This window comes from Epinephelus lanceolatus, chromosome 3, assembly GCF_041903045.1.
Source record: "Epinephelus lanceolatus isolate andai-2023 chromosome 3, ASM4190304v1, whole genome shotgun sequence".
Lineage (NCBI taxonomy): Eukaryota > Metazoa > Chordata > Actinopteri > Perciformes > Serranidae > Epinephelus > Epinephelus lanceolatus.
The window spans coordinates 47879614-48125538 of NC_135736.1; the positions used below are offsets into that span (position 1 = coordinate 47879614).

Sequence of the window (245925 nt, forward strand, 5' to 3'; positions counted from 1 at the left end):
AGTTCAAAAATTTCACACAAGAGGGGGCGTGGCCGTTGTTACAGCAGTGAGTGACGTTGTGTTGAAGTCATCTATGCAATGCAACAGGGTGCACCAGGAGTGAGTCCAAAAACCTGGACATGAGTTAACATTTTACGACTAACAGTTCCCTTGTCTCAAAGTCGAGGGGTTTTTAAACATAACATGTAGTATGGGGTCCCTGCATCTCACAATCAGTGGTGGAAAGATTCTGAGTATTTCCATTCTGTGTTAAAAAATATTGTACAAGTAAATATTGCACTTTTTACTGCATTAATTTAACACTTTTTTGTTACCTTTACAGATATAAAACAATACTTTAACTCACATCCAAGGTTTTTACATCTCCTTTTATTTCTTTTTATGAAGATATAGACAGTAAACCAGGAGTAATTTAGATTGCAAAATTATATGTATTCATACATCTGTGTCACAATCAAGCATTTTTAAATGTACACTGGTAAGACAATTACAGTAGATCTGCAGCCTCAACACCCTTTATGTTTCTTGTTTCTGTGCATCTTTACTTTGTGATGTTTTGACACTCTTGCACACAACGTTTACAGTATTAAGTTTGGATGTAATCAGACTACTGTAACTTCTTGAGCCCTGATTTTCCCCTTAAACATCTTTAAAATTAGAAAAACACTATTTAAATAAACCTTTGTATTGCAGCAGTGAGTAACAGTGGGATTAACTGAAGATCAATATGATATAACACCAAAAATCAATAACTGAGTTTATAAGAATCAGAGGAAAAGAAAAGTCTTAATACACTGAGTATTACCAACAAATATTTTCTTTTATTTAAGACCTCTTCATCTGTAAAATCCACCTAAATTCAACTGAAATGCCTATCCAAGGCTTATCCAAAGTAAACTGAAAGCTGCTCTTGTTCCATTTTTAGTACATGTACATGCATGGTCTCATTTAGAAGGAAACACTGAAGTTTTTTCCCCAACAGCGAGAAGTGCCATAAGTGCTTCTATCATTGACAAACTGAAAGTAAAGTAAACACACTGCGTCAGTAAAACACAAACTGACATTTTTTTTCGTTCAACAACAAACACACATAGTTGGGTTTAGGAAAAAAGAACAGGGTTCTGCTTTGGAATGTTATGGGACGGAACACCACTCTCTCAGGTGAAGATCCGTGTTTGTTGGATATATCCCGCCCACCCCACTGGGACATTTGTCACTGTACCTTTCGCCCTTGTCCCGGCACTTTTCCCCCTGATGCCACCATTGTACCTGCTGTGGTGATTGTATCTTGAAATGGTCAACATTAATCGAACCACAAGGAGCGTGGCTTTTGAACAATAGGTTTTATGAGCAAATCAGTTAAACAAAGCAAATACAGCAGTTATTTACATATTATAATCATTAAATAAAACCTTATGAGGACCCCTGGACGGGTCGTCGGATTGCTATTCACACTGATCGCTTCCATGCAAAATCAAATAATTGCTCTATTCAGTGTAATTGACAGGAGTGATGATCAGAGGTGCAGAGTTTTTACCACCATCATTAGGACAAGGACCAACGTACAGGTGAAGTTTCTCAGTGAAGTAGCAGTCAGTAAAGGAGTAGATGAGAGCTGCAGCATCTACGTCATAAAAGGAGACCAGACCCTCCTCATAATCCACAAACACCCCCACCTTCTGAGGACGAGACTTCAGAGAGAGACGGACTGAAGGTTCATCCAGAGCTTTGTACTCATCGCCATTTCTCAAAGAAATTGTCCAGTAACCTTCCTGAGGGCTCAGTGTGATGTTCTCTTTCCTGTTGATCGACTCTTTGGCCACTCCTAAAGTCCATTTAGTTTTTCCTTTTACTTGAACCTCACAGTAAAATCTGCCTGAAGAGAAACTCTGCTTTCCCAAGACACAAATACAGCTGGAAACTCTCTCAGGGTTGTTTGGGAGATTCCTTTTCACATCACGGTGATGCACTTGTTTCCCGTCATCAGACAGGATGAGACATGGATGTGCTGTGTCAGGATCAAGAGTCACATCCACTGCAGACTGCTGGACCCAATTCAGCTCAGCTTTAAACAGATGAGCAATCCCTTCACGGACTTCCTCCATCAGATTAGCTGCAGCTCGCTCTACAATTCTCTCATAAAATGATGGACGGACTCTGACCTCTGTCCAGTCCTTGGTGGGTGGGGCGGCTGACAGGGATGAGAAACTTTGGAGGAGGTGAAGGTGGTCTTCAGAGAGTGAGAGCTGCTTCACCTCAGCGCTTCTCTTCTTCAGCTCAGAGATTTCCTGTTCCAGCTCTTTGATTATGTCATCAGCCTGTTTCTGTTTTGTTTTCTGCTTCTCTTCAATTTCCTTAAAGAGCTTGTTCATGCTTTCCTCAACAAACTTCTTCAGCTCAGTGAAAAACTGAACACCATATGCTATTTCTCCGTCTGCATTTTTCTTGCTAAGTTTGACTGACCGTTTGATCTCCTGAATCTTCAGTCGTCTCTTCTGGATCATCTGTTGAATTTCAGCCTCTGTCTTCCCCAGCTCAGCCTTCTTTCCTTCATATCCTTCTTTCAGAGGAACAACATCATGTGTCTTGTGGTCTAAAACAGTGCAGAGCATGCAGACACATGTCTGGTCGGTCTTACAGAACAGCTCCAGAGGTTTATCGTGCTTCGTACACATCCTGTCTTCCAGGTTCTCCACAGGGTCGATCAGCTGATGTCTTTTCAGGCCTGACATTGTCAGATGAGGCTCCAGGTGAGTCTCACAGTAGGATACCAGACACACCAGGCAGGACTTCAGGGCCTTCAGTTTGGTTCCAGTGCAGACGTCACAGGGAACTTCTCCTGGTTTGGCAGCTTGTTGCTGTGAGCTGCTGCTGCTGGCTTTCTGTTGAGCTGACTGTCTGAACTGAGCGACCATCTCAGAGATGAACGTGTTGATGTGCAGCTCAGGTTTGGTGGCAAAGATCTCTTTACACATGGGACACTGTAGGGAGACGTTGACATTCCAGTTTATAGTGATGCAGTTTTTGCAGAAGTTGTGTCCACATGATGTGGTGACTGGATCAATGAACACATCCAGACAGATGGGGCACAGAAACTGATCCTCAGACAGTAGACAACTGGCTGCAGCCATATCCAAACACTGGGAACACAAATGGAAAAGTCAAATACAACACTTGTTTTTTGGTTGTTGGAATGTTGAAGGGAAATTATCTTTTTTGTTATAACACTGGAACACTAGAGACCTACGGTGGCTCAGCTATGAGCATATTATTTTGCGTAAGAAGAAGTAGAGCCACCAGTAGAAAAGCCACCTGCTTAAACAACCTGCTCTCATTTCATAACTTGTTAAATACTTTCACCTGAGAGAGCGTTGTTCGCATCCTGCAAGATTCTCAAGGCAAACCCTGCTCTTTTTCCTTAACCCAACCATGTGTGTTTGTTGTTTAGTTTAAAAAAAAACGTCAATTTGCGGTGTTGTACCGACGTAGTGCTTTTATTTTTAAAGAGACTTATGTAAATGTTAAATTTCCCGTGAAAACAGAAGTGTATTTTGAAAACAGACAATGCATGTAATAGGCAGAACCTGACACAGCGTCCCAGAACGTCAACAACCAACACACCCAGGGTACCTTGGACGTCGTATGTGGACATGGACAGTCCATGACCAAATGTGGACATGTGACGAGGTCAGAGTGAGAATGTGTTGAAAAATAATCTTTTAAAAAAAAAATGCTATGAAGAGTGTCCCAGTGTCCCAGCTTTCTCAGATGGAGTACTTATAAAGAAAACAAAAACTGAGCCAGGAAATCTACTGAAAGTAGTGGGACTGAATCCCTGTTATTAAATTTACTAGAAAGGTTCAAATCTTGAGACTCAAGTCCCAAGTCAAGAAAGGAAAGTCCCCTTTGAAATCCTAAAAGTTAAAGTTTGGGTCTCAAGTGCTTGACACTTTGTAATGTGTTTTTAATTACAGTTAATGCCACTGCAAAATGTAAACAAGCACTAACAGCAAAAAGTTAGCACCATATCTGCCTGAATACATTTGAATGTCATCTAAATGTTAATGTTAATGCATTCACAACAGCAGGTGGCACCTGTCAATAAGAAGCTCCAACTACATATGAGTCACTCAGGTGACAACTCCAGAGGTAGGTGTGACAAAGTGATGCAGTGTCTGTGCTGGCTTTTGAAAACAAAAACCGAAACAAGACGACACACCCACAGCCTGATTTCTTATAAATGATTGCTCTGACTGAACTGACACTGCTGCATCTCACTGACTCATGGTGTTAAATGGTATTTTTTGAGTGACAAAGGTTAAACAATATTAACTGAATCATCTCCTCCATAACAGCTCCCGTCAGTTGACTTTATTTTTAATTCTGGTTGTTGAAAAGGGGGAAGGAAGTGCACGTGCAAAGTTTCTCTCAGCTGCTTGACAGAGGACACACACCAGTATTAAAAAGTATAGAAAGTCCACAACACTGACGTGCTCCCAGTTCATTTTTTAGACGAATTAAAGCAAATTATTTGGTGAAAATGAAAAGACCCATCAAAATATATATTGGGAGCTCCAAAGTGTGGCACACAAACGATAAATATCATCAGCTGTACTCACCAGTGTTCGTCAGAGACGCTGCTATGTTGTGGAGAAACACCTGACGGACTCGTGAATGAATTGTTCTTTGGTTAGAAACAGAGACTCATCTGGACTCCAGCTCCTCTGATGCTCTGACAAACTTTCTGTTTCATCTGAGGACTTGTTGTTGAACCTTGCCCCTCCTTTCTGTTACGTTAAGTAAATATTCCCTCACAGGTAGATTTTCCCGACAGGCTGAATAATCCCGCCTCTTTTTGAGGGTCAGTCACAGCTTCAGCTCCAGCAGTGGACTTCACTCACATAGCAGCAGACAGGATTTAATGGGTGTAACTTTCTGTACATGTCTGCAGGGGAGGAGCTGCCTGAGAGACAGTATTTTAGGGAAACTCCAGCTTTTTCCTTTTTGTTTTTATTCCTGTTTGCAGTGATGTTGCAGTAGTTTGTTGCCTCCCTCAGGTTTGGACGTCATTCTAGTGACATGTTTTGGCCCAAGTTTAGTTTCATTTCCTGGTGTGACAGTTGGTCATGATTGGAAAGTTGAAACATCACACAGCTTATTGTTGATCAAATGTAGCCAAAATAAAGCAGCACTTATTTTGTTGGCAATTAGAGCTCTGATCTGGACCAAAACAATCAGGCTCAACCCTACATGAACTCGCAGTTTCTGTCCAAACCCGAACTGAGCCCGACCTTCTGCAGCAGTTCTGGGACCAAGCCCGATTAGAAACCCATATTCCTACTGTAGAAGAACATCTTACTATATAATGAGGGAAACTGTGTGTGTGTGTGTGTGTGTGTGTGTTCCATGTTTTTCTCCTCACTGACTTGGTCAATCCATGTGAAATTTGGCACAGTGGTAGAGGGTCATGGGAGAATGCCAATGAAGCAATATTACATCAATTGGCCAAAGGGGGGCGCTATAGCAACCGATTGAAATTGCAAACTTTGAATGGACATATCTCATGCCCCGTATGTCGTAGAGACATGAAACTTTGCACAGAGATTCTTCTGTTCCTTCTGCTATTCAATAGCATGTCGATCCATAGTGATGCAGCGCACAGATGATGATTACTGCTCTTCTCTGCACATTAGCCTACATCTCTCCCACTGCTGGGGAGGCAGACGGAAACACTACTGAAAAAAAGTTGCCTTGCAGCCCCTCTCTGTCATTTCAATTCAGTTTAATTCAATAAGCTGTATTGGCTTGACAATTCTTGTGTTGGATTTAAGACAGTGAAAATTCAAAAACAATTAACAACTATGTGTTATTACAAATGCTTAGACATAAAGTTTAAAGGAACGTATGAAGTGAAGGAGTAAATAAAAAGGCAGAGTGTGATCTGTGATGAGATGAACGTGTTGTTGTATTGGTTGTGACATCACTGACATGTCTCGCTGCATCTATGGCGCTGACGCTGTTTTCTCCAAGCAGATGTTGCATGTCAGTGTGGTCAGAGAGTGAATCAAAATCTTGGAGTTTACACTGAACTTTTGTAAAGAACTTTGTTGTGATGTCTTCATATGTGCTACACTGGAGCAGGAAATGTTGCTCTGTCTCCACCTGTCTCTGAGGACAGAGCTGACGCAGCCTGTCTTCTGCCTTTGTCTGCCAGTCTCTATGTCCAGGCTGTGATCACTGAGTCTGTACATAGTCAGTATTTTCCCCACTCTCTGATTTGTCACAGTGGTCAGATAGTTTGCCATCATGTACTGTCTATTTAGGGCCAAATAGCATTGAAGTGTGTTTTGGGTTTTTGTGGTAGATGTACAAAAGTTGATGTAGTTTTCTTTTTCTTTAGATATAATTTAGTTGAGCTGGATTGTGTGAGGGTTGTCCTGAGGCCTTGTGCTGTCAGAGGAGGTGAGCCTCAGGACCAGCTGACTGAGAGGACTCCTCTCTATGCTCTCCTCTTGGCAATGGAGAGCCTTGTAATGGTAGGAGTTGGTGTCTCTGTCTCTCCTTGTTTTATGTCCGTCTTTCACGTCACTCTCTACTCCGTTGTTACGACACTTTCCCTTTCAACATTAGGGGGACACACATGAAAGAGTGGAGTAAGGGGTCCTCTGCCAGAGAGTGTCAAACACTGTCCCCCTCGACTTTCATGTTTGTACTGGGGGAGATAAATGCACATGCTCTAAATATTGAGGGGGACATGTCCCCTGCATCACCCACCCTACCACCACACCCTGAAATCTACACCTGCGCAACTCTTTAATGTTGCAGCTGGTAAGGGTGGAGCTGATTTAAGGGTGTTTTACATATTGTCTTTCTTAGGGTGTTTTCACACGTGGTCCTTTTCAGCCCTCTAAGCGGACTCAGAGCAGTGACTCAGCATTTTTTGTTCAATGTGAACACTCCAAGAAGCTAACCTAACTCAGACCACCTCCCGGTCGCTTAAAGTCTGCAGTGTGGTTCACTTAACCTGTGCCTTGTGAACACAAAATGCTCCGGGTCCACTTTGCCTTCTGTTATTGTATTGTAGCCCTCCAGGCTTGCAGTAAACAGATCACATGCTATTTCAGTGGGAGGCATAATAAACACAATGGAACCATGGCCACAGGTAGCAACAACACGACCAGTGCACGAGGAGCACTTTGGTCTGATGATGAAATAACAATTTCTCCAGATATGGAACGAGGGAAATATCAAAGAGCAACTGTTCACAACGCACAGAAACGCTACGGCTTTCCTCCAATTTTAAGTTCATAACCGCACTGCAGCGTCACATCGAAGTAAAAACTGCTTTGTCAGATAAATGTAGTGGAGTAAAAAGTGCAATATACATCAACTGTACTTAAGTACAGTAACTGAGTAAATGTATGTCATTGCATTCCAACAACTGTGTTACCATCTCTCACAGTCGGTGGTGGAAAGTTACTAAGTATTTCCATTTTGTGTTAAAAAATATTGCCCATGTAAATATTGCACTTTTTACCACGTTAACTAAATACCTTTAGTTACCTTATGGGTTTAAAGTAATACGTCAACTCACATCCAAGGTTTTTACATCTCCTTTAATTTCATTTTAATGAAGATATAAACAGTAAACCCGGAGTAATTTAGATTGCAAAATGATATGTAATCATACATCTGTGTCACAATCAAGCATTTTTAAATGTACACTGGTCAGACAATTTAAAGTACTGTATGCATAGATTTGAAACCTCAACACCCTTTATGGCTTCTTGTTTCTGTGCATCTTTACTTTGTGATGTTTTGACACTCTTGCACACAGCGTTTGCTGTATTAAGTTCGGATGTGATCAGACTACTGTAACTTCTTGAGCCCTGATTTTCCCCTTAAACATCTTTAAAATTAGAAAAACACATTGTAAAATAATGTAAGACACAATATTCAGTTTGCATATCTTGACACATTATTGAGTAAAATGCAAATCCTGGACCCATAATCCAGTGATCTACACCTCCACATACAGTGAGAGTATATTAAGTGTTCATCATTTGTACATTTCAACTCACTTCCAGACACACTAGTGGGTCCCACAGGGTTTGCAGGGTTAAACACACAGCATGGAGAAACCTTTGTATTGCAGCAGTGAGTAACAGTGTGATTAACTGAAGATCAGTATGATATAATACCAAAAATCAATAACTGAGTTAATAAGAATCAGAAGAAAATAAAAAATTACATTGAGCATTACCGGCACATATTTTCTCTTATTTAAGACCTCTACTCCTGTAAAATCCACCTAAATTCAACTGAAATGCCTATCCAAGGCTTATCCAAAGTAAACTGAAAGCTGCTCTTGTTCCATTTTTAGTACATGTACATGCATGGTCTCATTTAGAAGATTTTTTCCTCAACAGTGAAAATTGCCATAAGTGCTTCTATCATTGACAAACTGAAAGTAAAGTCCTTCAAAAACAAAATCACGTGGTTGGGTTTAGGAAAAAAGAACAGGGTTCGGCTTTAGAATCTTACGGGCCGGGGAACACCACTCCCTCGGGTGAAGATCTGTGTTTGTTGGATACAGTCTATGTTGCCTGTAAGCAGTTCTGGAGGTGAGGAGTGTCATTAACTACAAGTCCCATGAGTCATTGGGCCAACTTCTGGCTGTTGATTGGCTCTGAGACCCAGGGAAGAAAGGCAGGGCCTTTAGTTGAACACAGGTCTTCGCTGGCTGTTGAGGCCACAGTGATGGCATGGGATTTCGTCGTGTCAATCAAAAGGTCAGAGTTCAGCCACTGTTTTGATAGTGAGCTATTGGCAATATTTACATGCAAACTGGAGTTATTATGGACAGTGTGGAGAAATATGAAAGTTTGAAACACTGCAACAGCAGTTTGAGGATATCTCTGGACGTAACAATGTGTTTGGACTATATATCTCGCTGGGTATGGATTGTCTAGACATGTGGGAGTGCATGAGGACTGTTTATTGTTGGATTATTATCTGTTGATTATAATAACGCTTCAAAGGTGAGCTATAACTGTTTGTTTGTTGTTTGTCTGACAGAGGTGATTATTATACCTGCTGTGGTGCTTGTATCTTGAAATGGTCAACATCAATCAAACCACAAGGAGCGTAGCTTTCAAACGACAGGTCATATGAGTAAATCACTTAAACCAAACAAATACAATAGTTATTTACATATTAAAATCATCAAATAAAACCTAATGAGGACACCCGCACAGGTCGTCGGATTGTTATTCACACTGATCGCTTCCATGCAAAATCAAATAATTGCTCTATTCAGTGTAATTGACAGGAGTGATGATCAGAGGTGCAGAGTTTTTACCACCATCATTAGGACAAGGACCAATGTACAGGTGAAGTTTCTCAGTGAAGGAGCAGTCAGTAAAGGAGTAGATGAGAGCTGCAGCATCTACGTCATAAAAGGAGACCAGACCCTCCTCATAATCCACAAACACCCCCACCTTCTGAGGACGAGACTTCAGAGAGAGACGGACTGAAGGTTCATCCAGAGCTTTGTACTCATCGCCATTTCTCAAAGAAATTGTCCAGTAACTTTCCTGAGGGCTCAGTGTGATGTTCTCTTTCCTGTTGATCGACTCTCTGGCCACTCCTAAAGTCCATTTAGTTTTTCCTTTTACTTGAACCTCACAGTAAAATCTGCCTGAAGAGAAACTCTGCTTTCCCAAGACACAAATACAGCTGGAAAATCTCTCTGGGTTGTTTGGGAGGTTCCTCTTCACATCACCATGATGCACTTGTTTCCCGTCATCAGACAGGATGAGAGCAGGATGTGCTGTGTCAGGATCAAGAGTCACATCCACTGCAGACTGCTGGACCCTCTTCAGCTCAGCTTTAAACAGTTTAGCGGTCCCAAGACAGACTATCTCCACCAGCTTAGCTGCAGCTCGCTCTACAATTCCCTCATAAAATGATGGACGGACTCTGACCTCTGTCCAGTCCTTGGTGGGTGGGGCGGCTGACAGGGATGAGAAACTTTGGAGGAGGTGAAGGTGGTCTTCAGAGCGTGAGAGCTGCTCCACCTCAGCGCTTCTCTTCATCAGCTCAGAGATTTCCTGTTCCAGCTCTTTGATTATGTCATCAGCCTGTTTCTGTTTTGTTTTCTGCTTCTCTTCAATTTCCTTAATGACCTCATTCATGCTTTCCTCAACAAACTTCTTCAGCTCAGTGAAAACCCGAACACCATATGCTATTTCTCCGTCTGCATTTTTCTTGCTAAGTTTGACTGACCGTTTGATCTTCTGAATCGTCTCTTGTCTCTTCTGGATCATCTGCTGAATTTCAGCCTCTGTCTTCCCCAGCTCAGCCTTCTTTCCTTCATATCCTTCTTTCAGAGGAACAACATCATGTGTCTTGTGGTCTAAAACAGTGCAGAGCATGCAGACACATGTCTGGTCGGTCTTACAGAACAGCTCCAGAGGTTTATCGTGCTTCATACACATCCTGTCTTCCAGGTTCTCCACAGGGTCGATCAGCTGATGTCTTTTCAGGCCTGAAGCATTCAGATGAGGCTCCAGGTGAGTCTCACAGTAGGAGACCAGACACACCAGGCAGGACTTCAGGGCCTTCAGTTTGGTTCCAGTGCAGACGTCACAGGGAACTTCTCCTGGTGTGGATACTTGTTGCTGTGAGCTGCTGCTGCTGGCTTTCTGTTGAGCTTCCTCTCTGAACTGAGCGACTTTCTCAGAGATGAACGTGTTGATGTGCAGCTCAGGTTTGGTGGCAAAGATCTCTTTACACATGGGACACTGTAGGGAGACGTTGAGATTCCAGTGTATAGTGATGCAGTTGTTGCAGAAGTTGTGTCCACATGATGTGGTGACTGGATCAGTGAACACATCCAGACAGATGGAGCACAGAAACTGATCCTCAGACAGTAGACAACTGGCTGCAGCCATATCCAAACACTAGGAACACAAATGGAAAAGTCAAATACAACACTTGTTTTTTGTTGAATGAAATGTTGAAGGGAAACAATCTTTTTGTTATGCCATTGGAACACTAGGGACTTATGGTGGCTTAGCTGTGAACATTAGCTTTCTTTGCATAAGAAGAAGTAGAGCCACCAGCAGAGAACAACCAGCCACTTCTAAGTCAACGGTTTTCATCCCAACTCATTTTATACCGCCCCTTTTTCAGTGGACCTAAAGATCCCAAAAAAAAAGTTCTTACCAGTGTAATGTCTATGTAATGTATAATGTCATGTGACATAGCTCATGTGATGCGTGTCACTACTGTAGCATCTTGCACATGTAAGCACACCAGGTTTTTATTAAGATAAGTTTTGGTTTTATGATGTATAAATGGTGCAGACTTTGGCATCAAATATAACACCAATAAGAGCAACATTATGATAGTTGGACGTTAATTAGCATTTTCATGAATTCTATATTTTGCTATTAAGAGTTGTTATTGTTCACTTGTAGTCATGTAATTAAATTAGTTGAATTAATTTGACAAAGAAAGTTAAAAGAGGACACAATACTTACAATAAAGGTTGACTTGGGACTAAAGTTTGGGTCTCAAGTGTTTGACAATTTGCAATGTGTTTTTAATTACAGTTAATGCCACTGCAAAATGTAGCACAAGCACGTATGTATACCATATCAGCCTGAATACATTTGAATGTCATCTAAATGTTATAATGCATTCACAACAGCAGGTGGCACCTGTCAATAAGAAGCTCTGACCACAGTAAGTTTCACTCAGGAGACTCCAGAGGTAGATGTGACAAAGAGATGCAGTGACTGTGCTTTACACACACTTACAGCCTGATCTGTTATAAAGAGTTGCTCTGACTGAACTGACACTGCTGCATCTCACTGACTCATGGTGTTAAATTCTTTTTTTTGAGTGACAAAGGTTAAACAATATTAACTGAATCATCTCCTCCATAACAAGCTCCCATCAGCTGACTTTATTTTTAATTCTGGTTGTTGAAAAGGGGGAAGGAAGTGCACATGCAAAGTTTCTCTCAGCTGCTTGACAGAGGACACACACCAGTATTAAAAAGTATAGAAAGTCCACAACACTGACGTGCTCCCAGTTCATTTTTTAGACGAATTAAAGCAAATTATTTGGTGAAAATGAAAAGACCCATCAAAATATATATTGGGAGCTCCAAAGTGTGGCACACAAACGATAAATATCATCAGCTGTACTCACCAGTGTTCGTCAGAGACGCTGCTATGTTGTGGAGAAACACCTGACGGACTCGTGAATGAATTGTTCTTTGGTTAGAAACAGAGACTCATCTGGACTCCAGCTCCTCTGATGCTCTGACAAACTTTCTGTTTCATCTGAGGACTTGCTGTTGAACCTTGCCCCTCCTTTCTGTTACGTTTAGGAAGTAAGTATTCCCTCACAGGCAGATTTTCCTGTCAGGCTGAATAATCCCGCCTCTTTTTGAGGGTCAGTCACAGCTTCAGCTCCAGTGGACTTCACTCAAATATCAGCAGACAGAATTTAATGGGTGTAGCTTTCTGTACATGTCTGCAGGGGAGGAGCTGCCTGAGAGACAGTATTTTAGGGAAACTCCAGCTTTTCATTTTCATTATTACTCCTGTTTGCAGTGATGTTGCAATGGGTCGTTGCCTCCCGCAAGTTTGGACGTGATTTTAGTGACATGTTTTTAGCCCAAGATTAGTTTCATTTCCTGGGGACCAAACACTAAAGACGTGTAATCCTGTAGCTGAAATGTCATCCCAATAAAAGAGAAATGCATCGTGCTCAGCACTGGCAGAGATTATTTAACGGTGTAGCTCTGTCACCCTATAGCCTCTGTTCAATAGCCTGAAACAAACATTGTACATCCCCTCATCGAGTGTCTTTCATTTGGTCACAAATGGAAAGTTGAAACATCACATAGCTCATTATGAGTCAAATGAGAATCTACTGGGCAGCAGCATACGAGCAATCTGTTTGGTGTCACCAGAATGAAGCAACAATGTTATTTTGGTGACAATACAATAATTACATCATTAATTAGGTTCCGAGATACTAAACCAAAAATGGTTTTATCTTGGTACTTGAGTGAGTTTCTAAATTCACTTTATACTTAATTTAACTAATCCTACATGTGACAAAGAAGATTTCAAACTAAGTCATGAAAACTCGGTGATAACATAGATTTTTTTTATTATAGATTTAAACAGTTACATGTCAAATTATTATGAACACAAACCTATCTTTGTCGCTTTTATCCCTGTGAGTATAGATCATAAAAAACAACAACCATACCCAAAGAAACAACCTTTACAATTTTAAAAAAATATTTAAAAAAAAATGCCCACAAGAAAATCTACATCACAACATCTCCCCCTGATATTCACCCTAATTATCTGCACATTATTAAGGCTCCTCTGTAATCTTACTCATAATCCACAGCTTCAAATCAATATATTTAAAATTCATATTCAAAATTCATTCAAACAAAAATGTTTGAGTTAAGAAAAAGAACTGAACATATTTGGTTGAGGTTGAAAAAGTGCTAATCAGGTTTAGTTAGGGATGGGTTAAGAGGTCATGGCTAAGTGTGAGGTTTAATGCTTTTTGCTTTCCTGCTAGCAAAAAACACCTTGCAAAATCCATTAACATTTTCATGGTTGATTGGGGCTCTGCACACACGAAGAGGTTGGTAAGCACTAACCTAGAGCATACAGAGCATACAGAGCAGCAAAAGCCTTTCAGCTCTGTCCCACTCACCCACAGTGTGTTTGAGTTAATGGAACAAAATATAAACAGCTTAATTCCAAAATAGACACAAGACATAAACACATTTTTACTGATCTTAGAGCAGTGGTACGTCATGATCATGTTTCCATCAAAGGTTTCTGCAATATATTAGCTTCGACAATTTTATGATCTTATGTTTAAAACAAGGTAAAGCTCGCCTCATGCACCGCAGGGTCAACTTCCTGTTTGAATCTTACCCCACCCACCAATGTGATGTCCCACCTATGAGGGCATGCAGTTTTGAAAATATGGTTTCACATCTATAGCTCAGCAAAAAAGCTATTTTTTTCCTCATCAGGTGAGATAATAAACCCTGTATATAGTTAGACCGTCCCATTTGACCTTATGTGGTGATGTCCCTGATGATGAGCACCTTCGCTGCCTTTGGTGTTGGTCCATTCAGTCTGATGAATATTTTGCAGTTTGAAATCCATGTTGCTTGAATCTTGTTTGTTAATTTAAGGATGCGTGCTCTGCTTGCAATGTCAGCATTCTTCTTGGTCAGGTGTTCCTTGATGTAAACAGTGGTCCTGTTTAGTTTCTTTCCTGTTCTGAGGAGCGCATGTTTTTCTTTCTGTTGGTGAACTGGATTATTATTGATGGTGGAGGCCATATTGTTTTTGCTGGGCAGGGTGTGACAAATGTTGATGTCTCTGCTGTCAACAGAAGTGCCTTTGCTGTTCAAGAAGCAAAGCACCTGTTGCTCCAGAGACTCACGGTCATCCTCTGAAGTGTTGGCCTCACGGCGGAGGTGTCTGTAGAGGCCGGGGCTGCCCTAGCAAAACTCCACTGTTTAGTCTTCAGGCTGCCAATGATCAGATTGTTCATCTGGGAGTATCGCTTGAGGTCGGACACTGGATTCTCCAGAAAAGAAGATCTTTTTATCCCTTTCCACGTTTTGTGTCATAAGTGTCTGAATTTCTCCCGTCAGATCTGTGATTCTCTTTTGTTGAGCTGCTACTGTTGTGATCTCAGCAGACAAGAAGTGGAGACATTTCTTGATCTCCTCCACCTCGTCAGGGTGGTTTGCATTTTTCTTTGGAGGCATTTTTTTTCTGCCAGTCGGCAGTCCAGCAGTGAAACAGGCCGGTACTTGTTAATGACAGAGTTTGTTTAGAAATCTTTTTTTTTTTAAATTGGTCAAATTGAATATGAAGCTATCCAATTCATGAGTTGAGTCACACTGAGGACTAATTCTGATCAGTCTCCTCAGTGTGATTGACAGGAGAGATGATCAGAGGTGCAGAGTTTTTGCCACCATCATTAAGACCTGGGTTGAAGAATGGGTAGAGTTTCTCAGTGAAGGAGCAGCCAGTAAAGGAGTAGATAAGAGCTGCAGCATCTACGTCATAAAAGGAGACCAGACCCTCCTCATAATCCACAAACACCCCCACTGTCTTGAGTTTAACCTTCAAGACAAGAGAGACTAGAGGGTCATTGAGAGCTCTGTACTTCACTCTCTTCCTCAGCCATACAGTCCAGTAACCATCCTCAGGGCTCAGTGGGACGTCTTCTTTCTTGTTGATCGACTCTCTGGCCACTCCTAAATCCCATTCAATCTTTCCTTTAACTTGAACCTCAAAGTAAAATCTGCCTGAAGAGAAACTCTGTTTTGCTAAAACACAGGGATTGAGAGAAAATCTCTCTGGGTTGTCTGGGAGATTGCTCTGAACATCACCAGGATTCACTTGTTTCCCATCATCAGACAGGATGAGACATGGATGTGCTGGATGTCCTCTTGATCCTCACCTCCAGGTGAGTCTCACAGTAGGAGGCCAGACACACCAGGCAGGACTTCAGGGCCTTCAGTTTAGTCCCAGTGCAGACGTCACAGGGAACTTCTCCTGGTTTGGCAGCTTGTTGCTGTGAGCTGCTGCTGCTGGCTTTCTGTTGAGCTGACTGTCTGAACTGAGCGACTATTGCAGAGAACAAAGTGTTGACCTGTAGCTCAGGCCTTGCGTTAAAAACCTTATTACACATCGGACACAGGCACTGGTCGTCAGTATCCCAGTGTTCAGTGATGCAGTTTTTGCAGAAGTTGTGTCCACATGGTGTGCTGACAGGATCAGGGAACACATCCAGACAGATGGAGCACAGAAACTGATCTTCAGACAGAACACAGGTGGCTGCAGCCATATCTACACAATCTGAGAACAAAAGTGAAAGTATGAGTTACGCAAACGTAACTCTTGTGTTTTGTTTGATAAAAAGTTTGAGAAAAATAATCGTTTTTCTCATATAAGTGGAACACTAGCCTCACACAAGCTCGCAGTTGAGGTCCCTGATGTTACATGTGGGGAACAATGGTAGCTCAACAGTAGGGACCCACATAGAGAGCCATAAGTACACACTGAGAGCAAAAGTGAAAGTGTTGACAAAAAATGTCTTATTAAATGCACAGTGTGATTTTTTTTTTTTTTTTTCAAAAAAGGTAATTTAGTTATTTAATTATCCATAAAGTCAAATTAAACATAACTATTTGACAAGCCTTGGTATGAAAAGAGAGCAACATCCTGTCTGAGTATAGGTGAAGATTTGTGTTAATGCAGGTTAATGAAATGTAAATATCTAAATATCACTTGTACTCAACACTCATGTTTGCACCTTTGCTGTGTTGTTGAAATAGACTCGATGAACTCAGTTTGATTTTTTGGATCTCACCTGCCACTCTGCTGTCGCTGGGACAAACTCTCGGTGTCCTTTTGATGTGTGTAACAGGTATAACTGCATGCCAGTCAAGTCACCTGATGGTGCCATAAAGTGGTATTACCCTCTTGTTTCATTCAGAGCTCTGTAGTTTAGGTTAAGAACTATGTTTATGAAAAACAGTGACTTAAATCAACACGTCTTTGGACTTCATTGAAAAATAAAAATTAAGCTTCAGGAGGGAATCACATGTTACTCACTCTATCTCATCCTCCCGTTCTCTTCTTGTGCTTCATCTTATCAGCTGATTAGGAGTATTTGCTCTTTTAGTTAAATCAACCAGATTTAGCCGTGATATTTATCAGCATATCATATCTTTGTTGTTAATATTTAATTCTGTACTCATCTCTGGCTGCGTTCTAAAAGAACAAACAAACAAAAAAAAACAATATTCCCACTGTGATTTTTACATGGCAGGTGAAAATGCATATTCCACTGAGATATTTCGGCTGTGCATACTGCGACTAACATGCCCTAACGTGTCGTTTATCATGTCAAAATATGGAAAAGTGGAACAGCTGTCATTTGTTTGGTGGACTTGTTGGACCGTGCGAACACAGCCTTCCTCTTTCATTCCTCCGACCACCCTCTTGAAAAAGTCAATGTTGCGATATTTGCACGTATCCAAAACCCTGTTGACATCCAAGTCTTTCATAATGTTTAAAAGCAGGTGTGTTTCACCTGCTGAGCAGAAGTGTGGGCTTTTCTTTTGGGCATACATCTCTGCCCCACAGCCTTGCGAACGAAGTTGTTGAAAACTGGTGCTTGGGCAGTGACTTGCTATGTCAGAAACCAACGATAAAAGGTGTCCTTTAACATCAGCATGATACGTGGCCACTTGCTGTTATAGTATAGGCTAATGGCACCTGGTGGCGTCAGGGGGAAATGCAGCGGGACAAGGATAAAGTTAAGGCAGCATAAGTCTGAGTGGGGTGGCAAGATGGGTCCAACAAACACCTACTTTCACTTGAGAGGGTGGTGCTCATTTCCCGTAAGATTCTAAAGCCAAACCCTGTTCTTTTTTCCTAAACCCAACCACATGCATTTCCCAGATAGCACACATACATCTGGCTGACGTCAGCCTGATGTATCAAGTTTAGAATTAAAATAAAAACACCACAGTTGTAGCGTGTTAGCTAACATGAGCTAAACTAGCTAAGGAAAGATAATGTTAGCTGGTGGGGACCTGTGCTAAGCTATATACACCCAGTCGTGCCTCGCCACTCACCAGGAACCTCTTTTAACGGTCACAGAAGAAACAACATAGCTATCTTCTGCCAGTTTATTCCAGTTAGCTTACCTGAAACCAACTGCAATGAGATGCTGTGTCCTGCATGCTCAGTTCCAAAAAAAAAAAAAAAAAAAATGTCCATGGCGACTTCCATATGTGGGCAGGTATGGGCCGACCCAAAGCCGACATAACAGAGACGTTTGATGAGCTGGGACAAAAGGTTAATACATTTAAAGATATTCGCCCATGCGGCCAACGCTTGTCAGACATTATAAATTCAGGGCCGATGTGTCGTCCTTAGGCTGACGTTGGCCAGATGTAGGTGTGCTATCTGGGTTGTTGTTAAAGAAAAAAAAAAAGGTCAGTTCACAGTGTTGCACTGACGTAGTGTTTTTGTTTTTTTTTTTGAAGGAGACTATAAGTAAATGTTAAATGTCCTGTGAAAAAGAAGACAATCTTGAAAACAGACAATGCATGTAACAGGCAGAACTTGACACAGCGTCCTGGAACGTCAACAACCAACGCATCCAGGGTACCTTGCACGTCGTATGTGGACGTGGAAAGTCCATGACCAAACCTCATTATGTGACGAAGTCGCATTGAGAATGTGTTGGCCTTGCAAACTGTTAGCTAGTTGGTTTGTGTACAACACAGAGGGCTGACCATAAACAGACAAGAGGTATTGTGCGACAAACTACGGTAAAAACCTCAGTTGGGACGCATATTCCGAATGTGCTGTATACATTTCCAAAGAATACTCAGTTATACAGACATATCCAACGTGTCTAGTGTGGCAGAGACGTGTAAAGTAAAGGTAAAGTCCCACTGATTGTCACACACCTGAGTGTGTGAAATTTGTTCTCCGCATTTGACCCATCCCCTGAGGGAGCGGTGAGCAGCAGCGGTGCCATGCTCGGGAATCATGTGGTGATTTAACCCCCCAATTCCAACCCCTGATGCCGAGTGCCAAGCAGGCTTAGGTTTCTCAATTGCTAAAATAAAGCAAAGAGATGAATTCTGAATCAGGAAGTAAAATAATAATAATAATAAATTTAATTTGAAGGCGCCCTTCTTGGCGCTCAAGGACACTGTACAGATACACAAAATGACATTAAAAAGACATTAAAAAGAAACAACCATTTAAAAAAACAAAAAAAAATCAATAGAAAGTGACAGAGCAGTTGGCATCAGATGGAATAGGCAGTTTTAAACAGATGTGTTTTGAGTTGTGATTTGAAATGGGGGAGTGAATCGATGTTTCTGAGTTGGGGTGGTAATGAATTCCAGAGATGGGGATATGGGGTGCCGTTTGTAAAGTGTCTCACGCTGAAAATAACATCAACATTTTGCCACATTTAGCTTCAAACAATGTTTAAAAAAGTGTTGTGAATTTTTTAACGTCACCTTTTACCACATTTACAGCAATATTTGTTAACTTAGAAATATATTAAATAGTTAAATCTAAATATTAAATGTGGCACCTAAATGTTAAATCTAAATATTAAATCTAAATCTAAATATTAAATCTAAATCTAAATGTTAAATCTAAATGCTAAATCTAAATCTAAATGTTAAATCTAAATATTAAATCTAAATCTAAATCTAAATGTTAAATCTAAATATTAAATCTATATGTTAAATCTAAATGCTAAATCTAGATATTAAATCTAAATCTAAATGTTAAATCTAAATATTAAATCTAAATCTAAATCTAAATGTTAAATCTAAATGCTAAATTTAAATCTAAATGTTCTGGGTGAAACTAAATATTTAGCTAATATGCAAATTCACACTGCCAGTCACCGGAAGTACCAAAATAAAAGCTTGAGATGGTCAGACTGTGTTTATAGAATCAAATAACGAATTAAAACCAACTTTTCGGGGGAAATGAACACTTAAACATACATTAGCGTGATAATAACTACCTAAAATAACAAGAAACATGTTTGGAGAAATTTTATTTGACGTGTACTTTGAGTTGTTAGTGTCCCTTCGGAGGGAATCACCCTGTTGTTTACAAATACTTCAATGTCATTTAAACACAGTTTTCTTTGGTTTATGGCCTTAAACACATTGTCTCACGGCATGCTGGGAAACTCCACCCATTTAGCCCCAACACACCACAATATGTTCAGTGCACAATGATAGTGATGTTTATTGGCTTTAAACTAATTAGGCGAAATCGGCTTTACACATTTTAGTCAGATAAACTCAAAAACTGAAAAAAAATTATATGAAGCTCATAAGGGATGAGTTTGTGTGTGAAGAGAACATAGAGTTTAATGTCATTTTGACAATCTGGGCATTTGTGTTGTCTTACTTTAAAATTTTGTGTCATGGATGGATTGGGGTTCACAGTGTAGGTGAGAAGCTGGCCAAGCTGCAGCCGACTGTTTGAGACAAAGAAACAACAAAACCAGTTATTTCTTAGTGAGTCATTGCTGTGTTACCAGCAGCTTTTTAGCAATCTGTTGCTGTTTTTAAAACTTTGTTTGAGGCACCAAATGTGGATGTTTTGTAGCAACCTGTTGCCATTTTTCCAGTGACTTTTTAGGCACCAAAGCAGTTGTTTTTTTTCTTTTTAACTGAGACATAGCTGCTTCTCCTGCTTGGACAGCGCCTATTTCCGACCATAACCAAGTGGTTTTTGTGTTTAAACCTAACCACGTTTACCACACTGTTGTGTAAAAGTGAAGTGTCAATATTTCCACCACTAACCACATCTGTGGTTAGCAGAAGCATACAATGCCAACATTTTTACTGGCGTCCACTGCAGCTGTCTCACTCTCAGTGTAACCGAACCCAGTTAGGCCTCGCTGTAACTGCTGGTAATCAACCAATGAAATCTGCGTTGTGTGGACAATCATGAGGAGGCTCGTCGTCCTTTTTACACCACCATTTATTCACTAAACAGGAACAGGATATGTACTGGTCAGTCATGTAGTTGGTTCGTTACAGGCAGGTCACACACAGCACACTACAAAAGAACAGCATGCTATTTTAGCACAGAGACCAACTAGCTGTTCCACGAAGTGCATTAAGTCGCTATCTGGACGCTCTGTCGTTCACATAGTGCAGCAACCCACTCATAGCTCATTACAGTTACATTTCCACTGTGCATATACGTTCATATGGTGGACATACAGACATTAATACACGATAATTGTACACAGTGCTATGCTCAAAAATTCACCTTGTCCACGTCTACCAAAGGTATAAGCACATAACTTCTTAAGTGCATGACTATCACATTATAGCAGTAATAGCAAGTGGAATTACATGCAATACAAACTCTGTTACATCAGCATGGCCACACATTCCTGACTTTTACTAGTGCTGCACACACAACATCACATTTCAACCTCTCCTCAGGCTCAGAGACGCAAAGGACAGTTACTTTCCCTTCCTCTGCAGCTCTCTGTGCCCACTGACAGTTACAGAAATGGAAGCCATCTTTGGGCCTTGGCCTAAAAAGATTTTATACAGTCATGAAAACTGAGTAAGTTGGATTGATTTTTACAGACATCTCTTTTATTATACATAAAAACTTACAGGTGAAAATACAAAAATCAACACAGTTAGTCTTTTTGTTTTCCTTTATTGTTTCTCTTCTTATAAGTATAAAGTACACATCTTGTAACGTTATGTAGAAAATAAGACACAGAAAATAAATGTCAGATATTAACAGGAAATCTGTTGCCTGATGTCAGACAGAATTACCAACTTGTTAAACTTCTAAAGCCTACTTTACACTACATGGCTCAAGTGACCCAATTCCGTTTTTTTCCTCTCAAGTGGCACAGATCAGATCTGTAACATGAACGTGTTAACAGGAAAAAAACGCATGATATTGGATATTGTGAGATCAGATTCAGGCCTCCATATGTGGAAATACATCTAAACAGACTGATCGGATATTTCCTGGCAATCCACGTCGTATGTCATGAATAATGCGACGACAGCGCACTTTGATGACGTGTTCATGAGCGAGGGAAAGGAAGGAAAGACGAATAAATCGCATGTTAATCAAAAACTATGAACCAAAAAAGCACAATCTATCCCGAGTGAGACAAACTGCTTGATCCCCGTCTCCAGTGTACCAGCAGAGAACCTGCAGAACCGAATCAGCGAAAAAACACACCGGGCTACACAGCCTCTCTACCTGAGCAGCTGAAGCTGCGGCTCGCACCCTCGACACACAGACGGTGCTTCTGCATGCCAGCCACACGTGTGCACAACTGTGAGAAATAAATATGTGAGGTGTACGCTGCTTTTCTATCTTTTTTTCTGTCAGCGACATACTGTACACTCCTAACACAGGACGGGTTGTTTTTATTGACTGAGTTGATTATTAAGCCATAGTGATGCGCGGATCGGCTCTGATAGCACCCAAATCAGCATGTACGCATCAATCATCCAGCCGCACCCGTCTGCAGCTGCACGGACATTTCCACCGCTCTTTGTAGCCTAAGTTACCTTTTAAATTATGTGGAGCAGTGCCAGCTTTCCAGGTGATTTATTCTTTAACGATTAACTTCAAATATTTGAAGTTAGTCCTTAAAATTGCTTTCAGTAATGTAAACATTTCCATGCGCGCAGTAATGTCACTGTAGCAAATACCGTGGGACATTTACACAGTGGTCAAGAGTGCTGGACCGGAAGTGTCGCACAAAAAAACGGAAGCTGGCTGCGTTCTGTTTTGCCTCCGTGTCTCCGTGAAAAATAAGGTGAATAGAACATGTAAACAACAGCCAGGAAAAATCGGATATAGGCAACAAATCGGAATTGGGCATCAAGACATGGTCGTGTAAAGGCAGCCTAAGAGTCGGCAGATTCAAAGGTTTCAGACTCTTTTCATCTTACAGACTAACTTCTCAAATCAATACATTTGATACAAATTAGCAGACAGGGTTTATAAATTGAATTTCCCGTAATGTGGGGTCAAGTAAAAGTTTGCATGTACTGTACATATTGATATTCATGTGTAGACAGTTTGTTTCCATGTGATTTGTAACAGTGGTCTTACTGGTGGGTCTTTTATGGCTGGAGAGGTCAGTGTATCAATATTTGGAAGTTATTGTGGAGCTTCAGTGAGCAGTCAGTGAGATACTTCAGATAACAAGATTAAGGGTCTTAAGGCATGCCATCTGCTCTTTGGGGTTATACTTCATGCTAATCTGAGCTAAATGCTAACATCAGCATGCTATAATGCTTACATGTTGATGTTAGCATCTTACTTTAGCATGTTAGCACGCTTACATTTGCTAACTAGCAGTAAATACAAAGTCCAGCTGAGGCTGATGGGAATGTCAGTATTGGACACATCAGGATACATTTAGCTCATGAGTAAACTAAAATATAATGTTGTACATGATGTTGAATCAAGTCATATCGACAATGACTTTTTGACTTTATTCAATGGTAGAGTTCTAAATTTCAACCTGAGTCTGACGGGTCCTAAAAAAGCCCAAGAGGTTGGACCGGATTTGGTGATTGGCTGGGTCGGGTAGGGCTCGGGCAGTCTCTTTCAAAATAAATACACTGTCTGTACAACAATGTAGTTACAGGATGTGAACACCACTTTCTCGGGTGAAAGTCAGTGTTTGTTGGATCTATCCACCAACCCTTTTGTCCACCCCAGTCAGACCTTTGTTGGAGTGGGACTGGGCTCGAAAAACAAGTTTTCTTCACAAATCCAAGGTAACACTGTGTTAACAGCCTAGTCTCACTCCGCAGTCACTAACTAGTGCTTGGTCAGTGACTTCTGGCATCAGGAAAAAGCCGTCCTTTCACATCGGCATGATATGCCGTTGGTTGCCGTTATTGTTTAAAGGTGTCCGGCGGCATCAGAGGGAAAAAGGGCATGACACCAACAAAAGTTAAAGCGGCGCGAGTCTGAGTAGGGCTGGTGGGAGTGGTGGTGGGTTAGTCCAACAACCACCGACTTTCACCTAGGAGGCTGGTGTTCACTTTTCGTATGAATGTAAAGCCAAACTATATTCTTTTTTCTTAAACCCAACCAGGTGTGTTGGCAACATGTAACCATGTGCATTTGTTGTTGAAGGAAAAAAACAGCAATTTGTGGTGTTGAACTGACCTAGCGCATTTATTTTGAAAGAAACTGTATGCAAACTGTACAGTCCCTGACAAAAGTCTTGTCGCTTATCCTAGTTGTAGGAACAACAAATAATAACCTGACTTGTAGTTGATCAATTGGGATCAGAAATAGCTTATATGAAAGGCAAAGGCCTTTAGATTATGCTTATTATACCAAAATAAAGTTGTGTATCATTCATTGAGTTTTATCATTTAATTAGGACAGAAAGGTCAGATCTTGCTTGGACAAAAGTCTTGTCGTGTCTTTAAACGATTCAACCAATCACAGATTAGAGCTCCACCTGTGACAAATACTGTAATTAACACTTTCCCAGGTGTGTATAAAAAGAACCCCAGCACACCAGACCTTCATGTGAAGTGCAACCTGACCGCTGACAACATGCCAAAGATTCAACCACAGACCAAAGTGCTGATCATCAAGAGCCTGAAGACCAAGTCTGCTGCTGAGGTGGCAGACATCTTCAGTGTATCCAAACGTCAAGTGGAGAGGATAAAAAAAAGATTTGAAGAAACTGGTGACGTTCATGACAAGCCCAGGTCAGGCAGACCCCGTAACACAACTGTTAGAGAGGACCATTTGTTGCTTCGGCAGTCCAGGGCCAGCCCTTTTTCAACTGCAGCAGAGCTACATCAGAACTGGTCACCAGAAACCCCTGTATCTACCAGAACAGTTTGTCGAATTCTCTCACGCAATGGTCTCCATGGCCGAATTACTGCTCACAAACCAGCATTAAACAGAAGACAACAAAAGAATCGTGCTGCATTTGCCAAGGCCCACAGCGTGCAGAAAGGATGGACAGTGGAAAAGTGGCAGAAGGTTGATTTTTCTGATGAATCATCCATTGAACTGCATCCCAATCGCCGCAAATACTGCAGAAGACCTGTTGGAACCCGCATGGACCCAAGATTCACCCAGAAAACAGTCAAGTTTGGTGGAGGAAAAATCATGGTTTGGCGTTACATCCAGTATGGGGGTGTGCGAGAGACCTGCAGAGTGGATGGCAACATCAACAGCCTGAAGTATCAAGAGGTTCTCGCTGCCCATTACATTCCAAACCACAAGAGAGGGCAAATTCTTCAGCAGGATGGTGCTCCTTCTCATACTTCAGCCTCCACATCAAAGTTCCTGAAAGTGAAGAAGGTCAAGGTGCTCCAGGATTGGCCAGCCCAATCACCAGACATGAACATTATTGAGCATGTCTGGGGTAAGATGAAGGAGGAGGCTTGGAAGATGAAACCAAAGAATCTTGATGAACTCTGGGAGTCCTGCAAGACTGCTTTCTTTGCCATTCCAGATGACCTCATCAATAAGTTATTTGAGTCATTGCCGAGACGTATGGATGCAGTCCTCCAAGCTCATGGGAGTCATACACAATATTAATTCTTTTTCCCAAGACACCATGACTTTATGTTCTGATGTTATTGGAGCATGTTTGTGTATTCAAAATAAAGTATCATTTCTACAGTACATTATTTTTGTATGCGACAAGACTTTTGTCCAAGTAAGATCTGACCTTTCTGTCCTAATTAAATGATAAAATTCAGTGAATGATGCACAACTTTATTTTGGTATAATAAGCATAATCTAGAGGCCTTTGCCTTTCATATAAGCCATTTCTGATTCCAATTGATCAACTACAAGTCAAGTTATTATTTGTTGTTCCTACAACTTGGATAAGCGACAAGACTTTTGTCAGGGACTGTACATTTCCTGTGAAAACAGAAGTGCATTTTGAAAACAGACAATGCAAGTAACAGGCTGAGGTTTACATAAATTATCATAACAAATCGTGCCATGGAGTTACAGTTGTTCATTTAAAAGTGCCACTGACCCCAAGTTTGTCAGCAGTTTTAAAAATGAATGTCTTCCATTTGTCTTGTGCTGTTGGACTGTCTAAGAATCTTCCTCTTTTTGGAAAGGGGAAGTTTATGAACACAGAAGGCTCATTTCCAAGCAAAGTCATGAGACATTTGAGCAAATTTTGTCAAGCTGAGTATGAAATAAACTCATAACTTGAGCTTGAGTGCAAGTTTTGTGACAGTAGTCCACACCCATGTTTGTTATCTTGCATAATACTGAATCTTTTTGTCGATACTAAAGATTTAAGTCTACTTAGTGTGATTTACACAAGGGATGATCAGAGGTGCAGAGTTTTTACCACCCTCATTTAGACCTGGGTTGAAGTATGGGAAGAGTTTCTCAGTGAAGGAGCAGCCAGTAAAGGAGTAGATAAGAGCTGCAGCATCTACGTCATAAAAGGAGACCACACCCTCCTCATAATCCACAAACACCCCCACCTTCTGAGGACGAGACTTCAGAGAGAGACAAACATCAAGATCATCGAGAGCTTTGTACTCAATTCCATTCCTCAACCATATGGTCCAGTAACCATCCTCAGGGCTCAGTGTGATCAGTCCCTTCCTGTTGATCGACTCTCTGGCCACTCCTAAATCCCATCCAGTCTTTTCTTTAACTTGAACCTCAAAGTAAAATCTGCCTGAAGAGAAACTCTGCTTTCCTAAGACACAAAGACCAGTAGAAAATCTCTCTGGGTTGTCTGGGAGATTTTTCTTCACATTATCATGATTCACTTGTTTCCCGTCATCAGACAGTGTAACTTCAGGATGTGCTGTATCAGGATCAAGAGTCACATCCACTGCAGACTGCTGGACTCTCTTCAGCTCAGCTTCAACCAGCTTCTTCATCTGTTCACTGAGTGTCTCCTCCAGCTGAGACACAGCTCTCACCACAGTCCCCTCATATGAAGGAGCATGGATATTGATCTCTGTCCAGTCCTTGGTGCGTGGAGCAACGTTCAAGGACTGGATGCTTTGGAGAAGATGGAGGTGGTCTTCAGAGTATGAGAGCTGCTCCACCTCAGTGCTTCTCTTCATCAGCTCAAAGATTTCCTGTTCCAGCTCTTTGGTAAAAGCTTTGGCCTGATTTTCTGTTGTTCTGTGCTTCACTTGAATTGTGTCCATGAGTTTGTTCAGTTTTCGCTCAGCGCACTCTATCAGAGCAGTGAAGATCTGAACACCTTCTGCTATCTCTCTATTTGCATTTTCCTCACTGAGGCTGACTGACCGTTTGATCTCATGAATCTTCAGTCGTCTCTTCTGGATCATCTGCTGAATTTCAGCCTCTGTCTTCCCCAGCTCAGCCTTCTTTTCTTCACAAGCTTCTTTCAGAGGAACAACATCATGTGTCTTGTGGTCTAAAACAGTGCAGAGCATGCAGACACATGTCTGGTCGGTCTTACAGAACAGTTCCAGAGGTTTATCGTGCTTCGTACACATCCTGTCTTCCAGGTTCTCCACAGGGTTGATCAGCTGATGTCTTTTCAGGCCTGACATTGTCAGATGAGGCTCCAGGTGAGTCTCACAGTAGGAGGCCAGACACACCAGGCAGGACTTCAGGGCCTTCAGTTTGGTTCCAGTGCAGACGTCACAGGGAACTTCTCCTGGTGTGGACACTTGTTGCTGTGAGCTGCTGCTGCTGGCTTTCTGTTGAGCTGACTGTCTGAACTGAGCGACCATCTCAGAGATGAAAGTGTTGACTCGCAGCTCAGGTCTTGTTCTAAAAACCTTTTTACACATCGGACACAGATATTGGTTTTCAGTATCCCAGTGTTCAGTGATGCAGTTTTTGCAGAAGTTGTGTCCACATGATGTGGTGACTGGATCAGTGAACACATCCAGACAGATGGAGCACAGAAACTGATCTTCAGACAGCGAACTGCTGGCAGTGGCCATATCTACACACTGAGAACAAAAGAGAAAGTTATTCAGATGTTATTAAGAACACAAATAGTGAGGGTCCATAGCACAAAAATAGAATATAAATATAGATAATAAAAGTTAAAAAAAAAATAACATAAAAAAAACAAATTGCAGAATTCTTGCTTTTTGTGGTAATGTTTTACAATGCACAAAACTGGTGTACTGTTTTTGAAAAAGTGGGTTTTAAAATGATCATAGGACAACAGCTTTTTTATCAACAATTTTAATCAGCACCCATTTGAACACAATAATTACGGAGCAATTAGGCTGTATTAGCAATGCAATCTATGTAGAAAATGTATGTAGATAAAATGTATTGCACAATTACCCATAATCCCTTTGATAACCTTATTGTTACGAATTTATGTGTTGGTATGTGTTGACAGATGACATGAACAATACTGACTATCTCGTTACTATTCCATGTTCTGCTGGGAAATCTTTGGTCCTGGCATTCATGTGGATGCCACTTGAAACACTTCACTCATTCAAACACCGTTGCGGACCAAGTCCCCACCCTCACGGCAATAACACTCCTCAATGGCAGTGCCCCCCCTCCAGCAGAACATGCACCCTGCCTCACAACAAACAATGCTCAGAAATTGCCTGAGGAACATGACAAAGAGTGAAGGCATCAACCTGGCCTCCAAAATCCCCAGATCCCACTCTGATTGAGCATCTGTGGGATGTGCCAGTACCCCACCTCACAACCGACAGGTCTCAAAGGACCCACCTCCAACGCTCCAGTGCCAGACTCCAAAGCACACCCCCAGAGGTCCTGTGTCCACGTTTTGACATGTCAGAGCCAAGTCTGATCCAAACAGACCCCAGACTTTGGATGGGTGGAGCACATCAAGTAGCATCCATATGAATACCAGGAACCAAAAGTTTCCCAGCAGACCATTGCGTTGTAACAATATGATCAATGTTAATCACCTCGACCGCCAGTGGTTTTAATGTTTTGGCTGACTGGTGTATACATGACTGTGGTCTGCACAGTGAACACAAGAAGTTTGTGGGGCTCAAGTCCCACAAGTGTTTTCTATCTGGGCAAGCTACACTGTGGTATTAGCTAATGAGCTAATGAGCTAATGAGTGGCCCTTTTGTTTTTTGTTTTTTTAAACTTTGTTAATTACAACACATCACATTGCATGGATAAATGTGTGATCAGTTTTTGAACCAATGAGCGGCCCTTTTGGACTCTGCACCTGCAGGACTCTGCAGATTTTCCGCAGATTACAGGCATATAGATGCTGCTTGTAAAACTCAGAATGTTGTCACTGTCCCCTCCACCTCCTTGTGCATGTGTGTTGTATTCAGTCAGTGTTAAAATCAAAGTTAGTGAGAAGAACATTACAGTGTCAACTTTGGCAGCTATTTTAGACTAGTCTTAGTCTTGAGACGAAAATGCTTATTAATTTTAGTCACAATTTAGTCATTTTTATCCTTTGTAGTTTTACTCAACGAAAACTCATGATATTTTTATCATTACTTTTAGTCATTATGTTTGCTGGAGTCAACCAGCCTGTCGCTCATGTGGCATTTGAAGGTAATTGCAAACACAGCTGTTCTCAGCTTTCAGTGTCTTATAATCCACCACTAACATTTTCTTTACATCTTGTTTGGTCAGTGAAAATGAAACATAGATTTCGTCTTTGTTTTTATTATCAGATCTATTTTTAGCTTTTTATCATCTCGTTTACGTCATGGAAAAAAGTTCTCTCTGCTTCATATTGAACCTTCCATTGTAATGGCCAAGTGTCCCACATTTTGTTGATTGACTTTTCTAATAAATTTATTCTTGAAGTACTCAAGTAGGCCTACACAACTCCCCAGTAACATCAGTGTTGGGGTGTGTGAGCTTTTATTTAGTTTTACATCTGTGTGAGTGTTGTCTGCTTGGTGTGTTTGGTTTTTGTCTGCACATGCCTTTCCCTCCCTCTCTCTTATTCTCCTGCTGTCAGCACACCGACTCTCCATTTGCAATCAGCACCCCAGATCTACATCCATAATCAGCACACCGGTCCTCTATAAAATGTGGTGTTCCCCAGGGATCAATTCTTGGGCCATTTCTTATTTATATCAATGATTTGTCCAATGTATCAGATCAGCTATCCAAAATTTTATTTGCTGACGATACTAGTTTGTTTTATTCCCATAGAAATCCTAGAGTTAGACAAAATCTCCAAATGGTTCAAAATCAATAAATTGTCAGTAAACATTAAGAAAACAAATTTTATTCTGTTTAGTTACAATCACAAGAAGCTCACCGAGAATATAATAGTGTTGATTGATAATATTTCAATAGCTAATGTTGAATCAACTCGTTTTCTTGGTGTACTAATTGATAAAAACCTATCCTGGAAGCCTCACATTTCATTTATTTCATCTAAAATTGCAAAAAATATTGGAATAATTGGAAAAATTTGTTATCTTTTAAACACAAAAGTTTCCCTCAACCTTTATTATTCTATGATATATCCCTTTATCAGTTACTGCAACATTGCCTGGGCCAGTACTCACCAGACAAAACTGCAACCAATTTTTAGGTTACAAAAAGGAGCCATGAGAATTATTGCCCTTTCAGCTCCAAGAAGTCATTCATTACCTTTGTTTCGTAAATTTGGTATCCTCAATGTTTATCAGATTAATAAGCTCCAAATGACTCAATTTGTATATGGTTCTTTAAATAAAACACTTCCTACTTTCTTTCACAATTTCTTTTCCCCAAACAATCAATTTCACAATTATTTAACCCGAAAAGCATCCCAGCTCCGACCTCCTCAATCGCGAACTATTTCATCCCAATTTAAGATCTCTCACAGAGGTTCCATGTTATGGAATTCTCTTCCTCCCCACTTTGTTAAACTTTCTTATGAATCATTTAAAAAATCTGTGAAACATTTCTTGCTATATGAATAACAACGACCTGATCTCTGTATCTGTGTGTGTGTGAGGGTGTGGGTGTGGGTGTGACATCATGCCTTTATGCACATGACAATGTTTAATTTAATGTTTATCTAGGGAAGTCCTCTTGTCAAGCCCCTTGAGGGTTTTTTGGACCTCCTTGCATGTTCCCCATTGTTCTTTTTGTTTTCTTCCTAAAAAGAAGTTCTTATATCACCGACTGTAAATTGTTTTAATGGTAATTGTATTACTGAGTGTCAGTTTTTTTATGGTAATTGTAATGTTGACTTTTTTTTAAAAAAAAATACGTGCTAAATAAACAAAATAAATAAATAAATAAGCCACTCCTCTCCACAGCAGATACTCAGTGCCAGCGAATTTTGTTAGTTTGTCTGCCTGCCTTGAAGATTCATACCTGTTCTCCTCTCACCAGAAATGCCAGTCAGCCAGCCACCACTCCACGTTCATCAAGCCTGCCTTCACTCACAGAAAATCCAACCTGCCAAGACCAGCTTCCATCCACCTTCAGACAAGACACCACCCCCTTCTGCTGGAACCCCTGCTCGTCATCCCTAAGACTCACTTTTCATTAAAAGACTTTTGTTTATTCTACGCACCTGACAAAGTTTCTCCAACTCAAAGATACGACAGACATAATTGTTTTTGGGCCACAGAAAGAAAGAGAGTGTCAGCTCTCACCTTGAATCCCATTCTGTTATAACTTAGAGTCAAGCAAGAAACCTTGGTGTTATCTTGGACTCAGATTCAAATTTCCACAGCCACATTAAATCAGTAACTTCACCTGCCTATGACTATTGAAAAGATATTGCTAGAATCAAAGGAATAATGTCAAAGTAAGACCCTGAAAGGCTCAGCCACGTCTTTATTTCCAGTGGAATAGATTACTGCAATAGTCTGTAAGTAGGCCTTTTAAAACAAGCTGTTCATCAACTTCAGCTTATTCAGAGTGCTGCTGCTTGGGTCCTAATGAAAACTAGGAAATATGACCTCATTACTCCAGTCCTAAAATCTGTACACCAGTTACCTGTCACTCAGAGAATTGATTTCAAAATCTTGCTGCTGGAGTATGAATCACTCTGTGGCTCAGCACCCAGATATATCTCTGACATGCTTGTGACATATGAACCATCTGAGGCCGGCCAACTGACCGCCCCAAGAGTTAGAACAACACGTAGTTAATCAGTGTTTTGTTATCATGCAGCACAAACCTGGAATAACCTCCCAGATGACTTTAGACAGACCTGACTCAGAACACTTAAGTCGAAGTTAAAACTGTTTCTTTTGTACACTGCCTGCTCCACCCTGAAATGACTGCAGCTCATTTATAAACTTGATTTTGAATCATTTTAAATAATGTTTTTATCTCTGCTAGTTTTAATGGTGTTTTTTTTAAATCATTTAATCTTTTATATATTCCCTCTTTTATTGTAAATCTGTACCCTTTGATGTTTCATATCTTATCGCTCTGTAAAGCTGCCCTGATGTATAAAATGTGACATACAAATAAAGCTGCCTCGCTTTGCTTTGTTCCCCCAAAATGATTTTATTGCACCTGGAATCACCTGATTTGCGTTACTTAAACACATTAAAAGATGTTACTTGTTTTGTTGCCCTGTAACAACACTTCTGCACCCCTTAATTATTTTATGTCAGTAATCACAGTTACATCATTGTACCTGGAACTATTTTGAGATTATGTTATTTTTTTAGATTTTTTAAGTGCATTACCCTATTTGTTAGAAAGTTTATTGTAAGTTTACTGTATTTTTTTGCAAAACTTTTTGATTGCTGAGGTGTGAAATTTTAAAAAAAGTGGAACTTTCTGAGTAAAGAAAAGAAAGAAATGCTGAGGTAATTATTATCAGCTGTACTCACCGGTGTTGAGCGGACACTCTGCTGAGAAAGTCTTGATAAACTTTATTTTTCGTCTTTAGACAGAAACATGTCTTGCTTGCAGCTCTGCAGTCCCTCTGACAAATACTGAGTTTCATTTCAGGAGTGTGACGTTTAAGTTCTCCCTGATTTCTCTCCTGGTGTTGCTCCGCCTGCTCTGTGGGTGAGGGTTCCTGTCCGGTGTCTGCTGTGTACATAATTATAACAGCATATAATACATAGTTTGGGCACAGGACGAATATTCAGGGAGTAATGCAACCTGTGGCTTTTGTACCTTTCTTTTTGAATGTTTTTTTTCTTGTGTTTTTCTACAGCAGTAAATTCTTAAAACAAGAGACAGGTTGTCTTTATTCTCAATGCTACAATCTCATCATCGGCCAAAGTTCAACTCAGCTTTAATAGAGTCTGCTCAGTTTTATTTCATTTTTTTAAAAAAAAAAAATGACACTTTATGTTTGAGCAAAACCACATCTTGGATTCTTTGGCCATGACTCACGAACCTTGTGACAAAAGCAAAAGGAAAAGGAAAAAGGAAGTGAAACATTTCTCAGCAGAACAAGTTCTCATGATCATTAAAGACATAATATAATAGGCCTATGATAATATAAAGGGCAGCTGGATCAACAGAGTTAAACATGCTGTTACTCCCAGTGTGGTTTACAGGCCATTTCATACAAGGACAAACTAACAACTGAATGTGTTACTAATTTGACAAAACAATCACAACTGAAATAATAATAATACTTAATAATACATGGATATGCTCAGCCTCAACAGGACATGTTTGAGGCATGTAACTCTCTCAGCAACTTCCAGAGACAAATATTCAAAGTTTTTTTTTTGCATATTTGTAAACACACTGTAACACCTGATTTTTTAACATCGCCATCTTTGGTATCCCACCACCAAATTGCGAGGTCACAACTCTGCAGGCAGGTGCTGTAGTGTTTGCTTCACTGGTGGCTTGCAGACTTATTCTTTCTAACTGGAAGTCAAATAAAGCCTCATCATTCTTACAGTGCTTAAAGGAGTTGCTCTCTCTTCTGGTTGGGAGAGAGTCACTGCCTCAAAGGAGGGAGGTCAAATAATTCAGGGTCTTGCTCACGAGTGAGGGTAGAATGGAGCATGAGATGGATCGGCGGTTTGGTGAGGCTTCTGATGTTATGGGGGCACTTTCGTGGTGAAGAGGGAGCTGAGCCAGAAGGCGAAGCTTTCGATTTACTGGTCCATCTACATCCCAACCCTCACCTATGGTCATGAGCTCCGGGTAGTGACTGAAAGAATGAGATCACAGATATAAGTGGCCGAAATGAGTTGGGGGAGGAGCTTGGACATCTGGAGGGAGCTCGGAGTAGAGCCGCTGCTCCTTTGCGTCGAAAGGGGTCAGTTGAGGTGGTTCAACATCTGATCAGGATCCTCCTGGGCGCCTCCTGCTGGAAGTGTTCCAGTCACGTCCCACTGGTAGGAGGCCCCGGGGCAGACCCAGAACACACTGGAGGGATTACATATCTCATCTGGCCTGGGAACACCTTGTTGTCCTCCAGGAGGAGTTGGAAAGTGTTTCACTGACAGCCATATTATAAGTTCTCACTTTCCGGCAGCAGCAGCAGCTGAGATTAGCTGTCTTTAACACATTTCTTGTGTTATCAAACAGTGGTCCATATCAGCAGTAACAGAGCAACATGATGTTTCTCTAGGAGCCTGTTTAGACCTGGTAATAACATGCGTTTTGAGTGATCCGATCACAAGTGTACAGGGCTAAATAGAAGTCTAAACAACTTGTAAGACTCATTGTCAGACGTGCAGGAACTTTTGAGGCTCAGTGGCAACCCATCCAAAATTCAAAACACCCAGGTCCCACACAACATCACTAATAACTTCCCTGTACCCTTCTCCAGCCAAGAACCTCAGTGTCATACTTTCATTCCAACTCCACCTAATAAACATTACCCAGACTACATTCTTCAGCCTCCGTAACATCTCCAGACTCTGCCCATCACTGTCCCAGTCCAGCGTCTTGTATTACTATTGTACTATTGACTATTGTACTATTAACTCTCAAACTCTCAAACCCGTAAGTTAAAACAAATATCGCGAAAATTTGAAAGGAATTGGCGATTAACCAAACTGGAAGAATAATATGGACAGACAGTCTCAAAACTTATAAGAGGGGCCTCTGCAATGCCAGAGCAAACTATTACTCAGCATTAATAGAAGAAAACAAGAACAACCCCAGGTTTCTTTTCAGCACTGTAGCCAGGCTGACTCAGAGTCAAAGCTCTATTGAGCCTTGTATTCCTTTAGCCCTTAGCAGTAATGATTTTATGAGCTTTTTTAATGACAAAATTCTAACTATTAGAGGCAAAATTCATGACCTCCTGTCCTCAGATAGTACCTATCTAACCTCAAACACAGCTGTAAGACCTAATATATATTTAGATTGCTTCTCCCCAATTTCTCTTCAAGAATTGACAGCAGTGATTTCTTCATCTAAATCATCAACGTGTCTCTTAGACCCCATCCCAACTAGGCTACTTAAGGAGGTCTTACCTTCAGTTAACACTCATATATTAGATATGATCAATATATCCTTATTAACAGGCTATGTACCACAGTCTTTTAAGGTAGCTGTAATTAAACCTCTACTAAAAAAGCCCACCCTGGATCCAGAGGTGTTAGCCAACTATAGACCAATATCTAATCTTCCCTTTATGTCAAAGATCCTTGAGAAAGTAGTCGCAGACCAGCTGTGTGATTTTCTCCATGATAATAATTTATTTGAGGAATTTCAGTCAGGATTTAGAGTGCATCATAGCACTGAGACAGCACTAGTTAAAATTACAAATGATCTTCTGATTTCTTCAGACAAAGGACTCGTCTCTGTACTTGTTTTATTAGATCTTAGTGCGGCGTTTGACACAATTGACCATCAAATTCTACTGCAGAGACTGGATCACTTAATTGGCCTAAAAGGTTCTGCACTAAGCTGGTTTAAATCTTATTTATCTGATCGTTTTCAGTTTGTTCACGTTCATAATGAATCATCCTTACGTACCAAAGTTTGTTTTGGAGTTCCGCAAGGTTCTGTGTTCGGACCAATCCTATTTACTCTATATATGCTTCTTTTAGGTAACATCATTAGAAATCACTCTATAAATTTCCATTGTTATGCGGATGATACACAGTTGTATTTATCGATGAAGCCAGAAGAAAGTAATCAATTAACTAAACTCCATAACTGCCTTAAAGACATAAAAACTTGGATGAGCACCAATTTCCTGATGTTAAATTCAGACAAAACTGAAGTTATTGTTCTTGGCCCCAAACAACTCAGAGACTCTTTATCTGATGACATAGTTTCTCTAGATGGCATTGCTCTGGCCTCTAGCACTACCGTAAGAAACCTCGGAGTAATATTTGATCAAGATTTGTCTTTTAATTCTCATTTAAAACAAACCTCACGGACTGCATTTTTTCATCTGCGTAATATTGCGAAAATTAGGCCTATCCTGACCCGAAAAGATGCAGAAAAATTGGTCCACGCTTTTGTTACCTCAAGGCTGGATTACTGTAACTCTCTATTATCAGGTAGCTCTAGTAAGTCCTTAAAAACTCTCCAGCTAATTCAGAATGCAGCAGCACGTGTACTAACAGGAACTAAGAAACGAGATCATATTTCTCCTGTTTTAGCTTCTCTGCACTGGCTCCCTGTAAAATCCAGAATTGAATTTAAAATCCTACTGTTAACTTATAAAGCTCTAAATGGTCAAGCTCCATCATATCTTAGAGAGCTCATAGTGCCATATTATCCCACCAGAACACTGCGCTCTGAGAACGCAGGGTTACTCGTGGTCCCTAAAGTCTCCAGAAGTAGATCAGGAGCCAGAGCCTTCAGCTATCAGGCTCCTCTCCTGTGGAATCATCTTCCTGTTATGGTCCGGGAGACAGACACCGTCTCCACATTTAAGACTAGACTTAAGACTTTCCTCTCTGATAAAGCTTATAGTTAGGGCTGGCTCAGGCTTGCCCTGTACCAGCCCCTAGTTAGGCTGACTTAGGCCTAGTCTGCCGGAGGACCCCCCTATAATACACCGGGCACCTTCTCTCCTTCTCTCTCTCTCTCTCTCTCTCTCTCTCTCCCTCTCTCTCTCTCTCTCTCTCTCTCTCTCTCGTATTCTATTACTGCATCTTGCTAACTCGGCCATTCTGGATGTCACTAACTCGGCTTCTTCTCCGGAGCCTTTGTGCTCCACTGTCTCTCAGGTTAACTCATATTGCAGCGGTGCCTGGACAGTGTGACGTGTGTGGTTGTGCTGCTGCCGTGGTCCTGCCAGATGCCTCCTGCTGCTGCTGCCATCATTAGTCATTAGTCATACTTCTACTGTTATTATACACATATGACTATTGTCACACATGTATACTGCCAGATATTAATACATACTTTCAACATATTGTACCACAGTAACCAGAACTATAACTATAATATTATTACTTTCAATAATGTTGTTGTAAGCCACTGTCATTACCTGCATCTCTCTCTCTCTCTCTCTCTCTCTCTGTCTCATTGTGTCATACGAATTATTGTTAATTTATTATGCTGATCTGTTCTGTACGACATCTATTGCACGTCTGTCCGTCCTGGAAGAGGGATCCCTCCTCAGTTGCTCTTCCTGAGCTTTCTACCGTTTTTTTCCCCGTTAAAGGTTTTTTTTGGGGATTTTTTCTTTATCCGCTGTGAGGGCCCTAAGGACAGAGGGATGTCGTATGCTGTAAAGCCCTGTGAGGCAAATTGTGATTTGTGATATTGGGCTTTATAAATAAAATTGACTGATTGAATTGATTGATATTGTAACTTAGTTCTCTCTGGCATTCCCACCAAACTCATCAGCAGGCTTCAAACCATTCAAAACTCTGCTGCCTGGATCATCACCCGCACCAAATCATCCGACCACATCACCCCCATTTTCATCCAGCTGCACTGGCTCCCTGTTCAGTACTGGATTGACTACAAAAACCTTCTGCTCACCTTCAAAGCCCTCTGCAACCAAAATCCCCCCTTATCTCTTTGACCTTCCTCCAGGAATACAACCCTCCCCCCAGTATTACTGACTTTATCTCAGCAACAATATGTGTCTGCTCATTTCATGTCTCTTGTTCTGTTTGTTATTTTATGCTCTGTAAGGTGACCTTGGCTGTTTTGAAAGGCGCCTTTTAATGAATGTTGTTGCATTGTACAATGCAATCTGTTGATGACACATCCTTGATGACAGTGGTTCGGATCAAAACTGGTGGGACACAGGCTGGTTCGCTTTAGTACCAAGGTTCCAAAAGTCCTGAAGGGAACCATTGAGGCATTCACATAATATTACATGACATTAAGATATTTTGATCTCGAGACAGCAGATTTCAAACAACGTCATGAAAGCTGACTGATAAGGTTGAGTATATTTTAATGTTAATAGTTACAGGTCAAATGAAAATGGATACAAACTCAGTATAGCAGGCTGTCAGTATGTTACAAAGTCAAAAACCAAATATAAAGAAGCCACTTTCACCACAATCACAGGAAATAAAAAAAATAAAGAAATCAAAATGTAATGTAAAAAGCTGAGATAGAAAGTTATAGCCAGCTTCTGGTGCTGATGTACGCAGATGATATAATTCTTATATTTACAACGACAGAAGGTTTATAGACAGACTGTATGTGCGAGAAATTAAAGTAAAAGGCTAATCATGATAAAACTACAATTTTTGATAACAGAAAAGCAAAAAAAAATGAAGAGAAAATTTAGAGACTCTTTACTGCTTCATTATGAATTCTAATGGTTCATTCAGGACTGCTATTGAGGAGCTGCATAAACAAGCTTCTAATGCAATGTTTGCCATTCTCTCTAAGTGTAGAAAATTTGATTTACCTGTAGATGTCACACTTGATGTTTTTGACAAACTGGATACACCAGTTATGTTGTTCTCATTCGAAGTGTGGCAGTTTGAAAGAATAGATATAATGGAAAAACTACATTCAAATTTCTAAAATATAGCCTAAAAGTTAAAATGACAGCCTGTCATAATATGGTCTATGGGGAGTAAGGAAGATACCTACTCTGTATTGTAGTTAAAAAGAGAATTATTTGCCACTGAGGGAGGCTGATAGAGGGTAAATAACTAGTATGTGCTCAGCCTGAATAATACGGGTGTATATCAGTGTTAATTTTGTTGATAAAAACTATGACGAACATTTTTAACCAACAAACATTTTTCCATGACAAAAACAAGACGATGACAAGCTAAAAACAGATCTTGATTTTTTTAAAAAAGTAAGACGAAATCCATGTTTCATTTTTGCTGAGGAGATGTGATGAAAATGTTTGTGGTGGACTATCGGACATTGAAAGCCAAGAATGGCCATGCTTGTAATTATCTTCAAATGCTGCGTGAAACTCCACCCGTTAAAGTCAAGTGTTGCGCTCCTTTAGAAAAAGACAGGGAGGGGGAGGCGAGAGGGGAAAAACAGCCACACCCACTAGGGTTCTCTGTCACAGTCTGCTTCCCTCCCTCAGCTGCTCCTGGTAAATTTTCACTCACCCGCACTCTGACTGCCAGTCACATCCACCTCATCAAGGCAACTCTGGCCACCTGCTCAGCACACCCGATACAATGTAGGGCAGCACGCAACAGTCCTCAATCCCATATTTTTGTATCTTATGAACAGAGATATTGATTATTATCATTTGTGATGACTGAAGAATAAAATAAATAGGATAGTGAATCAAATTGTGGGTCTGGAGTTTTAACTGTAAAAAAAATAAATGATCAGTCTACATATGAGAGAGAACCAATGGGGCAGAGTTTTTGCCACCCTCATTAAGACCTGGGTTGAAGTATGGGAAGAGTTTCTCAGTGAAGGAGCAGCCAGTAAAGGAGTAGATAAGAGCTGCAGCATCTACGTCATAAAAGGAGACCAGACCCTCCTCATAATCCACAAACACCCCCACCTTCTGAGGCTGAGACTTCAGAGAGAGACTGACTGGAATGTTATCAAGAGCTTTGTACTTATTTCTTTTCCTCAACCATACAGTCCAGTAACCATCCTCAGGGCTCAGAGGGATGTCTTGCTTCCTGTTGATCGACTCTCTGGCCACTCCAAAGTCCCAGTTAGTCTTTCCTTGAACTTGAACCTCAAAGTAAAATCTGCCTGAAGAGAAACTCTGCTCTCCTAAAACACAGGGATTGAGAGAAAATCTCTTTGGGTTGTTTGGGAGATTCTGCTTCACATCTCCAGGATATACTTTCTTTCTGTCACCAGACAAAATGAGAGCAGGATGTGCTGTATCAGGATCAAGAGTCACATTCACTGCATACTGCTGGACCCTCTTCAGCTCAGCTTCAACCAGCTTCTTCATCTGTTCACTGAGTGTCTCCTCCAGCTGAGACACAGCTCTCACCACAGTCCCCTCATATGATGGACAGATGCTGACCTCTGTCCAGTCCTTGGTGGGTGGAGCAGCTTTCACTGGTGGGAAGCTTCGGAGGAGGTGGAATTGATTTTCAGAACGTGAGAGCCGCTCCAGCTCAGTTCTTCTCTTCATCAGCTCAGAGATTTCCAGTTCCAGCTCTTTGATGAAGCCTTCTGCCATTTTTGTTGTTGTTTTCTGCTTTGCTTTGATCGTGTTAATGAGATCGACCTGGCCTCTCTCAACAGACTCCTTCAGAGCAGTGAAGACCTGAACACCTTCTGCTATTGCTCTGTCTGCACCTTTGACACTGAGGTTAATGGAGCGTTTGATCTGCTGAATCTTCAGTTGTCTCTTCTGGATCATCTGCTGAATTTCAGCCTCTTTCTTAGCCAGCTCAGCCTTCTTTCCTTCATATCCTTCCTTCAGAGGAACAACATCATGTGTCTTGTGGTCTGAAACAGTGCAGAGCATGCAGACACATGTCTTAGGGTCGATCAGCTGATGTCTTCTCAGGCCTGGCATTGTCAGATGAGGCTCCAGGTGAGTCTCACAGTAGGAGACCAGACACACCAGGCAGGACTTCAGGGCCTTCAGTTTGGTTCCACTGCAGACGTCACAGGAAACTTCCTGTTTATCACATTGTTGCTGTGAGCTGCTGCTGCTGGCTTTCTGTTGAGCTGACTGTTTGAACTGAGCGACCATCTCAGAGATGAAAGTGTTGACATGCAGCTCAGGTCTTGTGATAAAAACCTTGTTACACATTGGACACAGGCACCTGTTGCTGGTATTCCAGTGTTTATTGATGCAGTTTTTGCAGAAGTTGTGTCCACATGGTGTGCTGACAGGATCAGTGAACACATCCAGACAGATGGGGCACAGAAACTGATCTTCAGATGGCAGATAGTTTGCAGCAGCCATATCTACACACTGAGAAGAAAAGTGAATGATTATTGCTTATTTGTCATAATGTCTGTCATTACACAAAAACAGTATAGTGTTTTTAAAAATGTGGGGCATAAAATATTCATGAGACAGTAGCTTTATTATAAAATAATATAATTAACATACTAATTAGGGCAATAAAATGAATGAGTGCTTTAACCCTTTGACCACAGTAAAGCAATTAAAAAGTGCCATAAAACTGAACAACATGCCTCCCAGTTTTATGACTTTATGAATAACAGGTATGCAAGAAACAAACTGAAGTGGTTACTTGGATGTTCACAGCAGTAATGGGTGTGACGGCCATGGCCGTGTTTTGTGTTCCTGTCTGGCTGGCTGTTTGCTGTCTTTTACAGGTGCTGGGCTTGGGCTGGTTTCACTGCTGCTTTGCAAGGCCCTCTGCTGTCTGCTAGTATGCTGATCTCCTGTTCATTTACCTTCCTGGCTGCTGGGAAGCTCTACCTTTGCATGTTGGGAGGCTCCACTTCTCTCTGAGATTGCTGGCTGGCTACACCTGTGAGGAAGTCTATAAAAGCAGGCTTCCTCAGTTCATTCCCTCTCTTACCCGGACAGCCCAGATCCTGCCAGTTTCTGTTTGGTTTGGTTATTTTGTTTTGTACACACACACACACACACACACACACACACACACACACACACACACACACACGGCTTTCATTGCACCCAACATTTCCGTCTCATACTGATTATTGACTTAACATTTCATACCTTTTTATTGTTGTTGTAATTATTTGTTATAATTTTAAGTAAAATCATTGTTTAAAACTTAAGCTTTCTGTGTGGCCCTCCCTTCTTTGTTGTGGCCTAAACGAGTGGGTCATAACATGGGTTAAAACTGGCTCAATCCGGACAATACAATTTACAAATCTACACTACACTGTGGCCAATCCAAAGAACAGAAGCTGGTGGGTCACTACATCTAAAAATTAGACTAGTGATATTGATTTGTCACCCCGTACGTTACTGTACCACAAATACCCTCATGGTAAAAAAAAAAGCGAGGCTGTTACCCCTCTTAGTTTTCCTGTTTTGTTTCCCCACAATTACATTATTGTACCTGGGGCATTATATTATTTGTGTTGGTTACAAATATTAAATAATGTTTACCGCACAAACCAGGATTCTTGTTTTCTCTTTAACAACACTTCTGCACCTTTTATTTATCTAATGCCATCACTGAATTATTTTAACACTGTGATCAATTTACAGAAACCTCTTCATTCCCCATCTGTTATCGATTTTATTCCCAGACTTTTTTTTCTCCCCTTAATAACATTACTGCACCTGAGACTATTTTCAGTTTACTTTTCATTTCAGTGCATTACCTTATTTGTGGACTGTTAGTTTAACATAGTAAAACATGTTTATGTAAGAATCTTTTAGCAAAACTCTTTAATTGCTATCATAGTTGGTTTGTTGAAATAGTAACTATTATTCGCTGCACTCACCAGTGTTGAATGTTGACTCTGTCGTGCTACTGAGAAAGTCTTGATACACTTGCGCCTTTTGACAGCAACACCTGCAGCTCTGCGGTTACTCTGAGAGACATCCAGTTTCAGTTCTGCATTGTGACGTTGAAGCTCTAGTGTTGCTCCGCCTTCTGTTGTTTTGCTTTTGTGCTAATTATCATATAGTATAAAACTAAAGGTTTGGCACAAAATTGATTTAAGATTAGGGAGCAAAGCATCATATGTGTCTGGCTTTTGTGAGTTGTCATTTCTTTTATTCTTTTTTTTATTTTGTATTTTCACAGCAGCCCATCGCACATTTATTTTTAAAACAAGAGATAATTCAGTTCAATTCATACTTTATTAAAGACACATCTCAAGGAGAGGTCCATAGCACAGAGCAAGACAAACAACATACACAATTTAAAAAAGATAACAACAATACACAATAAAACAGTGATGTACAGAAAATAAAATATAAGAGTCACACACAAGTGTACAGGCAAGATCGCCAGTGACTCCACATCTTAGACATGAACCTGACTGAGCTGAGTGCAGGGTCAATTAGGCATGAAATAATACAATTTAATGAGTTCGATATTCTACATATGAATCTATACATCAGATTCCGTATCACTGCAGCACAGGTGGGGACCCCAACACTAGCAAACATATGACTTGCACTGCAGCTTCTTGGAGCCTTAAGCAGCAACCTCATACAATCATTGTAAGCCACAGTGAGTCTCTGCATGCTGCTTTTCTTGTATCGACACCACAAGTGGGCAGTATAAAGAGAAGTACAGAATGCTTTAAACAGACAAATCTTTATATCCACTGAGCACATGCTGAATTTGCGCAACAGCATGTTTGCTTGAGCATACATTTTTCGACATTGTCTATGAATATCCTTGTCATCAGAGAGATCATTTGTCATGTAGTGACCGAGATATTTCACCTCATCACACTCTGTGAGGGCTGAGTCTGACAGAATTTGTTGGCAACCATAAAAACTTACGTGACAGTCGTAGGCGAAGCTAAAACTTGAACATACACAAAACAAAATGTGGCTGTGTAAGTTAAGAAGTAGTAGTCAGGGGGGAGTGTTGCTGTCCCGTGGAACACTGGTCCGCTTCCACGGTCAGTTCGGTTCGTTTGGAGTGGGGTGAACACTCATTTGAACTCTGGTGCGGACCAAACGAGTGAACCCTGGTCCGCTTGAAAACTGGGGGTCTCTGTTCACTTGCAAGTGAACCCTGGTGTGGTTCACTTACAGTGGGAAATGCAAACAGACTATCCAGCGACCCAAAGAGAGGAAGTGACATAGAGTACAGTGCATTTTGGGTAGACAACAAACAAAGCCAACAGCGTGAACCGGGAGAAGCAGAGGTAGAAAAGAAAAAGTTGAAAAATGTCTCGTGGGCAGACGTGGAGTAGTGAGGAGGTGCAGGCGCTTATTGATATATTGATATTTGGTGTTGCTCTGTTGTTTTGTGGTGACCAAACCGGCTGAAGGGGATGGATTTCCGTTATCGGTCCTAGCCAATCGATGAGCCGGGTTTTCTTCTTCCTCGTGCTTTTTTTCTTCCTGGTAAGTGGTTGTTTCGGGCAATACCACCCCCAAATGAGCAGCTGTTGTAATTGTGTGATGTTGTCCAGGTGGTTTGGTCTGCTTAAAAAAGTGCAGTGTGAAAGTGAACCGAACCAAATGAAGGTGTGAAATTTTTCGGCTTTCCTGGCTCAATCGAACTGAGTCCCGCGGATGATCCTGGTGTGAATGCTCCCTAAGAAGCTCGTCATCTGGATCTTGGTTGTTTGGTCCTGGACAGTGGCTCTGATGCTCCCCAGTCCTCAGCCCCCCTCACTACACTTAGGGTACAGTCTCAGGATGCTGGACTTGGGATGAAACCCTCCATGCATTGTGAGAAACTTCCTTGCCTTGATATCAGTGGCCTCTATGTCCTCCTTTGGCCACTTTATTAGACCAGTGGGGTATCTGATGACTGGCAGTGCGTACGTGTTGACGGCTTGGACCTTGTCCTGACCATTCAGCTGACTTCTCAGGACCTGCCTTACTCTGTGTAGATATTTGGCATTGGCTGACTTCCTTGCGGCCTCCTTGTGGTTCCCATTTGCCTGCGGGACTCCAAGGTACTTGTAGCTGTCCTGAACACCTGCAATGCTGCCCTCTGGTAAATCAACCCCCTCGGTTCCAGAGCATGTGAGCGGAGCGGGGAGCGGCTATTTTTTTAAAAAGGTGGAGCAGAGCCTTATCTCTTGCTCCAATCTTGCTCCGATAGCTCATGCCCCACCCAGAATGCACCTTTGCACCTGCGCACACCCACTATTTTCTTTCAAAATTATGGAGTTTACTGTGTACTTCACAAAAGAAACTGAGAAGTCATACAAGTGTACCATTCCTGTAAAACTAACAGATGGTGATAATGTGGAACAAGAAAAAGAATGCGGCGACGTTGTTTCAGTAGGTAAAGAGTCGTTTTGGAATCTAAAAAGACACGTTTCTTGGGAACACGGCAGTCTACTACAGGAACACGCTGCGAAATCAAAAGGTGAGCTAGTTGCTAATGCTAGTTAAAAATACGCTTTGTATGTGTGTAGTAATGTTCGTTTAATTTAATTTGGACCTCTGTAAATTTGTATTTCATAGAGCGAGAGGCACAGCAGCGGGAACAAGAGAAAGAGAGACAAACGGGTGGGGAAATAAGCCGTTTCTTCACTCCATGCAAAGGCCCAACTGTGACAGCGGCGAGAAAAAGGGAGCTGGATGAAGCCCTTTTTAAAATGATTTACATGGACTATGAGCCACTAAGTAAAGGAGAACGAGAAGGGATGCGACACTTCGCGAGTGCGAAACTGACCAATTGGGAGTACGCCCCATGACTGCTTGCACAACGCGATGGAGCAGCCAACTGCGGATGATTCAGTCGGTCCTCCGGTTGTTCCAAAAAGATCCGTTATGGCAAAACAAAATCAAATCTATTGCCGCCAATATCACCCTAAACAAAGTGCATCAGCTGACACACCTTGTCAGCGTATTAGCACCGCTGGCAGACCTCACAGACAAAATGCAGAAGGAGCTGGGGAACCTAGGGATGATCCTTCCGGCTGTCAGTGAGATCAAATCCCTGCTTACCAACGCTGCACTTCTCCATGGGCATTTCTGCTTTTGCAGAAACACTGGCTAATAATGTGTCAACTCACTACTGAAGGTACTACACTGATACACTGACTTCGTTGAGGGTGATGTAGCTCAGTCCATAGAGACTTGGGTTGGGAACCGGAGGGTTGCCTGTTCAAGTCCCCGTCTGGACCGAAAATTTGGAGCGTGGACTGGTAGCTGGAGAGGTGCCAGTTCACCTCCTGGGCACTGCCTATATATATATATATATATATATATATATATATATATATATACCAAACGTCCTCTTTTGCCCAGACACCACTTTTCACGTCCTGTCCGGGGCAATTGATGATAATGTCCGGTTTTCCTTGTGTGTGTGTGTGTGTTAGAGATTTCTGTCCGAACCCGACAGTCATTCTGTTTTGTTATGTCCGAAACTGAACCGAGCCCAACATTATTTAATGACTAAAGCACTGAGTTTGTGTCACACGGTTGTTATGGTTACAGGCTGTTTAACAGGCCGGGTGTGCGCCGTGGGTGCTCAGCGGCGTGTTTGAGACGGGAGCGGGCGGCGGGAAGTCCGAGGCTTCCAGAGAGGGGAGAGGTAGAAACAAACAGCCAATGTGTGTGTGTGTTGTGTTCAGGTGTTGTCACGTAAATAACAGCGCCCAAGCAATAAACAGGACAGACAATAGGATTTTATTTATTTTACACTACATTTTCGCTGAAAGCTGACCGAATCCGACCCGAGCCCGAATACAATTTATACATTTTTGACCGAACCCGCCGACCCGTCGGGCTCAGATCGGGTAGCCACACTCTCGTGTGTGTATGTGTCCCCTATCTATAGGGGCCTATCTGAATTTCTGTCTTTGAGAGATATTATTTTGTAACATAACTGAATTTTCTATCTATACATATAAACTTTAAATATATTAAAATAATAAGGCATCTTTGAGTAAACTGCGAGTATCATTTTAGTAGGCTATGTCGTGGCTGGGCCGAGTGTCCTCTTTTTTGGAAATCAAAATATGGTCACCCTATAAATAACCCTCAAACTCCCAGGCCTCTGGTAGAGGACCTGAGCTTGAGGATGACACAGATACCCCCCTGAGAGGGTGATTATTTTTTTTATATTTATTTATTTATATACATACATATATATATATATCTATATCTATCTATCTATCTATCTATCTATCTATATATATATATATATATATATATATATACACATTTCATTTATATATAATTTATCTCATATTTTGTCCCTGTATTTTAATCTTATATCTATTTCATTCCGTTGCAGTTTTACACATATTTAATGAGCATTATCGAAGGGAGACTCAAATTCTCACCGCCTACGGCTGCTTCTCTGTAATTGTTGTGCATGTGACAGTAAATAACGTGAGACTTCAAACTTTGTGGAGACGATGCTTTTATTTTGAAGGAACCACACCTGAAGTGTTGGCTGTGTTACTTCCGCCGGTCTGTTAGCTTGACGTCAGAGTGCAGGCAGGGGGAGGCTGCTGCTGCTGCCGCCGGATTCTGGGAACAAAATATGGACAGTCAAGGCAGAAAAGTCGTGGTTTGTGACAATGGAACCGGGGTAAGTTTGAGACCAGACGGCGCCGTTAAATCTGTCGCTCTCGGTGCACCGGCGGTGCAGTTTGACAGGAAGAGTAGAAACAGGAAGTAACATGGAGCTAACAGGCTAACGCGTTAGCATGTCTGGGTGTGAGGAATGTGTCTGTCAGCTGGATTCAGCTCATTCATCTGCAGCAGGGCTACAGCTGGCAGATTTCAGCCCTGATACTATTCACACTTATCGGCTTCACACTGTCTTTCAGTCAATAAACTCCCTGATAAAGAGTCGCATTGAACCTGGGAGCTAACGGTTAGTTTAGCTGTTTGAGTTAGCTTTGGTTAGTAACTTTGGAAACGTTAACGTGTGCACTGGCAGTTAGCTGCTACACAGTCAAACTAAACACCACAGCAACAGTCCCTTCGAGTAAACACACAGCATTTAAGCATCTTTGGTTTACTGTGTAGTTTAATTATTGAAGTCATAAAGCAAATTCATGTAATTTGCGAAACTGCGGTTAGCGTTAGCCACGCTAGCTAGCTTCGTGTCCTTAGCGCTGTGTATTACATATCTAGAGTTTAAAGCAGGACCAGCAGACACCAGCTGAAAGGACGAGTTACCAGAGAGATTTGGCTTTTGTTTCTTCTTAATGGACTCACTATTGTTCTTTACTTTCCAGTTAATTATGATAAGTCAGTAGGCAGTTCAAACGGCCCTGTCTTCGTCACTAAAGTGCAGTATTTGTTCACACAGTACAGATGTAAGCATGTCTTTAAATGGTCTGTATGTCAGTCGCAGCTTTATAAAATGCTAAATTAATTCATCTAAATCAAACGGACCAATCGGCAGACAGGAGACATCGGTTGCGGAAGTTAAGGCAGTTCTTTCCATGTAAGGAAACTTGTCAGATCTGCTGCAGCTTCCACCAGTTTGCATCAACATTTACACAGTGCTTCAGTATGACACTTAAGGCTTACTTTCTCCTTTGCTGAGGGACTTACACAGTTGCACAGAATCCCTTTAAAGGTTTCCTTTGTTGAGGAAAAACTCATTTACTGTATTAAAAGAGATTTTACTACAGTACAAGTCTCCATGGAGATTGTTTGTTTGCCTGGACTTGTGACGCCTGTTGTTGTCTCAGAGTTGGCTCATAGTTAGATAGTGAAGAAAAGAAGACAAGAAAACCAAACTGGTCAGAGGAGGAAGAGATAATACGTCAGGAGGAATACAGTCACAGAAAGGACCTAATTCAAAGTAAAGTTGAGCTCCAAATACCAGGAAATAGGAAACAGAAAACGACTTCAGGAGGAAATGCATCAAACATTAATTCAGTCAAATCTCCTGGTCGCAGAACACTCTTCTTAGAGTGGGTTAGTTTTTCCCATTTATCACCATAAACCAGATATGTTGCAGTAAAGATAGAGTCACAGGTACCTTAAGTTTTATTTACCTTGCTTTGGTTGCTGAGGTCTTTTGTGCAACAGTCCAGGGATTCCTTAAGAATTAGACCAAGGCAATGAGAAGACTTAAACACTCCTTCAGTGGACAGGATGGGGATGAAAAGTGTAAAGCTGCCAGACAAAATAAAAAGTACAATATTTACCTCTGACATGTAGTGGAGTAGAAGTATAAAGATGCATAAAATGGAAATACTTGAGTAAGGTACAAGTTACTTGAATTTGTACACACATTCCATCACTGCATTTCCACTGCCTACACATTTTATAAATCATAAACTACCTGAAGTCTGTTTGCTCCTGGTTAAATACCTGAGGAGAGCTGCTCTGGGACTTTTTAGTGTTAATGATAAAACAAACAATAAATGCATCGATTGAAAACTGTTGTACTTCTAATGCCAATCGTGACACATCTGATCCATTTTCTGAAATAAAAACTTTGTGAAGTGGGCGAAGATTCATCATGTCATCTCATTTATTATTGCTGAGGTTAGAGACACACAGATTTGATGTGTTGGATATTTGCATCGGCCGCTGTGCTGAACTTACTAAGCAGATCAGACACTGACCAGACATGAGCACATAAAATGCAGTTTCCTGCTCAGCTCAGCTGATTTACTGTGGAAAGCTGACGCTGAGCCGTAATGGTGATACCACTTCACTTCCTGCATGTGCTGCACAACAAAAGTATTTTCGCATAAGGAACAGTCATGAATGAAAGTGTTTATTATGTGTTTTATTGAGGCTTGTTGACGGAGAGGGTCAGAAGACTAGATCTGATTTTTACATTTTAGTAACAATGAACTTTTAACAGTTGGACCAAGAAGAAACACTGCAGGGTGTGTGTTGTTTGGCAGGCCGGGTTTGGTTTGTGAGGGAAAAGACGGAGCCATGCACAGATGAATCAATCCATAAACAATGTATTTAGATTACTCACAAGCCTTAAATGGATGTTTGTGAACGAGCATTAGCATTTATAGATAAAAACTGATGTGTAGTTTCAGCCTCAGTTCTCTGTAGATATGATTCCTTCCTGATACAGTTTCCAGCACTTACTTTTTTACTGGTGGGACTTTCCAGTGTAAAATATTGCCAAACTACTGACATCTTGCTAACAGCTAATGTTACACTATTTACTGTAAATCAGTTCTTCTTCGCTGCTCTGAAACAGTAGCTGCCAGTGGCTGCACAGCACGACTGAGAGCTACAGTTTTAGAGCGGTAAAGAAGAATTTTTCTGGGAGAACTGTTGATTAATCCAGGTGTAAAAACTTTCAGGTTTATTAGGAGTAGTTGAGATACTGATACCAGCATCAGAAATACTGCTGATACTGACTAAAATACTTGAACGGGTTTCGGCTACTATGTGAATTTATGCGCCGATCTGATACCCGTTCCAGTATTTTAAACACTATCAGCAGTATTTCTGGTGCTGGTGTTGGTATCTGAGCTACTCTAATGATCATATAATCTCTTGAGATTAAAAATTTCTTTTCAGGAGTGTCCTGGCCAAGACAGGCAGCAATATAAGTTACAGACAGAGAACACAGAACAACATGTGCTATTGCTTTGCTTTCTTAAATATGGTAACATGTGATTTTGTTTCTTTTCTTCTTTTAGTTTGTCAAGTGCGGCTATGCAGGCTCCAACTTCCCTGAGCACATTTTCCCAGCACTGGTTGGCCGGCCAATCATCCGCTCCACAGCTAAAGTTGGCAACATTGAAATCAAGGTAACACTGAGATCCTTGTAACTACGAGTTCTTCTTCTGAGGACGGCTGGTGGAAAACAGAACAAAGTTAGGCCTTCGATAACGCAAGTTAGGTTTCCAGCCTTTTTTATTAAGGGACCCCTTCGCTATCATTGAGTGAACTGATGACCCTGCTGACTTAGTGGCATAGTTTTTAGATATTTCATATTACATGCACAACAATAACAGGACAGGACCCAAGTAGTAAACACAATAACTGCAGGAAGTTTGTGTAAAACAGAAGTTTGGATGAAATATGAGAACATCATTTCCAGTGAAAACCTCAGACATGAGTTTTCCTGATATTTTTAGGAACTTTTTATACGATTCTCTGTCTGTACTGTGTGTGTTATTTATTTATTTATTTATGTTATAACAATCAAAAATACCTAATAGTCCTAAAATTTATATCTTGAATAATAATCTAAACATTAAAAATATTGATTTTATTTAGTTTTCCGTTCTGAAATGCTGAGACACAAGCCTACAGATTATTTTTTAGGAAAAGTTTTTTACATCCCCTAAAATCAAGAGGGCTTCATGACCCCTGTGAAGCTGTAGCGACCCCTAGTGGGGTTGGGACCCCCAGGTTGGAAACCAGTGACATAAGTGATCCTGTAATGTAGAGGAGGAAGTTTTGTATGGCTAATGCTTCGAAGCTTCCATCAGCGCCATGGTAATCAACGTCCAGATCAATATTCGAGAGCTCAGTTTTATATTTATATATTATGCTTTAGTGCTAATTATTTTTAGTTATTCTCAGACATGGACATTTAAAATTAGTGATAGTTTGTGACACCGACTCACTCTCATCTCACCTCAGTCAGCAGCAATCCTTCAATACTAAAACTGCAACAGTTTGACCACAGGCTCACAGATTCACTAACATGATGTTGGAAAAGTCAAGTGTCTGGAATAGGTTCAAAAATTGCAAAGATGACCCCCAAAAAGTCGAGTGCCAGATGTGGCAAAGGACGCTGGCATATCACATGTCTACAAAGAGCCCAGCAAATCACTGTTAGTAACAGCTTAGCCGTCTTCAAAGTGTTTTTTTTTTTTTTTTTCTGGTTATTTTAGCTAATGCTAATGTAAGTTTAGATCTTAACCAAACTGCAGCAGCTATTTTTAATGATTTACATCACTTCAGTCAGACAGGAGGGACACAATTTGATAAATCAGCTGCTGAAATGAAAACCTTGCGGCTACGAGCCTCTGAAACAGAAACACTGGCCAACAATAGTGAATAAAAGCAGCAGGTTAAGAGCCACCAACCGCTGGTCCAAAGCACGTCTCTTAGTCTGCTGAACTGTTGACCTCTGACCTCCCGCAGGACCTGATGGTGGGGGACGAGGCCAGCGAGCTGCGCTCCATGTTGGAGGTGAACTACCCCATGGAGAACGGCATTGTCAGGAACTGGGACGACATGAAGCACCTGTGGGACTACACCTTCGGCCCCGAGAAACTCAACATCAACTCGCGCGACTGCAAGATCCTTCTGACCGAGCCGCCCATGAACCCCACCAAGAACAGAGAAAAGATTATAGAGGTGGGCTGTGGCAGAATCACCCAACAGTCATCCTAATATATTTTATAACTGTGCATGCTTAACATGTGACAAAATCACAAAACTGTAAATCTGTGTTGTGCTTTTGTAGTTAACTGATATTTTCTGTTTTTCTCCCGCCAGGTGATGTTTGAAACCTACCAGTTCACCGGAGTTTATATCGCCATCCAGGCTGTCCTCACGCTCTACGCTCAAGGTTCGTTTGTCTCTGTAACACTCATGATCACGACTTTAAGGGATTTTATGGAATGTTTGATGTGGGGTGGGGTTGTATGAAGTACTTATCTGTAGTCGGTGTATCTCACACAGTAGATGTCTGTCAGCACACTCCCAGTTTGGAGGAGCAGACAGCAGTCTGACACGGAAGCTAAGCAATGTACTGCCGTGGAGCGGTCAGTAACACAAAAATCAATATCAAGTATTTTCACTGCTTTACGTTTATGTCCGACAGCCTGATCTGACAGGGAAACCCTCAGCAACTTCAGTTCCCCATCTATGCTCTCGTCAAAGCCACACTCCACTGACAAAAACAGTAGTCTTAGCTCACTGAACACAGGAGCTGCTGGTCGACTGCTGCGTCGATCAGTCTGTTAGTTTGTGTTATTGTGTGACTCTGGTGAATCCAAACTAAACCTTTTGATGCCAAAGTCACACAAACTATCTCACTGATCGAGGCAGCAGCAGACCAGCAGCTCCTGTGTTCACCAGTGTTAAATCACTGTTTTTCTCAATGGAGTCTGGCTCTGAACACAGCGGTTTAACAGCTTAATTTCATGTCAGAAATCACTTTAAGATGGAAAGGTAAAGCAGTCCAAATATTCTGAATACACTTAAACTGATATTGATTTTTTTGGGGCTTTTTTAGGTGGCTAAAATATGTTTTGTTGCTGACCCCTCCACAGCAGTAGATTATGGATAAACATACCCACCAGTGTATGTGCCTACCGTACACGAGTACTGGGATGGAACACATCTTTTTAATTTCCTGTTTTAGGGCTGCTGACCGGAGTGGTGGTCGACTCTGGCGATGGCGTCACCCACATCTGTCCAGTGTACGAGGGCTTCTCGCTGCCCCACCTGACCCGACGCCTTGACATCGCAGGGAGGGACATCACACGCTACCTCATCAAGGTACCGCGGGCAGCACACAGTGATGGCCTGTTCAACATAATATTGGATATGTGATTGGCACTGTCACCTCACAGAGGGTTCCTTGTTTGACTGGAGCCCCTCTGTGCGGAGTTTGCATGTTCTCCCTGTGTCAGCGTGGGTTTCCTCCAGGTGCTCCAGCTTCCTCCCACAGTCCAAAGACATGCAGGTTAATTGGTGACTCTAAATTGTCCGTAGGTGTGAATGTGAGTGTGAATGGTTCTCTGTCTCTACGTGTCAGCCCTGTGATAGTCTGGTGACCTGTCCAGGGTGAACCTCTCGCCCAGTGACAGCTGGGATAGGCTCCAGTTCCACCCACGACCCAGTACCAGGATAAGCAGTTATGGAAAATGAATGACTGAATGTTCAACAGTTACATATGGGTTTAATACCTGGGTGTCCACATGCTTGTAGCTGTAACAGTAACACACTACCTGACATGAATCATTTGACATAAAATAATCTTTTCATCAGTTAAAGTAATGCACAAATTTTTCTAAACAGAATGACCGTTAGTTCAGAGTGTCATCGAGTCATAATAAAGTCTTACAATGTCTGAAGTTACAGTGCTCAAGGCCTTAAATGTCACTGTAAACCAGTGGTACTCAAACACAGACTGTGTGTGACACGACATCACGGCTCCCCAAAAGTGAAGCTGAAACATCTTGATTGCCCCCTGGTGGCTGGCTGTAGTATAGGTCAGAGAAACACATCAAATAAATGTTGTCCAGAGATGTTTCTGACATTGCACACTGTGTGAGTAAACGAACAGAAACATCTTTCGGCACAAGGTGGTGCCGTTTGATGTAATTATGAATCAATAAAATGGACCAAACCTCTTGTCCGCAGGGTGATCTGATCCGACATGGGAGGGAATCTGTTACTGAAAGACAGATCCCTGTTATCAAATCAACATTCAGTATTTAAGAAAACTGCTCCAGAATTAAATGTCAGAATAATTAACATCATGTCAAACTTGAGCTCTTGATCTCCGCCATCTTTGTTTCTCATCTCTGGGAAACTGTTTGTTTTACACAGCTGCTTATTCTTCATAAAATGTAAAAGTTATGTATTTGTGTAACATAAAAATGATAACCAAGATCTCCGTCCGTCCACCAGCTGCTGCTGCTGCGAGGCTACGCCTTCAACCACTCAGCAGACTTTGAGACGGTGAGGATGATGAAGGAGAAGCTTTGCTACGTGGGTTATAACATTGAGCAGGAGCAGAAGCTGGCGCTGGAGACAACAGTGCTGGTCGAGTCGTACACGGTCAGTGACACTGCGTCTTCACTGATAATGACGTCACAGTTAGAGACTCTTTAACAGTAGTAAGATGTCGTTACCTTTCTGAACGTAGAGATGTTGTCGTGTGTCCTCAGCTTCCAGACGGCAGGGTGATCAAGGTGGGAGGTGAAAGGTTTGAAGCCCCCGAGGCTCTGTTTCAACCTCACCTCATCAACGTGGAGGGGGTGGGTGTGGCCGAGCTGCTCTTCAACACCATCCAGGCCGCAGATATCGACACCAGGTGAGCTGGTGGGGGACGATGGAGAGTTTCCTCTTTGAGTCACATGATCGTCTGACAGATTCCTGTTTAACAGATTGCACAAACTTACGACAATGTCAAGAGCAAACGCTTTGTCACTAAATGAGACAAATTCTGACATTGGAGTAGAAATACTGAACTTTTGAGATATGATTGAGTTTGAATTGTTTATATAATATCTTTAAATTCCAGATATTTCCAACAGTCCAGTGTTTGCATTGATTGTCATTGATGACTCGGTTACTCGGTACTCGAGTGTTGATGGTCATGAAACATTAATTAAAGACATGATATGTAACTTTTTCGAATTAAAACTTCTAAAAACAAAAGTCCAATGTTAGATATTTTGCTGAGTTATGTACTCATGTTATTCCAAATGTTACCAACAACATTCAAACCCAAAGAAATCAGTCATTTTAATCAAGGACACGGTCTGTGTTGGTCAACGCCTCCTGTCAGTGATGTTGTATTCCCCTTTATGCATGTGTCAGGGTCGTGCTTGTCTGTCAGAACCTGTCATGAATCAACTTTTTAAGCCACATTTTTATGACACACATTTTAGATCTTGGGCATTCATGTTTTAACCAGGTGAAAGATTTTAGTAATTAGACATCTGGATCTTAAGTTATCAGAGAAACAAGCTGAGCAAACATCAGCTGCAGCTCGGCTCCAGCCTCTGCTGTGCCAAACAGTGAAGGAGAAACACTGGTTTTTAACATGAAACTGCTTCAGTCAGTGTTTTTACCAGTTGAAATCACTGGGTCTGTTTAGTTAGAGAGGAGGAGGCCTCTGTGGATGATTCGGCTCCTGGTAAAAACTTCCTTAAAGCTAGCAGCCCCTTCCTGACAAGTCAAGCAGCGTGGGAGACACGCTAACATGCAGCATGAAACTGCTGTATTCAGTGTTTTTACGAGTTTAAATAAACAGGGCCACTAGTTTAGGAAGGGAAGAGACCTCTGCAGATAATTCAGCTCCCAGTAAAAACCTCCTGAACAATGAACACTGAGGTAATTTTAACCGGGAGAAACTGCAATGACGGCATCGCTCCCTCTTTTGTTATTTTTATTGAGACACCTGACGGCAGAAAATTATATATTGCACGTTTCAGACTTCTCCCAGCCAGCCAGGGTGGAGCAACGTAATAAAAAGTAAATTTTGCTAATCAGTACATGATTGTGTTTGTCTGATCAGGTCTGAGTTCTACAAACACATCGTCCTGTCTGGAGGCTCCACCATGTATCCCGGCCTGCCGTCCCGCCTGGAGCGTGAACTGAAGCAGCTGTACCTGGAGCGAGTGCTGAAGGGAGACGTAGACAAGCTATCGGTGAGTACAGGTGTCTGAACACCCCCCACCCCCCACAAAAACATGAGGCCTCAAGGGAATACGTCACTGATCACCTTATTTGTTCAAATGATGGTTACAAAATGTCCCCAACAGATCAGTGGCAGACGGCTGCGTTAGGTGTGGTGCCTCCGAACCAAATAAACTCCTAGTTATGTGATACATCATATTGTGATGATGTGTTTTTAAAATGTGTTTCTGGAGGAGAGAATGGCGGGTAAAGATTTTCCAGGTGAAAGTCGTGAAATGTCGCTTATATATGGTTGTAAATACAGTCAGAGAGAATGGAGCATTGTGTGTTTCCAACTATGATTTTTAGCTCATTTTGGATTTTAGTGTTGACTCAACCAGGTTGATCAGTTAGAGAAGAGCAGCGACAGAACGTATCACTGCTTCTTCCAAGGTTTTCATGTGCAGTTCTCATATTTGCCACAAGAGGTCACTAAAGCCACAGTCTTGCTAATGCCTTGGACACCTCGTCTCTCTGTGTCGTGGTCCCACGATGACGAGGTGAAAATATAGCATCTCATTGTTCCTCTAGAGGAAGTGTGTTCTGCTGCTCCTGCAGCCGCTCAGGGAAATCCTCTAACCTGTAATTAAAAGACAATCTTCAGTCTATTTTAGGGACCTCATAGGGCGGCGGGGGTTTCAGCACGTTATTATCTCCTCCTTTTCTCTGTTGACACTCTGCTCTTCTTTTCCGCCTCATCTCGACCGGCAGAAATTCAAGATCAGGATAGAGGACCCCCCTCGGCGTAAACACATGGTGTTCCTGGGCGGCGCCGTGCTGGCCGACATCATGAAGGACAAGGACAACTTCTGGATGACGCGGGAGGAGTACCAGGAGAAAGGGACGCGAGTGCTGGAGAAGCTTGGAGTCACCGTCAGATAAAACACAAACAAACAGAAACACTTCCCACTCCCCAACCTACCTGCCGCCCCCTCCATCTACCCTCTCAGCTGATACCCATGCGGCGCTTACCTTGATGTGTCCGGATGGTCACACTGTCCTCCGTTCACACTCATTTTAAAAAGCAAGGAGGGAGGAAGGGAACGAGGCATGGAGGATCTGGGGTAAGAAGTCTCATGGCGAGGGCAGAGAGTTAACAGAGTTCATGAATATTTGCCCACAACACAAAAACCCCCGATAAATTATGTTTTGAGATGCGCAAGGTAGCGCCATAAAGTCCTCTGTTTAAAGGAATAGTCCAACATTTTAGGAAATGTTTGCTTTTTTTGGGAAGAGATAACAAGAATGAAGCCACTCACATCAGTGTGTTTAACATAAACCTGGAGCCAGGACACTGTTAGCTTAGCCTAGCATAAAGACTGGACGCAGGGGGAAACGGCTCACCTGGCTCTGTCCAATGTGACAAAATTACTTACACGAGCATCATGTTCGAGCTGCAGGTTTCGGAGGGCTGGAGGTGGCCGGATGACTCACTGGATTTTTAGCGTCACATAAAGCAAGGACGTAATCTCTAAGCTTTGTCAAACAGGCCAGCCAGCACAAAGCAGATGAGACAAGAGAGGATTTGATAAAAGTATTGATAAGCTCACCTGAGTCACCTTCACGTGTTACAGCCAGATTTACTGATATCTGGACTTTTTATGCCCTGAGTGTCTCCTCTCAGGCTACATACAGGCAGCTCACCTTCTCTATCTGTTTCTACAGTTTATTATTTAATCTATCAAGGAAACTTAAAATGATTTCAGTAGTTAGTGCACTAACAATATCTTGTTTGTGTAACTGTGGTATAAACAGATTAAATAAATGAGACATAACATCCTAGTCAGTGACCTCTGGAGGAGCTGGTCGGCAGGTTACCTTCAGACAGAGTTTCCAATCTTTATGCTAAGCTAAGCTAACCGAGCCTGTTCTCATTCCCGTGTCTTTAAATACCACCGCTTTGTCAGTGATATTGGCGTCAGAAACTAACGCAAAAAGGCACCCTTCACAGTGGTATGATGCACTTCCGGGTAGAGTCAGTTTATAGTGGCGTTAGCTGTCATCTGGTAACAGCGTTGCTATGATACACCCCTGAGCAGTGCATTTTATTATGCTGCCAGACAGCATCAGTTTGAAACGGCACTGATAACAATGTAATAGAAGAAGCTGAAAAGTCCCTGTAGGCCGTGTGGGAGAGATGGTGGATGGGTCAATCAAAGCTTGGACTTTCACCCAGGAGCCCAATGGTCACTTCCTGTATCAATGTTGAGCCAAATCATGATGTTTTATCAAACCTAACCACGTGCATTTGTTGCACAAGGAAGTAGACAAGAAGATAAGTATGTGTCTAATGAGCAGAAGCTTTCTGCAGAAATAAAAGTGTGTTTTAAAAGACACAACGCATAAACGAGCGTAAAATGACAGGTGTGCCAGAACGTTAACATCAGGCACAGGAGGATACCCAGTGCAGCGTATGTAGACGTGAAAGTCACAGAGAAAACGTCCATATTTGAGGAGTTGGGATGAGAACATGTTGGCTAACCTTGGCTTTATGGTAACGGCACAGACATGAGAGCAGTCGTCTAACTCCTGGCAAAAAAAAAAAGCAAATAAAGGTATTTCTCAAAATGTCAAACTGTTCCTTTAAGATGAAATAATTAACCATGGCATAAAAAAGTCAGACTGTTCACACTCAGACTGTTCACTTTGATCAAGTGCAGATATTCCTCCTTTTTTTTTTGTTTGTTTTTAGAGCAACTCCGCTGCAGGTATTTCGGGACATGTGCCCCTCATGCAAGGCCAGAAAGAGCTCTTGGTTGTTTCCAACTTGAAGACGAGGATGATGATGATTATCATTATTATTATTAGTGGTGCATTTGAGTTCCTTTCCAAAACGAGACCCTCGCCATGTGAAAAATGAGCCACCTAATCTGTGAAAACAGATGCCGGCATTAAAAATAATGCTCACAGTGTGGAGCATTACAGAGATTAGCTGTCTGAACAAATAGATCATTACATACTGTGTCTTTTAACAAACTGATCATCCAATAACCCCCCCCCCCCCCCCTCACATTTCCTGTTTAAAGTTTGGGAATGAGTCACTGTGCTGTTGGTGCAGGGCAGGTGGCCATTTTTAACCCGGCACCTCATTTGTCCATCTCTGCGTGTTCTCTTTGTTGGGACGTGTGTTGCTTCGTATCTTCCACGCCACTTCAATATGAAGATGAGATGAACGCGTGGGAAACGTCTCAATGAAACTTGAAGTATTTTAGTTTTCCCGCCCTCTTCCTGAATCACAGTGTTGGAAGGTTTGCGTTGTGGTGGTGAGAAGAGTTTTGATTTCTCTCTTTATCTGTTCACCACCAACAAATCACCCATCGCAGAGAGAACGGTTTCAATTCCGTCATGATTACAAAGCTTAAAGTCATTCCTTAGTCTTGATGCAGGACTGTCATTCTGCGCATCAACGTCCTCTTACATGAAGTTCAGATGTTTCCGTCACTGAGCAGCTCTTAACAGTTGTTACAGGAAGTTATATTAAAAGTATGAACTCACTGGGTGTTAAACAGTCTTTATAGTGACCTGTGAGGTGGGAAAATGATGTTAAGTGTGTTTTAAAGTAACAAAAAATTTACCCTGACAGAGAAAGGTCTCTCCTATGACAGTCTACGAGCTGTAATTTAACTTCCAGCCACAAGCGGCCGCAGTGAGCAGAGATCTACGCTGCGTTCAGTAGTAGTTCCACTTGCCCTCATTCACTTCCCCTCAGCCCTTTGGTATTTAGTAACAGCTTACGTCCCACAGAGGCCACTTGGAGAGAGAAGGGAAAGCGGGCGGGGGATTTAATTGGAACACACCTTCCCTCATTCACTCTCCACCCAGCTATAAAGGATCGACCGCCAGTTGCAGGATTAGTGCTGTACTGCTTTTCTTCTTTACAAATCATCAGATAGACCCACAGACTCCTTTTTGTGAAGTAAAGGTGTCCTCTGCAATAATTATTGCAATATTAGCAGGCCCTTTATTAGCTGCATCAGTTTCTGATTAAGACATTTCATTTTATGATCTGTATCATGATTTAAATTATTGTTACTGGTGTGTGTAACTTGTATCTTGTAAAACGACAAAGTTTCCATGCGTCTACAGATAATGTTGGAATTAAAAAAATACACAGCAGTACAACAATCAAATTAAATATTAAGTGCAATTAATTATGATATATTTTCAGTTAAATATCAAGCTGTCAGAGATTTTCTTGAGAAACTATCTGCTGATAGTCGAGTGAATCTGTACACCTGTATGTTTACTTATACATACAGACCTGTTAGTAAATCTGAAACTGAAAAGCATGTTGAATAATGAATTTATTTAATTTTATTTTTATTTATTATTTTATTTATTTCCAGAGTTATTCATCTTCCTCTTCTGTGGCACAACCAGATTTTTACGTACATTACTGCCTCCTAACCATGGATGTATTTTCTTGCATCATCTGCATAATTGCAATGCATTATGGGTGATAAAGACCTCTGGAGTGACCATCGCTGTTCACTCACTCCCTCAGCCCTCCGAGGGTTGACCTCACCAGGTTCACTTCAGTTTTTCCAGACAGTTGGAATGGCACTTTCGACGGCAGCAGGGAGTCAATGAGGGCATGTTGAACTACTGTTGAAACGCAGCACTATTTCACACAATTTGCAGCCAACAAGCTGTGATGTGAACATGACATCACCTCCTCTCGTGCTCATTTTGACACGTTATTTGTGACCCATGCATGAGCATGTGAAAGGCCTTTAGGACTCAGTGATTTAAAGAGCTACAGAGATTAGTTGATCAGTTAACTGACAGAAATTAACCGGCAGCTGTTGTCAGTATTGACTGTCATGTTCTAAGCCAAAAATTAGAGATGTCCCAGTCAAGTGTCTTTGTCCCCTGTCCCTTATAGAGAGTATTCTCCAGTGTTTGTTGCTGTGCAGCCTCTGCCTGAGTTACCTGAACCAACTGTCTGCTTCTTTTGTGCAGATTAGATTAATATATTACTTTGATGGATAGATTACTGAATGGGCCCACCGGGCACAGGCCCAGGGCTGCAAGATTTCACTTGAAGAGACACATACCAACCAGGATGAGATGCAAAATGACCACAAAGAGACACAAAACAACTACAAGGAGATGCAAAACAGCTGCAAAGAGACACAGACTTGCGACAACTTCAAAAAGAGGCAAAGTAACAACAAATAGACACAAAAACACAGACGCCAAATAACCAAAAAGTCTGTCAGTACATTCACACGACATCAGAGAAAACTGATTTATTGTGTTAGTCCGACTAAAACCAGACACATGTAAACATGTTAGTTCAACTGAAGTCGTAATAAACTGACTAACACACCCAGATCATGTGACTCCTGCATGTATACAGTCAGTCAGACCCAAACTGGCCGAGGCGCTCTGAGCATGCTCCACAGTTTCCGCCCCGGGCTTTGACCCAGAAATCCAATAGCATTAAATGTGCAAGAGAAGGAGAGGCCAGTAACAACATGGAGAACTTGGATGGACGAGGAGACACAGTTCATGTTGTGTCAGCTGATACATGGATGAGAGGAAAACATGGAAATGTTCAAAAAAGTGGCGCCGCTTGATTGTTTGGTCTGTGATGTAATAGGTCAATCAGAAAAAGGACATACTTGGCTCAATAAATAGATTCCCCTCCTGTGCTTGTATACTGGGACAAGGACAGTAGGCCAGTTAAATGTCCTCGCTGAGCTGCAACTATAGCTCCACTTCACTGTGGATGTTAACGTACTGAGTGTGTCTCGCTCTTCAGTATCAGAGTTGGTGGGGCCGTCTGCATGTCTGTGCCCAGGGCCCCATTATCTCTTACTCCGCCCATGATTACCCTCATTGGCTGTTTGCTCACTGAGCTTTTGTTGCACCTGCAGTGGCACAGTGAGTGTGGACTGTCTCTACCCCGCCTGCTGTGAAACACCATGCGCCATAGATGACAGCAAAACACAAGAGACACACATGCTGAGCTGAAAGGAAACAAGTGCTCATGGCTTCAATAAATAACGCTGTCGTTTATGGTGAGTGGTGTGGCGCTCAGCGGAGTGGAGGAGAGACAGGCACTGAGAGTTGGAGAGTTGACAGCTGCACTTGTTTCGTTGCTGTGCATGAAAGCTTTGTGAGTAAAAACGCCTGTGTGACAGTGAACATAAAAAAAAAAAAAAGTAGTTAAACAGGCTCGATTTAGCTGAATCTTATCAGCTAAGAAATGTCCTGATCAACCCTTTGATATCACTCTGTGACATCCCAACAAAAAAAATCCTAACATTCTTTTGTACAAGCTTCTTATTTGTGAATATTTTCTCCTCTGTGTCTTAGTAAACTGAACGTCTTTGGGTTTTAAACGAGATATTTAAAGACGACACTGAAAGTTTAACGCTGTGACAATTTACAGACCAAACAATTATTTGAGAAAACAATCAGGAAGATTGATCGTTAATAACAGCTCGACACATTCCTCTCCAAATGTTTTTCAAAACAGAAATCTTTCAAAAAGAAATCTTGCTGCACTTTTGATTCTGTGGAAGAGGCCTTTCTTGGTCAAACAAATTCATGTGTTTTGTTACTTAACACTTGTGTAACACAGATTTTTCCCATTTTAGGGGTCACGAAGAAGAAAGTTTGTATTCATTCTTTTCATAACAAGTTTAATGAGCCGCTCAGTGGGAGATGCAGGACTGTGATACAGAATATGACAGTCCTGAATCATAGCTCGTCTTTTTCTCTTTTGCCAAAATGCACCATGCTTCCAGCTCAGCTTCTTCTTTTATAACGTTTCTCTTCTCTTTATGTTTTTGATCATTGCTGTGCTTTTTGTTTCAGAGACCAGGCTGTTCTCTGACCGACTGTTATACGTCTGATTGTACAGCTGTTTGTTGACCTGTATCATTCCCCGTGTTCGCTGTAGTCACAGTGAAGCTTTTTGGCCTCAGCAGCTGATCTGGGTTCAGTCATCACTATCAAATTAAAGTGTGATGAACAACTTGATTGGCTGGTCCTGGGTCAGATGTTAGTGGCAGAACGAAACATCCTGTTTGAAGATGGAAATGTCTGAAAGGAAATTATTCCGTGTGTTGGTCGAGAAGGAAAGGAGGTGTGGATGAAGTCAGTCAGTGTCAGCTGATGACGCATTTATTCCTGTAACCATAAACGATCTCATTGGTTGAGAGAAGTCTCAGTGGGCGGAGCAAAACAAAGCCAAGTAACACCAAAACTTGATAACAAAAGACAAGAAAGCTATGAACATTAGCTTCTTGCTGTACAATGCTAACTGTTAGCTCGTCAGTGTAGCTGGACTTAAGTGTTCAGGCTAGCCTGTTGCTAGTTAGTGAACATATGCTCTTCACCCAATCAGATCATTCTGGGATGTTTGTGCATCTATAACACTGACTCTGCGCTCTGCTAGGATATATAGAGAGCCTTTTCCATTTGAATGAACGTTCCTCTGATTATAAATCTTGCAGTTGTCTTTTTCCTCATGACCACACCTCCGTCTCCTTCTCGGCCTCGGCTGTACTGAAGATGAATTTGAGGAGAACATGATTTATGTGGGTTTACTGAAATATTATTTGTAATATTAATAAGAATCTGGTGTCAGGAAATGGAGACCATGTAAAAGCTGGTATTTGTGGTTTTCCGTCTGGGTTCTTACGTGTATATTGGAGGCACTTTGCTCACATATATAAATATAAAATGTATAATTTCCTCTTGACAAACACGGTCATCAAGTGCCAAGTACAGTTATTCTTGCTGGATATTATTTTTGGTCGTCCTTTTTATGTTTTGTTTATAGCATAACTGCCAACCGCCGATTTAAATAAAGCAGAGTGATTTATAGACGCCTGGTGTTGCAGTGTCTTCATGTCTGTTGTCTTAAATAGCGATGACACCGTCCTCTCTGAGATGGGATTAAAGGGAAGATTTAGAAAGAAGCAGTCGGGCTCTTTATTTGCGGTTGTAAGGATCTCTGGAGCCGACAAAGGACGGACAGAGTATGTGTCTCATTATGGGATGAAACCTGCTGCTTTAGAGGGTCACTGTTGCACAACCGAGCTGCTGCTTTTGATGTGGGACAGTTTCCTGGGCGCTAACTGAGGAATTCCCACACACTGTGGTCTCCATGGTAACGGGATTCAATCTTCAGGGCAGCTCCAGCTCACCTTGGTGCCATCACATCGCCTGCACGTGTTCAGGAGGAAACCTTCACCATATTCTGTATTTTTCTTTTTGTCAGAAAATATTTTTTCTTCTTCCTCCGTTGTTAAAACACATCAGTGAGACACACTGCTGCACTGACATGTTCCTTCATCACCATGAACACACACACTGTAGTTTCATTTGACTCAGTCCCACACACACCGTCTTGCTGCCATCAATATGCACGTGAGGACCAAATGTGGATTAATCTGCCACTGAAAATAGTCCCCAACAAGTGCACTATTTCCTCCTGTTGGTTTGATTAAAAACACTTTAAGCACTTGTTGCAGCGCCTTCCTGTCAGCTGCAGAGCAGTTCCCGCACCAAACTGTGATGGAGGATGTCAGGACGGCAGGGCTGAGGCCGGCCCACTTCAGCCTCCTCAAAAAGCACAGGCATTGGTGGGCCGTCCTTATGATGCCGGCTGTGCTGGTGGCTCACGTGAGGTCGCTGGAGATGTGCAGGCCCAGGTATTTCAAGTTGGGCCTCTCTTCCTAAAGTCCACAACCATCTCTTTAATCTTCCCCACAGTGATGCAGAGATTGTTTGCACCAGTCCACAAGTTCTCCACAGGTTTTCTCACCTCCTGCCTGTGCACAGACTCATCGTTGGAGATCAGTCCAACCACAGTTGTGTCTTCTGCAAACTTCACTATATGATTGTTGGGGTACCATGCAGAACAATCACATGTGAGGAGCGTGTGCAATGATTCCACGATTATTCTGAATTTGATGCCGGTCATGTAAACAGCATATTCAGTTTAGATATCCTGAGTTAGGCCTTTTTCGATTAACACACCAGGATGTGCTGGTATTATTCCTTTTTTAATAGCATTATTTGGACATGGATACTGTGCATTCAGAATATACATCTTACCTGGCGTTTTTACCGCAGTTTGTGACACACAGCGTCTCGCCTGTATTCGGTCAGCCCTGTGCCTTGTCCACAAACCAACTAACCAGCAGTTTGCAGGGCTGGTGTAGAGATACACAGCCGAAAGAAACACATCTCTGGTCAGGAGGAGAAACACACCTACTTTTAAACATTATGAAAGACTTGCATATCAGCAGGGTTTAAACATGTGCAAATATCACAGCACTGATCTTTTCAAGAAGCTGGTTGAAGGAATGAAAGAGGGAGGTTGTGAAGCAGAGGCCAACGAGTCCACTACTGATGGAAAACTTTGAACATGAATCCTATTTTGATGCAAAGAGGCGAAGTGAAAAGAAGAGCGCTCTTCTCAGGACGCCTTCATGTTCCTCATTTATCACCATAAACTGGATTTAACAAACTTTAAGCAGTTCCTCAAGTATTAGACCAAGATAAGAGGACTTAAGGATGTTTCGTGCAACTGATTTTACTTAAAGGAACCCTTAACTCAAATTAAAATCTTCACTTAAGGTGCTTTATGCAACCGGCCCCTGAGTAGTATTTCTGTCAATACAGGTCAGTGCTGGACCTCACACCAACACACACACACACACACACACATCCAGTGTCCAAACTAAACTCCAAATCTTTGTGTGTTTATGATTCAGTTTATTGGAAGAAAAAAGAAGCAGCAATATCAGTGTTGTTGTTTTTGAGAAACTCAAGATAAACAATAATAACAACAACTCAGTGGCCATAAACACGGCTGCAAAATCCCCCCCTGCAAATATACAGAGACCCTGTGTGTGCTCAGTGTGTGTGTGTGTGCGTGTGTGTGTGTTTGTGTGTGTGAGGAATCCGGCGGGTCGGGTCGCTCGTCTGGGCCTGATTTACTGAGGCCCCAGTGAGTCTGCCTGCCTCGCTTTGTTTACGCGGATGAAATCTGAAACAAATGTGACTGCGATAGACCACCAACCCCGCCAGCACACCACCCCTCCCATCCCATCCTGCTCTCAAACACAGCCAACAGTGTATGTGTGTGTGTGTGTGTGTATGTGTGTGTCCTGTTCTCTGCAGCTCTAAATGAACACGAGCTCTGACCTGACTGTCCATCTCGCTGACACATCTCTCAACATCTTATAGAACAGATTTTCATTTAAAACTCACTCGTGTTGATCAAAGAACTGATTCTGCTGTTTGATGATCAATAAGTGTCTTTTACCTTCAATATAATATCATCTAAGAAGATTTAACTCAACAGGCTCATGTCCTTTTTCCAAGAACGAGATGAGAAGACTGATACTAATCTCATGACGCACCACAAGGTCCATTCAGTAGCTGCTGTGGAGCTCTCAGTCACATCACATGATCTTCATCAGTAAATACATCAGATAAGATTGTGATGAGATTATTTTGTCAACTGCTGTTTCTAAAGTCAAGGGAAAAAATAGCATCGTTCCTCTATGGCCCTGTCGCACTCATGTTGGAGAGTTTAAAAAAAAATATGAATCCATGCATTCCTCTTCCTGACGCCTACATTACCCACAAGGCAACTCGGCTGCTGACAGTTCAGTTGGCAGATGTGGAAGAAGTCCTCAGATCTTTTATGCAAGTAAAGGTAGTGATACTACAGTGTAGAGAGACCGTGTTAAAGGTGAAAGTCCTGCATTCAAACTTTCACTTAAAGCTCCAGTGTGTAGGATTCAGGGAGATATATATCGGCAGAAATGGAATATAATATAATATGTTTTCTTTAGTGTAGAATCACCTGAAAATAAGCATTGCTGTGTTTTCATTTTCATTTCATTCAGATGATGTGGTTCTGTTGGCTCAACATGCACCGCAGAGCGTTTACAGCCGAGTGTGAGGCAGTCGGGATGAGAGTCAGTGCCTTCTCTGCTGGAAACCGGTGGTTGTCCCCTCTGGATTCAGAGAGAGTTACTGCCCCAAGCGAGGGAGTTCAAGTATCTCTGGGTCTTGTTCTTAAATGAGGGTGGAGTGCCTGCATCTGCAGTGATGCAGGCGCTGCACTGGACTGTCCTGGTGAAGACTGAGCTGAGCCAGAAGGCGAAGCTTTCGATTTTCTGGTCCATCTACGTCCCAACCCTCACCTATGGTCATGAGCTCTGGGTAGTGACAGAACGAATGAGATCGCAGATACAAGCAGCTGAAATGAGTTTCCTCTGTGGGGTGTCTGGGCTCAGCCTTAGAGATAGGGGGAGGAGTCAGACATCTGGAGGGAGCTCAGAGTAGAGCCGCTGCTCCTTCATGTCAAAGGAGTCCGTTGAGGTGGTTCAACATCTGATCAGGATCCTCCTGGGCGCCTCCTGTTAGAGGTGTTCTGGGCACGTCCCACTGGTAGGAGGCCCCGGGGCAGACCCAGAACACACTGGAGGGGTTACATATCTCATCTGGCCTGGGAACACCTCGGGGTCCTCCAGGAGGAGCTGGAAAGTGTTGCTGATGAGAGGGACGTCTGGGGTGCTTTGCTCGGCCTGCTGCCCCGCGACCCGGCTTCAGATAAGCAGCCGAAAATGGATGGACAATGCATGCAACAGGCGTAAGTTGACACACCATCCATGAGCGTCAAAACAGACGCAGGAGGGTACCTAGTGCGTCTGTTGTGACGTTTATGTGCACTGACAAAGCAGTGGTATTTGCCATGTTGGGATGAGAACCTCAAAAATCTAACACACTGAACCTTTAAGTATTATATGAATGATTATCATCATATGTGTCATATTACTGAAAGATTGTTACTGATATATTCACACATGAGCAGTATTTTAATATCACAGCTGGTGGAGGTGGAGCTGATTGTATAATCTGTTGGTTAGTCTGACCTCTAACAATGCATCGCATTTTAAAAATGGACCGCTGATTAGTCAAAACAATCTCATTAAAATGATTTAGCTGTTTGTTTTGGATTCTTTCTCCTCGTGGTCAAAAACTCTCACTGCAGCTTTAAATTAAAGTTTTACAGGCCATGTCAGTTGTTTTGTTAGTTTCAGTCGTGTCAGTTAGAAAGTTATTGATTATCAGTTATTAATGTAAAGACCTTTAATTGAGATCACTGAAGACGCTCAGATGTTTCAGCGTAACGACCAGCTGTTGTTTTGGCACCAGCTCACTGTGTTTGTGACCCTGGGCAACCAGATATTTACCTCATAAACAAACGCAGAGCTGTTTTCCCCACCCGACACACACACACACACACACACACACACACACACACACACACACACACAGACATATAGGACCTCTGTTTGTCCACAGGCATTGTGGGAAATGGCCTCTCCCTCTAGCTGTCACAGGATGCAGCCTCTTTCTCTCTCTGTTGTTATACGAGCACAATAACATCCTGATTCGTGTCCCAGCACTCAGTAAACGGTACACACTGGAGCCCCCCGGCTGCAGCCTTCATCGTCATCATCATCATCTTCATCATCCAGCCAGGGGCTCTGTTGGTGTTACGTGAATATAAAATCAGCAGCTTGTTGACAACGACCGGGTCTCTGACTGAAGTCTGCAGCTGTTGAGTTGTTTGTAAGTTTGAGTGACAAGACGTGCAGAGTGTTGATTTGATCCTCATGAGAGAAGTGCTAAAGGAATAATTCACCAAAAAACAACTGTTGGCATTGTACCGCAAACCAAATGACCACAGCGCCCACTGTTCCACCACAAAACAAAAAACAAAATAGACTACAGCTGCACAGCTAAGGCCATGCTTACACGAAAACGATCCGCTGAAAACTGAATCGTTTCTCATTTTCGTTTTGAAAAAAGTTCCATGTTTAACATTTTGTTAACAATCGCCGTGCACACGGATCTGCAAAACTGACCAAAAACGCTGTCGTATACATGCAGGCCAGTAGGTGGCGGTGTGACTTTGTAATGAAACAACGCGCCTGTGCAAATGGCGTCCTTCTACAGAGCGGTGACGTATAAACAAACAAAATGGCAACCGCATGAACGTTTGTCTGGACGGACGACAAGGTGGAGTTGCTACAGTACATCTACCCTATGTTGTTGATAAATCCAACATGGTGAGCAGCACAAGCAGAGCTCCGGAGTCCGCCGTTGTTGTGATGGTCGACTTTCTCGCACATGCCTAGTGACTGGAACCGTAATGAACATGTGCAAAAAGTCTCCGTTTTCAGAGGAACTGCATATTGCAAGTTGACATGACAACGGAGACGCTGCTGTTTCCAAAAAATTTCACTCTGGCACCTGTTTTCAAAACGTTGCGTTTTCAGGCACCCAAAACGCTGCTGCCGTGTAAACGATCAGTGGCCATAAACACAACTAAAGTTTACTGTTTTCAGTTGAAGTCATTGTCGTATGAACAGGAACTTAATGAAATATTATTGAAATCACGCAATGTGGCCAAGAACAATGTCCAAACTGCAGGAGCTGCGACTTTTGCTAAAGATAAAATGTGTCACAACACTTCATTATAAACGAAGCATTTTGGTGCAACAGTGTACAAATCACACAGTCATCATTTTTTTGTTTCTTTCAGTGAAGATAAAATGCAAAAATTCTCGAAAAAAACTTGCACGAGTTCATAGTTTACACCAAAGTCCGTACATTTAATGGAAACACACAGAATTCGTATTTCTTTTAATGCGCATTTCCCAATGATTCGAATCACTTTTGGATGGAAACATAGCTATTAATTGTTTGATCATCACACTGTACATTTGGTTTGGGGTAATCAATCAGTGAAGCATGTTGCAGCATCGGGGAAATGAAGTCTGGTGGAGTGATAGTGGCTAAACGTGTTACTGAGCCTCACAGTTGTTTTTTATGACCCTTCAGTTTGTTAGAGTGCTTCTAAAATCCTGAAATTCTTCTTTATAGGTGTTTCATGTGATTTCAAATGAGTGTTTCATTCAGTGAACTCAGCCTGGTCTCAGATCCAGAGGTTTTGTTTGTTGTCTTATTCCCACTTTGTCTGGTTTTCTGTTTCTATTCATTCATGTTTAAACTGTTTCCTGTTTCATGTCGTAGATTCACTCCTCATGTGTCATGTCTGGTTTTATTTCCCGTCTTTGTGTGTCTCCCCGTCCTGATTAGTTCCACTCACCTGTTCTTACTCCCCCAGTCAGCGCCTTCCCCTCATTTACCCATCTACCCCCCTGCCCTGCGTCAGCCTCATTGGTCCTTCCCTGCTCCTGCGTTTTTCCCAGCCAATCAGCTCCCTGCCTGTTCTTCTGCCTCATCACCTTATTCCCCTCACCTGAGCTCCTCCGCACTTTTCCTCCACCTGCACTTCATCACCTCATCAGACTAGTTTGTATTTAAGTCCTGGTGTTCAGTTCAGTCTTTGTTGGAGCCTTGAGTTGGTCGTGTGATGTTTAGTTGCTGTTTCCCTGGAATAAGAGTGACCTTTTGAACTCCTGTGGTCTGCTGTCTCCTGCATTTGGGTCCACCTGCTCCACACAACATAACATTATCTAAGTTCCCAGATCTGACATGTTCGCTAAAATTAATTAATGTCAATTTTTTATAGTCCCAAAGTTTGTTGTAATGCCCCTTTATCATAAACTTTTTTTATTTGAATTCCAAAGTTTGTTAAAGTGCCCCCACAGTTGTTACAAACTGTGATTGGAATTATCCCAATCCCAAAGTTTGTTATATTGCCTTCAAATCCCTAAATTGAAACGTCATAGTGTCCCTAAATTATCTTTACAGCAATACGTCAAATAAGGTGTAACAACCCCGAAAATTACAAAATGTTGCAAAATATTGTACAGTCCCAAAGTTTGGTAAGGTGCCTGTCAAACCCTAAAAATATGGACTCAGGAATACAAAGTAAGGATGCACGATATTAGATTTTTTGCCGATATCTGATATGCCGTTCTTTAACAACTCATTCAACTGATAACAATATCGATATATCCACTTTCCTGTCTAATTTTAGTCATCATCAAGTCTCTTCTGTAGCATACTCTTATCGTGACGGCCGACCAGCAGATGGAGACATGAAATACAATACTTTTAAATGTATGTAATAATTATTCACTGTGGGAGATAAGAAAAAGCATGTTGACTGATTCCGATATTTAATTTTAAAGCTAATATCTACTGATACTGATGATGTGCCGATATTATCCTGAATACAAAGAACATTTTTGAGGACTTTTGTGTTAAAGATTATTGCATGATTGTCTCAGAAACACACACACACACACACAGCAGGCTGCTTCTTCAGTTTCCAGATGATGTATTTGTATTTATACACGTCTCATTGTCTCTTTTCTGTCGAAGAGATTTACATCCATCATATTAGAAACAATAAAAAAATAGAACTGAAAATGTACATCATACACTTGATACATATACATATATATATATTCTGTTTTTACATAGGTAAAAATGTGAATTATATAAAAAAGACAAACCAATGAACACAACCTTTGCTCTCTCTCTTTTTTTTTACACAGTTATTATTCTCTGAAATATACATCAGGACATAAATGAAGAGGAGGCTTCAGGCACTTTCCTTTAATAGCTGAAGTGAGCGCAGGCCGGAGACGCTGCGCCCGACAGACTGACTGCTTTTGGTTCACTTTCCTCGCCACAGATAGAAAAGTAAACGTGGGAATCTTCTCTACGACAGATGACGGCAGTATCATGAAGCTTGATTGACAGGAAACAGCAGAGAGAGATGACACAGACAGACAGACAGACAGGATGACGGCTTTATAACAGAGGCCTTCACTGGTCCTGATTGCTGCTCGCTTCAGCCTCAAGTCTCTTTTTTTAATTAAAGATGCGTTTATGTAGCGCACTGGTGATTTTGTACGTTGCAGACGTTTAACACAAACTTCCTTTCATCAATCATTACCGTTCATTTATTTTAATATTTAAACCTGAAATTTATATGAAAAAGTGAGTTTCTATGAAAATAAAATAAAGACTTGAAACTTGCTGCGGATAGTTAATCCCAGTTGATGCAGTTGTGAGCAGAGACTATTTCTTTGTGTGTTTTAAGAACCATACTGATGTGATAGCCCTTTTTTTTTTCTCCAAACCACATATACCTTACATTACAGCTAGCAATGTTTGCAAAGTTTCAGAAAATGGGGCGCCTGCTCTACCCACTAAGCCACCAACGCCCTGATGAAATATACTTTTTAATGTCTGTAATATTCATTCATTGTGCAAAACAAGAAAAAGCATGTTGGCTGATTCTGATGAGTTCATTCTAAAGCCGATATCGTGCCGATATTATCCTAGTTATCACTGCATTTGTTGCCTTAACCAAATACATGAGTCTTTGTTATTAGGGTTTTTTTTTTCTTTACTAAAATACTACCAAAATCACGATCTTTGCCTAACCTTAGCCAGAGTCTTTTGCTGCCTAAATCTAAGACAGGAGTCTGGATGTGAACCTGAAGTTCTGGTGTCACAGTCCTGCAGTTTATACGCCCGCCATCCTCCCCTAACACCGCCCTTTGAAGCCTACACGGTGCATGAATGTAGTGTTTTGTCACCTAAAAAGAAACGTCTCTGAACATAATCCAGGCAGCGACTGAGTTAACAACATCATAATGAAAGCAGTTTAGTAACTAACATACGAACGTAATCTCTAGGAGACAGGGTTGGAGAGTTGGATGAAATTATGTATCGGTCCAGAAGAACATGTCTGCATCATACATTTCTGCAAACCAAGGATACGTTACATTTGTACGTTTCATTTAAATCAGCTTTTCTAAAGTGACGCAGTATATTAGCTGACTTTTCCATCAGGGGATGGATGGTGTGACACCTGGGCGAGACGCCTGCCAAGCCATGGATCGCTGTTCAAGACCAACAAACAGCAAAACCTTTTGTTTTTTAGTGAGTCATTGCCGTGTTTCAAGCTGCTTTTTAGCTCCCAAACATGTGACTGCTTGCTGCTTTTCCAGCGAAGATAGTGCCACGAAGAGTGGTTGTTTCTCACAGAAACATCACTGCGTTTTCAGTCGGGATAGTGCCACGAAAACTGGGTACTATAAGCCAAAACATGATCTTTTCTCACTGTAACTAAGTGCTTTTGTGCCTAAACCTAACCACATGTTAACCACAGCTTTGCAGAAACATAAAGAAATGTAAAGCTCCACGTAATAATCCATGGTTTGCAGAAACATACAATACCAACATTTATTCACGAGACTGAGTTGGTAAGAGACAACAGTGAGAGCCATGCTTACGTCATGTTTCCCTTTGCGCCATGATTTCCTGGCAACTCTGAATGCACCACCAAAAAGGTCCCTGCATGCAGCAGAACAACGTGATGACAAAGCAAAAATTAGATAAATAAAGTTTATCCAGCTAAGATAAAGATCAACGATCCAAAGCAAGTTTCAAGTGAGCTGATTTTCATAAAACTGAGCTGAGACCAGCGGATGCCTCGGAGAAAGGAAATCAAAGTAAAAACCTGTGGTTATGTTTGGGAAATTTTCAGCAGCTTTAAGACATAAACTGACGCTACATGGGCCAAACTGATGACGCTGCTTCCTCACAGCAAACGGTCGGACTGTTTAGTTTGTCTCCACGCACAGAAGAATTACAGGCTATTAAAACTCTGACATGATCAGACGAGACACAAAACAACAAAGAAAACAGCGAAGCACCCACATGACAAGGACAGCAAATAGTTTAGTGTTCCAGTTGCTGAAGTTTGTTCTTCTGAGTCGTGATGACGACTGAGGTTTTGGTTCCTTTCAGTCTGTGTGAACAGAACCGCGGCAGCTTATTCACTAGTTTTAGCTTCGGGAGAATCACAACCACTCTGTGCTCAGGCCTCTCAACAAAGACTCACATGTTTCTGTGAAATCAGCACAAAGTCTTAAAATGGAGGTTAAAGAATTAAGCCTGAAACAATCTCTTTATAATGAGAGATACTCCTTAAATTATTGATTGATGGCGACACAGAGCTCTTTACTGTGAAATAAAAACATGTTTTAATAAAATCTTAAGATGTATTTATTTTTATATTTTTTGTTTTTTGCCATATGTTTGAATGTCTCTTGTTTGTGTTTGATGTGAATGTAGCTAAAGTAAAGTAATTTACTGCAAGGATCAATAAAGTATGTGGCACAGTGGTGCAGTGGTTAGCTTTGTCATGGTACAGTAAGCGGGTCCCTAGTTCGAACCCCTGGGTGGGTGCTCCAGCTTCCTCCCACAGTCCAAAGACATGCAGGTGAATTGGTGACTCTAAATTGTCCGTAGGTGTGAATGTGAGTGTGAATGGTTGTCTGTCTCTATGTGTCAGCCCTGTGATAGTCTGGTGACCTGTCCAGGGTGAACCTCTCGCCCAGTGACAGCTGGGATAGGCTCCATGGGGGGGGGGCATTTTCTTTTTTTATTTTACGTTACATTCATCATGTTTTTGTTGTCTTTCTCTTTTCATCACTACAATTCATTTTCTCAATGCTTCATGTGTGTGTGACTCTGATGTGTTCTTCTGATACTGTGCATGTTGGCAGTTTGGAGTTAAGACAGAGAGAAGGAAGGACTAGACACCACAGTGATGGAGCAGCGGCTAAAAGTATGATGGAAGCTGTGGCAGAAAAAACTAAAATACGTCAAAGAGAACTCCTCTACGATAGGTGGAGATATGCCCCCTTTCAGCTTGTTAGTATTGGACCTTTTTCCTGTTGACCTATTACGTCACAGACCAAACAATGGACAAACAAGTTAGCTACGGTTAGCTAGCTGCTAACTGCTACCATGGTGGACAACTTTACAGCTCTGTACATTTGGTCCGTCCAAAAAGTCACGGCTCTGGATGTAGATTTCTCCATGTTGTTACCGGCTTCTTCTTCTCTTACACATTTAATGCTATTGGACTTCCGGGTCAAAGCCCGGGGCGGAAACTGTGGAGCATGCTCAGAGCGCCTCGGCCAGTTTGGGTCTGATTGACTGTATACATGCAGGAGTCACATGATCTGGGTGTGTTAGTCCCACTGTGACACATTCACTTCAGTACGATTTCAGTCAACATGTTTACATGTGTTTTAAAAGTCTGGTTTAGTCAGACTGACAATAAATCCATTTTCTCTGATGTCATGTAAACGTAATGAGTGTTAGTGTGATTACTCTCAATGCCAGAGGGGGAGACAAAAGTTCCACGCTCAAGCTTTAAGGCAAAAATACACAAAAACATTTTCCTGAAAATTAAACTGTCCATTGCTGACATGTTTATAATGCTTTCTAAATGCATATTTCTAAAACTTTTTTTAGACTTTGTGCTCATTTCACAAAAAAATGTTGTGGGACCGACTTGTCTCATGTCTTCAAACTTTTTGAAAATCTTTTTGCTAAATAATTTCTAAAGATAGCTGTATTGTGTCTGGATGAAACCAGACCCAAAAAATGAGAATTAGTGAAGAAATGTAAGTTTCAGATAAGTTTTAAGTGTGAAACTCAAATATTACGATGCTTTTCAGGGATTTTTCCAGCCTTTATGTTGATAATTATACCAACAGCACACACACACACACACACCCCACACACACTCACATTAAGCAGTGTTCTGTCGTAGCTTTGTTCTTACTGGGGTTTTTGTTCTTCTTATCAAACAAACCTCCAAACACCAAACCAGTGCAGACAGACCAGTATGACCAGTACAGCAGGAGATGTGTCAGTTGGGTTAAACTGTCCAAATTGTGTTTTGTAGCTGAAAAAACTGAGTGATTAATCTGCACAAAACTTTTCTTATTCAGATTAAATCCAATATGCTGAGGTGCAGCTTTGCAAATTACCATTGTCACTTTGTTTCTGGATTTTTCAGGACTGGGAACAGCCATCTTACTGGTCAGCCAAACTGGTTTACCTGCTCAGTTTGCTCAGAGGTAAGCAGAGCAGCTCTCAGACCAGTTAAGTGCCTCTGCTGAACGTCAGGAGCTGCAAAACATTCACCTTATCAGCAGGACTGACTGTGTGAAGAGAATTCATGTTAGCTTACAACAAAAAGAACTTTGGAGATAAATTAGCCGTCTTGCTGAGGATCTGATGAGAAGATGGACACCGCGCTCATCTTGGTGTGTTAAAGATGGAGCTGGTGTCAAGCTGATATTTAATAAGCCTAGCTTAGCCATTAGCCATTGTTGCTTTTACATTTCTGTTTGTGTACAGATAAAACAAACTAGATATGACATATTTCTTTGTAGGTTTAGAGCTGTTGGTAAGTGTATGAGATTTGGACAGAGCAGGCTAGCTGTTTCCCCCTGCTTCCAGTGTTTGTGCTAAGCTAGGCTAACTATCCTGACATCCAGCTCTGTACTGACCAGCCAGACATGAGACAGACTGCTGCAGGAATGAGTCCTAAGACCTTGACACAGATGTGAGTTAGCATGTCAGCACTCCTGGTTCCCTCGTCTTGAAGTCAGTGGGTTTTCTGAATGGGTGTTTGGTTAGAGGCCTGAAATAAAGTCTGTGGTGAACACAGGCTTAAAAGATATTCACATTTTGTTCTACAACATAAAATATGCCAGTAAATACTGCGCTCATGAAATTTAAGACTTTTAGGAAAGATGGTTGCCAACAGGTGTCTAAATGAGACACGAGAGAACATCGCCACGCCAAAGACGACTTAACAGCCTCGTTGTGGTGACGTTGAAGTTGTTTGACTGTAGTGTAGTTTGTTTATCGGCTAACGTTAGCTTTTTACTTCTGAAGATTGCATTTAGGCTTCAGTATTATGAAAGTGGTTTTCGTGGAGATTATCTTGCTGAACAAAATGTGTAAGTATTATAAACGTTTGTTTGCCACAGAGCTTATTTTATCCAATATTCCCAAATGCAGTAGAAAAATCTTATCGGCTTTGGGCAAAGCTAAGTTCCGCGTCGGCCTACGAAAAAACATCGTCCCTACAGCTCCATATTGATTTCCATCTTCACATCTAACTTTTATCAAAAAGTGAATACACCCACTTTATAATTGTTGAAATAACCCTGCAAGGAAGTATTTTTTTTTACTGAAATAAGCTGAGCGTCCTAAAATGTCTGATAAAGGTTAAAATGTTTTGCAGCATGTCAGTGAGACGCAGTTCCCTCGACAAACAAACAACATTCATACTGATGCTGAAGAAATGACAAATTCAAGCCTTCAAAACACATGAGTGTAAAAATATAAAGTACCTGTTTATACATATATATACAGATATATATGTATATATATGTATAAATGTACATATATATATATAACTTTATATAAATGAATATTCTTTGTTCAGTCAGTGTGAGACTTGGGAGCCATTTTGGTTCCCAATATCACAAAAGACATAAAAAGAAAAAACAACAGGGAACATTTTTTTTTCCCATCTGTTGAGACAAAGTTCTTCTTCTCCTCCTCCTTCTGGAAATCGGAGACGAGACAAACACCAACAACAAAATCACAGCGGCCTCTGATTCCCATGAGTCCTTGCTTCCACTGTGAGGAGGCGGGGCCTGCGACGCCTCAGCCCACTGCTTTGTGTTTTCCGCCGCAGCAGCGGCAGGCCACGCCGCAGCGGTAGCACGCCCTGAGGGGGGCGTAGCAGCACATGCAGGGCGCCAGCAGCGACAGACCCACCAGCGCCGTCCAGCGTAGGCAGAAGCGCTCATCGCTGGTGTCACAGGAGCACGGGTCCGAGTAATCCCCCTCCGGGTCCGACATGCAGTGATACAGCAGGCTGTCTGCGCACCACATGAAACTGACCCGCCTGATGCAGGTCTGAATGGGGTCAGGAGCTTCCTGGCAGCGGCCCCGCCCGTTGTCCTCATGGTTGAACATGTCCTGACAGTAAACGCAGCGCGAGCGCTCGCCGTCCTCCTTCCGCCTCTTGCCTTTGGGCTGCAGGGCGCGCGGCTGCACCGTCACCACCGCTCGGTGTCCGCTGCCCAGCTCCAGACAGCCAGGTTTGCCGTCGCAGCCTCGCTGCACGTCACAGCTCAACGGGTAAGGGTATGTGTAGTCATGTTTGGGAGGCTCGCTCTTGGCAAAGTGTACGTAGGCGTCGAGGTTGTCGGGCTGGGTGAGTTTGTCACGCGTTGAGTTGGCGTGGCGGTAGTCCCCGTAGCCCGTGAGCCAGGTCCGCTCGCGGGGGTTGATGCGTACAATCTCTTCCTCCTCCACCTGGAAGCTGACGTGACGAGGGAACATGTGCACCGCCTGCAGAGACAGAGGAGATGGAAACTGTTTAAAGACATCGTCCTCCAGGGGACATGAGGTCATCGGAAACAGGGGAACACAGCTGCTAACAGCGTCCCATGTTTCTCTGCAAGGCCTTGTGGGTAATACAGTTGATTCAAATGAGTGTAATGAATCTCAGCACACAACATGTGGCTCTGCAGATACGCAACATCTGAAATGTTTCTGTGCGATCTGGATTTCAAAGAGATTCATGACATGTTCACCCTTCAGCTGAACTTTTGAAAAGGTAAAAGTGTTCAAACATTTCGATCCCTCAGCTTCTCTAAAGTCAAAGTTCCCTTTACTTTCAGCACCAACATGAAGCAGTTTTTTTTTGAGTGTTTCTCTGTTTTCACAGTTGTGCGAACAGTTTCACACTATTCAGCAGATCTACAGGTGGCTGTGATGGAAGAGGACTGCTAGCAGGTAAACATGGATGTAAATGATGCTGGATTTGAAATTCTTTAAAAAGGTCTTTGCAGGTCTTTTCTGAAGAAGGAAATTCATTCAACAAGTTCAATACGCTCAAAGAGACACACTGAGTTTTGGTGAGGAACTCTGACTGAATGTTTGTTTCGAAGAAAACTTCACATGACAGCTTTAAGTCAAATAATAATTCATGTGTGTCTGACTGTGGATGGTGGAGCTGCTGAATGGATTCGTGGCGTTTGTTAGTTGCTGTTAGCAGTTAGCGCCACTTGTTAGCCACTGAATGGCAGCAGGGCGAGCAGCCAACGGCCGCCGGACTTCATAGCTGATCCCTTTCACTTAAATCAAATCTGAACTGTCTCAGTGAGAAAGAGGACTCTGACTGTACTCACCTGGTCCAGGAAGTAGTGATCAGAGGGCCGGTGCTGCTCGTAGAAATGTCCCAGAATGCAGTGGTGCCGTCGGGCCTCGCAGATGTTGTGCGGGGCCAGCGTGTGCATCGCCGGCTCTCTCTTCTGGGATGAGTTGGACGAGCTGTCGGTGGCCGTCTGGAGGAAAGAGAGGAGACGGTGTGAACACAGCTTATCATTCTGCGGTGACTAGAAAACTGCATCTGCTTCATCAAACGTGATTTCAAACACTCAGGTGTGTTGCACCTCTTACCAAGTCGTAGATGTTAATTTTTTTTTTTGTTAACTAGCATTTAGAGGCTTCCTTGAACATCTACAACTCCACTTCCTCTGTGCAGACTCCTGAGGACGATCGTGGGATCAAAAGCTCCAGAGCAGCTATGAACCAGACTTCATGATGACATACACCAAACTGTTAAAGCCCAGAGCGTCATTCACCCTCCTAAATCAAGCTAACCCACTGTCTGCAGCTGCCAAAGTATAATCTTGAATAACAACTTCTTACTCTTGTTTTTTTCCAGCTCATGATGTCAAACCATGTGACACGTATCATCTCGGTTCCTCTCTGAAACCACCTGAGCTTCACTCCACCAGACTTCTGTGTGCAATTACACAAAAACGAGAGAGAGAAAAAAAAGACCTCCAGAACCAAAGCAGCGTGGCTTTGTGTTTTTATTGGGTCTGTGTTAAATGAATCCCAGCCTGGCGTTTTGCGGCCGGCGGCCCTGTGAGCGCTGGGCGCCGTGTGTTGGGTTGCGTCATCCTGAGGGTCGATGCAGGCTGCAGCTTTCATGTGGCTCGCTCAGATCACACAAGAAGACTTCCTTCAAACACCAGAGGAACCTGACGAACCTCACAGCAAAATGAACAAACCGCGTTCTCACATTTCTGGGTTAGTTGTCGCCGCACAGTGTGCAAACACACACAGGAAAAGGCTCGGTGTGTTTTACATTTCTGTGAATCTTCTGTCTGTTTTTCTCATGGAAATCTTTGTGAACTGATTCTGCTGAAGCTGCATCTTTGCTTTACATAATTAATATGTTGTTTTTTTCACCAAGATGCAATATCACAATGTTTGTTACCAATAACTTCCGGTTTGAAATCCCCTGTGTCACGTACTGAACATCAAACGCCACTGAGCAAATGCAGCCTCAGCTGGTTGGTTTTTAGCCATCTAAAAAAAAGGTCCACCTAAAAATATCAACATCAGTTCAAATATACACTATATCTAGAATATTTTCACCGCTTTACCCTGACAGACAGCTTTTTCCAACAGGGAGCTGAAGCTGTTATCTCAAAGCCTCCAGACTTCACTGAAAAAAAGCAGTAATTTTACTTCCCAGAACACGGGAGTCGCTGGTCTACTGCTGCCTTGACTGGTTAGTGTGTAAGGTAAAGTGGAGAAAATATCCCTGACATAGCTTACACCCAAACTGATAATGATTTATTTCAGGTGGCTTGTACACATTGCTTAGCTTCCATGCTGAAAGATTTGGTTTATCAAAGATGATAAAGATCTGACAAACATATTTAACTATATATCTTAAAATGTTATTGTTGCGGTGGAAAATAGTAGAAATCAATTTGCAGTTGTGTACCGGAAGTGATAGTTGTTGTTGGCGCAGCGTCAGGATGATTCATTCTACCTAACAAACATGGTGAGTACTTTTCCATGTCCTTTCTTAAAATGTTTTAGAACTTGGACTGTTTACATCAGCCTGAAGTTTTCTTCTTCTTTCTTCTAACCCTAACCCTCTTGTACATTAATGTCCCCAACTTTGTGACACTGCAGACGTCACAGTTGCATTTCTAAGATGCGCTGACCCTCATTTATGAATCTAACGTACAAACCAGATCTGAGTGCAGAAATCATCTAATTATCGAGTTCGCGTGTGATTCATGAAATGTTCGTATCTTGCCGATCAGGTGTTGATAAATGTGACAGCCGACAACAATCAGTTTCAGTTTATTTTATTTACAAAAGGACAGCACACATTAATCAACAGTGTTACTGTAAATGTGCCAGTTTTAGCCAGCCGGCTAATTTGCAACTGCAGTCCTTTGGCGAGATGTTATAGAGACCCAGACCAAGGAGCGCGTGGCCGCATGTATCAGGTCTGCGGACGAGACACAGACGCACCACCTGTGTCCGAGCTGGAAAACGGTAAACATTTAATCACCTAAGCTACTCGTATATAATATATATATATATATATATATTATACAAACATGCTTTGGTTTGTCAGTGTTTAAAAAAAGGTTTCTGATAAATTAGACCCAGGCACCAGCGTTCGGTCAGACTGAAGCCAGTCCAACAGAGCCAGGCAACTGCCCGCTGTGACTGAGAGCGCACGCTGATGTAGGCCTTCACAAAATACAATATTTTCTCATAGACGATACATTCTTAAGTGATTAATACTGAAAACACTTCGATGCCAGTTAGAATATGGTCTAATAACAGTTCTCCAGATTTACAATGCTGTCCTCGCTGACTCAAACAAACTTGCGTACACAAGTTGAGACCTGATGTGAGATTTGAGCGTAGCATAAATGTTGAGCTTTACATAGAAATGACGCCCCATTTTTTTGTTGTATGTTTATTTCATAAATGAGGGCCAGTCAGTCTTTGAGATAAAGACCTCAATTCTTAGCAACACATCAGATATTTTGGCACACAGGCTGAGCTAAGGACTGACGCATTTTAAAGGCCTCGGTTTGCTTCAAAGGAAGCACCGGTCCGATCGATGAACAGCGCCTGAACAGTGTCGTCCTCTGACAGGCAAAGAAACAAACAAAACAAACTACTCACGATTTGGTGGTTTGCTGCCAAATTTCAGACACTTCAAGAGTCAAATAAACATCAGCTTTAGTGTATTAGAGTGAATGGCATGTATTGATCGTGTAAAATGACAGTATCATTTTGTTTTGTAGCAAAAAAAAATTGTGGAAAATCTGACCTGTGTTCAAAACTGTACTTCAGTGTTTAAAACTACATCACTTCCTTCTGTTCTCCAACAAACACATTCCAGCAGTTCGTCCAGCTCTCCTCCGTTATTCAGGGGCCTCCAGAGGAAGCACTGCATCATGACGGGGAGAGTTTTATTTACTCCTGATGAACGTTGATCTACATCCTCCTCAGTGCCTCAGAGTCGAACTCTTCTCGTCCTCTTCCTCCTCCTCAGGGAGCCAGACTTCAGACTTGCAGACAGGACGGATGGGAATGATCTGCAGCCGGGGCGGTTCAGCCACGTTCCCCTCAGTCCGCCCGGCTCTCCTCTAAATGAGGCCAGCTATGTAAACAGGCAGCTCAGTGACGGATTACTGACAGGTCAGACTCTCTTCTCCAGCGCTGGACATCCTGCGGAAACGATACACCCTCTTTCTTTGAAGCTACTGCAAGATGGAAAAACTGAACTGAGAAGGGAAGCAGGACCTGGTCCCTTCATCAGACTGAGGATGGAGGTGGAGAGGGCGTCAGAGAATCTTTTAATGCTCCATACGCAGGAAATGTATGATTAAGGCCTGTTTGAACAGAGTTTGGTGTGAAATGCAGGAAAAAGAGATGACAACTGACAAAGGGGACCACAGCTCCACCTGAGTCCAGCTCCGTATTTAAACTCCCTCTTCAGGCATCAATTAAACTCTGTTCATCAAAACTGAAGGAAAACATTTCCAAAACCTTCCTTGGGGCGCCAGTAGCTTACTCCATAGGGACTTGGTTTAGGAACTGCAGAGTCACCAGTTAAAGTCCCCATCCTGACCCAATATGGAGTGTGAAGAGTGCCAGTTCACTTCCTGGACACTGCGGAGCTGCCCTTGTGCAAGGCACCGAACTCCCAACTGTTTGGGGCACCTGTCCATGGGCAGCCCCTCACTTTAACATCTATATCTTCTTCTTCTATAATGGCGTAGATGTCACTCTACACTTCCGTAATGAATATGCAGTTTAGCCCCGCCCCCCAGCTGCTCACCAGCATCTTGAGCGTACCTGCTCACCCTCTCCTCTGCTCATCAAACACACACACCTCTTCCTGGGGCAAGTGAAAACTGCAAAGAGAGTTGCAATTCTCTCTTGGATTCTGAGACTTTTTATTATGAGCATTCAGTTTTTCCCGTTGGTGGGTGGGGTGGGTGATTCAGGGCTGAGCCGACGATCAGCTGTTGCTGCTGCTACTGCTCCCCCTGGTAAGTATGCACTAACACAGCAGCGGCTAACATCCGACACTGAGCTGTTAAACGATCTCAGCAACCTCCCACAACACCGCAACGACTCCATTCAGTTTCTTAACCCGTTAATAACCGTTAGGTAATAGTAGCCGTGTGATGCTAACAGTTAACCCTGTCACTGTGTATGTGACTCTGTCCCAGGCACAGAGCTCTCTCTCCAGTAGTCTTAACATATACAGAGAGAAAAAAGGGCTGAGCGAATCAATACGCCATGCGCAGCTGTAAAATGAAATGAGATTTTACCTGTTTTAAACTGACAAATTTGCAGTAAAGTTGCAGTGATTGGACAAAATTGCAAGGTCACAACGAATTCTCAGGGATAATACTAGCTCCCCCTGCCCAGTCTTCAGTACATCCTCCCAGGCCAACCAACCAACAGAGAACATCCCTCTTCCACCTTTACCCCCCCCCCCAACTTACGAAATAGAGGCTCCTTTTACACTGCCAGATTTTCGGCGAATGTTGGGCCGTTTTGCTGGCAAGCTGCGAGCGTTTTGGACACACAGAGCCGGATTGGCGAGTTAATCCAAGGAGCCCAATTTTCCACCTAATAGGGTAGACATATTGGTGGAACCTTTTTAGTTTAAACAGACTGAGGCGGCCTTCCGCAACGGGAGGGGCTGTTGATGACTTGTGGGAGGAGCTGTTGATGACGCCGCACATGCAAGCCACTGGCGGTGGATAAACAGGAAACAGCTGATAGCAGGAATTAGCGAGCAGCTAGTAGCAAGAGGGAAACACAAACCTGACAGACACTGTAAAGATGAGCAACTGGGGAGTCAAGGAATTGCGCACCCTCCTTGTCCTCGCAAACGAAGAGGCCATTAACTGTCAGATGACGGGGACGGTGAAGAACGGGCCGACTTATGAGAGAATCGCTGAAGGACTGACCAGCCGCGGCTTCCCTCCCACGTCACTGTTTACGTCACACGCTGAGCTACACGTTTTGTTACTTGCTCACGCCCCCCATTGCCCCGAAAAAGATGCATTCTGTATAAACAAAAGTAGGTAGGCGGCATTTTGCTGCACTCCCCGATTTTGTTTTTATACTGCCAATGCTGAAAAAAGACTGATTGGGCTTTCCTGCAAATTTGCACAACTCCTATCTAAAAAGGGCTACAGATAGGCAGCTACGCCTGGCTTGTCCTCTGATAAGATCTTGGCTAGATGCTAACCCTAACATAACAACACTAACAACACAGGTTTGAAACCTTGTGGACATGTCAACAAGGTTAAACACTTGATTTACATCAGTCTTTTTATCTCCTGAATAAATTCATTTGCAAAATGTTGAAACATTCCTTTAAAGCTGAAACGTCCCTATCAGGGCTCCACGTCAGCAAACACGCACATGCGGACGTTCACCTGGTCTCTTTCACCTGCATGAACGTGGAAGGAAACAACTTTTCCTCATGTCAGTGTCTCAAACTCCAAACAGAAAGCCAGTGAGGTGTGTGTTGTGTGTGTGCTGCTCCTGTGTCCAAACCCCAAACAGGACGGCGACGTGTGTGTGGTCAAAATCACCACAGGATACCAAACCACTCCCGTCCTTTATGCTTCCTGTCTGACACCCAACACACAGACATCGCTGCAAACAAAAGCAGCATCTCCTGTCCAAATCCAAACCCAGAATAACTAAAAACAGCCCCTCCCTATTTTCCTCCTGACACAATGTTCAGAGCCTGAAAGGGAAAACAGTTTCTATCCAGGAATATGAATCCTGATGCACTGCATTATGAATAATGGCTCATATGACAGGATGGAGATGAATCTGGCAAATTTTGTCTCTTTATTTAAATTTTGCTCGTATTAAAACCACACACAGGAGTGACAGCAGGACACAGTGATGCAGAAACAAAATGACAAGATCCTGCACATTAACTGCTCTCTGGTATTCTCAGAGTTCATCAGGGTTTTAACAGCTGGAGGGGGGAAGAGTTTCTCACCGTGAAGACGTCATCGTCGCCGAGCTCCGCCTCATTCTGCAGGGTCGATGAGGACGTGGTCGACCCTGGAGGACACACAGGAGAATCAGAATGACAGGAAGTGACACAACTTCTTGTATTTCATCAGCTGCCTTTCACTCCGACTGCCAGGTTCAGATGTCAGTTTAGGTCGGTGCAGAACGCCAATGCTGCTACACTCTCTGCAACACATCCCCAGTAAATGCTTTGCAACAAGACAGTCTGCTACAAGGAAATAAGCCTTCTTGCTGTCTTGTCTAAGCATCAGTTTCATGTAGAGCAGATCTGACGTTCACTTCTTTCGCTGCCTGCCACTGTCTCTTTATCTGCCACTTTTACAGCTGCAACATTACAGTGAAATTTTGAGTGTCCAACACCTAATTTCCTGCATTCTGGTGAATTTGTATGCACCAATTTGCATCAGTTTATGGTGTTAATGTCTTTAATTTAATCAAAAATGGTCCTCTGCTACTCTTATGTTTTCACTGGGGAGGGGGGACATGCCCTCTGCGTCCCATCTGAAATCTACACCTATAATAGTGTGTGTGTGTGTGTGTGTGTGTGTGTGTGTGTGCACAGGCTGTTCTCACAAATTTTTTTGTATGCTTTCCTACAAAAAGCTGTGCCCCTAAATTCATACATATCCCACTTATTTTGGAAGGCTGCGATCACGTGACCAATGCGCTGACAGCAGTAGACAAGGAAGATCTCCTCAGCACTTGTACGGAGGTAGGTTTAGGCGGATGGGTCACATAAAAACAGACTTTCCCCTGCTGTCATTTGATAAAATCTGTGTGACCTTTGAGTCATTTTAAGGTACGTCCTCACAGCGTTTCTTTCCCTAAACCTGACCTACGTCACTGTACGTTAAGAACATGACATCATTCCTGGGGCGCAAATTCGTAGAATATCCTGAGCTGTTGTGCATGTATTTCTTTGCAGCTTGTCGTAAGAACCGTTCTATGAGATTACGTTGGTGTGCACCTCTTTTTATTGATGGTTATGGGTTAAAATTTGGATAATTGCGGCTGTCAATCAAAACTCATATGGTTCTATATCCAATAGCGTTGCTCTCATAGAGCAGCTACGATGTGTCTTTCTGTTGTACCTTTTCTCTGTGCGCCAAAGTGGCGGATGACCTTACAATTTTACATGCCACTGCCAACAATTTACACACATGCAGGTGCTAATTTTAGACCCTGATACAGGGAAAGGTTCAGGATGTGTTTAGCCTAGCTTAGCACAAAGACTGGAAGCAGCGGGAAACAGTTAGCCTATAGCACCATTAAACCGAAAAAATCACCCTCCTGCCAACGACTCCAAAGCTGACTGACTGACATGTTGCATCTTGTTTGCTGACAAGCTAACACAACTTCACAGTGCGGATTTAATTTGTATGGCATGATTAATTAACTGGCTAAATCCTCTTGACTGGCTATTCCTCTCCAAGCACTGAGATTACTCATCATGTGAAGTTATTCTGTTGTTTGTACAGTGTTTTTAAATGAGTGGTTCCCATCTGGTGGGTCGCGGGTCCATTCTGAAAGGGGCGCAAATGACTCGCAAACGTATCATGTTTTTTAAGAGTCTTTATTTTGAAGTCAAGTAAATTTCTAACACAGAGGTTTTATTGTAAAGTGCTGTTTCCTGCTGTACTGTGAGTAACAGACAGCCACTTGACACAGACAGCAAAGTAGCCCGACGACATGGCCAACACAAGTATGATGCTAAAGATATCAAACTGTGTGGACCTTGAACTAACGACTAAGGAAAAGTCTGAACCCCATGGCTGGAGCAGTTTTAAATGAACATGATGATGTGGCTCTTAAAAAGTACCTCAATACTTTGCTGTAAGAAGGAAGGAAAGTCCCTTCGTCCCAAATGCACTTAAGTCCCTTTTTGGGGACTTCAGAGCATTTATCTTCGGAGTTCTTCGAGCCGTTCAGTGAGTGATCAGTGCGTACCTTCTGTCAGGTCCTCCAGGGCTTTCCTCACCCCACGGTCGAAGGCTCTGGCGTCGGCCGGGCTCTGGAAGGTCAGACCACACTTTCTGTTGTCCACCTTCCAGTGGTGGAAGGTCGGCGTGGCCTTCGTGTAGACCAGATCCTTCTTTAGGAAACACTCCAGAATCACCTGGATAAATAAATCACATCCCACAAACAAGGTGAGAAGACGTGAATTATAAAGACAGAGACCAGTAAAGTAGAAATTCTGCCCTACACGTCTCTGAATAACTGCTGAATGCATGCGACATGAAAAGTGCACAGACTGCTGAGGGGGATATGGTGGAAAAGAACAATAATGTGGAAATCTGTAAATCCACAGATAGTCCTTAGTACGTTGAATCAATAAACTTTTAGAGCACCTTGAACAGCTTGGTTACTTAAACACTACCTTATATGTACACATTTTACGATGAAATGAAGAGAGGAAGGAGCCGTCTACAGAACTGCATCAAGAGGAAATCCAAATAAAGAATCCTCCTCAAACTGTTTGATTGACTGGTGAGTTCTGCAGAAATATTGGGATGCAAAAACAGGCTCTTTATTGACGTGAACTGCAGCTGCACCCACCTGCTTGTCTTTGAGGCGTTCTCCGTGGATCAGGAAGGTGTTGCGCCCCAGCAGTTCACTCGGCAGCAGCCTGCACACGCCCACTCTGCTCAGGCAGCCGTCCTGCGCCAACCAGCCGCCGCTCGAATCGTCTCTGGTCATCACCACCGCTTTGACGCGCACAATGTAGCTGTCACTGCAACACACCAGAGAGACAGAGATACATCAGTTAGCATGGTGACCAGCTGTGGAGGAGGTGCGGTGAGCTGAAGGACAACACAGCTGACACCAAACTGATACCAAATCTACATGACTGACGGTTCCACCTTCAGTGAAAGCTCGAAACAGCAGCACAGTATGATAATTATCACAGAGCAAGCTTTGATCCAGACACAAAATATGGTCAAGACAAACAACAGTCATTTGTTGTGCAGGGCAGAATGTAAGAACGTTTCTCAGAGATCTCAGGTGCAAAATACAGAAATAAATATCATAACATAAGTAGCAGTGTGTTTTCTGAATCGTTCTGTTTTTGTTACCTTAGAATGAGCCGTTAATATCTACATAGGGAGCAGGTCCTCGTCTACGGATGTTGCACCATCATTTTCCCACAGTAGTCGGTAGTAACGGAACACAAGATAGGGCCATTTGCGTTTTTCACATTGACCGTTGTAGGTACCAGCCCCTCAACGACATGAGCATCAGAGAAACACCGTTTTGTTTTATGTGAACTGCTTTATTCAGTGTTTTCACCAGTTTAAATCAGCTGCTCTGTTTGTTTTGGAGAGGAAGAGACCTCTGTGGATAATTCAGCTCTCTGTAAAAGCCTCCTGAACAATGAACACTGAAGGAATTCCAACCAGGAGAAGTTTCAGCTGGTTGCAATCCTCAGTCCTCTCCACTAGATGCCACTAAATATCCCTAAATCTGACACACTGCTCCTTTAAATACATGTTTAAATGTCCATATTTACTTCCCAGCACTGGAGACAGAACCCTGGTGTTGACAGAGAAACACGTTTGAATCTGTGAGCTAGGAATCTAAATCTGTGTGTTTATAGTTGTCTTAAAAATGGAAGTCAAACTTTTTCTGATCAAGACTTTTGACATCTCTCAAGCAGCTCAGTAATGGTGATTTTGGTATCTAAAAACAGTGACATGAGTAGGACATGATTGAGAAACCTTGCATTTGAACACGCCCCAGGAACCACCTTCCCTGTGGTCACTTGCAGTATTGCAGCGAAATAAATCTCCTGTGGTCCAAAAAGCATTTTGCCCATAGACCACCATTAAAAGAGACGTCTGTAAAACTGCTGACAGGACGCCTTTAACTGCAAACAAGGTCAATTATAACTCTTTCTATTATGAACTTTTGATCCATGGATGTTTTATATCTTTAAAACTTTCCTAGCGCTGGGAAAAGTCTTTAAAAAAAATCTGTGACATCATCACAATGTGAAGTCTACTGCTGCTTTCCAATTAATTTGAAGTTGGAGGTCCGGAAATGACATCACAAACCAATAAGTTAACCAATAAGCCAGGTTAGCCAATGTTAGCAATACCTTAGCAACACCATAGCAACACGTCCACTGACAGAATCTGGACAGGATTGTGTGTGCGACTGTTATCATGTGACTCAAATTAGACACATCTGCTACTGATCAGTATATTACAACAGTACTACTGTTGATGCACAGAGCAGCCATATTGGATTTTGAGGTTAGGGTCGGTGAGGTTCCTCCAACATTCCAAGTCAGAAATCCGACTTCAGGATGTGTTCCAGTCAAAATTTCCATCTGGGAACATACAGATTTCGTCTTCGCAGTGCAAATCATAGATGTATAATAAAACCTACATACGTGACGTCAAGATAGTGCCTATTGAATCCAAACAAAGTTTCAAGCTTTTTTTTCCAGGGTATGCAGCCCACTGATTATGCACAATAGTGTTTCTGCTGCATAAGTGCCAGGCGAGCAATTCTTACTGGACTGAATGGGCGCCATCTTGAGGCCCAGTATCCAGACCTAATAATATAGCCATGGATTAGACTGACCAGTGAGGAGCGAGGTCATGTCTGTGGTGCTGTCCAATGAGAACATGCTGCACTGTTAATGACACCAGCAGCAGAATCTGCAGCCGGGTGGCCTCGTCCTTCAGGTTCTTTACTGAGCGTAGCATTACTCACCTGTGATCACACACACACTCACACACACTCACACACAGGTAACCAAAACAAACCCTGTCCATCGTCGGAGCTGCTGGCAGAGACTCAAAGAGGCCAAAGCACGTCCAGGAAAAATTACAACAAAAAACACCCCAAACAAACAAACAAACAAACAAAAGAATAATAAAGGTTTGGATTTAAAAATAAAAAAATAAAAAACAAAAACACTCTCCCTCCGTCTTGCCTTTTGTACTCCGACATCTCTCGTACATCCTGTTTCCACGGTCACAGTGTCACGGCGGTCTCCGTTGACGATGGGCTGTCGAGCTGTGCTGCCGCGCGCCGCCGATGCCACATCCTAACGGGCCTCACACACACACACACAAACACACACACACTGCTTCCCTCCGCTGTGTGATTCAGCCTGCCTGTCAAACAGATGGTGCTTGTGTGTGTGTGTGTGTGTGTGTGTGTGTGTAGCATGAGTCATCACTGCATTTGCCGGCAGCGTGCAGTGACACACACACACACACACACACACACACAGGAGGGACTATATACTGGAGTTTGGTTCCAAAATGAGAGATCCTCCATTTGCAAACAGTGACACCTTCACTTACAAAATGACTGATGATGTGAAATTTCTTTTCGAGGCTGCAGTCAGATTTTTAGGACACTCATCAGTTGATGGGTTCGTCCCTCCAACACACTGACCCAGACGGAGATCATCTCTGCAACTACTGGCTATAAAAACTGTGGATCATTTCAGTTCTAATACATCTGGGGTCTTTGTACTTTAGTCCATCATTCCTGTCCTTCAGTATTCAAGGTTCGGTGAGGTAGGGCTCCTCGATTATGGAAAAAATCATAATCAGGATTATTTTGGTCAAAATTGAAATCACGATTATCCGGCGCACGTGATGACTTTTGTTGTTTACACCGCGGCATGTCATTTCTGTCTCTACATGGTCGCGCCTTTACAATCCTCCTCTGCTCTCTGTATCATACACAGTGATGGCACACACACACACGCACACACACACACACACACACACACACACACACACACAGACCAACCTCTCCCGCTCTCCTGCTGCCATTTTTCTGCATGCTGTTTTTGAAATCTTCCGCGATCACCTGCCCCTCGCACAACATCTCCAGGCATCGGTGACCAAAAATCGTTTACACTCGATTTCATTAATTTTGAAATCGTCTGACCTCAAAATCGTAATCGCGATCACCAGACGAGTAATTGCACAGCCTTACGGTGAGGTGAATTCAAACTTCAAGTACAGTGAGTTTCGGAGGTGGAAAGTCATAAGCACCTTTAATGCTGCTTGTTCAAAGTGGGAATTCACACCGCTATCCCGCCTTCTTTAACAAAAGGTAGGATCATGGAATTGGGGGAATAGGATCATTTTGCCTATGAGCCAGCAGCTGAGAAAGTAGCAACGCCCAGACGACGTCTGTGTGAAAGGGACAGCCGGCAGGACAGGACCGTGGACGGGACGGTATGGACGTGATGTTTTGCAAGCTTATCTCATAAATTGTTTGGATATTTTCTTTAAGTAAAGCCACCAAATTCATACATATCCAACATAATCATGAGCCAGTGACCTACGTGTTGTGGAAGTCTGCCATCACCTGACCAAAGCGCTTACTGGAGTAAACATGAAAGCGGTCCCGAGCGGTCCGGTAAGGAGATAGGTGGGGTGGTGGATGGGTCACAAAACACACAACGTTCCCTCAGTCTTTTTAAGGCACATCCTCACCATGTTTCTTTTCCTAAACCTAACCTCCGTAACTTTATGTTAATTATGTAACCTTACATAGAGGACGTAACGTCATTCATGGGGCACTAATTCATAACATATGATGTCATTTAAACTGTTGTGTGAGGATACATCATGTTTCTGCAAAAAAAAAGCAGCTAATAGCAGTTAGCAGCTAAATCAAGGAAGAGAATGAAAAGTGAAAATGCCGGCACATTGGGGAAACAATGAGGTCCAGGAGCTCCTTACCCTCCGAGCAGAGAACGAGTTCAGCCGCCACATAACAGAAAAGGTCAATGATTGTTTTGCCATGGTATCTCATTGTTGTCACACTGGAGGCCGACGCTGTTGTGTTAATGTCACAGCCGTCAAGCTGCTTTTGCTTCTGTAATGCTGGCATGCTGTCTAAAATCACACATCAGAGCAGGATGAAGCCGCTGTTGTTTGGTTCTGTGGGCTGAAGGGAGACACGAGTGGACACCAACAGGCATGAGTTCCCCCTCGAGGACACAAGGTGAAGACAAGACCAAAATATTTCAATCTGAATGACAATTACACGCAGATTCAACTAAACAAGGCTGTTGTCACAATTTTTTCGTACGTTTTCCTCTGAAAAGCGGTGCACCCAAATGTGTACATATCCCACATATTTTGAAAGGCTGCGATCACGTGACCAACGTGCTGACGGCAGTGAACAAGGAATCCCAAATGTTTGTAAGTGTCATGATCCTGGGTTTATTCTGTTATCCTATGGACTTTGTTTTGGGGTTTTTCTATTTGTGTTTCATGTTATTCATTCATGTTTAGTCTGCTTCCTGTTTTATTTTGTAGATTCTCTCCTCATGTGTCATGTCTGGTTTCACTTCTGTCTTTGTGTGTTTTCCCGCCTGTTTTCTGCCACACCTGTCTCGTTAGTCCTTCCCTGTTCCCAGTCTTCCCTTCACACCTGTTCTGTATTAGTCTTGTCTGCTCCACCCTTGTTGTAATCCAATCTCCATTTCCCTCCTTTAGCCTGTGTCCACCTGCTCCAGCTGTGTCTCGTCCTTGTGATCAGTTTTCTGTGTGTATATACCTGTATTTCACTTTGTTCCTTGCCAGTTCGTCTGTTGTTCATCCTGGTTTCAGTTCGTCTTTGTTGAGCCTGTGTCCGTCCTGCATTCATCCCTGTTCATCGCGTTTTTCACGGTTGGTTTTCAGTTTGGTTTTTGTTCTGCTTTCATTTGGATTTTGAGTTGCCTGCCGTAACTGGATGTTTTCAACCTGCTACATTAAAGCTTGCCTTTTGTTAAAGACTCAAACTGTCTGTGGTCTGCATTTAGGTCCTCCTCTGAACTGACACGGGACAGTAAGGAGGCAGGTTACAGTGGTGGATGGAAAAAAAACAGACTTTGCCTGGACTTTCCACTGGAGTCATGTGTTAAGAACACTGAGTCATTTTAGGGTACGTCTTCACCGTGTTTCTTTTCCTCCGTAACTTTATGTTAATTATGTAACTGTACTTTAAGGACATAATTTCATTCGTGGGTAGGGTTGGGTATTGTTTTTTTTTTTTCCGATACTGGTGCCAAACCGATACTTTTAAAACGGTTCCGGTGCCTGAACTGATACCTCAAAATATTTTTTATGGAGGTTCAAAAGTGGCACAAATGGTCCACCTTTCAGAAGTGTGTGAGTGTTTTGTATAACAGTTTTAAATTATAATAAAAACAATGTTTTTATTTATCTATTGCTGAGGCAAATTAGAAATACCTAGAAATAAATAGGTATATGAACTCTATTAACAGTTTTAAAATATAAAAGCGCGCACATGTGAACGCGGGGCCCAGAGAGGCAGTTAGAGCTACAGGCTACAATGAGCTAGCTCCACTGTATTTGATAACATTGTTGAATGTAAACAGAAGTGATGCCCAGCAGTGCTTAGCGTGTCTTTAAATAATAATATACACTCAACAAATGAATGAATGATTCTGTTACATGTAACATCCAATAGAGGGAGACACAGCATTAAAAAAGCACCGAAAGGAGGCACCGTAATGTGCATTTTGTTTCGGTCTGGTGGGTATCGGTTGTATAGGTGCCAGTTCCATATAAGCACCGACTTTCGGTACCCAACCCTGTTCGTGGGGCGCAAATTCGTAGGATATCATACAAACTGTTCTATGAGAATATGTTGAGTAAACACAGAGAGACAGGAGGAAAATAAGAGAAACAACTGAGGTTCCTGCAAAGTTTTGAGATCACAGTCTGAGATGTCAGACAATCACATATGAGCCAGGTCTCTGTGCAAATATGGCACAAATTTGAACAATTTTCAAAATATCTGCAACAGAAAATGAAAATGTATGCTTGTTTATATCCTCTGCCGCAACACAAGTATTAGGAGTGCATTCATGGAAATAAATTGTAGGTTTTAAGGCAATTAAAAATAAATACGCTCGACCAACTGTCCAAAACAAAAAGATATTAAATTTGCAATGATGAAGGGTGCTTTCACACCTGTAGTCGGCTCATTTGGTCACACCAGAGAGAAAAAATAATATATTGTTAGATTTTAGTTTTGGTTTGGTTCCTGTTTACACTGATTTTTCACTCCAAGAGGAGTGAACATGAAGTTCTACTGACTGACAGGTAACTCGTTGATGGGACAGCTGTAATGTTTGTCATCCTGCATCGTCAGGACTCGTGGGGAAATCAAATTCTGGTGTTTATGCAGCAGCACTTTTATGCTTTTAAAGTGTTTGTAATTAGGGTTGTCACGATACTAAAATTTCAAACTCGATATTGATACCCAGGAAAATATTCAATACTCGATAACATTTTCGATACAGCAGCAAATAATTAAGAGGCATGTCATTTTTTAAATAAAGATCAGAACAGTAACATCAATGATAACAACAAAAAAAATCCCCCCAATATAAATAACAACCAGAAACAAGATCTGTCCATACAAATGTATTTATCTACAGCCCTGTTTATTTTCTGTGCTTCTGGTGAATTGGCACCATATTTTCGTTGCTGATCAAATAGAGTTGGTAGTTTAGGCTCAGGATGCTCCTGTTTCTACCTCACTATGTGATCAGAGAACCAGGGGTTACGGGAGAAACCAAACGTTTTTTCAGCTTCAATCTGTGACTTTACAGTTAACATAACTTTTCAGACACACATTATTGTGTTGTCCTGTTAAACTAACACTGTCTATTAATGTTACAGACGGGCACGACTGATAAAGTTTTCTGCTTAGCTCCCACATTAATGTTAGAAGTTATATTTTAGTTTGATGCTGGCGACACCAGCTGCTCAGCTGCTAGTGAGGGGAGGGGCTGTACCTGCCGTCTGCAGCGTGCTGTGTTCACTTCACTAAATATTTCCAAAGAGCACTTTTTCCTTTATCATTTTTGACCAAAACTGGCTGCTCTGATCCTCCTGCAGCCGTGCTGGCCATATTACAGCAACAGAAATGTGTGCATGCATGCACAGCGACGACAACAAGCCGGGTTGCAGCGAGGGCTCTGTGCCTGCCAGACGCTGCCTGCACAGCGCATGTCTGTCAGACCCGTTGTGCGCACCCGACAGGCGCTGAGGTGGCGTGCACTGTTAGTATCGATACTTTTGTAAATTAGTATTGTATCCGGATACAGCGTTTGAGTATCGATACCTTTGACAACCCAAGTTTGTATTTATGTTATTTGGTTTCAGAAAGAGCTCGTAGAGAAAGAACTGATTGTAAACATTATTAGGAGGCTGTTACTGCAAATCAATGGCATCTTTTGAATAATGACGACCAGAAACAGGATGAAAAGAAGGCGTCTTGCTCAGTAATGACTCAGGGCTCCATACTGTGGGGTCACTGTTACACACTTTGTAATGGACTTACAGATAACAAACAGACGTCAGATACAATCATGACGGTTTTAACAGCTTTTAAATCAGGGAAAATACCCTCACTGACGTGCATATGTGTTACCATGGTTACAAGTATGCATTAGCATTAAAAGGATCAATAAATAGATCGCAGACAGATTTCACAATCAGCAGATGGATTTATTATCGGCGTAACTGTTGCTCAAACTACATATCTGCTGTCATATAATCCTGTGGTTGGTTAGTTTCCTTTCACAAACGAACCGCACCAGAGTCCATTTGGCAGCGGCCCGAGACACACCTTTTTGGGCAGTCTCGGTTTGGTTGTTTCGTCCGCATCAGGGTTCGATTGACAGCTTTCACACCAGCCCAAACGAACCGTACTAACTGTGCAAATGGAGCTGAGTTCGTTTCAACCAAACCAAACAGGTCAGGTGTAAAAGCATCCTTAAAAGCACCAAACTGTCAGATTAGAGAATCTGGAGGAACCACAGGAATTTGTTTAAATTGTCTGCTGAATGATTTAGCGTCGACTCTTTTCAGCACTAAATACAACACAAGCAACTTTAAAACATGTCATAAAAGATGCAGCGACGTTCCAGTCAGCATCCGCACATTTGTCGGAATGACTCCAGTATGATGTCTCTGTCATCTTATCCCAGTGTAATGTAGCTGTGTGTGTGTTATATTATATTATATCACACACACACACACACACACACACACACACACACACACCACATCCCCCTGAAGGTCTTTCCAGGTTAGAAAATGTAGGTTGAATGTTAGTGGGAGATCTGCTCTTATCAGGAGTGTGTGTGTGTGTGTGTGTGTGTGTGTGTGTGTGTGTGTGTGTGTGTGTGTGTGTGTGTACCAGGTGTCTCAGTGCTGTCAGGCTCATAAAGAGAAGGTCAAAGGTTTATGATGTACAACGCCCACCTCCACCCGGGCAGGTGTGGTGATGTCATCCATCCATCTCCTCATGTTTTCCTCTCACAGCTCATCAGGACTGACTCACACACAGACTCTGATTACCATCACTGTTACGGCTGCTTGTAAAAATCTTCTCAAACTCAGTGACTGCCTGAAGGCCTGTCACCATGACTACTTTTCTCGGACAATATATTGTCCCAGAAATAATTGCAATAAATGCTATTTTCATTCTGAGACCCTTTTGTGCCACTGATGACAATATAATAGCGTAATAATGCATGTTCACCCTTTCAAAGAGCAATGAACTTTCAATATTCAGACACTGGAATATGGAAACAATATTTAACATATTTTTAAAAAGTAATGAACACCTGTTACATATAGTGCATTTAACATTATAGTACTTTAATGGGAGTTTTAGACTTAATAAAGTAGAATTACCGCCCCACAGTTGTTCACATCTTCACACCAGTTAAGTCGCACTTAAAGGCGGCAGAGGGTGAGAACAAAACTGCATATTTATTTTTAAGAATAAAACAAAGTAAAAAGATGTGCAGTAAATGTGTAATATTCTAACATCTAAATCACTATTATCAAGCTGCTGTTGCTTTTATTTTGAAAGTCAGTGACACAAGTGTAACCTTTGACCCCGTGGTCACACTGGTCACCGACGTGGAGGACTTCAGTGGTGAAACTTTGCAGCCTGAGGATGAGGTGGCAGCCTACATGGAGTTCAAGACACCCAAGGAGGATCCTTTGGAGGTCTGATGGTGGTGGAAGGTTGGGGGCGGTGGAGCATTGAGCTCAGCCAGTGAACGAGACGTCTCCTTTGCTGGATTTCTAATTCAAGAACGGAGAGCCTGGCTTAATGTGAGGGACTGGAGCCTGTGTGTGTTTAATCACCGATGCAGGTGGGTGTAGCCAGGGTTCGAACTATAAACTGAAAAAAATAACGCAGTTCATGCCCACACAGCGATGGGACTTACAAATTGACACAGCCAGAGCGGACAATTTTCCAATATTGCCGTATCCCGACATCTACAATTACTTGATCAACTCTCCCTCGTCCTACTCCGGAGATTCCCTGAAAGCCTACAAGAGCCTGGAGGGGTACAAATGGATACAATCTGGCAGCCTTACGTATAACGGTAATAAAATAATGTAAGTAATTTTCTTATCGCACGCTTGTTTTGCGCTGCTCATTGAGTGAGCAACATCCTTTTACTAGCTCCGCAAAATCCACGACATAACTCAAAGGTCAAACTTGCCTTTAATAAAAATTAAACGGTTAGAAATCGCAGTAAAAGCATGTAAAATAAACATTAAAGTTAATGAGCGTCGGATTCTGTATCTGATAAGAAGTGATCACTACACAAGTGGAATCCGTTGCCTGTGGGCTCCCACCGCTGCATTTTCTTCTGCTCGCTTCGTGCACGTTTCATGGCAGTAATCCACCTCCGCCGTCTTTCGGGATGTTTCGGGATTCGATGAAACGCTCTCCCCTTCACGTATCGACTGTTCTGACACCCAAGGGCACAACAGCTGTCCACCATGTTCACTTTTATATGAATACAGCCCGAAGAAGAGACGAGTTAGCTGTTAGCTGGCCTATGCTTGGCAGTCAGTTGAACAGCACACTTTCCTGCCAATATGGCTGTGTTTTAATTTTGACTGCTGCATGCCGGGATTGCGTGATGTCAGCTACCGGAGCTCTATTTCACCATATCTACAGCACATAAAACAACACAGATAGGCTATAGGCCTACAGCGCCCCATGGTGTCTTGCCGCCGTAATTGCAACCAAAGGCCTGTCATTCACGGGAGATATTGTCGTTCTTTTGGAAAATATGTCCTTATTTTGGACTAGTTATTTATCTCGCTAACGTAAATAATACTCATTACATTGAAAAACACATAATTTGTGATAAAACAGTGGTTGTTAATGTTTTGTTAGAGACCCCCACAGATGTATGGCTTGACAGCTTTCATGGGAGCTAATGCCCACTTTATGGAAGCCCAGCTCCCACTGGCTCCCACATAGTTCGAACCCTGGGTGTAGCTTTTCCTTAGACATAATGACGGTCAACGGGTCGCTTCTGTTACTGAGCTTTACAGGTATGAGTGGGTACGTTTTCAGAAATGGACCCGTACTGGACTCTGACAGGGATATTTCACACACATCTTCATTCAGAAATATCTACAGGTCTGCCCGACGGCAGACCTGTAGATATCAAATGACAAGTCTATAAAGTAATATAGTTAGAGGCCTAACTGTTGGACCATCAGACTTGGGCAAACTCCAGTAGTAACAGAAAAGTAAAAGGTTCTGTAATCAGGAAGACAGAATGAAGATAAATTAAAAGTGTTTCAGGACACACAGAGCGTACAGTCAGCCTTCTGTTTCTGCTGCTTTACAGTAACTCCTCTGTCCATTAGACACGAGCTTGTTTTTCCGTCAGTGCTTTATCACTGATGATTCCTCACACTGACCGTCTGAGCAGAGAAAGTAGCTGACTAACAGTCTCGGATCAGAGCTGTGCTGGGAATTCAAGGAAATGAACCTGTGAGTTGTGACAAGACAGTTTTTCTCTCCTTTAACCTGCAACCCAACTGACATCACAGTGAAGATGTCCATGTGTCTTAATAAAAGAAGGGACTGGAGACTGATCCAGAAGGAAATTCCAGCATATGTATAAAATTAAATGTCTTTTTTGTCACTGTATGGATGTAATATTATGGGTTGTGTGAACTCAGCATGGACAGTGATTTACATGATCTTGATCAGAATAATTTAACCCATAAATGAGACCCAACATTCAACTAACTTTGGGCTGTTACGCTCTCAGGATGTGATACCAAAGTTTGCGGCTTTTGCAGGATTTGTCCCCGGGTTCATTGTAAACTCTGACTTATCCATGTGACTGTTAAGAAGCAGAAACATAACTTCTTTCTTCATGTGCAACATGTTAGTCTGGAGGTTTAAACTGGTGTCCTCTCACAGAGTTGGTGATTCAAACTAAACTTTCATCTCTGTCAGAGAAAACTGATCTGAGTTCAGTTCTTTATTAATTGTCCACACAACACAGAGACCAGGGTTGATTACCAGCAGTTACTATGTTCGATTACACACGGCCGTTCTCAGTTTTTCATGTCTGACAGTGCACCACCAACAATTTCATCGCATCTCAGCTCGTCAACAAAAATGGAACATAGATTTGTCTTAGTTTTTATTATCAAGATCTATTTTTAGTAGGGGTGCACTGAAATGAAAATTTGTAGCCGAAGCCGAATAAAATTAAACGCTTGGCCGAATACCGAGAACCGAATACCGTTGTTTAGTTTTTCATTGGCCCAAGTTTAAATCCATTTCTATAAGCCTTGTTTAATCACCGTTATTTTTTTGTCAATATAATTTTACAGTGTTGTCTATGAGAAATAATTAACTGCAATTCAAATGCATTTTGCATAAATAAAATAAAAATCAACCAGCTACCCTCCTCCCCTGACAAGTAAAGAACAGTCCCTTCATAAGTAAAGAACAGTCCCTAAAGTGCGGTGAGGTTTGTGGACCGTTACCTGCCACAAAGAGAGAAATGTGAACGGCTCGTTTCTCCTCTGACACGTCACATACCTGTGTGCCGCCACGGCTCAGCTGTCCAGGTACTTTTGGGCAGTCATGACGCCAAGAAGAGGATATTATTGGAGCCGGACTTCTCCGTCGCCGGTAAGCCTTATCTTGCACCGTGGAGCAGTATGGCCGCCGTATTTGATTCGCCTTTCGTTTCTGCTGCTGGTTGAAATCTGTACTCGCACAACGTGCTGAATGATTTATTTTGCTCGCACAAAACTATTTTTAGTCGCAAATGTGAGTGCGGTGACGGACGGAGTAAAATATCACCACATTGCTGACATTTTACTCCATCCGTCACCGCATGCTGTTTGATTGCGCCACACGCCACTATTATTCGGCCTTGCTTTTAACTTATTCCACTGAATACCGAATGTGTGTTTTTTCCAATATTTGGCCGAATATATTCAGTTACCGAATATTCGGTGCATCCCTCATTTTTAGCTCTTCATTGTCTTGTTTCGTCATGGATAAAAGGTTGTTGATGAAAGATGTTCATTTCTGTCAACGACATTAACACTGGTTGACGATCATGAAAATTAGAGCAATCATGGATTAAAACACAAACGTGTTATAGACCTGCAATGTTCTAAAAGTCAACAACAAAGTAATTCAAACCTAATTCATACAGTGTTAGCATTAAGAACACTAAGAGACAGTGTCTCACAGAGTACTAACCCCACAGCAGGGACTTTTTAGGGGAGCCAGGAACTAAATTCAACCCCTGGTTCCCCCAATTAAAAAGGCTCTCGAGTCCCTAAAATAGTTTCCTTGGTTCCTCAAGTGGAAACAGGCTCCACACAGTTATTCATGGAGGCCCTCAGTTTGGCCCACAGACCGCCGGTTGGACCTCGCTGCCCTCAAACAGCCCCGTCCTTAGAGGACACGGTAATGAAATGGCTGCTTAGAGCACTTAAACAACAGTGTGTGGATGCACTTAAACAAACAGTGACACACACACACACACACACACACACACCTGTGGGAGCTGACCAGAGATGCAGATAATAGTCTCTGGTGGTCTGTTTGCTCCATCATCATGAAAGACAAACACACACACACAGTACATAACTACACACAGTGCTCCCACAGGAACACACATGTTGTCAATCACACACACACACACACACACACACACACACACACACACACACACGTCATGACATCACCATCATCAGTGTAGAAAATGTAGTTTCTCGGAGGTCTGGATCAGCAGAGAACAGCAGCAGATGGTGTTTGGCTTGTTCTCTGCCAAACTTCTCAGAGACTTCCCTCCCTCACTCGCCGATCACAAAGACAGCCACTGTACTTCCACCAAGTCGACCCAAACAACAACAACAACAGCAGCAGCAGAGACGCCCTCGCTGACCTTCAGCTGGGTTTGTTTCCATGTTTTAGAGGGTTTTTTTGTCACCGGATGTGTGAAACGTGAGCGGCGGTGAATCTGCAGAGCGTGCGACACAATCGAGTCGACCCAAAAGGAAATCCATCTTCCATTAGTCGCGTCACGTTGCCGGTCGGACGCCGGCCATTGCTGCATCCGAAACTCAACTTCCAAACACCTGCTGCTCCAGGTGAAGGTGGAGTTCAAAGTTCAGCAGCCAGCTCTGTTATGGCACAAACCTCAGAGGAGTTTGGATCAGTGATCAGAGAGTGTTGCTAAAATAATCCCAGGAAGTGATTTGGTGGTTTCTGGGTCACAACGTGTAAATATTGATTGAAAAGAAAGAGTTTTAGACACAACAGCAGCATTTCAATCACTGTATTTCAACCCATAGTTATTACCTGCTTTACGCTGTTTATGTGTGGTCAATATGCAACAAACAAGTATATAAATATTCCAGTTTGGCATGCAAAACACCAAATCATAATGCTCCTTTTAACTTCTCACCCAGAGAGAAATAGTTCATTTATAGTGTGTACGGACTGTAAAATAAATGCTTTGTGGAAACTGACTAAAATGTGACAAATTTGAACATTTGTTTTTCATTTGATTTACACTACATGTATAGAAGAGATCGATTTAAATCACATTCATAAACAGCTTCGATACACTCCTTTGTTATACGAGAGCAATGACACAAAACTCTCTTCAATAATGGGGCAGTTAAATGATTATAATTTTGTCTTTATCTCTTATTCTGGTCAATTGGAGATTCGGTAATCTTATGTCTTTGTCTTCTGCTTTTTGCAAACTTTCATCGCTGTTTCTTCAACATAACTGAGCGCTGCTCCTCATGTTCCTGCCTCTTCGGTTTGTTCCCTCTACATTAATTTTACAACCTCTTGTATCTGGCAGATCAGTAAACAAAAACTGACTATCTCACAAACAAACACCCTGAATGCATCACACCAGCGTAAGATTCACAAACACTTTAAACCTGGAGTGTCTGCGTGCCTGTTTGGCAAAAGACTAACCTGCTCTTTACTCCTCACAGTAGCCCGAAAGAGTCCAACACCTGTAAGACCTTGTTCTGGGCTGATTTTACACAACTATAAGGTGCAGGGCATCGACCTTATACCTGCTTTGACCTGCTGCCTCTGTCTTCTGAGTTTCTACCTATAAATCAGGGCTCAACAAAAAGTCTTCTCACTTTCAGTTGGTTGAGTGTCACATCATTTTTTCGACTTTGTGTAGTTTTAAAATCATTTCTTCAAAGATCTGAGGATGTTTATTGGCTCGTCATGTCAGTTTGTGGTGTAGATGCAAAGAGTGACAGATAACTCATCAGACAGGACTGACCTACAGTTTCTCTTTATCTGTTATCAATAAGTTGATCACTATACAGCTGAGATCAAAATGCTGAATGTTATGTCATTGTATTTTAACTCAAGTTTACTTTAAAGGTCCAGTGTGTAGGATTTAGTAGCATGTAGTGGTGAGTAGGGATGTCACGATTATAGATTTTCTTGGTACGATTATTGTCAGAGAAATAATCATGCTTTTACGATTATCACGATTATGCATTAATAAATTTCACACTATAAATGTGTAAAATCACATGAACACTCCTTATAGATCTTTAAATTTCATTTATTTCCATGCCAACATAACAAAAATAATATAGCAACAAAGAAAAGTAACCGAAAAGTACAAGATTTAATGACAATAATCCCATCGGAATTAAACAAAAATCACCTCTGTGTTAAACATCCACAGCAGGAGGTCCAGCACCTAGTCCAAGTTTTTTCTAGGATGTGCGCGTCTTTTTGTTCTCTTTAAATTACAATTACACAAATAAATTGAGAGCATATCTCGTGCAGTGCTAATAATAAATGAAACAGACATAGTGCTGGAAGGACAAGTCCAACATTTACTCAACACAGATGGGAGGAAGCAAAAGGAGGTAACACTAATACTAAATGTTCACTGACTGAGGACCTTGAGAAGACATTACGTATATCTTCCATTGCACACTGACTGAAACAGTCTGACGACTAAAAAAATGATTTGACCTCACGCTGTGTGCACACAAACTGCAAAACTATCCATCAAAAAAGTTTCTGAGACGTGCCTTAGCTTGTCACGTTGCACTGCAAGCCCAACTCGTATTATACCACCACACCATTAATTGCAAATGACACGCTAACATATAATTTTTAATTCAATGTTACATTAGATAAATTGAGATTGACGTATTTTAACCCAGTTATTGTGCATTTACCTTTACTTGTGCATGTAAAGCCGGGTGGTTGTCCCGCAGGTGTTGTATCATGTTGCTCGTGTTTGATCCTTTGGCTGTGACTTTTTTGCGGCATGTTTTACAAACTGGAAAGCCATCATCAACAATGACCCCTTGGTCATTTTGCAATAGCCAAACTGATCCCACACGGCTGACTTTATCCGTTTTTGAGGGGGAATAAGTCTTCATCCATACTTCATCACTCCGAGACACCTATTCAGCTGTACTGCTTGTGTAACTTTGTTTTCGTTCCGTGCGAGTTGTGCTGACCTGCCTACTGTATATGGTTCCGTGTCCCAGCATAATCTTAGGAGAGTGACGGTGTTGAGGAATCTTTACGAATAATTAACCATGGCGTTTAAAATTGCGGTTAATAGTGAAATCAAGTAATCGTGACATCCCTAGTGGTGAGGTTGTAGCACGAAAATGTGAATGTCCCTATCTGGAGCCAGTGTTTGGTTTGTCCATTCTGGGCTACTGTAGAAACAACATGGCAGACTCTGTGGAAGAGGACCCCCTCCCTTTGTAGATATAAAAGGCTCATTCTGAGGTAACGAAAACATGATTCTTATTTTTTAGGTGATAATACACAAAAGAAAACCCACTTATTATATAATATTCCATTTCTGACAATATGTCCCCCTAAATCCAACACACTGGACCTTTAAAGTTGCTTGGCAACAATCAACTGTGTCATTTTAGATAGAAACAAGGTTTGTGCTTGTTTGATGCTCTGTAGATCACCAATACAACATGAGGAGCATAATTCATAGGTAAAAATCTTAAAATAAATCAATTCAAAAATAAAAATGTATATTGATATTACAGCAGGATGATGGGGTTGAAACCATTCCCACAGTGTTAATGCCAATCAATATGTCTCACTTAATAATCAGACTTAAAAGCAATAATCTGTGTTCCACTGATGTGTAAAACTTTATTAGTTTTAAATCACAGCTGAAAGAAGATAAATGTTAATATTTTCCCCTGAAACCCAACATGTGTCTCTAGTCTGTGCCCATCAGAGCGTCTCAGCTGAAGTCACTGGGCACCAGCAGCTCAGATGGAGGTCAGCACTGATATAAAATCAATGTTGTCCTGTATGGGCGGGGCCGGAGTACCAGGGACACTGCTGCCTGCTGACCTTTCCTCAATGTCATTTTCAACCCTCCCCTCCCTCCCTCCCCTCTGGCGTTATCGACAACTCTCTGTTGTGCTGGTTCGGGGGCATCGGTTTGCCCGATCAATAGAAAACACCCCCACAAAAACACTTCTGGAGAGGAGCAGGGGAGAGTTTCAGTCCCTCACCGTCCAATGAAAACCAAGAATCCTCCACCCTAAACAATGAAAACTCCTGAGCAGGTATCAGATCACCTCCCGCTGCCGTCTGCTGCTGCTTCAGGGGTTTCAGACTTCGAGGATTGATGCATCACAGATTTGAAGACGTGTGAAGACGTTCAGTTTATAAAGCTCTGGGACACCTGCACAGTTTTTCAACATTGTGAACTTCAGGCTGTTCTCACGCGCTGTTCGTACGTTTTCCTATGACAAGTTATGCACCAAAACTCATGCATATCCAACATAATGCTGAGCTAGTAATTCGTGGTTAAACCCATGTATTTTGGAAGGCTGTGATGACTTAATCAATGCGTTGACAGGAGTAAGGAAGGAAGCGGTTCCAAGCTGCCCAGTTAGAAATCAGGTTGGGGCACTGGATGGGTCACAAAACACAGGACTTTCCCCCGGGAGACTGGTGTTTCGAAGTGTATGAACTTTGAGTCATTTTAAGGTACAGTATGTCCTCACCATGTTTTTTTTCCTAAACATAACCACAGTAACTTTCCCTTAATTACTTAACTTTACATTAGGTATGTAACATTATTCATGGGGCAGGAATTCATAGCATATCATACAAACCGTTGTATGAGGATACGTTGTGGCTGCATCTTCGCCTCAGTTTGCATCGTCTACTACTCGTCTTCAGTTCTGTCTGACAACACCTTTAACCTAAAAAATGTTAAGTGTTTATTGCCAGCATGTTTCTCAAGGTTAAAGTCACAGGAAATGACATCCTGTCATCTCTGCGACTTGTGCTCCAAGAGAAAGGGTCAAGGTTTGGTTTGTTAGTGGTTAGTTTTTTTTCCTGTGCTGATATTAGCTGATCACTGATATAACGTTGTCTGAAAATCCTTTGGCTGAAAGATGAGAAGAAACTGCAGTAAAAAAAATGCCAAAAAATATGTTTAAAGTAATTAAGAAACTGTGTCATCATTACATACTTTGTCCACAGCATCAACAAAGACAAAGATTTATAAAGACGTTTTTTAGGCCTGGGTGACATCACAGTATTACAGTACACCAGGGTATTTAGAAATCCTATAGGTATGATTCTCAGTACAGAGGTTCATCTTTCTATCAAACAGATATGGAGAGGCTGTATTTGGGATGTATTGTATGTAGTGCACATCAGGCGCCACCAGAGGTCAGTCTCTACTGATGAGCTGAGAGATATGGCGACTGTGAGTGGTTGGGATAACGTTACAGGACTGTAAAACTTCAGCTAGCAGCAGCAGAGGAAGACTGCGGGAAAAGCAGCATATTTTCAAATCTAACTTGGCAAATTAAAGGTTTATTTTGACCAAACCAGAGCTGGTGAGAACTTGTTGGGATAGTGGAAAGACACAAGCAAGATAGTTTAGATGAGTTTTACTTTGTTTCTGTTGAGTTTGAACAAAGTACGTTGGGCAAAGAGAGAAACTTGAGTTCAGAGGAAGCACAGTTGCATTCTTAAGAAAATAAGAAAAACAGTTTAAGAGTATTTCTTTTCTTGACATTTGAGCTTGTAGAACGTAACAAACTCAACTCTCACTACAATGACTTCTATCACCAGCAGCTCAGCTTCTCGTTTTTTTTTTTTTTTTACATAAATATTGTCATATACCCTGGTGAAATGAGAAATCATGTCGGTATGAAGGTACAAAATAACAGATACCGCCCAACACTTATAAACGATTACAAATAGAAATAGTATTAAACATTTCAAACGATACTCAGTCCTCCTAAAAAGACTATCATCCTTTACTTCCTGATTTTTTAGTGATTAGTTCATTTACTTTAAACAGAATATATCAATCACATATTTCACCCAAAGAAACCTGATTATCAACCTACTGTAGCTTACAGAGGAGGTTAGCTTAGCCTGTGTGTAGCCTGGCAAATCCCAGGACAAAAACTGACGCACAAACACACAGGTTATTTCTTCATTTGAAGACGAGTGTACAAACATTTTTTTAACCAACTCAGAATATCTCTCATTTGGATTTTATCAGCTGGACATCCAGACGACACCCCTGAGAGAGATTTAAGTCAGTAAATAAAACCGAAACTAAACGTTGGGGAACAATAACAGAGTTTTAATAAGTAGCCACAGTGGATATGACACTCTTGTCCTAACCAACAGCCTGCTGCCTGCCTCTCTCTGCGGCCTGGTGCAGTCTGGGTAAACATTTCAGGAGTTGAGCCTATTATCTGACTGAACGCAGCTGTATGAGTCATGTGTTTACCTGCAGTGGTGTGCACAGCACGAGGCAGGGTAAAGAAAAGGAAGGTAGGCTCCTTCATCAGGTTACCTGCTGCCTACGCGCTCTCCGCCCGCGATGAAGAATCTCATTTGCTGAGGACTCTGTTGGTGCGTTCAAAGCCAACATGTTCAGAGCGGTTCATTCAAACTCTGCAGCTTTTAGCACTTTATAACGACCACGTAACAACGTCTAGATGATCGGCAATGCCAGAGAAAATGAAGCAATCAATTTGAGTCTGCCGCTATACTCACATCACATGTTCCTGTCACTGAATCATGGACCTTTCATGACAGAGCACCATCCTTTCTGCATGCCTGCTGCCACATCCACTCACCTAGAAGCTACACCCATACCTGATGTACTTTAGGTCCATATCAGTGCATTTTGGATCAGTGCGTCCTATTAAAGGTCTCAAAGAAACTGGCTCAAAGGACGTGTCATCCGACCACATCTAAACGCCTCCCTCTCAAAGCTCTGCATCTTTTGTGTCTTTGGCATGTCGACTCGTAGAAATGGACATGACACCGCACACGTTCAGGTGCTGCACTCATTTGTTTACATGACACAAGACAGAAGTAGTTGCGTGACAAATGAAAAAAGAGAGCTAGAGAGAAAGGCCCTACTCAATATTTACTCCTGTGCACATCTAACCAATCACTGTGTAAAGTGGGCGTGACTGTCAGCTACAGAAAAATTACAAAAAATGACCAGTCACAGCCCCAGCGGGGAGTTCAGACACTGTTTGACTATCTGACGATCACTACTTTTTAGGGTTGCAGTGGTGTACCGGTTTCAAGGTATACTGTGATATAAAAGTTGACAGTTATCATAATGTGTACATTTGCTCATCTACAATATTTAAAAAAAAAATGCAACTGGACGTTGAATCTTGCCTTTATTTTAATTACATTCTAAGAGGGAGACTTTCTACACACACCTCCATTAACAAAATGGTTTCAAGTTTCAATTATAGTTATAAATGTTTGTTTAACCAACAATAGCCCTTCTGTTTTCATCACTTTCAGGCTCATTCTGACGTCTTAAGGGCTCATTAGAAGGTCAAGGCCACATTCAGACAAGACAACCGCACTGCGTAAAAAAAACAAAAATAGACTCTTCATTTGTGTCAAACCCCATTCTAAAATCTAAAATCAAACATGTTCAAGCCAACATGTTCCCCTAAATCTGACACACTGGACCTTTAAGTAATTTAACAACTAAATTACGTAGGTGACATAGTTGTTAACTACATCCACCACCAGACTTTCACACCCTCTTTACTTCATCATTGCTGTGAATGGGTTAATAATATCATTGATTGAAAGTCCAAACACTAAAGGGCGATATGTGTGCCGCAGTCACATGCCGATGGCCAATGACCAAGATGCCATATTTGACACTGAGAATGAGACCGGACTGTTCAAGCAGTAGGCGTCTCTGGTACATTATTTATATGCTGTAAGCACAATCATTGTGAAGAAGGATAATATGATCTCTCCTCCTCAAAATGTTTAATTGCTGTGCCGTACTCATGAATCGGTTTCTCATTACTCCAGCTCTTTATCCTACTGAACAGTGACACTCAACACGCTTTTCCCAGGACACTTTTGCAAAATGGCAGGAGGCCAGGGGCCAGTTAACAAACGAACATTAATAATATTTATTATTTTATGTAATAAATGAATTGCCTGTTTCAACCTTTAAGTGTTTTCTGTCGTCACTCATCTTTACCAAGAGGCGAATCCAGTCGCAGCAGCCCTGCACAGGTCAGGTGTACGCAGGGGCATTTGAGAACATTCAAGACTTAGCTTGAACCTCTGTTGGGGGACCCCTGCCCGTTCTCACTCACAACTCATCAAATATCACTGCTTTGTCAGCGATCTCTGCATCAAACACCAACACACAGAGGCACCATCGCGTCAGTGTGATATGAACTGGGCGGCAGCAGTTTGTGATGATGTTTTCAATGTAGTATGAAGAGCAAAGTCCATATCGGGTGGGAGGCGGTGGCGTCAGGTAGCTAGGACAGGTCCCAGTACACGCTATTATGATGGGCCCTAGTGCAGACTGTTTACTTGTGATGAAGCACACTCACCTAAACTAGCTTCCTCATGTCATATAGTCTCAGCACAATTAAAACGAGTCTTGACATTGGACATTAACAAACACCTAGCAGTTAGCATTGCTCATCTGTACATGACAAAAATACCAGACAGTAAGAAATTATTCATTTAAAGGAACGTTTTTTTTTTAATGTAAAATAAGCATTCACTTTTGTTGTACTGACTATTTTCGAGGGCATAAATAGCAGATGGCACCATTTTTAATCTAATCTTCTTTGAGCATAAGAATATTTCTTAAGCAGCAATCTAAATAACTCATTTCCTGCCTAACACATTGTTGGAGGCCCTGCTCTCTTTACGGGCCCTCCCACCCCAGGGGCCCCAATGCAACCATACTGCCTGCAGTGTCTATATTTACAGCCCTGGTGGGAGCTGAGGTGTTTGGTCAAACAACTCTGGACTTTCCATTTGTTAACCTGCTGTTCATTTCCCGTGTAAAACCAAAAGTCAGTCGAGTAATTTTAATAACAGCGTAGTGTGCCCGTATGAGTAGCATGCTACACACAACCATGATGCTTAATTCTAAACCTCACCACAGAGTTTTGTTGCCTGAACATGAGGAAGTAAATCTAAAAATAGGGCTGTCTATCAATTATAATATTCAATCGCAATTAATTGCAAATTACACTCATATTTTTTATCTGTTCTAAATGTACCTTAAAGGTATATTTTTCAAGTTTTTAATACTCTTATCAACATGGGAGTGGACAAATATGCTTGTTTTATGCAAATGTCTTAGGCCTATTATTATTATTATTATTGCAACAATCAAAAACCATGACAAATACTGTCCAGAATATTCTCCAGAATAACCTCAGAGGTTCTGCTGAAAGCATATCACGGCAAACTCAAGCCCAACAACAGATGGACTTATTGACCTGAATGTAACTTTACTTAGTAACACTAACACAATGTAGTGTCCTCAAGTGTCCTCCACTCACTGAGGTTTGTTTCTGCTTGACATCCACAACGTTAATGCCGCATCGCTTCCTGATTTCCCAAACTACAGGGTGGGCCCAGGGTCATAATTACAGAGGGTACATGCATTAAGTCGATCACGTATAAAAAAATATTGTGGCATGAAAAGGGATTTGCGTTAACTCGTTATTACGTATGACAACCCTACTAAAAAAAGTTTTTCTACTTTGTAAATTTATTTTGAAAAAGTCTGTTTGCACATAACGTGTCAAGTTCCAATTCCCAAATCCTAAACTTTGAGTTTTGAGTCCTAAACATGTCAAAATGCGTTTGTTACCAAATGTAATGCTATTTAAACAAAAGAGTAATTATAAATTACATTTACAAGAATGAAATGAATCATGGCACTTTTTTTTAAAATAACGTCCTTTCCAATCTTTGGGTTTAGGGGAAGGTATCAAGTATTTTCAAGTCAAAAAGCTCAGGTCCAAGTGAAGGCACGAGTCACTGATGTTCAAGCCAAAGTCAAGCTACAAGTCTGTCTTCATTTGTCAAGTTGAATGTTAAGTAGGGGCGCACGATAATATACTGGCTGATATTTAAAATGAACTCTCAGAGCGGCCAACATGCTTCTTCTTATTTTGCACTATGAATAAATATTATGAACATTGAAAAGATTGATTTCATGTCTCCATCAGCTGGTGGGCCGTCACCATAAGAGTATGCATGTATACTATGATGTGAATTCCACTACAGAGGAGACTTGATGATGATCACTGAAATCAGGTGGGAAAAAGTGAATATATCGATATTAGCATCGGTTATCAGTGAATTACATATTGACATATTGCATATCAGCAAAAAATCCAGTATCGTGCATTTCTAGTCCAAAAGTCATCAAATTTGTGACTCGAACTCCCCACCTCTGGGAAACAGAAGTGTATTTTGAAAACATAAAATGCATGATATGAGAGGTACGCTGTCACTGAACATCCAAAAAGGACCCAGGAGGGTACCTAGTGTGACCCCTGACAAAGCGGGGGTATTTGGCAAGTTGGGATGAGAACAGGTTTGGGAACCTGACACTTTTTAATATACAGGCTCTGTTTTTGATGCTTTTTATGGGTCCTAGCACCTTATTTACTTTCAAATTACAAAAAAACTTTCAGTGTGAATCAATTTACTTTAATTGTGAGTTAGTGAACGGTCGGCGGGGCACCTGGGCCTTGAGTTGAGTATCACTGCTGTAGAACACATACTGCAGTTGGCCTACGTCTGTTTGCTTCTACTTTGTATATTTTGACTGGTATACGCCACAACACCCAGGCGAAATATTTGTATCTGAAAACCTACTTGGCAATAACTGATTCTGATTCTCAAACTGGATTTTTGGATCGTATTTTATCGTCTCATTGGTACCTGAAACATTTTCCTTTTGGATAACTGAATAATGAGATAGTGTTATGAGAGGGAATAATCACCCTTTGGTTGAACTGGTCACAACCTGTGGACACAAGCACCCTGATGATGAGTCACATCACACCGTGGCCTCATCTGAAGAGGTCATGAGCCAGAGAGGCAAAGAGGGAACAGTGCTCTATACTGGGACTGAGTCCCTCCTCATCGCCCCTGTTTCTAGGACTGGAGGACAACATGCAAACATGAGATTGATAAAGACATGTTGGGATGTTGCATGTGATGTGAGCCTCTGCAGAACCTCCTGTCTGCTCTGTCAAGCCCATGATGATGCGAACTGCAGCCCCATCATCTCCCCTCTGTTATCACATCTGCAGGAGGCTGCACACGTTTCTCCAAAAATCTCTCCGACCTCAACCAACCCTTCCACGAGGAGAAGGAAGATGAGGAGGAGGATGAGGAGGGCCCCTGCACCCCCTCATCACTTGAGCCCATAACAACACTTCAGCACCAGTCCGTATCCATGTGATCAATGCACAAACCTACAGCGGCGGCGGCGGCGGCGGCGCGCCAATCAGCAGCCGATCATGATGATCAGAGAATAATAATGATGAGGTGGCTTGTTATTATTATGGGGTACAGGGATGGGGGGTACTCACTCGTCTGGGCGCGTGTCCTCGCTCATTTTTTTCCGTTTCACCTCCGGTAATAACGAGCTCCCGCCGCGGCTGCACAGCGCGGTGTCTTCATGTTTCCTCGCCCTTCAGCGGCAGAAGCGGCGGCGGATCCGGTTCTCTCCCGCGCTGCGCTCGGTTCTTGAATCCCGATTTGTGTTATGTATGAATCTCCGTCTCCCCCTCCTCCTCCTCCTCCTCCTCCTCCAACACCACCTCCTCCTCCTCCTCTTCTTCTCCCGTCACTCCTCAATTACTGGAGCGCATCCGAAGAGGCGCATCCGATCTCCTCTTCCACCTCCACCTTCTCCTTCTCCTCCTCCTACGCCTTTTCTTTCTTTTCCTCCTCTTCTTCTTCCTCCTCCGCCGCCTCCTCTACCTCCTCCCACGCCGGGCCGGGCTGGAATGCGGTGACCGAAAATGGTACGCTGGTATCGGTGAGGATGGCCCCGAAAGAGCCCCATCTCCTCCTTACTCCATGTTGGATTCAGTGAGCGCAGGCAGAGCGGAGCGGACTGAGGAAGAGGAGGAGGAGGAGGAGGAGGGGGGCGGGTGACGTCAGACCCGAAGGACTGCAGAGTCACGTGCTATTACCATATAATAATAATAATAATAATAATATGCTAGATAATTTAACGCAAATAATAACATTTTTATTATTATTAATAATAATAATAATAAGAAGAATTTCATTATTATTATTATTATTATTATTAATATTATTATTGTTGTTGTTGTTGTTGTTGTTGTTATTATGTAGCCTAAAGAAACTATCCTAGCAGTTGTAGTACAAGCACCAATACTGCCAATGTAGTATTTGTAGTAATAATTTTATTACTATTATGATACCTACTAATAATTGATAAGCATGTAAACTAGCAGGAGTTAAGTAATACTACAAGATATGATCAATTGAAATACTAGAAATAAAGTAGCCTATTGCTGATATTATAGTAGTGTTGTATGTAGTAGTATAGTGGCCTAGTCTACTGACAGTGGTCCAGTATTAGTTGTGGACCTATTAACAGCAGTGATAACAGTAGTTGAAGTGTTAAAAATAGGTGTAGTTTTAGTATCAGTAGTGGCGGTTGTCGCTGCAGTAGAATTATTAGCAGCAGTAATAATAGAGTAGTGATTTTAGCTGAAGTAGTATTTATAGTAGGGTGGATAAGTACTGGTTGTAGTTGAAGTAGAGGTAGTAGTGGCACGAAAGAGGCAGTAGCAGTTGAGGTACTCAGTATAAAGAGTACTTAAAAAATACTCCTGCACTTTTACTTCAGCATGAAATGAATAAAGGACTTCTACTTCTAGCATAGTTACCAGTAGTACTAGTAGTAGTAGTGGTATAAGTGATGTAAATACTACCAGTACTGAGACTTTAACTTTGATAAGTGATCTAATAGTAATAGTTGTTGTAGTGGCAGTGGTGGAAGCAGCTAGAATGGTGACGATATAAGTAGTACTAGTACTACTCTTACTCTAAGATCTAAACTACTGTACTATCACTGTCACTAGGACAGTAATAGTACAGTAGTTTAGATCTTAGAGTAAGAGTAAGTAACTATTAGTCCAATTGTTTCTGTGGAGATCAGACCTGTGAACTTGTGTTACTTTCTGATAACATCTTCAAATATTAACTAATACTTTACTCTGTAATACTTCACTCTCGGGTCCGATACTTTACTCTGTTGTACTCTGTAATACTTCACTCTCGGGTCCGGTACTTTACTCTGTTGTACTCTGTAATACTTCACTCTCGGGTCCGATACTTTACTCTGTTATACTCTGTAATACTTCACTCTCGGGTCCGATACTTTACTCTGTTGTACTCTGTAATACTTCACTCTCGGGTCCGATACTTTACTCTGTTATACTCTGTAATACTTCACTCTCGGGTCCGGTACTTTACTCTGTTATACTCTGTAATACTTCACTCTCGGGTCCGATACTTTACTCTGTTATACTCCGTAATACTTCACTCTCGGGTCCGGTACTTTACTCTGTTGTACTCAGTAATACTTCACTCTCGGGTCCGGTACTTTACTCTGTTATACTCTGTAATACTTCACTCTCGGGTCCGATACTTTACTCTGTTATACTCCGTAATACTTCACTCTCGGGTCCGGTACTTTACTCTGTTGTACTCTGTAATACTTCACTCTCGGGTCTGATACTTTACTCTGTTGTACTCTGTAATACTTCACTCTCGGGTCCGATACTTTACTCTGTTATACTCTGTAATACTTCACTCTCGGGTCCGATACTTTACTCTGTTATACTCTGTAATACTTCACTCTCGGGTCCGATACTTTACTCTGTTATACTCCGTAATACTTCACTCTCGGGTCCGGTACTTTACTCTGTTGTACTCAGTAATACTTCACTCTCGGGTCCGGTACTTTACTCTGTTGTACTCTGTAATACTTCACTCTCGGGTCCGGTACTTTACTCTGTTATACTCTGTAATACTTCACTCTCGGGTCCGATACTTTACTCTGTTATACTCCGTAATACTTCACTCTCGGGTCCGGTACTTTACTCTGTTGTACTCTGTAATACTTCACTCTCGGGTCCGATACTTTACTCTGTTGTACTCTGTAATACTTCACTCTCGGGTCCGGTACTTTACTCTGTTGTACTCTGTAATACTTCACTCTCGGGTCCGGTACTTTACTCTGTTGTACTCTGTAATACTTCACTCTCGGGTCCGATACTTTACTCTGTTGTACTCTGTAATACTTCACTCTCGGGTCCGGTACTTTACTCTGTTGTACTCTGTAATACTTCACTCTCGGGTCCGATACTTTACTCTGTTGTACTCTGTAATACTTCACTCTCGGGTCCGGTACTTTACTCTGTTGTACTCCGTAATACTTCACTCTCGGGTCCGGTACTTTACTCTGTTGTACTCCGTAATACTTCACTCTCGGGTCCGGTACTTTACTCTGTTATACTCCGTAATACTTCACTCTCGGGTCCGGTACTTTACTCTGTTGTACTCTGTAATACTTCACTCTCGGGTCCGATACTTTACTCTGTTATACTCCGTAATACTTCACTCTCGGGTCCGGTACTTTACTCTGTTGTACTCTGTAGTACTTCACTCTCAGGTCTGATACCTGCAACCTGTTCTTCAAAATAAGAGCCCTGTTTTATTTTCCTATCAGTTTCTAATCAGCTGACCACCTGCTCTTCTTCTGCCACATCATAAATCACTGTGTTTTAGTGACACCTTGTGGTCAAACCATGCTTCTGCAGTCGCACTTCACATCTGTACCACATCTGTTCTAACTACAATAATCGACAGTGTTTAATGTTTATTTGGTGAAGAAATGGTAGACGTGACTCTGTGTGTGTGTTTCATATTTCTAAGACGTCATTTAACTGTGACTCTGTGTTTTATGTGTCTTTATTTGGCCTCACGTTATTTGGAAAGTCCAGAGCAGAAACTCAGTGATTTTAATGTGTCGCTAATAAAATCTACTGACCTGCAGGTGATATCCAGTTGTGACTAAACTACACGTCTGCAGGGTTAAAAAGGGTTGGACTCGAGGTTATATCAGTCTGCAGAGTCTGAGTGAAGAGCTCAAATATTTTAGTAGTCAAAATGAAGTTCTATCTTTTCTCTAAAAGTAATAAAAATAAAAACTACAGTCAGCTTGGATCAAGGCTGTAGTCATATACCATGCAGGCCTGTATGGTCTGACTACAAAATTATTTTTTTAGGACAAGTTATGATTATATTTAGACTAGATATCATAAAATGTGACTGTTGTAGGGAAAAATGAATAAATTAAAAGGGATTTAATAAGCAGAAAAGTCTCTAAAACAACATTTACATCATAGTTCAGGGGATAACGTACTGAAAATAATAAAAATGTTCGACTTTCTGAGATTTTTTTTTTTTTTTTTTTTTTCTAAAATCTTGGTCCCTGGCTCAGATTTATATTCATTAAAATGTTATAAGGAAAAGTTTTAAGGGCAGAAAAAAGCAATAAAGCTCCACACTTCACTTATCTTTGAACACAGGGATATACGGGCAATCTGAATCACTTGCAAGGGCCCCCCTCACTGTACAGGCCCCTCCACCCCAGGGGCTCCAGTGCAATCGCACCGCCTGCACTGTCTGTATTTCCACCCCTGTTTATGAACACTAGTTGTTGCTACTATAATTTGTGTTACTGTAATTGAAGCATTCTCTGGCACAAGAATTTCCTGCTGGATGAATAAAGTTCTATTGAATTAAATTAATTTGCATTGTATCTGTTTCTAATAGCTATATAGATTATTAATCTTTGTTTTTGTGATTAAACTTTTTTTTTGTCCTCAGTTTGTTGTGTACTTTTATTTTGAAGTTTCTGTTCTGCAGGTGCAGCTTCCTTTAGAGGCGGGACATCTGTGTGCCCACTTCTCATTGGATAATTGATAAATAGTCCGCCATCCTGTGGTGTATATAAACGCTGTGCCTCCACCTGCTCTGTAAAATACTCTGACATATGCAGTGAAGACTCACCAGTGCTGACAGGTTGTTTTTACGTGTGGTAACATTTTGTAAGTTGAGCACGGAGCCAGCTGAAGTAGAGACAGCACACTTTATAAAACGTCTCTCTCTGTCCCCATGAAGAGGACAAACACGGGGAACACCTGAGCAGGTATGTCACCATCTGCTCTCCTTTCCTGTGATTAAACAGTCTGTAGTTGTTTTACATCAGGATTCATTAGAGATGGTGGACAATATGTTTCTGTACATTGTCTCAGAGTTTGTGTTAAATGAAGAAAACCTCGTGACTGATGACAGGTAAAGCTTCAAACGTCTCTGCCGCTTCAGAAAGTTTCATTCAGTTTGACAGTTTTTAAAGTTTTGCGGCCAAACTTTGTGATGGACACTTTAGTGGGTAGAGTAGAGAAATCTGGAGATGTACACCAAAGAGACATCATTTTAAGTGTGAGAGCATTTTCACCTGATACACTATAATGATTAAGGGCGGATCATTAGACAATGGGCCCCTGGGCACAGATGTGTAAAAGGCCCCACCAACGTCAGACATTGGAGAAATTTATTGTATTAGTCCGAGTAAAACCGGACTTTGAAAATACATATTAACATGTTAGTCCAACTGAAATTGGACTAAATCAAGTTTCTAAAAGTGGAACTAACACGCACAGATAATGTGATTGGGAGTCGAATTCCTCCTGCATGTATACAGCCAATCAGACCCAGACTAGCAAGAAACAGAAGAAGCCGGTAACAACGTGGAGAAATCTACATCCAGAGCTGTGTATTTTTGGACAGACGAAATGTACAGAGCTGCAAAGTTTCCACCATGGTACCAGTTAGCTGCTAGCTAACCGTAGCTAACTTGTTTGTCCATTGTTTGGTCTGTGACGTCAGCCCGGTCTCACTCCAAAGTCGTAAAAATCCAATGCTTAGGTAGTGACTTATGGCATCAGACACTGAGAAAAAAAGCCGCCCTTTAATGTCGGCATGATACGCCATACGGCTAGTCACTGTTTTATTTTAAAGGCGCTCGGTGGTGTCAGGGGGAAAGGCGGCGGCACAAGAACAAAAGTTAAGGCAGCGAAAATCCAAGTAGGGCGGGTGGGAGGGGTGGTGGATGCATCCAACAAACTCTGACTGTCACCCGGGAGAGCGTTGTTTGTGTCCCTTAAGGTTATGAAACCAAACCGTGTGATTTTTTTCTCCCTAAACCTAACCACGTGCTTTAGTTGTTGGAGGAAAAAACACATCAATTTGCGGTGTTAAACCAACGTAATGCTTTTATTTTGAAAGAGAATGTATGTAAATGGTGAATTTCCTGTGAAAACAGAAGTGTATTTTGAAAACAGACAATGCATGTAACAGGCTGAACTTGACACGGCGTCCCAGAACGTCAACAACCAACACACCCAGGGTACCTTGGACGTCATATGTGGACGTGGAAAGTGTGTGTGACGAGGTCGGAGTGAGAATGTGTTGGTGACATAAAAAGGTCCAATACTAACAAGCTGAAAGGGGGCATATCTCCACCTATCGTAGAGGAGTCGCACATACTTGGCTCAATAAATGGATTCCCCTCCCGTGCTTGTATACTGGGACAAGGACAGTAGGCCAGTTAGATGTCCTCGTCCAGCTGGGACTGTAGCTCCACTTCACTGTGACTGGAAACGTACTGAGTGACTTCGTGGTGGTTTTGCCTCTTGTTTTGTTATTTTGTGTCTCTTTGCAGTTCCTTTGCGTGTCATTGTGATCATTTTGAGTCTCCTGCTGATGGTACCTGTTAATTTGAGTGAGACATTTTGGGCTCCGTATATGGCAATAATGCAGTTAAAAGGCAAATTTAATTAATAATCTCCAATCACATTAAATTTCCTTCTGAATTAATTAAGTATTTATCTTGCTATCCAGCTATCTATCTTTTACATATATTGTTGTTATATGTAATATTTTCCAAGTAGGCTTTTTTGATGATGCGTTAATTAATTATTTCTCCGTAACATTGAATCAGAAACTGTTTTATTGTCAGGCAGGTTTACACACGCAAAGAATTTGTCTTGGAGTTTCCATGCATAATGGTCAACAGTGCAAAAGTCAAGAAACTTAATATAACATAGAAAGATTAACGATAAAACATATGTAAAATATAAAAAATAAGGAAAGAATATGCATGTTTTTAAAGTAGAGGCACTGTAGAGTCTGTGCAACAATGTGCTAAATGTGTAAAGAAGAAGAAGTGTAAAGAATATGTGCGTTAATATAATGCATGATGTCAGAAGTGGATCATGATGATGATGATGACGCACAGTAACATTTATTTATTGCAGCACTTCAAAACATAAAGCCTGAATCACACACAGAGAAAGCTTTGCAGCTGTAGAAGTGTGAAAAGCTATTTGCACACAGATATAATTTGCAGTTGTGTGAAAAAAAATGTTTGTAGCAGCAGAAATATTTTGTGCATGTGTAATTAAAATTTGCAGGAACAGTTTCACAAAGAGACAGGCAAACAAATTTCCTGTGTGTGTATATTTTTGACCGTAAAACAGGGCCAGAATTTGTGCTTCTAACTCGCTGCTTGTATCTTCAGTGTCGCAAACACTGATGGGATTTTTGTGTGTCTGTCTCAAAGACTTTGTAAAACCTCACTGTGAATATTCCTGCACACTTTTTACTTACATGTGCAGAAGAGATTTCTACAGCAATAAACGGTTTTTACATTTCATAAACTTGAATTGCACAAGCTCAAAATATTGATGTCCTTAATTGGATTCCATACGAAAGCTTCATAAGACGTCATCCGCCCATCACTCAGATTCATTTCAATTGTCATCACTCTGTGACATCTGTTGAGTTCAGTTCCTCCAGTGTTTGATTTGCTCTTTGGCTCCACAGATGATGTCATAGATCAGCGGCTCTCAGCTTGGGTCCTGTATATATCTTTAGGATCATAAGACTATTAAACAAATATTTGCTCTTTCAGAAAGTTGGGAAACACGAGAGCAACAAGTAATGATAATCATTAGAGACGGAGATATCCTGACTGTTGGATGTTGTTTGTTCTTTACACATGACATCTATTTCCTGTCCTGGGAGATTATAAAGCTTCTTGAGGCAAATTGTGATAGTGATATTGGGCTATATGAACAAACTTGAATTGATCAAATGACAGTTACACAACTTTAGACTCATCAGACCAAGCAACGTTTTTCCAATCTTCTATTGTCCAGTTTTGGTGAATTGTAGCCTCAGTTTCCTGTTGTTAGCTGACAGGAGTGGCACCTGGTGTGGTCTTCTGCTGCTGTAGCCCATCTGCTTCAAGGTTGGACAAGGTGTTGTTGCTTCAGAGATGCTCTTCTGCACACCTTGGTTGGAACCAGTGCTTATTTGACTTCCTGTTGCCTTTCTATCATCTTGAACCAGTCTGGCCATTCTCCTCTGACCTCTGGCATCAACAAGGCATTTTGGCTCACTGGATATTTTCTCTTTTTGGGACCATCCTCTGTAAACCCTAGAGATGGTTGTGCTGAAAATCCCAGTAAATACTCAGAGCAGCCCGTCTGGCACCAACAACCATGCCACGTTCAAAGTCACTTCAATCACCTTTCTTCATCATTCTGATGCTCCGTTTGAACTTCAGCATTTTGCATTAAAGAGAAATTGAACAGGTGTACCTGATAAAGATGCCTATGAGTGTATACTCTTGAAATAGGGGACTTAAAGGGTCATTTCACCCAAATTTGAACAAAAATACTTCTGTGGTGTTGGGCCGTGAATCTAATTTTGGTTTTATTTGCTTTGAGATTTCTGTCTTTAAGATCTTTTGATTTCCCTCAAAATTGTATTTTAACTTAAAGTTATACTGTGATAGCTGTACAGATCTTTGCTCAGTTATGTTCATGTTGACTCCTGGCTGTGGCTCTTTCAAATCCACGGTGGTGTTTTAGACACAGGAAGTTTTAACTGACCTCCATCTCTCATCAAATCCAAGCAAAGTCTTCATGAAATGTGGTTCGTGATACATGAGGGCGCTCAGGCTGGTGTTAACACCTTACAAACACTAGATGGCGCAGGTGTCCAAGAGTTGAGCAGAGTGTGCAAACACAGTAAACACACTACAGTTTATTGTCTCCTCTGTATTTAAACTTTGACATGAGTTGATTTTAAAAATACAGATTTATCTTCTTTCTTTAGAACAACTGAGGTCGACACTGTTAAACTAATGACTGCAACAAGTTACCGAGCCATAATAAAAGAAAGCAAAGTCATGTTACAGTGAAGTTAGAAGAAATGGAATCATGGCGTTTTTATAGACTTTAGACACATGAATATTAAATCAGAAATATATCAGCCTCACTTATTTATCTCAGCTGTCAAACATGTGCAAGGTGTTTCCACTCTGCAGCTCAGCGCTGACTCGTGTGTCAGGTTCAAAAGTACATAAAAGAGGCATTTGTCCAATGTGCTGTTATTTGTTTAGTTCAGTTCAGAAAACTTTATTTATCCCAAACAGGCGATTTGGTTTCACAGATAAAAACTGAGTGAACATAATAAAACAAACAAAAAACAAACTCAGAAGGGCTGAGCAGGGCTTGAAAATCAACAACGTGTCAGTGACAACAGATCAGCATTATGGTGTCATGAACACACTCTGGCACCCACAGGTCGCCACATACGGGCTTACACAGGAGCCAGGTGATAAACAACAACAACAACAACAACAACAACAACAACAAATGAAGAGACAAACCTAATGACTGCCACAGTCGTTTAGCAGCCTGATAATCTGACATGTAGCTCACAGGTTTCTGCAGACTGTGTGATAGATTTGAACTCTGGGCCAGATTAACTCACCAGACGGGCCCTGTGCTGCAGGTCCCTGTCGACTCCCCATGTCCCCCACTCTGTGCATTGTTTATGCATCATATGAACTGAAGGGCTTAAAACTAGATGTGGACCCAGGGCCCCTCTGCAAAATGCAGTAATGTGTAATAATGGCAGGTGTCCCCTCGGGGCCCCTCTCATTTCAGTTTATATTGTGCTCTGGTGCGGACACTGTTAACTAACACATTTGCAGTTAATCAAATGACCACAGCCGGACTGCCACACTGTAAACCAGGAGCCGTCAGGGCCCCTGAAAGTCTGGAGATTTTTTTATCTACGATTTTGACTTTTAAAAATGTTTTATGTTCCTTTGTTGTGTTGAAACGTTTCTGTATTTCAGGCCTTGAGGTGTTAACATATAAACAACGACACCAAAGAGGTGAAGTCCTCAGGTGTTACCTTTAGAGTTTGTTGTGCATCGCTGCCATATTTCTATAAAGAAATGATGTTGCCAAGTAAAATAGTTTAGAAACTTTGAACCTCCAAACACATCAAGTACCCGTACCTCACTCTGATGACTTGTTCGGGTAAAATGGGACGTATTTGTCTTTTAAAGGGTTAAATCCATTGATCAGTTCAGTCATTAATTCATTAAATCGTTAATGTAACAAAGTATTCTTTAAAAAAGATCCTGCAGCCAAACTTTCCCTGTTTGTTTGCTGCCTGTTTCCTTGGTGCCATTTTGTCCACAGTGGACGTACATGTGTGTAACAGTTTCAGCTCATTCTGGACTGCTGTGGCAACATGGACTCACTGCATCATCTTTAATATCTTTTTTAATATCTTTTGGGTGGCAAAAATACTAAAAAAATATCTGCAGTGTTACAGGATGGTGCACAATAGTGTAAGATGTGATTTTATGGCACCTGGTAGCCTGAAACATGCTGGTTTTACTTTAGGAAAATAGATTTTAGCTTAAGTTTTTGTCCCTTTTTACCTGAATGCATAAAGTACTCAGCAGCAGTGTCGTTAGGCCTGGGTGTCCGAGGCTTCAGCCATGAATGTTACATGAACAGCTCTGGATCTAAATAGGATGTATGTATATTTTAATAAGATAGAAATAGGCCCACATAATAAAAAACCTAGATCTAATGATGTAATTTCATTCATGCAAATAATACGATCTCATTGATCAGGTATAAGAGACGGAGCGCACCTGTAATCACTTTAATGTTGCAGACGAGCTCATTTTAAATGCTTCATATACTGCTGGGTAGTTTAATCTATGATCATACATCATCATTTATTAGTCGATTATATTTTATATAATCAAAGTCTTTAAATAACTAAAGCAGACTCACACATGTGGTGAAGTAAAAACTACAGTGTTCCCCTGTGAGATGAAGAGGAGTAGAAGTACACTGCAAATTATTTAAACACAATCACAATAAATGACATTATTATCACCTTAAAGGCTACAACTGTGATATTTAACTGCTTTCAGAATTTTATTGTGAAATTCATGCAGGTAAATATAGTAATTATACAGAAGTACACTGTTAAATCACAGTAATATTTGGAGTTTAACTAAGATTACAGTGAAATACAGTAATTCTACAGGAGCATACTGTATGCTAAATTACAGTAATCAAATGTACATAGACTGCAGTTACGGTTAATTACAGTAATTTACAGGAACATACTGTTATTTCACAGTAATGTAACAGGCTTTAACTGTGAGGTTACAGTTAAATAATGTCATTTCACAGGAGCATAGTGCTAAATCACAGTAACATGCAGGCATAACTACTGTGACGTCACAGTATGCAGCCGTCGTTTCACAACAATTTACTCTAAAAATTATACAGTAACTTACTGTGAAAGTGATGCAACTAGTAGCCAGTAATTTAAATGCACAGTCAGATATTTTACAGTGTATAAAGTAGCATAAAATGGAAATACTTGAGTACCTCAAAATTCTCTAAATTTTAATGGTAGCAGTTGCAAAGTATTTTGTCTCGACACGATACTAATTACCAACTACTAATATTTTTAACATCACAATTCATCATTAATCTGGAAAATAAAATGAAAAAGAAACAGTTTTCAGAGTGCGTTAAAAGAAGCATCAAAATAGAGCTTGGTCTTAAAAAATAATTTCCCAGGGGAGGATCCCACCTGGACCCGCGGGCTGAGCCCCCGATGTCCTCAAATCCTAGAAACGCCCATAAAAGGTAAAGTGTATTGTGAAATTATTTTGTCAGACACTTAACACTTAACACATAAAATGCAACAACCTACAAATATTTTTGTAATTATACTTATTATTGAGCTGCGGCGCTCTTATTACCAAGATGAGAAACTCAGTGTGCCACCTGGCAGCTTGTGGACCACTGATAGTTGGAATCTATTGTGTGTCCATACGAGTTAGGACCAATCAAAGTGATTGTTTCAAGTAAAGACATTTGTAGAAGAGCGTGATAATATGGGCACCTCATCAGAATTGGCCAACATGCTTTTTCTTACTTTGCACAATGACTGAATGATACAAACATTTACAAGTATTGTATTTCATGTCTCCATCTGCTGCTGGCCGTCATGATAAGAGTAAGTATGTATAATATGATGTTCATTCCACCACACAAGAGATGTGATGATCACTAAAATTAGGTAGGAAAAAAGTGGATATATTGATATCATCAGTCAAATGAGTTGTTACATATCAGCATATCAGATATCTGCAAACAAAATCATTTGTGGTGATGATGCAATAACACATTTGGGGTTTGCTGCAGATATTTTAAGAGCTCTAGATGTGAAAGCTTGTTTGTCCTGTTTTACCTGACGTCCCTCATCACCTGACTCCACCCTCATTTCTTTAGTCCCAACGATTCTCTGTATTATCACAAATATTTGTCTCTTCATCAGCAACAGGAGACATGTTGTTTGTCCTCTGCCCCCAGCTGTTGGGAGAAGTTTACCTTCAGGGCTTTCTGACAGACGGCCTCCTCTTTTCTTGGTCCAGTTTAGGAATAAGATCATGATTTGGGTTAAATGAATAGATTTCTGGCAGAAAGCCCTGCAGGCAAACTTGTCCCATGTGCCTCCCTCCATCCAGTGCACCTCGCGGTGGCGCGCCTTGGCATGTCTTGTGGAAGTAGCGGGGACGCGCGGAGAGTCTCTGCTCCTTTAAGTGAGAAAAGAAACTATTCTCTCCCCCCGTCTCCCCCTCCCCTCTTCCCTCCCGTCCCCCCTCCCTCCCTGCCTCCCCTCACACCCTGACGGCCTGCTCTGAGGGAGGAGGAAGCCGCTCCGCCGGAGCTGCGATGGGGATTTGAACGCACCTCCGCGAAGAAGACAGCGCAGCACGGCCCGGCTCAGAGCGCAGCGGGCGGGTCCGCCTCACTTTAACCCCCCGGTTTGGATGTACCCTGATCGGATTCGGCCTGCTGCTGACTGAGCGGTTCGTTGGGCGGTTGTTGCTCGGAGCTGGAGGCCGGGAGCAGGACAGCGTCTGCCCGGGCTGCTGCTGCTGGTGGCGGAGTGTCGCCGTCGGTCGGTTCCCGCGGAGAGCGGAGCGGAGCCTGCAGGGACCTGCTGCTGCTGCTGCTCCTCTGTGTGTGTGTTTGTGCCTTTCTTTTCTCCTCCGCGCCTGGACTCGCGTACACACGTTACACACGGGATTAACTGATTAACGCTCCGGTACCGGGGAGTTGGATGTGTGTTTTGCCCCGCAGGAGTCACCTGGAGTCCGGGCGGAGAGACGGGGCCGATGGCGCAACGGGTGCGTAAAAATCAACTTTTCTTGGAGCGCAGGCAGCAGATGAGCGTGAGGACGGGTTGGTCTCAGCTGCACAAGTTTCATGTTCAATACACTGAGTTCGGATCCGTGGAAAACAGTCAACTAACTATATTTCATTAAATTGACACAAAACTGAGAGGAAACAGGATTTAAACTATTTAACTGATGAATAAATTAACCTTGATGTGGAAACAAAATTCACTTTATGAATATTCGTCTTATAGCTAATTAAATATTTACCATTTAATCTCAAAGTGTAACGAAACAAACTTTGTGCGTGCGTAAAAATAATCTATTTAACTGTTCACAGGCAGGATTAAAACTGGAATTCATAGTTTTCTTTTTTTTAACCAGCTTCATATTAACAGATTAAAATAAAAACGTTTACACACTTTTCTAAAACTTTTGTTTGAGTAAATAATAACGGCACTGACACAATAACGGAGCTTTCATTAAATTCACTTTACAAAAAGTGAGCAGAGAAATGGAGAAAAATAAAAGTCAGCGGCAGGAGACCGTTTACACAAATATAAAATTATATTTTTGATAATAAAGTTGCTGCAGTTTGTAGAAACGCTTCAGATTTATGAGTTTATTTTGAATTTTAGGCCTTAAAGTTTTTTTTCAGTTCATACTTTACACTTGATTTATGACCAAAGTTTTCAGTTAGAAAGAAAAAACAGGATTATTTTATTCCAACAATAAAACTTGTGAACTTTTAAAACTTTTATTCCCTTTTTTTTTTTTAAATTTCAGAACTAAAATGAAGTTCAGGACTTTGACGTCAGAAGAATCTGAGCTCACACAGAGCAGATGATCTGGGCTCCGGCTGCACGCGCTGTGTTTCGGCCGTTTTGTGCTTCAGCGGCGGAGAATAAAAGAACAAACATTTTATTTTTTTTGTTTCACGGCTGATAAAAATCTGTTGAGCCGGAACTGATGGAGCTCGACACACACACACTCCAACAAAGTCACTTTTCTGAAGTTAAAACATTTTCTAATATTAACGTTTTTTTTCTTCACTCTGGCGGCTGTTTGTCGAGGTCAAAGCTTAAACTGCGTTTTATTGATTACTGATCAGTGATCGGCCTAATCCCCACACAGAGACCCTTTAATGAGAGCTCCTTTAAAACTTTATTATATCATAAAAATATTTAAATGATAAATATCTGGCGTATTGTTGACCTGATTTTGCTCACAGTGGGGACCTGTAGCTGCTGCGGTTAAAGTAAGAACAGACACTTTAAATAATGAAACAAACAGCACCAGCAGATTTGTCTTAAACACATAAAAAGAATAAAAGAAACAAGACGTGCTGGTTATTTAAATAAAAATATAATTTAATTTTTGTGTAAATCACCTTTTGGCTTCAGTAATGCAGTTTTTAAATTTAAGAAGTTTATTTAAAAACATCATTATAGAAATATTATACAAATATATTTGGTTTTCTTAATAGAAATAAAACTAAAATCATATTTTTGATTTTGAAATTAAAACATATTTTTCCTCACAATGACTCTTTTTGTCTTGTTGCTTTGGAGATTTAACGTTTTACAGTCTTTTTTTTTAATGAGTGTGAGTTTATATTTCAAATATGATGAAATAAAATCACAAAGACTCAGACACATTCTTTAAAAGACAAAAAAGGAATTAAACTTCAGTTGTTTCAATTAAAAACAAACTCTTTTTGGCTCAAATAAGTTTTATTATTTTACCTAATGTCAGACTGCAGTTTGCATTGTTTCAACTTACTACAAAATCTCTTTATACACCATGTTAGAAAACACTGGGATAAAGACGCAGACATAAATATACTTACAATATAGTTACAATTTTTATTTTCTTTTTGACGTAATAGATTTTTGCTGGGACACTGAAGTCAAAGTTTAATAAAGTATTTAAGAGAATAGACAATATGACTATAATTCAAAATAAGTATCTGCAGAATGCAAACTGATGTTTACACACTTTATGTTTATTTCAGAGACGTCTTGTTTTAACTATATAATAGTTTTTGCATCTGAATGCGTCTTACTTTAAAGTGTTCATGTTATTTTGTCCACCCCCCGTGCAGAGAATTCCCCAGTGGACAGACGAAGCATCCGGCTTGTTTTTCGGAAAAGTAAATATAGAATTTACTTTTTTAATGTCCATCGTTTTATATATGTAGATTGAATAGAGTTTTGCTTTTATATCATTTGTGTCTGCAGACGTGTTGTTTAAAAACTCTTTATCATATTAAAAAAAGTAAACAGGAGGGTGGACGTAATAATAGGAACACCTGCAGAGTGCAGTCTTATTAAACAGTCCTGCAGCAGTTTATAGTTTAGACTCTGTCAGAGACGTCTTGTTTTAACTTGATTGTTTCTGCATTTGAATGCATCTTGCTTTAAAGTGTTCATGTTATTTTGTCCACCTCCCCGGGTGGAAGCTTCAGGTTGTTTTTAGACAAAGTTAACAAGAAATTTAACATTTTTATTTTCATCATTTTATTTGAAAATTGTTTCTCGTTTTGCTTTTGTATCATTTATGTCCAGGGACATATTTTAGAAGTTTAACAGTATTGATCATGTCAGACAAAATAAACAGGAGGGTGGACAGAATAATAGGAACACCTGCACAATGCAATCAGAGACATCTTGTTTTAACTAAATTAATGTTTTTGCATTCGAGTGCATCATGTTTTAAAGTGTTCATGTTATTTTGTCCACCCCCCTCTGTAGAGAATTCCCCAGTGGAGTGACTTTGTTTAGTTTCAGGAAGCTTCAGGTTGTTTTTAGACAAAGTTAACATGAAATTTAACATTTTTATTTTCATCATTTTATTTGAAAATTGTCTCTAGTTTTGCTTTTGTATCATTTATGTCCACAGATGACGTTTAAAACTCTTTAACAGTATTGATCACATCAGACAAAATAAACAGGAGGGTGGACAGAATAATAGGAACACCTGCACGGTGCAGTCTTAACACACAGCCCTGCAACAAACAGAGTTAATGTCAGAGACGCCTTGTTTTAACTTAATGAATGTTTTAAAGTGTTCGTCTTATTTACTACTATTACTACTACTCCCAGTGGAGTGACTTTGTTTAGGTTCAGGAAGCTTCGGGTTGTTTTTAGGAAAAGTTAACATGAAATTTACAGTTTTAATTTCCATGATTTTATCTGGAAATTAATTTGAGTTTTGCTTTTATATCATTTGAGTCCACAGACAGGAGTTTAAAAGTTAATTGATCCTGTGGGTCAAAATAATAGGAACACCTACATAATGTAATCTTAACAAACAGCCCTGCAACAAATGGAGTTAATGTCAGAGACGTTTTAATTCCACTGTGTTGATGTTATTTTGTAAATCTCTGTATTTATAATAGAATCATTCGTCTGCTTCAGAAGGTTTAAGGGCGTTTTATTCTGAATAGTCAGTCTTTTATTTTGATCATGGAAAAAATAATCTCTGGTGAAAAATCTAAGATTGTCAGAATACATTTTAAACAGACTGGGTGTTTAGAAGTGTAAAAATATGAATAATTTCTCAGAGCATCACAGTGTGTGTCACATTAGAGGTAATAAACAAAGGGGTGGACATAAAAACAGAAACACCTGTAGCCTCGTTATTATTTTTGTTGTTGACATTTAGTGTTTGTGAGAGGCCTTGACTTTACTCTAAGATCACTTTAAGGTTTTTGTTCTATTAGATTTAATTATACTTGCATGTATTTATATGTTCATTATTATATAGAAAAACACCCACTTTGTACTTTTACAAAGAAAGTTGGGAATCTTTTTGTTTAAAGAAATAAAACCAGTCTTGTTGGTGTTTGTTTTTCTGAAATTAGCAATTAATTTTACACCTGTTGAAATTCAACTCACGTTTAAATAAAGTCCAATAAACGTCTTCACCCTGCTGTAAACGCTGCACACAGTTTGTCTGACCTCCTTTAACGTTCACATTTATCTGCGTTTCGACCTCCCCTGAGGTCAGCGGGCAGCTCTAAAGCTACTAAAGAGGTCAAAGGTCACTCATCTCTTATCTCTGTGTTTCAGTATGAAGACCTGGCCCACTATGGGCTGGAGGGGGTGGGCGGGGTGTACGGAGACCCACACCAGCATCACCACCACCATGCCGCTGCTGCCCGCTCTCTGCAGGCCGTGCACCTGGCCGCCGCCGCTGCTGCTGGGCCATACCCTCCGCACCAGTACGCCCAGTCCACCCACACCAGCAGCAGCATGGGTGCCACAGCTGGGGACACCGTCAAGAGGGACAAAGACGCCATTTATGGGTATGATGAGTTTACTGACACTGTAAAACATGACAAAAATAGACAGGACACATGAGGACAAAACAGCTCTTCTTTCTTCTTCTGTGAAAACAGATTCTTGGTGTCGTTTCATGTTTGATTTATCTGTGTCACTGTTTGGGACGGCGTTACGAGCCGTGCCATTCCAGGCCAAGCTGAGCCAGAACAGCATTGTTTGTGTGTGATGAAGTGAGGCCTGCTGTGCGTTCATAAGGAGGTCAGAACGAAACAGACGACTCAACAGTGGTGGAAGAAGAATATTCAGCTCCTTTTATTTAAGTTAAAGTACATTAAAAATACTCTTTGACAAGTGAAAGTTACTTCAGTAAAAATATGTAAGTATGAGCAGCGACATGTAATCAGAGTATCCAAAGTTAAAGTACTCGTTATGCAGAAAAATGGCTCCTGTCAGTGTTTTATTGTCTTCTCATTACATCATGTATTATTACAAGTGCAGGTTGAGCTAATTTTACCTGTAGCAATGCACTTAATGCTATAAGCTCATTATAAGTTTTGTATAAAATAACGTAATCAATCTGACTACAGCTGTGAAAGACATAAAGAAGTAAAAAGTACAATATTTCCCTCTGAAATGCAGGCTGTAGAAGAAAAGTCAAAAGTGGCATAAAAATAAACATGTGAGGTAAAAGTGCTTCAAAACTGTACTTGAATAAACGTCCTTAGTTAAATTCCACCACGGCTGCTCAAACATGTCTTTCTCTGTTTCTCTCTAATGTAACAACAACAAAGTTCAACACTTTCTAAATGTTACAACCAAAAAATTTAGAGCAAACACACACGAGACTTTCTTCCTTTCTAATAACGTTATGTCCAACCTGTGTAGTCAGCTCCTGTCAGAAAATATAATAGATTACTCCTTTAAAAGCACGACTTCAGCTTTTTAACTTGCCACAATCTTTGAAAATGCAAAAACATAAACACTAGTTTTGGATATTTGTCGCCTGTCGGAGCAGCAGGATCCTCTCTGCTCTGTGTGCAGCTGCAGTTTCTCTACTTGTTGCTTCTGACGTTCAGCTGCACTGTAAAACCTTTGTCAAATCAACTCACCTTTTAGTCAGTTCGTGGTTGATTAATCTGCTGATTATTTTCTCTGTCACTCTGTTCTACACTTTAACTGTTTTGTCTGTAAACTTTCAGAAAAAAAGTGGAAAATGCTCATTTCCAAGAGCCCGAGGAGACATTTTCAAATTGCTTGTTTTGTCTGGCCAACGGTCCAAAACCTTCAAAGATCCCATCATGTATGATTGAGAAAAGCAGCAAGCCCTCATATTTGTGAAGCTGCGACCAGCTAATGTTCGACATGTTAGCATAAAAAAATAAGTGAAACACTTAGGGCAATTACATGGACATGAATAACTCCTTTATGAGACTTATCCCAGTTCTGATCATATTGCGGATATGGTATGAACATGAGCACCAATAAGTCGAGTTATTTATTCTTCCTGTAGACATTCTGATTTCTCCAGCTAGCATATTCGGGTTTCACGTACACGGGATAATGTGATAATGCTCAAACAGATAAACATAATACTCCAAAAACCTGATCTTAACTGAGTTATTCACATCCATGTAAACGTGCTTACTGATAAACGTTCTGATTCAGCTCTACTCTCTGTTTACAGAGGCCCAGTAATCAGATTACACCTAATCATCAGAGTACACCATAACCCCAGTTATGGGTTTCCTGTCCAAGTTACAGGACTCGGTCCTGTTAATTTCTGCTACCTCGATCAAACCAAATCTTCACTGCCAAAAACTGTTTGGAGTTCCTCAGGGTTCAATTCTGGGGACTTTTGTGTTTTCACCAAGACGACATTATTCACAGTGCGTCAGGGAATTTTCTTACATTTTAATGCTAATATAAGTCAAGTTGACCTGTTTGATAAAACATTTTGACTTTCTTGTCACCACAGGACGGGATGTATAAAGCTGGATATCAAATTATCTTCAGTTAAATTGAAACTAAAGTTGAAACAACATTTCTTTGAAAGAGCTCCTTCTTATTTCATGTTAATATGGAAGCAAAGAAATCTGGGCATGACATGAGATCCAAGCTTTAGTTTGTTGTGACCAGGGTCTGAAATTAGCACCTGAAATTGTCAGGCCAGTCGGCAATTTGGTGAACATGGAAAACACACGACTGAGACACGTGTAGTAAGGTTAGCGCTTGATTGTATAGAGCTACACACATTTGAAAGTCGCTCTAAGCTGCTTTATATAAGCTATCCTATTGGTTGCAGAACCTTATTCGTTTTGACAGACAAAGTTCATCCTAAAAATGTTATATAAATATATATATTCTATTTTTTGTTGGCCCAGGCTAAATATTCTCTGTGTGATTTTCTCATGTAGTACTTATATGTGCGTGATGCAAGTTTTTGTGTGACTTGATTTTCTTGGGGGGAAATAATTCCCTTTCTCCCGTGCAGTACTTGTGCATCAGGAGCAGCTGCTTTGTGTTTTATTACAGATCCAAGTTTTACTTCCTCCTTTATATTGCTTTTTTAAATATATATTTTCTCACTCCCCTCTGGTGTTATCATGCAGCAAGATTTGGTTTTGTTTGTCCAGATTTCTTCCTTCACACCATAACTATGTTTGTTTTCCACTTATTGAAAGTGAACTTTACACTGAAGAAATATTCCCTATAGGCTTGTGTTCAGAGTGAGTGAGGACACTTAAGAGGAGTGATGCAGTTTCATGTTTTAATTGTAATCATTTTTATGTTTCATACAAATACTTTTCCATTCGACCCCATCATTAAAGGCTGGAGACAGAAATGTAGGAAATCTCCAAACGTGGGCAACTTTCTACACTTCAAAAAAAATACATAATTTGAATTAAACACTCCTTTAATTTGGTCCTTTTTTAATTTATAAAAGTGCTTTGAAAATTATTTTACTGAATCTAAGGCCACATGAATGTTTCTCATAGGGGCGGCAGGAAACTTGTGTTACAGTCTGAGCTGATCCCTCCTCTTCCTCCTCCTCTTCGTCCTCCCTCCTCTCCTCCTTCTCTCCTGCAGACATCCTTTATTCCCCCTGCTTGCACTGATTTTTGAAAAATGTGAACTGGCAACCTGCACGCCGAGAGAGAGCGGTGTGGCCGGAGGAGACGTCTGCTCCTCGGACTCCTTCAACGAGGACATCGCCGTCTTCTCCAAACAGGTACAGAAACACACGTTTTATCCACGTGTCAGAGTTAATACAGAACAGATCTGCAGGATCATAAAGGGCCAGGGCCGGATTAATCCTGCAATGAGCCCGCGGCTAAAATGAGCCGTGGGCCCCCAGTGACCCCCCAGTTTATCCCACTTTACCTGCGTTGTGTGTTTATTAGTCAGGGTACCTGTGGATCCTTAAAAAGTCTTAAAAGACATTCAATTCATTAATCCTAAAAGAAGGCCTGAATTGGTATGAAAATGTCTTAAATCAATTTTTCAGAAGTCTTAAAAATGTTTGGGACATGGGAGGAATGATTTCATGAATCCTTTTTTTAGGATTGTCAAAATAACATGGTAATTTTGATTAATTAATCACAGAAAAAAATAGTGTATTTAAAAAAAGTAATGCTGATTAATCGCGTTCCGTGGTGCCCTTTGACCCGGTGCGTCACTGAGGGCCACAGTCCCCCAATCCCAAATGAATCCCTTTCAGACTCCATCAGGTTAAGAGCTAAGGCAAAGCTTAGGGCTTGAGTCAACGAGTCTGTAAGGGATCCATTTGGGATTGGGGGAGTGTCTTTGTCACATGATGGAGGCAGACAAGACAACGCTTCTCGGCTCTGTGACTGGAACGTTTACATTTAAATGACGTCCAGATGGAACTGTTGATAGGAGCAGCGTTCTCTGCAGTTTCTGCAGGAAGGAATTTTTGTACATTCGCAGAACTTAAAGTCTGAAATATCACCTCAACACAAAGCATTTAGCAGCGAACCTGGAGCTCCGAGCTAGCACAGCCTCTGATGCTAACGCTAGCAGCCAGCATCGTCACGCCACACTTGACCAGGCGTTCAGACGCAAACTGAATAAGTCTACCTGTGACCAACTACTGAACTCCCTTGGACTGCAGACCAGGTTCAGCAGTAGAGGACAGGCTAACAATTGTGTCCAAAAGCAGCAGCTTTATTATGACACATCTGCCAAAATTCATTTGAATTGAAATTTTTTAAATACTTCCACAGACGTTTGCAATTGATTTAGGTTAATTAATCACATTACAAATTCAACCTAAATGGTCTTTTTAACCAAGCTTTTATGGCAAGGCTGACATCGATAAAAGGAAATCGTCGAGGCTCGCTCGATGTGTTTTATGCAATTGGTTTTTCAAACCCGGCACGTTGGGTGTCAAAGCAGTGGAATCTGACATGCAGAGTGAGAAACGTAAAAAAAAAAAAACTACCAACAAACATCTGGTATTTCCTGATTCTGTTCCACCCTCGTCTCCGCCACACCTACACAGTGTTCATCTTTTTTAACATTCAAAGTACATCTATCATACATCTACATCATCTATTTTTCCCCTGTGTTTTATGTTACACTTAGCATTTGAGGAAAAATGTCCCACCGTCATTGATGCTGGAGACGGTCATGTTTTAATTTTGGATAGTGTAACATTGGTCTTAAATATTATTATGTGTGCCCTTAAAAAAGTCTTAAACCTTTAAGACCTCTGCGCACTGAGTCAGTTTTTGCGGATGCACTTTTATAATCCCTCATCTGAAAAAAATTGTTATATACAAAAACCTTCCATACTGAGCCCAATGTATGGGTGGGTGATATGTCCCTAAAATGATATCACAATATTTCAGGTTTTTTCTGCAATAACGATATTCTTGACGATATGACAAATTAGTTAAAAAATATATTATTAATTTAAGAAGATAGAACTGCAACAGAATCAGTGATATAGTTTCACAGTTTGCTTCAAATATTCAGTAAAAACTAAAATGATGTTTCATTTCTTTAGTTTGTGAACAACAACAGTAACTCAGAGTGAGATTCAGATTCTGTTACAATATTAATAGATCAACAAATTAAAATCTACCGCAAGTTACACATTTAAACAGCTCCCAAATACAAAAAAATATATAAATCAACAGGTGATTTCCTTCTTTTATTAAAATCCTAAATGACTGAGTTGTTTTTTCCCCTTTCAGCCATGCTTCTTGTTGCAGTGGGTAACAGTATGACATCATTATGTCAACAAGTCAAAATATTTATTGTTGCATATCCTATTAAAAATGAAACCATTATAACCCGAGCGAGATGATATGGCACGCCCTCAGTCTGATGCATTTCTTTGTTCTATGCGCTGCGGAAGTTCACAATACGAGACTAAATGTAAAGACACATTTCCTCCTTTGCTTCTTTCCCTTGGAGTTATTTATCTGGCCGTCACTGCTCTTTTTCCTTGTGTCTTGCATTTGGCACCGCAGCTGTATGAAGGGTCTGAGCTGTCCTCCCGCTCTGTGCTCACACTGTCGCCCTCTCTGTCAGTGTGCGATCCACATCTTGAGTTATGAAGGTTCCTCTATCGTGTCATGGATGTGTCAACCCGCCACATTTTCTTCACAGCTTCTGAAGGAGGCGAGAAACACAGGGAATCAAACCTATTCTGAAAGCTTTAATGACAGACGAAAGTTTCAAACTCAATGTGCACACGTGATGGACACAACATGAGGTCATATTTATTTTAAGACGTGCGACATCTTGGGACTCAGTGTGCAAAGGCCTTTAAGCTGTAGGACCCTGATTAGTCTGATTTTTTTTTTTTACAACACAAAAAATAGAAATCTAACGTAACTACTTAAAGTAAAAGTCCTGCATTCAAGCATTTACTTTTTTATTATCTGCAAAGTAAAAGTATCAAAAGTGACATTCTCTCTGTGCAGAATATACATTTGTGAGCAGTGGTGACACCTGTTAGCGTTAGCTTCAGTCTTTTAGCATGGTTCTCATTTTAAATCACGTCTAGTGGACACATTAAAAAGTCAGCTGGAGATTTTCAACCACCTCATGGAGCTAACATTAGCTTAAATAGCTAGCTAGCTGCAGCTAATAACATCTTGTTGCGGTGGTCATTTCAGCTTTCAAATTCCTGGATCACTGGACAAATGAGAGGCGGCTTCTGCCTGAAATCAAAGAACTATTGTTTCAAAAGCTACTATGAATTTTGATTTTGATAAATCTGCTGCCGTTGTCATCGCTGGTTGGAGCTTAAATGATGACAAATGATTTATCGCACAGTGAACCAGGATCCTTCGGGCCCCCGAGGGTCCGGGCTCCAGGCCGGATGGTTGTTGTTTAATGATTATAACTCTTTTTTTTTTTTGTGTCCAGATCCGATCAGAGAGGCCTTTATTTTCATCAAACCCAGAGCTGGATAATTTGGTGAGTCAGTTATTATTGTTAATATGATTTTAAATACTGAAATGTTTTAAATAATTGTTGTTTTTTTGTCATTTGTTTTTCTGCAGATGGTCCAGTCGATACAAGTGCTACGCTTCCATCTCCTGGAGCTGGAGAAGGTCAGAAAAAAAAAAAACGACCTTTGACCTTTTACTTATAGCACTTTAATTTAAGCAACAAAATATAAAGTAGTAAGATTAAAGCGAAGATGGTCACTGGGCTGATAAAACAAGTTTAATCCTAAAGAAAATAACACTTTTTTGTATTATATATCTGTTTATATCTATCCTCTACTTTTATCGTACTCAGACCAATAAATAGAAGTAAAATTACCACAGTATAAAAGTACTCAATTATAAGTAAAGGTCGTCAATTCAAAATGTCATAAAAGGAAAAGTACAGTAAAGTATTATCATTAGTAAAAGTACTCATAATACAGAATGGCTCCAGAAAGTGTTACATCATCGTAGTATATTATATAATTCTGTTTTTATCACTAATAGATATTTGTAAGAGTATATAAATGTTGTAATTTGTCACTGTGGAGTCAATTTTAGATACTCAATAGTAAAGTACTCCATCATATCATATCAGCGTATATGATATTTATAAATGCAAAAACTTGTGACTACAAGTTTTAAATAAATGTAGTGGGACAATTTTGCACATCGCTGCACAAAGTCCCACTTCTAAAATCTGCACAGCTCTTTCTGTTTGATTAAGATTTATTATAGAAAGATTTAAAAAAAAATGTTGTAATTTTACTCTATTCTATATTTATATTTTTTTTTTTTTTATTTTTGCAGTCCTTGCATTTATTTTACCTCACTTTCTCTTGTGTTTATGTGAACACACCAAAGCAAATTCTTCGTATGTGGACACCTGCTTGGCCATAAACCTGATTTTGATTCTGCAATAAAAAGAATTCCCTCTGAGACACACAGTACAGGAGTAGAAGTATTAAGTGGCAGAACATGGAAATATGCAAGTGAAGTCTAAGAATCAAAGTTTTGCTTGTGTGCAGTATTTGAGTAATTGTACTTAGTTACATTACACCACTGTCGACATGTACTGTATATTTAAGTATATTCCTGTACATATTTCTTATGTTTACTCTTATTCTTACTCCTGTTTTATCCTGTTGATGTATATGTAGCAAACATTATTATTATTATAATTAGCATAATAAGAATGTTATATTTCTGAATGAAACACTAGTTTATACAGTGCAATGTAGCTCAGTGCAGATATTTGTACTTTGTACACAGACTCAGCACAGTGAACATAGTTTATTCCTAAGTTCTGAAGCACTAATGTTAAACATTGTTTTATTTACCATATATTACTGTTTTTTTAACTTTATATTTTATTTACATACTTCTCTTTCTATGAATCACAATTTCCCCTTGGGGATCAATGAAGTGTTTCTGATCCTGATATCAGAATCTTTCTTTGCAGTGACTGTATTAACACTATTGTATTGACTGAAGGAGTACAAGTATTTAAACTTTAGGCCGATTGTTTTAAAAAGAACTGGCTGTGTTAAGATATTTTTATTGTATATTTTATTTCCAGGTTCATGAGCTTTGCGATAACTTCTGTCATCGGTACATCAGCTGTCTGAAAGGGAAAATGCCCATCGATCTGGTTATAGACGACCGAGATGGAAACAAGTCGGACAGTGAGGACTTCATCAGGTCATCAGGGAACAACATGGATCAGGTGAGCTCACCGTCACTTTCTGGAAACTGATACACACCGAGATGTTTTCTGCTGCTGTCTCGTGTCAGTGTCATGACATGATGGTGTCAGATCGTACAGATACACAGAGCAGCAGGACACTACACAGTCTGAGTCAGCTCACTTATCAGTTATTATTTAATTAAATCATATATCTGATTTTCAGAAGACGTTACAGATGTTGTGTTATCTGATGCCTAAAGGGCTTTATGATTCAGACTTTTGTGCACATCTGCACATAACAACAGGTCAATTTAAGTTTCAATTACAGTTTTTATTATTAATTAATGTGCTGCATGAAAAAGTTAAACAATGTTAATGATACTTTATTAAGATAAATTCCCTGATTTGTTGAAGTGCACATTAAGTTCTAAAATATCAACAGCAAGAACACTAAACACCAGCTTATATTCTTTAATAATAAGGATTAAAAGTTGTGAGGACTTAAATATAATTATATAGAAATATAATTAATAATAATAATACTATAATAACAATCTTTATAAATAAAGATCATTATTGTTATTATGCAGTGTTCACAGCTCCACCTTTTAGTGCCTGGGGTCTCATTCAGTAAACAAGGCAAGGCAAGGCAGTTTTATTTATATAGCACCATTCATACACAAGGCAATTCAATGTGCTTTACAAGAGAAATACATTAAAATAAAACATTAAAGGAACAACAGATCATTAAAAACAAAAGCTAAAAGCAAGAAAAACAGTGCAGAAAATGCATTTAAAAAGCAAACATAAAGCAAAAGCAACAGCAGACAAATATAAAAACAATAGCTACAGATTATCCTAACAATAAGTTACATATCTAGTTCACTGGTAAGCTGCAGTAAATAGTAATGTTTTAAGCCCTGATTTAAATGAGTTGACACTTTCAGCCGACCTCAGATATTCTGGAAGTTTGTTCCACAGGCGGGGAGCATAGAAACTAAAGGCTGCTTCACCTTGTTTGGTTTTGATCCTGGGAACACTGAGTAAACCTGTTCCAGATGATCTGAGGGGTCTGGATGCTTCATAACGTACAAGTATATCAGAGATGTATTTAGGCCCGAGACCATTTAGTGCTTTATAGACAAGTAACAAGATTTTAAAGTCTATCCTTTGACACACAGGAAGCCAGTGCAGTGATTTAAGCACTGGTGTGATGTGCTCCACTCTCTTGGTGTTGGTGAGGACTCTGGCAGCAGCGTTCTGGACGAGCTGCAGTTGTCTGATTGATTTTTTACTCAAACAACACATAGGATCCATACTAAAAATGTACGTACGGAAAAGTGCAAATTTCCCGTTTCAGAAATGTGGCGTACTCCTCTTTCAGGCCTCGTTTTGTGCATACACAATGTTTATAAATGAGCCCCCAGATCTGTGTGCTAGGCACCCCAACAGAGGGGGGACCTGAAATGGGGACAGTAAGGAACGGCTCTGTTGGTACCATCCACAACTTTTTACAGAGGAAACGGAAAGAAGCGAACTGAACTGAACTGAACTGAACTGTATCTGGCTGCTCAGTGGAAACGCGGCTGAAGCAGTGTCTACCTTCAACCCCACACTGCCACTGTGTCCACAGAGCACATGTAGGCTGAATGGGCAAACTCCCATGACCCCTCCAACAGTCCTGCAAAGGTAAAGAGCTGAGTCACTGTTCCACGACCAGGACGGAATCAACACTGCTCCTCCCAGGTCTGAGATTTGGCTATCAGTTACAGACTCCTCTCCAGCACCCTGAAATAAGCATTCCCAATAGTTTGAGCACACCCTCCAGTCTACCTCAAAGACCTGTGGGATATGGTTGAAGCCTCAAACTCTGCCTCCTCCACATACCCTGGTTTCTGCTTTGGTGACCAACAAAGCAGCCGCCCTTTCGCCATAACTAACACAGGAGTCCAGTAACACAGGCTCAGATGGGGAGGCCATTCCTCCCAGTCATCCCTTTGCAGTTTTCTCCATCTTTGTCCCAAGAGCGTTGAAGTCCTTGAGCAGAACTTAAGAGTCCTCACACTGCGTCCTGCATCCAGGATGCCACACAGAGACGTTCACGCTGCAGGCAAATCAGATTTGTTTCTTCAGTCAGATTCCTAAGACACATTGTCCGCACTCTTATTTGCAAGTGATCAGATCTGATTTGTGTATCTATCACCAGCCTGTTTGCATTGATTGCTGTGGTAATAACCTAGACTACGTAGCTACGATGGTGAAACAGATTTCCTCTCTTCCACTGCGCTAGATATCTCTTTATTTGTCATGCATTTGTAGAAATACAATCAAATTTATTAGAGACAGATATGGAGATGGACTTCTGTCTGTACTCTGCCTTCATTTCATCAGTATTTGTGCACATTTTCTGAAAGCTTATGGATACGGACAAAACAGGGTAGTACCACTGGAGATGGTGCGGGCACTGTAGCATAGTTCAAGCAAGATACGACTGTAGGAGACGACGAAGAAATTTGAATAATGCCAGACCGTATTGGTAATAAATTCTAACATATAGGGATATATTATGAGAATAGTGAAAGAAATTCTTCGTCCACATGTCGGGATGTATATATAGGCTAATTGCTGTACAGCCCACGGCCGTCTACAACGCTGCCTCCATTTGAAGGTGCAATATTACAACCTCCTCCACTGTCACTTCATTTGGTGTTGTGTGAAACTTTCTACTGGCTGTATCAATGCCATCATAAAGGATGCATGGAGGTATGAGGGCAGCGACGCTTACAATGTTTGAGATGGACGTATCTATCTATGTAAAGGAGAGTATAAATGAGCCTTAAGGGCATCGACACATCAAGGTGATGGTCGGCTGTACTCTGTCGTCCTAGTTGTGTCAGTGTGTCCCGCGCCGATGGAACCGGTCTGGATTGTCAGATTGGCTCAGCGTACGAGAAGAGAAACAAAAGTGAGGAAAGTAAACAACTGACTAAAGTCAAGAGTGAGTGAGACCAAAACAAACTTGTTATATGAGGAAAGATTGCAGCGATTGAGCTCTTTTGCAGAAACAGTTACCAATTGCTTGTTATTCGCTAGCGCACGGTAAATATCATTTGTTCTTTCAACATCGGGTGGTGTTCTTAATGTGCTAAGTGGCTAACTAGCATCTTGGATCTGTCCAGTCAGTCTTGAGGTTTCCCTTTTTTAAATGACGAATACAGACTAGCGCCGCCTGCTGGTGTGGAGAGTTAATTCCTCTCATGCAGGCACAGAATGAAGATGCTAGTTGGTCGTTGGCTGCAGTCTTTGTGGTGTGTGCATGTGCAACTTTTGGCTGAAACTCAGGTGACATGAGGTGATGCAACAGTCGGTCTTCACTGCCACTAGTTCTTTTATGTTAGTTTGGTTTATCCGGGCCTTAAGACAGCAGTACTCAGCGGGGGCTTGCATCCGCTGGTGTCTCTCACCTTGGGTGAGTCCCGCCACTCTACAGGAGTTTGGTTGTAAAGGCAAGTCCATTTATTTATCTCTTAGGTACCGCTCCACCTCACGCACAAGCTGTGGTTCCTCACCGCCACAGAGGTGACCTTTCACATCGTAGTGCCAGCCTGTGATGCCAGGTGTCTGCACACCTTTGTGTTGAGTTAAGACTGTTTTGTGAAACTATATTACTCATGTTTGGCAGTGGTTGAAGCTGCCCTGCAGGTTTTATTAAACAAAACTGAAATGTTGAAATCCTCCCAAAAGGGAAAACAGAATATGAGCAGATAGATTTGATCGTCCAGCTGCAGGAGTCACATCTGCTGTTGGAAACCAGTCAGTTTAAAACTGCTGTGTGTTCATCTGTCTGACCACAGATCTCACACACACACACACACACACACACACAGATCTTTTTTCTGTTCTCCTCATGGACTCGTGAAGACTTCTCTCTTTTCCCAGAGAAGCAGATATAATAGAGGTGAGGAGTCAGGTTGTGTCTGTTTTGTGAGGCAGCCGAGCAGGTTTTAAATCAGCCTCGCAGCAAAGCGCTCAGCTGCCACTTGTCAGGCCTTTAACCCTTTAATCACCCAGAAGTGTGAACTCCAGCAGCTTAGTGTCGGATGACCAGCAGCTCCAAAGCTCTGGTTTCATTTTCAAGTGCCTCCTCTTTGGTCAGATGATACGCTGATAATCCTCCTGGTTCTTCCTGTTTTTTTAGTCTCCATCCTTTGTTACATACATGAGTTGTTTCTGCACTGATCACCTGTCAATCAAACTGAGTGGGCGGGGCAATGATGCTCTTTATATGTTTGTTCAGGTTGACTTTCTGTAGGTGGCGCTGTTCTGACTCTGAGCTCTAAAGAAAGCAACTTAAATTATGATTTACATGATCTATTTCATGTTTCCACAGAATCAGACGGCGGTATCAGCAAACTTTTACTTTTTTTTTATCTCCTGTGTGTCCGTTGGGAACAGAATAATACTAACGGACACTCTCGAAATTTTTGGCGTGTCCCTGAATGCAGCACAGGTGGAATAGCAGCAGATTGTTGAGTTTGAGTAGGTCTCAAAGAACGCAGCTCAGCCTTGCTTCCTATTTTTCCCAGTGGCCATTCGCAGCATTGCAGTGAAAAAATCCCCTGCAGCCCAAAAAGCATTTTCCCCACAGACCACCATTATAAAAGAAACGTCTGTAAAATTGTTGACAGGACACCTCAAACTGTGAACAAGGTCAGTTATGACTATAATTAATTTTATGATCCATGGAGGTTTTATATTTGTAAAACTTTCCTCGCGCCAAGTCAAGAAATTTAAAAATCATTGCGATACCATCACAGTGTAAAATCTATAGGCCCTGACACACCAAGCTAACAGCTGGCCATTGGTCAATGTTGAGCTGTAGGGTAGCATCTGTTCCCCTAGTTGGTACGATGTGTCTCGCATCGTTGCCCCTTATCGGCCCCCATCAGAAGAGCAGCTGATATCTGTTTCCTAAATTGGAAGTGAGTAAGGCCACACACAACAAACCAACTTCAAAGAACTAGCGGCCACAAAAGCTAACTGTTGCATCGCCTCATATCACCTGTGTCTCAGCTAAAAAAGTTGCACGTGAAAACACCGCAAAGACTACAGCCGATGTTCAGCTAGCACATACGCTCTGCACCAGCTCGAGAGGACATAACTCTCCACACCAGGAGGTGGCGGTCGTCTGTATTCATGATTCAAAAAGGGAGAGAGGAAAACTGTCTCGTCGCTAGTTAGCCAGTTAGCACATTAACAACACAATTTACTGTTGAAAGAACAGAGTTTCTTTACTGTGCACCAGTGAACAATAACACAAACCATCATGAAATGTTTTTGCTAAAGAGCTCAGTGGATTAAAAAAAATGATCTTACATTATATAAGAAGTTAAGTTTGGTCTCACTCCCTCTTGACTTTAGCTCTTTGTTTACCTTTGTTTACCTTCCTCACTTCTGTTCTTCTTCTCGTGCGCTGAGCTGAACTGCCAATCAGAGTGATTTCATTCACCAACGGGCTCCGCAGTCACTGACGCCAATTCAACATACTAAAATGGCAAAAAAAAAAAAGCAGACGGGCATCGACAAGAGGAACACCACGCCCACTATGGCGACAGACGCTCACCAATGGCCCAGCGTTGACTAATGGCTGGCGGTTGGCTTGGTGTGTCAGGACTTCAGGCTCTGATTTGAGCTGGATCTGTGTGGTTACAAGATCAACCAGACAGCATAAACACCCTTCTTTCTACGCTACAGTATTCATCTGTTAACCTGAGTGATGTCATTATTGTGAACTATGTCTGATTGGCTTCGTCTCTGCAGATATCATGGAGCAGAGATCATGACGACGCAGCATCGATCCGGTCGGCCGGGACGCCAGGACCATCCAGCGGCGGACACACGTCTCACAGCGGCGACAACAGCAGCGAACAAGGTGAGATTACTGATAGAGCTTCACATCCATCAGCCATCATCCACGTTTGTGTGTTTTTTGTATGTTTTACAAATTTACATGAACTCTGTGAACGCCAGAGGTGGAACAAGGGTCCAGATCCTTTACTTAAGTAAAAGTACTAATACCACACTGTAAAAATACTTCACTACAAGTACAAGTTCTGCATCTGCAAAATATGTCATCTGTTTGGTCGTTTGTTACCAGCCGGCTGCCTCTGTGTCAAACAAAGACGAGTTTGCATGACCTCACCCACCAGTGGGAGCGTTTATTGCTCAGGTGCAGCGCAGTGCATTCTGGTAGTTGTAGGTTTTTTACCTCTTGAGCAAAAGCAAATGCCACAACCCCTTTTCTGTGTTTTCTCTGGTCATGTAGATACTCACCTAAATGTTTATTAGCGGACAGCCCCTTGAGATGAACCATCTGGTTTTAGACGGGGTCCAACACACTTTATTACAATAGACACAATCACAACATAAAACATACATACATGGCTCTCATTTACTGACCCACCCCCACATCATTCCCATAAGCCCACACACCTGCACATAATAAAAGTGAATAGTATAGTATATAGAATAATAATAGTAGTAGCATGCCTCACAATACAAGCGGGCAGGAAGACATCACCGTCAGAAACAGTGACATGATGTTTCAAGGAAGAATAATAACATGTTTTGAAAGAGGAGCAGTGAGTTGACTGTTCTTATGTTGATGGGCAAATGAGTCCAGTCAGAGGGAGCTTTGAATCTGAAGCTGTGTCTGCCAGTTTCTTCATTAGCTTTGGGAATTGAGAAATAAGGTTGTTGAGTATGTCTCAGTGAGTATGGAGATATATACGGAGTCAGGCCTTGTTTTTATGTAGCGCCACTTTCAAAAGTATTTGCATCTTTCTACTGCACAGACAGCTCAGTTTTAGTAAAAGGCCAAATTTGAAATATTTCTCTAAGTACAGTATTGAGTAAATTTGCCTCCGTGTGTGTGTGTGTGTGTGTGTGTGTGTGTGTGTGTGTGTGAGGGTTTATGAAGGGTGACAGAGGATGGCTGACATGTTGGACTCGATGTGAGTTATAAAATAAAGGGAGACGGTTGAGAAAAAGAGGGAGTGAGAGAGTGATGAAGGCTGACAGACGACGTGAGCTTTGAGTGGAGCTGAAAGAAAGAGAGCTTTATGTCCGAGAACACACACACACACACACACACACACACACACACACAAAGGGAAATAGAAATAACACGGCGTGCAGTGAATACACATACACTGAAACATGCAGTAACAGAATTCATACACATTTGTAGTTTAAACACGTAGAATTTCACAGTATACACACTCAAACAGACCTCCTGTAATGTCTCTATCCACTTTTATTTCAAATTGGTTTTGAAAAATTCAAAATGGAAATCCAGAAATTAGAGAAAAAATGCCTCAGTATTCCCACAATTTCTTTTTGCTTAAAGCCGCTGCAAGGAACTTTTAACTGGATATGCAAAAGTCTCTCGTTTCTGCTGATGTCTGTGCGTGACCTACAACAGCAAATGAGACCATCGGTGTGAAGATAAGCTATTTCTATATAGTGTATATCCATACCTTTAGGAAACTGTCTCCGGGTCCGCCCCAGGTCGCTTCCAGGACAAAGCGATTTACGGCACTCAGACGGCACACGTCATCTTACCTAGCTGCTTACATTTATAGTGACTCTTATAAATAGTCGCTATTCCTCCTCCTCGACCCGACGTCCGCGAGGAGTTAAAATAGCAGCAATCATCGGGTAAAAGTTCTGTGAAAGCACTGGACTGGACTCAAAGCACTGGACTCACCAACAGTCAGCCACGTCTCAGTCACACAGAGAAAATCCAATCCTCGGGAAGTCAGGAAATCCTTCAGGATAAACGTTTTGTTCGCTAGCGATCTAGCATTTACCAGCCCAATCCTGGCAGGAGCTGGCGGGTCCATGGCGTTAGCTGCCCGGGGAGCCACACACAGAGGCCGCAGGTTGCGCAGAATCACCCTGCGCCAGCGGGGACTAGGAGAGCAGGGGCCGCGGGGCTGGAACACCTCATCCGGGCCGACGACAGGTACCAGCCAGGTGTCGACAGGGTCCAGTGAGTGCTGAGAAATAAAGAGGCGAGGCACCGCTCCATACTCAGTCCAAGAGGCCGTGGAAGTGCTCGCCAAATAGGCCTTCAGCCTTACCAGCCGACCGCTGCGTTTACCCCGGCGGCGGTGGCGCTTACGCCGGAGAGGTGGAGCTGGGGCGCGGCAGAGGTGAGCTGGGATCCCCGATAGGAGCGGGGGCAGAGTTTTCCTGTCTTGTTGTTTCATTCATCCCCAAAACAAACACATGCCTGAGCCAGGTAAGCATCTTTACGACAATACGCGCTAGAGCTCATGGGAAATGTAGGCTTCATTCCAGCAAATCACTACCGCTTTTGTCCACAGGGTCGCCACAATCAACTCAGAATGAAAGTTCCTTGTAGGGGCTTTAATTTTAATACCAGTCTTTATCTGCTCTCTTTAAATATTCACATATATGAAGCTCCAGTTGAATCTTGAGCACACAAGATCAAACCTGGGTAGTTATCTTGATAGTAATACATGTGTTATATTGTTTGTGCAAGAGCTATATATTGTGTAAAAAAGACAAATCTTGTGGGACTTTGGGGAGAAACAAACACACCTCACAGCATTAGGATGGCATCATGTCTCTGTCCACACTTAAAGTCCAACTTTAGTCCCAGTTAGTCAATCCTGTTTGCAATTGAAAATAATATCATAGTGGTGTTTAACTTTGATGTTAATTTTATTGAAAGGAAGAAGATTTTCTTTGGAGCAATATCAGAAATGCTGCTTTACAGTGTCTGTGTTTGACAGTTGAGTCTGCAGAGAGACGATGTAATAGACTTGTTGTGGAAACTGTAGCTCACAAGTTAAGCAGCAGATTTGAAGAATAAGGAGCGAGTTCTTCAATATGCTGCAGCTAATTAGCCTTCTGTTAGTTAGCCTGTCTCTGGTTATGTTTGTTTGATGGCTCGTTGAACAAGCTATGCAGATTTGGCTTAAAATGAAGGGTCCTATTCAAACAATCGATTGCATATGATCTAAAGTGCATTTTGCAAGTGCATTAAAGGCGTGACCAATTACACTTTTCCCAGTTAAGCTGTGCACAATCTGGGCGCACAGTAGGGCGCAAGGCACAAAGGGGTTGTATTTAGTCCTTAAGTCCAATTAGGCTGTAAAAATAATGGACGTAGCTACAGTGATGTCACCCACTGGATGTTGACTCCCATTTTGAAGCCTCGACTTTGGCTTTTCATCTGTCGCCATCTTTTTTGGTGCCAGAAGTGACCATATCTGGGCAGGAGGGTGGAGCTGTGGAGGAGCGAAGGGTGGATCTGACTGAGATGCAGAGGACATTATTAGCAGACAGCCTGTTGCTCAAAGCAGCTACGCCCTTAATTATGTGTCACTCTAAGACTTAATAAAATGTAACGGTTGAATTATATAAACATTCACCCCCTGTACAGTTGTTAATGTTGAAATTAGCTATAGAGTCCAAAACAGTTCTTGTACCAGGCTGTAAACGTGTATTTCTGCTTTAAAGTTGGACACTTGAGTTTGGGCGTCTATGGGGATTGACTGGATTTTGGAGCCACCCTCATGTGGCCATTAGAGGAACTGCAGTTTTTGGCACTTCACGTTGGCTTTATTTTTCAGCCTCGTCGGTTGCCACTTGAATAATACTCACTAAATGCAGTTCCACTTTAAACACTACACACACACACACACACTCAGGAGCTCTGGCTTCATGCTGCTGCTCTCAGTCCAGCCTGTTCTGTTAGCACGCATCAGTTAGCGGGCCAACTGAAACAGGTCCTGTGGTTTCTCTATGTGCTGCCCACATTTACAGGTTCACACCGCTGTGGGGGGGGCGCTGCCGGTTTCACCTGAGAGTCTGACCTTCACAAAAAGGCTGCGTTAGATTTACAAAGAGATTTTCTTAATCAAGCATTTACAATCCCAACATGCATCAGTCCTACTAGTGTGCTGGACTTCAGCTCTTTTAGGCTGTTTTTTTCCAACCTAGTTTCTGTTTCACAAACTTCAGCCAGACAATGTTTTTTCTCGTTAACAGTTTCTTTCACTGCTTTTTCTGGAAACAAACATGTTCCTGAGGTTTTCTGCTTCGTCTATGATTAATGACTATCTACTGCTGCACCCGACAGAAACATCTTTTACCCAAAGACTGCAGTTATTTCATGAACTTTTAACAACTCTGTTGAGGATTTGACAGAATGCCTAAAGCATAATGTAAGCTGTAGCTGTTAAATGCTAATGTAATATAATCATTGTTTTTAGCCACGATGGCAGCACGGCTCCAGAGATGGCAAAATCAGCCTGTTAGTTGGTCGATCACTGTGGTGCAGACTAAAATATCTCAACATGTTCTTGATGGATTGAGATGAAATTTTTATGCAGACATTCATGATCCCCAGAGGGTGAATCCCACTGACTTTGGTGATCACCTGACTTTTTATCTAGCGCCACTATGAGGTTGACATTTGTGTTTGTTTTTTTTTTAAGTGAAACATCTTGGTAACTGTAGTGTGGCTTGAAATGTTTCCTGTCGGAGCTGTCTAATCAATGAAAAACACAAACAAAATCAGCGACTTGTGCAGCAACTGTCTGATTCTCATGTTGCTTGTTGGATATGAAGCTGTCGTTACTTGAGTCAGGGATAACAAAATCTGCATGAGAGAGATCAAGTCAATGTCCAACTCCGGGTGTTTTGGAGCACAGTCTGTGAAACTAAAGACAAACTGTGTCACACCTCCATTTGGAAACAAATCTGCTTCATCAGAATGTTCACTCTGACTGGATGTATCAGCGTCCAGACCTCAAGCTGCTTCAGTTCGCTCTCTGTTGGCTGGTAGATCTTTAAACATCACTTACACACAGCCAGCTCCTCAGTTGACCTCCGCGACGGAGCCAAATGTGGTTAATAAGAGATTTCTTTGACGTTACTGAAAAACCTCAGTTCAGCAGGACGTCAGATGACATCTGCTAACTGTAGGCTAATTCAGAAGCCACAGCCAAACTCCACAGCATATTTGGCCAGCGCTCGGTGTTAATTTGCCATCCTGGAGAAGATAAACAGAGAAACATGTACACTGCATAGAACACCATAATGCTGTCACTCTGAGTGGGCTTTCTCTGTCGGTGAATGTGTACTGAAGAAAGAGGGAAATACGCTTGTTTGCTTTCTTTCCAAGAGGGAGATGAAAGGATCAATAACAGCTGCCAGGATGTGGTTAGCCTAGCTTAGCATAAAAGCAGCTAACTGAGCTCGATCCAAAGTTCAAAAATACACCTAGCAGCCGTTCTACAGCTCACTGATTCACACACTATCTTGTTTCTTTAATCCGTACACAAACAGAAATGTAAAAAGACAGTTTGTGGTTTTAAGGGGGAGTTACTTACTGGAACTTTTTCTTAACAAACAACAGTGTATCCATTCGCCCAACACTTTGTGCATCCTCTCCAGTCATAGCAGGAGCATGCATGTCTTGGGTCTGGTCTCCATACAGGCATGATGGTACCAAACGAATCCAAAGAGGTCTCTTCTTCTCCAAAACAAATGTACCCGGTGAAAACGTGACAAATCAGTGTTTCTTCTACACTGTTTGGCACGTCACAGACGGGCCGCCCACTCAGCAACTTCTTATCCAGACATTTAGGAGGTTTTCACGGGGAGCTGAATTATCTGCAGAGATCTCTCCAGAACAAACGGACACAGTAATTAAAAATACTGAATCACAGTTTCATGTTAAAAAGTCTTGGTTTTCTGATGTTGCTCATCGCTGAGGGGATGCCAACTATATAGTGGCTGATGTGAAAAGAGCCAGTGTTTGATTTTTACAGCCTGGTACACAAAACTGTTGTGGTCTCTATATAGCTAATTTCAACACTCATGACAACTGTCTGGTGGTAAATTTTTTTTATATATATAACTTAACCATTTACAATTTTTTAAGGCCTGAAGTTACGCATATTTAAGGGTGGGGCCCAAGAGTGACAGACTGTCTGCAAGGTGTCACTACTGTCTGAGTCAGATCCAACCCTCCACAGCTCCACCCTCCAGTTCAAATACAGTCACTGGCTCCAAATAACCAAGATGGCGACGGTAAAAATGCCGAACTTGAGGGTTCAGACCTGGAATCCACAAACCAATCTGTGACGTCATGGAAGTTACATCCATTATTTTGCACAGTTTATAAGTAAAACGTACAATAATGCCTTCAACATTAAGAATAGTAGAAGTATAAATGCATAAAATGGAAATACTTCAGTAAAGTACAAATACCTCAGAATTAGTAGTTACATTCTACCACAGAGGGATGAACTACAAAACGTCCAATCAGATATCCTCAGATTCTACGGCTGTGCAGGTGAAGGCAGTGAAGTGAACCAAAATAAATCCCACACTTTTAAGATTCAGTGGTGCAGTGTTTTGTTTATGACTACTATGGTGAAGCTTTCAGAGGGAGTCAGATTTTTTAATTTATGCAGCAGCTTAGGTTTATGGATGATTGTCGTAGAGCGTTATATGACCAAAAGCTTTGTCCACATACTTTAGTGTCCTTGTGATCTGGTTCTGTCTCTCCTGGTTTGGGCCCCTCAGTTCCAGTGAAGGGAAATCTTAATGCTGCAGCACGCAGTGATATTTTAGACAATAGAGTTCTTCCAGCTTTGTGTCAACAGTTTGTGTCTTTGTCTTTCCCTTTTCATTATGACAAAGTCATCCTCATAAAGAAATGTGTTTATGTTGTGGAAGAACTTGACTGGCCTGCACAGAGCTCTGACTTCAACTTCCAGCACCTTTGGGATGAACTGGAACACAGTCTACGAGCCAGACGTGATCACCCGTCGTCAGTGTTGGACCTCACTAATGCTCTGGTGCAGCTGGGTTCAAACATCTGGTGGAGAGCCTGAAACCAGATGAGTGGAGGCCTGTGTTCCAGCGTCCACATACTTTTGGCCATATGATGTATCTAGAGCCCCTCCAGCCTGCTATGTGTCTTTAAAATCTCTCAGCTGGATACGTTCAGTTTCATCTCAGTCCTTCGGTCTCGGTGTTTTTATTCCAGGTCTGACCTCAGCAGTGAGGTCACCGTTATTAGAGCGTTGGATTGGCTTTTATTCATCTGACCCCTCCCACCGTCGCCAGCAGAGGAGAAATGGTCCGTAGTGGAAATGTGGTGGAAAATAAAGACTCTCTCCTTCTCCCTCTCTCCAGTGAGCGTTCCTCCAACAGACCACGGATAATAAAATTTTGTACAAACAGTTCTTAAAAAGCGCAGCGATGGAGGAGGCAGGCAGACGGCACGACTCGACGGCTTCATGCGTTTGTTTTTCTGTATCTCACATGTGCAGAGCAGACAGAGATTCATCATGTGGTGCAAACAGAACACAATGACAGCTGGGAGAACACTTGATGTTCCTCTGGCAAACTTTTTTTGGCATGTTTAAAGTGTGTTTAGCAAAGATTTGGTGGAGTGAAACATAACCTCCTGAGTCGCAGAGTGTAGTGTAGTGGATATACTCACTCAGTTTTTCTTGATTTACAACAAAAAGACACTTGAACATGAAACTGCAGCTGCAGCGTCCCACCATCAAAGTGTTTTATCAGCCGGTTGTTTTAATAATGATAATAATAATACATCAGATTTATGTAGCGCTTTTCAGGACAGATCCTAGCAGGCCCTAATTGTTCATTCTCATTGGCTGGGAGATAAAGATCCATGCACCTTCTTCGAGAGGACATTCTCATTTTAATGCTTCTAGATACTGCTCTGGTTTCCCGCCAAAAGTCCTTGTAGTTATAGTTTTATTTCCAACGTCCTGCCTTTTTTTTTTTTTTATGCCTCCGTGCCGCGGCTGGAGGCATTATGATTTTAGGTTGTCCGTCCCATTCTCATGGACACAGTATCTAAGGAACGCCTTGAGACAATTTAAAAAGTCCACGTAGACTCAAGGATGAACTGATTAGATTTTTGTAGGTCATAGGTCAAAAGTCACTGTGACCTCATCTCGAGAGATTTTTTTCAGATTTGGCACAAACGTTCACCTGGACTCAACGATGAACTAATTAGAATTTGGTTGTCAAAGGTCACTGTGACCTTGCGTCAGTCTCACTCTCGTGAATGCGATATCTTAAAAAGTCCTTTAAGAAGTTTCCTCAAATTTGGCACAAACGTCAACTTGGACGAATTTGATTTTGCCGGTTTAAAGTCAACGTTCACTGTGACAACACACAACATGCCTCTTCAGACGCTCATGATAACAACATTTCACACAAATATCTAATGGGATAAAATGATGACGTGATGATATTTTGTATATACAAAAGGTCAAAGGTCAACTTCACTGTGACATCATAATGTTCTGCACAAAACACTTTTTTGGCCATTACTCCACACCATATCTCAGGAACAGAAGGAGAGACAAAACTGGGGACATTAATCTTTGGTGTCCACCTTGAAACTGCTGATTATAAAGATCTTTTGTGCTGCCGGGTTGAAGACGTGTGTGAAGCGTCCATGTTTTGAAAGACATGGATGTAAACTTAATGGGTTTGCGGTGCCATAGAACCACAGGGCGATAATTAAATAAAGTTTTACACATTTTCAATCTTTCATGAATAATAATCTAATCAGAAATGCCTGAAACTTAAAGATAAAATAAAAATATTGCAATAATATTACTGTTGGCCAGCATGTTCTCACAGGCAGAAAAAAACAGCTGCTAGTCAGAGGCCCTCAGTGTCAGATACTGATGCACATTGCAGTCTTTAGTGTCTGTATGAAATGCACAGAGCTTACAACCAACTTCAGTGTAACCCCATCCACTTGGTTATTAAATGGTCAGAGCAACGGATGCAGTATAAAGAACAAAAAATCTGCTTAGGACACGGGGAGGTGGATGGGTCCAACACGCACAGGACTTTGACTCAGGAGACTGTTCAGGTCCCGTCACATGACTAAGGATGTAACGATTACCGATATTACGGTAAATCTCGGTTAATTTTTACATGGTAAGAATGACCATTTATGTTTAAATTAATTGCATTATCGCGTTGGATTATCAGGATATGTAATAACAGCCTCATTCAAGTCTCACGATGCAGGTGCTACGTGAATGCGTAGCATGTGTAAACACAAAATGAAAACATGGCGGAGTGGTGGTGAAAGCGACACTCAGGACATTTTCCCCCCAAATAAACGCACAAAGTCTGAGGTCTGGTCGTACTTTGGGTTTCTGAAGAATGCTGAGGGACAGCTGGTGGAGGACAACTATCCTGTGTGCAGAACATGCAGAAAGAAAGTTGCTGCCAAGGGTAGCAACACTACAAATCTGCTGCTCATCTCCGTGACCATCATCCACAGCTTTACAGCCAATGCAAGTTATGCTATGCAAATGTCAGTTACTGTGTGAGGGACTTCGGTTTTACTGAGATTGTCATAATGTGTAACTCTCGACGTATACGGGACATTTGAGTGGTATCTGTCCTCCTAAACGACGACTAGGTTTTCCGTTTTCATTTAAGACACTTAGGAGCTACTAGCTGAGTAGCTAATAGCCGTATTAGCAGCTATGTTGCTAACGTTAAGTGTTTCAAAACGAAACAGAGCTGTAAACACTGAGCGGAGCCGACAGAATTTAAACCGACGTAATGTACCGCTAATTGAGATCAACTATGATTGAATCACTGTGATTATGGTTATTGTATGGCGAGCTAGAATCGATATAGACGGCCAGTTATGCTTTTTCGACATAGGCTCAAGGAAACAACATAAAACGCTGCCGTGTTAACCTTTGACTGAGAGCATGCACTCCTTTTCTCATACAGGTAATCCTCTGACTCACATGCACACTTCTAATGTGTGAATTATTCTGTGTAATGGTGACCATTGCCCTTAGGGTTTTTTTGGTTTCTCCTGCACATTTGTGATATCTGTTCTATATATTGTATGTCTTTTGTTCTACTCTTGCATTGTTTTGTTTTATATATATTTTTCCTCTCGTGCTAATAAATAAATAATATATAAATTGTTTACATATTTTGCTGACTGTTAAGATGCACCAGACAAATAAGCTTTGCTCCTGTAATTTGTTTACATATTTTGTTAATTTAAAATAAAATTTTCTGTTGCTGTGCCAATCCCTTGCCCCTTTAATGTGAAAGTTTCATTTTAATATAAGATTTTGGCTGTTAACATTTTAGTATGATAAGGAAGTTACAAGATTTAGTGAAGTTATTTCAATGTATCTATTTTTTTGACATTTTACAGCACTTAAAAAAAGAGATCAAATATCAAATTTTCCATATCGTTATATCCCTACACGTGACAGTCGACTGATGTCACTAACAATCCTTACTTTACCTTAAACATGTTGCTTCGTTGGCTAAACTATTGATATGTGACCGCTAAAGGATGAGATCACCTTTTCTTGGCTGAGATGTCAAAGTTTAAAAACAGAAGATGCACCAAAGGCTGACAAAAGCAGGGTGTGATCGTGTGTTGCTGCGAGATGAATGGATTTTAGTTTTAGATTTTTTTCCCTAGTTTTTTCCCTAATATCGACATGTTCTCTTGGATATATTTGCACTACAGCAGGTGATGAAGACAAGCACTAATTCATGTTTAATTTTGCAGAAAATAAAGAAATTTGCTCAAAATTCTTGCAACATTTAAATGGAAAGACAACTTGTGGGTAGGTGACCTGTATGAGAATATTTGAAAGCATTGTTGGCTGGTTGTGTACGTCACACTTTTCCTCATCTGTTCTTCGTGTATCTGCCTGTTATCTGACTTCGCACATGGCCGACTGTACAGCAGTTTTTCAGTATTTCCGGCTGTGATCAGAAAATGAAGCTTTGACTGAAGCGTCCTCCACCTCTAAATGTTCATCGCCCACAGTCCTCCTCCTCTTCTCCGCCAGTTCACAGGTTGTTGTGAAGCCGAGTTGTCACAAACCATTAGCAGGTTGGGTCGGACCTCTCTTTCCTTGGCTCTCCAAGGAGAGAGGGAGTGCGGGTGGAGGGGTGGAGCGTAAATCAGCCTCGGGGAGCTTGCGGTTCAGCCTAATGAGGCTGAGAGCTTGTTTATGGAGTTACGCATCATTTTTATGATTATTTCCACCTTTTCAGGCTCTGCTGCGCAGCAGAATCCTGCCTCTGTTCAGGCAGAGGGAGGCCCTGGTTGGTCCTCGGCTGACTCTAGGCAGGGCGGCAGGGCCTGGAGCGCCTGCTGCAGGCTGCAGGGGACTGTCGCCCTAACCTTGGCCCGGCGCTGTTAAAAACACTGAGGAGAAAATGAGCCTCATTAAACAGGCAGAGAAAGTGCAGTAAAAACACCGGGCCCGGCAGCTTTTAGTGGTTTTCAGTTGAAATGCTGCATTATGTGCCACGATCCTAAACCTGCGGGGGGATGGTGGGGCACAGAGAGGGTTACGGAGCAGGGCAGGCCAGAGGGACTGCGGGGTCACCAGTTTGAATCCACTCATCAACTGGGGAAATCTGTGCAGGGAAAGTACACGAGAAAAGGCATGTGTTTGCTCGGCGCCTTTAATGGCTAGAAGAGTGCTGAGAGGCCTCATGTGCACTGAGTGAAATGTGCTAATGTTAGCTAGCTGGCCAGGGCTCTGCAACCACAGGCAAATATAGTAAATATATATACCGAAACCTACCAGGAATACTCAGTGATTGGCCAATGTACTCTTTGTTGTGAAAACCCCAACAAGTTTTCCTACTGTTTTTTTAGTTTAAAGGGTAGCTTTGTTACTTTTTTGACCTGGACCCTGTTCTCCCATGTTTTTGTGTCTAAGTGACGAATGCGAAAACAATTTCTGAAACTGATCCAGCATTGAGTGAGACTGCTGCTGCCGGCAGCCGCAAAACAGTCTGCAGTGTAACCTGTCAGGGCATTTGTGCATCATCAGTGTACACCCAATTAGCGAGTTAGTTTTTGCTGCTGACAGGCTCAGATTATTAAATGTCTTACAACATTATGGACAGGATCCTTACAGAGACAGACCCTTGGTTAAAGAGCAGGATCCTTTTCAGCCCTGAAAATCACCATCACTAAACCCACCGGACTCCATTTACATAAATGGTAATTTTAGTGTGCATGGAGCTGCATATTTTCACATCTGAATGGGTAAATTAAGAGTTTATTTCAACCAAACCAGAGTTGGTGATTGTTGGAACAGTGGACAAACGAACCGAGACAGCTTTTGTGAGTTTTATTTTGTATGTGTCTGCTTTTAATGAGGTGTCTTTTATGATGATAGAATTACAAAAATCTGACATGTTTTTTCATCAGTTTTTACAAAAATAAAAAAACAAAACATATCGAGACAAAAGATTTTCAAATGTAGAAACTACTGGGTGGAAATCTGTCTTTGGCTCACTTGTGACAACGCAGTAAAAAACAGTCAGTAAACAAACACACAGGATTAATTTAGCAGAGTGCACAGGTGTTATGATAGATGCATCATTCATTCCTCTGATGCCATGGTGCATTGTCACGTGGTTTTGCACCACACCTACAGTAACTTAGCACAATGACACCATTAAGAGTGCTGTCAGGACAACGGGACAGACAGAAGCCTTAGCTTTGTGCGGCTGCTGCTGCAGAAAATAATTTTCTAGCTGATATAGTTTTAATTTTAGATTGTTATGTGTACAGGATTATGCAAACAACAATCTCCTGTGGCCATTAAAGGGAAATTCCCAGGGATATTTTGGCATTATCATGGTGAGATACTACATTTACTACAATACTACAAAGTAACATAAGGCAATCTTGTGATGACAGGAAAGATTGAAGCCTTAGCTTTCTGTCACAAAATGAATAATTGTTCTCGCAATTGTAGTTTATATTTTAGATAGATACAGGATTATGCAAACAACAATCTCCCACGTCCATTACACAAAATACCAGTGAAACTACGCCAAAATACCAAGTTAGCACAGCGCGTAATGTAAGGTCATGACATGATGATGGGGAGGATAGACACCTCAGCTTTCTGCCACAAGAAGAATAAATGTTCTAGCTATTATGGTTTTTATTTTAGATCAATATATACAGTGTACAGGATTATGTGAACGACAACCCCCCAAGGCCATTACAGGGAAATTCCTGAGAAAATACCAGCGTAATTACAGCGAAATACGACATTTGCTATGGAGGTATTTTTGTGTCTTGTTGCAATCATATAAAACTGTTTTGAGAGCATATTTCTTGAACTGCAATCAAAAATCAATCATTTTGCGTATAAATCAGTCCTCTTTGCTTGTGAGTTAAAAACTTTTGCTTGCAAGTTCAACTGTACTTAATGGGCGGGGCCTACGCTGATGGATGAGAGAAGAGTTTCTATTGGTGGATTACACCTACGATTCCCTCTCTCCCACTGGAAACGCTTGACAGTCAGCATTACTGCTGCACCCCGGAGCATCGACGGTACTGACCGTTACGCTGTTGAATAGTTCTGCCCTGGCTAAACAAAAGCAATCTACATGCACCAGTTCAAATAAAACATTCTTGCTATTATTATTTATGTATAAACATACCTGCTCATTGATTTTCGCCACAGCTCCCGCACTGAATTCCCCGTGAACTACAGAACTCCCATGTTGCTCTGCAAGCTGTCATTCCGATCGAGACTGGCCAATAGAGACGTGTCTTACAGCTTTCAGTTTAGGCCCCGCCCACCAGGTTCAACTTTTTACTCGCAAAACTTTTTGACTTGCAAACGGAAAAAAATGACTCGCAAGCAAACCTTTTGGATTTGCATTTTTTAATCAGTCATTTTTTACTTGCAATATTGATACTTTTGCTCTCAAATCTTTTTTTGGATTGCAAAACCTACTGTTTGATTCAGTAATGAAGAAACAAATGTAGCTCCATAGTTTGCACGGCATGTAAGGTAAGCTAACATGGGGCAATAACGTGACGACAGGACAGACAGAAGACTTAGCTTTCTGCTACAAAAAGAAAGAACGCTCTATCTATTATGGTTTTTATTTTAGATCGATATATACAGTGTGTAGGATGTGAACAGTGTTACGTCGCGGCCGTCTGCAGGACCCATTTTAAGGGGATAAACGTGCTCGCCTATCAATCAGTGAATTAATATATTTGCAGTTCACCATGGAGGCATGCAAGAAAAACAAAGTTTTCTTAACAAATTCAAGGAAACACAGCATGACATTGATTTACAAATGGTAATTTTCTAGTTAAGGTATTCCTTTAAACAAATAAAAACAAATCTGTGTCTATTAGGCTTCTTTATACACAAGATGAAAAAATATATGTGAAGAAAATGTGCTCAAGTTATAGTATATTGTAAATATTATTAGGATGGGATTTATGTTTGGATGAAATTGTTGAGGTTTGTCAGACAAGGTACCATCCAGCCCATCTCGTTCAGTATGTACGGTAACATCTGTTTCGTGTCTGTAAAATAAAGTTTCTGTCTTCTCTGTGTTGCTCAGGTGACTGCCTGGATAACGGTGTGGCTTCTCCCAGCACAGGAGACGACGACGACCCCGACAGAGACAAACTGCACAACAAAAAAAGAGGCATCTTCCCCAAAGTGGCCACCAACATCCTGAGAGCCTGGCTTTTTCAGCACCTGACGGTAAGTTCATCAACCTCATCCACATCATTGAGCAGCTCAATATAGTGAGGAAGTAATGTTTAAATCATGTGGTCCAGGTTATCGGCAGGTGGAATGCTTAGTGTGATGCTACAGTCTTATGGTACCTCTAAGTGTTGTTGTGTAGCCGTGTAGTCACAACGATCCTGTTGCTGCTGTGAGACATCTTTAAACCTGTTGGGATTCATAGAAGTTACTGAGAAGTCTTTGTCATCTAGTCTCTCCTCAGAAAACACAACATCTTTTAACTTTTTTTTTTTTTAACTTTTATAATTATTAGTAATTAATATGCTGTTTCAACTTAGAAGGCCAAAAATAATATGCACTTGACTTCCAGTGTTTAAGGGTGCATTCAGACCTAGAGTGGTCTCCTTTGGTCTGAATCAGGGACTCATTTTGTCACAAAGTTGTATAATTGCCTAGAGTTGGTTCGTGTTCTCACGGCAGCATTTACAAGAGGACCAGATCAAATGCCTTGTGTGAGAAAGCTGCTCTTGATTGGTCAGAATTTCCATGTGGGAAAAATCCAGGAAGTAAAGCAAACGTTGAAGAAGAGTACACTTGCAAGATAAATGTGACACTTTCTAATGTCACAATGGAGGGACAACTACGCAGGTTGATTTTAGCGCTGCTCATCGTGGACTATATTGCTGTCATTGTTCATTTTAGTCAAAGCATACAGTTTGAAAACGAGGCGCGGCTCCAACTAGAAAACAATGTTTTGATGCATTGGATGTGCTGAATGTGCATATTAAGGCAGTACAGGAGGAGGTGCACATTAATAATCCTCCAGGACTGTAACATGCTCATGTTTAACCCAAACAATGTGTCATGTGACTGCAGTTGCTTCACATCCAGGTCGGAACACCTTCTCACCACAAACCAACCGCACCAGAGTTCCTTTGGAACCGGACTGAGACCACCTCTTCAAGAAGGTCTCAGTCCAGTTGTTTTGGTGTGTTCACACTTGACCAAATAAACCACACTGAGGGGGCAAAGAAACTTGAGTTCAACTGAACTGAACCAAACAGGGCAGGTGTGAAAGCATCCTAAAATGCAACCTCACACCTCTCTTAGAAGTGAATTTATTCAGGACAAAGGCTGCATGATAAGCAAAAAAGCAATATTGAGATTATTTTGACAGATATCATGATGAGTCACGATTTTAGTCAGAAAAGTAGATTTTGCATTTTAACTTGCACTGAAAAAATATAAAAGTGATGATGTGATTTTTGTCGGGGTCTGTACCAACCAAGCATGTTCCTTTGTGTCTGGAATATGATTTGTAGGCCGCATTCATAACTGTATATTGTGACACATTTGACCTTTATCAAAAAGGCTCCTGTGATTTGGATATTGCACCTGGCCATATTGCAGTTTCGGTCAGTGTTTGTAACTAAACCAATCAAATGTAGGATGGACAAAATGATCCTTTACAGTGCTGTCAGTTATTCCAAAAAGAACTGCTGTAGTTGAAGAGTTCCAGTTGCTGACATTTCTGTCCACTTTGAAGTTGTGTTGACCTTTTCACCCCCGACTGTCTGACCCTGCTTACAACCTGGGGACATTCAGTGCGGGGTAATGACCTTTGACCTTTGCTGTGGTCCAGGTATTTCACCTGTGGGCTCCTCAGAGGCGTCCTGACAGGAGGACAGGAGTGATTTTACACTGGAGGAATGTTCTTTGTCAGCTGACATGTAATTTTTGTTGCTGACGTTGTTAGTTTGTCCATGATATCGGATCATTTAGAAACTTTTATTGCTGATTTTTCACAAAATGCTGTTAATCTCCGTTGTGGTCATTCTGTAACGAGACGCTGCAAAGATGCAGAGATACAGAAGAAAATGAGCGTAATAGGTCCTCTTTAAAGAAACATTTTCAAATCTGCCTTTCAATTCCTGAAAATGACTTCCTGCATTATGGGCCGCTCTTTTTTACCTGAGACTCCAGATTTTTGCCCATGGATACTTTTTCCTTCTGTGATCTGATCGATCAGAGGTTGGGGTGTTGACAGGCTGTGATCCAATACTCTGAAGTTAACCCTCTCCGGAGCAGGTTAGCTGTTTGGCTTAAGTCACCCTGATGATTTATCCTGGTAAAAAGAGAACCAGCTAGCCGAGAGTTAACCCTGGTGTTACCTCGCTAACTCCAAATCCTGCCTTGTAGTACAGGCCTCTAGTTTCAGAGTCTCCGTGAGACTTCTTCCATTTACCTGCCTCCCAAAATCTGATCTTCAAGTACATTAACTGCATTTTCTTATCCACAATGACCAGGCTCAAATGCACTCAAGAATTATGATGATTTTGTTGTTGTTTGACAAAATAAACACATTTTATTAGAACTGGATGGTTGAATACACAACACTAATCTAATGAGGTCCAACTGCAACAGCCTCGTACTAATTTTTTTTTTTTTAAAAGATATTTTTTGGGCAGTTTAGATTTTAATTGATAGGAAAGTCAAATGTGAAGGGGGGAGAGCAAAAAGAGATTGACATGCAGCAAAGGGCCACAGGCTGGAGTTGAACCCGTGCCACTGCAGCAACAGCCTTGTACATGGGGCGCCTGCTCTATCCACTAAGCCTCGTACTAATTAATAATACAAGATAAATGAATGAAGTGGCCCGAGAAGATCTTACAGATTAAAACGTTGACTTAAAAAAAACAAAGTCTAATTGGAGCCCATCAGTTTGCAGACGTCCTTTGCTCCCTGCACTGAAGTATTTTCACTTGGTCCCTTGTCTGAAATTGATAAAGTACAGCAACGATCATTTACAACTTAAAAGGTTGAGTGAAACACCTCCAAGGCAGGAGTACAGAGGTAACACATAACATTCTTCCAACCAAATTCTCTCCAGAGTTGAGAGCTTGTTCTTTTCCATTTCCATTTTCCAAGTATCTCTTCCCATTCTCCTTGTGTGATGCTCATTTTCACACCTTGTTTTAAATGTATTTTCCTTGTTTAGTTGTTGAAGACTTAAAGACAATTTCGAAATGACCTTTTTATGAGGTTCATTCTCATATGTTCTAATAAATATTTTCTGTGACCGTATTTTTCTCCTTTCCCGGTTTTGTAAATTAGATTTGTCCTTAAGTTCCTGAAAACTCTTCATGATACCTGACTTCATGAGAGTACAGTGTGCCGTTAGCCCACTGGAGATCCAATCTTTAAATTTTTTGTCAGTGTTTACAAGGTATGAATTCTGGGTCATATGCAAACCATCTTAAAATATCTGCTGCCTTCCTTAAGTGAAAATGTTTGTGTTTCATTCCATGTTTGTAATGAACTGTTAATCCACAGGTTATTATGTCTTATGGCCAGTATACACTGTGCGATTTTGGGCTGTCCCAGACAAAAGATGGCCGTCGTTGGAGAAACGTGGCGATATCTTTGGTCGTGGCTCTAAAACAGTGGTATTACGTCGCACTGTGAGACAGGTTCAAGGACGGCCGTTGTCAATGTCTTGCGACCAAAGATAACCTGATTTGATTTGATTCTGACGGTGTCAGAAATTTAGGATGACTATCTGACAGTGTGACAGCTGCTACGACCTACGTCTACTAATCAACCAATAGAAATGCAGCACGAAATGACGCAATGGTCACCGCGAAACCGGCGCTAAACCCAAACAAATGATCGCTTGGCCTGGAGGTAAAACGAACAAAAAGAAGTGTGTGGAACTCCCAGAAAGAGGAAAGTTTGGTGGAGCTGTGGCAGCAGAAGCCTTGTTGATTTGATGTTTCTATCTATCTTTGATGCTGCTATCATGACCGCCAGAAAAAAGACGCTGCATGGAAGGAAATTGTGGAGCAACTGCAACTTCCAGGTGAGCAAGCTACCTATGGTGGCGCAGATGGATGACGTACGCTGATGACGTTGCATATTGACGTACGTCGTAACCTGCGATTCAGTAGTGAACGGCCATCGTACAATCTGCACACATCAAACTTGACGTCATACCAAAGTTTATTAGATCCACGTCTCACAGCGTGTCATGCAACGTAGAGGGCTGCATTGGGTTGGGTCCCGCCAGGTCCCACAGGACCCAACCCAAATCTTGCGGGAGCGGGCAGTTTGAACTTTGCTGCGGGCAGGAACGGGCAGCTAAAAACACACTGCAGGATCGGGATGTAGCCTATAGCGACAGGATGGAGTTAACAAATGATGTGGAAAAGAAGCTCAAACAAGGTCTGAAGGTGCACTGAGCCCTCAACTTCCCAGCACTCTCAAAGCTGGTGTTTCATCTTCAGTATCTTCAGAGCGGGCCTTTAGTGTCTGTGGGCGCATCTTGGAAGAGAGACGCACGGGATTGGGACCACAGTCGGTCAGCAACATTCTCTTCCTCCACAGCAATATTATGGCCAAGTGATTCATTCATTAACTTAGTTTATTTTATGTTATTTATTAGTGTTATTTGAGCCACTCACAGCCTACTCTCTTTGCTGTTTATTAATTACATAAAGAGGCGTGATGATGCCGGTGTTATTGAGCATAGGCTTTATCTTTATCTCATTAATGTTTCTTATTCAGGTCTCTCTTAGAAAAGAGACCTTAACCTCAATCACTGCGTGATTATATAAAGGTAGAAAAATAAATAAATACAGAGGAGGAGAATAGAATATGAAACAGCCTTTATTTCATTCAAAACTAAATGAAAACAACGAAATAGGAGCGCTATTCCTGACCAGTGCGTCAACAGACATGCAGGCCAGGGAAACGAAACAAACAACCCCATGAATCTCTTTATTAATAACCTATAAAATGACGTGTTTTCTCCTGCAGGACGGGAGAAGACACAAAATCAACGCATCTCTATTATTGCGCGGGCATAAATTCTCATAGTTTTGCAGGAGCAGGCGCGAGTGGACATACACATTGCGGGTGCGGGCAGGAGTGTAACACACACGTTGCGGTTGTGGGCGGTAATGGTCAGAAATTCAGCGGGAGCGGGATGAAGAAAACAGTCCCGCGCAGGGCTCTAATGCAGTGGTCTTATAAGATTGCTAAAATCGCAGTGTATAGAGAGCATAAGAGCTGGGCGTATAGTGAGGGATCTCCAGTGGTTGTGTTAACTGGTATTCCTTTTCCCATTGTTTGCTCAATTTCTTTCCATCTAGCCTTATAGTTAGGTGTGCACCAGCCAATCAGGGGTCTCAGCTGAGCTGCCTTATAATAGTTGATCAACAATAAGTCACATTAGCAGCTGTTTTCTAATCTCTTGATAGCCCACTCATTAAGAATGGGACACAATCAAACTCTGATACAAACTCTTTGCTCATTAGTATCACAGTGTACCTGTAAAATCACAGGTCTGCCCGCGGGGGTTTACCCAGGCAACCGTGTCTGAAGGATTAGAACAAGAGTCATTCCCACCAGGCTTTATATTAATATCTTTATGTTTATCAGCATAGAAAATAAATCAATTTCCAATCATTCAAGTAGTGAGAGCGTAAGCACCTCTAAAGGGAAATATTATTTTTTATGAGCGTGAAGCTGAAATGAATCGTCCAGTAAAAGTGGGAGGGCCGGCCCAGAGCTGAAAATCCCAGTCGTGACTGACTCATAGTTTTGGCTGAGGCAAGCAGAACAGCCAAACACCCCCGCCCTCCCCACCAGCCTCCACCACCACCACCTCCCATCTCCCCCTGCCTGCCTCCAAACATGGAGAAGCTAAATCGGTCCCTGCTCGGCGGGGGTCGGGGCCGCTGCCAGGACTCTGAGCTGAACCTGGAGGACAGCGAGTCCTGCAGCAGATGGGAGGTGAGAGGAACGGTGGGAGGGGGAGGCAAGGCTGGTACCTGAGAGAGGGAGGGAAGGAGGGAGGGAGCGAAGTCGTTAGCTGTTGGAGGTTAAGGTTGTGTGAAGGGCGACAGAACGTCCGATGCAGGAATCAAAACACAAAGAAGACAAAGTAGTGTGCCAGATATTAAAGAGGCTCCTCGCTGTACAGAGACACAAACCTGCAGCTGCCTTTTTTATGCATTATCTCCACCAGACATAAATCTGTGTGTGTGTGTGCATGTCTGTATCTGTCTGTCCGTGGCTAATCTCTCAAACTACTGGACCTATCAGTCTAATTTTTTGTGTGCACATTTATAATTGTAAGCTCAATGACCTCTTGTGGTTACTTTAATAGAAGTGAATAAACTCCTGCACATAATTTCACTTGCTGGTATAGTTACTGATTTATGACCTTGTGTATTTTGATAAATATGATGAATATTATCGTTACTCAGGGACGTGAACAAGCGTCACAGAAGCTCCGTATATTTACAGTGAGGTGCTGGGTAAATGATCCATTCACAGGTCAACAAAAATGAGGTCAATGTGTCATTAAAACTTGAAAAAACAAACACCATTACATCAAGGAAAAGTTGGAATTGATTCTTTTAGAGCATCTTTCAATGTTACACTATCAAAAGATCAATAATACCATGATAAATAAGAATTATCATACATTAAAAAAGCCTTTCAAAATCTTATTATATAATACCTCCAAACTGTCCAAAAGTCCCTCCATCCATTTTTCTGGGTCTGCCCCGGGGCCTCCTACCAGTGGGATGTGCCCAGAACACCTCTAACAGGAGGCACCCAGGAGGATCCTGATCAGATGTTGAACCACCTCAACTGACCCCCTTCGACATGAAGGAGCAGCGGCTCTACTCCGAGCTCCCTCCGGATGTCTGACTCCTCCCCCTATCTCTAAGGCTGAGCCCAGACACCCTACAGAGGAAACTCATTTCAGACGCTTGTATCTGTGATCTCATTTTTTCGTTCACTACCCAGAGCTCATGACCATAGGTGAGGGTTGGAACTTTCTCCCTGATTTTGTGTTTAGATGGGCGGATACAATTTCAGAGTTTAAAAAAACTCCTTATGTTGCAGAACCAATAGTAAATCTGCAGGGCGGTCCTTCGGTGGCTCGCTGAACTCTTGTGCTCGTAAACATAGTCCGACTAGAAACACGTGTAGCGGTACAAAATGGCTCAAGTCGCTGTAAGTCCTTCATTTCCACAATCTTGTGGACTGAGCACACGTTTGATAAAACGGAGTTAAATCTCTCGGCATCCATTTTCAAGCTCTCTGTGTGTTTGTTTCCTTGCAGACGAGAAAAGGGGGAGCGCACATTTCCAGGCGGGCGTGTCCTTTTAAAAAATGCAAGAGGCGTTGCTTTGTTGCCGGCTGTTTTCTCCGGTGTGTTAAACACACTTTAGAAAGGAGTGTCCCCAGACTATCAGAAGCTGGAGATCTCTGATTGTCTGGTGGCGAGACTACCCTCACTCATAAACCAGACCTCGAGATACTTGAACTCCTTCGCTTGGGAAGTAACTCTCTCCCAACCCAGAGGAGGCAATCCACTGTTTTCCGGCACAGAACCATGGCCTGGGATTTGTAGGAGGTGACGTCATGGTGTGACGAAGCCACATTATCCAAAAGTCACAGCATTAAAGTAAAAAACTTCAGGTCAGTTAGCACATACGGTAATACCACTATTCATAACTATATATATATAATAACTAGTACTGCCCCCTGAAAGTCTAAGATTTGAGTCAGAGCCCCCTCAGTCGACTGAGATTGCTTCACGTTCAGCAGTCGTCACACCTCAATGTGCAGTGTGCCTCTGGGGACGTTCTGGTCCCCCGATTTTGCTGCAGAATGAGCGCTCTTCACATTTCCGCTGCTCTTTGATACAGGCAGCTGCGTACACGGAGGCAGCTGCCTGGAGGAAGCGTCAGGCTTTGAGATAACTGTGAGTTATCTTCTGCCCTCTGCTTAGAAGTCGTGAATTTACAGCTCACAGCAACTCAATACAACACAGTCCCTGGTTTTTGTTTGGTATCTAGTGTTGGCAAAAAATGTGGTTGTACATTTCCGATCCGTCATCAGCGTAGTTAGCTTGTTTTCTGTATTACGTGAACGTACTGAGGAGCCAAATCTGATTCAGCTGACTTAATTCTGAGTTGGGTACAGCCCTAATAACCCTCTGCATTATGATTATTTGTACTTTTGTTATTTAATACTTTTACTGCTTGTGCTTCTGTAATGGAGTCAAATGTTGAGTGTTTGACTTCTGCTAGTAATGGAGTAGTTTCTGATGGTGTAGTAATGCAGTAGTACTTATTTCACCCCTGTGAGTGTGTGTATGTGTGTGTGTGTGTGTGTGCCCATGAGTACACTCATCGAAGAGCAAAAGCACAATAATTCTTTTGAACTGACGGCCTGTGTTTTATTTAGTTCTGCAGTCGGACTCTTTATTATTGGCCCGCTTCAAGCCTCTGTTTTAATCCTGATGGACATGGTTGCCATGGTTACACAGAGCACTAATGGAAAAGTTGTAGAAGCAACATGTGGAAAATGTGTGATTCAGAAAAAGATCATTTTAAACACTTTTTTTTTTTTTCTCCTGCTGCATTTTTAAATCTTTGAGTCTCAGGCTACACTGCTGACCCTGATGGAGGCGGAGCTGGTGCTCTGTGTGTGTGTGTGTGTGTGTGTGTGTGTGTGTGTGTTGGAGGGTATTCTGGCTTCATGGCTGCCTCCCCTGAAGTCGTACACAAACTCCAGCAGCCTCCTCTGAGCCACAGCTCATAAAAGCCGAGCCACAAGCCGACGTGCTGTTTACACCACACCGCACGAACGCACACACATGCACACCTACACACACACACACACACACATGCACACCTACACACCTACACACACATGCACACCTACACACACACATAATCCCTGCTTTTTCATGTTTTTATTTTACAAAGTGTTTCACGTAAAAGTGCAAAAACCAACTGGAAGGCGTCCTCCCTGTTAATGTAATCAGTGTGTAATTTACCTCCCTCGTGCTCACAGATGTTATTTGCCTCCTTAAATGACTTCTTGACAAACCCGAGCACAAACAGGTGGTGGAGGCTTTGTATATGCTACCATTTGTTTACAGTCACCCAACTCATTAAAGAGCTGCTTTGGCTTACAAATTACACATGTGACTCCATCAAAACAGCTGGAAAGACTTTGCACGTCCAAGTGCTTCTCAGCACGACGACGACAGAGCAGCAGAATTTGAAAAAAACTCCAGCCTCGGTATGAAGAGACGAGAGAAACGACTCCCAAACTTCAAAGCGAGCGCCACAATTACAGAGAAGGACTTCACCCCGCTCGCCTGTCGGCCGGCTGAGGAATGGGCCTCCTGAGCCGAGCGGGACAGATGAGTTAGCAGGAAGCCCCGGCGCTGACCCCGCAGCCCCCCTGCCCTCCAACCATCAGGGGTCAGGGGGCACCGGGACACCTCCATCCATCCATCAGCAGCTGTTTACAGCCACAGAGCTGCAGATGTGGGTGATGGCGAGGCCACGGCGACCCACAGGCACCAACACGTGTTCAGCCGCCTGCCGCCACCCAGAGATATAGTGTACCCCACCACGACCACCACCATGACCGTACAGGAAGTCTAATGACGCCATCAAACACCACCGATGTCAAATCCACCATCACTTTAACCAGAGTCTCTGACCATCTTCATATTCACGTGTTGGCCACCCTGCCCTGCTTCGTTACAGCTGAATCATCAGCGCCACAGATTTAACAAAAGGAGATCATTAAACATGGCGGTGATTGTGTTTACCAGCTCCGCCTCCAAACATCAAGACCAAAAAAATCTGCGTCTGTGTTTTAGTTTCTTTTTTATACCTCAGCAGATGTGGAAGTGATGAAAGAGTCAGCAACAGCAACAACGATTTGGCCAAGGGACATTTGTCAGGTTCTGTGGTCATCTAGGTGACAAGCGACACAAAAGACAATTTGAAAATGGATTTGAGCGGCCAGAGCGTTCAGACTGAGACGCATCTGTAGAAATCTGACTAGAATCACATTTCAAACCAACTCCAAACACTACCGCACTTTCTAAAATAAATCTGGATACAATCCGGAAATGCAAAAAAATGGATCACAGTCAGAACAAGTCATAAAGAACTCTACATGAAAAACCTATGTTCTGTCCAGTGTTGGGCTCGCTACTCTAAAAATGTAATACATTTCTCACTACTTGTTGCTCTTTTTAAAAAGTAATAACGTTACTCTGAAAGATGTAGAGTCACTCATGGAGCAACATTTCATCCACCACATATCCATCCACAAGCTTCATTAGTTCTTTGTAGCTGCAGCTGTGCACAAGTAAAATCCAGTTTTGATTGTTCAGCCAGTGCCGGGCTGCAGCCGACCTCCACGGCCGAGGAGGACTCACCTTTGGTGGGGTGTATTTACTGGAGCTTCACGTTGCTGTGCTGTCGGTCGTAGTAGCCGAGATGTTGCAGCCCAGAGGTTTGAGGACGTGTTTTCTGCAGTGGAAAGAGTTTTGATGCCATGATATTTTTGTCATATTTCCTCCTGACAGAATCAAAGTAATGGGAATATTTCCAGCCGCTAAGGTAAGCGTTTGCATCTGCCAAACTAGCTTGCTGCTTTGTGACGTGCCTCCGCAGCGCAATGATTCTGAAAATTAATCCTCTGATGTGATGCTGTATTTGAGGTCAGCAGTGGGGTGATGACAAAATTAAAGTAAAATGTTATTATTACGGCCACATCAGGTACGTGAGCTGCGTCTCCTGACAATTGACATTCACTGGTTTGTAGACTGGCGTGCGTCTGACGGCATCGTGTCGGCAGGTAACCTTCCATAGCACTTTGAATGAATGGATAAAAGTTGATCAACAGACTGTAATAATAGTAATATATACATACCTTTATATTCTGGTGTTCGGTCCAGAGGACGTTTGACACCTGTAATTTTGGTTCGGATCAAACTGGCACATCAGAAGGTGTCAGCAGGTGTGAAGAGGCTCTTAATATAACTTCAGTACAGATTTTTTTAAGAGTTAAGTTTCCTGTCACTGATATTTTAAACCTCTTTTTGCTCCGTTAAATGTGACCACTCTCAGGCCAGAAAAACTCAAATGATGTATTAAATGCAGTTTGCCCTGCATGTGTTTCCTGTTAAGGTGGGAAACAATCCGAATGAACTGACAGTCTCTGACACACAGAAACACACCCACAGATTTACTGACATCAACAAAGGTCACAGATTCAGTCTACAAGGTTGGAGGGAGTTTTAATAAAACTTTTCTTTGAACCGAATCTCTTAAACAAGAACAAAAGGTCCAGCTGTCAGGACTGCAGTCGGTCTAATCTAAACCTAAAACTCACCATCGTATCCGACCCTCTTTGGGTTCGGTTAAAAATAAAGGCCTCTGTGATCAGACGTTCATTTCCCTGCAGTGTGAGGAAGGCTGTTTTGTGGCTCCCTCACCCTGCAGAGAAAACATCATCCATTACCTCTGTGACAGGCCCCCCGGGGACCCCAGGGCCCGGCTCTCTGTGGGGGTCGCCTTTATTGACCTCTCAACCCCCCAACACACACACACACACGCACATACACCTACACAAAAAAATGTCCAGCATGTGGTCACATACATCACGGAGCAGCCTTTCTTCCCTGACAGCGTAAATGAGCGTCTGTCAGATAATGAAGCGAGAGGGCGAGGCCAATCAGACGGCAGATGGAGGGAAAGATTCGAGCTGTCTGAAAGACTCCGAAAAACATGTTTAGGGAAAAAGACGCAGCCTCAAGACACATTTAAATAACTTAAAGCCCCAATAAATTCTTATTTCCAGTTATAATCTGCAACTTTTCCTGTAAATAAATGCTTTCTAATCAACACTGGATTGTATCATATCAGAGGTCGACGTCTCTGGACCGGTGCTGACATGTTTGTAAAATGCTAACACACACACACACACACACTCTCTCTAAATGAGTAGTAATTACAGCCTCTTAACAGGTTTACTGGGACACTAAACAACAACACCTCCCCCACATCACAGCCTGAGATGGTGTGTTCAAGGGTGTGTAACATGCATTTACAGTCCTGCACCAGTGTGTGTGTGTGTGTGTGTGTGTGTGTGTGTGTGTGTGTGTGTGTGTGTGTGTTCAGACCTGCCACTCAGCCTCACTTGAATCCATTAATGTAAAGGTGCAGATGAAAGGAGAGCTGCTGACTTTGTTACAAAACAACAATAAAAAAATGTTGATCTTGGACAGTTCTGCAGACTCCTGGTTTGTGTTCAGTGATAAAGTTTTTTTTGTCAGGTTTGTACAAAACAACTTGATTTTTAAGTACAGTGAATTTCCAGCAGAGAGCTTTTATTTTGAAGTGCCATTGCCTGCTGTAGAGTGAGTGACTAACGGACAGCTACTTGACAGAGACAGCAAACTAGCTCGACGACATGGCCAAATGCATGTGTGACATTGAGTGTATTAAACTGTGTGGACCTTGAACTAATGATTAAGGAGAAATCTGGACCCCGTGGCTGCACCAGTTGGGAACCGCTGTCCTAGAGTACACCTGTTCATCATAGCGACAACGTGAGACATTAATGTCCAGACACATCAAAACCACTTTAGAGAAATAGTGACGACGAAGGCCGCCTGCTGCGTTGCCTGACGTTGCCGTGTCTCAGCCGAAAAGTTTCACATGAACACACTGCAAAGACCGCAGCGGACAGCCAGCCAGCACGTTTGTTCTGCGCCTGCGTGAGAGGAAATAACTCTCCATCATTCAAATCATCATTCAGAAAGGGAAACAGGAAGACCGTCTTGATGCTAGTTAGCCATTTAGCACATTAACAACACAATCCAGTGTTAAAAGAACAGAGCACATATACCGTGCGTCAGTGAACAATAACACAAACCATCACAAACCATCACCATCTGGCCTCCTGCCTCATAACCGTGTTGCAGTTTTTGGCATCCAACCAAGACCGAATGTGGGCAGGGACATGATGTCACCATCCCGCTAAAAAAAAAAACCTCATAGCAGTCTCCTGGGTGAAAGCCCTGTGCTTGTTTGACCCATCCACCGCCACTCCTTAATTGGACTTTCCTGGTCTTTATACTACATTAGTACCACGGGTGGGTTTACACTGAAGTCGGCTGAAAGCCCGGTGTGTCTCATACAGACGCTAAAGGGAGCTGTATACATCTGAATCAGACGCTGACGACAACTGACTAAGGACGTATTCACACCAGGATAGTCTGGGGGAATGCCAAAAAATTTCACACCTTCATCTGGTTCGGTTCACTTTCACACTGCACTTTTTAAAGCAGACCAAGCCGCCTGGACAACGTCACGCAGTTACAATATCTGCTTGTTTGTGGGCGCCATTGCCCGAAACGACCACTGACCAGGAAGAAAAAAGCATGCGGAAGAAGAAAACCCGGCTCATTGATTGGCCAGGACCGAAAACAGAAAACGAACTGTGATATACAGTATATCCTCTGACTATATATTAATAAGCGCCTGCACCTCCTCACTACTCCACGTCTGCCCACGAGACGCATGAATGCACAGAATGTAACAGGAGTGCTGTGGTGACATGTAGGAAGACTGTAAAACATATATATATCCAGAGGTGTACATATGTACAGTATATATGTTTTTATTATGAAAGAGATGTACAGTACATTTTTGTGCAGAAATAATTATTCTAACATTTTTTAGATGAGCTCTTTCCTCCCAGTGAGACAGACAGTCAGACTGATCCCAGACCAGCCGCTGCGCCCTGGCGGTCCTGACCAGTTTGGTGCTCGTCCAGGCTGTGAGCTGCGAGGCGGTCTGAGCTGCCGCTCCCTGCTAACAGGATTATAATTTTATAACGAGCAGGTGGCTCCAGATTAAAACTCTTGAGTGGAAACTCTGAAATTAGACTGGGAGGTGGAGCCGCTCTGAACCACGCACCATGTGTTTTTACTCTCGCCTCATCGGTGGAAGGAAGATTCTGCGGTTTCAGACTTGTTTTCATGCTGCATGTGACGATGTCGATGATGAGGAGTTGCTGCTGGGAGGTTTTATGTGACCTGATGAGCAGTGAGAGCTGGAGGATGCCTCTGACCCTGCAGTGTGTGTGTGTGTGTATTGCCCAGGTTTAAACACTCTTTGGTTCATGTGACGCTCTGAGGGTTCTCCTGTTGTTTCGTCTTGTTTTCGATGAAATCATCGGCGGGACAATTAGAGCTCCTCCCTGGAGAAGGCTGCGACTCCGAGGCTGAAAATGTGATGAAACGACCTTGTGATTATCGCTCTTTGTGGCAAATTAGATGCAGTTTAGGCCAATTACCTGCTATCAGATCCCAGGGAAAACACCACAGTTTTGGCAGAGGGATGTGCAGGGTGGAGGAAAGAAGACATCAAAGACTTTCCCTCCTCACCACAGAGAGATGTGGTGAGTCTTCTGGTGTCGGCCCGGGGCTGTCTGATTGGCTGGCGAATTCTTAAATAGCTTGAGAGTTTGGAGTAAAACCAAGAGGTGATGAATGGTGAAGGAAGCTTCCTGTTTTATATGCTGCTAATATCTTCTCCTTTTCACACGTCGGCTTGGCTACAGTGAAAATATATCAACACTTAGATTATTTTTGTTCACACATGTACAAACTGTGGTTTCAGTTTGTCAACTCAGCCTGTCATTACTTCACGCCTGCAGGGGAACAAGTATTTAAAGCCTTTACTGAGGTAACAGTCACAAGAACACAAAGAGAAAAATACACAAGTAAAAGTCAAATGATTGTTCTGAGAATGGGCCATTTGTTTACCTATTAAATACATTATTGTGACCTTTTTACAGCCAGTTTGATCTAAACACGGAATGAGAAACGTAAACTAAGCAGTCGTCCTGCCAAACAAATAAAAAAGTCCTTATGCAAGAACATTTTCATATTTTTATCTTAAACCTTTTTTGCCTGTGTCAAGCCAGATCAGTTTTGGTGAAATAAATGCCAAGATGCTTCGCTATAAGCAGAAACTGCAGGAGCAACTTCGGACCTGGTGTTGCAAGTTGGAGCCCGTTCTCACTCCAAAGTCGTTGAAATCTAGCACTTAGGCAGTGACCTGCAGCGTCAGAAACCAATTAAAAAAGGTGTCCTTTAACGTCGGCATGATACACAGCCGGTTGCCGTTATAGTTTAACGGCAACCGGCAGCATCAGGAGGAAACACCGCAAGACAAGGACGAAAGTTAAGGCAGTGAAAGTCCGAGAAGGGTTGTTCATGACCCGTAAGATTCTAACGCCAAACCATGTTCTTTTTTCCTAAACCTAACCACGTGCTTTTGTTGCCTAACCATGTTTGTTGTTGAAGGATAAAAAAACGTCAATTTGTAGTGCTGTACCAACGTAGTGCGTTTATTTTGAAAGAGACTGTATGTTAACGTTAAATTTCCTGTGAAAACAGACGTGTATCTTGAAAGAAGAGAAGTTGTTGTCCCAGAACGTCAACAACCAACACACCCAGGGTACCTTGCACGTCGTATGTGGACGTGGAAAGTCCATGACCAAACATCAATATGTGACGAGGTCGGAGTGAGGATGTGTTGCGAGTTCCTCCGACTGATAGTATTCCTTGGTGACAGGGTGGTCACAGCATTCACATTGTTGGGAACCCTTCTGCATCTCCAGCAGGAATTTCAGGGCGACAAGCATTTCGCCCCTGAGCCTGTACGCCTCGCCTGTGTTGGGCTGCGAAGACCATGTCAGCTGTCACCTGCAGAAGGGTCCAACAGCGGGTTCTTGTCAGCCACAACCACCTTGAGCTGGTCTCAGCTGCTGTGGCCATCTCCTTGGTGGCTTTCTTCAATTGTTTGAAGCCGACTTCAGTGGGGAATGAGGCTGTGTGCCATCCTTTGAGAGGGGCCTTTATTGAGCCAATCCTGGCACATGGCTTTCTTCAGTTGGTGAGATATGGCTAACCTCTCCTCCCAGGACACTGTGACTTCAGCTAACAAGATGGTTTTTGTGCTGGGATAGGAGAATCAATCATCTTGGACAGGAGAATCATGTCTGGTTGGAGTGAGGTTACCACCGCCTCTTCTGGAAAGGGGTTTCGCTCAATATCACAAATCACAAATTTGTCTCAGGGGGCTTTACAGTCTGCACAGCACACGGCACCCTCTGTCCTTGTTCATACGTTCAGATTGACCAAACTCTCTTGACTGCAAAACAAATGTTTGTAAATATCTGGTTTCATCTTGAACACCCGCTGTTCAGAAGGAGGTGCGTTTTGTGATATTTGTTAATCAAGACTACAACATTAAATAATTGTACCAGTAGAAAAAGAACTTCACAGCACAGAACAAGTCTTGTGAGGCTGTCAGATGAAAACATGACAAATTTGTAAATTGTATTTAAATGTCCTTTTATAATGTGTTTCTTTTGGACTTTGTCTCGATACTTGTGATGTTTTATGTAAAGCACTTTGGATTACCCTGTGGCTGAAATGAGCTGTATAAATAAATGTGCCTTGCCTTCTTCTGCTGTAGAGGACTTTGTACATGACTTGTACTACAGGCTTATGCAGCAAGTTCTCGTGAATCACTTGTACGAGACACTTAAAGGGAAATTTTGGTTTATTCCAACCTGTCTCCTATCGTCCTAAATTTGTTTCAAGTGACTAGTGACATAAAAATAATAGTTAGCATGTAAGCCGTTAGCCTAGATACAGCCGGGGCGCATAGTAGCGTCAGACCTGTTAAAACGTAAGTGAACGGGCAACCTTCAAGTGCAAAGTTAGTCCACTAAACAAGCTTTTTTTCCACAAAGACCGCCTCATATCGTTAGGATAAATGTCAGAGAACATATAGAAAACGACATGTAAACGTGTTGTCTTACCTTACCGGTTCCCATCCTGGGAACAGAACATTAATTTCACATGATAATTTTTTTGTTGTTGAGATTACGACATTAAAATTGATACTTCTTATAGTTTTTTCTGTACATGACTTCTACTAAAGGACTGGACCACTCCACAATTTCGTTCAGCCAAAGAGAAAATCTAAAATGATGACAAGTTCACGTAAATCATCTATATGAGCTGCTTAAGAATGAATCGAGTCCTGTGAGTGGCTCCTGCATGAGAGGAAATATTTTTGAAGTGTAGAAAATCTCCCTAAATGAAACGATTTCGGAGCAGTCTGTGCTTCACTTCACTTCCTGCAATTTTTTAAAGACTTCATCGTAGCAAACTCCACAGCGTCTCTGCCATGAGGCCAGTCTTTCGGATGCTCTGCTCAGTTCTCTGTTCGGAGTTTAACGAGTCTGAACTTTAGCAGCGCTGCGTGTTACATCAGTGTGAAAATAGCTCCTGAAAGTGCTGCTATCTGGGTCAGGGACGGGCAGCAACGTGCCGCGGAGGATCTGCAGCAGCTGGTTTCAGTCAGCAGATGAAGAAACTCTCACTGGCTGTCAGCTGTTGCACTGAAACATTATTTATTGTTCACAGCTTTACATGAACTCTTCTCTCCTGTACGCTCACATGCTGTTTATGTAGAGCTAAACCAGGCTGCATTCTGCTTTTTAATGCACCTCATGTAGACACCAGTGCCGTAAGGTGCTGCTGAGTTGTTAATAAACTGTACGCAACTCTCAAAAAGACGTGTTTTTATTTCTCTGTTTGACATGAATTTTTACTCCATTTCACACTTCCTACACTCTAATCTCAGTCCTAACATCTTGGCCCAAACCTGAGGATTTTTCCAAGTCTGTTTTAACACAGCTGCGGCCAGTTGTACAATAGAAGCATTAGTGACGGCTGTAATCATCAACTACTCTGTAAGACATGGGGGACAAAATCCAGAGTCTTTGTTCTGTGGGAAAATGACTGAATTCAACATGAAGCTTCAGCAGTCTGAGTTAGACAACACAAGTGGGTATTTCACAAAGTTAAAGCTTTTTATAGATTAAAACTCCCTCTTTAAGGTTCCCCGCTGAGCTGTGGCAAAGAGACATGTCTTGGTAGCTGCATGTGCGTTTGTTTCTGGGAAAGGAACACCAACAATAAACCCACACATGACTGCCAGGATAACTTGATTTAACTGAGAAAGAAAGAAAGTGCTGAAGCATCATATTGTCCTGTATTTCTCACAGGATACGCTCATTATGAGGGAATACATTTAAAGCCAGTGTGGACAGGAGGAATGATTACAGTGACGGTAATCTATTCTCAATATTGAAGCTGGAGCGTGGGACTTTTACATATATAAACGTCCATTGAGTGTTCATTGTTCAGGAGGTTTTTACCAGAAGCGGAATTATCTGCAGAGGTCTCCTCCTCTCCAAAACAAACAGACCAGCTGATTAAAATCAGTAAAAAATACTTACTACTTACTTAATACTTACTTAGTCACATTTCATTTGGGGCTGCAGTAGCTCAGTCCATAGGGACTTGAGTTGGGGACCGGACTGGACCAAAATATGGAGCGTGAACTGGTAGCTGGAGAGGTGCCAGTTCACCTCCTGGGCACTGCCGAGGTGCCCTGGAGCAAGGCACTGAACCCCCCAACTGCTCAAAGTGCCTGTCATGGGCATCCTCTCTCCACATTAGGCCCGTTTCCACCGCAGGAACTTCGGGGTAATTTTACGGGGCCGGGGCCGTTGGTGCGTGTCTCCACCGCAGGAACCACCCCCGAAGGACAGAGTTCCGGAACTTTTACAGGGGCTAAACAAGTCCCTGCCTCGGAGTAGGTACTCAGAACGGCCCCGAGAAACTCCTGGCTGGGGCTTGGGGATTACTTGGTGCTGATTGGATATACTCAAGGCGGGATGTGATGTTTTGTAAATAACATGGTTATCGTAGATTAGCTGGGCTAACCGTTAGCTGTTAGCGGTGTCTGTAATAACTCAATAAATGGTCTGTGAAAAAAATATTTTTTCCAGCGGATATCTTAGTTACAACATGATTGAGCTAGCAAAGCAGTTTTGTGTTGCTATGTGTGGTATTTATTCAGTTTTGGGAAATCACGATGTCTAGAAAGCATCAGCTGACAGGGACAGCTAACAGCAGCAAAGCTAACATCAGGAATCATCTGTTAAAAGCCTCCCGTTGTCGGATACGACATGAAACTACTCCAGTTAGCTCAATCATGTTGTAACTAAGACATCCGCTGGAAAAAAATATTTTTTCACGGGCCGTGACCGGAGTCATTACAGACACCGCTAACGGCTAACAGTGTCCCTACGTCGCCCCGGTCAAAATGGTCGCGCAACGATTACGTCACATCGAGAGCCTGGTAACTTTACAGGAACCTTCCTCCTACTCCACTCTCTCAGTGGAGACACGGCGGTTGAGAGGGCCGAGCGAGAGGACGTTCCTGTAGTAGTTCCTGCCCCCCAAATAGTACCAGGAACTTCTTCAGTGGAAACGGGCCTTTAGTGTATGTATAGGTCCTGTTTGTGCATGTGTGTGTTCGGACCTTTGTGTAATTGACAACAGAGGGGGAAAAAAATTGAATTTTTTATTCACATTTTTCTCTGCGCTCTTCTTTAACAGTCTTCTCTCACAATTTCCCCACAGGGATTAATAAAGTATTTCTGAATTAAGTTTATATTCAACATAATACCTCATTATTTCAATGCAAGGTTCTGGAACAAATGTATATGTGACACAAAGACGCAAGTTATTATTTTGGCTGATAAAAACTGCTCGGCTGCTGAGTCAAAAAGTTAATTTTTGGACAGTGACGTGGTAATCAATACATACAAGTACATACCATACAGAATTAAAGGCATCATATACAGTCACACACACACACACACACACACACACATACACACTCACTGACTCTCTGGATGAAGCTGTGCAGCCTCGGGCCTGTTCTGAGAAACAAGCCTGAACGACCCCTCAACACACACACACACACACACACACACACTCACAGTCTAATTAACAGGGCTCTCTCCACTTGGCTTCCCTCTCTAATTGGCTCACCATTTCTTCCCATTAATTATGCTCCATTTCATATCCCCTTAATGAGTGTAGCCCCGCCCCCCTTCTTTAACACTAATTAACAGCTTTGAGGCTCATAATAAAAACAAGAAGAAGAAGAAACAACCCTGTGATGTTTTACAGTGTGTTGACAGCTCTGTGTTTTGTCCCTCTGCAGCACCCGTACCCTTCAGAGGAGCAGAAGAAGCAGCTGGCTCAGGACACCGGCCTCACCATCCTGCAGGTCAACAACTGGTGAGTCGCTGACGCCACACTCTTGTTGTGTTGGGAACTCCCACCCTCCACCCGATCCTCCGAGGCAACCTGATGATTTGAATGATTAATTCCTGTGGGGTTGCCTCGTCTCCAAATATCCCCCAATTACAGTTGCAGAGGGGAGGAGGGGGTTAATTGGAGCATTAATTGGAGCTTGGAGGGTGGAGGTAGAGACCTGTAGGAGGTTTCCTGGTCTGTTCTGTTTACTGATTCAGAAATGAAAACGTCAGCAGGTTTCACTGTTGGGGATTTAACTGTTAGCACACCGTACAGTTCACCGTGACTGTGAAATCCGGGTGAGTAATGGTTTGGCAAGTTTTCTTTTTTTTTTTTTTTTCAAGATATTTTTTGGGGCATTTTTAGCCTTTAATGTATAGGACAGACAAGCGTGAAAGGGGGGGAGAGAGAGAGAGGGAATGACATGCAGCAAAGGGCCACAGGCTGGAGTCGAACCCGGGCCGCTGTGGCAACAGCCTTGTACATGGGGCGCCTGCTCTACCACTAAGCCACCGACGCCCCAGTTTGGCAAGTTTTCAATGATATAAGCAATTTCAAATGTGTGTATTCAAATTTTGTGACTCTTTCAACACAAGGAAGTTCTTCATGAAACTTTTAGGAGCGCTACCTGCATTGCATCCAGAGCCTGGTTCCACTTTATATTTTTACCTCCGCCAAGGAGGTTATGTTTTCACCAGCGTTGGTCTGTTTGTCTGCAAAATAACTCGAAAAGTTCTGAACGGATTTTGATGAAATTTTCAGGAAAGGTTCATAATGGGAAAAGATGATATAATTTTGGTTGTGTTTGGTTGAAGCGAAGTGGATAAAATAATAAAATGGTGGGAAATCCGAGCTGCTTGGCGGAGGTCTGCGCTGTCCGAGTGCTCTAGTTTAATTTGGTTTGGTGACGTTCAGGGAGAAGATCATGAATAAAAGGAATCAAACCCAGACTATTTGATGGGATGCAAACACCTGTCTCCAGTGCACACTTTGTGCATCCACCCATCCAACACAAACTCTCTCAAAGGTTTTGCAGCATCACAAAAATGTCACACTACTTCTGCTTTTCAGCCATTTCCAGGATTTGAAAATTGTCAAATAATAATGTGCTTTATAGTTTTTATTAGTTAATGAGGCGGAGCACTTTTTTTCACCATGTCAGATATCGTTAATGTAAACATACATGCCTAGAAAAAGTCCCATGAAATTATTTAATATATTAAAGAAATACTTCAACCCTCCAAATGATCATTTGCATATCAAATTAGTCGCCCCATGTTACATTAAATTCTTAAAGATAACGTCATGTTTCTCACATGCCTCAGTGGTGAACGAAGAATCCAAAAACTGAGGAAATTAAAGTCACAGACAGCTTCCCAGCCTCACGGCACTTTGTGATGTCGTCTCTTGCATTCTAGGTGCGCTTTTAAGGACTAAAATATGGCACCGATTGATTTAACGTGAGCAGGTACTCAGTAGTACCAATGTGATTTTGTCGATACCCTTAAAAGGCCGAGTGTTCAGCGAGGTAAAATGACTGTTTTCGTCAGTGGAGTCTGGCTCTGATGGCAACATAGATGAGTTTCTCTTTGTGTTCTGTCTGTTGAGGAGGTATCGAGTGAATAAATGAAACTTGGATTAAACTGCATGAGCTGTGTTGGAGTTTGTAAACAGATGCTTTGATATTTGTTGTTGTTAAATGCAGTCGGCTGTGACTTCAATGTATAGGAATTTTCTCTGTTTTTTGGATTCTTCGTCAGCGTGGAGTCATGCAGGACAAACGTTTTCTTTATGAATTCAGTGTAATGGGTGAGAAACTAATATAGAAATATTCATTTAGGGGTGAAGTGTTCCTTTAATGAGGTCTATGAGAGTTTATTGCGTCGTCTGTGTGTACTGCACATCTGCATCGCTCAACAAATGATTTGCCTGCATGATAAGAAAATTAAACCACACTTGAACTGAGTCGATTAGTCAGTCTGACACCTGAAAGAAAAACAGGGACTCAGGTGTTTTACATATATTTTGCATGAATAGAAACAGCAGATGAGTTCATTCACACAACCCAAAGCTGATTCCTGGAGCCTGTCGGCCTCTGAAGCCTCTGAAGCCATTAGTCAGACCCGCTTCCCCTCCGAATATTTGGCTGTTGCCGTGGTAACGCCCCTGGAGTAGCTCACAGTGTTTCCCTGATTCTGCAGATTCAGAGTGAATGAGCGAGCAGAGACGAAGGCCGTAAATGAAGCTTTGATCCGACCGCTTGTTTAAACTGTCAGATCTGTGTGTGTGTGTTGTTTTGTTGTTTCAACTTGTTGATTAATTTAGATCCGTTTCCTTTCCTCTCCTCGTTTTATTCTCACTTCCTTTTGTTTCTCTTCCCTCTCTCTTCCCTTTTCCTCTTATGTCCTCCCCTTGTTTCTTCCCCTCGCTTCCTTTTATTGCCTTTCCTCTCCTTGTTTCCTCACCTGTTGTCGCCTTGCTTCCTCCTCTCTCATTGTTTTCTCTCCTCTCCAGTCATGTCCTTGTGTTCTCTCCTTGTGTCCTTGCCTGTTTCCTCCTTGGTTCCTCTCCTCTCTTGTTCTTCTCTTCCCTCCTGTCATGTCCTTGCTACCTCTCCTCTCCTCATTTCCTCTCCTGTCCTTGCTTCCTCTCTCCTCCTTGTTTCCTCACCTGTTGTCTCCTTGCTTCCTCCTCTCTCTTTGCTTTCTCTCCTTGTGTCCTCACCTGTCGCCTCCTTGCTTCTGCTTCTCTCCTGTCCTCTCATCGTTTCCTTTCCTGTTTTCTCCTTGTTTCCTCTCCTCTCTTGTTTATCTCTCCCCTTCTCTCATCTCCCTGCTTACTCTCCTCTCCTCTCCTCTCCTCTCCTCTCCTTGTTTCCTCACCTGTTGCCTTCTTGCTCCCTCTCCCCTCCGTGTTCCATCTCCTGTTTTCTCCTTGTTTTCTCTACTCTCTTGTTTCCTCTCCTCTCCTGCCCTTTCCTTGCTTCCTCTCCTCTCCTTGTTTACTCACCCGTTGCCTTCTTGCTCCCTCTCCTCCTCATGTTTTTCTCTTCCCTCCTCATCTTCTTGCTTCCTCTCCTCCTCTTGTTTCCTTATTTCCTCTCCTCATTTTCTCTCCTCTCTACCCCTTCACTCCACTTCTTCCTCCTCTCCACCCCTTGCTTCTCTCTTCTCATTCTTCCTCTTCTCTCCCTTCATCTTCTGCCCCCCCTTGTCTCTCATCTCATCCTCTCATCCTTTAATCCTGTTTTCTTTCTTTTTTCTCTCTTACCCTCCTCTTTCTTTTAATCTCTTTTCCTCTTAATTCCTCTCTCTTTATCTCCTCTTCCTTCTCTCATTCTCTCCTCCTCTGTCCTCTTGTATCCCACTCTTCCTCTTCTCCTTTCATGTTTTCATCTGTCTTTATTATCCTCCTCTCTTCCTCACATCAACTCATAACTCCGGCATCCTTTCTCCTCCACATCGAGACACAAATTTCTTCATTTCATGTCATCATCAGATTATTGTTGTTAGTTAGACTGTGGGGTTGGATTTTGTCTCATTTTAATTTTTTTTTACTTACGAGAGGGAGGTGTGTGTGTGTGTGTGTGTGTGTGTGTGTGTGTGTGTGTGTGTGTGTGTGTGTAGGCAGTTGGTGTAAATGGCATTTTCATGGCAAACAGCTGGACTGGTTTATTTAAACACACCCGATGTGGAGGGGTGAGAGGGTGAGGGTGGAGGGGGGGAGGTGGGGGTGCGTACTGACCTGAGAATGACACCCTGGGTGGGCGGAGCTTGTTTTACAAGCAGCATGTTGGTGTGTGTGTGTTTGGTGATTGTGGTCATGTAGCAGCTTTGTTTAAACCCTCTGCAGAGGCGTCCCGACTGTACAGAGAGGAGCAAACCCCCCCTCCTCCTCCTCCTCTTCCTCCTCCTCCTCCAACCTGAGGGGAGGGGCTGGAGGCGACAGAGGGGGCGGGCCCAGAGAGTGACTTATGTTAGCCTATAGTTCGTCCATGTAAAAAGACTTCACATTTTGGCAGCTGTGGAGGAAGTGTTCAGATCCTTTGATTCAGTAAAAGTACGAACACCACGCTGTAAAAAAAACTGTGACACAAGTAAAAGACCTGCACTGAAAACTTTATATTGTGTAAATATAATCAGGAAAATGTAGTTAACGTATCAAAAGTATAAAAATGTCCCTGTGACTGTTATACTATTACTATACTATTAAACATGATATCAATAGATCATTATTATTAGATACACAGAGCCCAAAGTAGCATCTTCAAGCTGCTCATTTTTTCCCAAACCAACAGTTAAACCTCAGAATTTTTCAGTTTACTGTAATTTAATACAAAGAAAAGCAGCAAATCTTTACTTTTGAGAAGCTGAAAACATTAAAAATTACTCAAACAAATAGTTTAAATATTTTATCAATTGACTCACTAATTAATCAATTAACCATTTCATCTCTAATTTTGTGGGCAGTTGGGTAGTTTAATAACAATGCGTCATGGATAATAAACTCTCCATATGTTTGGTGTTAAAAAATCTTGGTTAAGTGAGTAATAAGAGTACAGCTGTTAAATAATTGTAGTATGGTAAAAGGTACAATTATTTACTTGCACGATGAAGTGGAGTACAAGTATGGAATGAAAACAGTCAAGTAAAGTATAAGTACACTAGCTTCTAGGCACACGATATACATCAGTGCGCTGTTCAGATAGAGGGCAGGCAACTGGGGGCAAAGACTATCACTGCACACATGGCAACGATATGTCGTTACGGCTGTTCAGTCAATCAAACTGAGAAAAAAAAGAGGCTACTTAATTTCAAAAATAGAGAAACTCTAAGAAAGAGTAGTTGAGAAGTTGGATGCAATTACAATGTGCTGTCACAAGCTGTGTTTTTAGCCACAATTCAGATTTTTAACAGCACTAGTGCTAGACTAGAAAACAGTTGCTCAAGTTAGCTAGTATTACCTGGTAACGTTAGCTAACTTCAGGCATGGTTGACCTAGTTGGAAGGAAATAGTAGCTAAAGGTAGCTATTAGCTAGTAAGATTAGCTAACTTAAGACACAGCTGACCTAGTTGGCAGGAAATTAGCTAAAGGTAGCTAGTTACTAGCTACCTTTAGCTACTATTTCCTGTCATCTAGGTCAACCATGCCTGTTACTAGGTAATACTAGCTGCTAGTATTACCTAGTGACGTTAGCGAACTTCAGGCATGGTTGACCGGGACAATTAGGGCAGGATTTGAGATTCGGGACAACTGCTTGGATTTCGGGACTGTCCCAAATTTTTCAGGACGCCTAGTAACATTGCTTCTTCATGGTTTTCCTGCAACTTGATTGGATGCTGTCGGATCGGTTCAAACAAAGTGGATCATAGGATAATTAAATGTCGACTTATTAATAGTGTAAACGTCAGTTGATTCAGGAAATGAATTGATTCGTGGCACACCTTTTGTAAAAACATACTTTTTAATCTTTGGGCTTCAAGTATTTTCAAGTCAAAAGGCTCAAGTCTGCGTGGCGTGATGAGTCATTGGTGTTACAGTCCAAGTCAAGTTGCAAGTGGTTATTAATTAATTAATATTACACTTGAGTGTAAAGTCATCAGATTTGTGACTCGAGTCTGACTCAAGTCCAAGTCATGTGACTCAAGTCAGACACTCCTCTATTTAGAGCTTTAATGGGGCCAAAAAACTCAGCCAGGCTCCACATCAGTCCACATTCTGTCCAAGCTCAACCTGAGCCCGAACCACGGCAGCAGTTTTGGGCTAAAGCCTGATTAAAACCCGAATTTCTACTGTTAAAAAAAAATCTATTAATAATAATACATTTCTTACAAGCTGAAGTTAAGTCCTTACAGTGCAGTAACAGACATTTATGACATGACTTTGGACATGTGCCTTCTCCTACTGAATGTTCCGCACAGCATAAATAGTATAACGTTTCTTGTCATTAATGAGAGGCAGATTTTATTGAGTTGCAGAGTCTGTACATTATTTATGACATTACACAGACTCTAAGGTCTGCATTAAAAACAAGAAAGGAAGAACTCAGGGAAATTAGAGCGAACCCAACCCAACTGCAGGAATTTTAAGAAATTCCAACCCATCAGGTAGGGCACTGATTCGGGCAGACAATCAAAGTTCTGTCTCCTTGTTACTAAGTATTTTATATTTTTAGAGGACAGTTTTTTGAAACAGACTCTGAAACATCATTTAGAGCATCATGTGACACTGAAGTTGTACTTCTCCTTCACTCCATCGATAATCAATATTCAATGTTTAACTGAAGGTAGTGTCTGTCGGTGACACAGTTAAGTTTCCTGTTGGAGCTGAAGCAGATCCTCCTTTACTCTCCTCTAAGAATTCTTCCTCCTGCTCCACCTCCTGCTTTCCTTTTTTCACTCCCTGAAAAGGCTGCTGTGGCTTTTGTTTTCCTGAAAAGGAAACAGGGTCGTCCCCCACTTTTTTCTTCTTCTTTTTTTTTACCCCCTTGAAATGGAGTTGAAATGGAACCATCTCTCCCCGGGGGTGAGGAGGTGGGGTGAGGGTGGGGAGGTGGTTGTAGGGGACATAAATCAAGTGGGAAACCACAGAGCTTTCACTCCGGGGCGGGTCAGGAGGGGTCGACAGGCGGTTCAGAAGGCTTTAAGCTGAGGAAGACCAGAGCGCTCCTCTGCAGAGGTGCGGCGGCGGGGGGAATATGGGGGAGTTCAGGGAGGGAGGTGGGTGGGGGGGGTCACAGAAGGTGCCAGGTCAGAGGTCACGCATACCAGGATGATGGCTTTCAAGAGTGTACTTAGAAGGGGACATGTATGAATGCACCGCTGCTGCAGCCCCCCTGAAGCCTGAAGCCATCACAGACTTGGGTTCAGTGTAGTTAACATTTTTCTTCCACTGTATTAACCCTGTTCATAAGCAGTGTATTAACCCCTGTGTTATCTGTAATATAATAATAATGATGCAAACACAATTATAAAAAATGTACTGAAATGTGACTAAATTCCTGTTTGCTCAGCCGATTTATTTGAACTGCAGATCTGATCCTACCTTGCACCTGTTTTAGTTAACCTGATCCTTGAGTTAACCTGAACTTAACTTTTTTAATGCTAGCAGCTAAACTGAGCGCTAAGCTAACCTTAATCAAACTTTTTTAGCTGCTAAACCTGACTTTTAGCTAATGGAAATACAAGTTTAAGCTGCTGAACTACCACCAGCTGGAATTTTACCTTATAAAATGAACTTTTAGTTTTCTGAATCCAAACTGTTTTACCTATTGCACAGAATTAATAACCTTACTCTAACAAAACAGCATTAGCCGACAAACTGTACCAGCAGCTAAACAGAACTCAGTTGCCGTCACCTGTTTCAACAGCCAATCAGCTTGTAGTGAAGTCCGCTGGTCAAGTCAAAATGACTGCAGATGGCGTGTTGGCTTGCTGCAGCAGGTGCTCCGTCCCCGCTGAGTCCTCTGTTTCTGTCCTCATGGTGTGCCGGTGTTGGACGGTGGGTCGCTGCCCCTGCTGGTTATTTATATTATTGTGGCGTATTAATTATGAATACAGTCCATCTGATGCTGGTTTTGTTTCATCACTGTAGCCAGTATCTCACTATCACTATCCTCATTCAGATTTTAAGAAGCTACAAATTATATTCAGCCACAAAATAAGTCTGAAAAGCTGCAAATCAGAACGAAGTACAGAGAGTTGTTGACTAGAGATGATACGCCGTCTCATGGTGGTCACACACAGCGCCTAGTTTTTAAAAACAACTTTCCTCTTGTTGTAAAATAATTGTTTCATCATTGTTTCATACTCTGTCACCATGGAAATTTTAGTTATTTTTGTATTAAAAACAATTTAAAAAATTACGCAACATTGCAAAATCTTTGTATTTTTGTCCAATTGTTCTAAAAAGGGCAAAATTTCTCCCTAATTTACAAATTTCAGCAGAGATAATTCTGAATTTTTCACTAAAAATAATTTTTAAATTATGTGTCTCGGAAAAAAAGTGTTATTTGGACCTTGCAGTAATATTTTAGCAACTAAATATTCCACTGTCCAGATAATAGGCTGATGTGTATGTTGTGAATTTAATCTGTTTTTTTTTTCCCCCCAGAATATCTGTTATTTTGACGCCCCACAGTGAATCAGAGGAAGTTTTCTCTGCAGCTTTACAGACAGAACATTAAAACACTGCTGCTCCACCTCATTTATAAACTGCCTCTGTGTGTCTGTCCCTCCTCCTGTTTGACTCCTCTTCCTGTTTTCCTCAGGTTCATCAACGCGAGGCGGCGGATTGTTCAGCCAATGATCGACCAGTCCAACAGAGCAGGCAAGTTTTTATGTTTTATATTTACGCTCTGGTCCAGATCTGCTTCTAGTGACCAATAGTAATGTGGTCTAGTAATTTACTGTAGTTTAATTTTGCTGGTTTGCTTTTGATGATAAAATCTCACATTCTTTACATTCTCTCAAAAAGTGCTGTTTTTGTTCATCAAAGGTTTGTTTTATCACATAATAATTTTGTGACCAATGAAAACACGTCCTTTATGGTGCATTTCAGGAAAGTCTGACATTTGAGATGTTACGTTTTGTGTCCAGAAAGCAAATCAAACCCAGAAGATGAACACAAACCAAAATAGATGTTGTGACTGTTGAAGCTTCTTGTGTCAGTAAAGTTGCCAAGTATCAAATTTTGAAGTTTTCGTTCAGTAGCAGTTTTGGCCATGGCTGTCACTTTTTAAAAAAAGAATCAAGATTGAAACGCATGCCGCTCAGCCTGATCTTAAACTACATTGTAGAACTGATTAGTGGTTCTGTTTATTCGTATAGTGCCTCTGCTGCACTTGAGTGATGAGCTTTGTTTTTCTTAGATGTACAGCTTTACCTCATCCATGATTCACGATTCAAGAATTTTATTGTCATATGCAGAGTAGAAAACTTGGTGGTTTGCTCCGTGCAATGAAATTCTTAATTGCCACTTGCTTCACACAAGACAGTAATAAAAATTAGAATTAAAGTTAGATTTAAGAAAAAAAATAAAATGAGCAACCATTTTGACTACGTTGATAGCAAAGAGGAAATATGTTTGATTTTGTTGCTTTTATAGCACAAGTTTTTTTTAGCTGAAATATTGTGCTGCAGAGCTTCTGTTCAAAAACAAGTGTGAACTGTACGTTTGGGAATGATGGAAAGTCAAGATAACTGGGTAACACTTTACTTGAAGGTATCTACATAAGGGTGACATGACACTGTCATAACTATGACATGACACTGTCATGAACCTGTCATAAACATTATGTACATGTCATAAACGTTTATGACCGCTGTCATTAAGTGTCTTTCGTTTTTGTAATGACAAGTTGACATTGTTTGGGTTGTCTTGATTATGACAACTGGACATTAATCAAAGTGACATTACCAGAAGTTGTCTTTGTCATGACAAGTTGACATTAAATTTGTTTGGGATGTCCTTATAATGACAACTTGACATTAACCAGGATGACATTACCAGAAGATGTCTTTGTCATGACAATAATAATCATTATGTCAACTTGTCATAAACACAAGAAGAGGTGCATTTCTTGTTAATGTCAACTTGTCATAATAAAGACATCCCAAACAAATTTAATGTCAACTTGTCATGACAAAGACGACTTCTGGTAATGTCACTTTGATTAATGTCAACTTGTTTATGACGTGTACATAATGTTCATGACAGGTTCATGACAGTGTCATGTCACTCTTATGAAGATACCTTCAAGTAAAGTGTTACTGAAAATTTTGCCTCATTGGTAGATTATGATCTATTGAATTATGGCATTGTGCCCTGTTGCCCAGCAGTGGTCTTGGACCAACATATGGTCTGTCATGCAGTTATCTTAGATTTAGTCTGTCTTGAGATGAAAATGTTTAGTTTTAGTCACATTTTAGTCATTTTCATCCTTCATAGTTTTAGTCAACAAAAAATCAAAGCGTTTTATTCGACGTTTAGTCATTATGTTTTCTATATGTGTTTTCTATCTTTAAACTAATCCAGTGAGGTTAACTCATGGATCATAAATCAGACTCAAGGTGACAGGTTGTATAAAATAATGTGTGTGTCATGTTTACAGCAGCGTGTGACAGGTTTAAGGGCTGATTTACGAGCACACACTTACTGATCATCATCTGAAAAGCTCAACATCTCTCTATTTATGCTCTCAACAAATAACTAATGTGAGCCAACTAGGATTTGTCCCCAGGTTCACTGTAAACTCTGACTTATCCATGTGACTGTTAAGAAGCAGAAACATAACTTGTTTCTTCATGTGCAACATGTTAGCCTGGAGGTTTAAACTGGTGTCCTCTCACAGAGTTGGTGATTCAAACTAAACTTTCATCTCTGTCAGAGAAAACTGATCTGAGTTCAGACTGTTTACTTACAGCACAGCTACACTCACAGATAACTGAGCCTCCTACCTGCCTGTCAAACACCATCAACCCACAAACCTTCTCCAGTCCGGACTGAGTGTAGTCCTGCGGGGTGAAGCTGTGAAGTGTGTTTTAGTGTTTTCGTTATGAAAAAAAACTTCATTGTAGTTTTTGTCAATGAAATTAACTCCGCTGTCACGTCTCTCAGCTGAGTCACGATAAGAATTCATGACTCTAATATGAGACAGTGACCATCGTAACAGAGACAAATATCATGTAGTCTGACTCCGGCATTAGTTTTACTGACTGTGTTATCTGAGTTGTGGACACAAGTACAAGCATGACAGTTATTAGAAACCTGGATAAGGACTTTACATGCCGCAGTATTCCAGTATCTATTCGAGTACCGCAGCTGGCATACATTCAAACATGGATAAGGGTTTATCCAAATTTCTGACACCAGGATATGATGTGTTCCTGTGCAAATCGGATACACCAAACACCTGATCATAACTGGAGGACTGCGGTGCATGTAAACACACTCCTGCAGTCTGAATGTGATCAGTAAAAAAGCCTCTCTGGTGAACTTCCCCCTGCTCACTGCGTCTTTTGCTCTCTTGGCTCCTTGGTGTGTTAAAGCGAACAGAGAAGCTTAAACTCCAGGACTGAATGGCCTCTAAACCCCAGCAGGATTAGCTCCAGACAAAGACGCTAATCACTTTGACTGACCACTCCATTGAACATTTTAACCTGGGATTAAAACAAATAGGAGCCTGGCTAAAGCGGGGCTAAAGTACCGCTAGCCTTTTGGCCCCTGAGCTTTGTTAGCGTTTACCCTGCGGCTGACTTCCACACAAAAGCATCGATACACTGCTGAATGACAGCGATGAGAAACTGTTAAAGACCTGAATCCTGGGAATGTGTGGACTGAAAAAACTTCCCTTACTTCCCCTTAGGGTGAAACTTTATTGAGCTAATGTCCCCCACGAGGACAAACACACTTTATTTAAAGTCATCTCATTATTGGTTAATGACCGACTCCCTCATCGTCTTCCTCCTCTAAAGATCTGATGTGAGATATAAAAAAAGGAAAATAAACTACAGCATAAAAAAATATAGAGAGATTATATTTAGATTTCATGCAGAAATGTAATTAACAGCAAATAAAACCACACGAACTCGAGCAATGTTAGGGTCTTTGTTAACCCTTTAACTTCCTTGTCAAGAAAAAAGCAGTTTAAATTTTATTTCTTTGCAGTTTTTGTTTCCTTGGAACTACGATAACAAAAATATAAAAATATAGGTCTCTATCAAACAGCTGAGATGACCCTTCATGGTAAAACAGAAAGAAAAAATCTCAGGTACAAACCATGAACTGTTATAATGCTTGATATGTGTTAGTATGCAAACATATATGAATTTGTGACCATGGAATTAGTAGTGTTGCCAGTACTTTTATTATTTCCAGGTATGTCTTCTACATATTTACCATTATATTACTTTAAAAACATCTCAGAAATGGTGAAAAAATCCTATTGATACCATTTTTTTCATCAAATATATAGTGGAAAAACATTACATTTATTTATTTATTTACCTATTTATTTATTTATTTATTAATGACAGTGAATATTCTTTTTTTTTTTTTAATAAAAATTTTGAATTTATTATCTGAGCATTAAAACCTTTACCATAAAAAGGCCATTTCAACAGTTTGGTCGAGCATGTTCATTAGATTTTATTAGATTAGATGACCTTATTCGAAATTTTAGTTTTTGTATAAAGTTCCATAAATCTGTTCAGTAACTACAACATGTCAAATAAACACACCTAGCTTTGAAAACCCCGCCACACAGATCCTGCGTGTCCGGAGTGACTCTTTTGTTACTAACTTCCTGTAGGAGGTGAACTAAGAAAGACATACTATAAAGACACAGCGACATCTAGTGGATTTTTTAGCACAACATACCTAAACCGCATGGTGTAGATAGCTCAATCAGGCTGAGTTAAATTCAGCACCTTTTTTTCATTAAGATATAGTGACTCAGAATGTGTCGAGTGTATGAACGGTTGAGGATGTTAGACGGTTAACTTGTGGGATAATATTCCACTCAAAATACGTTGCCACAAGCCTAACCAACAAGATGTTAGTCCGTCTCTCAATACAGTCCTACTTCCTGTATGTGGCTCTCAGTTCTAAGCTCAGTGGTTCCTATGGAAGATGTAGGACGGTGCTGCTGTAGGACTAAAAGCTACTGGCTATTTCACAAAAAGAAAAGACAAACATGAAGACGTGTTTCCCTTTTCAAAGGCGTATAGCAAATGGAGGTTTTTTTTTTTCTTAACACAGGCATATTTCTAAGGTAGCAAATTTTCTGCCTAACATATAGTTGGAGGGCCCCCTCATGCCATCGGCCCTCCACCCAATGCAACCGCCCTTCCTGGACTGTCTATATTTTCGCCCCAGATTACACAGGATAAAGGCGGATTTATAATTGTGTGTTAGCTCTGTGCAGAGCCTACGCCGTGGCCTACACATGTGGCCCACGCCATTGTGAACATTTATACTGGTACGGGTGTGGTGATGTGTCTGTGTCACTCTGCAGTTACACCTCCAAAACACTAGTCAGCGGTGGAATTTCTTTGAAGTGCTATAAAGTTTAGTTGATTCAAAACACACATTAAACACACATTAAACATGGCTCAATAGAGACCGTTTCAAACACAAGTGCACAAATCAGCTTCACTATAACTCGCAGCATTCACAGACAAACACTTGTCTTTATCTGGACACATTTTCCCCACAAATACAACATGCTAACGTTATTAGCACAAGCCTATGGCATTTTACATTGTATAAATTAGCCTAGCAGCTAGCAGAGATTTCCTCTGCTCATATGAAGCCAGGATAAATCACACACAAGACTTAAAATGCTATTTTAGTGGAGGCTTTATTGTCTTCACAATTTATTGTTTCTTATCTGTGAAATTAAAGTAAATCAAAGCTTTGTTTCCACTGAGGGAAATGGTTTCAGCTTACAGAGACAGACAGGAGGTCTGCGTCGCTGCAACGTGCAGTTACATTTCTGGGAAGGTGCACATCAGACTGTGGCGTAGGCTCTGCAGCTTTGATTCAACACAGAAGTATAACTCCCGCTAAAGGGCACAGTGAAGGCCTGAACACAAGCTTAATTAACAGAGCCTTCACTTTCTGCTAAACAGGCTCATCCTGCATTAACAAAGTATGCAGTTAAAACAACTAAGGGGAAACAGAGTGAAGGTCAAGTGTAGGAAAGAAGAAAACAGTGGATTTTACATTAACAGACCCCGAAACTATCAGGAAAACTCATCTCGAACATTCGCATGAAATAATCCGCTCAAAATTTATCCAGGTTGCTCGTTTTAAACAAACTCCCTGCAGTCATTGGGCTCATTGTTTGGGTTGATTTACAGTATATCAGTTGTTCTTTACTGTTACTGTTATGCATTGAATAGAATATAAGATAACCATAAAATATGTCACTAAGTCAGTTTACTCAAAGACAGAAAAAGGGTCCCTTCAGTAAGGAGGCTGGTGACCACTGCCTCACAGTGAATACGTCCAGTAGTTTGTGAGACTAACGAGAGGCTGCTCTCTCCATGAAGGAATATTCGTGTGATAGACAGCAGCTGTCAAACCGTCCTCCACCTCACAGTGTGAGTGTGAGAGTGATGTCATCACTGTGGGACAGCAGGCAGCGAGATAATTAAAAAGAGTAATCTCTCCCCCCCCATGTCCACAGTGAGCCACGCAGGACCGTACGGCCCAGATGGTCAGCCAATGGGAGGCTTCGTTATGGACGGACAGACACACATGGGAATCAGACCACCTGGTAAACACACACACACACACACACACACACACACACACACACACACACACACACACACCCCAATTCAAGCTTGTACCTTATGTTGCTGTGGACTGTTGCTGTTATTTTCCTGCCAAATGAGGACATTTGAATAAATCTTTATTTAGAGGAGTGCTCTATCATATTAACATTAAACATAATAAAAGTTTATAGCTGCACTTACTGTCCAACTGAGGCTGCACTGATCATTGCAAATGGAAAACGAAGCACCTTTCTATCACTTGATTTTTACTACCTGTGGGGTAAACAGTGGGCGAAGAAATATTCAGATCCTTTACTGTGTTAAAAATATTTATACCACACTGTGAAAATACTCCACTACAAGTAAAAGTCCTGCAAGAATTAACTGAAGTAGAAGTATGTATGTTACAGTAAACTGTTCCATACTGTCAGTTTTCCTCTTCTATCTGATGTTTTTGGATTAATATTACGGCTGCATTAATGTGTATATTGTTGGGCAGTTTAATCTACAGCGATGCATCATGGTCTATAAGATCATCATATGTTTGTAGCGTGGCTGTCCTGTGAGTACAAGTAAAAGTACTTAGTTACATCCCACCACTTTTCAAGTTTTATGATTTATTTTCTCTAAAAATCAAAATCAAATCAAGTTTGTTTATATAGCACATTTGAAAACAACCGCAGTGACCAAAGTGCTGTACAAGATAAAAGAATGACACACAAATATATAGCAATACAAAATGTACACAAATATGAAACAGAATGAAACTGGTGAGAACAATTACAAACATGAAAAGATAAAATGTTCACTACAGACAACCAAAGGCCATTGAAAACATGTACGATTTAAGATTGAAGTGTCAGTGGAGGGGGAGCATTTGATTAAGAGGGGAAGGCTATTCCGGAGCTTTGGAGCAGCGACTGCAAACCCAACCAAGCGTGGAACAGTTAAAAGACAATGTCTTTTGGGAGTTGGAGTAGAGCAGAGGAGTTCAGCGATACACTGGGGTGCCAGCCCATCTATGGCTTTAAAAACAAATAAAACAACCTTAAAGTCACTCCTGTATTTGATAGGTAGCCAGTGCAGGGACGCTAGCGCTGGTGTAATGTCTCTTTTTCTGGCATGAGTGAGGAGTCTCACTGCAGCGTTCTGCAAAGAGCTGCAGACGAGACAAAGATGACTGGCAGACACAAGTACAGGGATTGATACAGAATGATACTGGTGTGTAATCTGTTTTGTGGTTCATCTGTGTGTTTCTGTGTGTGTCCTGCAGGTCCTATGGGTGGCGTGGGGATGGGGATGGGCGTGGAGGGACAGTGGCACTACATGTAGCACCACCGCCACCCTGCAGCCAGAGGACTCGCCCAGTGTCCCGGCAAACCACCGTAAGTAACTCATGTTTGAAGGACCAGGTCACCCACATTATATGTAGGGCTGGTGAGATTGGAATCATCTGTCGGAGTCGACTTTTTCTCATTTTGTTTTTTGTTTTGTCAGTACAGTGTACAGTGTAACTCAGGGGGCGTTTCAGTCCCCAGATTTAGCGGCGGTAACCTCACCTATGGTCATGAGATCATGGATATGATGGCTGGGCTCAGCCTTAGAGATAGGGGGAGGAGCTTGGACATCTGGAGGGAGCTCGGAGTAGAGCTGCTGCTCCTTCATGTTGAAAGGGGTCAGTTGAGGTGGTTCGGGCATCTGACCAGGATCCTCCTGGGCGCCTCTCGCTGGAGGTGTTTTGGGCACGTCCCACTGGTAGGAGGCCCCGGGGCAGACCCAGAACACACTGGAGGGATTATAGATCTCATCTGGCCTGGGAACACCTCAGGGTCCTCCAGGAGGAGCTGGAAAGTGTTGCTGGGGAGAGGGACGTCTGGGGTGCTTTGCTCGGTGTGCTGCCTTCGAGAACCTGTCCCGGATAAGCAGATGAAAATGGATGGAACCACTCCTCGCATTCACGCTGCTCTTTGGTACAGGCAGCTGCAGACACAGAGGCAGCTCTGAGATTTAGTTATCTTATGTTTTCTGGTGAACTTAAGGCTCACACCAACTTAATACATCACAGTCTCTGGCTTTTGTTTGATATCTAGTGTTGGCAAAAAATGTTGTTGAACATTTCCAGTCCATTGTTGGTGTCATTAGCATTAGCCTGAGGGCTAACTTGGCTTGTGAACCACATTACGTGAACATTGCTGTAACCCTGTATGTCCCGCTCAACCCTGATGGAACCCTCAAACTCTATTTGGAAATAAAAGAGGGAATGGTCAAATATTGAACAGCCAAATCTGATTCGACTGACATAATTCTGAGTCAGGTACATCCATAATTACATATTTTTTCTTTTTACAGATTTTGCAAAATATGTCTGTCTGTCTCCACCCTAATACAATGGCTATGAATGTAGTCTGGTTTGTGGTACTGAGAGGACGCCTGTCTTACACCAGGCACAAAGCGACAACAGGACAGCGTAACTGTCATTTCTAGTTTCAGACCGACACAGTTGTCATTTCTACGGCGTGTTTGGTTGCTTGGGTGCATTGTTGGCGTATTGCTGTTTCAAGATAACAGGATGTGATTGCACCATTGAGCAACAAAAAACGTGTCGTAAGCGAGTGAATTGTTCTGTGGGAGAAATACACAGTTATTACATTGATCAGACATTTTGTGTTTTGTTTGACTGAACAAAGGGTCTGCTGCTCTGAAATCTCACATGGACTGTTTGAGTTACTTCATTTTTCTTCAGGAAAGTGCATCCACATTAAGACTCCTACAGACTGTGAGATTTTAGCAGTCTTATAAGTTTAGAGCAGCTACACTGTGCTGCTATCTGTCTGTTCGTTTGGGTTTAGCACCAGTGCGTCATTTCATGCTGCATTTCTATTGGTTGGTTAGTAGACGTAGGTGGTAACAGCAGTCACACAGTGAGATGGTCATCCCAAATTTCTGACACTGTCAGATTTTTATCCCAGGCTGTCTTTGATTCCAACACTGTGACAACGACCAGCCTTTAACCTCTCACTGTGCGACATAGGACCAATGTTTTAGAGCCATGACCAAAGATATCACCACGTTTCTTTCGTCCGGGACGGCCTTATATCGCACAGTGTATACCACACTTAAGACGCTTCGCATTTACACATGAGGAGCAGCGTAACTTCACTGGTTATTTCAAAAGCTAAAAGTTTAGTTCTGTTTCCTCAGTTTACAGTTTTTAGTTTTGCTGCTTAAAGGCTCATGATATTTGCAGTAGCTGCATAACTGCTCTGACTGCATTAATCTCAGCAGTAAACCACTAGCTGCTCCAATTTGACGAGTCTGCCATGTAAATAGCGGTGCGCCAGGTGCAGGTGCACGTGGCTTTTAAAAGCTTTTAAACTTGCAGCCTCCACAGCAGCATATTTCCTTTGGCAAAACACTCACAAGGTCCATTAGAGGCAGCTCCGGAGCTTTCAGTCGTATCTCATGATGTTTCTCATGAAACAGTTGTGTTCAAATTGATGTTTTCTGAGCGTTTTCAGGACTTCTCATCCATGTTGGCTTGAAGGAACTACAAGACCTAAAACAGCAGAGGGACTTAGCAGCAGAGCGCTGTAAAAAAAAAAAAGACGTCGTCAAAACATCTCTCTCATCCTGTCACCGGTCCTTTCAGCTCCTCCTCGCTAATTAAAGCCACTTCCATCTGATTTAAAGGTCAATTAATCCTCTGAGATCCTCTCCACATTCTGTCTAACGAACTGATCATTAGTGAGAGACGCACAACGCTCTCATCTCTTTATTTGATTACACAGAGTCCAATTACTCCGTAAGCAGTTTTCATTATTAAGCTGGAGTGGAGGGAGGGAGGAGGGGGCAGTGAACGCAGCACAGGGAGGAGAGATTAAGAGGATGTTAATGTTTAGAAAGGAAGTGTGGAGGAGTTCAAGAAGGGGGGGGGGGTGACAAGGGGGTTTCCCTAAAATGTGGTCAGTCAGACGGCAACATCAGTCAGACCAAAGACAATTAAAGAGTCTTCAGAAGAAGCATTTGTGCCATGATTGAGCTTATGGCTCTCAGGAAACAATACACCTGTCAGCTGGGATCTGATGCAACCATGCATACACACACACACCCACACACACACACACACACACACACACACACACACACACACACATACATATACATGTACATGACAAATGACCACTCCACATCTATTTGACCTCCTTTTTTCCTTTTACTTCTTCTGGTAAATTATTCCAATCTGGATTTTAATCTTTGACCCCTTCGACTCTTTAACAGAGTCACACTAATATATAAAACAGCAGAAATGCACTTTCAACATGGGACATATTTTCCCATGTTTCTGTGTCTAAGTGACTAATGGGAACAGTTTTTGAAATCGGTTCAGTGTGAAGTGAGACGGCTGCAGATGGCAATGACAGAAAAGGCTGCAGTGAAACCACTGAGTGCGTGTTCACACCGTCAATGTACGGCCACTAAAAGTGTTTGTTTTTGCCACTGACAGGCTCAGATTGTAATTATAAGTGTCTGAGAATGTTATGGAGAGGATCCCTACAGAGATAGAGCTGTTTGTTAAAGAGTAAGATCCTTTTTGTTTAACCAGAAACAGCTCTAAAATCTGTTCCAACAATCACCAACTCTGACTTGGTTGATATAAAACCTTAGAGGTCCAGTGTGTCAGATTCACAGGGATTTAGTGGCGTCTAGCGGTGAGGATTGCAGATTTCAACCAGCTGAAACTTCTCCTGGTTAGAATTCCTTCAGCGTTCATTGTTCAGGAGCTGAATTATCCTCAGAGGTCTCTTCCAGCTGATTTAAACTGAATTAAACACTGAATAAAACAGTTTCATGTGACAAATCAGTGTTTCTCCTACACTGTTTTACCTGTCTGAGACAAGCCACTCGCTCAGCTCCTGCTAATGTGTGCTCACATTTGTTCTCTGATAACTTAAGATCCACACGTACAGGAGGTTTTTACCGGGAGCCAAATTATCCAGAGGTCTCTCTCTAGCCTTGCAACTTTTTTCCTCCACTCATAGTTTAACAAATTTCATGTATTATTTATACTTTTTCTTACTCACTGTTGGTTTAAGTCTCTGCATCTCCCAACAGAACAGCAGAGTTAACTTTAAGCCTGAATGCAGGTTTTTTCAGCAGAACATAACTTAGTGGAATGAGTTAACATTACGTCGTGTTTATTCTCTTAACGTCATTGTTTTTGTGTTGACCTGTGTTTTCTCCAAGGTCGAAAATATTTCCAATCAGCTGATTTATTCTCGATTTAATGACGTTATCCTCATCGTCTTTCTCTCGGCTGCTCGCCATCATCTGCCTGCTGCTGTTTGACGGTGACACGGAATTTCAAAATAAAGGCATAACCAAAGGATGATGATATTGGATCGTTTATCATTATATCACTATATCGATCCAGATCAATGGATCGTTACACCTTTAGTAAAAACACTGAATAAAGCAGTTTCATGCTCTTGTTGCCGTGGGGCTTTCTTACTACGATGTGAATACATGAATGGCCCTGTCTAGAGCCTGTGCCCATTCTGGTGGTGCAACATGGTGATCTCTGTAGACGAGGATCTGCTCCCTGTGTAGATATAAACATCTCATTCTGAGCTAACGAAAACACTATGATTGTTATTTTCAGGTGATTATACACTGAAGAAATTTTAGTTAAACTATTTGCAGTTTCTGCCAATAGATCCCCCTGAATCCTGCACACTGGAGCTTTAAAACACCTCGTTAGATGTAAAATATTGTGCCTCTATACAGATGTAAATTACAGTTTATTTAAATGGAGTCTGGTGGGTTTGGTAATAATGATTTCAGGGCTGTTTCTGGTTAAACAAAAAGGATCTTACTCTTCATCAAAAAGGTCTGTCTCTGTAGGGATCCTTTCCATAATGTTCTCAGACACTTGTAATAACAATCTGAGCCTGACAGTGACAAAAACAAACACTGCACCGAGGTGTGTGTGTATATATATATATATATATTTGGATTTTCACCTCATTGTTATTTTTGATTTTTAGATTTGCACTATTTTCTACTTTGTACTGTTGCTGCTTCAAAGCAGTTTCTGTCAGAATAAATAAACTGTATCTTGTTTTACTTTGTTAAGATGCAGATGAATGTTGCTGTGCCAGTCTCAGGCCAGACCTGGACCTAATGGTGACTTGCATAAATCAAGACGATGCTTTTTTTTTACTGACAAATGTAAATGTAAAATATGACAAGAGGAAAAATAGGAGAGTCTGTTTTTTATTGCCACATTTGCTGCCTCTGGATGAGACTTTCAGATCATATTTCTGAAGCTTCTGGCTCCAACAGAAGTTTCTTCTCTTCAGTTTTAGTTCTTCTTGTCAGTTGACTTCCTGTTGACGTGTCACCGTCTGTTTTCTCTGCAGGACTCCATCAGCAGGTCGGCAGACCTCCTCGGCAGGCGTGGAGCAGGACCCTAAGCCTCCTCACCCCTCAGCCCCACCCCTCTGGGCATCTACCTGGCCTGATAAGGTAAACACCTGATGGCCGCCGTCTCCATGGCCACCGGAGACGCTTTGTGGCTTAAAACCAAACACAAAAACAAAGAGACTGTGGGGACAGACGGAGATCCTGGGTGGAAATAATAAACAGCTGTGTGTCCTCACTGATGACGCTTGGGAGGATTTCTCTGAATCAGGACACAAACGTCGACGTGGCGTCTTTGGATTTGATCATTTCCTGTGATGTCAGCAGCCCAGAGTGCCGTCTTACAGATTTTGTTTCCTCTTTGGACTACAGAAGCCTGAAGTGGACATTTTGACACCAGCAGATTGTCCCTCTCCTCCTCCCCTCCTCTCCTCCTCTCTAGCAGTTGAACTCATATCGACATGAAGCTGATGTCTGTATTTCCCGAGGCGTTCTTTTGAAACACGTCTACAAACAGTTTTTTCAAGAGACCGAAGCTCTGAAAAATGGACGGCAGAGGTCACGTGACAGAGCGCTGTTTACTGAGGACTCTCAGAGGACGAGAGACAAGTCGTTACAAGTGCTCTGCTGCTGCCTTTTTGCATCATATACTGTTTTAAAGGAAAGGACTTCGACCGTTTGACTTTCCACACTGTGTGTGTTTGTCTTTTTTCATAGATGTCTGTCTCCCCTCGAGCCCCACAAACCTTTGAGTTCTAAAATAAAAAAGTGAAGCAAATTTGTTTCTGGATTCGTGAAAGTATTTTATTATCAAAACCATTTTGAACAAAGTGCTGTCAAACTCCACAGAGGGAGCTGAGTTTGTACAAACACATGATAAATTAGTACCTGAATGCTAAAGTTCACATATCTACCTGTTTGTTCCCAATGTTGGGAATTCTCTAGATTTCCTCCACCACATTTCAGGGGAAACTTTTGCTTTTTACTCGACTACATTAGTTTAAAGCTGGAGTCACTGGATACTTTGGAGATTAAGACTACATCCATGCTAAAATGTTTTCATATTTCAAAAACGATCTCTGCCCACAGAATCATTTTAGCACTATTTTAGAATTAATCCCTGGCGTACATGTGCCGGTGTAAACAGGAAGCAGAATGTTTACTCTGCAGATGATTGCTACGGTGAGACTAGAGGTTTCTTTCTGGCGCTGGTGCTTTTCAGCTTCACCCAAAATCGGCGCTCATTTTAGGGCTGAAAACGCCGCTGGAGATGGAAATTATTGCAAATCACTGAAACAAAAACTTGGCTCCTGCACATGCGACAGTAGTAGCATCATGAAGCGCAGAGTTCAGTGTGGATGCTGGGTGTACATGTAGTTTTTAAAACAAGCCTGAGCTCATTAAATATATCCAATATCATCTTTCGGTGACACTTCATTTTACTGGTCCTTTACTTTTCTACTAATTTCCTTGTTTCCAGAAAGAAGCTGATATATAACCATTAATTACTACACAATTTCTTGGGAAGGTTATGTGATCTGGTGGTATAATTTTTTTTTTATTATTTATTTTTGAAATTTTTTAATTTGAGTTTTTTGCAGACATGATGATGAAATTCACAAACATAAATATGCAGGAAAATATTTTTATGCAGAACCAAAACTGATGATCTCTTAGAGCTTTGAGGCTTTTTGGGAGCTCATGTCTCTTCCAGAGGAGCCAAGCTGCACGTCGCTCCACCTATTTCAAACCCTGAGTTAGCACATGATGAAATTTACATCACTGGGACCCTCAAATACTTTCACTGCTGCAGCGATTCAGACAGAATAATTTGGCTTAAATGTTCTGCTCGTGGAGGACGAACTTTGGAGGATACATTTTTAGACATTAATGGCTGCTTATAAACACCACACACTTTCTTTTCTTAAATTCTTTAATTCCTTCCTTAATCTGTCTGTCCGTCTTCCTTCTCTAACTCCTTCTTCCTTTCTTTTCTTTTTCCCTTTTCTTTAAACTTAAAAACACATTCTCCTTCACATGACCACAGTACTTTCACTGCGGATACTTGACTTTATTTTACTGCTAATACTTTAGTTTCTTTAGTACTTTAGTCTATTAATTAATTTATTCATATGGATCCCCATTCGTAACTACCAAAGTAGCAGCTACTCTTCCTGGGGTCCACACAAGCAAACATTACATCATGAATGAATGAATGAATCTTTATTGTGTACAATGAAATACCATTTGACTTCCTTTGTATAAGAACTTTAAGAAATGCACACACACACACAAAGACACATAAAAAGGTCAGAGCAGCAGCAATAAAAAATTGTCAGTGCAGTAATATAACAGTATAAAACAAAAATATAATTACAAATCCGAGACAAAAAGGAACAAAAGAAACCAGGAAGACTACAAAAAACAAATAAATAAACAAAACAAATCAAAAACGAACAAACAAAATCAATAAAATAACCACAATGGCAATAATTACAACACTGACAACAAGTATCCTCACTACATCTAAATTGTCAGAAAAAACATAAATAGATAATAATAAAAATTACAACAGTAATTATTTCACAGCTCAAAGGTAACAGGAGTGCTACTAAAAACAGCATATACAGTGATTGAGAGAATTTAAGATCAGGAAAGTTTCACATTAAGGTTCGTACAGTCAGGTGTGATGTAACAAACCTTATCTGCAATGGGCTGCTGTTCGGTGCCATCAGGTATCTCTAACAGCTGCATTTGTTACATGTTAAATGTCCATTGTTAAACCATCCCATAAATTCATTCCTCTGAACATTACAGTATGTCGCCTTGCATTTGTGTTTGAAACAGGAAGTGAAAACAACCTCTTGTTGCATGCTAAGCATTAGTTTTATGGTCGTTGCTACTACAGAATTGACAGTAAATGTCTCAGTTCAGGGCGAGTCGTGCAGCTTTATTCTGGAGTAACTTAGTTTTTTAGGTCTTTATTTGATGTACTCGCCCACACTGCTGGACAGTAAAGGGGATTTATAGTTGTGTGGCAGACCCTACGCACATAGCTTACACCGGTGTGAGCATTTATACTTGTGTGTCGGCAGCAGAGGTTCCTGTGAAGTGCTGTAAAGTTTAGTTGATTCAAAACACACATTAAACACACATTAAACATGGCTTAATAGAGACAGTTTCAAACACAAGTACACAAATCAGCTTCACTATAACTCGCAGCATTCACAGACAAACACTTGTCTTTATCTGGACACATTTTCCAAACAAATACAACATGCTAACGTTATTAGCACAAACCTATGGCATTTTACATTGTATAAATTAGCCTAGCAGCTAGTGGACTTCTCTCTACTCATATAAAGCCAGGGACAACAGCAACATTTAACAAAGGTAACGGCACATTATTCGGCTCCATTACAGCTCACAACATTCACTGACAAAACAACTGTCTTATACTAAACATGTTTTTTCAAACAAATACAACATGCTAATGTTATTAGCACAAGCCTATGGCATTTTACATTGTATAAATTAGCCTAGCAGCTAGCAGAGATTTCCTCTGCTCATATGAAGCCAGGATAAATCACACACAAGACTTAAAATGCTATTTTTGTGGAGGCTTTATTGTCTTCACAATTTATTGTTTCTTATCTGTGAAATTAAAGTAAATCAAAGCTTTGTTTCCACTGAGGGAAATGGTTTCAGCTTACAGAGACAGACAGGAGGTCTGTGTTGCCGCAAGGCGTAGTTACAATTCTGTAGAGGTGCATGTCAGGCTACAACATAGGCTCTACATCGACGTGGAGCCTATGCTGTAGCTATCGAGTCACCGCAGAAGTATAAATTCCCTGTAATGTACATGAGTAGGAGCTAATGCTTGAACAACATGAGAGATATATTCTTTTAGTAAGAATTTAGCACATCTCTTGGTAACTGCCAGACCTCTTACCACAACTGACACATTTATCTATTGTGACCTCTTCAGTCTTCTGTCTGATATAACTCTGCAGCATTGTTGGTTACTTTTCGTAAACACGCTGGGCAGCGAGAGTGAAAGTAAAAGCCCCTCGTCATAGTTGCATATTGGGTGCCGTGTCACCGGCTGCCTGCTGTTTACGGTCTGGCACCTGGTCGCTACCTTTTTATAAAGCCCTGACCTCACGTGAGCGCTGTGAAGGTTCACGCCCATAAACGTCCCAAACACAGAAAATAAGAAAATCCAGGCAGAGGTCAGAGTCTCTGCAGATAAACACACTACCACGCACTGAGAGTGACTCATAAGTGATGACTGAGAGGGATTACACCTCTGTTAGAGGCTATACTTTTTTTTTTTAGGAAAATCCTGCAGTGTTTACCTTTAACCTTTACTTCTAATTGAGTATTTTTCCACTGTTGTGTTGCTACTTGCATAAAGAAATCCTTCCAGGGGTCACACAGATACAGGAGTAGAAAATTAACTTTTAAACTATGAAATATATTTTTGAGGCCCAACTATTAGTCACCATTTTATTTATTTTCCATCTCTGAATGCCAGCATGGCAACTCAGTGAAACGCACCTCAGATCAACACACTGGAGGAGCTGCTGGATTTTTGGGGGAGAGGCCAAAAAGGCTTCAGCAGAACTGAAGGGAAACTAAAGTTACAACTCTAATTTGTAATTTTTTGAGAGTCACTGGTTTGAAGAGGAAAACAGTTCAGATCCTCTAAGAGCAGCTGGCTCGCCCCTCGCCCGGCCTTCTCTGGCTCTCACCCTGCCGTCCAGTTTGCTTTAAAATATTCCCACGTATCAAAGTCGTCACTTCACACACATGCAGACCTGAGGGGAGTTTTCTGGTCTTCAGAGCAGCACACTCTGATGCAACTCCAACTCAGGAATTTGACTGAGGAGGAGAAAAAAAAGGCAATTTACGTAAATCTGCTCCAAACTCTTAAATGGAGAGATTAGTTCCCCCTCACGCTCCAGTTGGCCCCCTCAATGGATGTGTTCTCCCAATCCGCTGGGAGTTTCCTAGATACACCTCATTTCAAAGCTGGGCGGCCACAAAAGAGATCATTTATCTTCCTCTTAAAATCAATTACTAATTTGGAGCAGGGAGTGGAGCAGAGTGCACATATTCAGTCAGGAAACAGAACTTGTTCAGAAGAGTTAAACGGTCCTGGTGACATTTTTCAGCCAACATGGAGATTATTTTTGAAGCAGAAAACATGAGAGCTAAAACAAACATGCGTCCTCAGTGCAGCTCGTCTCCCTCTGCTTCACCCGGAGCTGACTGACAGGCGGCAGCTTCAGCTCCCATGTTTGACTGCCCTCTTTAGGGGATTGTGGAAACTGCCTTCATCTCTGTTTTGATAGATAACTGTGTGATTAGCCAGTCAGCGGATGTGGAGCGCCCGTCAGAGAATCAAACGTGCTTAAACTTAAAAATGCAAAAAGATGAGTTTGAAAAGGAGACACCATGATGAAGTACAGAGAGTGTTTGGAGACTGTGGCTGAGTGACAACAACACAGCCACAGCAAAATAAACAGAAACAACATATTTAAGAAAGATTTTTAAATGACTGGAGCTGTGCTGTAATTTCCCCCATATCACTGAGGCAGTGAATGCAATGTGTCCAGACAGGATTATTAACATTACAACAGTTTTATTACTATTATTAACACACTTAAGAAAATTACAACCTGGGAAAAGAGTATCTAAAAATATTTAACAAGAATAGTTTTCTAACTTTTAATCCTTTGGTGCCTTTCTCATGAGGTCAAAGGTCGTCTTTTGCCCACTGCTAATAACACAGGTCTGAGATGATTCACTATATAGTTCGTTATTTACTCACTGCCGCATTTACACTGTTGTAAAGCAGTGGCGGAATGTAACTAAGTACTCAAGTACTGTACTTAACATATATATATATCTGAGATACTTGTACTCAACTTTATAGATTTTATTCTGTTTTATATTTCTACTTCACCACATTTCAGAGGAAAATACTGTACACTGTGCTCCTTCAGTTCTTTCTAACAGTTACAAACATTTTAGATTTGACAAATAAAACACAAGGTTAGAGTATAAAAGTACCCAACAGTTTACAGAGTTGTTAAAATTAACTCCACCTTGGCAACATGTACAACATATAGCAACACACAGCACGGTACACAGAAACATATCTGGGGGTCATGTCGTCATGGCTAAGCCTTCCTCTGGCCCCCAGTTTAGACTCGGCATTAGCGTGTTGACTGAGTCCCCCAAAACAAGTACCACAACATATAAACTAGAGGTGGGACAAAAAATTATTTTTGCAATATACTGTTGTGCTCTCTCTCGCAATAAATAATCAATACACTGAAGGAAAATATCGGTATTTTATTACAACACACACTCAATGGATTTCCCCAGTTGTCACCGTCAGTACTTAATGTCTCCTGCCCTGTTTGTGGGGGCGCTAATCCTGTAAATGAGGGTAAAGACCGTAGAGTGGGCGTAAGCAGCGGCTAGTGTAGAAGACGAGTCGAGCAGTTAGATGCAACAACAGAAGAAGAAGGGAATAAATGCATAATAACAGACATTTTCCTCTTTATGGGTATTTTTTTCCTTTTCAGTCACATATATTATGATATATCGTTGATGAAATTTCTCGCAATATATCGAATATTGCAGATATCGTGTATCGTGATATTGTCGTTATCGAGGGCCAAATATCGTCACAACATCGAATCGTGAGTTACTTGTATCGTCCCACCCCTAATATACACATATACAATACATACACACACCCACACACATCTCCACTAATGATGTAAAACATAAAACACGTGACATGCACACAACTCACCAGCATGTGCATTAAACAGGAGTATGAACAGAGGTGGGTGAGTGGGCAAAAACAAGTAACAGCATGACGTTTAGGAAAAATAGAATTAACATATCAATAGTTAATGGTTGTAATGATCACAGTAGTTATGAAAGAAAATATTCATATAAACATGGGGTCCCCACGAGGCCGAATCTGATCCACAGGGCCAGCGCCAACATTTTTGTTTCCTACGTGTCGCTGCATCACTGACAGTGCTCTAATGATACATGAATAATACATATAACACTCTGAATGATCACTTTTGTTACATTAAGTACAGTTAACTTCCAGTACTTCTGTAGAAATGTCGAATGCAGGACTTTACCTTGTAATGGAGTGTTTTTAGAAAGTGCTATAAGGTAAAATATCTTAGCACTTCTTCTACTACTAACTGTGAGGAGTAAACTGAGCCTCGTGTGTGAAATCAACCCAGTCCCAGAATAAATGTTGGCACTGTACGTTTGGACAAACCACAGATACGTTACATTTGTTTGTTATATAGCAGATACTTCGCATTTCACAACTATTGTTAGGCAGAAATCGGCTTGGTTGTGGTGAGGAAAAGATTATGTTGTGGCTTAAAATACGCAGTTTTAGGGGTGCAGTCCCCGCTGGAAAAGCAGCAGTAAGACAACTGTTTTTCATTGCGTTATCCCAGCTGACTAATAAGCCGCTGGAAGCAAAGCAGTAGGCTCGTTTGAGATGAACTGGGCCTCGACAGTGGATGACGGGTGCAGCAGGAGGCGGTGGTGAAGTTGATCAGTTCCCCAACAGTTTGCAGCAGCCTTCAGTCCATACAGGAAGTCACAGAAACACTCGTAACCTGTTAGATCTGACGCCGATTGATTAAAAATGTTATCAGACCCATATATCAGTTTGTTCTCAGTCTCCAGTTGTTTTAATTATGACACAGTAAACTATCAAAATGCTTTACAGGTGATCTGTAATTTATGTTCATGGTTCAGCCTCGATTTTACATGAATTCTCATGAACATCAGCATCACATCAGTTTGCTGCTGCACAAACACAGCTAACAACAGGAAACTGAGGCTACAATTCACACGGGTTTTCTCACCAAAACTGGACAATAGAAGATTGGAAAAACCACATTCAGATGGAAGCATGGATCCATCCTGCCTTGTATCAACGCTTCAGGCTGCTGCTGCTGGTGGTGTAATGGTGTGGGGGAGATTTTCTTAGTACCAACTGAGCATGGTTTAAACACCACAGCCTACCTGAGTATTGTTGCTGAGCGTGTCCATCCCTTTATGACCACAGTGTACCCATCTTCTGATGGCTACTTCCAGCAGGATAACGCACCATGTCACAAAGCTCACATCATCTCAAACATGGCAATGAGTTCACTGTACTCCAATGGCCTCCACAGTCACCAGATCTCAGTCCAATAGAGCACCTTTGGGATGTGCTGGAACGGGAGATTCTCATCATGGATCAACTGTGTGATGTCATCATGTCAATATGGACCAAACTCTCTGAGGAATGTTACCAGCACCTTGTTGAATCTGTGACACCATGAATTAAAAAGAGGGTCCAACCTGGTGCTAGTAAGGTGTACCTAATAAAGTGGCCTGTGAGTGTATGTGAGTGTATGTTCTGTAGTTTCCTGGTCCAGTTAAATCCAACTCGGCCACTAAATCATTTTATAAGAACAGCCAACTCTTTTCTCTAACAGTTATGTTTTTAGTTTAAAAGAATCTGCAGTCCGCCTGTAGACGTCCTGATATTTCATGTTAAGTTAGTTATTGTGAGCTCTTTATGTATCAAGGTGAGTCAGTTTTATTTCTCAGTTATCAGTGTTTGTAATCGTCTGTGTTCACTCTGTCAGCGGGAAAGAATGCAGCAGAGATGTACAGATGGTGACGGAGCTCTTGTGGGCTCTGGTGCCCAGGGGATGACCCTCTCCGGCTGCAGGCAGTGAGCCCACAGAGGTAACGAGGTTTATCTAAACAAACCGACTCCTAATTTGGACTCGAGTAACAAACGTTAGGCTGAGCAGACCCAAATTCCAAAGAGACATTAGTCTTCCTCCTCCAGGTCTGGGCCCGCGACCTGCCGCTCCATCAATACTCTGCTTAAAAACAACAGCCGCCATGAGCTCACTCACTCCCCCCCCCCCCCCCCCCCCCACCCCCCCCCCCCCCCCCCCCCCCCACCCCACCTCTGTTCGGCCTGCAGATCTGTGGGATCCACGAGAGCTGAACACAAAGTTGGATAATTTATTGCCTTTAATTAAATGCTTGCTTCAGGAGGGATTAGATGTGTTTCCAATGTGCGGGGCAAAAGGGGAAGGTATTCAGTGTCGGACAGAGGATCCACAGACTCGGGGAGCGGAGGATCATGGTTACCTTGAGAGAGGAAGTGGAGGAGGTGAGGTGGGGGAGATGAGGGAGGGAGGAGGGGGAGTCAGTTTACTCCGACGGGACACATCGACCTGGTGGACAGGAAGTCAACCTCATTTATGAAAGACAATCGTCATCTGTTCACCTGAACGTGCAGGTCGTTTCAAGACCACAGGACCTCTCGTCTACTGGTTATTATAAGTGTTAGTAAATTAGCAAATTAGCATAAAACTATAACATAGTATGAAAACTATTTTTTTTAAAAATCCTAATAACATAAAAAGCTGCATGGACACAAAATATAAATGTATTAACACTATAAAAAAAGAAAAAAATAGGGGCATCTATTAGTAGAAATGGATTATAATATTCATAACTTAACTATTTTTTCCATTTGTTTATATAGTGAAGCTGATTTGTGTACTTGTGTTTGAAACTGTCTCTATGAAGCCATGTTTAATGTGTGTTTAATGTGTGTTTTGAATCAACTAAACTTTACGGCACTTCACAGAAACCTCTACTACTGACTAGTGTTTAGGAGTCTTAACTGCAGAGTGACACAGACACACCACCGCACACGTATAAATGCTCTCAACGGTGTAAGCTGCAGTGTGGACTCTGCATAAAGCTGACGCACACACAAGAATGTTGCACCACCATGTTTCTACAGTAGCCCAGAACAGACAAACCAAATACTGGCTCTAGATAGGGACATTCACGTTTTCATGTCGTCCACCGTAGCTCTCCTACACGCTTGGCACATGGGTGAAGTTTCAGTTCTAAAGTCTCACTGCTATACGCCTCTAAATCCGTCACACTGGACCTTTAAGATAAACAAACCCTCTTGGATCAGCTGGAAAAGTCCCAAAGCTGAAAACAGGCTGTTTTTCCGACTCTTTCGAGATACTGTCATTCTCACAGGACAGCCTTGCTTCAAACATATGATGATCATATAGAGCATGATGTAGATTAAACTACCCAACAGGATATAAAGGAGTTAAAATGAGCTCACCCTGAAACATCTACAGCAGGAAAATGACACATTAATGCAGCAGCACTGACAGGAAACATTTTACTGCACTATACATACTTTTACTTTAATATAAGGCAAATGATTATCTTTGTAAATTGCAATTAATCGCTGAATTTTATTATTTATTTTATTTTAAATCAAAAGTTTAAAATTCATTATTTTGCATTTCCAAACAATTTTGAAGCAGTGGAGCATTTTTTGCTTTCATATTAAAATAAATGCCAATAAATTTAGAATTTATTTCAGTCTGCAAATAGAAATAAAAACACTAAATTCATGTAAATAAAGACACAGCCTCTCACAGAAAATGACAACAAAACAAAACAAAACAGCACCAACAACAACAACAACAACTTACAAAAGGCAGCGTTCATACTTTAGGTTCCTGAACCCTGGTCTCCTACGTCAATAATACAGTCGTCCATTTAAACTGAAAAAAAGCTTAAATATAGAAGAATTTAAAAGACGATACAGAAAATACATTTTTGAGAGATATATGGTTGAAGATGTATTTTGTTGACTTATTTGCAATCACTGTGTGTATCAGCACCAGAAGCTTTTGTGTTAGAAATTTTTACATTTAAGTTAGGTTATTATTAATTAAGTCACGATATGTAATGAATAAGGTGAAATAGGGGCAGGGACTTCCAAGTTTTACTTCCACTTACTCCTTTTTGGACTCCTTGTTTTTTGTTTTATTTTCACTTGTCTTATTTTAAACGTTCGAAATAAAATCATTCAATCAATAAAATCATTCAATCAATCATAAATATTTGATCAATAGGTTATTTTTAAACTTTTGTTTAAACCAACGTTTTTGAGCATAAAAACTCAGCTCGCTGACTTTCTGTCTTCTGAAACAACTTTTGGATACTTTCAGGTCATAATTGTTGTTTTGCTCTGTACATTATTTGAGCTGTTTTAAAGTTGACCAAATCTTAAAATTTAAGAGCCTTTAGTTTGATAAATAATACGTTTGTTGGTTCTCTGTGTGAAGTTTTGTTCACAATTCTTGTGGCTTTCTTTTGAAGAATGAAAGTTAGATTTGTATTTGTTTCATATGTATTTCCCCACACTTCCAAACAATGAGTAATGTATGCATAAGGTGTATGATGAGGCTTGATTTAGAGGATCTTGAAATTTTGGCTTTGATATAATTTATGTGCGGATTCCAGCATAGTTTATTATCTATTGCTATTCTAAAACTATACATTTGATTTAATTAGGTTCAGTGTAAGTTTATTAGAATCTATCTCTTTTGCATTTACAATTCCTTCCCCATTGTACACAAAAGTTGTTTTAAATTCTTACCATTATAAAATACATGTGTGTCATCTGCAAATAATATAATATTTTTTTATTTTTCATTTCACTTGATGACGTTGACTATAAGATTTTGTTCTTTCATATCAGTGCTGCACTGCCACAACAGTGTGGTCTTGAAACCATGACTCAGAGGTAGGAGACAACTTTAACCCTTTGAGGCCTGGAACATCATGTGTCCTGCGCTTTGTTCAGATGCCTTCACAAGTATTTCAACCTTCCAAATCTGAGCAAATTGATTTCATTTCTTTGCAGTGAGCAACTTGGCAAGAACTGTTCCACAGACTGAAAGAAAGCTTTAGCTTTGGAAAATTATTCTTTTTACCCGACTGAATACATTGCCCTAAAATTAGCAAGAAATTAGTAAAAACTTGACAAGAAAATTACCTGAAAGAAAAAAATAAAAACAAACAAAAAGCAAAATCAAGAAAATGACTTGAAAAAAAAGTGCTGAAAATAAAATATCTATCTATATTTGTTTCCATAAAATTATAAGAAGTGAAAATATTGTTTTCACCATTTCTTGCTCCAAAATGGTGCCTTGCCGTCTGTGGTGATGCGGTTGCCTGCTGACATCAGCCACAACCTGTGTGCTCAGCTCGTAGGTGGAAGCTCAAAGTACTTAGGTGATATTTTAATCCCGTTTGACACAAGGTGCACATTACTTTTGACTCAACAACTGAGCTGTCTGGGAGTTTGTTTTTTTTAAAGTAAAAGGAGACGTTCAAAAGTGCAGCGGTTTCGTTATTTTCCATCACTGCTGCAGCAGCTTGACTACAAGTAAGGGTGTGTTGAAGGGACAAAATAGCAGCACATGGTTAATGCAGTTTTTAAAAAATGATTAATCGCATCAACAGTGACAGCCCTACTGTAATACTTTCACTACATTTTCCTTGTAGTGGAGGATTTTCACAGCGTGTGTATCAGTGCTTTTACTGCAGCAAAGATCTGAGTACTTTTTCCTCCACTGTATGTAAAGTATATTCTAAGCAGCAGTTTACAGACAGCAGTCAGACAGATGCCACCGTCAAACTGATGAATTGTTAGTAAAAAAAACACAGTTTGAAAGTCTCCATCCATTTCACCGACGACTCTTCATGTGTTTTCCTTTCTGAAGGTCTCAGGTCAGATTCATTTCTCCTGCTCAGAGGAACAACTAATGACTCACAGTGACATGTAATCTGTAGCTGTGAGGAAAGAGTGTATTAATCAGGTTAATGAGAGTGAGAGCGTATTCGCCTGCAGCTCACTCCTTCACCATCACAGTCACTTCAAATAGCTTAGCTCGTTAGGGGGGGGCGGGGCCTAAACAGGCTATATTTTCAATATAACATCCGACATGGAGACGCCAAACTGAGGCAGTGTGAGGCCGTCTGAGAATTAAAGTAAAAAAAAGTATTCAGATCCTTTACTGCAGTAAAAGTGCTGACACCACACCGTGAAAATACTTCACTACACGTAACAGTCCTGCATTTAAAGCCTCATTTAAGTTAAAGTATTTATGTACTTGAAGTACTTTAAGTAAAAGTAATCATTGTGCAGTAAACTCTTCCATGCTGTCAGTGTTTTTGGATGATTATTCCTGCTGCTGCATTAATGTGTATGTGTCATTTTCCTGCTGTTGAGCTTGTTCAGGTTGAGCTCATTTTAACTCCTTTGAATACTGTTGGGTTGTTTAATCTTCAGCAATGCATCATATTCTAAAAGATCATGTTTGTGGTCCTGTTCTCAGCTTTGTGACGACAACATTTCCATCTGATCTGCGAGGGTTTTTAAAGAGTTTATTTAGCTCAAGGAGCAGGAGGATTTTCTCAACACATAAAGGAACACGTCATCCTTCAGTTCAACATCAACACATCTGGAGATACGTGGTTTTCACCGGACAGGAAGGGATGAAATATTATAATCTCAACCAGCCCTTTAACGAAGTCAGAACAAACAAAATGTCCTCACTCGGAGGCACAAACTCAGAGAAGGTTTTGTGTGTTTTGGGGGTCGAGGGGTGAATGTGACCTTGGTTGATGACATCATGTTAGCAGTGTGTATGTGTGTGTGTAATGGATGAAGGGGGAGGGGGGGGGGGGGGGGGGGGGGGGGGGTTTGGTGACCTCCTGTGTTTTCAGTAAACCTTGCTCTCCGTGTGACGATCCATCACAGCAGCAGAGCGTGGAGAAACAGGAGCTCACATAAACACTGTGAGGACTTTAGTCAACAGATAGCTCCAGAGCTAACGGCTACAACACAGCGTCTCATTTTAACATTTCTACTTCTGCTCCGGTCCAGTCGGGATGCATCCAAGGCACTCAGACTGTAGTTAAAAAAACACTGATATTGATTCACAGGTAAACCAACACGTTTCAATCTTCATCAAAGTATAAAATGCTTTGGAAACAGGTGTGCTCTCTGGTTTTTCCTAACCAGCCTAGAGCGCGTTTGTGTGAAAGAGGCGGGGGTATCAACTGTGAGTGACATCATCAGAACCATGAACGCAGTAGGCTGATTCATATGATATGTGATGAAACAGCAGCAGAAGTGAACTGCGAGGCTGTAACATGTCAGTGGCGTGGGATGTCAACGACAGTCTGTAATCTTAAAACAGAAAATCTAGAAACACTGAAAACACCATCCACAAATTCACCGTTATCTGAGACTTAAACGTAGGTATCACTGAGCTCTGTGTGACATTAGTACAGAGTATTTTTTGCTGTTCAGTTGGATGATGATGAAACTCTGAATATGTCACATAAAAGTCTTTAAAGTAACACCAGACTGTTTCTGCTGCTGAAGTAAAGAGTGGAAGAGTAGTTAATGACTGATGAGGTCTGTCTGACTGACATGTTACATTTATAACATTCTCGGAACCCATCAGCTGTATTCGGCGTCTGACTTCCAGCAGACGGTGAATACAGCCTCTGGGGGCAGACCCCCGATTTTTTGGCATTCTGGTTTGATTTGGGCGGAGGAGGTGAATTTCCGTTTCCAACTTCCGTTTATATGTAAGTAAATATGCTGAACCATTGCGATGGATTCAGAGTTTGCAGTGACGCCAGTTATGTTCCGCCTCATTAGTTCTCCGCACGGAGCGTTTAACCTGGCAACAACTGCAGCCGGCTCAAATGTGATTGGTCAATATCACGCGGACTACAAGCAGCCTACAACCAGAAACCAGGGCTCTTCCGCTCTTCTTCTGGAGGCAAGATCTCCGGGGTTTGCCTACAGACTCTACATTCACTGAATGTAGAGTCTGTATATAGAGACTACATTTATAATAACAGGAGCTGATTAAGCAGGTTGAAATTTGCAGTCCATACCGCTAGATGCCACTAAATCTCTCTTAAACTTAAACACTGCTCCTGCAACGTTCTCATGGTGGGGAACATCGGTCTTTTGGGAAAAGTCCTGTGTTTTGTGACCCATCCGCCCCCCCAACCTCCGACCTTAGGGAGACTTTCGTCTTTACCCCCGTCAGTGTGGTCACGTGATCGCAGCCTTCCCAAATACGTGGGTTACACACAAATTACTGGCTCATAATCATGTGGGATATGTGCAAATTTTGGTGCACTACTTTTTATAGGAAAACATACGAACATTGCACGAAAACATCCTGTCATAATGTACAAATATAATGTTTATGTGTTTTTGTCCGGTGATTTTGCAAAAACACTGGACACAGGTATAAACTGCAGCTCCTTTAAAAACTTTAAAGGTGTCTGATTTATATTTAATGTAGTAAATCTATTAGTTTATTTGCAGAAGCTTTTAGATCCTGTACTTATGTAACAGCTCTAATATTCTGTGAAAGTACTCTGCTACAAGTTAAAGTCCTGCATTGCAAATGTTACTTAACAAAATGTACAGATCCTTCCAATTAAACCGCAGATAAACTGTGTTCATTTAAACCAAGCTGAGAATGACCCGTTCAATAAACAGCCCTTCAGAGTCCAACAAGTTAATTTCCATGAACTTTTTACTTCCCCCTGTGGCCTCACATCCTCCCTCCTCCCACCTCTTCAACTTTTACACGAGTTTGTCTGTAAAAAGTGCAGCTGGAGGACCCCGAGTTGGAGAGTTTTCTGATGCGACAGAAATCTCACTGAATTGGTTTGAATGTGTCGACGTGGGTCAAAATGAAGCCCATTATGGTGGAGGCAGAGGTTTTCATTGCAGCGCAGTGATTGCACGCCAGTTCCCAACAGTCCTGTAAAGCTCGTCCATAAATCCAAACGATCCTCGCTGTTGGAGCTGCGAGGGGATTTCATCCAGGGGAGGAAGGGGAGAATAAGACCAGCAGCGTTTAACATCCTGGCGTGAAGTAGGCTGAGCTGACACGGGCCAAATAGTATTGTCATCATGGGAAGTTTTCGGAGGTCTGGCTTCATTACATGTTCAGATAGTATTCTCTGAAATGCCACCGGCCCGGCGTGCTGACAGCTCAGCCTGCAGCAGCTTCAGTCGACAAATGAAAGCATTCCTGCGGGTGTCTTGGATTTGGAGAGAAAACAGACCAGCTTGATAAATGTTCAAATGCTTCACGCAGCGCAATTAGCTCTCAAAAATATTCTGCTTTCAAGATACATTGTGTTTGGCTCTGAGATTCTTCTTCTTCGTTTCATCAGATGTGTGTCCTGTTCTGTTTAATCTCCGAGCCATTAGAGAGCCGCTCTGGTTCTCTGCACCCGCAATGAGCGAGCCAGCTCATGTGAAACTAAACTTCTCACCACAACAAGGTGATTCTCCGACACAATCGCTCGCCTCAGGGAGAGTTACAGAGCGGTTTGAGAGCTCTCTGGCACCTCAGGACGAGATGGTTTCAGTGTGTGGTCTCTAACCAGTGTGAACACAGGTGGCTAAAGTGCCCTTTTTTAAATTTTTTAATTTTTTAACCACACTACTGACAGGGCTGGAGGGACAGCAATGATTGGTCAGTCAGTCCACTGCTTTGGTCCAGACTGAAATATCTGGACAAATATGGGATGGATGCCACAAATTTTTTTTACAGAAGCTCACGTTCCTCAGAGGATTCATTTTGAGACTTAGTGATCCTTAAACTTTTCATCCAGCGATGAATTAGGTGTTGCAATTTGTCCTTTTTTTTTGATTGTTGTGTTGTTGGATAAATCAATTCCCCTCCCGCACTTGTACACTGGGACAAGAACAGTGCTCCAAGCTATAACTGTAGCTCGACTTAACTGCGCATGTCAACGTATTGAACGAGCTAGCTAACGTTACAGCTCAGTCGAGGAAGACGCCATTAACATTTACATCTTGCGCTGTCATGGCCGCTAGTGTCTTATCCATGAGTAGATGCACACTTCCTTCTGTGCGGTGACACGGTTGATGGGTGTAGTTAGGCAGAAAGAAAATAGTTCCTACATCAATCTGCTCACATCAAGCACTGCTCATTTGGCACTTTGAGCTCCACAAGCTGAGTGCCATCTACTTCCATTATATCAGAGAGAAGGCAGACATCTCTACGGCTCATATCTCCAACACTCACACCAAAGATATGTATTTTTGATTTTGGGTGAACTGTCTCTTTAAACTTCGAGCTACATGTTGAAGAAGTCCTGCTTTTCCTCTCTGGCCCCTCAGACAGTCTGTGCATGTCTCTGCTTCCACTCTTTGTACTCCTCACAGAAACACAAAGCTGGGACACCATCTGACATGGATTACAATGGGCCAGTCAGTGGCAATAAATGCAGCATTAAGTTCAGCCCAAACACACGCACGTTGCAAACTGAAGCGGGCACTTTGTGGCCGCCGTCTTGGACGGCTTTCAGATGGATGTGACGGAGCCACTTATCGTAGAGTTTATAGGCCGGTAATGAAACAGTAACTGGAGTCGTTTGCACGCATTAAAGTGGGTGTTGAAGTGGAAATGTGAAGGGAGGCTCGTGGAACATTAGACTTGAAGTGCGGCGAGCTGTAAACTGTGTACTCTGGACTCCGGCTGAAGAGCACGTCCATGGGAATTCTTTTCAAGCTTGTGATGGTGGAAATGTTGCCCATCGCCGTCTGTTCACCGGCTGCAGCTCAGAGGGAAGACACTGGATGCGTGACGTCATGTCTGTCTCAGTTCTGTCCGCAGACCTCGTCCAGCTTTACTTTCCTCTGCTTCATATGTGCTAAAAATACTGTCCTCCCCATCAACCCTCGTCTTCTTGTAACCGAGCCACATCTGCACTGTTTTAAATCAGACATCCCGTCCTGTCCACCTCTTTGAACCCTTGTGTCTCTTTAAATACCTCTATTTATGGAGAAATATGCATGTGTAAACGCCACAGAGAAGATACTTTTTCCATTATTGTAAAATTCCAGAAAAGAAACGACACTGACACTGTAAAGAAAAACAAACATTTCAACTGAATTGTCCAGTTCTGGATTTATTTTGCGTCTGTCAGGAACAAACAGGCAGCGAGCTGAAACACAGCGTCTTAGAGGCTGAAAAAACAAATCTTTACAAGAGAAAGAAAAACAAAGAGCTTCTCAGAGTCAATCAGCTTAATGGAGGTGATTAGGTTGATGTTCTTAATGAGATGAAGCCTCTTAGGAAGAGCTGTTTTACTACTGCACACGCATCAGAGATTAACACTGGAGGAGGAAGTATTCAGATCCTTTACTGAGGTAACTCTGCTAATACCATTATTTTTACTATTTACAGAGGGAGCAGGTCCTCGTCTACAGAGATCACCATGTTGCACCACCATGTTTCTACAGTAGCCCAGAACGGACAAACCAAACTCTAGATAGAGACGTTCATATTTTCACATCGGCCACTGTAGATAGCAGCCCCTCTGTGACGAGAAGCATGGGAGATACAGGAGATACTGGTCCGTTTGTTTTAGACAGGAAGAGACCGCTGTGGATAATTCAGCTCCCGGTAAAAACCTCCTGAACGTCTGGATGTTAAGTTATCAGAGAACAAAGGTGAGCACACATTAGCAGGTGCTAGGCTAACAGCCGTCTTTGACATGCCAAACAGTGCTGGGGAAACACTGATTTGTAACGTGAAACTGCTTTATCCTGTGTTTTTACTGGTTTTAATCAGCTGGTCTGTTTGTTTTGTAGAGGACGAGACCTCTGCGGATAATTCAGCTCATTGTGAAAACCTCCTAAATGTCTGAATCAGAAATAAGGTGAGTACACATTAAGGTATCAGAGAAAATATGTGAGCACACCTTTGCAGGTGCTGGATGAGCGGCCCATCTGCGACATGCCATCTGGACTCTGGGACAAGCAGAGGACCTCTGCCCGAGGATCTCAAACTACATAAGGTAAATGTGGTGGAGTAGAGGTGGGAAGTAGCAAGAAAAGAAAATATTAAAGTACACGTACCTCAAATTTGGACCTAAGTACAGCACTTGAGTAAATATATTTAGTTACAGTCCACAGCAGCATCTAAAACGTGTAAACCAATAATTCTGCAAAGCTGTATTTGTACAATGACTTCCATAATTAAGTGCCTTTTATTTACAGCTTAAGCTCAGGATGAGTCTGCAGAGCTGCAGAATGTTGCATCTACAGCGTTAAAAAGGAGAATAAACAACAAGAAAAGTGCTGCAAACTAAGCTCTCACACCATCAAGTGTTGGAAGCTGTCAAGTGGAGCGGTGATACACCACACGACTCGCAACCTGACTTAAAACATCCGCAGACGCCCCGTGAGGGCAGTAAAAGGCCAATAAATGAAAGGAGCCGTGTTTATGTGCACCTGAAAGATCTGCTGGATGTTATAAAAGTGCAACAACAAGGATCAGCTTCCACTGCAGGAACAGAGAACCTGTGTTCCCTTTGTGTATGAAGATGTAACTAAGGTCTCATCATGGTGATTCTGTCCATCATCTGAAATGATAATTGGCCCCAACAGGACACTGCTTTTTTGTCACAAGTCAAACCGTTTGGGAACTAGTGGTCTGATCTTCAATAATGCATTATATTTTAATAAATTATCATATGTTCATGTTAAATCAAAATCCACAAAGTAACTATCTCTGTCAGATAAATGTAGACATGCACAATATTAACTCTGACACAACCTGGTCTCACAGAGATACATGAAATGACCACGGCCTCTTAACACCGCATCACATGATGGTGGCATGTAACGTGTTCAATGATGTGCCAGCACCACAGAAACAGCGCCAATGAAAAGTCAATCAGGATCCTTTGTCTTTGTAGACACACAATCTCCCTGGACAGCGTCAGGTCATAGGTAGGCTAGTGTAGAGCAAGAGATTTTCTGTCATTTTGAATTTTTTGAAAAACACTTCAAATGGATCTCTTCCTAGGAAGTTTGAGCGATCTGCATGAAACTGGGTGAACATAATCTAGGGACCAATATCTAAAGTTCCCTCTTGGCAAAAGTTGGGAAACTTACTAAAACTGAGCTTCTATAAGGCAATGAATATTGCGGAGGGCGTGGCTCATCACATAAAGGTGTATAACATCTCAAGGGTTTCACCCATCACCACGCAACTTTGTAGGCATATGACCACACATAATCTGAGGGGACCCCTCCATTATTGACCCCATCAAACAAAATGGGGGCGCTAGAGAGCTCATTTCTTATCTAGGCCTAACCTCCATATGGATTTTTACTAAACTTGGTAGATATGTAGAACAGGACGCCTCAAGGTGACTGGAGAAATTTAACTCTAATTGGCAACTGGGTGGCGCAACTTTGAGTCCAGCAAGGGAGGAGGTCTGCATAGTGGACAGGTCAAACAAATACAGGACTTTAACTCAGGAGACCACTGTTTGTGTCCTGTGTGAAACAGAGAGTCAGTGTTGAGATATTTTAGCTTTATGCACATATATACTTCATGTAACTACCTCACATTACAAGACGTTTCATGATGTAGTTGCGTGATGTATTTATGTCACGTTACAACATAATTATTTAACTCCCTATCCCAGCTGACACTGGGTGAGAGGCAGGCTTCACCCTGGACAGGTCACCAGACTATCACAGGGCTGACACATAGAGACAGACAACCATTCACACTCACATTCACACCTACGGACAATTTAGAGTCACCAATTAACCTGCATGTCTTTGGACTGTGGGAGGAAGCTGGAGCACCTGGAGGAAACCCACGCTGACACAGGGAGAACATGCAAACTCAGCACTGAAGGGCTCCTCCATCCTGGGGTTCAAACCAGCAACCCTCTTGCTGTAAGGCAACAGTGCTAACCACTGCACCAATGTGCCGCCCATTATATTAAATATACACTTTAAATCTTTGACAACATATTTTCAGGGTGTTTTTCTGAAGGAAAAAACTAGACGCCAAAAGTATCGCTGCAGATCACGAGCAGGCCTTGGTGCTCAGCACCACGCCACGTCCAGTGTGAACAGCCCAACTGCTTAACATATACTCTGAAAGCAAGCAGGCAGTGCTCCACTGAATCTTGGCACGCTTTGTGGCGCTCCTGCATCCAGTGTGTGCACCCGCCGAGACTGTTTGTTATTGACTCTCCAATGGCATTGTTTCTGTGGTGCTTAGAGGTTGTGGTCATGTCATGTGTTTCTGTGAGATCAGGTCGTCTGAGATGTGGTGGAGTCATGGATGGATTTACTGAATGGACCAGGCACACGCCCAGGTGCCCAAAGTGTCAGGGCCCCCCTGGCCTTCACCTGCAAAATGAGTGGAGTTAAAGTATAAAGTGGCATAACTTATAAAGTAAAGTACAAGTAGGCTAGCTCTTAATTGTACCAAAGTACAGTACTAGAGTAAATGTACTTAGTTACTTACCACCACAGCAATCCAGACCGCCTGCACTCTGACTCGTAAACTGGGGTTTGATTTCAGCAGCTCCCAGATGAGAGTTGGTGCTGCAGTTTGCACCCTGGAGGCTCTCTGGCACTTCTAAGCAGACAGTGATAGATTGATGAGATTAGAGAGCAGCATATCTGACACTGCTCTCTGATCCACCGGCCTGAAAGCGCTCAGACCTTTTCTAACGAGCCTCCGCCGGCGTCCCGGATCACATTTCAAAGACGGACAATGTCTACTGGGGAAAAAGAGCCATTTAGCCCACTGCCACTGTAATGTAAAAACCAGGTAGCTGCCTCTTTCCTTCCTGACAGCTCCGCTACGGATTCCTTCCTCAGTGCATCGAAACTCAGTGTTTTCTTTAGAGCAGCAGGGTATTCTATTTGGACGCACAGGCCATGAAATATGGTGCGTATCTGGGTTTGGCTGCGAGCCAGGTGGAGGGTCGGCATGTCGGCCAACGGGACGGTGATGAATCGCTCAGATTTCACCTCAGTCACACAGCTGGCCAGCTGGAAACAGAGCTGCACTCTTTTGGAAGACAGTAAATGGAGGACAGATTGTTTTCTGAATGTTAATGTATGTCTTCATCACGAAAGAATCAAAGCTGATATTGTCCAAAAGGAACTCTGGAGTTAGATTTCACATTTCCCCTCATCTTACACACACATTATTAAAAACGACTGATGTGATGTTGTAAAATGTTTTCTTTTTGTATTTCCTTTCTTAGTCCAGTCATCGCCAGAAAATGTTGGCATCGCACATTTCTGCAAACCACAGATTCGTTACATTTCTACATTTCCTACATATCATATCAGTGTTGTTAAGGCGACGTAGTTCTGATTACATGTATATGAGCTGACTTTGGCGTGGGGAGGTGGAGGGGATGATGGATGGCATGAGACCTGGGTGAGATGGCTACCAAGCTGCAGACAACTGTTCGAGGCCAACACAACAAAACCAGTAGCGGTGATTGTGGCACCAAAACTAAGTGTTTCTAGCAACACATCCCAGCATTTTCAGCTCTATTCTGCTACCAAAACTGGGTGTTTTTTTTAGCAACATAATGTGGCATTTCTAGCAGCAACTGTGCCTCCAAAATTAGGTGTTTTTAGGGACATATTGCAGCATTTTCAGCAGTGATTGTGCCACTCAAACTAGATTGTTTTTAGTGATACATTGCTGAATTTCCAGCAGAGACTGATCCACCAAAACTGGATATTTTTGTGGGACAAATGGCATCATTTCCAACGGCGATTGTGCCATTAAAACTTGATGGTTTTTAGAAACACATCGCTGCATTTACACATTTCTAGCTGTTATTTTGCCTCCAAAACTTGGTGTATCTTAGTGACACAATGCAGCATTTCCAGCGGTAATTGTGCCATCAGAACTGGGTGGTGTTTAGCGACAAATTTTGACATTTCCAGCAGCGATTGATTTACCAAAACTGGATGTTTTTATCATCACACTGTGGCATTTCCAGCAATATTTGTGCCAGCAAACCTTTTTAAAAAAAACATTTTTAATGACAGGTGGCTGCATTTCCTGCAATGATTGTGCCACCAAAACTGGGTGTTTTTTAGTGACACATCACATTCTCATCAGCAAACGTGCCACTGAAACTGGTTATTTCAAGCCAAATTATGATCTTTTAACCAAGTGCTTTTTGTGCCTAAACATAAACAACTATAAACTACAACATTTTTGAAAAGTAATAAAACCTAAAGTTTTAACATATATAATGATTAAAACTCTGTGTGTGTGTGTGTGTGTGTGTGTGTGTGTGTGTGTGTGTGTGTGTGTGTGTTCCAGGTTTTTCTCCTCACTGACTTGGTCAATCCATGTGAAATTTGGCACAGTGGTAGAGGGTCATGGGAGGATGCCAATGAAGCAATATTACATCAATTGGCCAAAGGGGGGCGCTATAGCAACCCATTGACATGTCAAACTTTGAATGGGCATATCTCCTGCCCCGTATGTGGTAGAGACATGAAACTTTGCACAGAGATGCCTCTCCTCATGAGGAACACATTTGCCTCAAGAACCCATAACTTCCGCTTACATAGATTTTCCACCATTTTGAATTTTTTGAAAAACACTTCAAATGGATCTCTTCCTAGGAAGTTTGAGCGATCTGCATGAAACTGGGTGAACATAATCTAGGGACCAATATCTAAAGTTCCCTCTTGGCAAAAGTTGGAAAACTTACTAAAACTGAGCTTCTATAAGGCAATGAATATTGTGGAGGGCGTGGCTCATCACATAAAGGTGTATAACATCTCAAGGGTTTCACCCATCACCACGCAACTTTGTAGGCATATGACCACACATAATCTGAGGGGACCCCTCCATTATTGACCCCATCAAACAAAATGGGGGCGCTAGAGAGCTCATTTCTTATCTAGGCCTAACCACCATATGGATTTTTACTAAACTTGGTAGATATGTAGAACAGGACGCCTCAAGGTGACTGGAGAAATTTAACTCTAATTGGCAACTGGGTGGCGCTATAACAACAGAAAAATGCTTAAAAATGGCTAAAATGCGACCGATAGCTGTGGCTCCCCCTGTGGACCAATGTTGGTGTTTTTTCTAATTTTAGGTATGACTAAATCATGGTATGGTATGCTGTACTCAATGGGTATGGACTAGTTTGTTACAAAATAATGGTTTTCAAGAACAAACATTACCAACATTTGTTCTGGGGAATGGGTTGTTTTTACCAGACCATTGAAAATTGTAAATCAACATGACTTCTTTAGCTCTATTTAATATTTTCCATTCTTAGTTTAAGGCAAATTAAAATATTTTAGGATTTAATATTTGTTTGACAGTATGTTACTTATGTGAGCTCCTGCACCTTTCCTCTTAACTGAGCCTTCATGTCACTTGCCATTATTACAAATTATTTTATCCAGTGGTTCATTATTATTGCCGTCTGCCTTGCAGTCCACCACTGGACAGTCTGAAGAGCTGCAATGCATTTTGGGTCTGTTGAGCTCATGTCTCATACTCACAAATTCTTGCAAATCTAGAATAGGCTACATCCGGCTAGTTTGTTGGAGGAGAGATGTTCCAACAGTGCTCCATTATCCCCACTGGTGCAGAGGAAATTTACTCAAGTACTGCACTTAACTACAATTTTGAGACACTTTTACTTTACTCAAGTATATCCAATTTAGGCTTCTTAATACTGCTGCTTCATTTCAGGAGTAAAAATATACTTTTCAGACTTATTAAATATGATGCTGTATCGATTAAAGGCCACATAGTGTTTTCAGTTATGTTGCAGATTAGATCTCCTCAGGATGGAGTTGTGTGAAGCTCTGTTGGGATTTATGTGACGTCATCATGGATTTATAAGAATGATAAAGTTGTAAACAAATAGAGCGCCCCTGAAGTCTTGAAAAAAAGTTGTTTTTTTATCTTGTTGCACATGACAATAACTATCTTGTGTGGAAAAAAATAAATAATCATCTTTGAGGACCTTTGAAGGCTCCATCAGTCTGATGGAGGCCATTTTGCACAGTGAGTACTTTTACTTTCCATACTTTAAGTACATTTTGCTGGTTATCTTATGTACTTTCTCCACACACACCAAATATTTTCATTTAATGCAATGATAATAAGAAATTAAGAAACTATTGAGCTGCCTCCACCATCATCTGTTATCACTCAGTGAATCACTCACTTTGCATGTGTTTTTTTCACAGAGCATTCGTCTAATTTTGAAGTTTGTTTTCAGCAGCAGCAGCAGCGTGCTCACATCACAGTGTGTATGTACTGTCGGCCCAGCGGGATGTGACGCGCTAATCCTTCCTTTGGGGAAACGTTGGAGGAGGAGGAGAGCTGCTGCTGACAGCTTCACAAACAACCCCCGCTGCTGCTGCTGCTGCTGTCGTCTGCCGAGTGGACTCGGCCTGCAGCTGCACTCTGAACACACTCGTGTTTATCTGGTGTCTAATGTCTCTGAGATTAACTGAGATTTACTGCTGCTCTGCATCTCTGAAGTTGAGTTGTGATGATTGTAACGGATCATTAGATCAAACCCCCTTTATCATCATTTTAGGCCTGTTCATAAATATATTCCTGCTACACACACAGCTGGGTCAGGTCGAGTCAGTCTCACTGATGCAGCCCAAAATCACAAATTTGCCTCAAAGTGGCTTTTCAACATCTGTGTGGTACATACATGTGTTGCTGCGTGCACCAGAAGAAAACTTCATCCAGGTAGCAATATAACAAGTTGTTAAAATCAGTCCCACCTTTACCAGCTGCAACATTAAAGGCTGTACATGTGAGGTTTTGGACATTAAAGCCCCCCTCCAGTGGCATTTTTATATTTCAGTCATGTTGTGACAATGTTGATTAGCCACACTGTTTGACAAATATTTTTTGACAAATTACCTAATTTTGTGCTCAAAGTTAGAAATAGAAGGTTGCTGCTAAAACAGGAAGATGACTTATGACTACAGTAGAGTCAGCGTGTCATATGTCATCCTCCACGCTTGCGCAGGCGTACTGTTATAAACATCATACACATTATTGTGAGCTAGCCAGTCAGCTTATCTTGTATCTTACCATGATGACTGCATCGTGGCCTCAGTTATTCTTCTCTGCGTAGTTGCCCTCCACCGTAGTTTATGTGTGGTTTATTTTCATGACAGCATTTATAGCCTTCCGCTTTCTCTCTGCTACAGTGCACCCAGGTCTACTGTCTGAAATGCAGTTGCGGGACATGTTGAAAGTTTGCACCGTCCACCAGCACCGCCCCCCCACGGACGCAGGGAAGTGTACGACTTACAGTCAAAAAGTTAATATGACAGAAAAACATAAAAAGAATCACAGTGCTGCTTGGAGCAGTGTTACGTGACACTGTAAATGTAATCACCGAAACCTTGTTGGTAACGAGTTATATTACTTTGGCACCGCTAACACGTATATTACTGTCACTCCCAATAATGTTTGTACACACTTTGTCACTTTTTATACCATGTTACCTTTATTGTCTTAATCTCTGACTTTTTCCTCCTAAAATTACAAGTTTAATCTTTAAACATTTTGACTTTATTCTCGTAGATTTACAATTTTATTCTTGAAGATTTACAACTTTATTCTCATAAGATACTGACTTTATTCTCATTATAGGCTATTATGACTTCATTCTCATAATATTATGACTTTATTCTTGTAAATTTACGACTTTATTCTCGAAATCTAAGTTGTTGTCTTTATTCTTTAACATGGCTGTAATCCTTCTTGGTAAAACACAACCCTGCAAGTAGGAGTTTGAGGGTTTATCAGACACAGCAGTTTTTACAAATGTAAGAAAATATTTTACGATTCTAGAATGAAAGTTGTAAGTCTTATTTTTTTGTGCTCGCTATAACATTGTGAAGTCTGAACATTTTTAGGTGAAGGCTCCAAATGAGGCCACTCGGTGTTCTTGCTCCCCCTGCACTCTGTATTATTTCTGTAATGTTTCTGTATTTTAAATTATACATAAATAAAAACAAAGATGCGATGTCATCATGAAAATTGTCACTGTCACCTTTTTTCTTTAGACCTTCAAACATTCCCCGACGTGAAGAAAAGAAAACAAAAAACAGGTCGTTGCGTAATATCCGCGCAGCTTTGATGCTCGTGAACGCGCCTTCGAAAGGAACCCTGGGAACGACAAGATGGCGGGACGTTCAAAAACTCCGCCGACAGGCCGCATTTACATCAGAATAAACTGTAAATAAAGTACAATTTTACGGGAATCTGTCAACCGACAAACCGTCAACTGATCGCCCGGTAACGGCCGGTAAACATGAACCTTTGCCGCGGGAAGTTGGACCCTCCGTGCGGTCTGACAGGCTCCCCGCTGCAGCACCAGGCAGCCACAACAAAACCAAACCGACTGAGGAGAAGCTTCAGGCAGACACAGGTCGACCCTCCACAGAGCCAACAGCCGGGTCAGTGACTGTATTCATGTTCGTTTGGTGTTACTGTAGGTGTTTGAAGTTGTTTCTCATAGTTGCCTGTCGCTGGTGTCTGCTGTGGCGGGTACAACCCCCACAACGTCCCGCTGTGCTGCACTTGTACCAAACTACGTTCAAATTTCTCGCATTTTTAAGTTTTCTTGTATATACAAGAAATATCCTGGATCACAAAACATGACTAAGTACATTTTTACAAACCACAGTTCTCAGTCTTTAATTCGGCGTACAACAGGCTTACCACGTTGCTGTTATGGCTGTAAAATTCAAAGTTAAATCAATAGTTTGCCCCTTTTTCCTGCGTCGTGATCAACCAAAACAAGCCTCTGACTGCGTTTGAAAACAGTGTGATATGAAGGGTAGATTCAGATTTAAGTAGAATATAATACTCCCTGTTGGATTATGTGTACAGGGAATTTACCTTAAGACTCACACAAACCTTCATTAATTTAATCGTGTGTACATGTTTTTCATATCAACAAAACTACATTAAATTTTCATACTTTTTTAACTGCAAGTTAACAGAACATATGAAGCAGGCAGTTTGTGTCTTTCTTTAGTAAAACTGAACATGTATATTATGTGTATTCACAATATTATTATTCATCATTACGCCTAAGCAGTGTCTGCCCTACTTAAGTGTCCTTTAGCAAGACACAAGCCCTGACCTCTGACCTCTAGTGCAGAAAAAGACACTTACAGAAAGTTAACTGCAGCAAAATAGGTTAAGCAGTAAATGTTTGGGAATCTGTTCTTGAGTCAGTTATTTGTATTCCCACTCCTCCAGATTTCAAGACTCCGACCAGAATCCCAAGATCCAGAGCAGTCAGTGTTTTCAGTGGAGAGTCTCCGCAGAATGACTCCGACTTTCAGCAGGACATCATCTGGGACGCCACCTCTCCTTCACCCAACAGACTTGGTAAACGTTAGACTCCCAAGTGTCCTAATAAGGTTCATCATTTCAATTACTGCTGCAAAGTGTGGACAGTCAAGTAATTCACAATGTGTCTGTCGTCTCTGGGGAAACAAAAATGACAAATACTTGATGTTTCCAGCCCATTTTATCCTGTTTTCTGTCACTGTAAAGTTAACATCTTTGGCATAATTAATGTTGCAGGTTAATGTTTTGGCTTGCTGGTTGAACAAAACAAGCTGATTTGAGCTGTGTGGTGTTTCTGTTTTTCTTTTCAGGTAAAAGAGGCAAGAAGCAGCGTGCTGGAGTTGTGAACATCTCAGAGATTGTTAACAGGATCGCTCCAAAAGTCAGTAACACTGTTGTCTGAAACACATTTGAATTCTTGAACCTACTTTGTAAATGATTATCAGTGTTTCCACTGTTAGCGACTGTGCTCTGAATCACAGCTCAGATCGGCCAAATCAGAGCCAATAAACATCCTGTATTAATATTCCTGTGGTGTTGTTGTCTCTCTGAAGCATGGCAGACCGAAGGTTGCAGAGCCAACTTTACAGCAGTGGATCGGAGACAGCGCCACCATTCCCTGCACGCCAGACGTTCAAGTTCCCAAACCCAAGAAGAAGTCCCCGAGGTAGGTTCAGGAGAAGCAACAAATACCAGTGTGTTTGCTGTGATGTTTATGAAACAGAGCTGTGAACTGTGATGACATCATGGCTGTTAATGAGCCTCAGGTTTTTATCTTCATCCTGTCATTAGGAATCTATAAGCTCATTTAAAGGTCCAGTGTTTAAGATTTAGGGAGATTTAGTGGCATCAAGCAGTGAGGATTGCAGATTGCTACCAGCTGAAATGTCTGCCTGTTACAGTTGTGTCGGGAGATTTTTACCAGGAGCTGAATTATCCACAGAGGTTAAAAACAAATAGACCAGGTGATTTAAACAGGTAAAAACACTGAATAAAGCAGTTTCCCATCACAAATCAGGGCTTCTTCTACCCTGTTTGGCATGTCTCAGACAGGCTGCTATTCCACCACCACCACCACCAGGAGTTTTTTACCGTGAGTTAAATTATCTGCAGAGGTCTGTTCCTCTCCAAAACAAACTGCCCTGTGATTTAAACAACTTAAAACACTGAATAAAGCAGTTTCAAGTTATAAATCACTGTTTTTCCAATGGTGTTGGCATGTTGGAGACAGGCTGTGTGTCTAGCACCTGCTGACGTGTGATCCAGATCCAGATGGACCCCATGATTAAGACCGGTAAAAACACTGTATAAAGCAGTTTCATGTTTAAAGAAAATCAGCATATTTTCGACGCTGCTTGTGCAGAGGAGCTGCTAACTACAGTGGCCGGCGTGAAAACATGAACAGCCCTACTAGAGCCAGTGTTACGGTGGGCTACTGTGGAAACATGATGGTGCAGCATGGTGATCTCTGTAGACGAGGATCTGCTCCCTATGTAGATATAAACAGCTCATTCTCAGGTAACAAAAACACAACAATTCTTATTTTCAGGTGATAATACACTGAAGAAAATATACTTATTATATTCTATTCCATTTCTGCTAATATATCCCCCTAAATCCTTCACACTGGAGCTTTAAGGAAATTTGTATCTGTGACATGTGGTCAGATTATCTTGACGTCATTACAGTAAACATGTACTTTTGTTTTGTCGCAGGCCAAACGGAGTGGATGACCTGCTGAAGCTGGCCAAACAGTTTGACTTCAACATGTTTCGTCAGGATGAAGAAGAAGCGGAGGACTTGCACCAGCAGAGTCTGGAGCTCCTGTCAGAAGACATCCTGGATTGGGAGAATGGTTCTCAAAATGACTTTTCACTTTCGCTTCCTGGAAACAGTCACCCAGCTGTGAAGCCAGTGGCGGCGGCGGCGGCGACGACAGCAACTGAGACAGACGTGCAGCTCCAGCTGGATCAATATATGGAGGACGATTTGGATTTCCTGTTTGATGGACCGACCCAACATGTCAGCGGGAATCTGAGTCAGGTGTCATCAGCTCAGCCGTCACAAGTGAAACCTTCTTCCGCTGAAGCTTCTGGGAAACTGTCTGCTTTCTCGCACAGTCCCACTGCTGGTGCTTCAACGACCAACACAAAAGGAGTTTCAGCAAAAGATGAGTTTGAGGACGATTGGGAAAACGATGACTTGCTGAATGACTCTTTAGTGCTGGAGATGACACAAAATCCACAGAGCTTCATTGCTCCAAAGCACTGTTCAACCCAAAAACCACCCAGTCAGATAAAATATCAAAGGCAAAGTCCAGCAACTGTCCAATCAGCTGTTTCTAAAGTGGAAAAGGACAATGTGAGACCAAGAACTACTTTTAAACTGGAGTCTAATCCTAATTTTTTTGTGGGAAAAACCCAGACGGACGCACGGACAAACTCGAAGGATTACAACTCAAAAACAGCAGAAAAAGACTCTCAGCAGAAGTTTTCATCTGTTAAGAGTGTTTTAGTCGAGGTGGGCTCTCAGCGTACCTGGCAGACAAACACAGTGAAGTCAGACACACAGTTTCATCAAAGGACCTCTGTTGCCAAACACAACACGGCTGCGTCGCACACATCAGCTACACAAACAACTCAAAGCTTTCCAATAAAACCTGCGGTGGTTTCATTCCACAGTGAGACGCCTGCCGTCTCTGACCTCCTGGATGAGGACTTGTCTTCATTCTTCTTGTCCGACCCAGTTTGGGACGACCTCGCTGACGACGACCTGCTGTGTGAAATGTGTGAAGATTTGGAGAACCAGATCCAGAGTGCTGAGAACGTTTTCATCAAACAGACCCAGTCTAATCAGAGAGCAGCTCTGCAGCCGTCCAACAGGAACCTGCAGCCAGCCAGTCAGCAAACTTTCCAATTCAAAAAACAAACGCCAACAAGTCTTCCACATGCTTCAGGAAGACCAGCTGGTGGTTTTGGCTATAAAGTGGCTGGAGGTCACACACAAGTGAAAAACACTTCAGGATCCACAAACAGCTCAACGTGCGTGCAGAGGAGCAGCTGGGTCCAGTCAGCACCGCAAGGAAACTCCCACAAAGACCAGTTCACCTTCAAGAAGCCAAACAACCCAGTTCCTACCGTGACCACCACAGGTAAGAGCACGTCCACACGGAGCACAGCGCCCTCCTCCTTCAGACACATGTTTTAATATCACAGCAGATTCAGGCGGACAGAGACAGAGAGGTCTTGCACTGATGACCCAACGACAACCACATCATCAAGTCAGTTTGACAGTTTGTGAATGGATAAATTAAACAAACAAAATCTTGCAAAATCAGTGAGATCATGTTAAGCTTCCAAATCCTAACCATTCTTCCACAAAAATATGATTTAATGGAGTGGTGCCTATTTCACCACAGTAGGGGCGGGTGACATGGCCATAAAATAATACCACAATATTTCAGGGTATTTTTGCGATACGACAAATGAGTAAAATCAATATTTCATTATTAATTCAAGAACATAAACTGCAACGAAATCAGTGATATATTTTTACAGTTTGCTTCATATATTAAGTAAAAACTGAAGAAAAATGATCTCTTATTTCTTCAGTTTGTGAACAACAACAGTAACTCAGAGTGAGATTCAGATTCAAATACAAAAAATGTCCCCTGGGATCTATATATATATAAATCAACAGCTGATTTTCTTCTTTTAGTAAAATCCTAAATGATTGAGTTGTTTCTTTTTCCACCTGGACCTTTATGCTCTGCCATTTCTCCTCTAATCATCATGCTGTAACCTGTGACAGGCTGTTATGATACCACAGCTGTCACACATTCACATATATGGAGTTTATTCATGTAGGTTTACATCACCAAAGGTTTATGACAGAATCAGAGAGGAGAGGGAGAGACGCTGTGCTGCTGCCAGAGAAGCCGCTGAATGAGTTCCCTCTGAGCGCTAAGAGAAGGAAAACATTCAGGACGCCACACTTTATTCCACACTACTGAAGCTGCTCCTCTTTTTGGAACCATCGCACCACCAGTCACTAATAATTTCACTGGCAGCCATGATTGTTGTTGCCGTGGGTAACAGTATGACATGTCAACAAGTTGAAATATCCCGAGTATCATGATATGAATTTTTCATATGAAAAAATATACCAGTATTTTCGTGAAGGAGATGATATGACACACCTAACAGTTATTTGATATATTTGGTCTGAACTTGACTTCAAGATTAAAGAGATTCCTGAAGTAATTTTTACTCCCACTGAAGCTTATTATTTATTATGATGGTCAGTAAGTTCTTTAAAGACATACTTACATGATATTTTCCAGCTAACGTGTTACTGAAAAATAACAAAATGGTCGCCAGTGTTAGTGCATTGAGTCTGTGTGAACAGTGTTATTGACCACTAAGGTTAGTGCTGACTTCTTCTTCAATAAAACTCGAGCCTCACTCGAAGACATCGATATTTTTTCTTCAGCCTTTTTCGGTGTATCAGTTTAAAATAAATGATGAATGCTAAAAGGAGACGAGGCAGCTGTTTAAGATGAGGAGCAGCAGGTTCTTACTGCATTTTGAGCGAACATCAACGCTCCAGCATGTCATGAAGGTAAGCAGCTGTTTTTACTGTGATGTTTCTGTTACATCACCTGAGTCACACTGCGTCACAGCTCGCTATATCACTCTGTGGAAATGCTTGTTGTTGCACTGTCACTGTGGTTAGTGTAGAAACTTTGGTGCCCACAGTTTGGGAAACTGTCTCTGGCTTCACCACAAGAAACATGAAGACAATAGAAACAGTAAAAAAAACTGAGGTTGATGTTCAAGGGTAACAAATAGGGTTGCAAAGGGCTGGTAAATTTCTGGAAGATTCACGTAAATTATCCAAGGGAAGTTAAGCGCTGGAATTCTGGAAGTGTTGCACAATTTCAATGTAAAATCGTACTGTTTCAAAGTGAACTGATTTGGGGGAAATATACACACAAAATGGAGAATTATGATTATTTAATTGAATCATTTTTCACTATTCACTGCAGTCAGCTGCGCTCTTCATCAAACATACAGATCATTAGCAAGCATCCGGTTAAAAATGAATTAGCATGGATAGTGAAAATGAGGCTGACGTGGAAGAAGTCCACGGAGAGGATGTGGAGGTCTGAGAGGAAGCCTCTTATTTTGGAGGGGACTAACAGGGAATGCTGTGTTGTTGTGGTTGTTCAATGAAAGTTCAATACAGTATTAAATGAGTCAACTTATTTAAAGATATACTTTGCAGGATGTTTCTAAAAAGTCAAGGCCAAAACTGTAGAATATAGTGCTGCGTACTTATACTGTCATGATGATGTTAGTGACGTGTAGGCGGAGTAATACAATGTTTATGGGTCTAGTACCCGGTCTAGCGGAGTGCATGTAATGCTGGCTACAAGTGTGTAATAAAGTAACACTCTTGGAGTTAAAGACAAGCCTATGGATATCCGTCATGTATGTCGAGTCATCCGGTCATGAAGAACCGTAACAAAAACACATGGGTCATAGATGCGATGCGACATATCTGCCGCAGCATGCCGACAGCAGAGCGCGTCATTATGTCCAACTGAAGCTGCTACACTGACCATGGAGGCCATGCTTGCCCGCGCAGGCACGGCGCTGCCCTTCCCTCTAAGTCATCACTTATGACCCACTCTCACGCCGTACATTTACGTGACATTAGAGAAAATCGATTTATCGTGTCAGTCTCACTAAAACTGGACTTTTAAAAAACGTGTTGGTCCGATTGAAACTGTGCAAAGTCAAATTTCTAGTCCGACGAATGCGGCTGGGAGTTGAATTCCTCCTGCATGTATACAGTCAATCAGACCCAAACTGGCCGAGGCGCTCTGAGCATGCTCCACAGTTTCCGCCCCGGGCTTTGAGCCAGAAGTCCAATAGCATTAAATGTGTAAGAGAAGAAGAAGCCGGTAACAACATGGCGAAATCTACATCCAGAGCCGTGACTTTTTGGACGCACCAAATGTACAGAGCTGTAAAGTTGTCCACCATGGTACCAGTTAGCAGCTAGCTAACCATAGCTAACTTGTTTGTCCATTGTTTGGTCTGTGACGTAATAGGTCAACAGGAAAAAGGTCCAATACTAACAAGCTGAAAGGGGGCATATCTCCACCTATCGTAGAGGAGTTGCACATACTTGGCTCAATAAATGGATTCCCCTCCCGTGCTTGTATACTGGGACAAGGACAGTAGGCCAGTTAGATGGACTAGTCGAGCTGTCTCCGTGCTTGTGAACGTAGCGAGGAGACTCAGCCCTCTGTCTAGATTTTCTTATTTTCCTCTTATCTTCTGTGTTTGGGATGTTTATGAGCGTTTACCCCCACAGCGCTCAGGTGAGGTCGGGGCTTTCTAAAAACATAGGCCGTAAGCAGCAGGTATCCAAGAGACGCAGCGCCGAAAAATGCAAATATAGTGAGCTAACGTGCCAAATCTGGGGTTGGCTTTGACTTTCACTGTTGAGCGTGTTTATAAACCGTGACCAACAATCCTGCAGAGTGTACCTTTAATTACAGTTCAACTTAACTTTACTGTTGATTGTTTTTCATTTCAAGTAGAAGGGTGTAGAGTTATGTCTTTGAGATCTGGCTCTGTACCTTTTTAAACTGACTTTCCATTCACTTGTATTTCACATAATTTAGTCTTTAGTCATTAATTATTGTAACGTTTGTCATAGTTTTAGTTTAAAAAGATTTTTTGTTTAATAGTCTTTGTGGAGTAACAGTCCTCAGATGTTTGGTGATGAAATTGACTCTCTGTATCTTCTGTGTTTTCTCTGCAGCTGTGGGTAAATGTTCAGCAGCAGAGATCGAGCTGAAGAAGCAGCAGGCGATGGAGAGAAGACGTCAGAGACTGCAGGCTGCCCAAAACCTTCGAGCTCCCACCTGACGGAGACGAATAACAACAAGCTTGTCTCACCTCACCTGCATGACGAAGAAACCTGCCGTCAGAGCTCCACCTGCTCAGACCTGCTGTTTGTTGGCACCAGTGTAGGTTTCTGATGACTTTCTCACATGTGAGAATTTAAATCTCTGAATCAGTTCGACCAACATTTCTTATATAAATTGATGCTCTTGTAAAATTAAACTGTACATGTACTGTAATATGATTAATGTCTTGTTTATATTCTATCAGACTTTTTTTTAAAAGTTTTTTGTTTTTTAAATCAAGTCACGCCTTTAAAGGAATAATTCAGCGTTCTAGAAAAATACGCTAATTAGATTTTTTCTGAGTGAGATTAGCAGTGTGTGTGTGTGTGTGTGTGTGTGTGTGTGTGTGTGTGTGGCCCTTTCTACACAGAGATGCAGTTCAGAGCCGCTGCGAAGTTCCTTTCTTACACAGCCTTTCCGTTTTTAAACAGCACCAAGCAATGGCGGCAACATGTGTAATTTTAAACAGGCACAACAGATGTGACATTAACACAACAGCATCAGCCTCTAGTGTGACATATAACATAAACATCAGCAGCGCATTATAAACAGCAACAATGGCATTAACATGGCAACAACAATCACTTACCATCCCCGTTATATGGCGTCTGATCTCGTCTTCTGCTTGGAGGGTAAGAAGCTCCTGGACCTCATTGTTTCCCCAATTTGTGGACGTTTTTGGCCGCTGTTCTTCTTCTTTGAGTTAGCTGCTAACTGCTACAAAATTCTTTTTAAACCTCCCGGCAGTGGGTCACACACACATAACACACTATCAAAACGTCACCACTGTCTATTTCACAGTCACATCCTGCTGGCTGTCCCTTTTACTCAAACGTAGATTCGGCATCGTCACTACCTCCGCTGCCGGCTTAAAGGCAAGACAACTCCCCCAGTTCTATGATTGTGTCTTTTATAAGGAACGATGATACGGAATAACAGCCTGATATTCCTGCCTTGAACAGGAAGTCTAAAAGGAGCTTGTGTGTGTTCAGCACAGAGCTGGAGTCAGGGCTTAGTTAGCCTAGCTTAGCATAAAGACAAGAAGCAGGGGGAAATGGTCTGCTTGTCTCTGTCCAAAGTTAAAAAATACACCGGGCAACACCTCTAAAGTTCACCGAGGCAATGCTAACAGTTTGCCCCTGCTTCCAGTCTTTATGTTAAGCTAGGCTAACCACTTCCCGACTCCAGCTCTGCACTGAACGCACAGACATGAGAGCGGTGTCTAACTTCTCATCTCACTTAGTCCAGAGGTTTGGGAGGTAATTTGTCTTCTCTCAGATGAAAAGACGGATGTCAGTTAAATTTCAGGCTAGCATCTTCCCCCTGCTCGCAGTCTTTGTGCTAGGCTAGGCTAACCACACGCTGGACAGGCAACAAAAGGATTTTCCAAAATGACGGACTGTTCCTTTAAGAAATTCTAGTATTCAGATTGATTTCTTTCTTGATCATGAACACGAGGAGTCACTGTTCTCACCCAGCTGTGTGCAGTTTTCTTTTTTATTCGCTTGATTTTCTGTAAAGCACTTTAACTGACCGATTAAAGTTTTATTGTTGATGTCATCTCTGGTTTTAGTCTTGTTGTTGGATATTTCATGTGATAGAGAGGCACAGCAAAGAGCCTCAGATCAGTTTGTGACAGGCGTTCAGACATCTATGAAAACACTTTTTAATGGTTGGTTGACTGATCTGTACAAAATGCAGCAGGATTTAATGGCATCTAGTGGTGACATTGCAGATTGCAATCAACTGAAACTTCTCCTGTGTGCCAAGCTTGTAGAGTTTGCCTCTTTATTAGCAAATGGGTGTGCACAACACACTGATACAGTCAATTTAAAATTAATTCATAAGTTACTGTATAGGCCCAGGTGAATATTGTAATAGTAATGGCTGGTTATCACAAAATCCCACGGCACACCAGTGAACTGCAGCACACCATTTGAGAACCACTGATATGGACCACACTGAAGTACAAATCCTTGAAAGTTTGGGAAAAGTCATGAAATTTACTTGTGTGTGATTAAATCTTCAGTGGATAACTTTCCACGTAATGCAACATAACAGTAAAATTATTCTCTGAGGTTGTCGACGTCTGTGTGACAACATTTTGTTTAGCATCAGCTACCTTTCTTCATTTTCTCCTCATCTCAGCGGGGTTTCTGTGAAGTGCTGTAAAGTTGAGTTTATTCAAAATACATTAAACACACATTAAACATGGCTTAATAGAGACAGTTTCAAACACAAGTACACAAATCAGCTTCACTATAACTCGCAGCATTCACAGACAAACACTTGTCTTTATCTGGACACATTTTCCCCACAAATACAACATGCTAACATTATTAGCACAAGCCTATGGAATTTTACATTGTATAAATTAGCCTAGCGACTACTGGAGATTTCCTCTGCTCATATGAAGCCAGGGACAACAGCAACATTTAACAAAGGTAACGTTACAAAATTCAGCTCCATTACAGCTCACAAGGTTCACTGATTTAAGGCAGCTACCTGGAATTATGTTTGAATACAGTTTGAATCTGATTTGTTTGAAAAACGCTGAGCAAGTGGGACAAGAAAAAAATTATATTATGGGTCCTTAAAAAGTCATGGAAAACTGTGTATGAATGTTATAATAACCAGCAGCTGTAGCTGTCAAATAAATGTAAAGGAGTAAAACAACAGTGTTTTCTTCTGACATATGGTGGAGTAGAAATACAGACTCCACTGAAACAGAAATGTCCCTGAGCACGTCAAACAGCACTGGAGTCAGTGTACTTAGTGAGCACTGACTTTGATAAAGAAAATAAAAATGAACCACACACAGGTTAAATATTTATCTCTCAGTAAAGTAAAAGTTTATTGATATAAAGGTGACAGATTATTGATTATGTGGCTGCAGCAGCGTCACCTGAAGATCAGCCAGGGACGGGGGGGTCACCTGTCCCTGTGCGGTCAGGTGGTCCGTCCGGGCTCGTCAGCTCTCCTCATTAACAGTCTGGCAGCTGTCTGATGGAGCAGATATTTCGTCCCGGCAGGTAAACTGAGCCTCGTTATCAGCAGACAGGTGTGTAACTGTAGTCCAGCACGCTGCTGCAAATCACAGGCGCACAGATGTAATCTGCCTCGGTTTAATCACGCTGCCTTTGTCCCAAACGTACTCCGGGATTCACTTTACTCCATTTGTAAAGGAAATTTCTCTGAACTTTCTCTTTGCAAGTAGAAAAAGTTTTTAATTATAAAGTAGCTCATTTTGGCAGTGAAAGTCCTGAAGGTCAGAGCCGTGTGTCAGACATCATAGGTCACAGTGGGATTTATTTATTACTGATGTTTATGAGTGTAAACATCCATTTAAACAAATATTTACATTCTGCTCTGATTATCTTCAGTCTGGAGGAAGAAATAATCCCAATGTCTTCTTAATTTAACCTCAGGTAGAGTTCCTGCTGTGTCCCCACTGCATGCTACAAACTATATCACATATAATAACATGTAACTCAGTATGTTTACAGTGTGCAGGAGGCTCTGCTCACATTAAAAACCACAAAAAATTAAAACAATGTCGGTGTACAGGCTTAAAACAGGAGGATTTGTGTAGATTTGTTGTTTCCTGGTACAGAGCAACACTGTGGGGTTCATCAATTAATTTGCAAAGTAATAATTCATGATTTGAAAAGGAAAAACAAACCACCAGCTAAAACATACGATATATTCATCAGTAGGGCTGCAACTAACCATTATTTTCAGTGTCGACTAATCTGTCGATTATTTCTTCGATTAGTCGACTCAAAATGTTGAAAAATGTCGGTCTGTCTCTCCCAAACCCCAAAATGATGTCATCTAATGTCTTGTTTCGTACTCACGCCAAAGGGTTTTAGGGGTTTGAAGGTTGTTTTTTTTTTAAAGCTGCCAATATTTGAACATAAGAAGCTGCAATAAGAGTATTTTGGGTACTTTTATAGTACTTTTCTACTCAAACCGATTAGTCGAGTACTAAAATAGTCACCGATTATTTTAATAGTCGATTAGTCATCGATTAGTTGACTAATCGATGCAGCCCTATTCATCATACCATTAATCAACAAATAAATTAATTTATATTTATATGGTAAGATAAATAGATCAACAACAAATAACATGCACAAGTGCAAGTTCTCATAAACACAGTGTGGGATTAATGTACTGTTCATTTTTTTGTGGCTCATAGATTTTATTTAAAAATTTGTTGTCAAAAGAACTTTTTCTTGTGAATGCAACTGATATGAAAAAATTACACAAGAACTGACCCTTTGCTAAGTCCCACCCCCAGACGCAGACTGGCCTATCGTAATGTAGCATCAGGCCGGCTCAGACTAGCGTATAACAACAACACCTTCATTTCCAGGCTGGTTTTGTGGATTTGGAGCTAAATGTTGTGCCTGGGGCACATCGTGTATTAATGATACTCGTTACCTGGAGAGGTTGGAAAAAGATATGTTTCTTCCCTGTTCCAAAACCAAAATCAAACCCTGTAAAGTGTAGGGTTAGCTAGCTAGCTACTGAAGATATAGCCTACTGAATGTATACACATGCTGCTTTTGCTTTTTAATTATTATAACAGTGAAACAAAGACCGACCCTGCTGTACAGAAACCAGTGAAGGGAAGCATGGAGACTTTGCTGATATCCAACCAGCTGTGTGTCATCGCAGTGTGTGCAGATGAACGTTATGCCTGTTTCAGCCTGTTAGTAAATGAAATCAATCTGATGGGCAGCTCAGATCAGTGCACAAGAAGAGAAACAGAAGTGAGGAAAGTAAACAAAGAGCTAACGAAACAAAACATAAGGTCAGATTATTTTTCTTTATCCACTGAGCTCTTTAGCAGAAATGTTTCCCGATGGTTTGTGTTATTGTTCACTGGTGCACAGTGAACTCTGTTCTTTCAACACTGGATTGTGTTGTTAATGTGCTAACTGGCTAACTAGCATCAAGACAGTCTTCCTGTTTCCCTTTTTGAATGACGAATACAGACGACCACCATATGCTGGTGTGGAGAGTTATCTCCCCTCACACAGGTGCAAAACGTACATGCTGGTTGGCCGTCGGCTGTCGTCTTTGCAGTGTGTTCATGTGCAGTTTTTTTGGCTGAGACACAGTGACATGCAGCGATGCAGCAGGGGGCCTTCGTCGCTGCTAGTTTTAATGAGCCGGTCTGTTTGTTGTGTAGAGGAAGAGACCTCTGTGGATAATTCAGCTCCTGGTTAAAACCTCCTGAACAATGAACACTGAAGGAATTCTAACCAGGAGAAGTTTCAGCTGGTTGCAATCTGCAGTCCTTGCCGCTGGACACCACTAAATCCCCCCCACTCTGACTACTGGGCCTTTAAAGTAAACGGGGACTGGTTTTAACAGCAGCAAAACTACATACAAAACACCGTATACAGTATAATCCAGGTCTCATTCATCCAGTCGTTTGCTCAGTACTCATGCATTTTCACTAAAGCGTAAATATGTAAGTGCCTCAAAGCCAGACGTTGAACTCTCCTGCCCCCTAGTGGTTAAAAGTTAATTAATGCAGCTTTAATAGAAGCAAAGTTTGAACATTAAGAGCAAGAAAACCCAACAACAAGATTAAGGGTGGCTGGTTCACATGAACAGCCAAATGCACACACACACCCACTCTTGTAGAGAGAGTGTGTGTGTGTGTGTGTGTGTGTGTGTGTGTGAGAGCAGCTTCGTGGCCTCACCTGACGCCAACAACAACATGGCTGAAAGTGTTTACGGCGGATCCTTTTACCCGCTGCAGTCGACACTTACCTGCAGGTGAAATGAAGTTACCTGAGAGTTACACTGAACTCTGAATGACCCCCCTCACCTCCACCTCCACCTCCCCCCCGCCTCGCTCTGCTCCATTAATTATTCCCGGGCCAATCACAGAGGATAGTGACAGGTGAGAGGACAGGTTGGTGTCCGTCCAGCTTTTACAGACGACATCCACGCTGATAAAGAGACGGGACAGGTTTCACTTTAGAGACGTTTCCTGACGTCCTCCGTTCGTTAACGTCACCGCACAAACAAACAGCAAGTACACAAACTGGTCCAGGGTCATTTAAGACTCTGTGAAACCCTGCTGACACCAGTTACAATGCTAAATAACAGCAATTTAAAGAGCAGAACAGACACCAGGGAGAATTTAGATTTAAATCCAAGTCATAAAACTGTATTTTTAACTGTTTCCAGCATCATTTAAAGACAGATTTGCAGGGTTTGTCCTGCCAGAATACTCTATATCCCACAAATCAGAGAGTACATAAATGATTGTGTTAATTCTGAGTAAAGTGTACCATTGTTATATTTTTAATTGGCAGAATATAATTTATTATATTACACAGAAATGATGATAAACCTGGCCTATATCTGTGTGCTTTGTGTTCAGGAAGATAAATTCATACAGCTTATGAAAAGGACAACAAAATGAGCAAAGATAACAACTGCTGTGTAATATATTAATAATTTTACAAGGTGGTGAAAGTGGACAAAAATATTAGTAATATATAGAACAGACAAACTAAACACTGGCTTTGGATGGGGACGTTTGTGTTTTTACTTCACCTACAGGCCACTGTAGGGAGTGGAGAGCAGAGGGGTCTTAAGTTAGTTGCATTCTCCAGTTTCACCACTAGGTGCCACTAAATCTTAAACACTGCTCCTTTAAATGTCTGAACAGAAGCAGTCGTAGAGAACTTTGAAATGCAATTCATCTAAATTTGTCAAAACTTAAACTGAAATCAGAAACCATCCAAAGAACAAGTAAATCTGAGCAAACATTCAGCGCCACCTTCTGGTACTTGTTGCTGTGAACACAGTTTGTGTCCAAATAGTTTGTTCTTTCTGAAACAACCGACGTCAAAGCTTGTAGTTTGTACTGATTCTTGTATTGTTACATACTTTGTAAAGAATAGAGCGTCATCTTTGCCGACATCTCTGTGATTACGCTCAGGCTGCTGTGTGCAACTCCACATTTCCAGGATCAGTGTTTATGAAGCTTTTTACAGCGCAGATTATTTCGAGACATTTTAGAAGCTCTGGCTCTGCAGACTTTCATGTCGGCTCGTGTGAAAACAAATCTGGAGTGCAAATCACAAACAGATGAGCAGGTTCCATGAGAAGGCGGCGGGTTCGAGGGTCCGAGGCTCAGCCGAGGGAGTATGAATGAGACTTTTAATTGGCAGTGACGGCAACAACTGGCCGACTTCTTCTGCAGCGCGATTAGGAAACATTCAGGCGGAGGCTGAAACTCTGAGTCTAACAATAATGTTGCACAAAATTGGAGAGTTAAAAAACAGTATCAAATATGAAAAATGAATCAGTTTCAGGATGTGGACATTTCCTCCATGACAAAAGATTTGTAAAGATGCTGACAGCTGTTATCGTCTGGATGCTTTGATATCAATATTGAACAGTGAAAGTACGTCTGAAATTTTACTGATGGAAATTAATCAAATATTTAAAATCTGATCAAAACTAAAAGATATTTTCATCAAAAGACAAAATCAGGTGACAAATTAACTCAAAATGATCAAAAGTCAGCAACTTTTGATCATTCAGAGTGGAAAATTATTTCTGCCACTCATCAGTGTTTGTTACTGATCATTTTGACTGATCATGATCTAACATGTTATAATAATTATGAGGGGAAAAAACAATAATAAAAACATGCTTCCATATTTTTATTTGAATGTTTGTTGCATATTCTCAAGAATAGCTCAGTTTATCGCCTCTTGTGTCGCAGTTTCAGAGCTACTTCCTGTCTCCAGATACTCTCAAACTCCTCCTGATGTTGTCACATAATGCACACTACGTGGCCAAAAGTATGTGGACACCAGAAAATTAAACTCATATGTGAAAGTTGATTCTTTGATTTCAAAACTTTGTGCATCAATCTGCAGCTGCCTGAACCATTTATTTATGGACACTGTGCTCATGATTTATTTTCAGAGCATACAACATTTGGTGTATGACGGTCTGATAGACTGAGTGTGCAGGAGTCTCACTGATGTGTGTAGCACATCACCAAGATAAAGCCCAGAGCAGCAGAGTGTTCGTCCTGGAAAGTTTTATCTGTAAAAGTACAAAAGTATTAGCATCAAAGTAAACCTAAATGAGCGAAACTAAAAGTACTCATCGTGCAGAGGGGCCCATTTCAGAATATTCTACATTATATTACAGGATTAGAGTTACTGATGCGTTAATGTGTTCATCACTTTAATGTTGCAGCTGTTTGATCCACTTTACTGTCGCTCAGTTAATCTATAATAATACATCAATATTAATTTATTATATTTTGTATTTATAACCTGAAACCAGTAGCTTCAGATTGGGAAATGAATGTAGTGCAGTTAAAAGAACAATTTTTGTCTCTGAGATGTGAAGTAAAAGTATAAAGTATCATAAAACTGAAAATACTCTTAAAACTGTACTTAAAGGGGAACGCTGCCCAACTGGAGAATTCCAATATGTTGTTTCCACGGCTGAGGGAGGTTCAGTCAACATTTGTGAACGTGAGCTCTTTTCTCTCAAAGCCAGAAACCAGAGAACTTGTGATGTCATAGGGTATAAAGTCTGGAGCTGCCTGTTACAGCTACGGTTATAGCTCTGATTAATCAGACTACCGTCCTTGTACCAGTATACATCCATTTCAGCTGCTTATCCGAAGCCGTGTCACGGGGGCAGCAGGCTGAGCAAAGCACCCCAGACGTCCCTCTCCACAGCAACGCTTCCCAGCTCCTCCTGGAGGACCCCAAGGTGTTCCCAGACCAGATGAGATATATAATCCCTCCAGTGTGTTCTGGGTCTGCCCCGGGGCCTCCTACCAGTGGGACAAACACCTCCAACAGGAGGATCCACACCACCTCAACTAACCTCTTTTAACGCGAAGGAGCAGCGGCTCTACTCCGAGCTCCCTCCAGATGTCTGACTCCTCCCCCTATCTCTAACTGTGCGTTTACACCGGGCGTGTGTGAAGCGAATTACTTGGGAGTAACGCGTAAGTTTGGACGCCGGACCATTTTGTTAATTTGCGTTATCGCGTCAGTCGCGCGAGTAGCGAGCCCGCCCATTTTCACTAGATAACAACATCTGGCCCGCCATTCTCTCCCCAACCATGGCTGAGATAACCACCATCGCTGCTTTGTACCTGCTCTGGAAGTCCCAGATGCGTCGGAGGGCCAAACGCTGTTGTTTTTGGGTTCACCCTGTCCTGCAGAAGCGCATCCAGCTCAGCGAGTTTCACCACCTGCTCCAGGAACTCCGTCTGGATGATAGCCGCTTTCAGCGGTACTTCAGGCTGACTGGGGCCCAGTCTGAGGACCTGTTGGCGAGGGTTGGCGCCAGGATCTCCCGGCAGGACACCAACTACAGGCGCTCCATTTCAGCTGTGGAGCGCCTGTCCATATGTCTCCGGTGAGTAGCAGTTTATTGTTGTGTCAACAACTGGATGTCAGGGCGTCAAGACGTCACGTCGGGAGAATCTCAACACTGATTGGCTTTCGCGGCACAGCGTCACGCAAATTTGCCTCAAAAGTTCAATATTTTCAACTCGAGTGATGAGGCGATGGACGCGAATTTTGTGGCTATTGCGCCGCGCCTACGCATCTATTGCGTCTAATCGCGTCTTTGCATTGACTTTGTATGTAATCTCTACGCGCGAATTTGCGAATTCGTGCTCGGTGTGAATGCACAGTGAGGCTGAGCCCAGACACCCTACAGAGGAAACTCATTTCGGCCACATGTATCCACGACCTCGTTCTTTCAGTCACTACCCAGAGCTCATGACATAGGTGAGGGTTGGGACGTAGATTGACCAGTAAATTGAAAGCTTCGCCTTCCGGCTCAGCTCCCTCTTCACCATGACGATCCGGCACAGCGCCCACATCACTGCAGAAGCCGCACCAAACCACCCTCACTGTAAACAAGACCCCGAGATACTTGAACTCTCTCGCTTGAGGCAGTAATTCCTTCCCAACCCAGTATACAGTATATGATTTATTGAGCCAAGTATGTGCGACTCCTCTACGATAGGTGGAGATATGCCCCCTTTCAGCTTGTTAGTATTGGACCTTTTTCCTGTTGACCTATTACGTCACAGACCAAACAATGGACAAACAAGTTAGCTACGGTTAGCTAGCAGCTAACTGCTACCATGGTGGACAACTTTACAGCTCTGTACATTTGGTCCATCCAAAAAGTCACGGCTCTGGATGTAGATTTCTCCATGTTGTCACCGGCTTCTTCTTCTTCTGTTTCTTGCCAGGTTGGGTCTGATTGACTGTATACATGCAAGAGTCACATGATCTGTGTGTGTTAGTCTGACTTTGAGAAATTTGATTTAGTATAATTTCAGTCAGACTAACATGTTTACATGGATTTTAAAAGTCTGGTTTTAGCAGGACTAACAAAATAAATTGACTTTCTCTGATGTCATATCAACGTACTGAATGACTTGGAGCCTTATTTCGTGGACCCACGGCTTGTTTTTCTTTTGTCTTCTTTATACCCTAATGATCTTTATTTTAGTGTAGTAAAATAAGTGTTCTCAGTTCTGAAACCGAACATATACTCAGAACATTCCCCTGACTGCTCTCAGTGTACTCTAGAACATTGGTTCCCAATTGGTCCAGCCACGGGTCTAGATTTCTCTTAGTCATTAGCTCACGGTCCACACAGTTTAATTTATTCAGCGTCATACTTGCATTTGGCATTTGGCCACATCCTCGAGCTAGTTTGCGTTGTCTGTCCAGTCATCACTCCCTCTACAGAAGGAAACTGCATTTCAAAATAAAGCTCTGAGCTGGAAATTCACTGTGCTTAAAAAAAAAAAAAAATTGTGTTTTTACAAACTTGACACGTTTGTGAGTCACTTGAGGTCCATTCAGAGTGGACCCTTGACCCACCAGTTGGGAGCCGCTGATCTAAACATCGTTCACCTCTCATTATCTATGGAGCAGCTCCAGACTTTTTTCCCTATGACATCACATATTTAAGTTGTTGCCCTTAGTTTCTAGATTTTAGAGAGAGCTGTTAATGCTTACTAATGTTTATTTGTCTGTCTCTAATGTGCAGTACTTAAAGTTACTTTCTACCATCGCTCTCAGGAAACCACTGAACTAATCTCTAAGATTTAATCATGTGTTGGAGCATTAAGATTTGAGACTCTAACTTCAGTGGCACTAACAGGATAAAACTCTGTCCACATACTTTTGGCCATATACTGTGTCTCTATACGTGGCCTCACGCTGCCTCCTGCTGGTCGCATCAGAGCAGTGCATGTAACTGTGAAGTGATTTGAGTCCACAAAG

At 41.7% G+C, this 245925-nt stretch overlaps 8 protein-coding genes across 9 annotated transcripts; 3 read left to right on the forward strand and 5 right to left on the reverse strand.

Moving 5' to 3' along the window:
- Positions 1-349: 349 nt before the first annotated feature.
- Positions 350-4899, reverse strand: LOC117254591 (E3 ubiquitin-protein ligase TRIM21-like). Its single transcript, XM_033622944.2, has 2 exons — positions 4620-4899; positions 350-3140 (listed from the first exon to the last, which is right to left on the reverse strand). The coding sequence occupies exon 2, from the start codon at positions 3129-3131 to the stop codon at positions 1488-1490; it is 1644 nt and encodes a 547-aa protein (XP_033478835.2). The 5' UTR covers positions 3132-3140; positions 4620-4899; the 3' UTR covers positions 350-1487.
- Positions 4900-7597: 2698 nt separating this feature from the next.
- LOC117254593 (E3 ubiquitin-protein ligase TRIM21-like) lies at positions 7598-12491 on the reverse strand. Its single transcript, XM_078166517.1, has 2 exons — positions 12223-12491; positions 7598-10964 (listed from the first exon to the last, which is right to left on the reverse strand). The coding sequence occupies exon 2, from the start codon at positions 10953-10955 to the stop codon at positions 9312-9314; it is 1644 nt and encodes a 547-aa protein (XP_078022643.1). The 5' UTR covers positions 10956-10964; positions 12223-12491; the 3' UTR covers positions 7598-9311.
- Positions 12492-24617: 12126 nt separating this feature from the next.
- Positions 24618-32594, reverse strand: LOC117254592 (E3 ubiquitin-protein ligase TRIM39-like). The gene is made up of 2 exons (XM_033622945.2): positions 32430-32594; positions 24618-27607 (listed from the first exon to the last, which is right to left on the reverse strand). The coding sequence occupies exon 2, from the start codon at positions 27596-27598 to the stop codon at positions 25955-25957; it is 1644 nt and encodes a 547-aa protein (XP_033478836.2). The 5' UTR covers positions 27599-27607; positions 32430-32594; the 3' UTR covers positions 24618-25954.
- Positions 32595-37880: 5286 nt separating this feature from the next.
- On the reverse strand, positions 37881-48596 carry LOC117255963 (E3 ubiquitin-protein ligase TRIM21-like). Of its 2 annotated transcripts, none has more exons than XM_033625230.2 (2): positions 42316-42404; positions 37881-40831 (listed from the first exon to the last, which is right to left on the reverse strand). In XM_033625230.2, the coding sequence occupies exon 2, from the start codon at positions 40820-40822 to the stop codon at positions 39266-39268; it is 1557 nt and encodes a 518-aa protein (XP_033481121.2). In that variant the 5' UTR covers positions 40823-40831; positions 42316-42404; the 3' UTR covers positions 37881-39265. The 2 variants fall into 2 exon arrangements, with proteins under 2 accessions (XP_033481121.2, XP_078022644.1); XM_078166518.1 differs by lacking the exon at positions 42316-42404 and adding an exon at positions 48490-48596 and having other exon boundaries at positions 39125-40831.
- actr2a (actin related protein 2a) lies at positions 46936-58733 on the forward strand. The gene is made up of 9 exons (XM_033622959.2): positions 46936-47063; positions 50116-50226; positions 51575-51790; positions 51932-52004; positions 52803-52939; positions 54077-54226; positions 54337-54482; positions 55692-55824; positions 56564-58733. Exons 1-9 carry the CDS (start codon positions 47016-47018, stop codon positions 56732-56734), a joined length of 1185 nt encoding a protein of 394 aa, XP_033478850.1. The 5' UTR covers positions 46936-47015; the 3' UTR covers positions 56735-58733.
- A 17599-nt stretch (positions 58734-76332) lies between these two features.
- Positions 76333-112619, reverse strand: spred2a (sprouty related EVH1 domain containing 2a). Its single transcript, XM_033623173.2, has 6 exons — positions 112411-112619; positions 87695-87869; positions 87086-87254; positions 85104-85168; positions 78913-79068; positions 76333-78070 (listed from the first exon to the last, which is right to left on the reverse strand). The coding sequence occupies exons 1-6, from the start codon at positions 112434-112436 to the stop codon at positions 77378-77380; spliced, it is 1284 nt and encodes a 427-aa protein (XP_033479064.1). The 5' UTR covers positions 112437-112619; the 3' UTR covers positions 76333-77377.
- A 12308-nt stretch (positions 112620-124927) lies between these two features.
- On the forward strand, positions 124928-200177 carry meis1a (Meis homeobox 1 a). The gene is made up of 13 exons (XM_078166519.1): positions 124928-125528; positions 129590-129825; positions 132890-133031; positions 136205-136255; positions 136342-136392; positions 137849-137995; positions 143777-143888; positions 158465-158610; positions 178605-178681; positions 186970-187028; positions 192892-192981; positions 194256-194367; positions 199402-200177. Exons 1-12 carry the CDS (start codon positions 125517-125519, stop codon positions 194312-194314), a joined length of 1182 nt encoding a protein of 393 aa, XP_078022645.1. The 5' UTR covers positions 124928-125516; the 3' UTR covers positions 194315-194367; positions 199402-200177.
- A 26239-nt stretch (positions 200178-226416) lies between these two features.
- etaa1a (ETAA1 activator of ATR kinase a) lies at positions 226417-236155 on the forward strand. The gene is made up of 6 exons (XM_033623537.2): positions 226417-226706; positions 227518-227649; positions 227922-227992; positions 228165-228277; positions 229326-230761; positions 234448-236155. Exons 1-6 carry the CDS (start codon positions 226562-226564, stop codon positions 234552-234554), a joined length of 2004 nt encoding a protein of 667 aa, XP_033479428.2. The 5' UTR covers positions 226417-226561; the 3' UTR covers positions 234555-236155.
- Positions 236156-245925: the final 9770 nt, after the last annotated feature.

Coding starts and splice junctions, on each gene's coding strand:
- LOC117254593 (XM_078166517.1), bottom strand. CDS start 10,955: ATGGCTGCAGCCAGTTGTCTACTGTCTGAGGATCAGTTTCTGTGCTCC.
- LOC117255963 (XM_033625230.2), bottom strand. CDS start 40,822: ATGGCTGCTGCAAACTATCTGCCATCTGAAGATCAGTTTCTGTGCCCC.
- actr2a (XM_033622959.2), top strand. CDS start 47,016: ATGGACAGTCAAGGCAGAAAAGTCGTGGTTTGTGACAATGGAACCGGG. Junction 50,227..51,574: donor TTGGCAACATTGAAATCAAG/GTAACACTGAGA, acceptor GACCTCCCGCAG/GACCTGATGGTGGGGGACGA. Junction 52,940..54,076: donor TCACACGCTACCTCATCAAG/GTACCGCGGGCA, acceptor TCCGTCCACCAG/CTGCTGCTGCTGCGAGGCTA.
- spred2a (XM_033623173.2), bottom strand. CDS start 112,436: ATGAGCGAGGACACGCGCCCAGACGA. Junction 85,169..87,085: donor CCTGGAGGACCTGACAGAAG/GTACGCACTGAT, acceptor TGTGTCCTCCAG/GGTCGACCACGTCCTCATCG. Junction 79,069..85,103: donor GCGACGATGACGTCTTCACG/GTGAGAAACTCT, acceptor TCTTTCCTCCAG/ACGGCCACCGACAGCTCGTC.
- meis1a (XM_078166519.1), top strand. Junction 129,826..132,889: donor GACAAAGACGCCATTTATGG/GTATGATGAGTT, acceptor TCTCTCCTGCAG/ACATCCTTTATTCCCCCTGC. Junction 136,393..137,848: donor ATCTCCTGGAGCTGGAGAAG/GTCAGAAAAAAA, acceptor TTTTATTTCCAG/GTTCATGAGCTTTGCGATAA.
- LOC117254592 (XM_033622945.2), bottom strand. CDS start 27,598: ATGGCCACTGCCAGCAGTTCGCTGTCTGAAGATCAGTTTCTGTGCTCC.
- LOC117254591 (XM_033622944.2), bottom strand. CDS start 3,131: ATGGCTGCAGCCAGTTGTCTACTGTCTGAGGATCAGTTTCTGTGCCCC.
- etaa1a (XM_033623537.2), top strand. CDS start 226,562: ATGAACCTTTGCCGCGGGAAGTTGGACCCTCCGTGCGGTCTGACAGGC. Junction 226,707..227,517: donor TCCACAGAGCCAACAGCCGG/GTCAGTGACTGT, acceptor CCACTCCTCCAG/ATTTCAAGACTCCGACCAGA. Junction 230,762..234,447: donor TCCTACCGTGACCACCACAG/GTAAGAGCACGT, acceptor TTTTCTCTGCAG/CTGTGGGTAAATGTTCAGCA.